General features: G+C 40.5%; 6 protein-coding genes across 19 annotated transcripts; 2 read left to right on the forward strand and 4 right to left on the reverse strand.

The window, feature by feature from the left end:
- Positions 1–471: 471 nt before the first annotated feature.
- On the reverse strand, positions 472–120,205 carry KIF4A (kinesin family member 4A). Its single transcript, XM_019428615.2, has 30 exons — positions 120,086–120,205; positions 119,856–119,970; positions 115,782–115,972; positions 114,342–114,434; positions 111,141–111,307; positions 110,807–110,901; positions 76,589–76,705; positions 75,571–75,746; positions 69,305–69,366; positions 62,235–62,367; positions 60,478–60,536; positions 60,266–60,371; positions 55,731–55,778; positions 54,436–54,621; positions 46,045–46,148; positions 44,720–44,864; positions 43,861–43,971; positions 41,265–41,348; positions 40,585–40,698; positions 20,932–21,087; positions 20,711–20,811; positions 16,272–16,401; positions 14,696–14,866; positions 14,207–14,314; positions 13,110–13,187; positions 12,655–12,753; positions 11,934–12,116; positions 3,166–3,282; positions 1,539–1,661; positions 472–1,266 (listed from the first exon to the last, which is right to left on the reverse strand). Exons 1-30 carry the CDS (start codon positions 120,203–120,205, stop codon positions 1,066–1,068), a joined length of 3,693 nt encoding a protein of 1,230 aa, XP_019284160.1. The 3' UTR covers positions 472–1,065.
- A 496-nt stretch (positions 120,206–120,701) lies between these two features.
- PDZD11 (PDZ domain containing 11) lies at positions 120,702–147,914 on the forward strand. 9 transcript variants are annotated; one of them, XM_019428632.2, is made up of 8 exons: positions 120,702–120,824; positions 121,574–121,673; positions 122,123–122,206; positions 122,479–122,535; positions 122,832–122,930; positions 123,416–123,476; positions 146,656–146,760; positions 147,712–147,914. In XM_019428632.2, exons 2-8 carry the CDS (start codon positions 121,587–121,589, stop codon positions 147,789–147,791), a joined length of 573 nt encoding a protein of 190 aa, XP_019284177.1. In that variant the 5' UTR covers positions 120,702–120,824; positions 121,574–121,586; the 3' UTR covers positions 147,792–147,914. The 9 variants fall into 9 exon arrangements, with proteins under 9 accessions (XP_019284177.1, XP_053747492.1, XP_019284181.1 ...); XM_019428634.2 differs by having other exon boundaries at positions 120,756–120,836; XM_019428633.2 differs by having other exon boundaries at positions 120,784–120,856.
- On the reverse strand, positions 129,104–148,695 carry ARR3 (arrestin 3). Of its 5 annotated transcripts, none has more exons than XM_019428625.2 (17): positions 148,424–148,684; positions 147,693–147,754; positions 147,423–147,460; positions 147,108–147,138; positions 146,712–146,772; positions 146,468–146,512; positions 134,557–134,756; positions 134,371–134,430; positions 134,128–134,195; positions 133,351–133,486; positions 133,074–133,158; positions 132,740–132,812; positions 132,205–132,342; positions 130,599–130,662; positions 130,291–130,314; positions 130,066–130,118; positions 129,104–129,272 (listed from the first exon to the last, which is right to left on the reverse strand). In XM_019428625.2, exons 2-17 carry the CDS (start codon positions 147,693–147,695, stop codon positions 129,176–129,178), a joined length of 1,176 nt encoding a protein of 391 aa, XP_019284170.1. In that variant the 5' UTR covers positions 147,696–147,754; positions 148,424–148,684; the 3' UTR covers positions 129,104–129,175. The 5 variants fall into 5 exon arrangements, with proteins under 5 accessions (XP_019284170.1, XP_053747489.1, XP_053747491.1 ...); XM_053891514.1 differs by having other exon boundaries at positions 130,567–130,662; positions 148,424–148,671; XM_053891516.1 differs by having other exon boundaries at positions 130,567–130,650; positions 148,424–148,548.
- A 7,948-nt stretch (positions 148,696–156,643) lies between these two features.
- P2RY4 (pyrimidinergic receptor P2Y4) lies at positions 156,644–163,270 on the forward strand. Its single transcript, XM_019428614.2, has one exon. It carries the CDS (start codon positions 160,007–160,009, stop codon positions 161,099–161,101), a length of 1,095 nt encoding a protein of 364 aa, XP_019284159.2. The 5' UTR covers positions 156,644–160,006; the 3' UTR covers positions 161,102–163,270.
- A 16,371-nt stretch (positions 163,271–179,641) lies between these two features.
- On the reverse strand, positions 179,642–187,622 carry AWAT1 (acyl-CoA wax alcohol acyltransferase 1). Its single transcript, XM_019428613.2, has 7 exons — positions 187,423–187,622; positions 186,367–186,474; positions 186,027–186,097; positions 184,949–185,153; positions 184,093–184,264; positions 182,341–182,540; positions 179,642–182,121 (listed from the first exon to the last, which is right to left on the reverse strand). The coding sequence occupies exons 1-7, from the start codon at positions 187,496–187,498 to the stop codon at positions 181,967–181,969; spliced, it is 987 nt and encodes a 328-aa protein (XP_019284158.1). The 5' UTR covers positions 187,499–187,622; the 3' UTR covers positions 179,642–181,966.
- Positions 187,623–210,476: 22,854 nt separating this feature from the next.
- Positions 210,477–237,304, reverse strand: DGAT2L6 (diacylglycerol O-acyltransferase 2 like 6). Of its 2 annotated transcripts, XM_019428612.2 has the most exons (7): positions 237,059–237,304; positions 218,420–218,530; positions 217,831–217,901; positions 217,265–217,469; positions 215,704–215,878; positions 211,624–211,835; positions 210,477–211,204 (listed from the first exon to the last, which is right to left on the reverse strand). In XM_019428612.2, exons 1-7 carry the CDS (start codon positions 237,141–237,143, stop codon positions 211,050–211,052), a joined length of 1,014 nt encoding a protein of 337 aa, XP_019284157.2. In that variant the 5' UTR covers positions 237,144–237,304; the 3' UTR covers positions 210,477–211,049. The 2 variants fall into 2 exon arrangements, with proteins under 2 accessions (XP_019284157.2, XP_053747493.1); XM_053891518.1 differs by lacking the exon at positions 218,420–218,530.
- Positions 237,305–248,891: the final 11,587 nt, after the last annotated feature.

Here is a 248,891-nt window from a genome sequence, read left to right on the forward strand (position 1 = left end):
GGGAGGGGCCTGGGATTCCTAAAGCATGGATAGTTAGCCCAGGGCTTGCAAGCTCCTCAAAAAGCTACAAGGCCAGTCAGCAGCCTGTTTGGCATTCCACGGCTGGCCTCGTTTTCGTTTTCGCTAGAAGCAGAGACGGAGAACCCTGATGCATAGTAAGGAGAAAGCAACACCCCCTTTTCCCTTTTCAAAGGAGACAACAAGCAGCCAGTACTGTGCTGTCCTGGGAATGGGCAGCAGTGTGGTCCCACACCAGTGCTATGCCAAGAAATCAGGCTCTAGGGCATTAGGAACAGCTACTACGGTCACCCTAGATTCCCACAAGAAGCTTTGGTGTAAGCTAAATGTGGGTTCAGGTTAGCTGTCACAAGGCAGTGAGGCTTGGGTACTTGTACCGATTCTCCTTGATAGCATTTCCAGGGGCTGAGGAGCACAGGTATTTCTCCTTGTAGCACAGAGGATCTTTCCAAATAGTGGCTAGACTAAGATTTATTTATGTACTTAATATTAACATTTTAAAAGATTTCATTTACTTCAGCAACATGGAAGACAACTGAGTGTACTGTTAAAACACCTAAAATCCAGAGATGGTCAGGGCAGGAAATATCCCAAATAGCGCCTCCATGCCTGATGTGGGATGAAGGATCAGTGCCAAACCTCCAACCTTGGCCAGGCTCTGCCATTAAGCTGAGACAACCCAGAGGTAAGACGGCTTTGGCCTCATCCCCATCAGTGGGGAGGCCTTACCTGCTCACAAATAAGAAAGGGCTAGATTGGTACTGAGGATCTGATTCCCAGTGAGTCATCAAGAATGTTAGTTGGTTCTCTCTTCAGCAGGTGGCTTAGCACCTTTCTGGAGAAGAGAGAGCAGTAGTCTGGGGCCAGGAGGCTGGAGAGTGAGGGCCAACATCCAACAAAGACTTCCTCCCTTTTGGTAACAGGCTGTCCCTTTTTTTTCAACAGCAAGAGGCCTGAAATCCAGAGGAGTCATTAAAAAAACTCCTTCTGGCTGCAACCTGAAAGTATCTCCCAAGCCAGACTGGGGAAGAGATGGCAAGTCCAGCTTCAGTGGGCTTCTTCTTCAATAGGGGAGCAGCCAGAGAAGAAGCTGGTATTGCTGGCCAGAGCTCGTTTCTTTTTCTTCCCTGGAGCTTTATTTTCTTGGGATTCTGCTACATGTTTCGATTCTGGGAGGCCAAGGGAAGAGGCAGCTGGAGTCGTCTTCTTTAACAGCACCTGCTCCACATCACACATCTCTTTGAGGAGCTAGAAAGGACAGAGACAGGTATGACTAGATCCTGGGTAGGGGCAGAGGCTCAGCTCAGCCTCGCCACTACAAATGCTCAGTACAGTGTAGTATGAGGTGTCCCCCAAGATCTGGCTGTCGAAAAGAAAAAGAAAGACTGGCCTATGCACAAGTCCCACTTCCCAGCAAGCTGATCGTACCTCTGCCCCCTTTTCTCCCACTGCACTCTGTCTTAGCTAATGCAGAGAGGAATGCTAATAGAGTTGAAAATGCCTGCCTTTAGCCCACCTACCTTGCTGTTGGGAGTGGCACAGACAGGGTTAAAGAAGCTCAATCCTGGGGTAACCTCTGTGGGGTCCTCCAGTTTGAAAGAGCCTTCGGAATCCTGGGTGGGCTCAACAGTGCCCAAACTATCCTGAGAATCAGACAGGCCTATTAGAAATGTGGCTACCAGGGTTACAAAATCAGTCTGCTCCCCTTTAACCAGTGAGGTACCAGCTCTGAGTGCCTCATCTGCCAGTCCAAGCAAGTCTCAGGGAGACCCCTGCTTGGGGTTTCTTGCTGGCAGCCTCTGAAGGCAAAGGAGTGGGTAGGATATCACAAAACAAGGTTGAAAACAAGGCCAAGCCTTAGTCATTTCTTTGATTAATCTTCCACCCTCTATAATATGCAGTACCCTTGTTAGCATGTCTATAGGGTGTTGCCTGTATTGGGTCTTCCTTTCAGAGAAGCAACTAAGGCCAAGAGTGAAAAGTTACTTAGGTAACAAGGAGACTCTGTGGTAGAGCTCAGATTAGAATTATAGCCTGTTGTCATGGAAACAGAATTGGATTGAGAAGTCAGGAAGCCTGAGGTCTAATTTTAGCTGTCATGACCAGCTGTGCAATATCAGGTGAGTCACTTAAGCTTATCTCTCTCTGGGTCTTAGTTTCCCTCTCTGTATAATGGGAGCATTGGACTAGATCAGTGGTTTTACAACCAAAATTCTTAAGGGGAAGCCCAATACATAAATAAGTAAAGAGCAAGTTGCTTTGATTGACATGAAGTCAAACCGAGCCAGGCCATGGTCCTCGGTTCAAGAAGTACTTCCATGGAGCCACTAGGGTAGACTCCAGAACCCAAATTGAAAAAGCCATGGGAACAGAGATCCCTGCTACTTCTATAATTCTTAGCCTGAACCCCAGCTTGCCACGTTAGTCCTCTAATGACTATCTTCCTTCGAAGTCATTTTAATAGAAGAGCCGGCAGAACCGTTCACATGCAGATGTTCAAGAAATGCATGATGAACGAACGATCATTATACCAAGCTTGCTAGAGTTGTTGTACATCACATAGAGAGCTGTAGGAACAGGCTTTTGCCATGAGCACAGGTAGGTGTAAGGCAATCTTTGTTTCCCTGAGTTTGCTATTCCTGGGAATATAAGGAGGACAGGTACAATTAACTTGGCCCACAACAGTGACTATTTGAAAGACCAAGTTCCTGTGGGTCTTTCCTAGAGCCATGGAATAACTGGTTCCCATGGAGAGGGTCTAAGCAACTAATTTCTCAAGATGTCAGAAGGATTAATTTCCTTCCTGGAAGCTGCCACGTGGCCCTTATAGTTTCAGCTAAGCCTCTGGGCTAGTTTGGTCCTGCATGTCTATGTGCCTGTAGTTGCCTGCTTTCCTATTCTCTGTTTCTGCCTCAGAAACGGCACCACAACTTTACAGCCAAGGCTTGGGGTGGGGAGCTGCATATCTGGAAATCTCCTGGGACAGGCTGTGGTTTCTGAAAGGGGTATGTGAACAGGCTGGCAGCGAGGAAGAAGGACCAAGAAGTGAAATGTCTCTGGTTGCAGAGGGCCAGAGAAGGGGCAGGAGACTCCAGGTTTCACAATGGTGGGAACTGGCAGGATGTCTGAAGGGACGGCCGATCCTACCTTGTCTTGTTGACGGTTCCTACACTTTGTGGGGTCACAGCTGCAGTCTGTGCCGCAGTCCGACTTTTGTCTCCTGCACCCACACTGCTTGTTCCCACACCAGCCCTTGCAGGAACACTGCAAAAATGGGTGTGTAGAAAGAAAGACACATTACCAAAAGAGTTAGAAGACCAATTTAACATGCCTTCCCTTCCTTTGCAAGCCTTTTCGGAAAAAAAATGGAAAGTACCATTGACTTTACCATGCTTCTATCTCCTCAGTCCCCTCTTCTTTAGTGAAACAATGATCATCAGAACTACGAGAAGTTGTCTAAGAACAAGTCATGGTAGACAGATCCATTTTCTTGTTTTGATACCAGAGGGATACCATGATAACACAGGCTAACTGGCAAAGACTCTCATGACAATTTTATGGTCAAAGCGAAGAACTGCAAGTTGGATGGTAGGAGTGTTAGGTATATTTGAGGACTGAGTATAGTTGCTCAATATCTTTCGATCTACCCAGCTGTACTTGCATCCAAGTCACAGTTCTACAGCTTGTTCAGTGTCAGCCTGGGCTACGTCTGCAGCCGTTGAATCGGTCAACGTTTTAATAAATCACCGATGATATGAAATAAAGTCATTTACATTTTATATGGCACTTTACAGTTTTCAGAGTACTTTCATATATATAAATACAGAATCTCATTTGAATCTCATAGCCAGTTGACAAGGTAGGCATGTTTATTGACTGTAATGACGACACAAAACTGGAAGGGTGATTAATAAGTAAGATATCAGAATCACAATTCAAAAATATTTTGACAGGCTGGAATTATGGGCTGCCAAGTAAAAAGAAAAGTTATAACAAGGATAAACATAAGTCTGGCATCTAGGTTCTCTCCACATCAGCCATATAAATATAGATCTGGCTTAAAAGCAGTTGGTGCAAAAAGGGCCTAAGGATGTGAGGTGTCAGGAAGCTCCATGAGTCAACAGTGTGAAATGGCTGTCAAAAAGCAAATGAGTCAGGGGTGCCTGGGTGGTTCAGTTGGTTGACTCTTGATTTTGGCTCAGGCTGTGATCCCAGGGTCCTGGTATTGAGCGCCTGCATTGGGCTCTGTGCTGACTGTGGAGACTGCTTGATATTCTTTCTCTCTCTCTCTCTCTCAAATAAAAAAAAAGCAAATCAGTCAGGTAGAAATTTGGAGTTTGGAAATCATGGGGAACAATTGCTTCACTAGACTCAGTATCAGTCAGATCCCATTTGAAATGATGCATCATCTTATATTGGGCATGATAATTTTTTTCAGGTATATCAAAGCACAGACAATAAAAAAATTCACTCATGTTCTTATTCTTCCCTTAATAACTAAAATACAGATATAACTGAAGCCTCCTACCTACCCTTTCTTGATCCCATTCACCTCCCACTCTCCCAGGGGCAAAGTCTCTTGAATTAGGTGTTTATCACTCCCCCACAGGTCTTTGTACCACGTATGAGTTTCCATAAAAAAACAAGGAATTATCTTACATCTTTTAAACTTCATATAAGTGGAATCTTACTATATGTTGACATGCATTGCTCCGGTTCCACTCATTTTATTTCTTTTTTTTTATGTTTATTTATTTTTGAGAGACAAAGCATGAGTAAGGGAGAGGCAGAGAGAGAGGGAGACACAGAATCTGAAGTAGGGTTCAGGCTCTGAGCTGTCAGCACAGAGCCCTACGTGGGGCTTGAATTCACAAGCCGTGAGATCACGACCTAAGCCGAAGTTGGACGCTCAACTGACTGAGCTACCAGGAGCCCCCAGTTCCATTCATTTTCATTCTACGAACACACCATGATGTAGTCACACTCTTCATCGTGCCATGAGCACACTTACCAACCAGGCTGCAATAGTAATAGCTGGCATTAATGTATGCCAAGCACTGTTATAAGTGCTTTCTGTGTATTAAACCCATTTAATCAGGAAGTATGTTTCCTTGTGCACATATTCAGGAGTTCAGTGTGGGTATGTGTTTAATAAAGAGGACATTAAGCAAAAAAAGAGGCAGGTGACTAGCATTATAGGAAGCTATGTTATAAGAGAAATGGTGGAAGGAAGGAAGGATAGTTTGGCTTGGAAGAGACATAGGTGGCAGAGCTCACAGAATGACAGACTGGAGTCAGAAGAGACCTCAGCAACCATCTAGAGCCTGATTTGAAGCCCTTCTCTCATGTCCCTGGTCTAATTATCTGAAGCTCTATTTATCCTGAGATGAGGATAGTTTCTATGTAACTTCTGACCAGAGGATCCAATTCTGCCATGTGGAATGATAAGGGATCAGTTTAACTCCACTTTCACAGCATTCTTGTTCTTATCCTGAACATAATTTCCACTCCCCAGTCCCCCTCTGTTCAGATCCTCTCAAAGCTAAATGGACCTAGTTTCCTCAATGATTCACCACATGACATTGTTTCCAAGAATCCTCACCACCCTGGCTATATGCCAATTTGTCCAAGTTCATCCTTAATTGTGACATCCAGACATGAGCATAACTTTCTTTTTTTTTAATTTTCTAATGTTTATTTTATTTTTGAGAGACAGAGCATGAGTGGGGGAGGGGCAGAAAGAGAGGGAGACACAGAATCTGAAGCAGGCTCCAGGCTGTCAGCACAGAGCCCGACGCAGGACTCGAATTCATGAACTGTGAGATCATGACCTGAGCTGAAGTCTGACGCCTAACCGACTGAGCCACCCCAGTGCCCTGAGCATAACTTTCTAAATGTGGTGTGGCCGTTGTGAGGTAGATTGACACAAACAAGTCCCTTAATACAGATCCAACAGTCTTGTTAATGAGGTCTAAAAAAAAAATCACAGTAGCTTTCTTTCTTCTGTCAGATCTTTGTGAATCCATACTGAGTTTACAGTTAAATTCAAGTCCTTATGTCTCTTTCATATGACAACCATCACCACTGTTCTGTAGTTGTGAAGGTAAAAGAAACCATTATAATATCTCTTTTCCTGATGATCTTACTATATATCTCTTTATAAAATGTGAAAATCAAAACTGTGATTTTTGATATTTAATAGCTGTATATAGTATTTTATCATGTGAAAATGTCGACTTATTTAACCAGCCCCCTAATGGTAGACATTAAGATTGTTTTCAAAGAAAGTATTTCCTATTACAAAATCATGTTACCACATATATCCTGCTACATAAACACAATCTAAATCTTCCCACCATTGACAAGGCCCTCCATGATATGGCCCCTAACTACTCTGGCCTGACCTTGTATTACGCTCTCCCACTTCTCAATACTCTCCAGCTACCCTGGCCTTTTCAGCTGTTCCTTGGTAAACCAAACTCATTCCTGTCTGAGGCTTTTTCCTGCATTTGCTGTTCCCTTTTTTTGAAATGTTTTCCCTCTGATTCTTTTCCCTGACTTACTCCTTCACTTTGTTCAGATCTCTGCTTAACCATCTTCCTCCTTGGAGAGGTCTCTCCCAAGCACTCTTTCCCTACCCCAGAATTCTCTATGGCTTCACTATATTTCTGTTTCTCTATTATCATCATCTAAAATTATTTTATTTATTTGTCATGGTGTGTCTCTCTTCACACGAATGTCTTTAGTTTTGTAAGGCCAAGGATCTTACCTGTCTTGTTTGTTGTATCCTTAGCACCTAGAAACAGTGTTTGATATATATCTAGGTGCTCACAAAAGATTTGTTGAATGAATAAATCTTTTTATGTACCAGTGACTATTTCCTTAGTATAAATTCCTATGTGTATAATTACTGGGCCAGAGGACAGGAACATTGTTAAGATTAAAAAAAATTTTTTTAAATGTTTATTTATTTTTGACAGAGAGAGCGAGAGAAAGAGCACGAGTGGGGGAGGGGCAGAGAGAGAGGGAGACACAGAAGCCGAAGCAGGCTCCAGGCTCTGAGCTGTCAGCAGAGCCCGACGTGGGGCTTGAACTCACAGACTGCAAGATTATGACCTGAGCCGAATTTGGACGCTCAACCAACTGAGCCACCCAGGCACCCCTCATTGTTAAGATTTTTGATAAGTATTTTTTTAAAAGATTTTTATTTAAAAAAAAAAAAATTTTTTTTAACGTTTATTTATTTTTGAGACAGGGAGAGACAGCATGAACGGGGGAGGGTCAGAGAGAGAGGGAGACACAGAATCCGAAACAGGCTCCAGGCTCTGAGCTGTCAGCACAGAGCCTGATGCTGGGCTTGAACTCCCAGACCGCGAGATCATGACCTGAGCCGGAGTCGGATGCCTAACCGACTGAGCCACCCAGGCGCCCCAAAAGATTTTTATTTTTAAGTAATCTCTACACCCAACGTGGGGCTTGAACTTAACAACCCTCAGATCAAGAGTCACATGCTCTACTGACTGAGCCGGCCAGGTGTATTTTTATATTTTTGATACATATTATTGATACATATGTATTTTTGATACATATTTTCAAATTGCCTCTCAGACGCACACCAATTTACCTACCCAGTAGCAATAGAGAGGAATGCCCACATTAGTCGCCCTTGCCAATACCGGATGTTATGACGAAAAAAATCTTGTTTCTTTCAGTAAGACAGGACAAAAGACAGAGTTCTATGACATGTCCTAGAGACAACTCACTAGATGACAGTGATCCACTGATTACTATAGCCTGGGCATCTAAATGCCTCACACTCTATTATCCTGTCAATGTGTCTCTATTTTATCCAAAGGGATAATACAATGAGAGTGGTATCTGAAGGGCTGTTGTGAGGAAGAACAACTAGACTTTTACACAGCCATCTCCTATTGGGATGATTTACAGGTCAGTATATTTTATCTCAACAAGGAACAACTTCCTAACGGTTAGTGGACTATGATGGGCTGCCCTATGAGGCTGTGAGCTTCCCAGTACTAGAAGTTTTCAAGCAGGCAGAGGCTAAACACCTGATAGTGGTATTATGGGAACAGTCATGATACACACATGACAGATGCATTCGCATGAATGCCATTTCACAAGCTATAACTTCACCTTATTCTCTTTCCCACCAGGACCCAGATCATAACGTACGAGAGGGAACATGACCTTGCCACAGCCATGACTTCAAATATATATGTTTGTGGTACATGGCATGTGTGTGTGTGTGTATACATGTGTGTGTATTGCAACAGCCAGCAAGCCACCAGCATGTCCCAACACCCCAGGTGAGAACCACTATAATAGAGGGATTCTTTATGTAGAGTGGGAAGTAGAGCTGAAAGACCTCTGGGGTTCCTTTAAGCCAGTGATTTGCAACCCTGGCTACACACAAATCTCTGGGGAGCTTTTCAAAAAGACCAGGTCCCACCTCAGACCAATTAAATCAGAATATTTGGGGGTGGGTCCCAGGCTCCTTATGCTGGAAAGCTCCCTTGGGGATTCTAATGTGCAGCCAGGGTTGAGAACTATTGCTTTAGAGTCTCTAATTCTTTTAGCACTGATTTCAGTATTATACTGTATCTCAAAATAAGATCTGGTAAAAACTTTAACATAAAGAATACCAGGCTATGACAGGAGACTCAGGCTCTACTCCTATATTTAATACTTGGTATGACCTTGGACAAGTCACTTCATTCAAGTTTATCTCCATTTTTTCATCACTAAGGTAGAGATTAAGAATACCTGCCCCTTCTTTTCTGCCAAAGGGGACAAATGACTATTTGTAAAAATGCTTATGGTGCTTTTTTTAATGTTTAAGTATTTTTGAGAGAGAGAGAGGGAGAGAGACAGACCACGAGTGGGGAGGGGCAGAGAGAGAGGAAGACATGGAATCTGAAGGAGGCTCCAGGCTCTGAGCTGTCAGCACAGAGCCCGATGCTGGGCTCAAACCCACGAACTGTGAGATCATGACCTGAGCTGAAGTTGGATGCTTAACCAACTGAGCCACCCAGGTGCCCCGCTTATGGTGCTTTACTAATAATACCTGTATGATATTTGATTCTTTACAAGGTGTTTTTGCATATATTCCTTCTTTTAACTTCTCAGATACCATAAAACACCATATAAAGGTAGTATTACTAAAACTCATTAATTAATTAATTAAAAAAACCATATTTATACAACTTTGTTACTTTGACTCAGGATATTAGTGCTGGAAGGGACCTTATACATCATCTACTGTAGTCTAATCCCTTCATTGCATAGATAAGGAATCTGAAGCCTAGGGAGATTAAGTGACCTGTTTTAGGTCATCCAATTAGCCAGTGGCAAACTAAAGACTAGAACCCATGTCTACCTGGCTTTGAACCTATTATTTTTACTATAGCACATGGCCTATCCCTCAGCATCTCCTTAGTACATATAGGAAACATGGCTGAGTGAGGAAGCCTACTTTTTCAGCATTAGCTCTAGACGAGTCCTTAGTTTGGTACCTGCTGCAGTCTCCTTTGAAGCAATCTAGTGCTATAACACCAGGCCATTTCAGCTGGGTAGGAACAATAAATACGGCCTTCATGCAAAGCGTCAAGGTCTGTAACTAATGTGTCTACACGTCTGATCAGAGAGCAGTCATAGCATCCACATACTTTGAGGTTGCCAAAAGGGAGAAACTAGATTGTATGCCAACTCCTTCCCCTTAATGCCCAGTTATATTTTCTCAAGTTACAAAATCAGGAGAAAAGCCTAGAAAAGAATAGTCTCTCACTGTTTTAGACATAGAATTTATCACTGATAGCAAACACTGACTTGCAATTTTTACCAGACTTCTATATTTCCCTTTTATGCTTGGAGCCACAGTGCCATAATACATACAGTAAACTTGTCTCCAGCACAAATATACACACATTTGCTTCACATCTGGAAATGCCTTCCGAGGAGTTTTAGGTCCTCTACCATTTGTTTCTGTGTATACTTCTCAACTCTGCTTCCTATTACTTAGCTGACCCTTGTGTCTACATTCAGCTCATGCTCTCCACTTCAGTCATAGTAGAGTCCAAAAACGTTTGTTGAATGAGTGAAAAGTCAGACATATTCTGCCCCATTTTCTGTAAGTGTCCCAACCCCCTGTCCCTCTATAACTGAGTCTTTGCAATATGCTATTCATTGTGTCAGAAATGGGCTCTCAATTTGCTTCCAAGACTGTGTTTCCCTTTCTGTCTTTTTTTTAAATTTTTAATGTTTTTATTTATTTTTGAGACAGACAGAGACAGAGCATGAGTAGGGGAGAGGCAGAAAAAGAGAGGGAGACACAGAATCTGAAGCAGGCTCCAGGCTCTGAGCTGTCAGCACAGAGCCTGATGCGGGGCTCGAACTCATGGAGTGTGAGATCATGACCTGAGCCAAAGTCGGACGCTCAACCGACTGAGCCACCCAGGCGCCCCTCCCTTTCTGTCTTATAATGCAACAATAGTCATCTCTTTCATGGTACCTTCCTAAGCGGTATATACTTGATTTGGCTTTATAGTCACTCTTAGGGGGTGCCTGGGTGACTTAGTCGGTTAAGCATAGGACTCTTGATATTGGCTCAGCTCATGGTCTCATGGTTCGTGTCAGCTGTCCTGCGAAAAGCATGGAGCCTGCTTGGGATTGGGTTTCCCTCTCTCTCCCTTTCTCTCTTCCCCTCCCCTGCTCACACATGTGCTCTCTCTCAAAATAAATACATAAGCTTTATTTTAAAAAATCTCTCAGTCCATCTCCCTGAGATGAATATGCTCAGGTTCTATGGTATGCTTCTATTTCTTTGCCTTTTTTTCCCATTAGATTATGAGCTCTCTGAGGCTAAGGATGAGCTCTTAGTCCCACTAAGAGCACATGACATGTTGCATTTTTGATGACTCTTCCCAAATGACTTAATAGATAGTCTATTCCTCATGACTTGCTTCTCTCTGGTGTTGTGGCTTTCTAAGGCTCAGTTCCCTTTGTGGGACTCAATCAGCTGATGAAATCAAGTAACCTTCCAGGAAGCTGGCTAGGGTTAATTTGTGAACTGTTCTCTTTAAGTGGAATGTGGCTACAGGGCACATCTGGGGTAGTGGTGAACTACAGTGCCTGGGAAGTTAATATTTCACAACATGAAACATCTAGGTTTGATAATTATATAGGACTATCATCGTGGAAGTAAATAAGCATGCCTCAAAGTCAAATTGTTTCTGACTGACCTTAACTTGGTGTGTTTGAGCTTAATTATTAGCCCTTTCTGTAATTCCTATTGGCCCTCAGCCTAGGGAACACAATCACTCTAGTAGGCAAGGAAGATGAAGTTCCTACTTAGCTTCTGGTCTGCAACTGTTATTGGTATGACCATGATATGATAGAAACTGACTGGATTTGGAGTTGGATATTTGGTTTCAAATCCTGTCATTTGGTTTTATGACCTTAGGCAAGGTCATTTCACTCCTGTGGGTTCCAAATCTATCTGTAAGATGCAAATAATAAATACCTCACTGGATTTTATTTGTGATGATGAAAAGGGAGAACATATATGAGAATGGCTTCTAAACTGTAAAGTATTATAAAAATATGAAGGATTATTATGATCCCTCAATCAGCCTCAATGAAATGGTATGGAACACAACTACCCATTCAGACTTAGTGAGAACCTGAAAATACGAAAACAGCCATCTTGTGCACTCAGGCAACCTTCTCTGCCAGCCCCAGGTTCCATATAGAGCTGGCCCGACAAGGACTCCTCACGGAGCCAAATGCCTTCGAACGGGATTTAGGGGCTCAGGGGCAGGGTATGGGGCCAGCACCTTCCCACTGACAGTAGAGACTAATGACTAGGACCCCTGACAGAGATGAGAGCTGCCTCCTACCCCTTGGATGTTCTTCTTGGACACCTTAACTAGTTTTGTTGGCTTCCATTCCTCATCATCTCCATCATCATCGTCACCAGCACTGTCCTCAGGCTCATTCACGGAATGCTCTGAATAATATTTTAGATCCTCGATATCCATGCTTTGCTCCAGGAATTTTTCTTTAAAACGAGAAGGTTTGGGCTAAGAAAAAAGGTTTGGAATAATTATTTAATAAAATTTAAAAAATACATGTAGATCATATCTTCCCAGTAGCTACTGCCAGCTATATTCTCAGAGCTGAGCTTTCAGACTCCCTCAAATATACGCCCTTGGCTTTACCAATCAGAAGAAATTCTGCTTTAGCCTTTGGCCTTGCAGAGTCTTTGAAGGAATAGAAACTGAAGGGATAGAGGCTGAGCAGTCTGAGGGAAGAAAGAGGGACTCATGATATGATGAGATAAGTATCTCTGGATGGACAGCTGAACACTGCTCTTTTCTCCTGTTTCTTCTCAGTTGTGTTACATAATGCCTGTAAATGGCCCAAAGTCAGCCTTCTGGGGAGGGAGAATGCCTATTTTCCTCAAGATTGTACTGTAGTTTTGTTTGGGACTCCAAGGAAAATTGAGATGCTGGAATTTGGGCTTTTTAACTCTCAACCTCTTCTAAAAGATGAACTTAATTAGCACACTCACCCCCAACTGTGGCCATGTGCAGGTATTACCAGCACTGAGCAGTTTACCTTAGGTGGGATATACTCAAAAGAAGAGTCTGGAGATAGAAGGGTATCTTTAGGAAGATGAGGTTTCTGCCTGCTGGCTACTTGGAGGAGGGTCAGTTTCTGTTCGGAAAGAAAACACATAGTGTATGCTGCAGGGCAGCCACTGGGAATGTTAATGGCTAAAACATAAAGACTCCTAAGATAGCTTAATTTAAACCATAGTAAAGTGAGGCAAGTTAATAGTAAAGTAGGTTGAAGGACTCACTTTAGAAGATCGGCATTAGATTCAGAAAAGAGCAGATTAAAAAATGTGTGTTTATACCATTTTGAAATGCACATGACTGTATTACATGGAAACTTGACACAGACCTCAAAAATAGAGCCAACTCATCATACTCGGGGCTGCTCCCAAGAGCTGACCTCAATTACAACAGGGTCTCCCAGGGCTTATTAAAGTGGGTGGGAAGCTGTGTTACCTGCTTGATGATTTCATTCTCTCGGAGAAGCTGCTGATTTTGCTCACACACTTCTCGCATCTTCTCAAGTTCTTCATCCTATTTCCAGATAGTGCAGTGATAGGTGGGGTTATTTTGGGCACTACATGTGGGTTACCAAACAACTCACATAGATGAAAACATACTGCTGCCAAGTTGCTGGCAGCAGATGGTTTTTGCACAGCAGGCATTGGCACCCAGAAAAATGCCTGATTCCCACCAGTTCCTAGGTGTCCTGAATGCCACTTCTATTCCAACACTCCCAAGCCGTCCTGACCACACTCACAGGAACCATGTGCTCTACCCTAAATGCTTTCCTTATTCTTTTCTGTTTTCTAGCCTTGCATCCCTTATTCATTCACATCAGGATGCTGATTAAGACACCAAAATGGACAGTTAGCTTTGTTTCTTTCAAGTTGACAGATGCTTTTGTTCACCGTTCTAAACACAGGCTAGCCATTTTATTTGCTACTCTCATAAGCCTGCTTAAACTTCCTGGCACTTAAGACAACTAGATTCATGATTCGTGCATACGACCTTAACTAGTTTGGTTATGTCTTCGATGGGAGGTGCCAAGGAAACTCTCGAGACTGGTGGTTCAGGGAAAAAAAAAAAAAGATTCTAAGTTGGATAAAATAGTGCTCCAACATGCTACTAAAGGGTGTGGTGTTCCCAGCCTCTGGAAGAGATTCAGACCTTAGGCACTTTACAAACATGTCAGGTCTCAGCTCAAAACAAGCTCAGGAAGAGACAGCTGAATGCCCCTAGGATTCTGTGGGATGATTGAACTTTCTCAACTCTTTTAGGGCTCAGGGCTGAGGCAAAGAACCAGGAGGCCTCAAAGTCTGGTATGGAGTATGTATCGTCATTTCTGTACCGCGAAGGAGGTTATTCGATGTGTGGTTACATTCTAAATACCCCTAAATTGAATAAATAGGGCCAAAAGACTGCAGAGGTTACTAGTATAAATCTCTTTTCAGTGGTTACTCTCTGCTGAAAGTACAATGGTGTAAATCAGACAGGATTCTCAGCCAGGCTTGTGGATCCCACCTCTGGAGACCTTTGCCTCGTTATCATACCTGACACTTCAGTGTGCTCAGCAGCTGTTGTTCCTTTTCACTGACCGACTCCTCTAGCTGCTTCTCTGCCATTTGGCTTTGCTTCAGTTGGCTGAGCAGGTATAGCACCTAGGGACAAAGGAGTAAGAAGAGGAAAAAGGAATTCCGGCTTAGTTCAAGCAGGGACCCAGATGACTCCTCTGATTTAGAAGTACGGGTTGCATTTTGTTCTCATGGCCTGAAGTAGTAAGCACGGCCACAATGTTACTCTCAGTCTTAACGCTGGAGGCTAAGAGCCACTGTATGTGTACACTTCGACAAGTAATTTCTCTTAAGTTCCTCGCCTGCAAAACTTGGAAAAGACTATGGGGTCTTTTGAAGGGAACTTCATATCCCCCCTACTATCTTTTTATTAAAAAATTTTTTCTCCCCACTATCTTTTTAAAACTAATAACAAAAAGCAACGACCCTTTGTTTCTCAGTATAGCTTCTTGGCTTGCCAGAGTTTACCTTCTCTTGGTGCTGTTGCTCCACTCTGACCAGCTCTGCCTGTAACTCTGTCTCTATTTCAGCAAAATGATTTCGTTCCTCAAACAGCATCTTCTGCATGTCAGCACAGCTGGCCTTGTTCTGTTTCAGGCTGCTTTCAAGCTTGCTGACCTGTATTTTGGAGGAGACCAGCTGGAAGGGATAAAAGAAGATCAGTTTATTTGGAGAATGGCCACCTTTCCCCATTCATTAGGCAGGAAAATGTCAGCTTTCCTGAAATGGACTGAGAAAAGTTCCTCCATGTCCAAGTCCATTCTTCTCTTTCTATGTCATATGGAATCTCCCACCGAATAGTAACAACGCTACCAAGAGCCCATATTTCTGTTGAGATAGATCTCTTAGAGCTAGAAGCCACTGCTGAGGTCATTTAATCTCTTGCTCTGTCTCCAGGCGAGAATAAACTGAACACAAACAGTATCTGACAACTCCAAGTTCTGATATTTAAGATTTTCTTCCTTCGTCTTAAAGAGAAACCCATAGGACACACCCTTATGGCCAATTATGGCCCATCTCAGAATGTCTGTGTTCACATGTTGGAACTAGTAGACACATTAGCTGGGACTATTGATCTGGCTCTTCAGGCTAGAGTGATATCCTTTGCTGGCCTAGTTTTATAGTCTCTGCTGGCCCACACTGTGAACATCATAAATATCACTGTTCATAAGACTAAACAGGATTGCCTTGGTAGGGCAAATATGGTCACCCAATAAAAAAATGTATAAAGGATATAACATTGCTCAAACTTCCAGGGTTGGAGTTTGTATGCTTGTCTCAAAGTGCAAATGCCTCAGTCACCAGAGTTGATCAACTTCAGTCCCTCTTGTGGCAATGTAAGATGATACATTATTTTAGGGTCAGTGAGGATGGATTTTCCTTAAGATGGATTCACCTTGGGGCGCCTGGGTGGCTCAGTCGGTTAACTGTCCGACTTCGGCTCAGGTCATGATCTCACGGTCCATGAGTTCGAGCCCCGCGTCAGGCTCTGTGCTGACCACTCAGAGCCTGGAGCCTGTTTCAGATTCTGTGTCTCCCTCTCTCTGACCCTCCCCCATTCATGCTCTGTCTCTCTCTGTCTCAAAAATAAATAAACGTTAAAAAAAAATTTTAAAAAAGATGGATTCATCTTTACATGTGAAAAGATGATTAGGTTTCCTCTTTTCTAGATTGTATCTTAAACTTTTTGAATATACATGTCATAGGTGTTTCAAAAAGCAGTAAGTATAAGAGCTTATGTTTAATGAGTGGCCTACTATGGCATCCTGATATTTTCCCAATAATAATAGCAGATGTTTAATGAGTACTTTCTACGCGTCAGGCATGACAGGTATCAGTTTGCAAGTCCTATATTTTTCTAAGTGAATGGCTTGTACTTGTCCACACCAGCCTTTACCCATAAAATGATTTCTCTAATGCTAGTGTCATTGCAGTTTTCAGCATGAAAAGTGGCAATAGCACTATGACAGTATTCCAAGATAACATCTTATTTCAACCTACCAAGACAGGCCCCTAATTCTTGGTAGGGAAGAGTGATGCTTACCTCTCCAATTAAATATTTCAGGGCACACTTGGCTTCCAGAATGGTAGTGATACTCTCCCAGCGGTGTTTTGGCCTGTCTTCACTTTCTGCATCCAGCAACTTCTGCTGTAGGTCAGCAATCTGAGCACTCCTTCAGGGAAAGAAACAGTGAGACTCATTGCTAGCATCCCTAACACCAAGGAGAGGGGAAGAGCTCTATGGAGAAACTTCAAATAGTTTTATGGATGGAGGTACCAATTAAATATCTTTTTTTTCTAATTTTTTAAAATGTTTGTTTATTTTTGAGAGAGAGAGAGAGAGAGAGAGAGAGAGCGAGCACAAGTGGGGCAGAGGCAAAGAGAGACAGGGACATAGAATCTGAAGCAGGCTCCAGGCTCTGAGCTGTCAGCACAGAGCCCAATGCGAGGCACGAACCTGAGCTAAAGTCGAGATCATGACCTGAGCTAAAGTCGGACGTTTAACTGACTGAGCCACCGAGGCTCAGTTTAAATATCCCCTCAGTTAAATATCTTTTAAATAATGATTGAGTCATCAGGTTAGGTATCTCCATTCTTGGTGCAAAGGGAATCCAAGAGACTATCTTGGTTTTATTTCATTAAATACAGGTCGAAATAAATGGGTCATATAGTGGGATTTGGAAATATTTGTATCAGTAGGGCTTTTGTTGTAGAGCACTGACTGTAATGTGACTTTGTCTTGAGGCCATTTAAGTTCAGACTGTGATATAATGGCTCAACCATGCAAGAGTAAGAGTCATGTTGGAGACCTGAAGGAAAAACAAAATCTCAAAAGAACAAGCAGGTAAATGTTCTTTGCTGGGACCGAATACCAAATTGATACATATGGCTAATGTTGCGAGAGGTTACCTTGAAGTCCCTGGCACAGGACTGAGAAGTTTCTAAGAAGACTGGATACCATTGACCCTGATTATAACTTACAGATACTTTCAGATCAGGTATGGCCTGAGACCAAGGTTTACACAATAATGCAGTTTCGTTAATAGCTTCCTTCTCAAATTTGCTATGTGTCTGGTGAGAGGTAGTATACCAGCATATGTGTGACGTGCTGCTCTGTAAGGTACTATAAAAGATGGGTACCAAAATAATCTAAGGTGGCAGTTCTCAAATCTTGGAGTTTCAGGACCCCTCTACACTCTTTTTTTTTAAGTATTTATTTTTGAGAGAGAGAGAGCACGAGCAGGAGAGGGGCACAGAGAGATGGGGACAGAGTCCAAAGCGGGCTCCAGGCTCTGAGCTGTCAGTACACAGCCCGACGTGGAGCTCGAATCCATGAGCTATGAGATCATGACCTGAGTTGAAGTCAAATGCCCAACTGACTGAACCACCCAGGTGCCCCAGGACCCCTCTACACTCTTAAGAATGACTGAGGACCTCTGAGAAACTCTGTTTATATATATTATACCTATAGGTATTTACAGTATTGAAAGTAAAACTGAGAAAAAATTAAGTATTTATTAATTCACTTAAGATAACAAAAAGCCATTGTAATATATTTTATGAAAAATACATTTTCTAAAACAAAAAATAATTTGGTGAGAAGAGTGGGATTGTTTTACATTTATACAAATCTCTGTAATATCTGGCTTCATAGAAGACAGCTGGATTCTCACATCTCCCTCTGCAACCAGTCTTTTGTGATGTGTTCTGGCTGAAATTAACATCTTTATTAATTGTCTTTAATCTGGCCTCTCATAGATATGTAGTTGGACAAAGGAGGAGCATTTTAATAGCCTATTCAGGTAATTGTGGATAGATACTCTTCTTTGTGATTATACTAAAACCCTGCAAGTGGTAGTTCCCTAAAGTTGAAATGTGGAATTGGAAACCATTACTAGTAAACTTTTCTTACTCCCTTATGTTAAAATCCATTGGTCTATCTTGCAATCTCAATGGTTCTTTTACCCTTACAGGCTTCTGTAATATCATCTGGAGAATGCGGAGTGATGCAAAGTCTCCAAATGTGAACACATTTCATGATGTAATATAAAAAAAATAAAAAATTGTTAATATCACTACTGGTCTCATCAGAAAAGTTATGAAAAACTGTCAAGCTCAATAGTGGCAGACAAAAATTTTCCGAAGTTCTAAGTTTTGCTTGAAAGCTCAAATTCTAACTTTGGTGACAAACACTGCCAGTTGTTTTCCTTGAAGCGACGGGCTCACTCTGTTCACTTTTCAGAAAAGTGTCTGCCAAGTACTGAAGTCTGAATAACCATAGTTTGTCAGTCATTCTTTCAAAGACAACTAATGTTCCATGGAAAAACAATCGTACAAGTGCTTTTCCTCCAGACAACTCTCAGACTTTAGCACAGAGCACAAGTAGTCTGTGTTCTTCCCGTTCTGTCATGCAGAATACTAAATAGATTTGAACTCAAGGGTTGAGATTTAATGAAATTAACAATTTTTACTGCTTTAACAAAGCCATTCTTTTTTTCTTTTACTACTTAAAAAAAATGTGGGGCTTGAACTCATGACCCCGAGATCAGGAGTATCATATTCTACCGATTGAGCCAGCCAGGTGCCCCTATCAAAGCCAGTCTTAAGTAAAACTGACTTAAAAATAAAAGCTGAGAGTGTGTGGTGGTGACTGCTAGTACCGATTGGTGCCACTGCTCTAATTCAAGCTAAGGTCTGAGCAGTTTTGTCCACTGTTGCTTTGCACGGTCATGGCAAATGTCAATATGGTAAAAATGGCAAATGTCATAATATTATTGTGAAAATAGTTCTGATTGCTCAGAGACCCCTAGGGGTTTGTGGGCCACGCTTTGAGAACTCTGGTGTAATATATAGTCCTTTCCTTCAACAAGCTTACGATCAATTTATATCAACAAGACTAATAAATGTAAAAAATTAACAAATATAAAGATGACACATCTGTTGTACCATATGATTGGGTACTGTAAGTTCTGAAGGAGTTTAGAGAAGAGGAGGATTAATGGGGGATGAAGAGTCAGGGAAGACTTCTCGGAAGAGGTGAGCTAGAACACTTCAGAACTGTCAGTTGGTCATATGGCCTTTCCTGTCTCCTCTGATAATTCATGTCCCTTAGGTCTTTTAAAATTTAGTTTATGTCTCATCAACTTTAGGAAAATCCCCTTGGTTAAACTCACCTCTGTTTCATTACTCTCTACTTGGTACCTGTTTAACATTTAATCATTTAATTATGCACAGTGGTGTGCAGGTAAATGTTTAACAACCAGCACTTAAAAAACCAGACCTGATTTGTAGCTTTTGCTAGTTTCTGTAGCATAAATGTGTAGCAAGCTATCAATGGTTTACAACAGTCCTGAAATTTTAACAAATGATTCCAACACACCACTATATCATTATACTATTTCTACTTCAGAGCAAGGAATGCCACCTACTTTCTATATATCCCAACTGCATACATCCAGTGCAGCACAAAGCAGACACTCAAATGTTGAATGATTTATAGATGTATCCAAAGATAAACAGCTAGTGTGTGTTGCTAAAAACAAATTAAATGATCTTTAAGGTCTTCTGGGCAATACAATTCTATTATCGTAAGACATTCTAAAATCTCTGTCAAAGTTTGATTCCTTCTAGATATCATAGATACTTAAAAGATAGTAATAGTAACTAGAGCAGCATAAGTTATGGTATTAGAGCCAGAAAAGGAGAGAGAACGTTCACTGAGCACTTCTAATATGCCAAGTACTGTGTTATGTACTTTATTTACTAATGTAATTTAATGCTCATGATAACTTTCCTTATATATCTACTTTGCTGATGATCTCTAAACTTCTCTTCCTTCTGTACTGTAGCTCTTTTGGTATCAGTTCTTGACTTCCTCTAAAATTTTGTTTTTAGCCAGTTCTGCATTTCAGAGATACTAAGATGTGGTGCATCATAAAGAGCATGTGTTTTGGAATTAGACCAGGTTTCGAATCCCAACTCTGTATAACCTTTAGCACATTTCTTAAGATTTCTGAACTTCTGTTTAGATCTTTATTTAAATTTTATTTGAGAGACAGAGAGAGCGCAAGAGAGCACACAGGTGGGGGCCATGGGAAAGAGAGAGAATCCCAGGCTCCATGCTCAGCAAGGAGCCCAATGCAGGGCTTGATCCCACAACCCTGGGATCATGACCTGAGCCAAAATCCAGAGTTGGACGTTAACTGACTGAGCCACCCAGATGCCCCTGTTTAAATCTTTAAAGTCAAATGAATGATACTTACCACATAAAATGTAATAATACCTCATAGGGAGGGAATGAGAAAATGTACCCAACATATCTAGTGAAGTGTGTAGTTCAAAAGAATTGCTATGTTCTCTCATTTCTCTACCATCAGAAAGCCTTTGAAAAACAAGCTTTTGAATCACTGGATTGATAGGTTCTCTTTTGATTCCAGGCATAAATTTTTATAAATTACAATGCCTTAGAGACAGTCCCATTACCTGAGTTCCATTTCAGTCTCTAGGCTTTCAATTTTCTTTGTAATGGAATCCTCGGACTCAGAAACTTGACCACGCAGTTCAGCAAGCGAGAATGTACGCCTCTGTAAAGAACAGTGGGAATGAGGGTGAAGTGCTAAAAGGAAAGTAACCCTCCAAAGCTGTGAGGGTTTCTGGGGAGTGCCGTCTGATTATTGATCATGTATGTCCATAAGGGCACTTACCCGGAGTTTTGGAGGCGGATTCTCCCCAGATTCCTTTTTTTCTTTGAGTTGAGCCACATCCTGAGCCAGGATCTTCCTATCTTCAAGAAGGTCATTTAGATGGCGTTTGGCTTCCTCAGTACTGACCATAACCTCAACTTCATTTCCAAGCCAATTCTAGAAGAGAAATTAGTGATGTTGGGTTAGGAATGAGGAATCACTGGCCCATGGCTAGATTCAGCTCCAGACTTAAATTTCACTCAGAACAGAGCCCACATAAGGAGAAGTGAGATTTCCATTCATGCCCACACTCACCAAAAGTTGTAATAGCTCTCCAAGAGCCTTAAACAGAAATATCCCAGAAGGTCATAAGAAAGAGGCTTTCTGCAGAAAATCTTTCTCTAGATATCCTAGTATTTTTATACATCGTCTTTGACTTCTCCATTTTCTCCTTAACTTTTGTCCTTAACTAGTCCTGATAAGGAATTGAAGTATATTTTGATCATCTGATAAAGAATTGAAGTATATTTTGATCATCTGTTGATTTTAATAAAGATATCCATTCTTGTTTTAAAATTTTTTTAGTTGACACATAATTTTACATTCGTTTCCTATGTACAACATAGTGATTCAGTATCTTTATATGTTATGCAATGCTCACAAGTGTAGCTACCATCTGTCACCATACAACACTATTACAATATCACTGACTATATTGATGCTGTTCCTTTTATTCCCATGACTTCATCCCATAACTGGAAGCCTGTACCTCCCACTCTCCTTCACCCATTCTGCCCATCCCTCCATCCCTCTTCCCTCTGGCAACCTTCAGTTTGTTTTCTGTTTTTATAGATCTGCTTTTTGTTTATTTATTTTGTTTTTTTAGATTCCATATGAGTGAAATCATATGGTAATTGTCATTCTTGATCTGCCTTATTTCACTTAGCATAATACCCTAGAGGTATTAGGTCCATCCATGTTGTTGCAAATGGCAAGATCTCACCCTTTTTATGGCTGTGTAATATTCTAGTGTGTGCGTGTGTGTGTGTGTGTGTGTGTGTGAGAGACATCTTCCTTACCCACTCATCTATCAATGGACACTTGGGTTGCTTCCACATCTTGGCTATTGTAAATAACACTGCCACAAACATGGGGTGCAAATATCTTCAAATCAGTGTTTTCATTTTCTTTGGGTAAATACCCAGTAGCAGAATTACTGGATCATATGGTATTTCTATTTTTAATTTCAGGAACCTCCATACTGTTTTCCACAGTGGCTGTACCAATCTACATTCCCACCAACAATGCATGAGGGTTTCTTTTTCTCCACATCCTTGCAAACACGTGTTATTTTTTGTCTTTCTGGTTTTAGCCATTCTGACAGGTGTAAGGTGATATCTCGTTGTGGCTTTCATATGCATTTCTCTGATGATTAGTGTGATGTTGAGCATCTTTTAGTGTACCTGTTGGCCATCTCTATGTCTTCTTTGGAAAAATGTCTATTCTGGTCTTCTGCGCAATATTTGATCAGATTGTTTGGATTTTTGGTGTTGTAGAAGTTCTTTATATATTTTTGATATTAACCCCTTATCAGATATATCATTTGCAAATATCTTCTCCCATTCAGTAGGTTGCTCTTTTGTTTTGTTGTGAATTCGGTTATCAGTTCTAGCAGTTTTTTGGTGGAGTCTTTAGGGTTCCTATATATAGTATCATGTCATGTGCAAATTGTGACAGTTTTACTTCTTCCTGATTTGGATTCCTTTTATTTCTTTTTGTTGTCTGACTGCTGTGGCTAGGACCTCCAGTACTATTTTGAATAGAAGTGTTGACAGTGAACATCCTTGTCTGGTTCCTGACCTTGGGGAACAGCTCTCGGTTTTTCCCCATTTAGGATGACATTAGCTGTGGGTTTTTCATATATGGCTTTTATCATGTTGAGATATGTACCCTCTAAACCTACTTTGTTAAGGGTTTTTATAATGAATGGATGTTGTACTTGGACAAATGTTTTTCCTACATCTGTTGAAATCATCATATGGTTCTTACTCTTTCTCTTATTGATGTGATATATCATGTTGATTGATTTGTTAATATTGAACTACCCTTGCATCCGAGGAATAAATCTCACTTGATCTTGGTAAATGATTCTTAATATATTGTTGGATTCTAGTTGCTAGTATTTTGTTGAGGATCTCTGCATCTATGTTCATCAGAGATACTGGTCTTTAGTTACTCTTTTCTTTGTGATGTCTTTGTCTGGTTTTGTTATCAGGGTAATGTTGGCCTTATAGGATGAATTTGGAAGTTTACTTTTTTCTATTTTTGCAATAGTTTGAGAAGAATAGGTATTAACTCTTCTTTAAATGTTTGGTAGAATTTGCCTCTGAAGCCATCTGGCCCTAGAATTTTGTTTGTTGGGAGTTTTGTTTTTTGTTTTAATATAATTTATTGTCAAGTTGGCTAACATACAGTGTATACAGTGTGCTCTTGGTTTTGGGGGTAGAGTCCTGTGATTTACTGTTTACATACAACACCCAGAGCTCATCTCAACAAGCGCCTGCCTCAATGCCCATCACCCATTTCCCCCTCTCCTCTGCCACCCCCCCGCCCCCGGGAGTTTTTGATTGCCAATCCAATTTTTAAAAATTTCTTTAAATGTTTCTATTTTATTTTTGAGAGAGAGAGACACACAGTGAGAGCAGGGGAGGGGCAGAGAGAGATACAGACAGAATCTGAAGCAGGCTCCAGGCTCTGAGATGTCAGCGCAGGGTCCGACATGGGGCTTGCACTCACAGACTGCAAGATCATGACCTAAACCAAAATCAGATGCCCAACTGACTAAGCCACCCAGGCACCCCCCGATCCAATTTCTTTGCTGGTAAGTGGTCTGTTCACATTTCTATTTCTTCCTGGTACAGTTTTGGCAGTTCATATACTTCTAGGAATTTATCCATTTTTTTTTCTAGGTTGTTCAATTTGTTGCCATGCAGTTTTTCATAATATGCTCTTAGAATGGTTTGTATTTCTGTGTTGTTGGTTATTTCTCCTCACTCATTTGTGATTTCTATTTTAGTCCTTTCTCTCTTTTTCTTGATAAATCAGTTGAGAGGTTTATCAATTTCATTGATTTTTTTTTTTTGCAAAGAACCAGCTTCTGGTTTCATTGATCTATTCTATTGTTGTTGTTGTTTTACTTTCTATATATCATTCATTTTTGCTCCAATCTTTATTATGCCTTCCTTCTGGTGGTTTTAGGTTTTGTTTGTTGTTCTTTTAGCTCCTTTAGGTATAAGGTTAGGTTGTTTACCTTGGATTTTTCTTGCTTGTTGAGGTAGGCTTATATTGCTATAAGCTTCCCTTTTGGAATCACTTTTGCTGTATTCCAAAGGTTTTGGACATTGTGTTTTCATTTCTATTTGTTTCAATGTACTTTTTAATTTCTTCTTTGATTTCCTGGTTGATGTATTTATTGTTTAGTAGCATGTTATTTAACCTCCATGTAGTTGTGGTCTTTCCAGATATTTCCATGTGGTTGACTTTCAGTTTCACAGCATTGTTGGTCAGAAAAGGTTCATGGTATGACTTCCATCTTCCTGAATTTGCGGAGTTGAGGCTTGTTTTGTGGGCTCATATGTAATCTATTCTGGAAAACATTTCTCTGTGCACTTGAAAAGACTGTATTCTGCTGTTTTAGGATGGAATATTCTGAATATATCTGTTAAATTCACATGTTCCAGTGTGTCATTCAGAGCCATTTTTCCTGTTTATTTTCTACTTAGATATCTGTCCATTGGTGTTAAGTGGGGTATTAAAGTACTATACTATTTTTGTGTTATTATTGATTTGTTCCTTCACGTTTACTAACTGTTTTATGCATTTGGGTGCTCCTGTTCTGGGTGCATATTTACACTTGTTATATAGTCTTGTTGGATTGTGCCCTTTATTATTGTATAGTGTCCTTCTTTGTCTCTTGTAACATTCTTTGTTTTTTTAATTTTTTTTAAATGTTTATTTACCTTTTGAGAGAGAGAGAGAGAGAGCGCGAGCGAGCACAAGAAGGGGAGGGGGAGAGAGGGAGGGAGACACAGAATCCGTAGCAGGCTCCAGGCTCTGAGCTGTCAGCACAGAACCTGACGCGGGGCTCGAACCCATGAACCATGAGATCATGACCTGAGCCGAAGTTGGACGCTTAACCAACTGAGCCACCCAGGTGCCCCCAACATTCTTTGTTTTAAAGTCTATTTTGTTTTATATTAAGTATTGTTCTTTTGGCTTTTTGCCAGATAGATGTTTCTCCATCCCCTCACTTTCAATCTGTAGGTGTCTTTAGGTCTAAAATAGGTCTCTTTTAAGCAGCATATAGATGGGTCTTTTTAAAAATTATCCATTCAGCCACCCTGTGTCTTTTGATTGGAGCATTTAGTCCATTTACATTGAAAGTTATTATTGATAGATGTGAATGCATTACCATTTTATTACTTGTTTTATAGTTGTTATTGAACATTTTCTCTGATCTTTTTTTTGTTCTTCTTGCATGGTTTGCTGGTTTTGTTTTTGTGATACATTTGGATTTCTTTCTCTTTATTCCTTGCATATTTATTAGTGGTTTTTGATTTGTGGTTACCATGAGGTTTGTATATAACATCTGCTTATAGAATTTTATATTAAGTTGATGGTCCTTTAAGTTTGAACTAATTTTTTACTCCTATCCCTCCTACATTTTGGGTATATGATGTCATATTCTACATCTTTTTGTGAGTTTCTTGACTGATTTTTTACAGAAATATTCACTTTTACTGTGTTTGTGTTTCCTACCTTGATACTGTCATTTTTGATCTTTCCATTTCACGCAAAGGGTCCCCTTTAATATTTCTTTCTGGTCTGGTTTAATGATTATGAACACCTTTAGTTTTTGTTCTTCTGTAAAACTCTTTATCTTTCCTATTCTGAATGATAACTTTGCTAGATACAGCATTCTTGGCTGCAAATTTCCCCCATTCATCATTTTGAATATATCATGCACTCTTTCAGGCCTGGAAAACTTTTGCTGAAAAATGGGCTGCTAGCCTTATGGGGTTTTCCTTGCATGTTACTGTCTTCTTTGGTCTTGCTGGTTTAAACATTTTTTCTTTATCACTGTATTTGGCAATTTCATTACAATATGTCTTTGTATGGATATCTTTTTGTTGATTTTGTTGGAGGTTTTCTATACCTCCTGGATCTGGATATCTGTTTCCTTCCCCAGATTAGGGAAGTTTTCAGCTATTTCTTTAAAAAAATTTTTTTAATGTTTATTCCTTTTTTTGAAAGAGAGACAGCATGAATGGGGGAAGGGCAGAGAGAGATGGAGAAACAGAATCTGAAGCAGGTTCCAGGCTCTGAGTTGTCAGCACAGAGCCTGATGCGGGGCTTGAACTCATCAACAGTGAGATCATGACCTGAGCCGATGTTGGACACTTACCTACTGAGCCACCCAGGCAACCCTCAGCTATTTTTTAAATAAATTTTCTGTCCCCTCTTCTTTGTCTTCTTCTGGGACTCCTATAATATGAAGATTATTGTTTGATGGAGTCACTGAGTTCCCTACTTCTATTCTTGTTTTACATAATTCTTTTTTCCCTTTTTTGTTCAGCTTGATTACTTTTCATTTCTCTGTCTTCTAGGTCATTAATTAATTTTTCTGCTTCTTCCAGCCTGCTGTTCATTGCATCAGGTGTGTTTCTAATCTTGTTTGTTGCACACTTCATCTCTGATTGGTTCATTTTCATCTCTGTGTTAAGGGTCTCTCTGATGTCTCCCACTCTTTTCCAAAGTCCAGTGAGTATCTCCATGATCATTGCTTTAAATACTCCATCAAGCAAGTTACTTATGTCTGTTTTGCTTAGATCTCCAGCCATGGCCTTGTCCTATTCTGTCATTTGGGAGAAATTTATCTGTCTTCTCGTTTTGTCTAAGTCTCTGTGCCTATTTCTCTGTGTTAGAAAAGTCAGCTATATCTCCTGTTCTTGAAGGTAATGGTGTTACGAAGATGTTTTGTTGTCTGTTCCTTGTAGTGTCCCCTTTCTACAGGGCCTGGTGCTTTTGGGAGTGTCTCCAATGTGTACTCTGTGTGCACTGCATCTGTGTCCTGGCTGCTTTATCCTTCAGGCCAGTTGTCTGCAGAGGCTTTCTTTGTTGGGGGAAGTGTTTGGTCCCTGGCCTGAATCTGGCAATTGTTTACTAGGTATGCTCTGGTCTGCTTGTAAAATGGGACCTATTGCCACTGACACCAGAACTGAGGCTCTGCAAAACTCCCAGGTTGGCAGACATAGTGTGAGCTGGGGTTTGGGACAGGCTTCTGGGGGAGGGGGCTTGCCACACTTGGACTGAGGTGAGCGAGACTGAGAAGGGGGGTTTCACCACAGCATGGGTAAGCAGAGCTTCGTGTAAGCAAGTTAGGTAGTAAGTGTCAGTGCTGTGTTCCTGTAGGTGGCTTTGTGTTTATGCTGAGAGATAGCAGAGGGAAATAGTGTCTACCAGTTTCTTTATTCCCAGAGAGGTCTTTCCATGAACGCTGCCTTTCTGGGACATACTCCGAAATGAGCAAATACCCGCTCCACTGTGTGCTCAGGTGCTCTTCAGATCACCATTTCAATGCTGAATGTCCAGGCATTGTTAGCCTTCCTTCTCTCCAAGAGCAGTACAATGCCTTTCAGGGTCTATCTGAGCTAAGCCCATTGACCTTTAAGACCCCAGGCTTTAAGCTCCACTGGTTGCAAGAACTCACAAAATTTGGCCCCTCTCACTTTACAAACCAATTGCTATGGGGATTCATTTCCCCCATGTTGAGCTGCTCTGTGTGCTAGTCTGTCTCTCACCCTTCTCTACACTGCAGCTACCTCCCCACTGCAGTGGCCATGATCTTTTTTTCTCCCAAGTCCCATCTTTGCACTTCCTACCTTCTTTGATGTGGCCTCTTCTCTACCTTTAGTTGTGGAGTTTGTTCTGCCAGTCTTAAGGTAGATTTCTGGTCTATTTAGGATGATTTGATAGTTATCTAGTTGTGTTCATGGGATGAGGAGTGTCTAGGATGCTCCTACACTGCCACCATCTTCCCCTTCTCTCCCCTAACTCCATAGCTTTTAACACATTGATCGTGTGATAGGATCAAGCACAGTCTTCCCTCCTTTTTGTCAGTGTCAACCATGATTTGAGATGTTTTATCATAAACTGGTGAGTGAACCACTGAGTTGCCAGAGGGAAGGGGGTTGGGAGGATAGGCAAAATGGGTGAAGAGCAGTGGGAGATACAGGCTTCCAGTTATGGAATGAATAAGTCATGAGAATAAAAGGCACTAGTGCTGGAATTGGTATTAAGGAAATGCTTGCTGACTGAAGGAATCATAACTATACAGATCCCTATGTCTTATCTAAGAAAATTTTCAACATTCCTATATTCACGCATCTTTAATGAACTTAAACATAATCAAAGGCCTAGTGACTGAAGAGTGTATCAGAGAGAGACTGTAGAATGTATGTAATAAGGTTATATAATGATTATGAGAATATAATTCTAGATCCAGATTACATTGTAGCTCCTTCTATTATTTTTTTTCTAAATACAATTTATTGTCAAGTTAGCTAACACACAGTGTATACAGTGTGCTCTTGGTTTCAGGAGTAGATTCCCCCAAGTAGCTCCTTCAATTCTTAGTGATTGGACCTGGAAGCAAGTCCTTTAGTCTCTCTGTGACTCACTTTTCTCATCTGTAAAATGAGGATCATAATCATCCCTATACCTCATAGGGTTGTTTTGAGAATTACATGATTAATATATAAAAAATATTTGACACTTCTTACTACATAATAAGTACTCCATAAATGTTAGCTTTTCTTACCTAAATCATATAGAGTAATCCAGCATATCTATGGACAAGGCAGTTTGGGAGAAGTCTAGTGATCTCTTTAACTTCAAAATTACTGAAAACAGCTATTTCCTGAGTGCCTGCTATGAGCTAGGTACTGTGACAGAGTTGGATAAAATTTAGTATCTGCTGCCTTCAGGAATCTTTCCTTCTTGTTTTGAAAGATTTTCCTGGTGAAAGTCCTTGATATTCTAAGATTTTGGTCACACATGCTAATATGTTAGCATCTGTCATTAAGAGTTTCTTGTAAAAGTTTCAGTAGTTCAGCATGTGATTACTCAACAAAGAGTTTTTTCTTCTGCACACAGCTATAGCTACTGGTATATTCCTCAAAGATGTCTGCAGGCTTTCCTAAGGTCTCAATTTCAAGTTCGTTTACCTCAGGCAACCACTGATTTGTTTCTATTCCTAAAATTGTGTCATTTCGAGAATATTCATTAAATGGAATCCTATATTATGTGAACTTTTGAGATGGGCTTTTTTCACTCAGCATGATGCCCTTATGATCCACCCAAGTGTATCAATAGTTTATTCCTTTTTTTTTTTTTTTTTTGCTGAGTAGTGTTCCACTGTATGGATGTACTAATTTGTTTATACATTCTCCAGTTGAGAGACATTTGGATTGTTTGTAGTTTTTGGTGAATACAAATATAGCTGCTTTAAACACTGTCATATAGGTTTTCATGTGAATGCAAGCTTTCATTTCTAGAGGGTAAATGCCCAGGGATGGGATTGTTGGCTCATATATATACATGTCTAATTTTATAAGAAAGTGACTAGCCATTTTCCGGAGTGGCTATACCATTTTATATTCCCACTAACAATGTATGATAATTCTATTTTCTCAGTATCCTTGCCAGCACTTGGTATTGTCACTATATTTTATTGTAGCCATGCTAATAGGTGTGTAGTATATCTTATCTGGGCCTTAATTTCCTTTTCCTTAATGGCTAATGATGTTGAATATATATATTTTATTATTTTAGAAAGAAAGAGGGAGAGAAAGAGAGAGCGTGAGCAGGGGAGAGGGTCAGAGGGAGACAGAGAGAAAGAGACAGAGAGAGAGAGAGAGCATCTTAAGCAGGCTCCATCCTCAGCATGGAGTCTGACACGGGGCTCAATCCCAGGACCCTGGGATCATGACTTGAGCTGAAATCAAGAGTTGGATGCTCAACCAACTGAGCCACCTAGGTGCCCCTGTTGAATATCTTTTCATGTGCTTATTTGCCATCTGCATATTTTCTTTCATCAAGTATCTGCTCAGGTGTTTTGCCCATTATCTAATTGAGTTATTTGTTTTCTTATTTTTGGGTTTAATAAATCCTTTATGAATTCTGGATATGATTCCTTTGTCAGATATGTAATTTGCAAATATTTCTTTCTAGTCTAAGGCTTATTTATTTATTTATTTATTTAAAGTTTATTTATTTATTATGAGAGAGAGAGAGTGCACATGAGTGGCAGAGGGACAGAGGGAAACAGACAGAGAGAGAGAGAGAGAGAATCCCAAGTAGGTTCCACACTGCCAATGTGGAGCTCAACGTGGGTCACAAACCATGAGATTATGACCTGAGCCAAAGTCAAGAGTTGGAAGCTTAACTGACTGAGCTACTCAGGCATGTCGTTTATTTTTTTGAATATTGTCTCCCTAGGGTCTTTACCAGAGCAGAAGTTCTTAGTTTTGGTGAAGCCTAATGTATTCACTTTTTCTTTATGTATTATGCTTATGATGTCACTGAAATTTTTATCTTATGTTTTCTTGTAGAAGTGTCACAGTTTTAGGTTTTACATTTATGTATGTATGTATGTATGTATGTATGTATGTATGTAGGCTTCATGCCCAGCACAGAGCCCAATGCAGGGCTTGAACTCACGACCCTGAAATCAACACCTGAGCTGAGATCAAGAGTTGGGACACTTAACCAACTAAGCCACTCAGGCACCCTTAGGTTTTACATTTAGATCTATGGTCTACTTTGAGTTCATTTTTGTATAAGGTGCAAGGTTTAGGTTAAAGTGGTTTGTTTGTTTTTGTCTATGGTATCTAATTGCTCCACAACATTTGTTGAAAAATCTCTGTTACTTATTAATTGTGACACCTTGGGAAATCATCTAACCTCTCATGGCCTCACTTTTCTTTCCTCAAAAATGGAGATGATAATAGGACCTAACCTCTAAGGATGAAGTGAAGATTCCAGACTCTATGTGTAAACACGTAGCACACAGTAGATAGTAGTAGCCATTATTATTACTTACAGAGTTTCAAATTTTGGTATTTTACGTTATGACTTACAAAATTTGATAACATATAATACACTGTCTCTTTTTAATCCCTTCCATGAATGTTGGAGAACATGGATCAGTGCTAAGGTAGATTCTGGCAGATGGGTTCTACTGAGATGATGGCTGAAAGTACTTGTAGTGAGGAAATCACAGCAATTCCCAGTTGGGAGGGGTGCTGAGGCCAAGGCCAGTTCAGTACAAGTCAAAAGTGTGTAGCCAAAAACAGGAAATAAGAAATGAAGTCAGATATTATGGAAATCAGAAAGAATTCAAGAATTTTCTTCTGAATAGGTAAGGGCAAATGGGGTTCTGGACTTTGAGTGTGTATAAAGCAGAATACTGAGATACACTGTTACTGAGTTGTGGCCTCACAGCCTTGTTTAAAGGTCTTGGCCTTGGCTTTTCACTTCAGGATGCTCTTTACTAGCTGTGTGGGGAGTCTTTTGCCTTCTCTTCTCTAAGCGAATTTAGTCCAAGACCGTGTTTTTCTGTGAACTCTCTTACTTTGGTGCCAACAGTGGGGTGATGTGCCAGGTACCCTCTGGGAAGTCTTTCTAAAACATTCTGCTTAGCAGATCTGAAAAGGCTGAAGAACCTTCTCAGGAAGCTGATTGTGCCTGTGGTAGGTCTTGGTCTGGAAGCTGTTTCGAAAGCTGGATACCACTGCCACTTTGTTGATTCCCACTATGCTCTCTGGCATTGCATACCTTGTTGGCTCCCCAGGAACTCTCCTTAGTGTCCCTGAGAAAGAGCTGGAAGCTTCAATGTTTTTTTTTCTTTTGTTTGTTTGCTTTTTACTTCCTCTTTGATCTGTGTTCTGAGATCCTACATGAATTAATCTTTTGTGATAGGCATGTGTAAGATACCTTGAAAGAAGTATACTGTTATTGGAAAAGTTATAATCACAATCAGTCAGACCAGAGATTCCTACCAGTCTGGTCAAGTGTGAAGGTTTATGGGCTAGGGGTGGTGTCATTGGAAACTGATAGTGTAATTGAAATTGCTTCTGAGTTGCAAGATATAGCAAAACAAATATGTTTTATAGCACAGTACTGAGTATCAACTTATTGTGGTGATTTATGTGTAAGCCTCCAAGATAATAATGGCACCTGACTTCAGTCAGTCCTTTGCAGTTTAGAAATCCTTGTGTTGTTCCCTATTTAAATTGATTCTTACAACAAGGATGAGAGAGGCAGTGCAGGGATTATTATTCATATTTTACAGATATGGAAGCTGTCAGGGACTTAGAGCTGGAGGGGGCTGGGATATCATTCATAGTGATCAAAAGCAGAGGCTCTGAGGCAGATTGCCTACTTCTTTTTTGAATTTCTGTATTCTGGTAAAATATATATAACATCAAATTTGTTATTCTGAACACTTGTAAGTGTACAATACAGTGGCATTACATTAAAAATGTTGTATAACCATCACTACTGTTTCTAAATTATTTTCATCACCCCAAACAAAAACTCTGTAGCTATTAAACAACTCCCCATTAGACCTCCCCTCATCCCCTGGTAACCTCTAATCTACTGTCTGTATGAATTTGCCTATTCTAGATACTTCATATAAGTAGAACAATATAATATTTGTCCTTTTTTGGCTGCCTTATTTCACTTAGCATAATGTTTTCAAGGTTCATTCATTTTGTAGCACGTATCAATCACTAGGTCATTTCTTCCTATTGCCAAATACAGAATGTTCGTGGTGTATGTGTGTCTATGTGATATATATATATATACCACATATTGTTTATTCATTCATATGTTGAGAGGCATTTAGGTTGCTTCTACACATTGACTACTATGAATAGTGCTACTATGAACATTTGTGAACAAGTTTTTGTTTGAATACTTGTTTTCACTCTTTTGGTATATACCCAGAGGTAGATTTGCTGGGTCATGTGGTAATTCCATGTTTAGCTTTTTTTAATGTTTATTTTATTTTTTGAGAGAGAGAGAGAGAGAGAGAGAACGAAAGAAAGAGAGAATGAACACAAGTGAGGGAGGGGCAGAGAGAGAGAGGGAGACACAGATTCCGAAGCAGGCTCCAGGCTGTCACATAGAACCTCAACTGTGAGAACTCACAAACTGTGAGATCATGACCTAAGGTGACGTCAGACACTTAACTGAATGAGCCACCCAGGCTCCCCTTATATTTAGCTTTCTGAGGAACTTGCAAACTTTTCTACATCAATGGTACCACTTTACATTCCCACAAGCAATATACAAGGGTTCCAACTTCTCCATATCTTCACCAACACTTGCTACTTTTTTTTTTGTTAAAAACCACATCCTAGGGGCGCCTGGGTGGTGCAGTCGGTTAAGCGTCCGACTTCAGCCAGGTCACGATCTTGCGGTCCGTGAGTTCGAGCCCCGCGTCGGGCTCTGGGCTGATGGCTCGGAGCCTGGAGCCTGTTTCCGATTCTGTGTCTCCCTCTCTCTCTGCCCCTCCCCCGTTCATGCTCTGTCTCTCTCTCTGTCCCAAAAATAAAATAAAAAAAGTTGAAAAAAAAAATTAAAAAAAAAAAAACACATCCTAGTAGGTGTGAAGGGGATATATTATTATAGATTTTATTTTCATTTCTCTAATCACTAAGAATGAGCATCTTTTCATATGTTTATTGGCCATTTCTATATCTTCTTTGGAGAGACGTCTATTCAAGTCTTTTACCCATTTTTAAGTTGAGTTGTTTATCTTTTGTAAATATGTTTATTTTTGAAAGAGAAAAAGCATGTGTGTGGAAGCAGCGGAAAGGGCAGAGAGAGAGGGAGAGAGAGAAAACCAAGCAGGCTCCATGCCATCAGTCCAGAGCCTGATGTGGGGCTCGAACCCACCAACCATGAGATCATGACCTGAGCCAAAATCAAGAGTCAGACATTTAACCAACTGAGCCACCCAGTTGCCTCGTTGTTTATCTTTCTGTTGCTGAGCTGTAGGAGTTCTCTATGTTCTGGTTATTAACACTTATCAGATATATGACTTCCAAATATTTTCTCCCATTCTTTTTTTTAAAGTTTATTTATTTATTTTTAGGAAGACAGCGTGAGTAGGGGAGGGGCAGAGAGGGGGAGACAGAGAATCCCAAGCAGGTGCCGTGCTGTCAGCATGGAGCCTGATGCAGGGCTTGAAATCATGAAACTGAGGTAAGACCTGAGACAAAACCAAGAATCAGACACTTAACTGATCGAGCTACCCAGGGGCCCCCAAATATTTTCTCCCATTCTCTAGGCTATCTTTCACTTTCTTGATAATGTCCTTTGATGCACAAAAGTTTTTTTCAAAAAAAATTTTTTTAAGTTTATTTATTTTGAGAGACAGAGAGAGCAAAGGAGAGGCAGAGACAGAGAGGGAAAGAGAGAATCCCAGGCAGGCTCCATGCTGTCAGTACGGAGCTTGATGCAGGGCTTGAACTCCCGAACTGTGAGATCATGACCTGAGCCCAAACCAAGAGACAGACGGTTAACTGACTGAGCCAAAAGTTTTAAATTTTGATGAAATCAAATTTATCTATTTTTCTTTGTTGCTCATGATTTTGCTATATTTAAGAATTCAATGTCAAGTCCAAGGTCATGTTGCTCATGATTTTGTTATATCTAAGAATTCAATGTCAAGTCTAAGGTCATAAAGATTTACTCCCATGTTTTCCTCTAAGAGTTTTATGCTTTTATCTCTTATTTTAGGTTTTATTCACATAGAGTAAATTTTGGATGAGATGTGATGTAAAGGTCCAAATGTATTATTTTGCCTGTGGAAATACACTTGTCCCAGCCCCATTTGTTGAACAGGTTGTTCTTTCGCCATTGAATGGATTTGGCATCTTTGTTAGTTTCTGACTTAAAGTCTATTTTGTGTGTGTGCGTGCGTGTGTGTGTGTGTATGTTTATTCTGTGTGTTAATAGTATATCTACTTCATCTCTCTTTTGGTTACTGTTTGCAAGTAGTCTCTTTTTATGGCTGAATAATATTTCACTGTATTTATACATATACATATACATATACATATACACATACACATACACATACACATACATATACATATACATAGCAATTTACACATTCAATGCGATCCCTATCAAAATAACACCAACACTGGGGCGCCTGGGTGGCTCAGTTGGTTAAGAGTTCAACTCTTGGATTTGGCTCAGGTCATGATCTCATGGTTTGTGGGTTTGAGCCTGGTGTTGGTCTCTGCACTGACGGTGTGGAGCCTGCTTGGGATTCTTTCTCCCTTTCTCTTTGCCTCTCCCCTACCGTGCTCTCTCTCTCTTTCAAAATAAATAAACTTAAAAAAATTAAAAAAGAATAACACCAGCATTTTTCACAGAGCTAGAACAAACAATCCTAAAATTTGTATGAAACCAGAAAAGACCCCAAATAGCTAAAGTAGTGCTAAAAAAGAAAACCAAAGCTAGAGGCATCACAATTCCAGACTTTAAGTTGTATTACAAAGCTGTAATCATCAAGACAGTATGGTACTGGCACAAAAAACAGACACATAGATCAATGGAACATAATAGAGAACCCAGAAATGGACCCACAAATGTATGGTCAACTAATCCTTGACAAAGCAGGAAAGAACATCCAGTGGAAAAAAGAGTCTCCTCAGCAAATGGTGCTGGGAAAACTGGACAGTGATATGTGGAAGAATGATACTGGATCACTTTCTTACACCATGCACAAAAGAAATTCAAAATGGATGAAAGACCTAAATGTGAGACAGGCAACCATCAAAATCCTACAGGAGAACACAGACAGCCACCTCTTTGATCTTGGTCATAGCAACTTCTTATTAGACATGTCTCTGGAGGCAAGGGAAATAAAAGCAAAAATGAACTATTGGGACCTCATTAAGATAAAAAGCTTCTGCACAGTGAAGAAAACAATCAATAAAACTAAAAGAAAACTGACGGAATGGGAGAAGATATTTGCAAATGACATATCGGATAAAGGATTAGTATCAAAAATCTATAAGGAACTTATCAAACTCAACACCCAAAATACAAAGAATCCAGTGAAGAAATGGGCAGAAGACATGAATAGACACTATTCTAAAGAAGACATCCAGATGGCTAACAGACACATGAAAAGCTGCTCATCATTACTCATCATCAGGGAAATACAAATCAAATCCACAATGAGATACCACCTCACAGTAGTCAGAATGGCTAAAATTCACAACTCAGGAAACAACAGATGTTGGTGAGGATGCTGAGAAAGGAGAATGCTTTTTCACTGTTGGTTGGAATGCAAATGGGTGCAGCCACTCTGGAAAATAGTATGGAGGTTCCTCAAAAAATTAAAAATAGAACTACCCTATGACCCAATAATTACACTACTAGGTATTTATACAAAGGATAAAAAAATGCTGATTCAAAGGGGCACATGCACCCCAATGTTTATAGCAGCACTATCAATAATAGCCAAATTATTGAAAGAGCCTGAATATCCATTAACTGATGAATGAATAAAGGAGATATGGTATATATATACAATGGAATACTACTTGGCGATCAAAAAGAATGAAATCTTGCCATCTGCAACAACGTGGATGGAACTAGAGGGTATTATGCTAAGCAAAATAAGTCAGGCAAAAGAAGACAAATATATGATTTTGCTCATATGTGGAATAAAAGAAACACAACAGATGAACATAGGGCAAGGGAAGGAAAAATAAGATAAAAACAGAGAGGGAGGAAAACTATAAGAGACTCTTAAATACAGAGAACAAACTGAGGGTTACTGGAGGGGAGGTGGGTGGTAGGATGGGCTAAATGGTGATGGGCATTAAGGAGGGCACTTGTTGAGATGAGCACTGGGTGTTATATGTAAGTGATGAATCACTGGGTTCTACTCCTGAAACCAATACTATACTGCATGTTAACTAACTTGAATTAAAATAAATTAAAAAAAAAGAACTTGACAAAATTTATATGCTCTGATAATAAAAACTTACAACAAACTAAGAATACATAAGAACTTCCTCAATCTGATAAAGCGTATCTATGAAAAACTTAAGGTAATGTCATGCTTAATGGTGAAAGACTGAATCCTTTCCCCAAGATCAAGAAAAATAGAATGGTTTCTACTATCAACACTCCTATTCAACATCATCCTGAAGGTCCAAGCTGATGTAATAGGGGAAGTAAGAGAAATAAAAGACATACAGATTAGAAAGGAAGAAATAAAACTGTATTTACAGATGGCATGACTGCCCATGTAGAAAATCCCAAAGAACCTACAAAATACCTACTAAACTAATAAAGTCAGAAGACAGAAGTTAATATACAAAAATTAATTGTATACCAGCAATGAACAACTGGATAAACAACTTGGAAGTTTCTTATAAAGTTAAACACACACTTAACATATTACCTATAGCAATCCTAGGTATTTACCCAAGTGAAATGTTTATCTATGTTTACACAGAAACCTGTATGTAAATGTTTTTATAGCAGCTTTATTCATAATCACCAAAAACTGGAAAAAAATCCACAAGATATCTTTTAATAGGTGAACAGATAAACTGTGGGACACCCATACAATGGAATACAACTTGGCCAAAAAAAGAAAAAAAGAAGGCAGAAACTACTGATATAAGCAATAACATAAATGAGTCTGAAACACGTTATGCTAAGTGAAAGAAGCCATACTGTATGTTTCTATTTATATGACACTGATGCAAAGGGAAAACAATAATAACAGAATACACATCAGTGTTTGCCAAGTGCTAGGGATGTGGGAGGAGCTGACTACAAAGGGGGTGAGGAATTTGGGAGGATAATAGAATTATTCTACACCTTGACTGTGATGGTGGTTATACAACTGTATGTGTCATCAAAACTCTTGGAACTGTACACTAAAAAAGGTAAATCTTACTGTATGTCAGATATGCCTTAATAAAGCTGAAAAAAAATCAATGTCACTTGCCATACTAACAGAATAAAAACAAACAATAAGATCATCTCAATAGGATTTGGAAAAAATTTTCGAATGTATGTTCATGATAAAAACTTTCAGGAAACTTGGGATAGACAGGAACTTCTTCAACCTGATAAAGGGCATATACAAAAACCTACAGCTAATATCACACTTACTGGTGAATCTTTCCCTAAGATTGTGAACAAAGCAAGGATATCCCTTTTCACCTACTCTATTCAATATTTTACTGGGGGTTCTAATAAGTACAATATGACAAGGTCAAGCTAAAAAAAAGAGGCGTATAGAGCAGATAAGTAAATAAAACTGTCCCCATTTGCAGATGACATGATTGTCTATGTAGACTCTATAAGCTATAAAGAGTCTAAAAAGCTATAAGAACCAACAAATATATGCAAATAATTGTAAATTGAAATTAAAAAACACTTCCAATATCATAAAAATATGAAATACTAAGGAATATATTTGACAAAAGATGTGCAACACTTGTATACTGAAAATTAAAACACAACGGAGAGAAATTAAAGTTTTAAATAAATGGAGAGATGCACTGAGTTCATAAAACACTTAATATTGGTAAGATGTAAATTCTCCTCAAATTTACGTATAGATTCTGTGCAGTCCTAATCAAACTCCCAGCAGACTTTTTTGTAGAAAATGATAAGCTTATTCTAAAATTTATATGAAAATGCACAGAACCTACTTTTCCCAAAACGATTTTGAAAAAGAGTAACAACTTTGGAGGGCTTATACTACCTGATGTCAGAACTTATTATAAAGCTAGTATAATCAAAACATGTTGGTACTGGCATAAAGATAGACATGTACATCAATGGAGTAGAATCTAGACAATGACTTATGGACAACTGATTTTCACAAAGGTGCCAAGTCAGAATGAATCAATCATAGACTTAAATGTAAAGCTTAAAACTAAATTCTAGAAGATAACTTAGAGGGAAATCTTAGTGACCTTGGGTTTGGCAAAGATTTCTCTCTTTTTTAATTGTTTTTAATATTTATTTATTTTTGAGAGAGAGAGCACAAGCAGAGGAGAGGGAGAGAAAGAGAGAGGGAGACACAGAATCTGAGGCAGGTTCCAGGCTCTGAGCTGTCAGCACAGAGCCCAATGTGGGGCTTGAATTCTTGAACCATGAGATTATGACCTGAGCCAAAGTCAGACGCTTAACCGACTGAGCCACCCAGGTGCCCCTGTTTTGGCAAAGATTTCTTAAACAGGACATGAATCCCATTAAACATAAAAGAAAAAAATGTCAATAAATTGGATGGCATCAAAATTATAAAGGCTTGCTCTTCAAAAGACATTGTTAAAAAAGGGAAAGGCAAAAAAAGGGAAAGGCAAGTCACAGACCAGGAGGAAATTTTTAAAAAACATAAAAGTCCTTTGTTGGATGTATCTAGTATATATAAAGAATTTTAACTGAAAAGTGAGAAAAAAGACAACCCAGTGAAAAAATGGGGATGATCTGAATGTATATTTCAGAAAACATACATATGGCAAATAAGCACATAAAAAGATGCTCAACATCATTAGTCATAAGGGAAATGAAAACTAAACCCACAGTGAGGTACCACTACCCCTTCACTAGACCACCTCAGGTTTAAAAGACTGACCATACTCAATATTGGTGAGAATGTACAGCAACAAGAACACTCATAAATTGCTAGTAGGAAGTTATACCACTTTGGAAAACAATTTGGCAGTTGCTTAAAAGTTAAAATGTACACCTACCATAGGAGACAACCAGCCAGTCCACTCCTAGGTTATCTCCCCAAAAGAAATAAAACATATATCCACACAAAGACTTGTACACAAATGTTCAGTACACTATTTGTAATAATGAAAAACTGGAAACAACACAAAATGTCCATCAACAGGTGAATGGATAAACATATTGTGGTATAGCCATACAACAGGAGGCCATTCAGCAATAAAAAGTTAAGAGGTATTGATACACACAGCCACATGGATGAACCCTGAAATACTTACACTGAGTGAAACCCAGAAAAAGAAAATATACTGTATGATTCAATTTTTGTAAAATTCTAGAAAATAAAAAACGAGTCTATAGTGACAGCAGATTAATGGTTGCTTGGAGATAGGGAGGTAGAGGGGTGAACTAGGGAGAGGAGAAAGGGTTTACAAAGTGGAACAAAATTAAGTTTTTGTCATGATGGACATTGACATTATCTTGATTGTGGTGAGGATTTCATGGGTGTATATCTATGTCAAAGCTTACTAAATTGTACATTTTAAATATATACAATTTATTGTGGGCCAATCATACCTCAATGAAAATGTAAAAAAATTAACTGACCCTCAATAGAGGCAGTGATGGAAAGGGTTCTCTACTCTTGATCTTTCACATTTGTTCAAAGATATTCAAAGGTATCATTAGGAAATCAGACTTTCAGGTAGAAGAACTTCATATTTTGAAGTGTTTAATTCTAAACAAAAAGGAAGCTATTTTCCATTTTTTCCTATCCCCAACGTAGACAAGAGAAATGACAGTTCAAGCTGTCCATACCTTCACTCGAGCTGCAGTGCCTTCCATTCCACGGCTCTGAGTCTCTTTCCGCTTATCTGCAACCTCCCGTTGTTTTTGGAGAGCATCCTTGAGACGCTTGTTGGCAGCAGCTGCCTAAATAAAAACAGCTCATAGTAATGTTGAATTGAGGGTTTAAAAAAAACCATTTTAATTTCCAGCATATTAGTAAAGAAAAATGAACAAAACCTTTTAAAAATATTTATTTATTTTGAGAGAGAGTGAGCAAGCACAATCGGTGGCGGGGGAGGCAGAGAGAGAAGGAGAGAGAATCCCAAGCAGACAGCACAGAGCCCAATGCAGGGCCTGAACTAACAAACTGTGAGATCATGACCTGAGTCGTAATGTGTGACCCAAGGTACACATTTCAAAGTACCACAGACTGAAAGTGTCTGGAAATGTCACAAATTACTCTGTATTTTGTTTGGAAAGAAGCAAGCCCAATTGGGGGAAAAATCCTTATCCGCATGGTACCATTTTCTTCAGATTTTTATCTGCGCACAGTTTGTGACATATAAACAGGGATTAAGACTTAGGAATTGCTGGTCAAGATTGATATCCCTGGTTTCTCAGGACACTGGCTCATTTAAGGGATATTACTATGTCAGCATTTAAGCCTGAAGGTGACAGTACACCTGACCTAGTAGATTGGGTTTTCTTACCTCCTCAGTTTTACGTCTGAGCACATTAGACTGTTTCTGGAAGTTTCTTTCAAGTTTGAGCAGTTCATATTGTCTCTTACGGTCCTGAGAAGAAAAAAGTCAGACTTTTAATTGCTATTCAGCTAGCTGACATAAAACCTTATAATATAACTAAAGAGTCTTTCAGTATAACAGTCAGTATGGAAAACAGGATTTAATTTTCCTCAAAAAATTAAAAATAGAACTACCATACGATCCAGCACAATCTCACTACTGGGTATATATTCAAAGGAAATGAAATCAGTATCTTGGAGATATATTTGTATGCTCATATTCATTGCAGCATTATTCATAGTAACCAAGATATGGAAATAAACTAAGTGTTGACAGATGAATGGATAAAGAAAATGTGGTATATGTATACAATGGAATATTATTCAGTCACAAACAAAAAGGAAACCTCACTATTTGCAACAACATGGATGAACCTAAAGGTCATTATGTAATTGAAATAAACCAGACATGAGAAAGATGAATACTGTATGATCTCACTTATATGTGGAATCTAAAAAAAGTCAGACTCATAGAACTAGAGAGTAATGGTGGTTACCAGGAACTGGGGGTAGGGAAAACATGGAAAGGTTAGTCAAAGAGTACAAACTCTTGGTTATAAAATGAGTAAGTTCTGGGGATCTATATATAATAGTGACTATAGTTAATAATACTGTATTGTATAATTGAAATCTGCTAAGGAGTAGATCTTAAGTGTTCTCTTTACACTGAAAAAAACAGGTAACTATGTGAGGTGATGGATGTGTTGCCAATGGGAAATGTGACATCTCCAAATTTATTCTTCTGAGATTGTTACGACTATGCTGGGTCACCTCCATTTCAATATGAATTTTAGGATCAGCATGTGAATATTTGCAAATAAGCCAGTTGGAATTTTGATTGAGATTATACTGAATCTGAGATCAATCTGGGGAGTATTCCATCTTAAATATATTAAATCTTCCCATTCATGAACATGGGTTATATTTCCATTTATTTTGATATTTAATTAATTCAAAGATGTTTTATAGTTTTTAGTGTATAAGTTTTACACTTGTTAAGTTTATTCCTAAGCATTTTATTCTTATTGATGTTACTATAAATGGAATTATTTTCTTCATTTTCAAATTGGTTTCTAGTGTAAAGAAATACAACCGGCTTTTGTACATTGACAAAATGTACAAATGCCTCGAACCTTGCTGAACTCATGTATTAGTTTTACCAGTTTTTGTAGTAGATCTTCTAGCATTTTATACATACAATATAAGATCATGTCATCTGCTAACAGGGAGAGTTTTGCTTCTTCCTTTCCAATCTGGATGCCTTTTATATATTTTTCTTGCTTAAGTGCCCTGGCCAGAACCTCCAGGACAATATGGAATAAAAGCAATGAGAGTGGATATTCTTGTCTTGTTCCTGATCTTAGGGGGAAAGTATCCTGTCTTTCCCCATTAAGTATGATGTTAACTGTGGGATTTTTGTAAATGCCCTTTATCAGGTTGAGAAGTTTCCTTTTACTCCTAGTTTTTTGAGTGTTTTTATTATGAAAGGGTGATGGATTTTGTCAAATATGTTTTCTATGTCTATTGAGATAATCATGTGGTTCTTATTCTTTATTGTACTGATATGGTGTAATACATTAATTGATTTTCAGATCTTAAGGAAGGCTTGCATTTTTTCAGATGAACCTTACTTGGTCATGGTGTATCATTCTTTTTATATGTTGTTGGAATCAGTTTGTTGATTTTGGAGATTTTCACATCTATATTCTACAGTTTTCTTGGGATGTCTTGTTTTGGTGTCAAGGAAATACTCATAGAATGAGCTGGGAAATGTTTCCTTTGCTTCTGTTTTTCGGAATAGTTTCCAAAAATTTGGTATTATTTCTTCTTTAATTTTTTTAATTACAAATTTTTTAATGTTTATTTCTTTTTGAGAGAGAGAGCGAGCGAGCAGGGGAGGGACATAGAGAGAGGGAGACACAGAATCTGAAGCAGGCTCCAGGCTCTGAGCTGTCAGTACAGAGCCTAATGCTGAACATTTCTGTTCATCTGCTAGCTTTGGGTTTAGTTTGCTTTTTTTTCCCCCAGTGTCTTAAAGTGGAAGTCTAGGTTATTGATTTGAGATATTTCTTCATTTTTAAAAAATGTTTACTTATTTTGAGAGTGATAGTGCAAGCAGGGGAGGGGCAGAGGGAGAAGGGGAGAGAGAATCCCAAGCAGGCTCTGCACTGTCAGCACAGGGGCTTGATCTCACAAACCATGAGATCATGACCTGAGCCGAAATTAAGAGACAGACGCTTAATGGACTGAGCCTCCCAGATGCCCCTCACCTTCCCCTTTAGTTAAGACATTCTTCTAGGCGAGAGCTCATATAATACTCATCTATTTTCCATGGTATCTAGCAGATAGTACCTTGCATGTAGTAGATGTTTAAGAAATAGCTGCTAAATTCATGAATGTGTCACATTTTTGGAAATAACTAGTTGTTTGAAGAGAGGCTTTAATGCTAGTCAGCCCCAAGAAGGCTTTGTTAGGTAGGCCTTTGAGAAGCTGTAGTTACTTACTCGTTCTTTTAACTGGATTACTTCTTTGTCTTTTTGTTGTTTCCATTGTCTAAACTTCTCAGCATCCTCTTTCATCTGACGCATCAACTGTACCCGCTGGTTTTTCATCACCTGTAAAAACAAAAACGAATACAATTATTAGTCATCTGCACTTATTCTAGGCTGATGTGCAGATGGATAGACTAACTATTAAGAAGAGAGAAAACCCATAGCTAAGCTGAGAAGGCTGCCAACAGATTTTCTGATTAGGCTTGCAATACCCCTTGCTATGCTTGCACAGGGTTTCCAAGTATAGACTACACAGATGAACATGTTGAAGAAATTTTAAAAAATGTACCGACAGCTAAATTCAGCCCTAAATTCATTGTACATAAATGAAATTTCAGGGAAATATCAACTAAGCCCCAAGGACAAATCCACCTAGCAATCACTGTATTCTAAAGGTTTCAGTATAAGTGGCCTGTTCACTCCACTTTGCAGATGTCAGAAGTTGAACATTCAATATCTGAAAATATTCTCCAGGTGTCTGTCAGTTTGCAACTAGTTTATGAAATCCTTCTACATAATCATGGAAGGTGGTTAGGATATCACCACAAAATACTAAGGTATCTTTCTCCTTTGGTTTCAGGGAATCTAACATTAAACTCTGAATGTTAAAGCAGGGTTTCATTGTTCAGACTCTAGATGACTACGAGCACAATGTCCTGTAAAAGGGGCATTTGTGGAGATTCACACACTTGCAGATGATGGCCCTGCCTGCTACTTTCTCACCTGACAATGCCTCCATAGTATAATTCTAAATGGAACACCTATGTTTGTAAGTTTTAATGAAACAAACCCAAGGATGAGCATTTATTACCCGTATCTCCTGGTTCAGTTTGGAAACGGTATGCTCTGTGGATTCTTTCAGCTTCAGAAGTTTGGACTGTTCATTGAGTTTCTTCTTCAGATCAGCTATTTGACCCTCTAGCTCCTGGAGACGTTTACGGCGGCGCTCACTCAACCTAAAAACAGACACTATAGGAATGAAGACTAGCAGCAGCAAAGCCTGACTTCAAAAGACATAGACTCCCAGGTTCACAATCCTGATATATACAAAATAGGTGACCAGTTGCATAGTCATCTTCAAATAATGAATACCACCCAAACAACCAAAACTGTCTCATTAATGGGAACTCAATACCAAGAGTAAAACAATAAATTTTTTGAGGATATAACAATGAAATTGCCTCAATACTTCATTCCCTACTACTAGGTTAAAAGGATGGTTCTTTGAAGATATTTCACTTTAGTTTAGCTGTAAAGGAATAATTTTGGTGATTATTACACTAGTCTGAGATAGAAAGTAAACATTCAGCATAATATTTAAGAAGATGAACTTTAGGGGAGCCTGGGTGGCTGGCTCAGTCTGCTAAATGTCCGACTGGCTCAGGTCATGCTCTCATGGCTTGTGAGTTTGAGCCCCACATAGGGCTCTCTGCTGACAGAGTGGAGCCTGCTTTGGATTCTGTGTCTCTGTCTCTCTCTGCCCCTCCCCTGCTAGCGCTCTGTCTCTCCCAATCTCTCTCAAAAATAATCATTACAATTTTTTTTAAAGAACATGAACTTTAAACTCAAAGGAGATATAATAGAGTCACAGACTAAAAAATAAGGTAGAATAGCCAATAAGGCAGAGGTCTGAGGAAAAGCAGAATATTCTGGTTATCTGCCTTAGTTTTATTCTTAACTGAGGGATGGCTAGATAGGTTTTTCATTTACTAGCCTGGACATTAATTCTATTCACAAGCTAATTTACAATCTGTACAGGGACAAAGAAACTGTAGCTGTCTGGTAGGTCTGATAATCTTTCAAAATCCAGCTCAAATGCTAACTTCTTATAAGGCCTTCCTTGATCATGCCAGTCTAAACTGATATCCCCTACCTCTGAACTCTTAAAGCAATTACTGCCTAAGAAATTCATTTAGCTACTAATCTACTAATCATATGCTGTTACGGCATTCTTTCACTATCATCATGAGGTATTGTTGAAAATCTCAATTACTTTTCTTTTGTTTAGATCTTCTTTCCACAATTAGGTATAAATCCTGTGGGGGCAGGAAATGGCTCTTTTACTTCTCTATTTCATTTATAACTTCCTCACACACAGTAGGGACTTGAAATAATATTTATTGGATTTATTCTTACTTGGCTTGGTTGACATCCTTCTTTGTTGTCTGAAGTTCAAGAACCAATTCTTCTTTTTCCTTCTGCAGATTGATGACTTCCAACTCTAGATTTTTTATGTTATCCTAGAAATGTTATGGGTCAGAGAGAAAAAAAGCATTAAAAGGCACGAAAGAAAATTTACTTTGAAAAAAAAAAAAAAAAGAAGGGCCACCTGGGTGGTTCAGTTGGTTAAGTGTCCAACTTCGGCTCAGGTCATGATCTCGTGGTTTGTGAGTTTGAGCCCCACGTGGGGCTCTCTGCTGTCAGTGCAGAGCCAGCTTTGGACCCTCTGTCTCCCTCTCTCTCTGCCCCTCCCCCACTTTCTCTCTCAAAAATAAACAATTAAAAAAATAATAAATGAAAAAAGAAAATCAACATTCCACATCTTAAGGAACTATGTGTTCAATTTTACCACTTCAATTACAAACTAAAAACATCAGTCTGTACTTGATTTAAGGAGATGAAAGTTACACCCAGTGGAAAAAGTATAAACTTGGAATCCAAAAGTTTGAACATTGAGTCCAGCACTTAATATCTAAATGTCTTAACAAAAGTCATTTCCTCTCTTTTTAGCCTTAGTTTCTACACATAAGAGAGTTCATATAGCAGGCCTGAGATTGCTGTTCTTAAAAAGTATTGCTTGCAAGATTGGCCCTTGGCTCAGGTGTGTGAACTTGGTAGGGTTCTCACCCTTTTGATAAGAATGGCTCATTATGCCAAGAACCAGACTCTTTTTTTATTTTATTTTATTTTATTTTATTTTATTTTATTTTATTTTATTTTATTTTATTTTTTTTTTTTTTAAAGTTTATTTATTTTTGAGACAGAGAGAGACAGAGCATGAATGGGGGAGGGTCACAGAGAGAGGGAGACACAGAATCGGAAACAGGCTCCAGGCTCCGAGCTGTCAGCACAGAGCCCGACGCGGGGCTTGAACCCACGGACCGTGAGATCATGACCTGAGCCGAAGTCGGACGCTTAACCGACCGAGCCACCCAGGCGCCCCCAGACTCTTTTTTTAAAGTTTATTTAATTATTTTGAGAGAGGGAGAGAGGATATCCCAAGCAGGCTCCGTACTGTCAGTGTGGAGCCCAACACAGGGCTTGAACCAACAAACTGTGAGATCATGACCTGAGCTGAAATCAAGAGTCCAACACTTAACCGACTGAGCCACCCAGGTACCCCAACAGACTCTTAACTATAGAGCACAAACTGATGGTTACCAGAGGGGAGGTGGCTGGGGTGAAATGGGTGATGGGGATTAAGGAGTGCCCTTGTGATGAGCACTGGGTGATGTACGGAATTGTTGAATCACTATATTGTACACCTGAAACTAATATAACACTGTATGTTAACTAACTGGAATTAAAATAAAAACTTAAAAAAAAACACCTGGACTCCTAGACTCCAGGGAGGTTCTCTGATAGACAACATTTCACACATGTCACAAACCATTGCTGGAGGAATTAAATAATAACTTACTCCACTAGGAGAAGACTCTTGGAAGCTTGCATCTGGTTCCTTTCAGACTTTGCCCCATGTGCTTTTTCCTTTTGATGATTTTGTTTTGTATCCTTCTACTGTAATAACTCTTAGCTGTATGACTATATGCCACGTCCTCTGAATCATCCTGGTGAATCGTCAAACCTTGGGGTGGTCTTGGGGACCCTCGAGAGTTTCCCTATCTATGTGAACAATTAACAATACCACTTACCTCACAGGGTTGTTGGGAAGATGAAATAAGATAAAGAAGGGAAGACATTCTATAAATAGTAAAGAGCTGCACAAACATTCTTATATTCAGAACTTTCAAACATATATATTCAATACCATTTGCAGTTCTGCATACATTTAGGAAATGAATTCTAGAAACTGAAGTTTAGTAGTTTCCAAGATTGGGAAAACCCAATAGATTCCTTCCTGTTCTCATAACCAAAAAATTAAAGGACACTGGCTGAATGAACAGTTGGTAGCCAAGAAGATTATGTGGTGGTCTTAGACCAGTATTGAAATGACACAGAGGCAGGTTAGGTGGGGCTGTATCAGAGAAGCTTTCTAAACAGGCAAGAGCTGTTTTCCACAAAATATAATGAACCATGCTAATACCCAACGAAAATCAGTCTCATTGCTTTATAGCTACCATGCATATTTAAACTGGCAATAATGTGTGTATGTGTGTGTATACTTAGAGAAGTAACACATGAAAACATTCTGGTTAAAATATAATCCAGATAGTACATATAAAGGGTGAGTCCCCTCTACTGCCCTACTCTTCCAAAATGCCAGTCCCCTATCCAGAAGTAACCACTGTTAACAGACTGGTCCAGATTTCCAGACATTCTTCCTAGATATTTGCATATTATATATGTGGACATTTACATTTATAGACATTTAAACATATATGTAAATGCCTTAAAATGCATAACTGATAAATATATAAATATATTGTGGCAAATGTCTAGAGTATTTATTTAAATAGATACAAAAATAATATGTGCGTATTTGTATGTGTGTCTATTGGAATGTGTTAAAGGTAAGCAGAATTATACTAAAAGTGTGTATTATTCTGTAACTTTTTTTTTTTTAGTCTTTGAGATTTGTTTATATCATTGCATAGAGATCTACCTCATTGTTTTGCCATAATGGAATATTCTTGTGCATGCCTTCTGTACACACGTGCAAGGTTTTTCTAGGGTAGGAACAAGTGGAATTACAGAGTCATGGGGGTACACACTTTTAATTTTTTAAAATTTATTTATTTATTTAGAGAGAGAGAACCAGCAGGGGAGGGGGAGAAAGAGAGGGGAAAAGAGGATCTGAAGCGGGTTCCACACTGACAGCACAGAGCCTGATGTGGGGGCTTGAACTCACGAACTGCAAGATCATGACCACAGGCGAAGTCGGATGCTTAACTGACTGAGCCATCTAGGCGCCCCCACACTTGTAATTTTAATAGATACTGCTAAGTTGTCCTCTAAAGTGGCAATTCCAATTTCTACTCTTGCTAGCTAGGTAGGAGAGTACTTGTTTCCCTGCACCCTTTTCAACATTTGATATTACTACACTTCAAAATTTTTACCAATTGGATGGGTGAGAAATAGTATCTTTTCATTATATATGCCACATTTAGTCAAAACTGTCTCACTGACTCCACAAAGGGAGTTATTGAGTTTTGGGTTACTATAACTCATGGCAATCTTCATTAATCAGATGTATACCTCCTCAAATTTTTCTACAGCAATTCTTCAGTGATAGAAAAACTATTTAGAACAAAAAACTACCTTTATTTCTTAGAAAGAGACAGTGATTTACAGGTGATGGAAAGGTACTGCTTACAATAAGAATTTGTTTCCTCTTAACTTTAAGGTTTGGGAGCTCAAGCATATTGGGTTCCAAGGGAAAAAGGGACAAGATATGTTACTACAGCTCTAGCTCATTCCTAGCACCTTCTCATAGAGTTAGAAGTACACTGGGGGATCATATATCCCCATGTTTCCAGGAGTAAAAGAATAAAAGAGAGGAATAATTTCTCAACCTGACCATTAATCCTTTGTTTACCCTGGAAAAGTCAAAATACATTCAACCTTAAAAAGGTGGGGCACCTGGGTAGCTCAGTGGATTAAGTGTCTGACGCTTGGTTTCAGCTCGGGTCTTGATCCCACGGTTCGTGAGATTGAGCCTGGCATCGGGCTCCGGGCTGAACAGCATGGAGCCTGCTTGGAATTCTCTCTCCCTCTCTCTCTGCTCCTTCCCTACTCTCTTTCTCTCAAAATAAATAAATAAACTTAAAAAAAAGTAGGAAAGCAATCTAAAAAAGGCTGCATTTTATGTCCTGCTAACCTGGAAGCTTGAGCTGCATATTTAATTTGCTACCCCTTGAAATCCCACTAAAATGACCCCCCAAAAGGGTATAAGTTAACAAGGATGAAGGAGCAGTCAAGAAATATAAACAAATATTTAGAAGAGGAAAATAGTTGACTAGTGGTAACTGACTTAGCAGAGTGGAAAAAGCTAAAATATGACTCCTATAGGACAAATGCCAAGAAGAAACAAGCCAATTTGTATCATAGAACCACAGAGAGGAGCACAGGTTTCCTCTCTGGAGAGGCCAAATCTGAGAGGCTGGATTCACAGACAGCACATACAGCAGAAGGCAGGGATAAGGTATCATACTGCTGAGGGAATTAAATAAAAGTCTGTACATGACTGGACGGACTCCTTCAACTCCCTTATTTTCTCTAGGTTGCCAGAAATAAGGCATACCACCACTCTGTCTACACCGCTGCAGAGAGAATGACAGATTTCTTTATTGGAAACTGACCACCCAAGATAAACCCATGCATACACAACTTCCTACCAGCTTTTAGTGTCCCACTGTTAAATATGAATGGGTAGCCCAAGATCACTGGAAATTTGAGGAAAGCTTCTTATATGAAAGAAAAGACCAAACACACTAAAGACAGGAATTTGGAGGACCCAGAGGCAAGGCAGGAAGAAAAAGAAAACCTCAAAAAAATGTAATTTCTATTAGAGATGAGCATTGCATCCATGAAAAAAAATAGAAGGATATAAAAAATTAGAGGATTAAAAACATCTTAGAAATTAATAGGCAAATAGGTGCGGAGGGAAATCACCCATAGAGTGGAATAAAGAGATAAAAAATAGAAAATAGGAGGGAAGAGATAAGAAAAGCAGAGACTATATCTAGGAGATCTAATATCTGACAATGAGGAGTGCAAGAAAAGAGAAATGGGAAAAACAGAAAGGGGGCATTATTAAAGAAATAATATAAGAAACCTTCCCATTAAAGGAGAATACAAATTTCTAGTTTGAAAGGACCCACCAAGTACAATAAACAAGAAAAGTCCCATACAAAGACACATCATTGTGAAATTCATTCACACTTGGCAACAAAGAAAAGGTTCTTAAAGTTTCTAGAGCAGGAGTGGTGGTGGCAGTGGAATACAGATCAAATAAAAAGAATCAGGCATTATAATGAACTTCTCAACAGCAATACTGAAAACAGAAGACAGTGAAGAAAAGCCTGCACATTTCTGAAGAAAAATGATTTCCATTGTAGAATCTAAACCCAACCAACCTAACTAACAACAGCAGCAGCAACAACAACAAAAATCTATTTTCAGGTATGCAGTGGTTTAAAACATTTCTCTTTCATGAACACTGTCTCAGAAAGTTATTGGGGTTGTATTTAACCAACACAAAGGGGTATCCCAAGAATGAGGAAGATACGGAATCTGTTTCAACACAGAGATGAGAAGTGAAGCAGACTCCCAGGATGACAGTCCCAGGTTGCCAGCTGGGCAGCAGGCCTACAGAAAGAAAATCAGGACAGAAGATTCCAGGAGGGTTGTCTTCAAGGAAGAAATGGATTGATAAATTATCTGGTATGTTTGACCATATTAGAAGGAGTTTTATAAGTCTGTAAAGAAGTTTGGAGATAAATTATTGACAGGTACATAGAAGACTAAGTAAATGAAAAAATGAGATTATTAACTCTGGGAAATAGAAAAAGCCAAACAAGAAAGGAAGTGGAATCATATGCTATGTGGCTCAGCTGTAAAACATATTTACATAATCATAAAATTTTAAACACTAAATATTCCTTTAATCAAAACTTGTGAGATTACCATTATGAGAGATAAGAGGTGAGGCGGTGTACATGGGTGGTTGTATAAGAGAGCTTTTTCCTATCTTCCATAGTGGGAAATCAATTGATAACATCTAAAACTTTTTTCACAACTGTACTGAACTTACTATTTTTTTATACATAAAGATTAACATTTTAATCATATTAAGTGGACAGCTCAGTGACATTGTGCAACCATCACCACTCTCCATCTCTAGAACTGCCTCATCCTTTTGAGAGATACTGCCTACCCATTTAATCAGAATTTCTTGAGACCATTTAATCAGAATTTCTGGAAGCACAGGAAGCTATCCACAAAAGATGTTACATTACAAAATTACTGTGGTTTTAATCAAACCCTGAGTTATTCTAAAATGTAATAGTAACCAGCTATTATTTTCTTTTGTACTCTTGATCCCCTTCACCTATTTCACCCATCTGCCCACCCACTTCCCCTCTGGTAACCACGAGTTTGTTCATTATATTTGAGAGTCTTTGTTTTTGTCTCTTTTTTGCTTTGATTCCTAAATTGTACATATGAGTGAAATCATATGGTATTTGTCTTTCTCTGACTGACTTATTTCACTTAGCATTACACTTTCTAGATCCATCCATGTTGTTGCAAATGGCAAGATTTCATTCTTTTTTATGGCTGAATAATATTCCATTTGTATATATACCACATCTTCTTTATCCATTCATCTATCAATGGACACTTGGGCTGCTTCCATAATTTGGCTATTGTAAATAATGCCGCAATAAACATAGGGGTGCATATATCTTTTTGAATTAGTGTTTTGTCTTCTTTGGGTAAGTACCCAGTAGTGGAATTACTGGATTATATGGTAATTCTATTTTTAATCTTTTGAGGAATCTTCACACTGTTTTCCACAGTGGTTGTACCAGTTTGCATTCCCACCAACAGTGCACGTGCGTTCCTTTTTCTCCATGCTCTTGCCAACACTTGTTTCTTGTGTTTTTAATTTTAGCCATTCTGACAGGTGTTGAGGTGATATTTCATTATGGTTTTGATCTGCAATGTCTAAAATTTTTAAATTAACGTGTTACACTGCCAACTCTTACCTACAAAAAAATGAATGTAAGTGTCAGATGAAACAGCTTGAAGAATGTAAAGTATAAGCCTAGGGATCTGGGTAGAAGGTAGTAGGGCAGGAATTGATTCATTTTTCTTATTATTGTACTGTTTGGCTTTTTAAAATGATACACATGCATTTGCCATAAATATTTATTTTTTTGCATTTGACATAAATAAAAATTAAGTTTAAAAAAAGTTAAATATGACTGTAATAACAAAAAAAGGAAATAAAACCTCTAATGGCAACTCAGTTATTATTTTGGAATACCCTGGGGGAATTCTCTATCCTAAGGAAAAAAAGTGATGAAAATTACTTAGGAGAAACACTTTTCTTGTTTTTACTCTGAAAACTGAGGGGAGCTGGGGATAGAAGCTGCATGATTTCTATAGGGATTTCTTGATATGAAAATAATGACCCGAGGGTGGTTGGATGTAGCTCGATGGGGAAACAATCCACCCTTCCCGCTACCAGCCCTGCTAACATCACTTTGTGGATGGGAAACACTGGGCTACAATGGAAAATAAGGTCTGGTTAACCTTGTGGAATAATCTGAAAGCCAAAGACTTGTCTTTCAGTAAAGATCTGATTATTAATTAGCAAGGGCCAGTTAGAACTACCACTAAGTGCCTGGGTGGCTCAGTCGGTTGAGTGTCCAACTTCAGCTCAGGTCATGATCTCGAGGTTTGTGAGTTCAAGTCCCACATCAGTCCCTCTGCTGTCAGTGTGGAGCCTGCTTTGGAACCTCTGTCTCCCTCTCTCTGCCCCTCCTCCTCTGTACATGTGCATCTGTGCTCTCTCCCTCTCTAAATAAACATTAAGAAAAAATTTAAAAACATAGAACTACCACTAAGAAAAACAGTTTAGTCATTTGCCAAGTCAAGTGATATCCATTATTCCCTCTCTTTAAAAAAATTTTTTTATAGAGAGAAAGAAAGCACACAAGCAGGGGAGGGGCAGAGAGAGAGAGAGAGAGAGAGAGAGAGAGAGAGAGAGAGAATTCCAAGTAGGGTCTGTGCTGTCAGCGCAGAGCCCAATGTGGGGCTCGAACTCACAAACTGTGAGATCATGACCTGAGCTGAAATCAAGAGTCAGACACTTAACCGACTGAGCCACCCAGGTACCCCATAAGCCTCTTCCTAATTCACACTATAGCCAAGACCATCTACTAAGAGATGTACCTTTCTCAGAATCTCAGTATTGGTATTAGAACAAAATTTCTCCACAAGTAGAGACCACATTTATTATAACATCATTAAACTATTTATTAAATACCTATTGCATAAGGTAAGGTGTTAGATTAAATGAAACAAAATTGCAGGTTCCCTATCCTGAATGTATCCTTTTTTTGAAACCAACAATACAATTCCAGTTGTACTATGCACATTATGTTGTCTCAACGTCATCAAAAACAGTGTCCCTGGGGCACCTGGGTGGCTTAGTCATTTAAGGTCATGATCTGGTGGTCCATGAATTTGAGCCCCACGTCAGGCTCTGTACTGACAGCTCAGAGCCTGGAGCCTCCTTCGGATTCTGTCTCCCTCTCTCTCTGCCCTCCACCTGCCCCTGCTCCACTCACACACACAAGTGGCAGACACAAACAAATGCTGCTCTGGTAAATATTTTACCTGGTACTGGAACTGAATGGGCTGCAGTTGGTTGTCATTCTGAGTCATCTTTCTGGCTAGGGCCTCTTTCAGTGCAAGAGCTTTATTCAACTCAACCAGCTCCTTAGACATCTGAGCTTGACGTAGAGCATGCTGAGTAGTGAAAGCATCAGAAGACCTGCTGGTTTCTGGACTGGTTTCCACTTGCTGGAAAAGATCAAAATGATGACTTGTAAGAGAAACAAGCAATTAGAGATCCTTAGGCCCTACTTCATCAGGTCGGTCTCATAGCCACTTCTCCATTACTGGTACCCCTGTTCTTTTAAAAATATGGCTTCTCATACATCTGCTTTAAACATCTGAAATGAGTCGAGCCTAGCCTCTTTCCCTGTTCTCACAGCACCTTGTTTCTTACATCTTTTAACTCTTAGAGTAAACTGAGTTTCTTGCTCTTTCCTTTATTGATCTAGCTAACATTTCTTACTTTCATCTCATTCTAAGGGGTCTTTACAAGATAAAGAGTTCTGGAAATGGCACTTTAGGAATGGTGGAAATGGAGAAGAGGCTTCATTATCCCTTTATAATCCCGAAAGATTTGGGAACATAATGGTTGCCTTCATAACTGAAAAGGGGCTGTTCACCCATCACTTAAAATAAAAGTAGTTTTAATCCAGAATGAAGGGCACATGCCAGAGGTCACCTGATTTATCTGCCATCTTTCTTTCAGAATACGAAAAATACCGATACATGTTTGTTTTAAGGGCAAAAAGATGTCTCAAGGAAGCCACTGTCTAGCCTTTCATTTTGACTTGGTTCTCTAACCTTTAGCCAACATCTAATACATTTTATCTATTCTTGCAACTTGAACACTCAAAATATTTCCCTTGGTTCTTTTAGCCCCTAACCATCCCATCCACAAGCAAAGTATGATGAGGAAAAAAAGTCTCTTCCATTGCTTCTCTACTACTTTTTTGACTCTGCCATATTTCCTAATTTGTTTTTTTTCCCTCCCTTAACTTGCTAGACAGCTGTTGCAGAATACTAGCATCTAACAAGAAGTCAGCAAACCAGACTGCAAATAAGGAAAATGACATCCTTGAGAAGCCCTGCCATCCATTAGTAGTCATACTATTAGAGATGGAGTCTATCCAACTTCGGGATTTTACAAAACTGGCATTTATACTCAAGATGTCTGGATTTCCAAGGTATTCTATGTAGGATGGTAGCAATCAGGGATTCTCTTCCTCAGCTGAGTGATAAATTACAGGAAATGGCACAGTTAAAGCTCCTAGTTCTACACAAAGCCAATTACTTACAGCTTCTGGTTCTACTGCAGTATCAATGGTTGCAGCAACAGTTTCATCCTGCAATGACAAATGATATTTCAGTTTAGGAAAAGACCCTGAAGTGAAGCTTACTAGTGGATTTTATATTGGTTACTTAATTTTTTTTCAAGTATACATAGAGACCATTTAAGGTGCTGGACCCATTTTGTGGCACATAGCTACACCCAAAACCACACATTTCCATTTTCCACCTCTTAAGAGTCTATCCTCGTTATAAGGTTGATGGTGTAGTCTATCTAAAAAGAAAAATAGGGTCATGTGGCAATTGACATATTTATTGCTCCTCTCCTGCTCTGCCAGAGATTATTGAGCCAATGAAACATTAGTCATTCTAACAGGCCAAAGTTTAACCCATTTTATAGACTCTATCCTTTAAGTTTTTACCACTAAGTCTACTTCTATAATGTACAGGTCTAGCCAGTTCACATGGACATGCCACCTTAAAAACAGACATATGAAATAAAGGCAACACAGTAGAAAAGTGAATAGAAGGAAGGGTTATTTTGTATTTTTTTTTTTTTACAGTCCATCAAGGTAGCAAGAGCCTACTCTAGAAGGAAATAAATTCCATACAGGCTGATAACCCAGAAAAATGTGCTCATGAAGTCAGACAAATCTCCCTCATATATCTAAGAATGAATCAATCTTATGCAGCTACTGCAGGTAGTGGTTACATGAAGGGAAACGGCAAGCGCTGATTCCCTTCCAGAGAAGGGCAATTCCTTTTTTGGGCACTGGAATGACAACCATCTAAAAGGGAAACCTAAAACCACTTATTAGGACTAATTTGTTTATAGGCTATCATATGAGCAAGCTCTCTTCTCCCCACTGGAATTTAGGCTTTATTTGGTATTGCAACATATGGATTACCACTTCTGTTTAAGTGATTCCGTGAGCCTGGGAAGAAAGGATTTCCAGGAAGTCACATGATTAAAGAGGTCAAAGGTGAAAGAGCTACTGGCTCAACAGCAAGAAAATAATTTAGGGTTAGCACATGGAGTCTCTGCATCAGCCCAGTGAAACCTTACATAGTTGTTGAAACTTGAATCTCATACCTTCAAGGCGAGGAGTGAAGAGGCCCTTAGTAAGTGCTATTTGTAAAGCACTTCCCCTGCCCAGAAATTCCCAATCAGTGAGACTCAAAGAAAATTCAAAGGAAGCTCCAGTGTTCTCAATCCTTTTTCATCATGACTTAGAATACTGGTGATTCTCCAAGGACCAGGCATATGAAATCCTTCTTGAAAAACAGAGCACTTCGATATATTATAGGTTGATGGTTACCCTTTCTTCCCTCCCATGTTTTAAGTTTCAGTAAATGGACTACTTACAGACCTATCCTAGATGAGTAAAGCCTGTAATGCTGGCTTTTGGAGACATTTTCTACTACCTTCCAGGGGGTCAGGATTGAAGTAGATGGGTTAATCTTTGAAGAAGACATATTACTGTGGTTTACCTTTTGGCTTTTGGCCCAATACAATTTTATAATGCCAAAGATTAAGCTTTGGTGACATGTTCTACATGAACTTGGTAGGATTCTGCCTTCATAATCCTGAATATAAATATATAATGATGGGATTTATTTCAACCTAAAAGCCTCTTTAGTTCTCATTCTCAGGCTACGATGGAGAACCTCTTGTAAGGTAAAAATACGTGATTTGCTGAAGGTGGCGGTCAGGGGGACAAGGCTAGGGTACGTTGAGCTACATTAACCAGCAATGCCCTTCAATAGGAAGTTTGGGTTTGTAGGCTGTAGGCAATCCCATTACCAGGCATGCAAAATGGTTTTTATGGAACTGGTCTTAGAGGAGGGGATAAAAACAACAAAATTTGATTTTGTGGGAACTGAAAGGACTGCATGAATTTCCTCACAGGTGACTGCAGCAAGGAGGTTTGTTTGAATTGTATTTTTAAGGAAGAAATGGTATACTTTAGTGCTTAAAGCCCCAGGAGGAATATTCAGGAACAATGGCTGCCTTCATAACTGAAAAAGGGGTGTTCACCCGTCACTTAAAATAAAAATAGTTTTAATCCAGAATGAAGGGCACAAGCACTTACATCTGAAACATTTTGCTTTCACTGTAGTGAGTCTTAATAAAAGCCACAGGATACATTGCTGTGTATTTCCAAAAAATACATAGCTGGGAGGGTCTCGAAACAATAGACATGGAAACCTCTGATTCAAGAGTCCAGCAGGAGCTTTGGGCAAAAGGGTTTACTCTGCCTAACTGTGACAGTGGAGGGAAGCCAGAGACTTTATCAGCTCATGGCAATCTTTAGTACCTTCTGGCTGCATGTGCCAAGTGACTTTCAGTGGCAGACACAGAGATTCTACAGAGTTCCTCTGAGTCAGCCACCACTAGCAATTTCCTCTACAGGCACAGCAGGCACCAGTCATATCACCAGATCCTCACCGCGGATATGCCTTCTCTAACGTTATTAACTTGTTTCCATGGGTTTCCTTCATCTTTCCCATGTGACCCAAAGCCCCAGAAATGAGATGGTGTGAAATCCTCTAAGATTGTTGTGGTGGCCATGAACAACGGTGTCCTGGATCACTCTTTTGTAATCATATAAGCTTCGGTTCCAGTATGGTTCTGCAGCCTAGATTATCTTAATTCTGAGGCAGCTCACACAAGGTTTTCATACATCAGATGTTTCAGCTACATTTAAGTGGAATTATAGATGGTGAAATTTAACCTTGTGATAGCCATTCTCTGGCATGCACTCTATAATTCAGCCATAGCAAGGTCCTTATCACACTCTGAACTTTCAACCATTTTTGCTTTGACATGTACCTTTTTCTCTGTATAGACTGTATTTTCCCCATTGTCTGTGTGGCAAACTTGTATTCCTTTTTTAGGGCCCATTGTCTTCTGTACTGACTTCCTGAATTTTCTGGGCAGTTAATCACCCCTTCTTTTGTGTTGTCAGTGCCTTTTGCTCATATTGGTAATGTAAGAGGATTAAAACAGAAAGAGAGGGTTCCTAATTTTCCTTGCCTCCTTCCCCCTTCTTTGCCATCTCTCCCACTTATGAACCTTAACCAGCGAACAAACTACAAGGGTTGCAAGAACGACTCTTGAAAACAACTGGACAGCTAGTAGGATGGATTGCACCAATGTTCTTAATTTAAGCCACAGGCATGAAAACTGGAATAGCCTCAAACCAAAAGTTTCACAGCAATTAACAACAAAACTCCTACATGAGCCAAACCACAAGGACACATACCCCTCCCTTCTCACCTTATAAAACTCCAATTCTGCTTCCACTCAAGGAGTTACCTGGAGTTCAGGTGCTCCCTGAGTGTATCGGCTTTTAACGTCCTTTTTGAGTCACTTAAATTATTTTCTTTTGATATTAATACAGTACTTAGCAAGGTTATACAGCTACTGAGTGGCAGAATTGGCTTCAAACTAGGGTGTGTCTGGCTCTGGGGCCCAGGTTCTCAACTGCTGTGGCCTGTTTGTTGGATAAACGAACTGTTCTGTTGGACTGCTCGTGGTAGTTTTGTATAGCACTACTTGTTCTAAAACACTGCTCTCAAGTCTTTTGGGAATTTACTCACTTAACTTATTGGAACTCATTCTAACCCTTCCTCCCACAATACTGTAGGATATTTTTAAATGGACTCTTTAAGAGTAAAACATAGGTGTAGATGATTTTGTGATACCCTTTTGAAAACTCCAGAAAACACTGGGCAAGACCTGAGATTTTACCACTGTTCTGGTGAAGTTAAAGCCTCTGCCCAAGAGCTAGAAATTACCACCAGTCATTTACAGACATGTCACGGCTTCAGAATGATGAATAGAGGGTATAGATGGAACAAAACCTACTATAACCCCTTAATCAACCACAGCCCCTTAACATGACTTCAGTTAAAAAAAGAAACGTATATATGCCTAAGGGCTAAGATAGAGAAGGAACACCAAAAATAAAAGAGGTTTTTAGGGTGGTGGGATTGTAAGAATTTTTCTTCCGGGAAAAACAACAAATACCTGCAGCCCAAGCCCACCCACAACTACTGTAACAGTTCTAAAAATAAATAAAAATGGGGACTTACAGAACGATCATTCAAATGAATGTATTACTGGTTATAAAAAAGAACTATGGTATTCCCTGGTTGCTCTAAGCTATCTGTTAGAACCCAGCTTACTTAAGATCAAGGTAAGAGGTACAAGGCCTCTTATTAAGTTAGCCTGCACTGAAAGGACAGCAAATCAATGCCTGCTGCCTGTGTTACCAGGCAATTTTGCACTGCTGTGCTGCTGCTTCCAGTATTGGATTACAGTACTGAAATACTGATGTGCCATTGCATATGTAACCTAGGAGTGTTTTGACTTAACAAATTCAATATTCAGATCATACGCAATGATCCATGACCTCTGTCCTCAAACAGCTCACAATCTAGTTGTTTTGGCCAAAGGCACAAGTTAGATATGTTTATATGCATCAAGAGAAACAAATGAAAGCAATATGTTTATCTACACTGCCCCTACTTGGCTTACCGATAGCTGGGTAATCACTTGCTGCAGGTTACGAATTGTCTCTACATTTTCTTTTAATTCCCGGTCTTCCAAAGTTTCCACTAGCTTTTGAAGATCCACTTTGCAGCTGAAAGTTCAAACAAAGGAACCCGAAGGTTAATCATACTGCAAAGACCAGATAGTGGGTGATTATATGCTAAGGTGGTATAGGAAACATTTAGTATGAAACTTACGCTGCATGCTGCCTCAGTTCCTCTAGCTTGGCATTCATTTTTTCATTCGCTTGTTCTGTCTGCAACAGAGACCCAGGAGATCATCAGTGGCAACGCCTAACAGCCTCACCTAATTATGCCCTCTCTCCTACTCCAATGGATCAAAACCTAGGTAGAAAGGTTGGGTCCTTTGCTATAATAAGAGGATTTAGTGGGCTTTGGTAATTTAGTGAGAAATGTATTTTTTTAACAGAGTCATGGAAATTAGCCCTTCAGTCAACATGAGCTACTAAAAACAGCATCTAAGCAGCTGGGTCTTATGCTTGCCATGAAGCTCAGACTATGGTGTGGAGTGTGAAGCCTTAATTCCATACAGAACTTTGCAATTGGGGGAAAAAGCAATACTTCCTGGCATGCTATTCCCTGTTTGCAAAAAACCCACTTACTTTAAAATGCCTCCTACACTATACTGTTTCCTAGCCCCAGCATAAGGGCATTTAAAACATAAAAGGGTCTCACACTGAATATGAGCTGAGCCTTGTTTCCCAAGTTACACTATCTGATATGGTAGGCTAGTTTCAGTAGGAGAAAGCAAGAAAAAGCGTGAGGCACAAGAACGGTGGCAGAGAAGAAATGGCTGAGGGAGCTACAATTTGGGAAGGATGATTGATATTTTCCATTTTATTTTAATCACAGTATCTGTAACGTGCTAGATGCTGTGACAGATTTGGGAAGGGCAGGTTATACAGGACAAAAATGTGTTTGTTATGACATTCCAACAGCACATCAAATAAGCTTTCTTGAAGCCATTATGACAGCCTTCAAAGTTCAAATGGGTATGTGGCTAGAGTAACAGGTACTGTCTGTTATGTCAGCCACATTCACATATGTGTGAGACACAGCCTCTAGAGTTACTTTCAAGGCACAGAATACAGCACTGGTGGCAGAAAACTGTATATAAAAATCCTCTAGCTCCCATTTTCACCCTTCCCCTAGTAATAGACAATGGATATAGGGTTTGGCCCCCTTTAAAGAATCTTTAAGCAGCTTACACTTCCTTGACTAGAGAGCACACTGATGCGTGAAGGTGCATAAATTACAGATGTTCAAGTACATTTTGGTGGAAACTCATTTTCACTTTTGACAATCATTGTGCTATTAAAGATTGAATTGTACTTAGACTAGCAGAAAAACATTAGCTACAGAGGCAGCATGCACTGATCCAGGTTACTATCAGACAGGTAGTAGGATACAGAATTGGTGTAATCAGTTACATAGTGATCCACTATTTAGAAATGAACCATATGTAAAAGAATTGACATTAATTTCCCAGCTGTTCTATCTCACCACGGTAGCTGTTAGGACAGAGTATGAAATGTGATGACATTAGAGGAAGGGAGATAGAGAAGAACTAAAATCTTACTGAGGGGACAGTTACTTGGTATTATGGATAAAGATTAAGTAGGACTTAAGGTGACAGGAGGTCCTGGTTCTTTCCTCTCTGGCATTTTAGAACAAATGTACTTTAAAATAAGATTCATGTGGATTCTTTGTGATGGATATACAGGTGCTCACCATACAATTCTTTTAACTTTTCTGTATGTTTGATCATAAGCCCATGTATGTAGAGGGCTTAAGAGGGGCTCCATGGGGGGACATAGTAAAATTAATTCATTTATTTCCAGATAACTTGTCTCTCATGAGAAGCATGTTAAATATTTCAGAAACTAAAGCTAGTAAATGTCCAGATTGCTAGTAGCTTAGTCTTGGGTCCTCACCAAAATGATCCTCTCCAACATCTGGGCTGTCTGACCAGCTGCCTCGCTTAGACCACGACTTAATTTTTCATTCTCCTCTGCCAGGGACTGATTCTTCTCCATCAGGGACTGTAGATTTTCTGATGGTTCCACACTAAAACAAAGAAAGTAACATAATAGAAAAATACCTCTTGATAACACCTATATCAAAGGTAGATAAAAATATACCCCACAGGCCTTTTAGGTGTGGCGGACTGGTTTAAAATTAACCCCCAAAAATCTGGGAAAAAAGTGTGTCCATTCCAATCTACCCTTCCAGTCAGGCAGTATATTGAATGAATAAGAAACATATGCCTGAAATATGTTGAATTAATGATTTGTGGGACGGTAATAATTCAGAACCAGACATGGTTGCAACAGAAATGACTAACTAACCTTTACCCTTGGCTCTTGGTTTAAGATCTATTTGTGCCATGTAGTTAAGAAGTAAAGGCTAACTGCAGCTAAGATAGATGTTCTCTTTCTTCTTCCCACCCTCATTCCCTCATTAAAGGTTAGGGAAGCAGGGAAGGAAGAGGTATGGGGGAGGTAGAAGTGACACAGCTCAGGGTGAAATTTAACCCCAACAAAAGTCAACTGCTTATTTACTGAAGTTTAGGGAAATAGCATTTAGGAAGTCAGAAAGTTGATATAATGACCAGCAGCCACTGAGCACATTTCACAACCCTCCATAAATAAGTGTTCCCTTCTAAATGCCTGCCTTACTCAAAACCTCTTGTTCATTTGTCTATCAATTTTAAATTGCTTAGAGTGGGTGGTGACAATTGTGTCCATATCAAATAGGAGTGGGTGGGAGGGAACAAAATAGTTTGAAGGAATACATATAGATGAGAACCTTTGGGACTTATGCAGATTACTTGATATCATTTCCAGACTAATGGAAAAGACCAACGAGAGGTACAGTTTTTGTTTTTGTTTTTGTGTTTTTGGTAATCTACTGGGATTAATTGTTTAAAAGACTGGAAAATAGGACTGGTGAAAAAAGATCAGAAGAAATATGAAGATTTGAATCTAAAGGAGACTGAGGGGAAAAATGAATAGTTGTCAAGGCTAGAATAAAGAGGCAAAAAAAAAAAAAAGGACAGGGAACATCTGTTCTCAATCTCAATAAAGGATCGAAAAGGATTTCGGAAATAGATGCCCTCTCACCCAGCTTAAGACCTCAAGGAATTCTCACAGAAAATTTTAGCATGCTTTTCATCAAAAAGTTAATAGCAAGGCCAAACCATAAGGTCTTGTGTTATACTACTGAGAATTTACTAAGACTCTTATGAAAGAATGTTCAATTAAAATGTTGATTATAAAAATAAACTATTGGGGCGCCTGGGTGGCTCAGTTAAACATCTGACTCTTTTCTTTTTTTTTTTTTTTTAAATGTCTGACTCTTGATCTCAGCTCAGGTCTTAATCTCAGGGTTGTGAGTTCAAGCCCCATACTGGGCTCCACGCTGAGCATGAAACCTACTTAAAAAAATAAAAAATGAAAAAATAAATGGGGGTGCCTGGGTGGCTCAGTTGGTTGAGTGTCTGACTCTTGATTTTGGCTCAGGTCATGATCCCAGGGTCGTGGGATTGAGCCCTACATCGGGTTCTGTGCTGAGCATGGAGCCTACTTGGGATTCTATCTCTCTGTCCCTCTCCCCCACTCATGTGCTCTCTCTAAAATATAAATAAACAAACAAATAAATAAAAACTGTTGGTAAATTTAGTGTTATTTTAGATTGCTCTGATATTTCCTTATAGTTATTAAGCTGAAAACTTCCATGTTTCATTCATGTAAATTGACAAACTCCAAAGTAATGATACTTTTAACTCCATAGTTTTGCCCTCCTAAAAATTTCCAAGATTTCTTTAAATGGGTGAAAATACAATGGAACACCAATGTTTCCTCTTTTGCAGGCTATTTAATTGCCTATGCTAGGAATTCAAGTTAGCCGAGCATGTGCAAATTGACAAACACAGAAAATCAACGCAAAAGCTTCCATGATACACATTCAATAAGAAAAGAATATAATCCTAGGACAAAAAGCAAAAAACATTTCATGTATATGAACTGTACATTTTGTGAGATCTTTTATGAAATGTTTCTTAAAATATACACATACATTTTTGAGAAAAGAAGTAGCATCTTTATTTTTCTGTAGAACACTGAACAGGTGAGTTCACTGTTTGATTCATCAACTGTTTCTTAGAATCTATTCTATTACTTGTGTAGCTGAGACTATATCCTGTAATATATTCTAGGTGGTTGGAAGTGTGGAATAGTTTTTATTAGCCTTGTGTTCATTAAACTTGTCTTACATAAAACAGGTCTATGCTAAACCGAAAGGAAAGGAAGATGGGTCAATTGCTTCTAAACTGGTTGAACTAGAATAGGTCTTTAAGAGACCCTTTAAGGGAACCCCGCTTTCCTCTGTTTCTTTACTCAACATTCTTAAAATATTATCAGGAAACCAAGATTATATTACCGAAAGATGGAAAATTATAAAGGGTGGTAATCTCTGGGTGATAAAATTATGGCAGTTTTAAGATTTATTCTTTATACTTTTCATTTTAAATGTCCTACGAGAAGCAACATATCACTTTTATAATAAGAAAAAAATGATTAAGAGTTATGGAAAATAAGGATATTAAAAGAAAATAAGCTCACACATACATAAGAATAAACTCCAAATGAAAATACAAAATGCAAAAAATAAAATCAACATAGGTACTAGAAGGACACAAATTCCTCTTTAACCCTGCTATAGGGAAAGGCATTCTAATTATGAATCAAAATCCAGAAGCATGAGAATATAAACATCATACCCACTTTGGAAAAGTTTGGCAGTTTCTTAAAAAGTTAAACATATGACCCAGCAATCCTACTTCTAGCTATCTACCCAATAATGTCTGTACAAAAACTTGCAGGTAAATGTTCATAACAGCATAATTCATAATAGCCAAAAAGTTGAGGGGCGCCTGGGTGCCTCAGTTGGATAAGCATCTGACTTAGGCTCAGGTCATGATCTTGCAGTTTGCGGGTTTGAGCCCCGCATCAGGCTATCTGTTGTCAGCAAAGAGCTTGCTTCGGATCATCTGTACCCCCCTCCTCTGCCCCTCCCCAACTTGTACCCTCTGTCTCTCTCAAAATAAATAAACTTTAGAAAAAGTTTTTTTTTTTTTACAGTGGAAAATAGCAAGTGTTTGGCAAGGATGTGAAGAAACTGGAACACTCGTGCACTGCTGGTAGGAATGCAAAATGGTATAGCCACTATGTAAAATAGTATGGCAGTCTAATTTAAAAAATCAAAGAAAAGAGTTACTATATGATCCAGCTATTTAGCTTCTGGGTCTACACCCAAAAAGAATTGAAATCAGGGTCTTAAAGCATTCATGACAGCATATTCACAACAGCCAAAAGGTGGAAGCAACCTGTGTACAACGAAGGATAAACGGATACACAGCATGTGGTATACATACACAATGGGACATTTTTCAGCCTTTAAAAGAAAAAGGAAATTCTGACACATGCTACAACATGGATGAAACTTGAAGATATTATGCTAAGTGAAAAAATACAATCAAAAAAGGACAAATATTGTATGATTTCACTCATTTTAGGTGCTTCAGATAATTAAATCAAAGTAGAAGGGTGACTGCCAGGACTGAGGGGAGAGGGGAAATTGGGGTGTTATTGTTTAACAGGTACAGAGTTTCAGTTGTGCGAGATGGCGGTGATGGTTGTATAAGATTGTGAATGCACTTAATTCCACTGAACTGTATACTTAAAAATGGTTAAAGTCGTGAATTTTATTTTATGTATCTTTTACCACATTTTTTCAAAAAGGGCCAAAGGATCAAAAAATCTGATAGAAAATGAGACATATGAATAGACAATTCACTAGAAAAAGAGATAAAAGTGGGCCTGAAACATATGAAAAAAAGCTGAGATCCACTGATAAAGAAATAAAAATTAAAATGAGATACTGAGATAGTATTTCTCACCTATTGGATTGGCAAAAAATTGAGAAGTATGACAACACATTCTGCTGGTGAGGATATGGGGAAACAAGCCTTGTCACACCCTGCCACTGGGAATGCATATTGGCGTAACTCTTTTGGAGGGGAATATGGCAATATCTAACAAAATCACACATGCACTTACCTTTTGTCTTGGCAATCCCACTTCTAGAAATCTACCCTGAAGATAAGTCACTAATAATATGAGAACTGAATAACACAAGGTTATTTGCTGCAGTATGTTTGTAATCACAAGATACTGGAAACAAACCTAAGTGCCCATACATAGGAAAGAGGATGAATTAGTATGTACAATAAGAGAACTATGCAGCTGTATAAAAGAATGAGGAAGGCTTTTATGAACTGATAAGAAATGATTTACAGGCAATACTGAAAAGAGCAAAGCCACAAAGACCATCTATGGCATATTACCATTCATATAAGAGGATATGAAAAAAATAAATAGGTATATGCTCATTTGTAGAGGAGAAATATAGGAAAGCTAGACCAGAAACTAAAGAGATTGGTTCAATATGGAGCAGGGAGAATAGTGGTAGAAATAAGGGTGCAATGGGAATAGGGTAGCAGGGATGAAGAGGGAATGACATTTCACAAAATATATTGTGGTAAAAAACATGTTAACAAAATTTACCATCATAACCATTTTTTAAGTGTACAGTTCAGTAAAGTATAATCACATTATTGTGCAATGGCTCTCCAGAACTTTCTCATCTTGCAAAACTGAAACTCTATAGTCATTAAACAACTCCCTGTTCCCACCACCCCCTCAGTCTATTCTTTTACAGTTTTTTGCCATTGCTTTTATTTCTACACTGTTTTTCACCTTTATCTATAAAGCACATAGACCTTTGCCTATGTTTTCTTCTAGTTCTGTTGTGGATTTTTCTTTTTCTTTAATTGCGGTAAAAACTTACTGTCTTAACCACTGTTAAGTGTACAGTTGAATGGTTTAAAGTATATTTACATTGTTGTGAAACAGATCTCCAGAACCTTTTTATCTTGTAAAACTGAAATCCTTTGCCCATTAAACAACTCCCCTTTTGCCCCTCCCCACCCCCAGGCCCGAGTCACTACCATTCTACTTTCTGTTTCTATGAATTTGACTAAGTATCTCATATAAGTGGAAGCATATAATATCTGTCTTTTTGTGACTGGCTTATTTCACTTAGTATAATGTCCTCAAGTTTCATTCATGCTGTAACATGTAATAGGATTTCCATCCTTTTTAAGGCTGAATAATATTCCATTATATGTATATGCCACATTTGTTTATCCATTCATCCACTGATGGGACATTTGTGTTTCTTCCACTTCCTGGCTATTGGGAATACTGCTGCTATGAACATGGGTGTGCAAATCTCTCTTTAAGACCCTGCTTTCAATTCTTTTGGATATATTACCCAGAAGTGGGATTGCTGGATCATGTGCCATTCTTATTTTTAACTTTTTGAGGAGCCTCCATACTGTTTTCCATGGCAGTTATACCATTTTACAATCCTTCCAACAGTGCACAAAGATTCTAATTTTTTCCACATGCTTGCCAACATTTGTTATTCAGTATTTTTACTACTAGCCATCCTAATGGGTGTATGGTGATATTTCACTGTGGTTTTGATTTGCATTGCTCTGCTCTATTTCTTCTTTGTATAACTCTGACTCTTAGAGCATGATAATATTTCATATGCCCTTTGCATACCTGAAATATAAACTAACAATTAAAACCAACCAAGACGTAGGGGAAACCCAAAATGGAATACAAACAGTAACTGTGGGAAACAGTATCTTGCCTGGATACTCTAAGCCTAAAGACAAAAAGAACTGTATGTAAATGCTGTAATCCAGTTCATAAAAGTGTTTCTCACAGGGGTATGGACTAGCAATTTTGAAACTACTGTCTGTATATCCTGGAATTGAACAAATAAGTAAATAGATTGTAGATAATAAGAGTTGGTGTCTTACTGTTGGAAAAAGGAGTTATAAATAGGAGGAGGAAGAAGGCTAAAATGAACACTGTAGTGTTGGACTGGAATCAGAGGTATTTGGTATAAAATCTGGCTATTAATATATAGAAAGACAGATATAAAAATGTAGATATGAGTATATGTGTGCATTACCAGACATACAGATATTTCCTCTCTACCGGCTGAGAGGGCCTAGAAGCAGTGACACCCCAGTAACAACAAGCACACCCAGCACCCAGATTGGGTTTCTAAACACTATTTTCCAATAAAAAATCAGGGCTCTTTTGAGATATGGTTGATTCTAGAACTGGGGAGAGGAAAATACAAGATGGGTGTGGAATATTCTGTAGAAATGTTTAAAAACTGGAGGGTGAAAAAAAAAAAAAACAAACTAGAGGGTGTATTGAAGAACATAAAATCACCCTGAAGGAGAGCCTATTGGACAAAACAGGAACAATCTGAGCAATAAAACAAATGATAGCATTGGATGTTAGCCCATAGAATAAAATAAATACCTATGATTCTATATGGATATAAGTAAGTAATCAAATACATAAATGGGGGAGAATAAACAGCCACAGTAAAATTCCAATTAATAAGTTTCTGAGGCTAGAACTCATCACATCAGGCTGCCTCAAAGCTAACTAGAACGTTTGGCAAGATCCCTACCTTGATGCCAAATGCTACCAGAAACTTTAGTCTATCAGGGTAAAACAACCATCAGAAGAAATGGCCTCTGTTAGAATATACATTTAAAATTTATCTACGACTCTTTTAAAAAAATTTTAAAAAAAGCGGGGTGGGGGGGGGACACCTGGGTGTCTCAGTTGGTTAAGCATCTGACTTTGGTTCATGATTTCATGGTCTGTGAGTTCAAGCCCCACGCCAGGCTCTGTGCTGACAGCTCAGAGTCTGGGGCCTGCTTCAGATTCTATGCCTCCCTCTCTCTCTGTCCCTCCCCCACTCATGCTCTGTCTCTCTCTGCTCTCAAAAATAAATAAACATTAAAAAAATTAAAAAAAAAATAAAATTAATCTATGGCTCTTACTTTATAGATCTGGGCAGGGTACCTCCATGGGCTTGTAGCAACAAGACCTGTAGCTGTTGTACCTGGGAAAAGCAAAGAAAAATAGTAAGCTAATCACCAATCAAAAGCTACTTATCCCTTGTCAGCTAAATTACTACAATTAGCCATAGAGTAATTCTACTCAGTGCCTATGAAATCTAAGGCATATTTAGGCCTTACAGAAATCATCAAGGTTGACGATTCAGTGACAAAAGTCCAAACAGCACTATATGAATAGCTAGTACTTAGAACTTGAGTTGTTCCTTTTACCTAAGCATCTTAATGACTTTTACTGAATGTCTATTTTTAAAACATTTTTCTAAGTTGGGGCACCTGGGTGACTCAGTTGGTTAAGCATCCGACTTCAGCTAAGGTCATGATCTCACAGTTCATGGGTTCGAGTTCCGTGTGGGGATCTGTGCTGACAGCACAGCCTACTTTGGATTCTGTGTCTCCCTCTCTCTCTCTGCCCCTTTCCCCACTCATACTCTGTCTCTCTCAAAAATAATCATTAAAAAAATTTTTTTTAAGTTTATTTATTTTTGAAACACAGAGACAGAGAAAAAGTGAGGGAGGGATATAGAGACAGACAGACAGACACAGAATCCAAAGCAGGCTCCAGGCTCTGAACTGTCAGCACAGAGCCCGATGTGGGGCTTGAACCCACGAACTGCGAGATCATGACCTGAGCCCAAGTCGGACACTTAACCGACTAAGCCACTGAAGTGCCCCTTGAGCATCTATTTTTTTTAAAGTCAAACTCAGCGCTAGACCAGGTAATATGAGGAGGATACGAGAATAAACTCCTGTGTTTTATTCTCAAGTTTATAATCTAGTTGACAAAGACAAGCCTATGGCCTGAAATAGTAAGAGACAAAGAAGATAGAAGATGTGAATTCATAAAATACAGTTAAGTACTTTAGGGCTCTGAGAAGAAGCAAATTAATAAAATTCCAGAACAGTCAAAAGGAGGCTTCTTGGGGCTGGTTCTTAAACCAGAGTGCATGCACATTCATCTTCTCTCATTCCCTCCTACGATGAAAGAGGAGCTGTGCCACCTGTTATGACCAGTCTCCTTGCTTGCGCTTTGGATCCCAAACTCTTCTTGCCTCCTGATGAATCATACTGTTATCCCCTCTCTCTTCTGTATCTTCCACGTCTCCCTTTGTACAGGATCCTTTCTATCAAAATTAAAACATGTTCAAGTCTCTCCAATCTTAAAACAAAACAAAAGCACCCTTCTCAATCCCACTTCCTATCTTTTGTCCTATTCTCTCCTTCACAAAGTTTGAGAGCATCGTCTATACCTGTTGCCTCCATTTCCTTTTGTTCACCTCTCTCACCTGCTCAACCTATTCAAATGCGATTTCTGCCTACAGCATTCCACTGACAAAACTCTTGCTAAGGTCACCAATGATCTGCAGGTCACTATATCCTATGGGCATTTTTCAGTCTTCATTTTACTTGACTGTTTGGTAGCAGCTGGCTTACCAGATACCATACTTTCCTGCTTTTCCTTCTATTCTTCTAACTGATCTTCTAAGGCTCTTTCTTGGCTAATCTTCACACCAAGTGTCCTTTAGATGATAAATCCTCAAAACTCAGTATCAGTCTTCTTGCTTTATACTCTTTCCTTAAAGTCTCATCTCTGACTATGGTTTCAATTACCATCTATGAACAGGGGACTCCCAAATTTATCTCAAACACAAGTCTTTTTTAATTTAGAGCTTTATATTCAACTATGTACTTAATTAATATTTCCACTTAGTTGTCTGCTATCCCCAAACCTGTTCCTTTTCTAGCGCACTCAAGGTCAGTGAACATGCAGCTTCACATGCCAGAAATTTGGCTGTCGAACCCTCATGCCCCTATCTAAGCCACTGGTCATTTCTTTCCATCACTGTCACCATCACCCTAAGTCTAAGCCACTATTTAGCTCTCTCTTGGACCACTGTAGTAACTTCTTTTTAAAAAAATTTTTAGAGTTTGTTTATTTTGAGAGAGAGACCACGTGTGCAGGGGAGGGGCAGAGAGAGGAGAGGGAGAGAGAATCTCAAGCAGGCTTTGTGCTGCCAGCACAGAGCCAGACAAAGGGCTCGAACTCATGAAACTGTGAGATCATGATCTGAGATGAAACCAAGCGCTGGACGCTTAAAAAACTGAGCCACCCAGGCAACCCACACTGTAGTAACTTCTTAAAGTGGTCTCCATGAATCCACTCTTGCTCCACTATAATCCATTTCCACACAGCAGCCAGCTCATCTTTTAAAAACATAAATTATGAATAGTACCACACGACTTAAGATCATTTTTAACACAGTCCGTGAGGTCTTGATGAGGTCTCTGCTTCTTCTTTAGTCTCATACTGGAATACTCTTTCCTGGCTCCCTCCACTTTAGCCACACTGGCAGTCTGTCAGTTCTTCAAGGGCACTATATGCCTTCCTAAATCAGGACCCTTTCAGACTTGGTATATGCCTGGCACTGTTCTAAGTGCTTTCCATGTATTAATTCATCTAACCCTCACAAAAACCCTATGAAGCAGGTATAATTATTCCCATTTTATAGATAGGAAAACTGAGGCACAGAGAACTTGCCCAAGGTACATACCCAGTGAGTTATAAAGCTAGAATTTGAATGTGGGCAGTCTGACTCCAGTGTCAATGCTCTTAACCACTATACTTTGTTACATATGGTTTTTCTTCTCCCTGGATGCCTCTTCCTTGTTTTCTTTCCTTCTTTTCCTACTCAATCCCTGAGACCTCAGCTCACACATTGCTACCTCAGGGAAGCCTTCTCAGCTTAGATGTATAACAGAAGACCCTGTTCCATACTGTCATACTACCCTACATAGCACACTATCTCATTTTATAATGATATGTTGGTATGAATACGTGTTTGGTGTTTGTCTCTCCCACCAGGCAGTAAGTTTCATGAAGGCAGAGACTGTCTCCTTTGCTCGACAATGTATCCCAACACAATACCTGGCACATAATAGTGTACAATACATATTTATTGTTGGAATGAATGAACAAATGAATGACTAGGAAGAAGAGCATTTTTGGCAATAGAAATACACATGAAAGAAAATGGAGGGACAGAACTGAGTATGGTATTTTATAATTGAGATGATACTGTTAACAGGTAAATTACTTGTATTTTGTACAGTGACCCCTGGGAGGAAAGGAGATAGGGGAAGAGAAGGGAAGGAAAGCTTCAGACTAACTGAATAGTAGCTATTATCACCAAGGAGGAAGGCCAGAGATGGAGTGAACACTACACAGTTGGGAAATACTAGATTCCCAGTATAAAGAGTACCCTGGAAGGTAAGAAAACTTGACCCCTGCAAGCCTGGGCTGATCCAACTACTCACCTTCTCATCTCCTCTACCAGAGCTACTGAGCTGTTATACAACCAGTTATATTGATACCACCACAAATGCATGCTCCTAGTCAGCTACCTCTTCCATTTCCATGATTTCAAGCCTCTGTGGTCTCTTCAGTCCCTCTACCCTATTATCTGGTTGCTTGCTCTTTGAAGATGACCTTGCTTCCAACTACACTGAGAAGTTAAAGGTCATCAGGCTGAAAATCCCTCAATTTTCCTTCTTTTCCCTCTAAATTATTATCACTGTATTCTTCCTATTCTGACTTTGTTTCTTCTAGTCTTGGTGGCAGGTATCCCCTCCATGGTCAAAAGCAAATCCCTCTTTATTTGTGCTCAGGATCTCAACTACTTAGAGATGGCCTTTTAGCAACTAGTCCCTATTCTCAGTTTCAGTCTCTCCCAACTGGTTCTTTCACTTGCTCAAGTCTCTTCCATTTTTAAAAAAATGTTTATTTTATTTATTTTGAGAAAGAGAGAGAGAAAGAGAGAGAAAGAGAGAGAAAGAGAGAGAGAGAGAGAGAGAGAGAGAGAGAGAGAGAATATATCCCAAGCAGGCTCCAAGTTCAGCACAAAGCCTAATGCAGGGCCCGATCCCACAAACCGTGAGATCATGACCTGAGCGGAGAACAAGAGTCAGATGCTCAACTGACTGAGCCACCCAGGTGCGTCCTGAGCCTCTCTCATGTTTAAAAAAAATTTTTTTAATGTTTATTTTTGAGAGAGAGAGAGAATGAATGAATAGGGGAGGGGAAGAGAGAGAGGGAGACACAGAATCCAAAGCAGGCTCCAGGCTCTGAGCTGTCAGCACAGAGCCTGACATGGGGCTCAAACCCATGAACTGCAAGATCATGACCTGAGCCAAAGTCAGATGCTTAACCGCCTGAGCCACCCAGGTGCCCTGCTTCTTCCATATTTTTAAAAACAAACAGACCTATATCCTTTGACCCTTGACTACCTAGCTATTGCCTTCTTTCATTTTGCCTTCTTGAAAGAAGAGCCTACCAACTTCCTCCACTTCCTTATCTAGCATTCACTGTTGATCCCACAACAATCTGAACCTCTTCTCACTGAAGTCACCAATAATCTCCTTGTTGATTAAAAAAAACCAATGGACACTTTTCAGTATTTATTTTACTCTACACTTCTTTATAAATTTGTACTTTTTAAAAAATAACTTTGTACTTTTGATGGTCCTTGAAACTTTCTTCCCTTGTCTTCCATGATACGACTGTTTTTCTTCCTACTTGTTGGCTCCGTCTTAGTCTCTCTTTTTTGCTTAGTCTCTCTTTTTTGTCTTCCCTCTTTTCCCCATTCCTTAAAAACTGCTGTTCCCCCAGTGTTCTGTCTTTGGCTTTCTTCTCTTTGTGGCCATTTACTCATTCAGCAAATATTTAGTGAGTACCTTGAATGTGCCATTTGGTCTCATCCATTCTATAATAATTTCAGATTCCATCTAAATGCTAATGGCTCTTAAATCTGTATCTTCAGTTCAGACCTCTCTACATTAAACCCAAAGGCCAGCTACGTTTGAAAAACTCTACTTACATGTCCCCCAAGTTATTCGAATTCAAAATGCCCCAAACTGAATTCCATCATTTCCACTGTGTGTCTGGGTTCTTTCACACAACATTATTTTTATGAGATTCACCCATGTTTTTCACTGTGGTTACAAATAATTAATTTTATTAATTTTTTAAAAACTTTTCTCACTTTACCCTGTGTTTCCTCCTGTATTCCCTGACTCAATGATTGGTACTACCATTTTAATCAGTTGTCCAAGCAAGAAACTTGAGAACAACCTTGATTCTCCCTACTTACTGACCCTTCCACATCAAATTTGTTACCAAGCAAGCTCTAGACATTCTACCTCCTTGGGTTATTTTCTTTCTAATTTGTACCCTTCTCTTTATTTCTATGGCTACTATCTTTAGTTTAGGCCATAGTTCTCACCTGGGTTATTATAATAGCCTACAGTAGATCTGTGGGGGATATGTTCCAAGACCCCTGATGGATGTCTGAACCTGTAGATAGTACTGAACTCTATATATACTATGCCTTTTCCTATACATATATACCTATGATAAAGTTTCATTTATAAATCATGCAAGTAAGAGATTGACAGTAACTAAAATTAAAATAGACCAATTATAATCATATACTATAATAAAAGCTACATGACTGTGATTCCCCCCCCAAAAACATCTTATTGTACTGTCCTTACCCTTTTCCTTGTGATGATATGAGATGATAAAATGTCTACGTGATGAGTGTCTAAGTGAGGTGAATGACATAGGCACTGTGATGTAGTGTTAAGCTACTATTAACCTTCTGACAATACGTGAGAAGGAGAATCACCTGCTTCCAGTCCATGGGTGACCATGAGTAAACTGAAACTGTGGGAAGTGAAATCATGGATAAGGGGGGGTACTATTGTAATTTGTTTTCCTACTTCAAGTTATACCTACTTCTAATCTATTTCTGTATACTTGCTAGAGTGATCTCCCTAAAGCACACATATCACCATGTAGCCCACTTACTTTCAATAGCTTTCCACAGCTTTCTGGTTGAATTTCAAATTCTCTAAGTGGTCATGTAAGAACTTTTGGGATCTGACACTTGCCTGCCTCTCTTGCCTTGTCTCCCACTGCTCACTTTTTTATCAGTGAAATCTCCAATGCCACCCCCAAATCTTAAAAATGACAATAAACATGTTAACAGGAATTACTTTAGAATTTTCCCAAACCAACAGAATGCTTAGCCAACATCTCTAAACTTCTGGTAGAGGAGAAGCTGAGAGACAGAAGCTCTATCATTCCACTCATACACTTAAATTTTTCCCATCAAATTTTAAGTCCCTTTTACCTGTTGCTTCAGATGATTAAGTTCAGCTGTCTGGGGATCGATATTAACAACAGGTTTATTCTTGATTTTTCTTGCTCTGTCAGCATAGCGAAGGGTATTTAATGTTTCTTCTAGATTGGAGTCAGCAGGACTCACACAGGCTATCATAAGTGTATGGCTATTACCTCCTAGAGAATCTGAAAAATAACAATAGGAGGAAATAAAATCAAACAATCAGGATGCAAGGAAAGCTGTCCATTTAGGTCGGTGCCTTCAAACTCAGAGCTCTAAGAAAAAAATTTTTAATAATCTGCAAATTTCCTGTTAGTAAAAATACTAAGATTTTTTGTTGCATAAATGATATAGTTTAGAATCCTATTCCATGTGTCCCCATTCGTAAGACTGTGATTTTGGCAGTTAGTTGGGTTAAAACAACTCAGGCCTAGTGCAAGTAAGTTAGGAGCCACAAGTGGAATTAAACATTCTTAGGATGCCCTCTCTAGGTAGGTTTTAATTATTCAGGGAATTCTGCTTATCAAGTACTAATAAACAGTAATCAAGTTCATTTTCAGTTACAAAGTATAAAGTTCAGTTGGCATTCTGTAGATTTCTTGGCTTTCAAACCCATCTATGAAGACACCTTTCCATTATCTTACAAGCCTGCCTACTAATGGGTCTCTTTCCGATTTATCAGTTAGATAGCTCTGTATAGGATAGTCCAAAAATCTGTTCACCGATCCCGTCTTTACCTTCTCAGCACTATTACTCTGAGTCACTCTCTTATTTTTTTTAAAAATTTTTTTTAACGTTTATTTATTTTTGAGACAGAGAGAGACAGAGCATGAATGGGGGAGGGTCAGAGAGAGGGAAACACAGAATCCAAAACAGGCTCCAGGCTCTGAGCTGTCAGCACAGAGCCCGACGCGGGGCTCGAACTCATGGATGGCGAGATCATGACCTGAGCCGAAGTCGGCCACTTAACCGACTGAGCCACCCAGGCGCCCCTACTCTCTTATTTTTAGAGGCACTCTGGGCTTACCTTGAAGCAGTCGAGTCAACTTGGAATCTCTGTATGGCACAAAGCCACCTTTTTTGTCATCTCCAAGAGCACTGATCACATTTCCCAAGCACAGGAGGCCTCGGTTAATATTAATGCCTAGTAGCAGGAAACACAATTTAAATTGCTTAGTAAAGCATCGAACATACACCTACATAAAATAAAAACCCCACAGAAATATTAAATCATCAGTCTTAAGGAGACTTCTTGATCTTCTTCACTTTTCTGAAAACAAAGGTCTAAATGTTGGATATGCACAACTGAATTTGTTGAGACTTCTTGCCCTTTCCCATGGAAACAAAGTAGACAGACAGATAACTATCACCATGACAACAACAATTTGTATATTTACTTTTTATATCCATTACCACTTTTAATTCTCAAATTAGTGCTGAGAAATTAGATGAACAGCTATTTTTTATCATGTCACTAAATTATATTTACTATCATTCTCACTTTACAGATAAGGAAACTAGATCAGAGTTTCTATGACTTGTCTAAGGTCAAACAGCTGGTGAGTGGTAGGCCTGACATTCCATCTTAGGATTTCAGTTAAGTCCTATGCTTTTTCTTTCACACCACAGAGGAATATATTTTCTCTTGTTGCTTTAAAAAGGGTAAAGATTCTTTTCCACTTCTTGAATTCCAAAGTTTGCTTTTTAAACCCTGTAATAATTTCTGAGGTCCTTCTAAAGCCTCTGACCTTCCCATGATTATGTTTACTGTGAAAAGGCTACATAGTATAGTGGTTAAGTGCACAGGCTTTGGTGTCAGATAGACTTAGGTTCTAATCCTGGCTCTATCACTGACTACCTATATGATTTTGGGTTCTGCTCTAAAATGAGGCACATCTATCTACCTCATTGGGTTGTGGTGGAGAATTAAATGATATACAAAGTGGGGTGCCTGGGTGGCTCAGTCAGGTGAGTGTCCGACTTTGACTCAGGTCATGATCTCATGGTTCGGGGGTTCAAGCCCTGCCTTGGGCTCTCTGCTGTCAGCACAGAGCCTACTTCAGATGCTGTCCCCATCTCTCTGCCTTTATCCCACTCATGCTCTCTCTCTCTCTCAAAAATAAAAAAAGATAATTATACAAAGTTAAATGACAAATAAATGGTATCATTTTTGTTTAATGCTACTCTACCTTTTTATTTACTCAGCCATACTGTGGACTCCCATACAACCAGAAATAACTATATATCTACAAGATCCTGAGCTCCAAAACTCCTCTCTGACTGCATTCTACTAGCTTTTCATTTCTTTCATGGGTCCTGCTCTTCACCCTTATAATAGCCACCAATTTACTGATACTTTATAATACTCCCAGTAGATCATCCTCCCCTGGGCCTTAAACTACATATTCTGGACACTATGATCGATCATTTCAGTTAGGCTTTCTCAAGCACTCACTAGACCCATGACCTTCTGCCTTCCCATCATGTCAATTCCCAGTCACACGTTAGACTAACTGTGGTGGGGGTGTGTGTGTGTGTGTGTGTGTGTGTGTGTGTGTGTGTGTGTGTGTGTAAGTTACTGTAGGCTGCAATGCTGGAGAAAGTCACATAACTAAATGGACTAGATCCATTCATTATAAAACACTGCTCTCTGACTTTTGCTGAACACTTCATCAAGCGGCAATCTTTTCTTCCTCATTCCTACTTCACCAGAGCAGCTATTCTAAACACTCATCATTTTCAAGACTGTAAATCTACCTTCACTCTATTAGTGGATGATTTCAACAAATACATTGTGGAGATCAAAGTTATCTGCAAGGGAAGGTTTTCCCTCTCCTCACCTCATAGTCTTTTCTTTGCTGTTACTGATTCCTTCATCCTTCTTGTTTCAGAGGAGTAAATAACCACCTTTATTTCCCCTTTAGTGTGCTGGTGTCTCTAGTCCCCCCCATTTTCTCTGGGACGTTGAAACCTTTGATCTTCTCCCTCTCTCTTAGATCTTCAATTTATTTTCCCTTTACTAATTTCTTCTTTTCAGTCTCTATACATGCTCAAATCTCCCAAATCTAAAACAAAACCAATCCCTTCAAGCAACCATTCCTGTCTTTTCCTTTTATTGCCAGCTGAAAGGGATACCATTTTTCAGGGCCATTTATCCTACCCAGGATGTGAAGGAGAGTCTGCTGAGATTTATCAAAGCTGCTCACCAATACCTGTACTAATCCTTGTATTAGTTCATTCCTTTCTTTTCTTTCCCCTTTGAGCCAAACAGAACACAGTTCCATCTCATTCGCTCATATCCCATCTGGGATGTTAAGGAAGAGACTGCTGAGGTTTTTCAAACCTGCTGAGCAAAACTTCCATCTATAGTGTCGTACAAGAACAACAATAAAAAAATCTAGATGAACCCTGAGAAGAATCTATGGCAACTTTGATCTAAGCAAGAATCATTTACTTGGGTATAAAGAGGCTGTTTTTTTTTTTTCTTTTTCAAATGAGAATTGGGGCTTTGGAATAGAAAGAAGCAAGGGAAATGAATGTCTCTCTAGAAAGAACCCATCACGAAACAGGATCTGATTTTCTGTTAAGAGATTTAAAATGATGAGTTCATGACATGGATGGAGTGTACATCATAAAGACTGGGAAGAACATGTTTGCAGAGGTTTAAATTTCTGATCAATGACGGCTATGGAGAAAAAATGCCCAGATAAAATTATAAAATCAGAAGTTATTCTAAGATTGAGAATAGATCAAGCAAGGAGAGGATCAAGAATACTACTTGACATTTTTGGGTGTTTATTTACTATGGCAACAAACACATTTTGCTTTTTAGGGGACATCTGGCAATACCTGGAGACATTTTGGTTGTCACAATTTGTGCGGTGGCAGGCAGTGCTACTGGTATTTGGTGGGTAGAGGGCAAGGATGCCTCTATCCTACCAAGAGACTGGACAGCCCCCCCAAATGATCTGATCCGAAATGTTAATAGTGCCACAGCTGAGAAACCCTGCTCTACAGGTGAAGAAAATATCTGCAAGCCCAAGGTAAAATAACCAAGTAAAATGGGGTGAAAAATGGAGGTAATATAGTATTGATATGGTTTGCCTAGTCAGAGAGAAAGGGAATGATCTGTTACTGCAACAGATCACAAAACTTATAGGAGTAAGTACTGAGAAGGGACAGAGTAGAAGGGAATTTGATTAGGAGACAGAATCTTCATTCAGACTCTGCCTCTTCCACTTACCAATATGTGTGAGCTTGGATAAGCCACTGAAACTCTCCTTTATTCATAAAATAGGTGTAATACATACCTTACCTCAGGGGACTATGATAAAAATCAAATGTGATCTACAAAGTACTACCTACATGTTTTTATTAATAGGGTAGACAAACTTGGATTATTTGGATCTCTACTAAATTACATGAGGCTGAAAGCAGACAGCACCTGACAAATTCCTAATCTATTCTGATAACAGTTTCTTCACTCAGAAGACACTTTGAGTGGATAAGGAAATGGCTGCTTTGGCCTTCAAGCTGATACACACGGAAGAACTGATTATAGAAGTAAAATGATGGGAATCTGTTTGCTGGGGACTGAGGGGCACAGTCATACACCAGTATGCTAGATGTTAAGAAAACAGATCCACAAAATTCAGGAAAAAAGACAGCTAACTTTCTGGGAACAGGACGTCTAAAAGAGAAAAAGGATAGAAGGCTTTCACAGCATAAAACTGTAATTATCTAGTCACAAATTATTCCAATAAAAAATCGATGTGGCTTCACAGAGATCAACGTAACAAATAAATTCATATACAAAAAGAACACAGAGCATTATAGGAAGTTTGACCACCAGCATTTCTCTCCTCTCCCTCCTTAAAACACCACTAAAAGGAATTTTAAAAGTACTCACCCACAAGATCACAGAACATAGGAGAGAAATATCAGTAGAGAGGAGGTTTCAACATATTTTTAGAGTACACGTAGACAAGCAATAACGGATTTAGCAAGATGGAAGAAGCCTCAATCTAAAGAGCCTTCGGAGGGACAATAATGACGACAGTGACAATAACAGCTAAGTTTATATAGTGTATACCTATTCTAGGTACTTTATACATATTAACTCATTTAATCCTCACAATAGTCCTATGAAGTATGATCATAGTTGTATTGACAGATAAGAGAGTTGAGGCACAAAGAGGTTAGGGAAGTTGCCTAAGGTCATGCAGCTAATAAGTGGCAGAGTCAGAACTCAAATAAAGGCAGTCTGGCTCCAAAGTCCATGGTCTTAATCTCTATGCTCTATGAAAATGAGCTGATTTACTCAGAGGCATCAGGTACATTGGAAAGGGGACAGACTTGAGGCTGATAAGAGGGGATAGGTAGAAAAAGCATATAAAGAACTCTGGAACTGTCAAGTCTCTGCCCCAGAACCATGCAACTAATGTGTTCCCCATTCTCCATCATTCCCAGGCTACTTAATGGGATGGTTTTTCTAATACCTACCCATTAAATGTTGATATTCTCTTGAAACTGCCTTAAGCTCTTTGCTTACTATATATATTCTCCCTGGGTTTATACAGCCTAGAGTTCCAATAAATACCGATAAGAATGACTCCCTAATCTGCATCTCCAAACCAGACCTCTTTCCTGTTGTCCAGAGCTGTATTTTAGCTGCTTACTGAATAACCTCCAGTGGGCTGTGCCCATGAGGCATTGCATAAAAATACTGGACAAAACAGAATTCATCTTTCGGTGTAAATCTATTTCACTTCTACCACTGTTCCCATTTTCTCGCCATCTAACCAGTCATCCAACAAACAGCAAACCTGAGACATCCTGGACTTGTCTCTTTTCTCACCCCACACATCTGAGTCCTTTTCATCGAACACTTAGTGAACAGGCACAATGTTCCAGGCACTGTGCTAGGTATTAGAGATACAAAGATGAATAAGTCACAATCTCCACTCTCAAGGAGTTCATAATCTACAGGGAGAGATGGATGCACAAACAAAAATAATTGCAAATATAACATTAAAGTATACATATAGTCGAAATGGGTTCTCATAAGAGGGAGTGGTAAACTTTACCTGGGAAGGTAACAGACGGCTTCAGAAAAGAATGAAAAATTTGAGCTGAACTGTGAAGGATGACTAGAACAGTGCCAGTGGAGGAGGGAAGAGTAGGAAAGAACAGTGCAAGGGCATTCCAGGCAGAGGAAGTAGCATATGCCAAGGCACATATTTGTGAAGAACTACGGGTAATTCAGTATGAATACAATGCAAGTTATAAGATGGAGAGTGACAAATAATCAGGTTAGAGGGCAGCTCAGGAGAGATCATAAATGCACGACAGATAGGTCAGTCTCAGGTATTTGTATTTCTCATGTAGGGCAGTGGTTTTCAAACTGTGTCCCTCAGAACCTTAGGGATACTTTAGGGAACCACAGAGATTCTTCAGAGTTTCTGCAATGGTCATTTGGGCTTTGTTTTTTTAAATTTTTTACTGTGGTAAGATAGGGGTGCCTGGGTAGCTCAGTCAGTTAAGCGTCCAACTTTAGCTCAGGTCATGATCTCACAGTTTGCGAGTTTGAGCCCCACATTGGGCTCTGTGCTGACAGCTCAGAGCCTGGAACTTACTATGGCAACATATATGTAACATAAAATTTACCATTTTAACCATTTTTAAGTGTACAGTTCAGTAGCACTAAGTACATTCACACTGTTGTGTAATCATCACCACTACTTACAGTCATTTTAACTATTTTAAAAACTGCCTTTACACAGCTCACTCCAGTGTGCTGTATTTCAAATCTTAACATGCTGAAGTCAACCAGCACATTGTTTTGTGCAGCAAGGTTAGTTAATTTTTTTACGGTCTTTGAAAATACCTCTAATATGTGTGCATGTCTTAATGTTTCGCAAATGTGTATTTTAAGGCTGTGGCTTTGCATAGACTTTTCCCTGGTCACATGCTCGCTCATGGAAAATCGTGCAAGTTATTATACCATTATAGTACAAGTTTGTACTGAAACACCAGGCAGAGGCAATTCTTCAAATTCATGCACTTATCACTGCATCATCGTCAGTTGTGTAGTACCAAATGGATGTTCACAATCTACATGCCCACTGATAGATGAATGGATACACAGAATTCAGTGTACACACACACGCATATACATACAAAGGAATATTATTCAGCCACAAAAAAGACAGAAATCCTGCCTTTTGCAACATGGATGAACCTTGAGAACATTATGCTAAGTGAAATAAGTCTGATGGAGAAAGGCAAATACTGTATGTTCTCAATTATACGTGGAATCTAAACAAGCTGAACTCACAGAAAGAGAGTGGAATGGTGGCTGCCAGAGGCTGAGGAGTGAGAGAAATGGGGAGGTGTTGGTCAAAGAATACAAACTTCCAGCTATTAGATGAATAAGTTCTGGGATCTCATGTAAAGCATGGTGACTATAATTAACATTACTGTATTGTATACTTGATAGTTATTAAGAGAGTAAATCCTAAATGCTATCACCAGACACACACACACACACACACACGGTAGTTATGTAAGGGGATAGAAGTGTTAACTAACCTTATTATGGTAATCATTTCACAATATATACATGTATCCAATAATCACACTGTATACCTAAACTTACATATATGTCAATAATATCTCAACAAAAGTTAGAAAAAATGATTAAATGAGAAAGTGCATATGAAACACTTAGCCAATGGCACTAAAAAAAAGATAGTTTCAGTGCTTCTTGTAAACTTTGCAAGTATCCTGTTAAAAGCATTTATAGTTATTACATAACATAAACTAGAAAAGATATTGCTAGTGATACAACTTTGGATTTAAATGTCCTATCATGTGAAACTCCCAGATCAGGTAAATAATTGAGGAGAATCCTGAGGTTGTAATTTGGACTGTTACAAAGTGTTTAGGGGCGTTGGGGTGGCTCAGTTGGTTGAGTGTCCCACTCCTGATTTTGGCTCAGGTCATGATCCCAGGGTTGTGGGACTGAGCCCCATGTGGAGCTCTGCACTGAGTGTGGAGCCACCTTAAGATGATCTCTCTCCTTCTCCCTCTGCCCCTCTCCTCTGCTCACGCGTACTCTCTCTCTTTTCAAATTAAAAAAAAAAGTGTTTATAATTCACAGCTACATATGATGAATCAGGATATTCTTGGTAATGTGTCACCAGAATAAATTATAGGAAAAGTTAGATGCAAAACCTTAAATAAGGTTCTGTCATCTAGAATCCCCATCATGTCATATACTAAGAATGAAGAATGTTCACTAGAGCTTACTTTGTAATGGTGAAAGTCTAGAACCAATCTAAATGTTCATCAGTAACGGAATGGTATAATAAATACAATGGTCTATCTATACAATATATAGACATAAAAAAGAATGTGGTAGAGATGTTTAAGTTAACATGGAACAACCTCCAACATATATCATTCAGTGAAAAAAATAAAGGGTAGACTAGAACAGAGTACATTATACGCCTCTATTTGTATAGAAAGAGAAAATATCTAGAAATGTGGACTAGGGATTTGGGGAAAGAGAAAAAAATGCTTTTTATTATAGTGCATTTAAAAAAGTTTTTCTTTCAAAATAATTATTTAGATTCACAGGAAGTTGCAAAGAAACGTACAGGAAGGTCTTATACATCATTCACCCAGCCTCCCCAATGGTAACATATTGCACAGCTATAGCACAGTATCAAAACCTGAAAATTAACATTGGCACAATCCCCAGAGCTTATTCAGATTTCAGCAGTTTTTACATGTACTCTATGTGTGTGTGTGTGTGTGTGTGTGTGTGTGTGTGTAGTTCTATGCAATTTTATCACGTGTATAACTTCAAGTAACCAACACCAAAATCAAGATACAGAACTGTCCTATCACCACACAGCTTTCTCGTGCTACCCTTTATATGCACACCTACTCCTTTACTCCCCAATCCCTAGCCCTTGTCAACCATGAATCTGTTCTCCCATATAATTTTGCTATTTCAAGAATGTTTAAATGGCATCACACACTATGCAACTTTTTGAGACTGGCCTTTTTTTTCCCCACTCAGCATAACAATAATCCATCCAAGGTGTTGTCTGCATCGATAGTCATTCCTTTTTTTTCTTTTAATACTTTTTTAAAATGTTTATTCATTTTTGAGAGAGAGAGACAGAGACAGAGCACAATCAGGGGAGGGGCAGAGAGAGAGGGGGAGACCCAGAATCTGAAGCAGGTTCTAGGCTCTGAGCTGTCAGCACAGAGCCCAACGCGGGGCTGGAACTCACGAACCACAAGATCGTGACCTGAGCTGAAGTCGGATGCTTAACCGACTGAGCCACCCAGGTACCCCAGTAATCATTTCTTTTTACTACTGAGTAGTATTACACAGCATGGATGCACTACATTTTTGTTTAACCATTCGCCTGCTGATGGACATTTTGAATCATTTCCAGTGTTTGGTTATTACAAATAGAGCAGCTATGAACATTCACGTGTGAATTTTTGTGTGAACATACACTTTCTTTGGGATAAATGTCCAATAGTGCAATTGCTATATTGTTTGATAAGAACATATTTAGTATTTCCCTGAGTGTACCTTTCTACATTCCCATCAGCAATGTATGAGAGATTCAATTCTTCCACATTCTTGGCAGCATTTGGTATTGTCACTATTTTTTCTTTTAGCTATTATGAGAGGTGTGCAGTAATACCTCATTGTGGTTTTCATTTGTATTTCCTTAATGACTAAGGATGCTGAACACCTTTTCATGCAGTTATTGCCATCTGTATGTCCCCTTTGGCGAAACATCTGTTTGTGTTTTTTGCTTACTTTGTACTTGGATTGTTTTTTTTTACTTTTGAGTTTCCAGAGTTCTTCTGAAGTCTGATATATTCTAGATACAAGTCCTTATATATATTCTAGATATAAGTCCTTCATTGCACTTCATTTTTTATTACAGAAATATTCTATATTTCTAGATATTCTAGATACAAGTCCTTTGTTGTACTTCATTTTTTATTACAGAAAACTCTATGATATGCCCATTAACATAAAGAAAGAAATTGTGATCATAATAACTATAATGTTCTTCTCGTTTGAAGATTGACTTATACAGTGTTATACATTTGAACTTATAAAATAAATTTACATGAATTTAAAATCTGTTCTTTAATTTATTTCAACTGTTAGAATTTGTTGTAAGATTTCACTTAAAGAAGCGTTCCTCTGCTTTAAAAGGAAGGCAGATAAAAACATCTGCTGTAGATGATGGAAAACAAATGAAAAGTTTTAAAGAGGGGGTATATGTGATCGAATTTGGATTTGGTAAATATTACTTTGGTCGTCAGTTGGGAGGTCAATTTGGGAGTAAAAAACTGGTGTCTTAAGGAACCATTTAGAGGGTGCCTCGGTGGCTCAGTTGGTTGAGCATCTGACTTTGGCTCAGGTCACGACCTCGCAGTCTGTGGGTTTGAGCCCTGTGTCAGGCTCCATGCTGACATCTCAGAGCCTGGAGCCTGCTTCGGATTCTGTGTCTCCCTCTCTCTCTGCTCCTCCCCACCTCATGCTCTGTCTCTCACTCTCTCTCTCAAAAGTAAATAAACATTAAAAAAAAGGAAACCTTTTAGGAAGTTATTTTAATAGTTCAGGTGAGAGATCTCTAATGACTGGAACACCAGAAAAGGAGCCTGGGTGGCTCAGTTGGTTAAGCGTGCGACTTCAGCTCAGGTCATGATCTTGCGGTTCATGAGTTTGAGCCCTGTGTCAGGCTCTGTGCTGACAGCTGAGAGTCTGGAGCCTGAATCAGATTCTGTGTCTCCCTCTCTCTCTGCCCCTCCCCTACTCATGCTCTCTCCATCTCAAAAATGAATAAACATTAAAAAAAATTTTTTAAAGAAAGGTATCTGAGACATAAAAATGACATGACCAAGTAACCTTTTAAATGTGGGAAATGAGAAAGAAAGAGAATGAATACAACATGTGCTCATATTCCGGGGATAAGGCAGATATGCATTCATCCGGCCAACTAACAGTTACTGAACGCCAAATGTGTGCCAGGCACAGTGCTTGGCACAGTTAGTGGGAAAATAAGAACTGGTCTTTACCTCCAAGGAACTCAAAGTCTAGTGGGGAAAACTGACAAATAATTACAATGAAAAGGGAGAATGCAGTGAGATGTGGCAGGGTGACAACTGACTGAGAAGGGAAGTAATCTATATCACGATAAGGTGTTAGGTTATATAGGCTTTTAGGTAAATGCATTTGTCAAAACTCAGTTAGTATACACTTAAAATTTATGCTTTCCATTCTTTCAAATTTTACATTAAAAAATATAAACAAATATTAAACTCCAGTTAATAACACGTAAGCTTAAGTATTTAGGAGGAAGTGTACTAATGTGTGTGATTTACTTTAAAATGCATTTGAAAAAGAATACTACTTGGCAATGAGAAAGAATGAAATCTGGCCATTTGCAGCAATGTGGATGAAACTGGAGAGTGTCATGCTAAGTGAATTAAGTCAGTCAGAGAAAGACAGATACCATATGTTTTCACTCATGTGGATCTTGAGAAACTTAACAGAAGAACATGGAGGAGGGGAAGGGGGGAAAAGTTACAGAGAGGGAGGGAGGCAAACCATAAAAGACTTAAATACTGAGAGCAAACAGGGTTGATGAGGGGCGGGGGAGAGGGCAAAGTGGGTGATGGACATTGAGGAGGGCACTTGTTGGGATGAGCACTGGGTGTTGTATGGAAGCCAACTTGACAATAAATTATTAAAAAATAAAAATAAATTAAAAAAATGAAAAAGAATATGGCTTAATGAGTGGCTAGATATGTCATAAAGCAAATAGACTAAAATGTTAATGGTAGAATCCAGATGCTAGGTTTAGGGCCTTTCTTGTAAAATCTTTTAACTTTGCTGTATCTTAGAAAAATCTCATAATAAAGTGTTAGGAAAAAACACTATGGAGCACCAGCTGATGCTATGCTTCATATTAGAGATTTCACATTTGGGTGACATCTAAATTGTGAATTGAAATATTAATAAGAATTGCCAGTCAGATCAAAAGGGAGCAAGAAACTCAGGCACTCAGTCAGGACCAACTACGTGTCAGGCACTATGCCAGGCCCTAAGGATTCAAAGATGAATAAGACACCTTTGCCTGGCTTGCTGTCTACTGGGGGAGTCAGTCATTTTAGGAGATGACCGTATGACAGAGTTGGGTTAGTGTTACTGTAGGAAAGAGGTGAGCACGAGATGGCGGGGGGGACTGAAGGTGGTCAAAGAAAGTTTCTTCAAGGGGATGAAATCAGAGTTGAGCATTGAAGGGCAAAAAAAATTAGCCATGTGAAGACAGAAGGAAGGCATTTCCGGCAGAGGGAGCATGATGTACAAAGAAGCACAGACAAGAGAGAACTTGGCACACTTAGAACGGCTAAGCAGATTTCAAGGAAGGGCTGAGGACAGGGGAAGCCAGCCAGGTAGGCAGGGCTAGAGCACAAAGGTTATGCCAAGCAGTGTAATACAAAGTAAGGAGCCATGAGGAGAGCTCTAAGCAGGGATATCCAGTTTACGAAAACATCCTGGCTGCTGATTGGTAGAAGGCTTGCAAGGGTGCCTGAAAAAGATAGGGAAACTAGTTGGAAAGCTTGCTATAAGCTAAGAAATGATGAAGGCTTGAACTAAGGTAGTGGTTGTAGGGTTAGAGAAAAGAAAGTGATTTGAGACATGAGAAAGTAAGACTGGAAGAACTTGGTGAATGATGGGATTGGGAGAAGGAACCAGAGTGAAGGAAGAGCATGGCTTGATGCCCTGGTTTCTGGCATGGGTGACTGAGGGCATATTGGTATTATATACTGAAGGTGATGGAAGGGCAGCTTTCACAGAAGCAGGGAGGGATGAGGAGTTCAGTTTTAGATATGTGGAATGGGAGGTGTCTGTGGGACATCCGTGAGCTGCCCCACAGGCAACTACATTTAGAGGTTGAAATGTGGATGTAAGGTATGGGCTGGAGGTAGAGGTCTGGGATGGGCAGCGTGTAGGTAAGAGTTATAAGCACCTAAGTGTGTGAGACCACCTACAGTTGTGTGAAGGTGGCAAGGTGATGGGCTTGAACAGTGGGAAGAAAAAGAAAAAAAATCCAGGACAGAACCTGAGCTGGTTCAGGTATGGGTGGGTGGAAGAGGAGCCCGAGAGAGTCCTCAGAAAAGAGGAAGCCCAGGAGAGGGCAGTGTCACACATCCAAGCGAGGAAGGAGACTGTCTAGATAAAGGGGCATTGAGGAGGGCACCTGTTGGGATGAGCACTGGGTGTTGTATGGAAACCAATTTGACAATAAATTTCATATTAAAAAAAAGGGGGGGCAGGGTGTCAGGCACTGTGGAGTCACCAAGTAGGAGGAGGACTGAAAAGAGCCTAATGGATCCAGTTTTTCAGGTCACTGGGTGACCTCAGCAGGGACAGTTTCAATGGGATGAGGATGGGGAGGCTGGCAAGCAGAGTAAAAGGTAAAGGGACGAGAACTGTAGTAGGAGGATGAAGGATTTTGTTTTGTTTTAAAATGGGTAAAACACATCAGTATGCTTCTATGTTGGGGGGAAGCCAGTAGAAAGGGAGAGGTTAAAAACATAGGAGGAAATGGGCGCTTGATGGAGCCAGATTTGCGAGGCAGTGAAGAGGGGAAAAAAAAAAATCTAGCAGAGAACATACAAGTACAACAGCACAGAGATCTGTAACGAAATTACTGTTTGGAAATGATGAGTAGACTGCTGTGGTTGGAACCTTGTCGTTTGTAGGCAGGTGGTGGGAGATAAAGCTGGAAAGACATAGGGGCCAGAAACTGACAATGTAGTCCCCTGGTACTAGAGAATCTCAAGGAGACAAAAAATACATTAGAAGATGGAATGGTTACAAGGGCAGCATCGAAAAATCTAAGACTTAAATTGGACCTTGAAAACATGGCTATGTTGTAGATAGTTTGATGGGGGAGGAGAGCATGACAGCATTCTGGGAGAGGAGGAGATGGCTGTGATGAAAGTGCACAGAAGCCAGAATTAGCCGGGTATGTTGTGAAGGCTGTGTAGCTGGGGTGGCGAGTGTGGGCAGGGGAAGCTGTGAAAGACAGCTGAGCAGGTAGGCTGGGACCAGGGTACATGGGATCTGGAAGGCCTGGCTATGGTGTTTAGAGTTCATCCTGGAAGCAGTGATGTGCCACTTAGTTTCTAATCAGGGAAAGTACCATGTACAAAGTAGTATTTTTTTTTTTTTACAAAGTGGTATTTTAAGGAGGTTAATGTAGGTATGGTATTTAGAACGGAATGCCTCTTTGGAGCCTCCTAGGAGGCTCGTCTCCAGGTGTGTAGGGTGAAGGCAGGGACTTTGCAGAGGCAGAAGGAAGTGGGTGCATCTCTACAATATTACTAAGGAAGAGCTAACAGCAGGCAGTGGGTACTCATTCCTAATCGAGGAGATCATGCTGGGTGCAATAATTAGCATGACAGAATGGGAAAAAGCAAAAGCAAAAGAGAATGAAAAAGAATAGTTCGAGTTAGAAAAAGAACCAGGAGAATGAAGATTTACAAACCAAGAGAAGTTTCAAGAAGGGTGTGTTCAAATGTCAAAGCCACTAAGAGGTCAGGTAAGATGAACACTGGAAAGAACCAATTTGTTTTGGTAATTAAGATATCACTGATGATCTTTTACATAGTGGTTTTAGCAAGGTGGGTAAAGATAGATGACCAAGAGAGGGAATCAGGTTCCTAGATAGACAAAATCAATATTAAAAATAAGTTTTATTTCCATACCAAAAATAAGGTTAGAATATAAAATTTTTAAATATTCTACCTACACTAGTTACATGAGTTTGTTCAATTTGTGAAAATTCAGCAAGCTATTTGCTTACATGTAATTTCCTGGTTTTATATTTCAATAAAAAAGATTTTATAATATCACTTCTAAACCCACAACTACATGGCCAATCTTCAACAAACAAGAAAGAATATCCAACGGGAAAAGAACAGTCTCTTCAACAAATGGTGTTGGGAAAACTAGACAGCTACATGCAAAAGAATGAAACTGGACCACTTTCTTACTCCATACACAAAAATAAATTCAGAATGTATTAAATGTGAGGGGCACCTGGATGGCTCAGTTGGTTAAGCGTCCAACTCTTTTTTTTTAATTTTAATGTTTATTTATTTTTGAGAGAGAGACAGAGAGAGAGACACAGAGAGAGAGAGACAGCAGGAGAAGGGCAGAGAGAAAGAGGGAGACACAGAATCCGAAGCAGGCTCCAAGCTCTGAGCTCTGAGCTATCAGAACAGAGTCAGACGCGGGGCTCAAACTCACAAACTGTGAGATCATGACCTGAGCCGAAGTTGGACACTCAACCTACTGAGCCACCCAGGTGCCCCTAGCGTCCAACTCTTAATTTCAGCTCAGGTCATGATCTCATGGTTGGTGAGTAATATTAAGCCCTGCATCGAGCTGTGCACTGACAGCATGGAGCCTGCTTGGGATTCTCTCCTCTATTTTTTTTTTTCTCTCTCTCTCTCTCTCCCCTCCCCCCTTCTCATTCTTCTCTCTCTCTCAAAATAAATAAATAAACATTAAAAAAAGACTTAAATGTGAGACTTGAAACCATAAAAATCCTAGAAGAGAGCATAGGCAGTAACCTCTTTGACACTGGCCATAGCAACTTCTTTCTAGATATGTCTCTGGAGGCAAGGGAAACAAAAGTAAAAATAGACTATTGGGACTTCATCAAAATAAAACGCTTTTACACAGTGAAGGAAACAAGCAATACAACTAAAAGGCAACCTATGGAATGGGGGAAGATATTTGCAAATGTCATATCTGATAAAGGGCTAGTATCCAAATGTATATATATATATATATATATATATATATATATATATATATATGTTTAAAGCTTATTTATTTATTTAGAGAGAAAGAAATCGCGCAATTGGGGGAGGGGACAGAGAGAGAGAGAGAATCCCAAGCAGGGTCCATGTTGTTAGTGTGGAGCCCACCACAGGGCCCGATCCTACAACCTTGGGATCACGACCTGAGCCAAAATCAAGAGTTGGAGGCTCAACTGACTGAGCCATCCAGGCACCTTAATATCCAAAATATAGTAAGAACTTATAAAACTCAACATCCATAAAACAATCCAATTAAAAAATGGGCAGAAGACATAAACAGACATTTCTCCAAAGAAGACATATCGATGGCCAACAGACATATGAAATTATGTTCAGCATCACTTACCATCAGGGAAATGCAAACCAAAACTACAATGAGATATCACCACACACTTGTCAGAATGGCTAAAATCAACAACATAAGAATACAGGTGTTGGTGAGGATGTGGAGAAAAAGGATCCCTCCTGCACTGTTGGTGGGAATGCAAACTGGTGCAGCCACTCTGGAAAACAGTATGGAGGTCCCTCAAAAAGTTAAAAATAGAACTACCCTAAGATCCAGCAATTGTACTACTGGGTACTTACCCAAAGAATACAAAAACACTAATTCCACCCCTATGTTTATAGGAGCATTATCTAAAATAACCAAATTATGGAAGCAGCCCAAGTTTCCACTGATTGATGAATGAATAAAGAAGTGGTGTATATATATAATGGAATATTATTCAGCGGTAAAAAAGAATGAAATCTTGCCATTTGCAATGACATGGTTGGAGCTAGAATCTTATGCTAAGCAAATAACACAGAGAAAGACAAACACCATATGATTTCACTCATATGTGGAATTTAAGAAACAAATGAGCAAAGGGAAAAGAAGATAAAGACACAGCAGGAAACAGATAATTATAGAGAACACAATAACAGTTACCAGAAGGGAGGGTGGTCGGGGGTCGGGTTAAATAGGTGATGGGGATTAAGGAGTGCACTCTTGATAAGCAGTGGGTGATGTATGGAATTGTTGAATTGCTATATTGTACAACTTGAACTAATGTTAACTAAATTGAATTAAAATAAAAAACTTAAAAAAATATCTTCTAATACTGTCAAAATATAAATTACCTATAAATAGAACAACAGATATATGGGGCACCTAGGTGGCTCAGTTGGTTAGGCGACCACCTTCAACTCAGGTCATGATCTTGTGGTCTGTGAGTTTGAGCCACATGTCAGGCTCTGTGCTGACAGCTCGGAGCCTGGAGCCTGCTTAGGATTCTGTGTCTCCCTCTCTGTCCTTCCCCCAATCATGCTCTGTCTCTCTTTCAAAAATAAACATAAAAAAATTAAATGTTAAAAAAATAACAACAGATGTATAAGACATCTACAGGGAAAACTATTGCCCAATATTAAAGAAGTCCTAAGTAAATGGGGAGATATGCTATGGACATAGATTTGGAAGATTTAATTAGACTTAATGAAATAGACTGCCCAGAAACAGACCAAGACATATTTGGGCCTTAGTATATGACAGAAGTCACACTGCTCAGCAGTGGGGAAAAGACAGACTTTTTAATAAATGGTGTTAGGACAAATGGGTATTTATGTGGAAAAACAAAATTGGATCCTCACACCATACCATGTACAGGAAACAGTTCTAGGTATATTAAAGACTTAAATGTGAAAGGCAAAACTGTGAAGCTTTTATTAAAGAATGTAAAAGAATATTTTCAAGACTGTGCAGTACTGAAGGATTTCTTAAACAAGACACAAAATAAAAGGATCATAAGAGAGTGAAAAGACAAGCTAGAGAAGAGGGAGAAGACATTTGCAAAACATGTGAGAGTGGGGAGGTTTGCAATAAATATAACTAAACAGTGGCTAGAATCTACAGCATATAAAAAACTACTTTTTAAAATCAGTAATAAGACAGACACAATAGAAAAACGAGCAAGACTACAACAGGTATTTTATAGAAAAGAAAATATATGTGGCCAAAAAATATAGAAAAAGGTTATCTGGGGCAGGTGGGTGGCCCAGTCAGTTAATCGTCTGAATCTTGATTTTGGCTCAGGTCATGATCTCTCAGTTGGTGAGTTCGAGCCCTGCATCAGGCTCCATGCTAATGGCATGGAGCCTGCTCGGGATTCTCTCTTTTCCTATGCCCTTCCCTCTCTCTGTCTCCCTCGCAAAAATAAATAAATAAACATTTAAAGAAAAAGGTGGTTAATCCTTTTAATCATTGAGGTAATGAACATTAAAACCACATGCAGAGTGCCTGGGTGGCTCAGTCGGTTGAGTGTCCGACTTCGGCTCAGGTCATGATCTTGCAGTCTGTGGGTTTGAGCCCCATGTAGGGCTCTGTGCTGACAGCTCAGAGCTTGGGGCCTGCTTCTGATTGTGCCTCCCTATCTCTCTGCTCCTCCCCTGTTCACTCTCTGTCTCTCCCTCTCTCTCAAAAATAAATAAACATTAAAAACATAAAAAATAAATAAACCACATGAGATTTCTCACTCCACACTCACTAGATGGCCAAAAATTTTAAACTCTGACCAAACAGTGTTGGGGAATGTGGAAATACAGGGATGTTCATACACTGAAACACTTTGGAAGACAGTTGAGTATGTACCCTATGATCCAATAATTCTCTTTCTCAGTATATACCCCAGAAAATTCTTATACATCTGCATCAAGGTATATAAACAAGAATGTTCATAAGGGTGTTGTTAATAATACCCCCAAACTGGGAACAAATTTACTATCCATCAACAGTAGAAAGAATAAATAGTGGTACAGTCAATGGGATTCTCTACCAAAATGGAAATAAAGGAACCACAGCTATATGCAACATAGATGAATCTCTCACTCACAATGTTGAATGGAAGATGTAAGACACAAAAGATTACATACAGTATGATTCCAGTTATATAAAGTTAAAAAATAGACAAATCTAAACTATGCTACTTAAGAGATTTATACACAGGTGGCACTACCATCAAGGAAAGCAAGGGAATCACCATCATAAAAGTCAGGAGTGGTGACCTCTACATTTTTTTTAATGTTTATTTATTTTTTAGAGAGAGAGAGAGAAGGAGAGAGAGACAGACAGAGCATGAGCAGGGGACGGGCAGAGACAGAGAGGGAGACACAGAATTCGAAACAGGCTCCAGGCTCTGAGCTGTCAGCACAGAGCCCAACATGGGGCTCGAGCTCAGGAACAGTGAGATCATGACCTGAGCCGAAGTCGGATGCCAAACTGACTAAGCCACCCAGGCACCCCTGGAGTGGTGACCTCTAGAGGGAAGGGAGGAGGTCATGACCTGAGAGGGGTATACACAGGCATTGGAAATGTTTGGTTTTTCATCCTATGTGATAGTTACATGATTGTTCAGTTAATAATTATTAAACTATATACATTATCTATGCAATTTTCTTTATGTGTTATAGCTCATCAAAAAATGTAACTAAGAGTGAATCACATGTGTTGCTAAGCAGTGTTAACTTTTTTGAGGACTTGGCTCTAAAGGGAAGGAGATAGGGTAGCAGTTACAGGAGGATTCAGGATTGAAGGAGTTTGGGTACATATGTTCACCAAAATATATATACAAGAATATTCATAGCAGCACTATTCATAACAGCCCCAAACTGGAGATTACCCAAATGCTCATCCAGCAGTAGAAAGGATAAATAAACTGTGGCATATTCACCAATGGAATATGTATAGCGATGAAAATGAATGAACTACAACTACATGCAATAATATGGATTAATCTCAAAAGCACAATGTTGAGTCAGGATTACTAGATTTAGCAAAAGAAAAAAAATACAGAACAACCAGTTAAATTTGAATTCCAGATAAACGATGAATCATTTGTAATATAAGTATGTTCCATGAAAAATGATTCATCGTTTATCTGAAATTCAAATTTAACTAGCTATCCTATATTTTCTCTGGCAACCTTACATTGAATGAAATAAGTCAGACAAAGGTTACCCTGTAGAGAAGATAGAGACTGGAAGTGGGCATAAGTGGTATGCTTGTAATATTGTTTTTTGATCACCACTTATGCATCAAGCTGTATAATTAAGATGTGGGCACTTTTCTGTATGTATATTATACTTCAATTGAATGATCTATGCTATCCATCTGTAATTTATTTATAATCTATCTGGCAGGGATCTGAATATGTTTATAGAGAAAAACTTCACAAGAAATGTACAGCACCCACACTGATTAAAGGGAGAGAAACACTTTGAATGGGTGATTTAAACCAGAATATAAATGGCCTATACATATAAAAGTATGCTTGACTTCACTAATAACTATAGAAATGAAAATGAGATACCATTTTCACTTATCAAATTGGTAATAATACTTAAAGAAGTTAAAAAACTTTAGAAAACTGAATGATCTCATTTCTTCATGGGAATTTGGTAGTATATTTAAAAATTTAGATGGATTTTGGGCAGATGGTAGGTTAAAGATATCCCAGGATCCCCTCTATTCCCAAGTCTGATCCATCCACTCTGTTCTTTTTTTTTTAAATTTTTTTTTTTTCAACGTTTTTTTAATTTATTTTTGGGACAGAGAGAGACAGAGCATGAACGGGGGAGGGGCAGAGAGAGAGGGAGACACAGAATCGGAAACAGGCTCCAGGCTCTGAGCCATCAGCCCAGAGCCTGACGCGGGGCTCGAACTCACGGACCGCGAGATCGTGACCTGGCTGAAGTCGGACGCTTAACCGACTGCGCCACCCAGGCGCCCCCATCCGCTCTGTTCTTGAGCCAAGTAGGTACTGCAGTCAGCCAAGAGAATGAGGTCACAGGATGGGCCTGAGACCTGATAGTAAGGGGTGATGCAGAGATTTTCATCTGTGGAAGAGATGAGAACTCTGAGCCAAGGGCTTAGGGTCTGATGTAGTAGAGCCAAAGTACAAGGATGGGAACAGGGCTTTTGGTGAAGGGTTGGCCTTCAGGACTCTATGAACTCCTAGGGGACGGTTGATATTGTCTATGGGAGTATACCAGGTTTCTCTGGATGTGAAAATGATGAAAAGAAACTGAAGAGTTAGGCTGGGTGCTTTCCACCTTGAGACAAGGACAGCACCAGGGAACAAGAGTACAGAGAGACTTCTTCCTGATACCTCGCAGTGGTGTGAGCAGCTTACTCACATGACAACATGCCCACTGCTACAGTGCTGGCTCATGGGCAGAAACCACTGTGCCCTTTCCAGTCACACAGATGCTGGGACCTAAGACACTTGAGTCCCAATGAGCAGACAAAGGAAAATAACAATCCACATAAGGGGACTCCAAAGCCAAAGAAAGGACAAGCAGAACAGGCCTTTACAAAACAGGGTTGCTGAAAGAAACAGACAACTTGAGCTTAAACAAGACCTCTCTAGGGGCACCTGGGTGGCTCAGTCAGCATCCGACTTCAGCTCAGGTCTGATCTCACAGTTCATGAGTTCGAGCCCCGCATTAGGCTCTGTGCTTACAGCTCAGAGCCTGGAGCCCATTTTGGATTCTGTGTCTCCCTCTCTCTCTATCCCTCCCCTGCTTGCACTCTGTCTCTCTCTCTCTCTCTCTCTCTCTCTCAAAAAAAAGAAATAAAAAAACATTAAAAAAAAGATCTCTTTAGGTGATTAAGTACAGCATAAAAAAGACTTTCTTGAACTAAAAGAATTAAATACTATTTACCAAAACCAGTAGCAATTATCATTCCAAATATTAAAATACCAAAACCATTCCAATTTAAATCAGAAACTAGATCCTCCTGAAGAAAGCAAGTTTACAAGCCCAGGGTGTATCCTTCTTCTTGCTAATAAACAAAAAATAAGGGAATCTTAAGAATAAATATTGGCAATCATTTTCTTTTAACTGATATGATTTTACAGTAATAAAACCCAAGACTCTAGTTTAAAAAACTTAGAACAGAGCTCTATGTATCAGGATGAATGAATCTCACAGACATAACAGTGAGTGAAAACAAAAAAACAAAACACCAGGGACAAAAGAACACGAATACATTATCACTCTGTATTGTTAAGGGATCTTAGAATAAGGAAATGAATGGATAAGATAAACACCACATTTAGAACGGTAGTTAAATGCACTCCCCATCCCCACCACACCCGTCAGATACAACCTGCCCTAATTCCATACCACTCAATGACACCACTCTGGCAAAGATCACCAAAAACCTCAATGCACAAATCCATCTGTCTCTTCTCAGTCCTCAACTTATGTAACCACTCTGAAACATCTGATACAGGTGACAATCTCTCTTTTCTAGAAACTCTTACCTTGGCTTTTAAGCTACTACTTCTCCTGCATCTCTTCAACTGCTTTAAGTGGCTCATTTACTCCTGACTCTTTTTTTTTTTACTTCTCTTAAACATTAGTGCTCCTCACTAATATTTAGTGTTCCTCACTAATATTTAGTGTTTGCTCTCTTGTTATCTAGTCTTTCTCTACACAACTCTCCCTAGACAACTTTACCCATGGATTTCAACTATTTATCTCCAGCTCAGATCTTGCTTCTTTTTTTTATTTTTTTTAACGTTTATTTATTTTTGAGACAGAGACAGACAGAGCATGAACGGGGGAGGGACAGAGAGAGAGGGAGACACAGAATCCAAAGCAGGCTCCAGGCTCTGAGCCATCAGCCCTGAGCCCAACGCCGGGCTCGAACTCACGGACCGCGAGATCATGACCTGAGTTGAAGTCGGACGCTTTGCTTCTTTTTTTAAAATGTTTTATTTACTTAAGCAATGTCTACACCCAGTGTGGGGAACGAACTTATGACCTGGGGATCGAATTTACCACCCCGAGATCAAAAGTCGCATCCTCTTCTGATTGAGCCAGCTAGGCCCCACCCCCACCCCCAGATGTTGCTTCTTAGTTCTAGTTCTGAATTTCCCATTTCCTCCTGGATTCTTCTAATATGCATTTCAAATCTGACATGTCCAAAATCAAATTTATTATCTTTCTCTTTGTAGTCTGCTCTCTACCTATGTCTTCTTTTCTTGCTAATTTCCCTTCAGCTAATGGCATCTCCCACTTGACCTGAGGCCATGATTTTATCATAAACTTCTTTGCCTCATAAATCAAATCTACTTGAGTACATTGCCTTCCTCCACCTCCAATAATGCAATATGCAACAAAATTCTGATGGGCCGTATCCACCCTCAGAAAATATCCAAGAGTGGCTAGCAACTTTCTTTGCTCTCAATAGGTAGAAAATTATTCCCTCTAATAGTGGGGAGCTTGGCTTTGGGAATGATATTTTATTAACTAAAGAAAACTTAATTCTGCTAGGACAAGTCACACCCTAAAGCTTCTTCCACCCTCAAAATCTACCTCAAATGTTGACAAGCACCCTAGCAAGCTTCTAGGGTCCTTAGTTCAGCTGGGCTTGTCTGTAAATATCAGTAGGGCCCCTATACTCATTAACCACCATCCAGAGCAAGTAAAACACAGGAGATGGAATTGATGATTATTAAGAAGCTACTATATACCAGGAATCACACTGCATGTTTTATATATATGAGTTCACTTAATCCTCACATCCCTGTGGGGGTATGTATATATTTGAGTCCTATTTTACAAATGAGGAAAGTGAAGCTTTGAAGCTAAAATGGGTAACCCAGAATGTGTATGCAAAACTCTAATGCAGTTGAGTGAAATTCCTTTGAGAACCCCTAAAAGTCTTTGAAGATGCTGCCAAGTGAGAAGCCACTAACCACCTGTGAGTCTATCACTGGTGGGCTCAAGACTGCAAAATTCTTGAGAGATTGAAAGCAGATGTATAAGACTAACAGAAGAAAAAAATACATACAGGAGAGAACTGCTGTGAAAGGTGGCACCAACTCTAGGGGTAGTGCAGACTTGAAGGTAGGGGATTCAGCAAAAAAGCTTTGGGACAATAGTCCATGGTAATTGGTTGTGGTACCAGAGTAGGAGCAGACCTCTGGGCTAGCAACCAATGACACAGCAGGAATAACCAAAGACAAACATAAGATATATGTAGGATAAAACCCTCTGTTAAAAGAAAACATCGGGGTGGGGGGTGGGCACCTGGGTGGCTCAGTCGGTTAAGTGTCTGACTTTGGCTCAGGTCATGATCTTGCGGTTATTGAGTTCAAACCCTGCATCGGGCTCCGTGCTGGAGCCTGCTTCAGATTCTGTGTCTCCCGCTCTCTCTGCCTCTTCCCCACTCGTACTCTGTCTCTCAAAAATAAACATTAAAAAAATATATATGTATATAATTGTAATAACATTGTATAGTGACAGATGGTGACTATACTTATGGGCACCGAGTAATGTATAGGATCATTGAATCACTAAGTTGTACACCTGAAACTAATATAACATTGTATGTCAACTACACTTCAATTAAAAAAATAGCTGCAAAAAATGTGTGTGTATACATATATATAATGCATACAATGCATATATATACATATATCTAATGTATAAAGAAATACAAGGAGAAACTGACAAATCCTTGGTCATATTGTGACAAAATAACTTATTAAGCAAATAACAAGAAAGAACATGAAGGATCTGAATAATATAATTAGAGAGTTTATCTAATAGGCACATATAGAACTATATGCCCAACAGAAAACACACTTTTTTCAAATACACATGGAATATCAACAAAGACCAAACAAGAATCAGGCCAAATTTCAAAAACTAGAAGTCACACACATTATCGGTCATAATGCAATGTATCAGAAATAAGCAATAATAGGGTACATAGAAACACCTTCTACATAATTCTTAGGTTAAAGGAAAAATTAAAAAGGCAGTATGATCATCTAACTTAGAAATTAATAGAGGACTATTTCTCAAAATTATAAGACCATATCCAAGTGGTACTTAGAGGAAAATGTATAGTTTTAAATGTATCTTTTTAGAGAACAATTGAAAACAAGTGAACTATGCTACCAAAAGAGAGATAATCAAATGGTATACATAAAAGGAAAAAAAGAAAAAAATCTATCCTGAATGTCACTTAGGCTCTAGATCTAGCTACCAATTCATAGGAAATATAAAGGAAAGAGAAACATATTAAAACTACATGGGATGCAATCAGCAGAATTCAGACTATGAGAAATTCTATAAGACAACCTGATTTCTTCAATAAATATTCCAGGAAATTGAGGGGTAAGGAGAGATGGAGGCGATATTCACAGATTAAAAGAGACTTTAAAAAACCTATCAAGTAAGATCAATGTGTGGACTTTGCTTAGATCTTGATCCAAATAAACAGAATTTTTTAAATGTTTTATTTTATTTTCGAGAGAGACAGAGACAGAGCGCGAGCAGGGGAGGGCAGAGAGAGAGGAAGACATAGAAGGCTCCAGACATTGAGCATGTCTGCACAGAGCCCCACACAGGGCTTGAACCCACGAACTGTGAGATCACGACCTGAGCCAGAGTTGGATGCTTAACCAACTGAGCCACCCAGGTGGCCCCAAATAAACAGAATTAATGAGACTATTGGAAATTTGAACACTGACAAGATATTTAATGATATTAAGGAATTATTATTAATTTTTAGGTGACTATATTCTTAAAAGTTCTTATTTTTTCAGATACAAACTGAAATTAATAAAAAAATATATCTGGGATTTGCTTCAAAATAATATCAGTGGGAGAAAGTAGTCAGGATACAGGTAAAACAAGACTGGTCATAAATTAGCAATTGTTGGAACTGTAGGACAGGTACATGGGGTATTCATTATACCATGCTGACTTCTCTAAAAGCTTAAAAAAAAGAAAAAAAAAGAACTAAGCTTTCAACTCAGGAAGCAATACAAAAAATATAACAAACAAAATAAAACAACTGAGGAAGAAGTCATTAATAGAGAGCAAAAAAAAAAAAACAGAAAAAAGGACAGTTAATTAACAAATTTGTCAAATGTGATAGAAAAAAAGAGAAAATACATAAACAAATGAACTAAAAGGAGAGACATAATTACAGATATAGAGATTAAAACTATAAAGTAAATCCATATGCAAAATTATGCCAATAAATTTGACAATCTAGACGAAGTGAATAGTTTTCTAAGAAAATATAAATGATCAACATTGGCTCCAGATATAGAAAATCTAATTATTCAAGAAAACTTCAAAGATAATTCCCATGTTATTTAAACTGTACCAGACCACAGAAAAAAAATCAAAAGTTTCCCAACTAATTTTATACAGTTGGCAAAACCTTCAAACCAAAACTGGACAAAAGGAGCACACATATAAAAAAAAGTTACAGGCTACTCTCTCATAGGAACATATGTGTAAATGCCCTAAATTGAAAATTAGTACATGAAACCCAGTAATGTACAGGAAGAATAACTTATCATGTTCAATTGGGGACGATTCACTGATAGAAAAGTTATTTTTACAATTCATTCTAACAATAGGTTAAAAGAAGAAAAACTACATGATCATTAATTCCCAATGATAAACTCAATACTCATTTCTTATTTTAAAAATATGTAATTCTTAGCAAACTAGGAATGAAAAGTCACTTCCTTAACTTGACAAAGGATAGCTGCCAGAGCTGTACTGATAATTAAAGGCGAAACACTGGCAATATCCCGGCTAGAGTAAAAAAAATAAAAAAATTAGAATGGCCACTATCACTAGTACTATTCAATCTTGTACTGAAATAAGAAATAAAGTACGTTAGGAAGAGGCCAAAGTGTCTACTTGAAAATAATATGAATACCTACCCAGGAACCCAAGAAACGCAACTGCCAAATAATGAGAAACTAAGAAAGCAATTCAGCAATGTGGTAAGATACAGAATCAAAATTTGAAAATTAATACTTTTCCTAGACGGGATTAAAAAATAAAATAGAAGAAGGGATATTCAAAATAGCAACACAAACTATAATACTCCAGAATATGCCTACCAAGGTAGGTGGTGTAAGAATTATATTAAGAAAACTATAAAAGCTCACTGAAAGACATAAAAGAAGACTTGAATAAAAATGCAGAGATCATGCTGCTGGAGGAGTAGGCACAATTCTCCTCAAGTTAATCTATAAATTGAATTCAGAATTTATGAAATTTGTGAATTTTTCATAGAACTTGGCAGCCTGATTCTAAAACTCATCTGGAATAGAAAATAATCAAACTGGTTCTGATAAAACAACAGTAAGGAGAAACTTGCCCTCCCAGAGATTAAAATACACTATAAACTATATCTATTAAAGGGCTTAAGAATAAACAGATATACTAATAGGGCAGAATGGAGTCCAGAAATACACCTACACACATATCTTCAACCCAACATATCAAGATACCAAGTCAAATCAGTGGGTAAAGGGACTTCTTTTTAATAAATGATGCTAGAACAACCAGATATCCATGTGGGGTCAGGGGAATGATCAACCCCTATCTCACTTTATAACCAAAAACTAATTAAAGATAGATTACAAAACTAATGTAAAAGTTAAAACTATAAAGCTTCAAGTAGAAAACATGGGAGATTATCTTCATGACTCTGGGCAGGCAAAGATTTCGTGGACAGGACACAAGCTTTTATGCTAAAAGCTTTTAGAGCTTTTCTAAGCATTAATGAAAAGAAATGAGAAACCGTACTTCACAAAAATCAAAATTTCTGCTCAAAGATATCATTAAAAACACAGACAAGCCACAGATTATAAAAGAATATTTGTAATATGCACTATCTGACATTTGAATCCAAAATATATAAAGAACTCTCACAAATCATCAATAAAACGATGAATAACTCAATTTGTTAAAATGGGTAAAAGACTTGAAGGACACTTCAAAAGATAAGATACATAAATAGACAGTAAGTACATGAAAAGAGGCTCAACATTGTCATCTTTGAAATGCAAATTAGAACCATGATGAGATGCCAGTTAACACTCACACTAATGTTTCTAAGACTGTGATGAACTGGAACTCTCATATGTTGCTGAAATGATACAAACTGTTAGAAATGGTACAAACTGAGAACCATTAGGCATTTTCTTATACCGTTAAGCATACATCTACCTCTTCCACTCCTAGGTATTTACCCAAGAGAAATGAAAACATATATTAACAAAAAGACCTGCACATGAATGCTCAAGGCAGCCTTATTCATAATAGCTAACAACTGGGAATGACCCAAATTTCCATCTAAAGGAGAATGGAAAGACAAATAGTGGTATAATTATATAATGGAATACTACTCAGCAACACAGAGGAACACATCATTAATCAAAGCAAGAACATGGACGAATCTCCAAAAACACCCACAACTAACCACATTATGGTAAATAAAAGCAGCCAGGCAAATAAAAATGATATGATTCCATTAATATGAAGTCTAAGAACATGCAAAATTAATCTATGGTGACAGAAGTCAGAAAGAAAGTGGTTGCTTAAGGTGGAAAATGGGTAGGGTGGGTTGACTGGGAAAGGGTACAAGGGAATGATAGTTACACAAGTGCATACACAACTATCAAAACTCAACAAACTGAACATTTAAAATATGTGCATTTTATTGTATATAAATTTTACCTCAAGAAAAAATTAGGAAAACAAAATTGGGAAAACATGAATGAAAAGATTACAAAGTTAAAAAATGAGACTGAGAAAAATATATGTAATATATATGCAACAAGTTATTAATATCTGGAATATATAAACAACTTCTAAAGTCAACAAGAGAAATATAACCTGAAAGAAGAAAAGTAATCAAAGGGTATGAACAGGCAATTCACAGAAATGGAAAGAGAAATGGCCAATAACATGAAAAAAATGTTCAATTTCACAAGTCATTGGGGGAAATACAAATTTTTAAAAAAAACATGCAATGTTCAAGATGGACAAAAATAAAAAGATCAATGATATGAATACTGTCAACAGTACAGGGAAACATCCTCATATAGTATAGATAGCATGCATACTGGGACAGATATTTTGGAGAACAATATTTAGCAGTATTGAAAATCTCGGGGTGCCTGGGTGGCTCAGTCAGTTGAGCGTCTGACTTTGGCTCAGGTCATGATCTCACAGCTCGTGAGTTCGAGCCCCGCGTCGGGCTCTGTGCTGACAGCTCAGAGCCTGGAGCCTGTTTCAGATTCTGTGTCTCCCTCTCTCTCTGACCTTCCCCCATTCATGCTCTCTCTCTGTCTCAAAAATGAATAAACGTTAAAAAAAATAAAAAAAAAAGAAAATCTCAAATGTGTATGTCCTTCATCCTAGCAATTCCTCTTCCCAGTATATAATCTAGAGAATACTCTCAAGTATATATCATATACATTGCTATCGACTGAGGTATCATTTTGCAATAGCTAGAAACTGGACAGCCTAAATGTCATTCAAAACAGGAATAGTTAAATAAACATGGTAGACTTTGAACAGTGTAGAATTCTATATAGCAGTTCTAAAAATGAGGCAGATTTATATAGTGATACAAAAAGATTTCAAAGATATTGAGACAAAAGGAAGTTGAAAAATAATATATGCAGTATGATAGTATTTGTCTTTAAAAACAACAGGGAAACACCAATTAAAAAACCAGGCAGGTGAAAGTGGTTATTCCTAGATTAGGATTGGGAGGTAGATCAAGGGGGGCTTTTCTCTTCATCTGCGTTGCTTGTGTTTTTATACTAGGAATTTATCCATACATTACTTGTGTAATTCAAACAAAATTAACTTAGCAATACTAAAAACTGTAAAGGCATATAACAAATATATTACTACATGTATATCCACACTTATGTACAGAAAAATATCTGGTGACAATACACACCAAACTTAATAGCCACAGTTTTAAATAAGAGCCTGCTTGAAAACTTAAAAGGAAGATCTGGGGAATGAAGTGTCCACAGGGGGCTTTAAAAAGCTAGGATATATTTCTGGAGATCTAGAAAGCTATGTGCATGCTCAGGAAAGACCTAAAAATGGCAGGAAATACCTAAAAAGCCCTTATCTTGTACCCCTGGCTGACTTTGAGGCCCAGTTCAAGAAGTGACTGAGATAGAGTTGTAACAAGTCTGAGTGTTAGGGACAAGCCCCAACACCTAATACAGAGCCCTAGGCAAATGCTGGAAAAGTTATAGTTCAAGGCATTTAAGGAAATCTGAGACCAATCATTGACCAACTACTAACCTTCTGTGACTGTATACTACTGGGAATTACAGAATTAGTCCAAGAAAGTCACTAAATATACTAAAGCAACAAGTTAGGTTTATTCTAGGAAAACAAGATTGGTTTAACATCCAAAAATCATTTAATGCAATAAACCATATCAACAGAATAATGAACAAAATAATATGATCATGCCAATAGATGATGAGAAATCATTTGACAAACTCATGATAAAAACACTCAACAAACTAGATATAGACAGAAATTCCTCATCCAGATAGGGGCATCTATGAAAAACCCACGGCTGGGGTGCCTGGGTGGCTCAGTCAGTTAAGCATCCGACTTCAGCTCAGGTTATGATCTTGTGGCTCATGGGTTCAAACCCTACTCCAGGCTCTGTGCTGACAGCTCAGAGCATGGAGCCTGTTTCCGATTCTGTGTCTCCCTCTCTCTCTGCCTCTCCCCTGCTCACGCATGTGCTCTCTCTCTCTCTCTCTCTCTCTCTCTCAAAAATAAATAAACATTAAAAAAATTATAAAGAGAAAAGAAAAACCCACAGCTAACGTCATACTTAATAGTAAAAAACTGAGTGCTTTTCCCCTAAAATCAGGAACAAGACAACAATATCCATTCTCACCACTTCTATCCAACATTGTCCTAGAGGTTCTAGCCAGGACAATGAGGCAAGAAAAGGAAATAAAGGCATCCAGACTAGCAAGGAAGAAGTAAAATTATCTCTGTTCACAGATGACATGAACTTGTATATAGAAATCCTAAAGAATCCATTAAAGACCTATTAGAACTAACAAATTCAGCAAGGTTGCAGATACAAGATCACTATACAAAGCTCAATAAACAATTTGATAATGAAATTCCATTTACAACAGCATTGAAAAGAACAAAATATTTAGGAATAAGTTTAACAAGTGTAAAACTTATACTCTGAAAGTTAAAAAAAGTATTGAAGGATATTTAAGATCTAAATGAATGGAAAGCCATTTGAGGTTTGTGAATTGAAAGACTTAATATTAAGATGGCAATACTTCCTAAATTGATCTACAGATTCAACGCAATCCCTATGAAAATCCCAGCTGCCTTCTTTGCAGAAAGTGACAAGCTGATCCTAACATTCATATGGAAATGCAAGGGACCCAGAATAGCCAAAACAATCTTGAAAAAGAACAAAGTTGAAGCACTCACACTTCCTGATTTCAAAACTTACTACAAAGCTACAGTAATCAAGATAGTATAGTACTGGCATAAGGATAGACATACAGATCAATGGAATAGAATTGAGATGCCAGTTGTTCTTGACAATGATGCCAAGACAGTTCCATGGGAAAGAATAGTCTTTTCAACAAATGATGCAGGGATAATTGAATATCTACATGCAAAAAGACTGAAGTTTGGACTGCCACTTCACACCATATACAAAAATTAACTCAAAATGGATCAAAGACTTAAATACAGCATCTAAAACCATAAAACTCCTAGAAGAAAACAAGCATAAATCTTTGTGACCTTGGATTAGGCATTTTTTAAAGATATGACACCAAACACACAACAAGAGAAAAAGTAGATGAATGGATGTCATCAAGTTTTTTTAAATTGTGTGCTTCAAAGGATAGCATCAGTAAGTGAAAACATAACCCAGAGAATGGGAGAAAACATTTGCAAAGCATGTATTTGATAAGGGGTTAGTATCCAGAACATTCATAAACTGATAAGGGCTTAGTATAAAGAACACACATAACTCAACCATAAAGATATAAATAACCCAATTAAAAAATGGGCTAAGAATCTGAATGAACATTGTTCTAAAAAGATATATAAATTGCTGATAAGCACATGAAACAATGCTCAACATCATTAGCCACTGAGGAAATGCAAACCAAAACCACAATGAGTTATCACTTCACACGCACTAGGATGGCTACAATTAAAGAAATAATAAGGGCTCCTGGGTGGCTTAGTCGTTTAAGCATCCAACTTCAGCTGAGGTCATGATCTCACAGTTGGTGAGCTTGAGCCCTGCGTCAGGTGAGCTGGAGCCCCATGTCTGGTGAGCCCCGCTTCTCTCTCTCTCCCTCTCTCTTCCCCTCCTGGGATTCTGTCTCTCTCCCTCTCTGTTCCTTGATCACTTGCATCCTCTCTCTCTCAAAAATAAAAAATTAAAAAGAAAAGAATAGGGGGAGAAGTATAAATAAAATAAAAAAACAAAAAATAATAAAAGTAAGAATATGAAAGAATTAGAATCCTATTTTTAGCACTAGAATTAGATTTCTAAAAATAACAATCCTAAGAAAGTTAAAGTGGTATAGTTCCTGTGAAAAACAGTCTGGCAGTTCTTCAAAAAGTTAAACACAGAGTTATCATTTGATTCAGCAATTCCACTCTTAGGTATAGACCCAAGAGAAATGAAAACATACACCCACTTGAGAACTTGTACATCAATGCTCATCGCAGCATTATTCATAAAAAACAAAAGTGGAAACAACCCAAATGTCTATCAATGGATAAATATATATATGAATATGTATTAATAATTAATAATAGTATTAATATACTTATGTAATAGAATATTGTTCGGCAATAAAAAGCAATGAAGTAGTGATACATGTTACACAACATGGATGAGCCTTGAAAACACTGTTAAGTGAAAGAAGCCAGTCACAAAGACCATATATTGTATGATCATATGTGTATGAAATGTCCTGAATAGGCAAATCTGTAGAGACAGAAAGAGGATTAATCATAGACAGGCAGGGTGGGAGTGGGGGGAGGTTGGGAAAAAATAGGAAATGACTGCTAATGCGTGTGGGTTTTCTTTTTGGGGTGATGAAAATGTTCTAAAACTTACTGTGGTGATGGTTACACAACTTTGTGAATATATAAAAATTACTGAATTGTACAGTTTAAAGGGGTGAATTTTATGGTATATTAATTACATTTTAATTAAAAAAAATAAATTTAAAAAGTTACCATACGACCCAGCTATTACACACTTTGGTATATACCTAAACGGAAATTAAAACATTTGTCTACACTGGGGCGCCTGGGTAGTTTGATCAGTTGGATGTCTGACTCTTGATTTTGGCTTGGGTCATCAAGTCCCATGTTGGGCTCCATGCTGGCATGGAACCTGCTTGGGATTCTCCCTTTCTCTCCCCTTCTCCCGCTCCCCCCACTCGTGCTCTCTCACTCTCTATCTACAAAATTTTAAAAAACAAAAACAAAAAAACCCCAAAAAACCCATTTGTCTACACAAAAACTTATATACAGATGCTCAGAGAGCAATATTCAAAATAGCCAAATTGTATGCAACTGATACAAACAAAATGTTGTATATCCATACACCAGAATATGATTCTGCAATCAAAGTGAATGAAGTATGGATGATCCTTAAAAATCTTATGTTAAGTGAAGCAAGCCACTCCCAAAAGACCACATATTCTATGACTATATTTATATGAAATACAGGTTATGGTTGCCTAGGGCTAGAGAAGGGGGTGGGAATGGGGAGTGACTGCTAATTGGTATGGAGTCTCTTTTTGAGGTTGATAATAATGTTCCAAAATTAGATTGTGGTGATGGTTGCACAACTCTGTGAATATACTAAAATCTACCGAAATGTACAGTTTACATGAGTGATTTTTATGGTATGTGAATTAGATCTCAATAAAGCTGTTAAAAAAACTCAGAACTGTAAACCTTAAAAAAGACAGAGGCAGAAGAACCTTTAAAAATAGTATTAAGAAGGCTAAATCTCACAGTGCAAACACAGAACAAAAAGGGCACTTTCAAATACATTCAGAACAAAAAGCTGAATGAGGAAGAAATAGGTCTCTGCCCTGTGCCAGCAGTATAATAATGATATATGACAGAGGTAAAATTCCTCAATTACTATTTTTGCTTCTGCATCCTCAGTTCCCCGGAGGGAACTGAAGCCCAATATGAGTAAAGGGGTAGTAAGTGAGAACTGAACTACTTTAACAGGAGTTCAAATATCTTGGGCCAGAGGAATTATTACCAAGAAAAATGAGAGTAATTTCAAATAAGAATGCTGAAGCTATGTCAATGATCTTTGAGGAAGCACAGAGAAAGACATCCCAGAAGACTGGACAGATGCAATTTCAATTTTCGAAAAAAAAAAAAGAGGTATAAGTTAATTCTATAAATTATAGACCAGTAAGTTTGATGTAAGTCTTCTAGATTATTATGGGACAGAATATTACAGGGATGGCTTGCAAGAACCTAGGAACGGAAGAATAAATGCTAGAAGCCAGCTTGAATTCACAAAGTCAATTTAGTCTAATCCTTATTTCTTTTTTTTTTTTTTTGAAAATTTTTTAGAGAGCACGTGTGAGTGTGGGGAGAGAGACAGAGGAAAAGAGAGAGAATCCCAAGCTAAGTGTAGAGTCCAACACAGGGCTCAATCTCACAACCCTGAGATCATGACCTGAGCTGAAACCAAGAGTCAGATGCTCAACTGACTGAGCCATCCGGGCGCCCCTATTTCTTTTTTGTACTGTTACTGAACTGGTAGCTATGAGAAATATGGCAGACATAGTATACCTGAACTGTGGCAAGGCATTTGGCAAAATCTTTTATGAGATCCTTAGGTACAACACTGAGAAATAGGAGCTGGTTGTTAATTTTTGTTACCTAGATTAATAATCATTTGAAAGATCATTCCCAAAGCATGCAGATTACCAGGCCACTATCATGCTAGACAAATTTGTCTAATAGCATACACCACGGGGTTCTTTCAGCCTTAGGAGCTTCATTGTGTATATCCAACAACTTAAATGAACATCTGGAAACCATGCTGATGAGGTTTATAAGTGACAGTGTCTGAGAAGGACAGTGAATGCTTCAGATGACAGAATCAGGATACTGATTTTAATCATAAGTAGTTGGGGTTTAAAGCAGAACAAAAACTAAAACTTGCCTGGACCAGATGAAATCAAACCCAGGGCCAGATCCAAATCTCATCCCTACATTAGAAAATGAGTGTAAGGGAAAGAAACAATGTTTCACTATTTCTGAAATCAGCCTCAAACCTGAATTGCAGCTACCTTTAGAATACGACCTGAAATACTTCAGTCAAGGCAGCAACAACACAGTAAGAGTACTGCAAATTTTCATCTACAACTGTGGCCTTAATTTCTCTCACCCTCTTTTAGACGGTCTCCTTCAGCCTTGGTTTTCTTCTGTCTTTCTGATCCGGCAAGGTCTACAAGATGCAATTTGGAACGAAAACTGCTATTCCTGTGATGACAAGAAGACACCAATGAGAATGGTACGTGAGCTTGAAGGCAGCTGAGTGTCAAAGCTGACCTGCTGGCTCTCATGTTCTTCCAAGTCAGCTCAAATGGCTCCACTGGCTACCAGTACTCAGAGTACTGATCTCCAAGGAATTGTCAATCAGCCAAAGAAGCAACTTAATACTCAACTTCAGTTGAACTAAGTTAAAAATGTTGACTCTTGAAGCTGTAACTGTAACTTACTTGTCGCTTTTCTTTCTTTGTTCGACGGAGATTGTAAAGATGGCATGAGATCGGGATGACTGGGAGTTCATAGCTGTGGAGGCCACAGTCCTACAGTTGTTACCCTGTTCCAAACAGGAAACGGTATCCAGAGCAACTAAAACAGTCTTCTCGGTGAGTCCCACAATCTAATTCAGAGAAAGAAAAAAATTTCCTTAAGATTCAACTTTATTTACTTATTTTAGATTCTACTTTAAATACTTTATCAGAGATACAGGGATTGGTAGTTTAAAAAAATAATGCTTTCGTGTTCCAATAGAACCTCAATAAATAGAACCGTTGTGGTAATGAGGACTGTTTGACTAGCAACTCTGTGATCACTGCAAACCAAGGTCTCTAATCTCCCCTAGGGACTTCCAAAACAAGGGTACCAGACAATACTGGAGCTAGAAGAGATCTCTAGATTTTAGGATAAAGCAATGAATAGGTGCCTTCTGGAGAACCCCCAAGTGAAGGTAAGCTTTGGCCCCAAGAAGGGCAACACAAATAGTTATGGTATTTCTCTTTACTACTTTCTCCATGTGACCCTATGATCCTTCGTATACCTCTGACCTGTTTTATACTTCATTTTCACTAGGGGAAATAGCAGGAAAACAGAGTCCTAGGCTTGGTACATATCCACCTGAGAGAATTTGTACAAGTTAAAATCTCTTGGAGTCTCTGAAGATTGCCCTAGATGATTATAATGTCCCTTCTAGCCCAAATATGCTATTATTTTATTACTCCATGGCTCCCAAATCTACATCTGTGGCCCTAATTTCTAGTCTTTCATTTCAAATTACCTGCCTTTTACACTTTGAAAACAGTGAATTGTAAACCAAACTCATCTTCCTTCCACCTACACTGATTCTCTCCACTACTTCTCCACTTCTATCAGTATCTCTGTTCTCAAAACCTCAGATTCACCTTCAATTCTTTGCCTCCCATTTCTCCCTGTCTCATCTATCACCAGCTCCTAGTCATTTTTCTTTTGCCTCCATCACTTCCTTTTCCTTTCCACATCTACTTGCCTAGTCCAGGTGAATCTTACTACATGCGTGAAGAATAAGGCAAAGTTTCTCCAACAGGCCTTCCTCATCTGTCTTCCTAGTGTGTCTCCTTTTCAGTCTACTTCTGTTCAGTCTCCCTAAAATCCTGCTTCCTAAAATGTCACCAAATTACTAAGTTCTGCGCTAAATAATGAGGATCCAAGGAGATTTTTCTTTGAAGTGTATGTATTTATTTTGAGAGAGAGAGAGAAAGAGAGAGCACGTGCGCATACATGAGTGGTATAGGGGCAGAGAGAGAGGGAGAGAGAGAATCCCAAGCAGGCTCCGCACTGACAGCAAACCACAAGATCATGACCTGAGCCGAAATCAAGAGTCTGCTGCCCAACCGAGCCACCCAGGTGCTCCCAAGGAGATTTTTAAGACACTCTTAAACTTCAGGAGCTAACATAGCTGGAGAGATATACACATAAGACAAAATCTTGGTAAAACTGGCCATAGCAATCTCATTTATAAACTGTTCACAGGGATGGAACACATGATGCTTTAGCCTGGCTTCATAATCTGGTCCTAACACATCTATTAATTCTCAACTCAAATCCTCTAATCCAGACAGACCGGTGTAGTCTTATTATCCCCAAGAGTATATTTCCTGTTTTCCTGCTTAAGCTACTCCTTGCTACAAGAATACCCTTACTTCTTTTCTCTACTTATATTCCATCCATCCCATTTGAAGAGTGTTTACAAACTTGTTCTTACCCACTCTAATTTAAGTCAGATACTCACACTTCTTTGTACTGAAAATTTTACCTCAAATAATGCTTGGGATTTAATTCCTGCCTTGGCATGCATATAGAAGATCTTGGAAATGGGCCAAAACCTGGCTCAGTACCAATATTCTTTCTGGCAATAGCACACATTTTGCCCAGGTTTTGTATCCCCACTATCCAAACTGTCTCCCTGTATTCCAAATTTTTCAGGCTTTCAAATAAGTCTGACCTTTCAAGCCTTGCTTTAATACCTGGCTAATGACCAGAAGAAAAAAAATCATAAGCACAGCTGCTCCCATGTACCTGTACCCTAAACCTTCAACTTTCCATGCAGGGAAGAGAGGAAGGAAAAGGAGATGGGTAAGATACTATTTTACCAATTTTTCCCAAGTTATATAGACTCATCCGCTTCCAGCCTTGGATTCTCCACCCCTGAATACTCAAGCTGGAGCTAGATCTAAGCTGTGCATGTTTTTGATTCTAGCTTCTGGATTTGGTCCACTCCCGTGTACTAAACTCCCAACCTTGCCTTGAATTTTCTGTTCAGCTCCTCATCCCGCATCTAAACCATATGACAGAAGCCTCTCATGTAAGTGATCTCTTCTTCCTTTGGTACTTATGGATTTTAAATTTTTTTATATTATTCACCCTTTTTCCTTTTTAAATATCATCCCAATGCCTAGCACAATGTCTGTTACAGTGCTGTCCCAACAAATTTTCTGTGACCATGGTTATGTTCTATATCTGTGCTGTCCTACAGTAGCCACCAGCCACATATAGCTAGTGGGCACTTGATATGTGGCTGGTGTGACGAAGGGACTCAATTTTAAATTTCATTATATTTTAGTTCATTTAAGTTTAAATAGCCATTTGTGGCTAGTGGTTACTGTACTAAATAAATAGCCTGGTCTTAGGACTCTGTAAATAATAAATATTTAATTGATTGATATTAACATTCCTTCAAGAGGTAACAGGAAGATAACCCTCAGTTTGTTCTCTGTATTTAAGAGTATCTTAAGGTTTGCCTCCCTCCCTGTTTTTATCTTATTTTATTAGGGGAGTGGAATGGGGGGATTGGGCTAAATGAGTGATAGGTATTAAGGAGGGCACTGGGTGTTATATGTAAATGATGAATCACCAAATTCTATTCCTGAAACCAGTACTGCACAATATATTAAAGAATTTAAATAAAAATGAGAAATAGGTAACAAGAAGACGATAAAACTTCCTTCCCCACAAGAGCTCCCATTTAGGAATTCTAGATTAACAAAGGGAATTAAGATCCCACAAAACCCGAAAGACTGAGATGTCAGTAGTCATTTAAAACCACAGTGGCAAATAAAAGAGATGTAAATGTTAGTGGTGGCCAACATTTTTCAGTAACATTAAATGAGAGACAAACACACCTTTATGCCTTCCTTAGGATCTTCCCGTATATTTATTTGAGAGGCTTTCTCACGAGACGGGCATAGAAGATCCAAGATTTCTTCGTTGTAAATCTGGTATTGTTAAAAATAAAGTGGCAAACACAAGATGTTAATAGTGGTAATCTTGGGTGACTTTTAAAATTCTTTGTGACTTCCTGTATTAAAAATATTTCACAACACTTTATTCTTATAATAAAGAAAAGGACTTTAATTCTACATGTAACCATTTGATACTTACAAGAATGAATTCACATATTAGTTGTAACAAAATTGAGACTGCTCTTAAGACAGTTTCTTGGGAATACTGGACACAATGAAAAGTTACATGGGTGCCCAAATTCAGTTCTTTGATGGTGGCATGACAGTATCACCTTCCTGATTGTTAAAATGTAAGTAAAGGGTCCTTATTGGAGGGGGGAAATGAAAAACAAACAGGAGAAGTGGCAACCAATATTTCAACAACCAGAACTCTAAGAACTTAGAACAGTGTTTAGCAGATAGTAAGCACCATATTTGTTTGCTATTATGGCTGTCGCTACTATTTAACATAGGAAGTTCTTAAGTAATTTTTACATTTGATTACCTTGACCACAACTGGGTTAATCAAGATATTCAAGAAGGCTAATCTTAATGATGTTTAACTCCCCATCTTCCAACTCCACACCTCCTATACATATTAAGATTCAACTCCAGGATGAAGTATTCACATACAATATATAATTGCATGCTTAAATTATGTAAGTTTAATTATTGCTTATTAAAGATATCACTACTAGGGAACTAACCAACTAGTTTCCCAGAAGCCACAAATTTCTTAAACATAGGTTTGATGTCATAGGTTAGATATAACTGGCCCATCTACTTGTATAGTGATATTCACTAGAATGAAAACCCCACAAGGGTAGGGATCTTTATGTTTTGTTCATTGATATATCCTAAGTACCTAGAACAGGTCCTGTAACACAGTAGGTATTTAATAACTATCTGTTGAATAAACACATTCTATTATCACACACACAGCTCAATACTTCACCCACTTTTTATGACATTCTTCCTGAAACTAGAAGCATTATCACTTAGGCTTCAAAATAATAAAGGGAAATCAGATATTTTTCTGCATACTCTACAGGGAATCAGCAGTGGAAGCCAAACTGGAATTAAAGAATTCCTATTATCTTTTTATACGGCAATGCCAACTCCTCTAACAATCAGATTAAACAGACTCTTCTGACAAGAAAAGAACTGGGTGGGAGCCAGATCCAACTGAGCCAGTAAATTTTCTCTATCAATTTATTAAAATGTAATTTACTAAAAATGCAATTTACTAATTTGAGTCATGCCAGGAAAAACATGATTTGGATTTATTTTTTCCACCCAAGTTACATTTGAATTCTGTATAATTAAAGATAAATCATTTACCTCCAAGTATGATACTTTCAGAGTAAATTCGATGTCACTCTTTTTATCAATTTCTTTGAAGAGCAATTGTATTACCCTAGGAATAACCCCAACTGTTGGTTCATTCTCTTGCTCTGCAGTGTATGCACCTCCCATTGAATAGGTTTTTCCAGAGCCAGTTTGCCCATAGGCCAGGACGGTTGCATTGTATCCTGGCAAAACAGAAGTCACATACATAGTGGTGTTTAAATATTTTCAACCAATCAATATACTCAACTTCTTTCAGCAATTATTTGCAACAAAATTGAGACTGCTCTCTTAAGACAAGGGTCTCTTAGGACTAGCAGACATACAGAAAACTTAGATGGGTGCCATGATTTTGCGTTAGTCCAAATAAGCAAAGAAAAAAAATACCAACTCCAGAATATGTGCCCCTCTTTGTGGCCCTTAAAAGCTAGGAAGTAAAACATTTATTTAGTTAGTTATTTAAATGTTATTTTTGAGAGAGCAAGAGCAAGCGAGCAGGGGAGGGGCAGAGAAAGAGGGGGACAGAATCTGAAGCAGGCTCCAGGCTCTTAGCTGTCAGCACAGAGCCTGATGTGGGGCCCTGAGGTGGGGCTTGAACTCATGAACCATGAGATCATGACCTGAACTGAAGTTGGACGCTTAACCGACTGAGCCACCCAAGTACCCCAAAGAAGTAAAACATTTAAAGATATGAATGAGGTAATAAAGGTGGCCCAGTCACTGTCAAAAAGCCATTCAGAGCTTTATAATTCTACTTCTAGCAATTCTAAATTATGGGAATTAAATGAAAGTCTTAGAAGTTGCATAAATAGAAGGAATTCCAACATATATGTTTTTGATTACCAGTCTTCATCTGAAAAGGCAACAAAGTGGATTTTTTACAACCAACGAAAGCATCCACTCCCTATTTAAACTCTCAGTGCATCTGGACCATATTATCAGGCTCCTTATAGACATGTCATCATTTAAGTATGATTTAATGTGATATAGGTTCTTGGCCTTTTTTTTTTCTTTTTAAAAGAACTTGTACGTCTAAATGAAGACCTTGATATTCTGAAAGATCATAAGATGTTAAATCAAGATTTCCACTGTAATAAATAGCTAGCGTCAACTGGCACAACTACAGGGCAAAAACATAACATTCTGTAATCATCTACAATACCACAGATATGTGTATATAGTAGTAACTGGGGAAACCAAGTTTCAGTACTTTTTCCAAAATATTCAGGGCTCTCTGGTATTGGGAATTCAGAGTAGAAGAGGATGTCACTGAGCTGAGTGAAAAAATATTGGCTTTGCCTTTGCAACTGAGAGCAATGTTAATCAAACATATACATATTAGAATCGCTACCTACTTTATATTGCCTCTAAAGACTATAATTTGATTCTTATAGTTTCCCAAGTTAAGATAAAAGTAGAACTATAGTGCTCTTACTAAACCGTGAAGGTACATTCTGAGGAAGATGACCAGATGATGAAGGGCCTGGGAACCATACTGTTTCTGGAATAACTAAAGGAAAGGAGGGATGGTTAATTAGAAGACTTAGATAGAATCATATAATTGTCTTCCAAATGTGTAAATAGGAAAAAGTTTAACTTTATAGTGGAGAAGCCTCGCAGACAACACTGTAATCAAATGATCAAAATGAACATCAGCAGTAACGAAATAAGTCATCATGTGCTGCTTGATAAGATTCAAAGGAAAGAATACAGCACCACTTCTGTGATATTCCTACTGAAGATATGCAACCTGAATCTAATCATAACATCAGACACACCAAAACTGATAAACAGTTTACAAAATTACTGGCCTGTGATCTTCAAAAAAAGACTGGAAAAACTTTAAAATGAAACAGACTATACGGAAGCAGTACAACTATATACAATAAGTGCTTTTAAATGAGATCCTTTTACTCTAGAGGACATTATTGGGACAATTGGTGAAACTTGAAAGAAGTGTGAGGACTAGATGGTAGTAATACAGCAATGCTTATTTCATGATTTTGATCTTTATATTGTAGTTATGTAGGAGGAAGCCCTTGATTGTAGCCAATATACATACACATTCAGGGTGCATCAGGTCAACAATTCATCTCAAATGATAGAGGAAAAAAAGTTCTTTATGCTGTTTTTGCAACATTTCTATAAGTTTGAGATTATTGCTTTAATATTTTTAAAAAATTTTTTAAGTTTATTAACTTATTTTGAGAGAGACAGAGAGAGAGAGAGAGAGAGAGAGCGTGCAGGGGAGGGGCAGAGAGGGAGGGATACAGAGAATCCCAAGCAGGCTCTGCACTGACAGTGCAGAGCCCAACTCAGGTCTTGAACTCACAAGCCACAAGGTCATGACCTGAGCTGAAATCAAAAGTCCAATGCTTAGCCAACTAAGCCACTCAGGTGCCCCTGATTTAATATTGAAAAAATGTAAAACAGTGTTCAGTGTGTCCTGAGCCATAACATCATTTAAAAAAGTGGGGAAAAAAACACGTGAATAGCTGTTGCCTGTAAGAAGGCTTCTACTTACCTAGAGGGATGAACTAACATCACTGGAAATTATAGGGAAGCAAATTTCATCTCAATATAATCTAACCCAATTAGAGTTGTCCAAAATCCAACCAATAGGACCCCCTATTGCAAGTTAGTGAGTTCCCTATCCCTATTTAAAAGAATTTTAAATAGATGGTGTAAGTTCACTTACAGATATTGCTGGAAAGTATTTTTCTTTGGATACAAAGTAAGACTAGGTGATGTACAAACATGCCTTTCATCTTTAAGGGACTGGTGTGCCATGCTTCTACTTCTATGTAGATCTCTGCTTTGAATCCTGAATAACCTCTGTACTAAAATAACAATAATTAGGGGTGCCTGGGTGGCTCGGTCGGTTGAGTGTCCTTTTGGCTCAGGTCATGATCTCACCGTTCTTGAGTTTGAGCCCCATAATGGGATTGCTGCTGTCAGCACAGAGCCCACTTCGGATCCTCCATCCCTCTCTCTCTGCCTCTCCCCTACTCACTCTCTCTCTCTCAAAAATAAACATTAAAAAAAGAATAACAATAATTAGACACCTCTCAGACATTGCTCCCTTCTTTAGAACCCTGCTATGGTCTTCAACAACACTAAAGCCTTAGCTTCTTTAATAAAGATTATTAACTGGTCAGAATATTCGGGGGCTTTAGAAAATATCCTTCTTCACCTAAGGATTCTACTCATCATTCAAGACCTATCTCAAAGATTCCCTGTGTTGTGAAATTCACCCTTAATCCCCTGGCAATATTAGTGCCATCCTTTAGGTTATCATACCACTTTGAAAACAGTGCTACTTCTATAGGAGGATTGAGTCTATTATGCATTTTTAACTTTTAAAATGTCTTTTCTTAGGAGTGCCTGGGTGGCTCACTGGGTTAAGCGTCCGACTTCCACTCAGGTCATGATCTCACAGTTGGTGAGTTCAAGCCCCACATCAGGCTCTGTGCTGACAGCTCAGAGCCTGGAGCCTGCTTTGGATTCTGTGTGTGTGTGCCTCTCTCTGCCCCTCCCCGACTTGTGCTCTCTCTCAAAATTCAAATGTAAATAAACATTAAAATAAAATAAAGTGTCTTTTCTTAAAGGTAAGTGCAAAAAGGTTAAAATTTTTTATGTATTTAAAATTATGTATGTAGTCATCCACTTCCACCCCTACTCCTGGACTTTGAACTCCTCCAGGGCCTGGAAGCTATATGATCTTTCTCTGAATCCCTCAACAGGCTTTGCAGTACCTGGGCCTTAAGTAGGTTGGTATACCGATCATCTTCAGCACCCATAAAAGAACTTAGAATCTAATGGAGTTCCAGGACAAACAAACAAAAAATGTATATACAAGGCAAAGATGACCAGAACCACCTACAACAAATACAGTATCAAACTACTTTCAAGCGTACAGACTTTCACAAATGACACTGGGTTAGTTCCTAGGCTGTGGGCTTTTTGAAGGCAGGGCTCATGTTTCATTTGTTCCTACATTTGCAGCACCAAGGCACAGTGCCTGACATAATACACGCTCGAGAAGGAGTAGAAATTACATAGCCTCACCTTTAAATACGCCTTTTATGAGTGGTGCTACTGCTGTATTGAAGACTTCTTCCTGTTCAGTAGAGGGGTCAAACACAAAATCGTAGGTAAAGGATTTGTCAGTACCAACCACCACCTAGAGAAGGCAAAGAACAAGGAGTAAGAAAAAAAAAAAAGAAAGGCAAGACCACGCTCCTCACTGCCATTTGGCCCCAGCTGTTCAGAGGCCAGCCCAGGACTCGCCTACGCACCTGTGGCTCCCCGGGTACGAAGGAAAGGCACATCTGGCAGCCCTCACTAATCTCTTTGGGGACCAGAGGGCGACATCGCAATGCCACTCTTACTGGAATTCCCTTCACCTCTTCCTTCATGATCCTACCGCAGCACCGTCTCTGAGGGGAGAAAAGAAGACACTTGCTGATGAATTTTGGTAGGTCAGGAGGGGTGGGAGTTCCGGTCCTCCTCGGAGGGTGGGATGGATTGGTTACGGAACTCAGCAGTAGCGGCGGCAGCCTCTCCATCCCAGGGGGGATCGCTGCCTCAGGAAAGTCACTGTCCCTCAGACAGGGCAGCCCGTCAGCCCGACACTCTGAAGAGAGCGAAGTAGAGCCTGAAATGAAAAGGAAAGCCCCCGGCGGAGATGACGACAAAGAACCAAAGCCCCACGGTACCAGGAAAGGCAGATCCTGAGCTAAGGTGTGCCCCTTCACTCACCGAACTGAACGTCCCTTCCCCTATCTCCCGCCGCCCTATCTCAGCCGGAGCTTTAACCGCCAAGTTTCAAATCGGTCCCTGAGACGCCAGCCAATCGAAGCACAGACAGCTTGCGGGCACAGCACACACGTCGGCGCGCGCAGGAAGACGCTTTGGGAAGGGGCGGGCCTGCGCGCCGCACCCTGAACCCGCCCTTTCCGACCCATCTGAGCATCCGCTTCCGGCTTCCAGAGTGAATTGGCGGCGAGCGGAGGCTGAAGTGCCGGAGGCTTGCGGGTGGGTGAAGTGGTACGGCATTTGCGCGTCGTGTACGTGGGACTCAGGCAGGATGCGGGGCGGAGACCTGGAAGGTGGCTGGTGGTGAAGGAAGGCTCGATCTGGGGACCCCCACCATTACTGATCACATGTAGGGAATGTGGGAGCGGTGCCTTGCCCCGAGCCCCTGTGGACAGTTGGAGTCAGCCCTCCCTTGGACTCCCAGAATAGACAGATCTTTTTAGATGCTCCCGATTTCCTGTTCTCTAGAATGAAGATGGTAACATTTATTTGCAGTATTGTTGTGAGAAAGGAGATCATCTCTATGGATTACCTAACCGGTTGCTTGGCATCCAGATCTTAAGCAAAGTTAAAAGTTTTCTTCCATCTTTTTTCTTCCTTCTCTCTCTCAATCTTTATCACCTAGAAGTGGGCTGAGTGCATAGACCAACAGCCTTGGGACGGATTGGGGTTGTTTTCTGGAGCTTGCTGGACTGCTTTTTGAACCTTTTTTTTTTAATGTTTATTCGTTTCTGAGAACGAGAGAGAGCACAAGCGGGGGAGGAGCAGAGACAGAGAGAGGGAGACACAGAATCCGAAGCAGGCTCCAGGCTCTGAGCTGTCAGCACAGAGCCCAACGCGGGGCTCGAACTCAAACCATGAGGTCGTGATCTGAGCCAAAGTGGGAAGCTTAATCGACTGAGACACCCAAGCGCCCCTGCTTTTTGAACCGTTTTTATCAGCTTTGAGTCACCCTTCCTTCCATTCAGGGCTTTGCTGGAGATGGACAGCCGGATTCCTTATGATGACTACCCGGTGGTTTTCCTGCCTGCTTATGAGAATCCCCCGGCATGGATTCCTCCTCATGAGGTGGGAATGCTTGAGTAGGGGGTTTATCCCTTTGGGCATGAGATGATATATGAAAGGTAGGATGGTGGGGTTAGAAAAAAGCTCAGTGGAGAGTGAATTCTAGCCTTTGTTGTAGCCAGGGGACCCAGAAGTTGGATTCTGAGCAACTGGGCCCATTGGGGACTTCTTATGTTATTGTCCTGTCACAGTTCATTCACACCAGAGAATTCTGGAAATTCAGAGCCTTAGTTTCTATCTTGTCAAGGTAAAGATATGGGGAGCTACTGGGCTGTTGACATTTCCCCGTGCTATCCATCTGCCCATTTGGACAGTGTTATCTGTTCTACTTAAAACTGAGTCCATGACCACACCTTTTCCTGACTTCAGGGTGATACATTTATATTCAAGATGAAGGTGAGTGTAAAATCTAAGGCTGGTAGTAAGATTTCTGTGGTTGCTATGTCTTGCAGAGGGTATACCACCCAGACTACAACAATGAGTTGACCCAGTTTCTTCCCCGAATCGTCACACTGAAGAAGCCCCCTGGAGCTCAGGTGAGCTTAAGGAACAGTTGAGTCTTATTCCAGGCTAGCTCTGTCTGTACCAGGCCCAGAAGTTGACAGTGGTTGAGGAGATGGATGGTAAATCTGGTAGGGAGGTAAGGAAGCTTTTTAATGGGCAGAAAATCTGAGATACCACTTCCACAACTTCGACTTCTTTCTGAGGAAGGAACACGTAAGCCAAGCTATCATGTATAGTTACGCTATTAGATGTTTTTGTGTTTGTGGTCTATATTGAGTCACCTCCCCTTTTTGTGCCCTTGCAGTTGGGATTTAATATCCGAGGAGGAAAGGCCTCCCAGCTAGGCATCTTTATCTCCAAGGTATGTGTGCCTGGTAAGCGACCATATTGCTACTTCCCTTTGTTAAAGTTATCAGAATGCAGAATCCTGATGTCCTAAAGCCTGGGAGAAGGATGATTCAGTAGACTTACAGAAGGGGCATAATGGGGACACCCTTTCCCATTTAAAACTTCTCACCCAGCAAACCCTCTGTTTCCCTACACTGTCACACACACAAAAACAATAGCACCTTACATTTGAAGAGCACTTAATTTTAATTACAGCCTTTGAAATGATGTCACCTCAATCTTACATATTCTCTCTTTACCAACAAACAGGTAATTCCTGACTCTGATGCACATCGAGCAGGACTTCAGGAAGGGGACCAAGTCCTAGCTGTGAATGATGTGGATTTCCAAGATATTGAGCACAGCAAGGTGAGCACAGCATTTGTGCTGTGGTGAGGCAAGAAGCCATCCCCAGTAGGAAGGTTAGACAGGATTAGACTGATCTGTAACTTGATCAGAAGGAAGCTCTGCTGGGGTGCCTGGGTGGCTCAGTCGGTTAAGCATCCAACTTCGGCATGGGTCGTGATATCGCGGTTCGTGAGTTTGAGCCCTGTGTTGGGCTCTGTGCGGGCAGTGTGGAGCCTGCTTGGGATTCTTCTCTCTCTCTCTCTCTCTCTCTCTCTCTCTCTCTCTCTCTCTCCCCTTCCCTCTCTCTCCCTCTCCCCCATCTCCTACTCACGCTTTCTTTTAAAATAAATAAACTTTTAAAAAAGGAAGGAATCTCTGCTGATGAAGTATACTAGGAAGAAGCAGCTATTAGTGACCCAGAAGGTTGGAGTGGCCAACTTTCTCCTGTTATGATACTGTCCTGGGTCATATCTCTTCATTTGTACAAGCTGCTGTGTTCCTTCCAGGCTGTTGAGATCCTGAAGACAGCCCGCGAAATCAGCATGCGTGTCCGCTTCTTTCCTTACAGTAAGTGCCACTCTCTTTTTTACTTACCTGGCAGGGCCCTGGGTAGGAACTCTTTAAATACTGATTACTAAAGGCTCCACAAGTTGGGGAAGGGGACTTGGGAGCTCAGGCCTATAAATAACCTACTCGTTCCTTCCTTTCCTTTCTTCTTTTCCTCAGATTATCATCGCCAAAAAGAGAGGACTGTGCACTAGAGAGTTGCAGCCCATAGCCCTCCACATTGAATCTTCTAGGATAAGCTGACTAGGCCTCAGGGAAGCCTCTTGGGAAACTCTAGTCTTGGCCCCACCCTAGCAGAGCAGAGTGGAGAAGATGGGGACACAATGACGCCCTGCCCCAAACCAGCTAGCCATCTGCATTACCCAAACTGTACTGCAGTTTTTGTTCCCTAGTGTTCTAGATAAGCTTCATTCCCTGAAAGAAGGATGATGATACCTAGGTATAGCATGTGGAGAATCCCGCTAGAAAAGGCAACTGACATTTATTGAATACCATGTGCGAGACAATTATGCATAAGTCATATTGTTTTCATTAGCATATAGAAACCAAAAGAAAAACGAATCTCGGGGGCCTTCCACCCCATCTACCTGGCCATCTCATCCCATCCTTGCACTACCAGTCTCATACACTCTGGAGACTCCCTGGGACTGTTCCCCCTGCCCCATCCTCTGCCAAAAAAAGTAAAAGGCAATGCTGAGGAAATGCTGGTTTGACTTTTGGATGATACTGACTGGGTTTGCAATGCTGTTGAGTCCAAAACAAAAGTTCTTCCAAAGAGAGGAAAGCCAGTGCAAGTAACAGCAACACTATACCTACTTCACAACCATCTCTATCTGGCCAGTCCATTAGGGAGGCCCGGAAACCTTACCTTCAGTGTAACTGAGGAATGGTATAGGGTTAGGGGTACTGGAGGAAGCAGCACCCCTTTCCTCATGAGCTTTGGACGTTTCTCTGCTGGGATGGTATTAATGTCATTATCTTCTCCTTCCCCAGATTCTTGGGTCTGGTACACAAATGAAGGGGGAGGTTTGGATGCATTGCTTTCAGGGACAGCACTAAGAAATTGGTTCCCAATTTCTACCTTGTAGGTTGAATGGTACTGTTGACCTCCTTGTCTTCTTTACTCCAGCCCCCAAATAACCTGCCATGTTCTTTGTTGCCAGTCCGTTGTTAGATATTCCAGGCCACACCTTATACCATTTCCGTTGGCATGTTTAAAATACCCATTCAGAAGAAAGTTTTCTAATGAGATATGGGGTGAAGTACCCCATAATGAAAGTCCCAAATTTCCCTTGAAAGAAGCTTGGGAAGCTTAATTATGTATTTCCAGGCCCCTCCCTTGGGAGTGATTTTTTTGATCTGAGGTGGAACTTGGAAATCTGAATTTTTAAATCTTCAAATATGGGAAACAGTCCTAAATAGTATATCTCTATGAGGAGTTTCTGGCTTGTTCTATAAATCCCATCAGCTTTACTATGCGCTATTGTCAAGTAGCAACATTCTAATGAGTAGAACTGAAGGTAGAATTATTAGCTGTCTGCTTCCTCCAAAATCCCACTCCTATTCTATGCTCCTATTTGCTGTGCTGCCCCCCAGTGGCCATCTGAAAAACTGGAGGCTCAGATACTTGCCCAAAGGCATATTGGCAGAGTGAGTCTTCTGAATGTTGAGGTCCAAGACTCTCCCTGACTCTCCCTCTGGTGAACGGTTTTTTTTTTTTTTACCGTTTATTTATTTTTGAGAGAAAGAGACAGAGAATGAGTGGGAGAGGGGCAGAGAGAGAAGGAGACACAGAACTGGAAGCAGGCTCCAGGCTCTGAGCTGTCAGTGCAGAGCCCGACATGGGGCTCAAACTCACCAGCGGTGAGAAAATGACCTGAGCTGAAGTCGGACGCTTAACCAACTGAGCCACCCAGGTGCCTCTGTGGTGAACAGGTTTTAAGACAACTCATCTAAGTGTGGTAAACGTGCTAAAAAGTCCCAGCAAGGTGCCATGAGCCTAAGAGGCAAAAAGCCTCTGCCCTGAATTGGTTCTCACTTTGAGATACTTGGAATGGTTCTTTGTTGGTACACCAGCATGATATAGTTGCATTGTAAAGGTACAGGTATAGTGTGGAGAAGACATGAGCAATAACAGGCTGAGGCAAAAGGACCAGTCATTTATTGAGGGTGTAGATAAGAAAACAGTGGGGAATGAACTGTATTGGCCTTTGAGGTATCCCAGCTGTTGTAGATCTGCATCCCCTATAGATATCTTTGAGCAGTAAGAGAAAGTAAGGTGGGGTTCCTGGGCCCTGCAAGAACTTTCCACCCCATAGCTGCAAGAGGCAGTCAAGAAAGAATGATCGCATTTTCAGGGGTTTTGTTTTGTTTTGTTTTTAATTTTATTTTAGAGAAAGAGATAGCATGAGCGGGGGAAATGGGAGAGAGGAAGAGAGAGAATGCCAAGCAGGCTTCATGCTCAGCGTGGAGCCTGATGTGGGGCTTGATCCCATAACACTGGGATCATGACCATAGCTAAAATCAAGAGTAGGACGCTCAACCGACTGAGCCACCAAGGCACCATTCATGGTTTGTTGTGCTCCTAAGTTCAGGAATTGTGTGAAAGCTTAGTAAGTATCCAGGTATTTAAACTGTAAGTTTGAGGGGCGGGGATGGATTACTGGGAAGCCCAAATGCAATAAATTAATCAAATTAGGCAGAGACTAAGTTATGAAAAGGAGCAATAGATTTTGATGCCTGACTCCATGGAGGGCTCCAGTTGGATTTCAACCACTGAGGTGTGTGTTAAGGTAAGAGTAATGTGACTGGGGTCAAATCTCAACTATTCCCAGGGAAGCTGCTAGGAGACCCAGAAGAGGAATTCTGATCTTATGTCTGTTGCTTGAAGGCAAACCAGGGAGCTACTTTTGGTTAGTCCCATTTTCCCTTAAATAATCAGGCTTGGCCATCAACTCAGCAAAGGGTTTGCCTTCTCTGCTTTATACTTCCTGTCCCAGCAAAGCTTGGAGAAAGGATACTCCTCTTCCTTCAGTGGAAATGAATTCTAGAAAGAAGGGCAGAAGCCATGTGCTAGAATAGCTATGTGTGTGTGTGTGTGTGAAAGTCCAGGTTCAGAGACAATCCCAGGCCTTTGTACTGCATGATGGGAAAATGACCCTTATACCAACCCCAGTGGGGGGGTAGGGAGGGGGGGTTAGCTAGAGCTAAGAGTGCAACAGAAGTATTATAAAGGGAAATGGGTATTACATATTTTACGTTGTGACCAGTTTTGGCACTGGTGTCAAACATCCCATTGAGGTCTCTGGATTTTTCCTTCCCATTGTCTGCAGAGATTTGTCTGGACAAATGAGAACTGATGTAAGGGACCAGATAGCAGTAAGTAGTAACTCAAAGTGGATACGGATAGATCCTGCTGAGGTATAATGATGCCTCCCCAGGACAGGAACCATAGAAGCCTTTAACCCATCATCTTTTTGGTCCCTGAAACTGGTAACTCCTTCCATGTCAATACAGCACAGTAGACCCTCCCCATAGAGATGGAACCCTAGGTGTGCCAGAAGTTGTAGTTATACCTTACCTTTTGTTGTTCAGATCAATGTTACCCACTAACACGATGATGATGTCATCATCTCTTTCTGTGCATACATCTTGTACCCACTTATGTGTCTCCTTTAAAGCATTGATGTCTACAAGACTGTTGCGGAGAGTTGAAACATTTAGTAAAGGTTTAGAGAAAATAATGTTCTTGCACTTCCACTCTGCTAGTCTTACCAACCTTCCTATTGTTTCCCTCAATCCCTTTTTCAAATAAAACATGCCATAACAGTCGTGATGTCCTAGACAGCCACAGCCATAGTCGAACCATGTATGTAGCTAGGAATTTAGGCTTCAAGAGCACTCCTGGCCAGCTGTGTCCCATAGCAGCAGCTGAACCTGCATAAGAAAATGTCTAGAAAGGAAAGACACTTGCTTTTTAAAGGCTAGAACTTAATAAAGGAAAAATAAAAAGAACCAAAGGAACAAGGTCCCTTAAAGGTGGCTGCTATGGCCACAAACCAAGTGGCCTACCATCCTTGCACAGGTCTAATCTCAATATACTGTTTTAATTAAGGAAGACCCTATAGAGTAGCAGATTTAAGGATTCAAAGCCTCTTGGATTTTGTTATAGGTGGAGATTAGATGAAGGCAGAGAAAACAAAGCAGGGTTTGGTAATTTGGGGAAGCTTCATATCTTTCTTCCCCTTAATTTTTTTAAGTTTATTTAAGAGCGATACAGAGCGCATGAATGGGAGAGGGGCAGAGAAAGAATCCCAAGCAGGCTTTGAGCTGTCAGTGTAGAGCTGGACGTGGGCCTCCAACCCATGAAATGAGATCATGACCTGAGCCAAAGTCAAGAGCAGGATGCTTAACTAAGCCACATAGGTGCCCCTTGTCTTCCCCTTCTTTATCCACAGATAATCTAGGCTGGTGCTACCCTACTGTTATGAATAGGCCTAAGAGGTTGAGGTTAGTGATATGAGAGTAAACATTCACTATTGATTTCTTAGACAGGAAATCAATTCTAATGATTGCCTGCAAATGAGAATCAGATACTCCACCCCTCTACTTCCAATACCAGGTAGTCTCAGAACCAGAAGTGGAGAATGGCCCTTGAGAAGGTTGTCCTGGCTCAGCTTCTCAGTGCTTACAATAGATAACTGAGAAGAATCCCTAGGTGAACTGGCTGAGGAGTGGGCAAAAATGTATTGTGTGAGGGGCACCTGGGTGGCTCAGTCGGTTAGGCTTCCGACTTCAGCTCAGGTCAGGATCTCACAGTTGGCGCCCCACATCCAGCTCTGTACTGACAGCTCAGACCCTGGAGCCTGCTTGAGATTTTCTGTCTCCCTCTCTCCGTCCCAACCCCGCTTGCGCTCTCTGTCTCTAGAAATAAATAAACATTTAAAAATGTATTGAGTGATTCCTTGGTGGTGAGCTCACCTGGCAGGCGCAGTTGAAGCTGTATGTAGTACGTGCCCCAGTGGGGAGGATGAGCGGTATCCTCCCCACTGTGTGGTAGGTAAGTAGGCCAACCATCACCCTGAGCGAGGAGGAAGTTGGTTTCTCTGACTCTCCCCCACGCTCCATACCTTACCGTACCATCACACCTCACGATCTCCAAAGCCCAACCAGATACCCCCCTCCCTTCTCTGCTTCCCCAGATTTGTGCAGAGACCGTCTCAGTGGTTTCCAGGAGAAGCCTCTGGCTTCCCTGTGGGCCTCGCCTGCGAGGGTGGTGAGAGAGATCACCCAGAGCTCTCAGTCCAACCGCTGCTCTTCGCCTTAGGCGCTGCCTCGGGCCTGGGAGCATGGCCACGCCCACAGCTCTTGCGGGGAGGAGAGGTCGGTGATCACCAGAGTGAGGTAGTAGGGTGCTGCGGTGGTAGCGCTGGGGTAGGGATGGCCAGGGCCCTGAGGGAGAGTTGAAGGACCCACGGAGGGTGGGTAGCCTTGGCAGAGGAAAGTCGGGGGTCCTTTAGGGGAAAAGCACACGCTACAGAGTAACCTACTCACTGACAGGGGCAGAAAGTGCTGTTCTCTAGTGCCGTTACCCTCCCGGAGAAGGAACTATCAAAGATATCGCCAGGTATGTCTTGGACAAGCTGATTTATTAGAGCGTTACAGTAGGGCTCCCACACAGAGGCACCAGAGCTTGGTGCTCAGCTTCCCTCATCCCCCTCCGCTGCCAAAGCCTCCTGGCTCTCCTCCCCACGGTGCTCCTGACGAGCGAACTCCTCGATGACTATGTCCTCAGAGCTTGCAAAGCAGAAGAATGGAATGGAGGGTTAGGAACAACTTGCTGGGCATTGTCCACGTTCACTCCCTTTTTGTGATCCCTTCCCTGCTTCCCAGCTCAGATCCTCAGCCCCCTCTCCGTAGCTAACCACTCTGGCTTGTTTCCCTAAGTTCCCTCCCCAACCTTCCAAACACAAAAGTCCCTCCCCACCCACCCTCTAGAGCGCTGGAGGGGAAATAAAAATGGAGGGTCAGAAGGAAGGAAGGGATCGAAGAAGTAAGGGCGAGGGGGTGGGGGAGGAAAAAGAAAAAAGGAAAGGATGAGGGGGAAGCACGATTCTGAGAAGAGCAAGGGGTGGAGGGCATATGAAAAGCACTGAACTATGACACGAAGCTAAACCATATGTTTCCACTGCACAGTATTGAAAGCAACACTCCAGGGAAGCTTTTTAACATTTCCAACGTCATAAAATGGAGGGTGGCAATGGGGAAAGGGAGATGGGGCATCCAGGCCTCACATTACCTTACCTAGCACCCTCTGTAGCAAGCATGGAGTGGGGAGAGGAAAATGGAGTTGAAGCTGATGTGGGGCTCCTCAGTAGAGTGAAGAAGTGTTTCTCTTCCCCCTCCTTTTTTAACCCTCTCCTCTCTACCCCCCAACACACACACACACACCCTGAAAACCTAGGAACCCAACCTGCCTATTGCTATGTAGTCTCTACCCAAACTGCCAGTCCTTGATTCAAGAGATCAGAACTGCTTGGTCCCCAACACTCAGGACCACCGCTCCTATGAGTCCCACCTGGTCACTCACCATGTGATGGCTTTGGATGCATCAGGATCAGGGGCAGCTCCACACCAACATCGCTGGGAGGATTCCAAGGGAGAGTTATGGATCTCCCCCAAGGCAACTCCCTGAACCTCCCTCCCTCAGTTTTCTGGTCCCGGGATGTCCTCAGACACTCCCTTGGCACTCTTTTAGTCTCCCATTCTTGCCCCCAGGCCCCTCTCCCCATGGCTTCCCCATAGCATCTCTTACCTGGTGATCAGGTCGCCTAGGATGCTGAGGGTAGAATGACACCCTAAAATTAGCAGCTGGAAATGAAAGTGGCAACCTAGTTTTACCGGGGGATAAGGGATCAGAAGGCCAACCCAGCCGCAGAATGGGCTTCCAGAAGGGAAGGTGGCTTGCTCACTGAGCTCACAGGTTTGGGAAACTGGTCTGGGGAACAGCTTGATTGGGTCAGTCCACCTGGAAGGAAAACAAAAGTGGCTCCCCAGCCCCTGCCTAGACAGACCCTGACCCTTTACTCACCCTCCACCAGACACCATCAAGTTGACTCTCACTTTGTAGGACACCAGGATCCCCAGCAGCTCCTTGTTCATTCCAGGTTGAAGACTGGAATGAAGACTGGTGGTAGTATTCGTTTTTGTGTGTTTCTTAAGCAGGGGGGTGGTGGTGGTGGTGGTAATTTATTCAGTCCCTCAGTCCCTTCCTGTGCACCTTTTCTAACAGGCCTCCCATGCTCTAATCTCTCCTACTCATGGAAATCACATTTCTGCTCCTTACATCCAGTTTTACCATGTCACCCTCTGCTCAAGAACCAACATCTCTGAATATAACTACTTTCTGCTTGGCTTTCACGACCCTTAACAAACTGGCCCCACTCAGCCTCTTTAACCTTTTCTGCCCTAACTCCCTAACACCTGGGATACAACCTGAGCAGACCCAACCTCTCTCCATACTCAGAACATGCCATGCAGATTCCCACCTTTCTGGCCTTTGCCCATGCTGTGTTCCCAATCTGGAATGCTCTTTCCTTCCTCTGTTGCTATCTAGATCCTGCGCATGCCTTAATATCTAGCTCATTTAGTCTTCTCCGGGAAGCCCGCTCCAGCTATGGTGTCTTCTTTTAAATTCTGTTGAATTTCTAATCTGAACCATGTGTGCTATCATTTAACCTTTCGATTGCTTTTGCATTCCTCTTTGTTCCCCATCTAGGCCATAAATTGACTGAAGGCAGAGCATATCTAAAACTTCTTTATATCCTCCCATATTACCTAGCATAGGAATGAGCATGTAACAGGTACTCAGTGAAAACTCACTGATTGGAAAGTAAGACACAGAAAATTGTATGATATTGGGAAAGTCTCTTCATGGCTCTGGAATACTGATCCTTTATCTATAAAATAATGCTGTTTGGATAATTTCTAAGGGTCGGTCTAGCAATGACAATCTATAGTTATAAGATTGATAAGGCATGGAGAGGGGCAGGGGACAATGAGCACTTGTCAGATGGTGGCAGATGGCTTTTGGTGGAAGACACATCTAACACTAGGGCCTCTAAAGGTATAGGGCCAAATGAATAATTGGATAGAATTCTATCAATTCCTATTATATCATTCTCCTTCTTTGGCCCTTTTCCTCCTTCATTTCTCAGCTCCTAGCCTTTTCACTCCACTTCTGTCTTCACTAGAGAGTAGCCACTCTAGAGATCATGGTGCTACAGCCAGATGACACATAGTAGAATCCTGTCCACCTCTGCCACTTATTAGCTGTGCAAGTTTGGACAAGTCCTTTCGTCTCTCTAAGCCTCAGGGTCCTTAAGTATAAAATAGAATAAGAACACATATCCAGCCTACTTTAATGGGATTCTTACAAAGATATAGTATATATATAAGACTTTGTGAGCTGTGAAATATTAGACAACGCAAAGAATTTTCCTCTCTTTCCTTTCTTGCTGTCTGTGACCTAAGCCTGGCATTGGTCCTGTGGACATTATTTAGCTTATTCTTGGCCCTCAGGCCTGCAGGGATCTCTGAACACTGGCCTAGAACCACTTAAAAAGAAATAGGTAGACTTCATTGCAGGTGAAACCTCAGAACTATATACATGGCATGCAGAGTGGGTCACAGATAGAAAATGGAGGCTGGTAATTACATTTAAGCTTACATTGTGCTAGAGGCCAGATTAGTATCACCATGCTTGAGTTTGCCATCCAGTGCCAGGCCCTGTTTCTGGCAGTTGGCAGCCAGGAGTGGGGTTACTGCGAAGCTCTTAGAGAAGTTGGAGTTAGCAGCTATAGTCTCCCTTTAAAAGGAGAAGAAGAAAAGAACTTAGACTAGGCTTGCCAATTACATGTACACTCATTCCCAAGAGTATCTTGCACAATTCCACAAACCTACTGGAGTATCCAGGAGAGCTGGCATGCGTGACTGTGCAGAGGGGGAACAATTTGCTCTGGTGGGAAATCCTTATGCCCTTGACCTCTCTCAGCATTTTGATGGTCCTGTTATGGGTATCCTCCCTCTAGTTCTCCTGGGAATCCCTCCCTTTCTCTACATCAGCCCTCACGTTGACCTTCGTCAGTCCTGGGCTCTTACCCTCTTCCTTCTTTCCTGAACCCCCTTCTTTGTCTCCAGTCCCTGACCCTTTTCCCACCAACCCACCCCTTGGCTCTCTGACCCCAGCCCCAGTGCCAGCTCACGTGAACTCCTGAATGAACACGGTCTTGGTGTACTTGTCTAGGGAATACAGGACAACGTCTGTGATCTGGTCGACTGAACAGCCAGGAAAAGCACATGACTATAATCAGTTAGTCATCCTCAAGGTCCCAACTCACCACCCTCAGATGTGACCTTATTCATGGGTACACTATGCATGATGTACTAAGATATGCTTATGGACAAAGATATGTATTTTGATAAGCCTTCATTAAAGGGAAAGTCCAGATAAATGCAGCCTGGATAGGTGAGGCAGGATTTTGGAAAAAGATGTGTGGATTAGGGACCAGGTGCAGAGGGATAGGAAAAGAAAATCACCTGAAATCTTGATTTTTTTGATGACCTTGTTGGTGCAGTTGTTGATAGAAACATTGACAGAGATGGGTTTGCCATGGTAGTGAACCTGGAGCAGGAGGAGAGGCTCATCATGAGGTTGGAGGGAGAACACCCAGATCAAGACCTAGAATTCTGTTTCCTTAGCACTATTGCCACCCTGGCTTCCATCCCTGTCTACCCAAGTAGGAAATCAGTGAAGAATCAGGGTTTCAGAGGGCTTGCAGGGTAGGGGGTAGGAAGTGGGGGGGGGGTCACAAACCTCCCTGTCCATCCAGGCCTGGAGTTGTAGGGGCTGAGATGACAGAAGGAAGTGGCGGACAGTCTGGGCACAGGGACCAGGGCCTGGTTCCAGGGGTGCAAACTGTACTTTCCGAACCACCAGCCGTACAGAGTCTCTGAAGAGAGGCCAAGAGGTCAGCCAGAACATCTCTGGGACTCACAGAGCTCCATGCCAACCCCATGGCCCAGTCCTGGCTTGGGGTTGGGGTGGAGGTGAGGTAAAACCTCCCTCAGAGAATTCCAATAGACCCTCAGTGTAGACATCTAGACCGTGGGTCAGCAGACTATGGCTCACTGGCCAAATCTGGCCTGTTTTTGTATGGCCCAAGGCTGAGAACGGCGATTACATTTTTAAATGGTTGAAAAAAATCAAAAGAACGATAATATTTCATGGCATGTGGAAATCATATAAAATTCAAATTTTAGTGTCTATAAATAAAGTATCAGAAGACAGCCCGGCTCATTCATTTACATACTATCTATGGCTGCCTTTCACACTTCAATGGCAGAGTTGAGTAGTTGTAACAGAAACAGAAACCATAGGGCTCAAAAAGTCTAAGTGTTTATTTTTTGGCCCTTTACAGAAAAGTCAGTTTACTGCCCTGGAGCAAAGAAGAGAAGTCAGAGGGGGATCGGAGCTGGACATCTGAGTTGGTGGCGATGGTACTATGGAGGTTAGAAGCTGGGCTGTTTCTGTCCTGAGATCAAGATCTGTTTCCTGGCACAGGCAGGGACTCTGGAGAGGACCAAAGACTACCTCTTGGAGATTTTCTCCTCCAGGTTTTCAGCACAGAAGCTCTTCACTTCAAAGTCAATCCCACAGGCCTGCAAAGGTGAAGGGGCCAAGAGAACTCACTTCTAACACTGCCTATCCTTTCCTCTTGGGTTCTATAAGGAAATGCCTGACACCATCCCTTAGCTGTCCATTTTGCCAGTCTTTTTCATTTGTCCCTCTGTCCTTCATCCTGACTATCCCTCTTTCTCAGAACCCAGACCTCACCTTTCCCGCATCTTCGGGACCTGGCTGCAGTGTCACCGAACAGGGCAGGTTAACAACCATCTAGGGGATCAGAAGGAGGTCAGCAAACAGAAGAAATAGGGACCCCCTCCCCAACCGTGTTTTCCTTCTGTAGCTTCCTCTCTTAACATTCCCTGGAAACCTTGCCCAGGATTTGGGGGCCAGTACCTGCAGGGTAAAGGGGTAGGCATTGTCCCCCAACTTTTGCAGGAGTCGCTCCTGTAGGACTGTGAGGGGCCCCTGGGTGCTGGTGGGCTCAGGTGGGAACACTTGCTGCACCTGTACATACAGATCTTTGCGGAATGTCAGACCGATCACGTCCAAGTCATCATGGCCATAGCGAAAGGCACATGTCAACATGACAAACACTGCAGGCAAAGGAGGAAAAGAGAGTGAACTGTCATGCCCGAGGGAGAAAGGAAGTTCTTAAATGGCTCATAGGAAGACATGGAGAGACAATGTAATATGATTGAAACCATATGGCCATGAAGAAAAGGATAAATACATTTGACTACAGTAAATTTCAAACTTCTTTCCATTAAGGGTGTTTATAAACACTGAAACAAGCAAAAGCCTGGGAGAAAATATTTGCAACATATATAACAAACAAAAGTTTAGCATTCCTAACCTGAAACTAATGTAACACTGTGTGTCAACTATACTTCAATAAAAAAGCTTCACATTTGTGATAGATAAAGAACTCCCACAAATCAATAATTGAAAAATACCAATATAGGAGTGTGCAAAGAATATGAATAAGCTCTTTGCAGAAGCACAAAATAGAATGGCCGATAAGACAGGAAAACATGTCCAGTCTCATCAATAATCAGATAAATGCAAACTAAAACCACAATAAGATAACATTTCACACACATCAGACTGTGAAAAAATTTTAAAGTCTGCCAATACGAAGTGTTGGTGAACAAGTGGAGCAACAGGAGTTCATTGCACACTCCTGGTCTCAGTATATATTAGTACAACAACTTTGGAAAACTGGCACTATCCAGTAAAACTCAATCTGCTTGTATATTATGACCTAAGAAGAATTTAGAGGAACTCTTGCTCATATTTATGAGGAGATACATATGAGAATGTATTTGCATCAGTATTTGCCATAGCATAAAATTGGAAATAATTTCAATATCTATCAATCAGTCAATGAAAGAATGGGTAATACAGTTATGGTATGTTCCTATAATAGAATGCTAAGCTGAGCTTAAAATAAGTGAACTAGCACTCCATGTATTAACGTGGGTAAGTCTCAAAAACTATTGAGTATAAAAATAAAAGCTAGTTTCAGAATGATATGCATAATCTGATACTGTGTATATAAAGTTAAAAAGCATGTAGAGCAATCGAGCAATACCAGAGCTTCTCACAGATACATAACTATTAAGTAGAAGTATAGGAACATAAGAGGAATAATAAACACCAAATGCGAGATAGTGATTCCCGGGGAGGAGGAGAGGAGGACGGAAGAGAGGAGGAAGGGGAATGGGATTAAGGAAGGACACATGGGAGACCAGTTTGTTTCTGTAGTTCTTTTTTAAAGCTAGGTGGTGGGTACAGGGTATTTATTACATAATTCTAGGGTCAGACTATCTGGGCTTGAATATGACTTGTACAAATCCCTCGAGTTCTCTGAGCCTCAGTTATTTCACCTGTCAATAACAGGATTGCACTACAAGCTCTCCATATGTTCTTTAGCCTTCACAACAATCCTCTGAGGTATTACTATCTCTGCTTTACAGGTAGAGACAATGAGCTCAGAGCCATTAAGTGACAGCCCAGGATTTCAACCCAGGCCTTTTGACTCCAACGCCCACGCTTGTGCATGCCCAATCTAACTCATAGGAATTAATGTGAGGAGTTGACGTATGAGAAATCACTTTGGAAATTGTAATTATAGATTTGAATGACGATGATGACCATGGGAATATTGGCAGAAATTGAACAGTTATAAGTGAACTCATGCTTTGCAGCTGATGCCTAAAATTAGGGGCAAATAGAAAGCTGCTTCAATGAACTATGGGGTAGTGAGGGCTTCAATGAAGAGTGGGATGGGGTACAGAGGGCTACCTGTCCAAGGACAGAGTGACAGAGATTGAGGGAAGAAAAGATGTAAAACAGGGGTGAGGAATCTTACTTCTATCAGGAGCCCTGACCCAAAGGAAAGAAATCTACCAACAGCCACACACTAGTAGAAAGCAACTTATTTCAGTATTTTTAAGAGATCAAAATATCTACTGAACAGCCAGATTATCTGCTTCTAAAATTAAGCACAAGGAAAAGGAATCTATATTCAAAAGATACAATGAGGACTGAGAGTAATGATAATGGTAGCGTTTATAAGGACTGGGGCAATGGGCAGTCTCATGTACTGCAGGAGGGAGAGTCAGTTGATAAACAATTGATTTTGTTAGACAGTTTGGCAATAGAAATCTTTAAAAACGTCTGAATGCCCTTCGGCCATTGTTTTCTTCTCTAGGCATTTAGTCTAAAGAAATGATTGGACCAATACGAAGGACATATATATGTTTGTGTACACACACACACACACACACACGAAGTATATATTTTACAGGGTTATTTATAATAGCAAAAAATGTCCAATGATTGAAGGTTGGCTAAATATATTATGGTACCCCCCATGCAATACATTGACATAGGTGAAAAAGAAGATTAGAAAATATTTATAATATAGTCTATTAAATAAAAATATAGCTAATTTTGCACGGAAACTATGAATGAATAGGAGCTAAAATATTATTAGTGATTATCTTTGAGTGACAGGATTGCAGTCTCTTTTTACTTCATCTGTACTTTTTAATTTTTCTACAATGGAGACACACTTAACAATTTTCAAAAGATATGACAAATTCCCCCCTTGGTTGTCAATTACAACCAATTAAAGAGGGAGAGAAAGTGGGGCACCTGAGTGGCTCAGTTAGTTAAGCGTCTGACTTCAGGTCACGATCTTGCGATTTGTGGGTTCGAGCTCTGCATCAGGCTTTGTTGACAGCTCAGAGCCTGGAGCCTGCTTCGGATTCTGTGTCTCCCCTTCTCTCTGCTCCTCTCCACCTTGCACTCTGTCTCGCGCTCTCTCTCTCTCTCTCAAAAGTAAATAAACATTAAAAAAAAATTTTAAATGAGGGAGAGATGGGACAAACAGGAAGATGGCGGCGTAGGAGGACGCTGGGCTCACTGCGCGTCCTGCTGATCACTTAGATTCCACCTACACCTGCCTAACTAACCCAGAAAACCACCAGAAGACTAGCAGAACGGAGTCTCCGGAGCCAAGCACAGACGAGAGGCCCACAGAAGAGGGTAGGAAGGGCGGAGAGGCGGTGCGCGCTCCACGGACTGATGGGAGGGAGCCGGGGCGGAGGGGCAGCCCGCCGGCCAAGCAGAGCCCTGAGTCTGGCTGGCAAAAGCGGAGGGGCCGGACGGAGTGTGTTCCGACAGCAAGCGCGACTTAGCATCTGGGAGGTCATAAGTTAACAGCTCTGCTCGGAAAGCGGGAAGGCTGGAGGACAACGGGAGGGAGAGTTGCTGAGCCCCGGGACAACAGAGCTCAGTTTGGCGGGGAACAAAGGCGCTCACCAGCGCCATCTCCCTCGCCCATCCCCCAGCCAAAATCCCAAAGGGAACCAGTTCCTGCCAGGGAACTTGCTCGCTCCGCGCAAACACCCGAGGCTGTGCTTCTGCGGAGCCACCCCTCCGGCAGCGGGTCTGACTCCCTTCCCCTGCCACAGGGCCCCTCCTGAAGTGGATCACCGAAGGAGAAGCAATCTAAGCCTGCCCCTCCTGCCCCCGTGCACCTTGCCTACCCACCCCAGCTAATAAGCCAGATCCCCAGCACCACAAGCCTGGAAGTGTGCAAGTAGCCCAGATGGGCCACGCCACCCCAGAGTGAATCCTACCCCTAGGAGAGGGGAAGAGAAGGCACACACCAGTCTGACTGTGGCCCCAGCGGTGGGCTGGGGGCAGACATCAGGTCTGACTGCGGCTCCGCCCACCAGCTCCAGTTATACACCACAGCACAGGGGAAGTGCCCTGCAGGTCCTCACCACTCCAGGGACTATCCAAAATGACCAAACGGAAGAATTCCCCTCAGAAGAATCTCCAGGAAATAACAACAGCTAATGAACTGATCAAAAAGGATTTAAATAATATAACAGAAAGTGAATTTAGAATAATAGTCATAAAATTAATCGCTGGGCTTGAAAACAGTATAGAGGACAGCAGAGAATCTCTTGCTACAGAGATCAAGGGACTAAGGAACAGTCAGGAGGAGCTGAAAAACGCTTTAAACAAAATGCAAAACAAAATGGAAACGACGACCGCTTGGATTGAAGAGGCAGAGGAGAGAATAGGTGAATTAGAAGATAAAGTTATGGAAAAAGAGGAAGTTGAGAAAAAGAGAGATAAAAAAATCCAGGAGTATGAGGGGAAAATTAGAGAACTAAGTGATACACTAAAAAGAAATAATATACGCATAATTGGTATCCCAGAGGAGGAAGAGAGAGGGAAGGGTGCTGAAGGGGTACTTGAAGAAATCATAGCTGAGAACTTCCCTGAACTGGGGAAGGAAAAAGGCATTGAAATCCAAGAGGCACAGAGAACTCCCTTCAGACATAACTTGAATCGATCTTCTGCACAACATATCATAGTGAAACTGGCAAAATACAAGGATAAAGAGAAAATTCTGAAAGCAGCAAGGAGTAAGTGTGCCCTAACATATAAAGGGAGACCTATAAGACTTGTCACTGATCTCTCTTTTGAAACTTGGCAGGCCAGAAAGGATTGGCACGAGATCTTTAATGTGCTGAACAGAAAAAATATGCAGCCGAGAATCCTTTATCCAGCAAGTCTGTCATTTAGAATAGAAGGAGAGATAAAGGTCTTCCCAAACAAACAAAAACGGAAGGAATTTGTCACCACAAAACCAGCCCTACAAGAGATCCTAAGGGGGATCCTGTGAGACAAAGTACCAGAGACATCACTACAAGCATAAATCATACAGACATCATAATGACTCTAAACCTGTATCTTTCTATAATAACACTGAATGTAAATGGATTAAATGCGCCAACCAAAAGACATAGGGTATCAGAATAGATAAAAAAACAAGACCCATCTATTTGCTGTCTACAAGAGACTCATTTTAGATCTGAGGACACCTTTAGATTGAGAGTGAGGGGATGGAGAACTATTTATCATGCTCCTGGAAGCCAAAAGAAAGCTGGAGTAGCCATACTTATATCAGACAAACTAGACTTTAAATTAAAGGCTGTAACAAGAGATGAAGAAGGGCATTATATAATAATCACAGGGTCTATCCACCAGGAAGAGCTAACAATTATAAATGTCTATGCGCCGAATACCGGAGCCCCCAAATATATAAAACAATTACTCATAAACATAAGCAACCTTATTGATAAGAATGTGTTAATTGCAGGGGACTTTAACACTCCACTTACAGAAATGGATACATCATCTAGACACATGGTCAATAAAGAAACAAGGGCCCTGAATGACACATTGGATCAGATGGACTTGACAGATCTATTTAGAACTCTGCATCCCAAAGCAACAGAATATACTTTCTTCTCGAGTGCACATGGAACATTCTCCAAGATAGATCATATACTGGGTCACAAAACAGCCCTTCATAAGTATACAAGAATTGAAATTATACCATGCATACTTTCAGACCACAATGCTATGAAGCTTGAAATCAACCACAGGAAAAAGTCTGGAAAACCTCCAAAAGCATGGATGTTAAAGAACACCCTACTAACGAATGAGTGGGTCAACCAGGCAATTAAAGAAGAAATTAAAAAATATATGGAAACAAACGAAAATGAAAATACAACAATCCAAACGCTTTGGGACACAGCGAGGGCAGTCCTAAGAGGAAAATACATTGCAATCCAGGCCTATCTCAAGAAACAAGAAAAATCCCAAATACAAAATCTAACAGCACACCTAAAGGAAATAGAAGCAGAACAGCAAAGGCAGCCTAAACCCAGCAGAAGAAGAGAAACAATAAAGATCAGAGCAGAAATAAACAATATAGAATCTAAAAAAACTGTAGAGCAGATCAACGAAACCAAGAGTTGGTTTTTTGAAAAAATAAACAAAATTGACAAACCTCTAGCCAGGCTTCTCAAAAAGAAAAGGGAGATGACCCAAATAGATAAAATCATGAATGAAAATGGAATTATTACAACCAATCCCTCAGAGATACAAACAATTATCAGGGAATACTATGAAAAATTATATGCTGACAAATTGGACAACCTGGAAGAAATGGACAAATTCCTAAACACCCACACTCTTCCAAAACTCAATCAGGAGGAAATAGAAAGCTTGAACAGACCCATAACCAGCGAAGAAATTGAATCGGTTATCAAAAATCTCCCAACAAATAAGAGTCCAGGACCAGATGGCTTCCCAGGGGAGTTCTACCAGACGTTTAAAGCAGAGATAATACCTATCCTTCTCAAGCTATTCCAAGAAATAGAAAGGGAAGGAAAACTTCCAGACTCATTCTATGAAGCCAGTATGACTTTGATTCCTAAACCTGACAGAGACCCAGTAAAAAAAGAGAACTACAGGCCAATATCCCTGATGAATATGGATGCAAAAATTCTCAATAAGATACTAGCAAATCGAATTCAACAGCATATAAAAAGAATTATTCACCATGATCAAGTGGGATTCATTCCTGGGATGCAGGGCTGGTTCAACATTCACAAATCAATCAACGTGATACATCACATTAATAAAAGAAAAGATAAGAACCATATGATCCTGTCAATCGATGCAGAAAAGGCCTTTGACAAAATCCAGCACCCTTTCTTAATAAAAACCCTTGAGAAAGTCGGGATAGAAGGAACATACCTAAAGATCATAAAAGCCATTTATGAAAAGCCCACAGGTAACATCATCCTCAATGGGGAAAAACTGAGAGCTTTTTCCCTGAGATCAGGAACACGACAGGGATGCCCACTCTCACCGCTGTTGTTTAACATAGTGTTGGAAGTTCTAGCATCAGCAATCAGACAACAAAAGGAAATCAAAGGCATCAAAATTGGCAAAGATGAAGTCAAGCTTTCTCTTTTTGCAGATGACATGATATTATACATGGAAAATCTGATAGACTCCACCAAAAGTCTGCTAGAACTGATACATGAATTCAGCAAAGTTGCAGGATACAAAATCAATGTACAGAAATCAGTTGTATTCTTATACACCAACAATGAAGCAACAGAAAGACAAATGAAGAAACTGATCCCATTCACAATTGCACCAAGAAGCATAAAATACCTAGGAATAAATCGACCCAAAGATGTAAAAGTTCTGTATGCCGAAAACTATAGAAAGTTTATGAAGGTACTTGAAGAAGATATAAAGAAATGGAAAGACATTCCCTGCTCATGGATTGGAAGAATAAATATTGTCAAAATGTCAATACTACCCAAAGCTATCTACACATTCAATGCAATCCCAATCAAAATTGCACCAGCATTCTTCTCGAAACTACAACAAGCAATTCTAAAATTCATATGGAACCGCAAAAGGCCCCGAATAGCCGAAGTAATTTTGAAGAAGAAGACCAAAGCAGGAGGCAGCACAATCCCAGACTTTAGCCTCTACTACAAAGCTGTAATCATCAAGACAGCATGGTATTGGCACAAAAACAGACACATAGACCAATGGAATAGAATAGAAACCCCAGAACTAGACCCACAAACGTATGGCCAACTCATCTTTGACAAAGCAGGAATGAACATCCAATGGAAAAAAGACAGTCTCTTTAACAAATGGTGCTGGGAGAACTGGACAGCAACATGCAGAAGGTTGAAACTACACCACTTTCTCACACCATTCACAAAAATAAACTCAGAATGGATAAAGGACCTGAATGTGAGACAGGACACCATCAAAACCTTAGAGGAGAAAGCAGGAAAAGACCTCTCTGACCTTAGCTGTAGCAATCTCTTACTTGACACATCCCCAAAAGCAAGGGAATTAAAAGCAAAAATGAATTACTGGGACCTTATGAAGATAAAAAGCTTCTGCACAGCAAAGGAAACAACCAACAAAACTAAAAGGCAACCAACGGAATGGGAAAAGATATTTGCAAATGACATATCAGACAAAGGGCTAGTATCCAAAATCTCTAAAGAGCTCACCAAACTCCACACCCGAAAAACAAATAACCCAGTGAAGAAATGGGCAGAAAACATGAATAGACACTTCTCTAAAGAAGACATCCGGATGCCCAACAGGCACATGAAAAGATGCTCAACGTCGCTCCTTATCAGGGAAATACAAATCAAAACCACACTCAGATATCACCTCACGCCAGTCAGGGTGGCCAAAATGAACAAATCAGGAGACTATAGATGCTGGTGAGGATGTGGAGAAACGGGAACCCTCTTGCACTCTTGGTGGGAATTCAAATTGGTGCAGCCGCTCTGGAAAGCAGTGTGGAGGTTCCTCAGAAAATTAAAAATAGACCTACCCTATGACCCAGCAATAGCACTGCTAGGAATTTACCCAAGGGATACAGGAGTACTGATGCATAGGGGCACTTGTACCCCAATGTTTATAGCAGCACTCCCAACAATAGCCAAATTATGGAAAGAGCCTAAATGTCCATCAACTGATGAATGAATAAAGAAATTGTGGTTTATATACACAATGGAGTACTACATGGCAATGAGAAAGAACAAAATATGGCCCTTTGTAGCAACGTGGATGGAACTGGAGAGTGTGATGCTAAGTGAAATAAGCCATACAGAGAAAGACAGATACCATACGTTTTCACTCTTATGTGGATCCTGAGAAACTTAACAGAAACCCATGGAGGAGGGGAAGGAAAAAAAAAAGAGGTTAGAGTGGGAGAGAGCCAAAGCATAAGAGACTCTTAAAAACTGAGAACAAACTGAGGGTTGATGGGGGGTGGGAGGGAGGGGAGGGTGGGTGATGGGTATTGAGGAGGGCACCTTTTGGGATGAGCAGGGGGTGTTGTTTGGAAACCAATTTGACAATAAATTTCATATATTGAAAAAAACATCTATTTTATCCAAAAAAAAAATAATACTGTTAAACCAAAAAAAAAAAAAAAAAAAAAAAAAGAGGAAGAGAAAGAAAAGGAAAAGGAAAGAAGGAAAAAAGGAAAGGAAAAGACAGAGAAGATGAGAAGGAGAGGAAAAGAGGTGGCTGGAAGGAAGCATGGGGAGGGAGGAAATGAAGATGAGGAATAAGACAGAAAAAGATCAGGAGGGGTGAGGCAGAAGGTATGTATGTAATAGCCCCTGAGGTGAGGGCGGTAAGCAGATGAATTGTTATTGGCACATCCCCCTGTTTGCAAGTGGGGAGGGCATCACCCCCCTCATCCTTCCTGTTTCTTCAACAGTTTAGGATCATCCTTTTTTCGTGCTAGAAAAGAGCTTGTTTTCATTTTTAAAAATTCAACATCTATTCTAAAGTTTGGGTTTATTTTACAAATAAATGTTTGGGTTTATTTTACAAATAATACATATTAATTGTGTGAAAATCAGAAACTACAAACAAAAAAATCAAAGCTCTGCCATCATACATTATATTCCAGAGATAACTGCTGTTAATATCTCTTGCACTTGTGGGGTGCCTGGGTGGCTCAGTCAGTAGTGTCTGACTTCTGCTCAGGTCATGATCTCATGGTTTGTGGGTTCAAGCCCCATGTCAGGCTCTTTGCTGACAGCTCAGAGCCTGGAGGCTGTTTGGATTCTGTGTCTCCTCTATCTGCCCCTCCCCCACTCTTACTCTGCCTCTCTCTCTCAAAAATAAAAAAAATTAAAAAAATTCTTGTGCTTGGTTCCCAAATTTGTTTCTATAATTAAACATAAGGGTACCTTAGATATTTATGACTTCTTCCTCATAGCCTTTTTGAAATTGAAGTTTTTACCTGAGATCATTGTAGATTCACATGCAGTTGTAAGAAATAATACAGAGAGATCCCACATAGATTTTTGATAAACAACATATCTTTCACACAAGCACATATACTGCCCTACCACTGGCCTTTATCATTCAGTAGTACAGTGTAAGCATGTTTTACATCAACAAATGGAACTTGATAGAAAAAAATGTCAGAAAATGTGATGCAAATATGGGGCACCTGGGTGGCTCAGTCAGTTAAGCATCCGACTCTTGATTTCGGCTCAGGTGATAATCTCACAGTTTCGTGGGTTTGAGCCCCATGTCGGGCTCTGTGCTGATTCTGCAGAGCCTGCTTGGGATTCTCTCTCTCTATATCTATCTCTCTGGCCCTCCCCAGCTCGTGCTCTGTCTCTCTCAAAATGAATACATAAACTTAAATTATTAAAAAAAATATGATGCAGATAAAATTATCTTCAAAAAAGTAGAAAAAAACATAAAATAGCTAAGGAACAAACTTAAGAAATAAACACAACTTCGGGCGCCTGGGTGGCTCAGTCAGTTGGGTTGCGGACTTAGGCTCAGGTCATGATCTCACGGTTTGAGAGTTTGAGCCCTGGGTCAGGCTCTGTGCTGAAAGCTCGGAGCCTGGAGCCTGCTTCGGATTCTGTGTCTCCCTCTCTCTCTGCTCCTCTCCTGCTTGTGCTCTCTCTCTCTCAGAAATGAATAAACATTAAAAAAGAGAAATATACACAACTTAAATGAATAATAATATAAAACTCTACTAAGGGACATAAAAACGATGCAAATAAAAGGAAAAAACACATCTTATTTCTAGATCAGCATGTATTTTTTAAACTAAACATTTCTTCCTGTAGGTTATTCTGAAGATGTGCTAGGAATGTGAAAAATGATTTAGGTTTAAGAAATACAGAGTAATTGAGAGTCTTACACAAGTTGGTTAATTTACTGGTTATTCCCCAGAATTCCTCTGATATTTAAAACTGGCTGGACTGCTTATCTACACTGTTTGTTTGTTTGTTTATTATGTTTGTTTATTTTTCAGAGAGAGAAGGAGTGAGGGAGAGGCAGAGAGACAGAATCCCTAGTGGCTTTGTCCACACTGTCAGCATTGAGCCCAATGCAGGGGCCAGTGCACACAAACCATGAAATCATGACCTGAGCTGTGCTTACCTGACTGAGCCACCTAGGTGCCCCTATCTCATAATATCTTAAAGGTTATGTTTGAACTAGTATTCATCAATTTGTTCTGAGCCTTTTCAAGTCAAACCCAATTTCCAATCTAATTGAATCAAAGAGTAAAAATTATTTTAAAAAGAAATGAGAAAATATTTCAATGGAATCTTGATCTATAGTACTGTGGCCATAGTAATGTCTCTTGTTGTTACTTGCTAGAGTTATTGTTTTCTCTGTTTCTTGGGATTTTTTTTAACAGAAAAGATAGGGGGTTTCCCTCCACAGAAGAGGTGGAAAGATAATACCAGAGGTTGCAAAATGGCAATATGAGGGTCATATCCAGCCTAAGAAAAAATAACATTTTTTGATCTATCCAGGCCTTTAAAAATCTTTTAGTTAGTTGCCAACATTTGAAATTCAGGAAATTTGCATAAAAATATGGATTTCTGGAATACTGAATATTTCCATAGCCAGTGTATGCCCATGTTCATTTTAACAATGAAGCAATAGTACTGCTGACAATAATAAAGAAAATCAGAAATTTTAGAAAGAAACTATTTTAAGTCCAGCACACATGTCAATTCTGTGTAATTTTGAAAAATAAGATTTTATTTCTGGTTTAGAAATCTATTTCTATTTCTATCTTGAATATTACTTGGGGAAGAGGTACCATCATCTGTTTAGAATTTGGGCCTCTGAAGGTCTTATTCTGAGCTTTATTTCCAGTTCTTTTCCAACAATCAGAAGATTTGGCCACACTGGGCAAAAATCCCCAGTTGTTAGCCCCCACCAGATGAGGCATCCACAGTTCCAACCACTTTTTGATTTTCTTATACCCCTCTAGTCCACTTGCCCAGTCTACTCACTCAGGTTACTTGTTTGGTGTGTGTGACATTTCAGTTGGGGGTCCCTGGCACATACAAAGGCCAAAAGAATTTTTACTTACTCTTTCGACCTTTTAAGTAATCAGGATCAACCAGGACTACACCATCTGTGTAGAGAAGGAAAAACAGCACCCTGGTCAGGAAAAATCCTTAGACTATGAAACAGAATCAATCTCTGAAATACTTCCTCCCATTTTCCCCTTTAATTGGCCTCATCTTCTGCACGCCCCTCTTTTTTTCTTTCTTTTAGTCCCTGGCTCCCATTCCCCTTCTCCCCAGGATCTTTCCCTTTTTGGACTCACTGACCAATGGGATCCACCATGTCCACATGGTCCACGAAGTCCCGTTTCCCCAGGTAGATGGCAAGCTGTTGTGGAACAACTTTGCATGTTATTGTCTTAGTCATCTTTTTTGTTTGTTTGTTTGTTTTATTTTATTTTTGAGAGACAGGATGCAAGTTGGGGAGGGGCAGAGAGAGGGGGGGACAGAGGATCTGAAGTGAGCTCTGTGAGCCCGATGCAGAGCCCAAACTCACGAGCTGTGAGATCATGACCTGAGCCAAAGTCAGATGTTCAACCAACTGAGCCATCCAGGCGCCCCTCCATAATCATCTTTGAGTGGATTTCCCCCTGAGACCTTGAAGGATGTACCCAACTATCCCTTTTGCCCCCTCATTTGCCCAGCTAGGCCAGGTTCTCTCACCTTCCCATTGGAGCAGGTCTTCTTATACACCCTATAAAAAGAAAATCAGGAAGAAAATAGGGATGGTCATTGGGAGAGAAGGGAAGAGAAGAAGGGAGAGAAAAGAAAGGGAAGTGGGGGAGAAAAAGGGAAATATTCCTAGGATTAGAAGAGGCCCAAGGAACATGAAATGGGGCAAAGGTGGAGGTAATTGGAGTAGAATTCAAGCTATAAGTTGGGGGAAAGTTGGAGACTCCGCTACCCCAAAGGCAAATACTTGGATTTGGGTAGGGGACAAGTCACAGAATCAGAGAATTAGAAGGAGTTCTTACTTACCTTGACATGTTGGCCATGGAGTTGATGTTGAGCCTTTTCTGAGAAGAGGGACAGAGGAGGAAGGCTCATTCATTTGGTCCCTATTCTTGCCCCACTCTGGGATACCATCCAGACACACCTAGTGTGGTGTAACCTTTCCTCCTTAAATACATGCCTCACCACCATTAAGTGCCCTATATTCTCCCTCCTGCCAAGGTTATTTATTCAGTCATACTCTCACCCATCCCAGACACTGGGGGAAAAAACTATTTTTACAAATTGTTGACTAACCATATTGCCTATTCTCTAGAAGGAGCAAGGCTTCCTGGGATAGCTGGAGCACTCTTGAGCATCTTCATTGAGAAGAAACTTGTCTGGAAGGGGGCTTAAGAGAGGCCTCCATCCAGACAAGTATGAGGAAAATTGGACTGGATGAGGCTGAACATCACCTAACACACAGTAGGTGTCAAGATATGTTTGTTAGATACACGAATAAATGAATGAGTGAATGAATGAATGAATGAATGAAGAAAAATGGATTCTGTCTGCTTTTGCTCCTGCAGTGGATTCTGAGCCTGAGTTCACCTCATGGTGGCCTTAACTCTCGGCTAAGAGAGGAGAAAGGTGTGGGAGAGAAGGGGTTGGTGTCCTCATGCTCTTGGCAGAAACTTCCATGGAGGATGAAAGCCTTCCTTGAATCTGTTCATCACTCTCTTCACCTTTCCCTAATTTTCCCAGTCTTATCCCCATCCACGTCCCCAGGTGCTAGGCCTTGGAGTAGGGACCCTGAGAGAGAGGGAGATGTCTGTCTAGTGCTTCTCTTTGATGCATATTAGGTACGGCCTGAGGGGTGAGCTTAAGGGAGATTCCAGAGGTCTCTCACAGGGTTTTCAGCCCAAGTGCCTGCTAGCTGTGTCAAGAAAGGTGCTCCTCAAGTGCTCCTTGATATATTAATGGGGATGCTAAAGGCAAGGGATATGGGACCTAGTACAGGCTAGAAATAGAGGACTTTGGACTGTTACCTTGGGAGAGAGATGAAGCTCACATCCGTCTCCAGGTCTGGTTGCTAAGCTCGCCTCCTCAGCCTCTTATACTTAAGGTCCTTTGAGTTTAGATTGGTGGGGGTCAGCGAAGAAGAATAGAGTTATGGGAGGGGGGCATAAAATACTTCTTTATAAATAGCTCAGGTGCCAAGAATTTGGAAAGCAGATTAAAGACTAAAAGATTAGTGGCTAAAGATTAGCAAGTTCTTGCTGCTGGGACAAGGTGGGGGTAGGTGTTGCATCTGATGGTGTTAAAGTCAGGGGAACTTGCGAAGAAGAACTACAGAGCTTTGGCCTTATGAGGCATTGAACCTGAGGACTGGGATCAAAGGGGAGTCAGAGACATTAAAGGAAAAGCATGGTGAGGGATAGAAATAGGAGGACTCAAAGTATAGGCCTTTGTGATTCTGAAAGGAGAGTGTTGTGTCACACACTAGTGTTTCTGTATCTCTTGATCAGTTATTATAGGCCACACAAAAGCCAAAAGTTTGGGAAAGAGTGCCCCTTTCCCAGCCCCACACCACGTGGGACTTAGGACTCTTGAAGCATACTGTTCAGAAGCCTTGATTATCCCAGCTTATGTGCACAGCAGGAGTCAATCTCCTGTAAGTGGGGGTGGTGATTGGGGAGGGGAGGTTGAGTGTATTGAGCTGTGTGTGCACATGTTTGTGAGCCTTGAACTTTTCTTGTTGGAGAAGAAGGTATCAAAGGGTTCTTGGCCCAGGGGCAGGTTCTCCGGAAAGGATGTTGCATGTGGAGGGAATAGGCAATTGACATTTGTATCACCCCCACCTAATGTAAACCTTCCCCCTCAGTTTTTGAGTCTCCCCAATCCAACTAAGTCCGTGTTATAGGCTCTAAGCAGCTTCACTTGCCTCGTATGACCACTCGTGGAATTAGAGATATTTCTGTCCTACAGCTGCCAGGACCCCCATAGTGGCAGCAGCAATAGTAATCTTCCTTTCTTGGCTGTCCTTCTCATAGGGGCCAGGTCCAGGCTTTGTGGACATAGAGAATATAGAGACAGAACCTCCAAACTCTGGGGATACAGGACCCTACCCTGCCTCCACCTCCCCATAGAGTTGGCTGGTCTTCAGTATCTATCCATAGATGCCAGCCCTCAACCCTCATTCCTCAGGGAATGGCTATGGCTGTGGCTCAGAGGGCTGGGCCTTCCCTACCTCCTTCTCCTTACTGTAGCTGCTGACAGCTGACAGCTGTCCCATATTCCTTTTGTACAGCTAACTATGTTAGCCTTTGCCATTTCTTGCCAGTATATGACCCAGGGGCTTGTATTTTAGTTGCTGTTACTCTGCCCTTCTCAGGGATTTTCAGTTAGAGGCAGAAGCCCAGACTCTGCAGGGACCATAGTGGGACTGAAACTAATGCTGGACATACAGGAGAGTTATGTACTTGCCAAAGTTGGTGTCTGTGTGGAAGGCAAAACTTCAGAATGAATGTACTTTTGGACTAGCCTTCAGCTTACTTTTGTCTCCAGACCCACACTTGAAGCTTTTCCCCTCTTTCAGCTCAGATCCATGGTCCTCTCAGCAGGAAGAGAATAGATCTGGTAGGTCTTTAATTCATTACTATGATTGAACTTAAATCATTATCTCTTTTCTAGGAGTATGTGCATTGCTTGACTGAGGTATAATTTACAAACAGAAAATTACACAAATCTTAATGGCACAGCTTGATATATTTGTATTTACTGTGGTAGGCTAAATTATGGACCCTAAAGGTATACAGTCCTAATCCCTGGAACCTATGAATGTTACCTTATGTGGCAAAAGGGACTTTGCAGGCATGATTAAATTAAGGGTCTTGAGATGATTATTCTGCATCATCTAGGTGGGCCCTAAATTTAACCACTAGTCTTTTTAAAGAGGGAACCTCTGTTTATGTCTATAGCTTCTCTGTAGCTAGAAGGAGATTGGGCTACCTAAACAAGGCAATATGAGAACTGAAGCAAGATGCTATGTTACTGGCTTTGAAAATGGAGGAAGGAGCCACAGTCAAGGAATGCAGCTCTCGAGGGACAAGGGCATGGATTCAAACCCATAGTCTCTTATGGTCACAAGGTGGCTGTTGCTGTTCAGGTGTAGCCTGGCTGACAACTTGATTTTGGCCCAATGAAACTGATTTTGGATTTCTTACCTACAGAACTGTAAGAGAGTAAGTGCTTTTTTAAGCCACCAAGTCTATGGTAAATTGTTCTACAGCATCAATAGGAAACTAATATACCTGTGTGTACATGCATGTAACCATTACCTGGATCAAGATATATAAAACATTTCCATCTCCCCCCAAAATTCCCTTGTGTCTCTTTACAGTTTGTAGTCTCCAAAAGAATTATCACCAGCTTCATTTTGATCAAGACTATTTGCATTTTCTAGTAGGATTTATTCCTGGACTTCCAAGGTGGTTCAATATTTGCAAATCAACCAACATGATACACCACATTAAGAAAAGAAAGGATAAGAATCATATGATCCTTTCAATAGATTCAGAAAAAGCATTTGACAAAGTACAACATCCATTCACGTTAAAAAAAAAAAACCCTCAACAAACTAGGGTTAAAGGAAACATATCTCAATATAATAAAGGCTATATACGAAAAACCCACAGCTAATATCATCCTCAAAGGGGAAAAACTGAGAGCTTGTCCTCTATGGTTAGGAACAAGATAGGAATGTTCACTCTCACCACTGTTATTTAACATAGTACTGGAATTTCTAGCCACAATCGAAAACACAAAGAAATAAAAAGTATCCAAATTGGCAAGGAAGAAGTCAAACTTTCACTATTTGCGGATGACATGATACTCTATATAGAAAATCCAAAAATTTCACCAAAAAATTGCTAGAACTGATACACAAATTCAGTAAAGTCGCGGAATACACAATCAATGTACAGAAATCTCTTGCATTTCGTTACACCAATAATGAAGCAGCAGAAAGAGAAATCAAGAAATCAATCCCATTTACAATTGCACCAAAAACCATGAGATGCCTAGGAATAAATCTAACCAAAGAGATAGAAGATCTGTCCTCTGAAAACTATAAAACACTGATGAAAGAAATTGATGACACAAAGAAATAGAAAAACATCTCATGCTCATGAATTGGAAGAACAAATGTTGCTAAACTGTCTGTACTACCCAAAGCAATCTACACATTTAATGCAATCCCTATCAAAATACCACCAGCATATTTCACGGAGCTAGAACAAACATCCTAAAATTTGTATGGAATCACAGAAGACCCCAAGTAGCCAAAGCAGTCTTGGAAAAGAAAAGCAAAGGTGGAGGCATCATAATTTCAGACTTCAAGTTATATTTCAGAGCTGTAGTAATCAAAACACCATGGTACTGGCATAAAAATAGACACATAGATCAATGGAACAGAATAGAAAACACAGAAATGAACCCACAACTATATGGTCAATTAATCTTCGACAAAGCAGGAATGAATATCCAAAGAGAAAAAGATAGTCTCTTCAACAAATGGTGTTGGGAAAACTGGACAGCAACGTGCAAAAGAATGAAACTGGACCACTTCTTACACCATACACAAAAATAAATTCAAAATGGATGAAAGATTTAAATATGAGGCAGGAAACCATTAAAATCCTAGATGAGAACACAGGCAGTAACCTGTTTGACATTGGCGATAGCAGCATCTTACTAGATACATCTCCTGAGGCAAGAGAAACAAAAGCAAACGTGAACTATTGTGACTTCATTAAGATAAAAGCTTCCACACAATGAAGGAAACAATCAACAAAACTAAAAGGCAACCTGCTAAATGGGAGAAGATATTTGCAAATGACATATCTGTTAAGAGCTAGTACCCAAAATCTATAAAGAACTTCTAAAACTCAACACCCGAAAACCAAACAATCCAGTTAAAAAATGGCCAGAAGACATGAATAGACATTTTTCCAAAGAAGACATTTAGATGGCCAACAAACACATAAAAGATCCTCAACATTACTCACCATCAGGGGAATACAAATCAAAATTACAATGATACCTCACACCCGTCAGAATGGCTAAAATTAACAACACAGGAAACAACAGGTGTTGGCAAGCATGCAGAGAAAGGGGAACCCTCTTACACTGTTGGTAGGAATGCAAACTGGTGCAGCCACTCCGGAAGACAGTATGGAGATTTCTTAAAAAGTTACAGATAGAACTGCCCTAAGATCCAGCAATTGCACAACTTGGCATTTACCCAAAGGATACAAAAACACTAATTTGAAGGGATGTGTGCACACTGATGTTTATAGCAGTATTACCTATAATAGCCAAATTATGGAAAGAGCTGAAATGTCCATCAATTGATAAATGGATAAAGAAATGATGGTATGTATATATGTGTGTATATGTGTGTGTGTGTATGAATATTACTCAGCCATATAAAAGAATGAAATCTTGCCATTTGCAAAGATATGGATGGAGCTAGAGAGTATAATGCTAAGCAAAATAAGTCAGAGAAAGACAAATACCATATGATTTCACTCATATGTGGAATTTAAGAATCAAAACAAATGAACATGGGAGAAAAAAAGAAAACCAAGAAACTGACTCTTAACTATAGAGAAAACCTGATGGTTACCATAGGGAAGGTGAGTGGGAGGATGGCTGAAATAAGTGATGGGGATTAAGGAAGGACACTTGTGCACTTGTGATGAGCACTGGGTGTTGTATGTAAGTCTTGAATCATCATATTGTACACCTGAAACTAATATTACACTGTATGATAACTAACTGGAATTTAAATAAAAATTTGGAAAAAAAAGAGTATTTACATTTTCTGAGGAGGCCAGAGTAAGAAGGCAAAGGAATGCATCTTTGATTATGGAATTTCTGGCCCCTATGATAGATTGAGGGGAGAGTTTTTTCAGGTCCTAACCCACCTCACTTCCACACCCCAATGATTTTCCCAACCAGGCCTTCCAATTAGGAATTGATGATAAGATCTCTGAATGAGAAAGGGATGGTTATTCAGTAAGGGGTTGTAGCAGACAGAATTGTTTGTTGACTCAATAGCCACCTCCCCCTTCTTTCTTGTGGGCAGAATCTCCATTTTCTATGCCAATCATGGTCATTTCATCCCTCCTGCTAGTGACTGGTTTAGTTATAGGCATGATGTAATTCAGGCCACTGAGATGTGAAAGGAAGTGTGCTAGGGAGGTTCTGAGAAAGGTTTCCTGAGTAATAGCAGTAAACACACAGGAAGAGAGGCCTTCCTCTCCTACCATTGAACCATTGTACCATGTTTGGATACAATGCCTGAAGTGTAACAGCCATCTGGTGACCATGAGAGTTGCTAAACAAACATGCTGAGGGGTTGCAGATCAGAAAGATGGAAAGAATCAGTATTTTTGTTAATGCTTATTTAGTTTTTGAGAGAGAGAGAGAGACAGAACATGAGGGGGGAGGGGCAGAGACAGACACACACAGAATCCGAAACAGGCTCCAGGTTCTGAGCTGTCAACACAGAGCCCAATGCGGGGCTTGAACTCACAAACTGTGAGATCATGACCTGAGCTGAAGTCAGATGCTTAATCCACTGAGCCACCTAGTCGCCCCTAGAGTCAGGATTTTTTTTATGACATTGTTGAGTTGTTGAATTAGGCAACTCCAAAGCTGCCCACTCCTGGATTTAGATGCAAGATAATAAATTTCCTCCTTTTAAAATCAGCTGAATTGGAATTTTCTGTTCTTTCAATTGAAAGTATATACCAACAGACTCAAATGGGATCTGCACAATGGCAGTGACATTGGGAGAGGATAGAAAGGAAACAGATGAATCAAATGGTAGGAACAGAGACTTCCTGTGCTGTCTTAGGTGCTGGACACAGCAGTACTAGCCTCTACTCTAAAGATTTGTTTAAAAAAATGTTTATTCAGAGTGCCTGGGTGGCTTAGTCAGTTAAGCGTCCAACTTCGGCTCAGGTCATGATCTCACGGCTCATGAGTTCAAACCCTGCATTGGGCTCTGTGCCAACAGCTTAGAGCCTGGAGCCTGCTTTGGATTCTGTGTCCCTCTCTCGCTCTGCCCCTCCCCTGCTCATGCGCTGTCTGTCTCTCCCTCTCTCTCAAGAGTAAATAAACATTAAAAATTTTTTTTAAAAGTTTATTCATTTATTTTGGGAGAGAGAGCATGCAAGCAGGAGAGAGGCAGAGAGAAAGGGAGAAAGAGAATCCCAAGCAAGCTCTGTGCTGTCAGCACAGAGTCTGATGTGGGCTCAATCTCACAAACCTGTGAGACCATGACCTGAGCTAAAACCAAGAGTCTGACACTTAACTAACTGAACCACCCAGGCACCCCTCTTCTCTAAAGCTTTTAATAGCCTTGCTGGAGGTAAAGAACAGACATTTAGAAAGACTAAAAGGGCATACTACATAAAAGACACCTGGACAAGGCTAACTTGGGCACAATTATATGGAGCCAGTCACTTTCCCATGATTTTATTAATAAGTTTGGATTATTCAGGGTTTCAGATTACAGTTCCTTTCCACCAAGGTTGAGTGACTGTCTTGTCCCACTCCACACTGCACCTTATTCTCATTAGGTGACCTCATTATTTCACTTCATAAAGAAAACCCAGGCAACTGGGGTGAACTTTCCAATCTCCAACACCCTTCAAATTCACCTATGTTTTAATTCCTAATGATAAAGAGGATGATAATTGCCAGACGCTGTCTCATTTTTTTCACACAACCAGATAGGTGCTCATAACTTCATTCTACATATGAGGAAATGGAGGTTCAGGAAAACTTACCTACAGTCATATAGCTAGTGGGTGATGGAGCCAGAGTTAAACTCTAGGTCTGACTCCAAAACCTTCATTTTCTCCTGTATTTCACTTATTTTTTCTCCTTCATTTCTTTCCTTCTGTCCTTATTTCCTTCCTCTCTTCCTTCTCCCTCCATCTCCTTCCTTCTTCCTCCCCCACCCTACCCCTACTCAAATGAAAAGATTAGAAACCATACTTTTCCCTCGTTTCCCTCTTTAGGCCCTAAGGCAACAGGAAGAATTGCAGAGAAACTGTCATCAAGGCATGAATATTAGATGTGAGGGGCCAAGAGGAGGAGGACTGGAAAAGACTGGAGGAATAGGGGAACAGAAGGATATCAGTGGGAAAGAATAAACTTTGCCTGACATACTAAATTCTAGATTATCAATTAGGTACCCAAGTGGGTATGTCCTAGAGCAAATAATATATACAGGGCTTAGATTATAGCTGTGGGAACCATTCAGTTCAACAAAGTATAACTGAATCATTCATTCACTCAATAAACATTTATTGCACACCTACTGTGTGGAAGGTATCTGTTTCCTTAACTCTGAACTGGAAGGCAGTTTTATAGACAAGATGTATAATTTGGAAAAAAAAATGCCTGGAACATATGGGTTTTGTTTTAAGTTTATTTATTTATTTTGAGATTTTGAGAAGTGGGGGGAGGCAGAGAGAGAATCCCAAGCAGGCTCTGTGCTGTCAGCGTGGAGTACGACTTGGGGCTCAAGCCCATGAACCGTGAGATCAAGAGTTGGATGCTTAACTGACTGAGCCACCCAGGCACCCCTGGAACATACGTTATTATAACTTTACTGGGAAGGCTGCGGGAAAGACAGAGGTAAAACCAGGAGCTTTTCTTCAAGGAGCTCTGGGTCTGATGTGAGGGTGGGAGAATGAGGAGATGGACAAAAATACAAATGAGTATAATTCTATGCAGTTTGTGGTATGTGCCATAATCTCAGTAGAAATCAAATGTGGTATGAGTGTGAGAGAGACATAAATTTTGATTAGAGAGAGATCTGCATGCTGTAGTCTTATTGGTCACTATTAATTATTATGCTTTTTTTGAGAGAGGGAGGGCACAAGTGAGTGAGGGGCAGAGAGAGTGAGAGAGAGAGAGAGAAATGGGGCTCATCCAAAGCGGGGCTTCAGCTCACCCGATATGGGACTTGAGCTCACGAACTGTGAGATCATGACCTGAGCAGAAGTCATATGCTTAACCGACTGAGCCACCCAGGTGCCCCAATTATTCATAAGTTCTAAGTTAAATCATGAGAGTGGATGTTAAGAGAAAGAGGGAGAGAGGGAGAGAGAAATGGTAGAGTGAGGAGAGAAAGGAGAAGAGAAAGAGGGGAGGAGAAGAGAGAAAAAGCTGTAGGAAGAGAGAAAAAGCTGTAGGGGAAGGGTCACATATGGAGGAAGGAGGGAAAAAAAGAGCCAGGGAAGAAGTCAGAAGGGACATCCAGAGGACTTAGGAGAATCAGAGTAATGCAAAGTCACAGAAACAAAAGTGAGAGGGAGTGTCATAGAAGACTGCAAGTGTGGCCTGCAGCATTTCATAAGGCACAAATTCCTTTTGGCCCAGGTGATGTTGGGGGAGGTCTTTTCCTGAAGTAGCCACTGGGCGGCAGCTGTGTCTAGGGACTAGCAGAAACCTAGCTGAGCTAAACCAGCTTGAAGCAGGAAAAGCAGCAAGCTGGCTCAGGTTGGGGCTTCTCTAGTGTAGAGGACGCTGGAGTGACCCCCTGGGTGTATGCCAAGCCTCAAATCACACTTATTCTCCTCTTAAGAGATCAGCTTCATTCCTAGGAGCAAAGTAATAATACAAAATACTGTCTGATGAGAAGCATTTCATGCTTTATGAAGTGTTTTCACACCTATTGACCCATTCGATATTCAGGAAACCGTAATAAGTTGGTGGCATTATCCCCATTTCACTGGTGAGAAAACTAAGTTACAAAGAGGTGTCCACCATCACACAACTAATACGTGTAGAAACAAGGATTTGAATTCATGTCAGTCTGGCTCCAAACACCTGGGCCTTTTTCACAACATCACAGCAGTCAGCTGTCCAGGACTCAAGCTATGACTGCTTGTTCCTCCATGCCTCGCTTTTATCTACCCCCACCCTGCCACAGGGCAAAGATCTCCAAGTTTCCCCTATCCAGATTTCTGGGCCTCCAGGAGATCTAGATCCTAGATTCTAGAGCCTCCCTTGCAGGCCTGCCTCCTCCTCTCACTCCCAGAATCCAGCTGGGCAACATTCTCAGGACCTGAAGACCAGGTTCAAAGTCTACATTGCTTGCAGTTCCCTTCAGAGTGGATTCTGCTCCAGACTGCACCCCCCTCCCCAAGAGCACTCACTACTCACCTCATCTTCTGAGTCCACCAGCCCTGAAGCTTGCCCCTGTGCCTAAGAACCCCATAATCCTGGAGCCTTAGTTAGCCCCAGGGGTCCCAGATCCAGAGCTCCTGACAAGTTGGCATTCTCAGGCACTTAACCTTCAGACACCTAGGCTTGGATTCTGTACTTTCTCTGTTGTATTCAGACCACGGTCTCCTGGAGTGATAGAGAGAGATGAGAGGTGATGTGTAGGAAGAGGTAGAGCCTGTGAGGGAGGCCTGTCGGCTAGCATCCTTGGAGAGGAGTGAACTGCCTCCTCTCCACCTCCTCTTATGTGTGCAATAGGTGTCTTGAAATTGACAGGCTGAAAAATGAACCCCCAGTCTTTCCCCAAACCTGCTTCTCTCATAGCTTTTCCCATCTCTGTCTACAGTAACTCCATTCCTCCAGTTGCTCAGGTCAGAAATCTTGGAGTCATTCTTGACTCCTCTCTTTCTTTCACACCCCACATCAGTAAATCTTGTCTCTACTTTCAAAATCTAGTCAGAGGGTGCCTGGGTGGCTCAGTCGGTTCGCCTGATTTTGGCTCAAGTCATGGTCTCACGGTTTGTGAGTTTGAGCCCCGCATAGGGCTCTATGCTTACAGAGGAGCCTGTTTGGGATTCTTTCTCTCCTTCTCTCTCTGCCCCTCCCCTGCTTGCATGTGCACACATGCTCTCTGTCTCTCAAAATAAATAAATAAACTTAAAAAAATTCTATATAAATCAGACCCCAACACTTATCTCTTCTAAACCTTCAAATGGCTTCCCATTCACTGAAAGTAAAAGCCCAGTAGCCCTCACAATGGTTTGCAAGAACCTTCATGATCTGGTCCCTGCCACACTCTCTGACCTCATCTCTACATGTCCCCTTCCTCACAACCACCTGGTCTTTATCCAAAGTAGCCCTAATATTTAAAGCAGCAACCTTCTCTATTCCCCATGTCTTTTCTTCTCTATTCCCCTTCCTGCCTTTATTTTTCTCTATAGCAATGATTCCAATCTATATATTTTACTTGCTAATTTTATTTTCTTTTCCCTCCCACTAGTATGGGAGTTCCATTACAGTCAGAGTCTTTCTCTGTTTTATTCACTACTAGTGAACTGCCAGTACCTAGATCTGGACCAAGCACACAGTAGGGTCTCGGTAAACATTTGTTTATCTCTTTGCTGGATTATGGGCACTGGCTTTAGAGAGGCAACTAAACATAGCAATTAAGTACCAGGATGCTAGATCCTGGTTCAAATCATGACTCTCTCCCTAAATAGCAGAATACATTCTCCTTGCCTTAGTCTCCTCATCAGCACAATAATAGTACCTCTTTTATAGAGAACTTGTTGGGCCATCAATAAGTGTAAAGCACTTAGAATAGTGTCTTGCACATGGTAAGTGGTATAGAAGCAGTGTTTATAATTGTATGCACCTGGAGTTGAGATTTATATCAGTAGTATAGATTTTCCCAAATCTTTTCGTGTGTTACCTTGCATTTGCCCATGTTAACATTCATTCATTTCCCATGTTTCTCCTCACTTACACAGATTGATATGATTTCCTTGTAGTTGTAGTCATCTCCTGTGGCCTGGCTCTTCATCTATAAACTTGGATGTTTCCTTGTGTACACCCTCTTATAGTCATTTAGAAACTGTTAAATAGTAATCTTGCTGGGCCCCAGTTTCCTAATCTGTACAGTGAGTGGGTTGGACTAGATAATCTCAATGGGCCTTTCTAGCTCTGACAATCTCCCGGGACAGGACGAAGGACAGGCTTCACCCCCAAACCTGCCCTCTTGGATATGACCTCTGGCTGCCAAGGGGAAAGGTGACAGAATCAGCTGGGCTCAGCTTCAAGGGGACCAGGTAGGAGACATGCCAAGTTTCTTGGGTGAAGGTGGCGATGGGGTACCTGGGCTGGACCAGGCTGGGGGAAGGTGTCAGAAGTAACTGTTGTGTGGAGACACTGGGAGCAGGGTGAGGGGAAAGGTCATGGCACCATGGGGAGAAATGTTGTAATCGGCTAGGACACAACTTGGGTCTGGGCATCTTCCCATATTGGACAGTCCTGCTAGCCCTCCACCCCTTCAGCTAGCCAAGATCTGGAGGACAGAGTCAGCTGCAGAATGAGAACAACCCAAGCTCACTGCCTGCCCTACGAGGCCCAGCACTGACTGCTGCCCACCACTCCAGGCTGGACCAAGGGGGCTTGGGCAGAGGCCAGGCTAGCTTGGGTGCACCCAGATGTACTCCTCTTGCTACCCCTAATGCTTCAATCATGGCCCTTCTCGTTCTCTGCTCTTTGGCCTCAGGGCAGAGCTGGGAGGCCAGGGAAATCCAGCCACCCTCACTTCTTCCCTTTCTACCTCTAGGGGGACCATGGCCAGTGCAGAGTCCCCTCTGCTCACAACCCTAGTCCCCAGCCCGGATCCTGGTGACAGTGAGGTGGAGCTGAACTGCCAGTTTGATGAGGAGTTCAAGTTTGTTCTGCTGCCTGTGAGCTATACAGTTGTCTTTGTGTTGGGCCTAGGTCTCAATGCCCTGGCCCTCTGGCTCTTCCTCTTTCGCCTCCGACCATGGGATGCAACGGTCACCTACATGTTCCACTTGGCCTTATCAGACACTTTGTATGTGCTGTCACTACCCACCCTCGTCTACTATTATGCAGCCCACAACCACTGGCCCTTTGGTACTGGGCTCTGCAAGTTCATCCGCTTTCTCTTCTATTGGAATCTCTACTGCAGTGTCCTTTTCCTCACCTGCATCAGTGTGCACCGCTACCTGGGCATCTGCCACCCACTGCGGGCACTCCGCTGGGGCCAGCCTCACTTCGCAGGCCTTCTCTGCCTGGCAGTTTGGTTGGTTGTAGCCGGCTGCCTTGTGCCCAACCTGCTGTTTGTCACAACCAGCCCCAAGGGGGACACCATCCTGTGTCATGACACCACTCGGCCTGAGGAGTTTGACCACTATGTGCACTTCAGTTCAGCAATCATGGGGCTTCTCTTTGTGCCCTGCCTGGTCACTCTTGTCTGCTATGGGCTCATGGCCAGGCGCCTGTATTGGCCCTTGCCAGGGACTGCCCAGTCATCTTCTCGTCTGCGCTCTCTCTGCACCATCGCTGTGGTGCTGACCGTCTTTGCTGTCTGCTTTGTACCTTTCTACATCACCCGCACTATTTATTACATGTCAAGGCTGTTGGAAGCTGACTGCCACGTGCTGAACATTGTCAGTGTGGTCTACAAAGTGACTCGGCCTCTGGCCAGTGCTAACAGCTGCCTGGATCCTGTGCTCTACCTGCTCACTGGGGACAAGTATCGCCATCAACTCCAGCACTTCTGCAGTAGTGGTGGGCCCCAGCCCCACATGCCTGCCTCCTCCCTGGTGCTGGTGTCCCTACCTGAGGATAACAGCTGCAGGTGGACATCCACCCACTGGGACAGTGGCTTCCCTGCCTCTGGGGCAAATAGACTGTAACACTGGGAGCCAGAAAGTAAGAGGAAAAAGGATGAGTGCAGGGCAGAGGTGAGGGAACTCAATAGTTACACCCAATATGGCTGCTTCTTCCTCTTTTCCAGGTTCTGGAGAGGCCAACACCCTGAGGATTGAGAGGAACCAGGGAAATCATGTGTGACTCCATCTCTCATAAACCCTTTAGTCGCCCTCTCCTTTTTAGCCAAAGGCAATAACAGCCACTCTTCTTTCTCTTTGTTTCTGTCTCCTTCCTGCGTCCATTGGTCCCGTCTCTTGATCATACAAGGCTTCCTAAAAATCTCACCCAGTCCTCTTGCCCCCTCCCTTTTCCCACACATATTTGTATAGCATGTGTTCCTTCAACCAGACCAGAGCATTAGACTGAAGAGGTGGAGAAGTGGGATAATCTCAGGATTGGTCTGATTTATCTGATGGTGATAGCCAGAATCAGGAGGTGGGGGCGCCAGCATATCACAGATGCCAAGGATGTGACATACGTAGTGCCCACACCCACTTCCTGGTTTCCTCTCAAAGACAGCATAGTCTTGCCTACTGAAGTGCTGAGATAGGGCTCAATCTCAGGCAACCTGCATGTCGGGGTCCCCACATGCAGCTGGAGGCATGGCACTGTTGAACTGGTATATAGCCACGAGGCAGAGAGGGAGCCCTGAGTTTTACCATGGGGTGGGTATCTTGCCTCAAGGGGCAGGGCCCAAGTCGATAACAGCCTTTGGAACAGGACCTCCTTTATAATGTTTGCTGAGAGCATATTTGACTGTTATCCTGTACTTAATGAAAAGAACAGAGGATGGCTTAGAAAGAGATGGGGAAGCTCTCATATTTGTGACTGTAACTTCCAGCATGAAGAGGTAGAGCAGGTTTATGCAGAGTTTGGGGTGGTGGCAGGATTGACGCCCAGAGCTGGCTCTTCACTGGTTTCTCCCCTTTCTCTAGCTCCTGTCCTAGGTGAATAATAAATCTGTCACCAACTCTTTCATATCAGGCTTTAAGGCTTCACTGCCAGGGCAGAGCATGGGGACTAGGACAGCTCCCTTCAGAGTCTCCCATCCAGTTATTCCCCCCCTAGCACCATCTTGGTGCTTATGGGCTTACAGGAGTCGGGGGGTGGGTACAGAACTTGGGCAGCTAACCCCCAAACCTCAGGAAGTAAGAGTGTCTAGGCAGACATTCATAAGAAAGGAGGGCTCACACTTCTAGGCACCCTCACTCTGAAATTGGCTTCTAGCCCACTGGTCCTCTGAGTCTCCAGCCTGCCTTTTCTTTTGCCCCACTATTGCTGACCTGTATCGGATCTCTTACTTGTCTAAGGGGTCTCTATGGAGAGTAGGGCTGAGGCTAGTCTTCAGAAAAAAATGACTTCAATGCCCCTGAGTCTCCCTTTGCATCCTTCCATGTGCTCCCTCTTTCTGCCTGCTACCCATGACTCTTTCCATTAGGAGTAAATGGACTGGCCTTTTCTTTACTAGTTTTGCTGTCTCATGGCCGCTGCCTAGACGGTTACATATCTCGTTTTTCATCTGTACTCTTTCTTTTATTCCTATGACCATACCCTCCTTGCCCATCACCTCTCCTATCCACTGACCCCACCAAGTAAAGCTGCTTTCTCTATCACAACTACCCAGTCTCCTCCATTTCTCCAGTCCATTTAATTCCCATATGTTTTATCAAGACTAACTGCCCAGACTTGGTGGTCTGCTACTTTCAGGATGTCTTCCCTTATACTCTAGTTAAACACATTTTCACCTTGGGTCACTTTTCTCCTCTCTCCTATACTGGAGGAGATTGCAGATGAAGCCAGTGGCTGTTTTGACCCACTGAAACTTTATGTCTTGGAACTTCATCTAAACCCCCATTTTTGTTAGCCTGCTGAATTCCTAGTGAACACTCCAGAGCAAGTGTTTCCTGTATTTTCCACCTTCTCAAGGCTCCAACTTCATCCTACCCTATGACCTTCTAAGAGTTACCTTGCTTCTAATGAAACTGAGAAGATCTAATACCTTAACTTCTTTCTGCTTCATTCATGATAACTCTACTTTTATATCCATCTTGTCTTTCTTCCTTTCTTCCCTGTAGACCCCACATAAGAGGTGGCTCTCTTACTTTTTCTTTTGTTTATCTCTTTTTATCACTTTTTGTCTTTCCATAACTGATTTCATCCCATCTTTTAAAAAACACACACACAACAGGGGCACCTGGGTAGCTCAGTCGGTTGAGCGTCCAACTCTTGGTTTCAGCTCAAGTCATGATCTTGCAATTCATGAGATCGAGGCCCACATCAGGCTTTGTGCTGACAGTGTGGAGCCTGCTTGGGATTCTCTCTCTCTCTCTAATTAAATACACATTTTTTAAAGACCACACATGACAAAACCCAACCAAACAACAATAAAGCATTATCGCCCATACCTTGACCATGCTGTTTCTTGTAACTAACATTCTACTCATCTTATTCATTTCACTGTCAGATTTCTAGAAAGAGTACCATACGTATCATTATAAAGTCATCCCTTAACTCTCTGAACCTGGTTTCCTTCTGTACCTGGAAGAACACAAATTACTTCATAAGCGAGATCTTTAATGATCTCTCCTTTATATTCCTTTTTGACTATCTCTACCTCACTTTATCCTCTTGCATATCCTGTTTAACAGCTTAATGAAAACAATTAAAAAATTCCACTATGACAACATTAAAGAAAATTTTGAAAGAAAATATTCATCTATACTTCCAAACCCTAAACAATTATTTTCATTTATCTATGTTCCATGCTTTTTCAGTTTGCATAATATATACTTATATTTTATATAAATGTAAGCATAGTGTGCATGTATTTTAAAATTTTGCTTTAAAATTTTTTATTTTAAATACTGTCCTTGTACTACAGTCTTTCATGTTTATTATTTCAATAGCCACATAAAATTACATCCATTAGTAGATTGTATTTTATTTGACTATTCCCCTATTATCAGACATTTAGGCGACTCCCAATTTTTCTGTGCTTTGAACATCTTAATGGATATAGCTTTTTTTCTTCTTTGCAAGAAGAAAACTTGTAGTGTTTCTAGGACAAGTTCTCAGGAGTGGGCTTACCAGATCAAAGAGCATGAATATTTTTATGGATCTTGATTTTCATTCCAATTTTAGTATATGTGCTGCCAAGGTGAGCACTGGATCTTGATTTTCAAAAAGACTGCACAAATTTTCAATCTCACAATGGCATGTGAGTGTTCCATCTCCCTTGCAGCTGTAGCATTGGACTTTATAAGAAATCTTTTTGGATGGCTTAAACATTAAATTATTAACTTCACCTTTTTTTATTACTCATGGGATAGAACACTTTACATATGTTTACTATTTGCATTTCCTCTTGTGTGAACTCTCTGTTCATATCCTTCACCAATTGGCATTAATGGTCTTATACACACTGATGATCTTATATATCTAAATGCATTCTTTAACATACATGTTAGGGGTGCCTGGGTGGCTCAGTCAGTTAAGTTTCAGACTTCGGTTCAGGTCATGATCTTGCTGTTCTGAGTTCGAGCCCCCACTCAGGCTCTCTGCTGACAGCTCAGAGCTTGGAACATGTTTCAGATTCTCATTCTCTCTCTCTCTCTCCCCTTCTCCCACTCATGCTCTCTCTCTCTCTCTCTCAAAAATAAACATTAAAAAAACTTGAAAAAACATACATGTTAACCTTTTGTCACATTTGATATAAACATTTCTTCCATTTATTATAATTTTTACTTTTAATTTTAGTTCCTTATTTTATCATGTTGCTTTAAATTTCTCTCCTCCCACTTTTACTCATCTTACTACTTCCTCTTCCTTTGCTGGCTTCTCCTCTTTTACTCCCTAAGTAAACAGAGTTTCAAGATCTGTCATGTCATAGCATTTGGGGATTATTTAATCCATTCCCCCTCCTACCATCTTGACCCTTGATTTTCTGTTGGAGAGAATATATGCACACACGAATACAAGTCAGTTGACTTAGAGTCCTTGAGAATACTTTGGAAATATTCTAGGGCCTAGGTAACCTGTCACCTTACAAAGCAGGGAACAGGCCCAAAGATATGACTTGCCCATTACTTAGTAAATTAGTGGCATAGCAGGAACTAGGCCTAGCCCCCAAGACCCATGACTCCCAGATCTCCTTCCATTACACCATGCCAACTCAGGTCTAAGCTGTCCTTCCTCCCAAGTTCCACCTCTATATATTTAATTGCCTCCTGGACAGTTTCACTCGGATCTTCCATTGTTACTTACAACCCAAGATGTCAAAAACTAAACTCTCTTGGGTGCCTGGGTGGCTCAGTCAGTTGAGTGTCTGACTTCGGTTCAGGTCATAATCTCAGTTTGTGAGTTCGAGACCCACGTTGGGCTCTGTGCTGACAGCTAGGAGCCTGGAGCCTGCTTCAGATTCTATGTCTCCCTCTCTCCTCTGCTCCAACCCACTCTCATTCTGTCTTTGTCTCTTTCAAAAATAAACATTAAAAAACAAACAAAAACTAAGCTCTCTAAACCAGTTTCCTTATCTGTCTTCACTTCTTTTCATAGCATCATTTTTCCTCAAGTCACCTAGGCTCAAAAATGCTCAGGTAACTTCAATTCTTCTCTTTTTATTTCATGAGATTCTGGCATTTCTTTAGTTATCATGTCAATTGGCCTTCCTTTATGATCCCAGTACTACCATTCTAATACTGACTCTTGTCACCTTATCCCTGACTGACTGATACAGCCTCCAAACTGGTCTTTCTTACCTCCAGTGTCTTCTCACACAAATGCATCCTATATAATGCATACTGCCAGATTAATCAGCCCTAACACTGCTTTCACAGTTTCACTCTCTTACTTAAAACTCTCTCATTGTTGCCTATTGTCTACAGGACAAATTTAAATCCTTTAGTCAGAAATGAAAAAGAGCTTTTTCAGTCTTATTTTCCATTCCTCCCCAATACAAATCTTTCTTCTCCAGCTAATTTGAGCTCCCTATTCTTTCTCCAAATGAGACTTGCACTTTCTCAGCTCTGCACCTTTAGTCTTCTTTTCCCCTGCCCCAGAATGCCCTCCCTTTCTTCTCTCACTGTCCTTTTCTTACCTAGTTTCCAAAGCCAGGATCAAGCTCCACTTCCTCTTTTAGGCTTTCTCTGGTGACTCTTGCCCACAGTGACCTTCCTGGTCACTCCTACAATAATTACTGTTTATATCAGTCACTTGGCACTTTTATTGTCTTTTGAAATTATACTATTATTGCTACTTGACTCTTTATGTTTGTTTTGCATTCCCTCCTATAAATTCCTTGAGTTGCTGTGATAGAAAGGAAAGAGCATAGGACCGAAAATCAGAAGAGCCAAGTCTGAGCCCTAGTTATGAAAGTAGGGCTTAGGTGTGTCACTTGGGTGAGTCATTCAGACTCTTTGAGCCATAATTTCATCACTTGTAAAATGAGGATCATAATCTCAGCTTTAAGTACTTCAGATTGTGGTAAGGCTCTGCAAATCTAGAGAGCTAAACAAATATGAATGGTTTTTATTATATCATCTCATTTGTTTAATAAATGGTGCTTCATAAATATTTGCTGAATAGTTACATGTCAGTAATTCAGTTTAATGTTTCTGTTCCTGGGCATATTTCCGTGTTAAGAGGCCACAGGAAACACAAGAAACCTAAAGACCCGAGGGCACTTTTTAAGAACAGTGAAGACAGGGAGGGCATTGGAAAGATATTATAAAGGAAAGTGGGTCTGTCCAGCATCTTCCACATTCTACTAAACTGGCTACTCATTATCTGGACTACCTATAAGGCGGATCTGAATGTGGAGATGGGGAGAAGATGACACATCAGAGCTTTGACTTTCCTCACATTTTCTACTACTTCATCCCATAATGCCCAACCAGTTAGCCTAATGTTTTTCCTAGGATGCACCTAGGACTCTTTTCTCCTTCACTGATGTGATGAAAGCCAACATTTTGGTGAAGAAGGTAATGAGAAGTAGTAGAGAGAACAAGCAATTTACTCAACCAGAGGTGGCTTTAAATCTTCAATATGCTACTCACTAGTTGCATGATGTCAGACAAGTTGCTTAATCTCTCTGAGCTTCTGTTTCCTCATTGGTAAATTGGGGATAGGAATTACTCTTTTAGTAGGGCTGTTGTGAAGCGCCAATGGAGTAATGGATGAAAAAACATCATTTACAGTTCCTGTGGGTAGGAATTCCTTTTCAACAGTTCACAACTTTAGTGTGGCTGGATGAGGAGCCAAACTTCTAAATATGGATTTGGAGCTGCTTAGAAGTGATAGTTAAGATCATGACAAAGACTGAACCCATGAATGTGAGAAGCAGGAGGCTGAAAACTGATCAGTGAGAGATGACCGTAGCGATGAACTGGGAGGAAACAGATTGAAACGTTGGCATTGCATCAAGAGAGAAGAGAGTTTCAAAAAGAAGGACTTATAAAAGTTATTTTTAAAAAAACTTTTGAATGAAAAAAAAAAGAAAAATTAAGGAAGTAAGCAACAGTGAATGCATAAGAGAATTCAGAGAAGATGAGACACTCAGAAAGATAATAAAGAAATACTTCATTCCTTGCCAACTTGTATACAAGAGATATTAGCCAATGACATTATCTAAAGAGGCCAATCTCAAATAGCTTTTGTAATCAAGAACTGTTTACATGTATTTATACTCCTCCTTCCCTTTTAGTTCCTATATGCCTCTGCCTCTTTCCAAAGATTTCAGAATAACCCACTGAATAAGTTACTTGCGATAACCTACAGAACTTATATTTCTAGTATGAGCTGGGATGGGATTTGTCACCAAAAGGGAATACAGAAATACTTGAGCACAACAAAAGAATGAGTCTGTCTATGAGGGCACCTTGGTGTATGTTTGATTGGCAGAGCTTATGGATTTAGGTCATAAAGTGGGAGGAAGACAAATTATCTCTCCTTGAGTCAAAGGGTAAATTATTAAAATGTGAGAACTCTTCAAGACAAGATGAAATCCTTTTTGGGGCTTCCTGGTTATTACAATAAATTTTGTACCACAGTTTGAGGCCTTAGTCATGCTGCTGGATCTACTGATGGGAAGAAGAAACCAGACGTACTTGGAAAACTCAAGAGAAAAATCAACTAATGCTTTCATTGTGATGCTGGCACCTGCTCAATTGGTTTACTTCTCACTGATATTTAACTTAATGCTCATTGTAAACCCCATCCTTTTTACTATACCAACAGCTATTTATCTCCAATGTGAATAAAACATTTATTTTTACATGCTCTGATCTTGCTGGATTTCTTTCAGAGGGTACTCATTGCTCTGGGTCTTTGAAGACTTAAGCTAGCTTGATTTTATATGTTTCAGTCTTTATTCATTTCCCTAATGCAGTTTCCCAAAGCACATATTCTGGGGCAGTAACACATGTTACTAAGATTTAAGGGGTGGGGTTAGAAGGTAAGGTCCAACATAGTGAAATGGGCAGACCTTGAACTCACCTCCTGCCATGGACACAGCAAATCTACACCTACATATAGAGTAATTCCTCCTGAAGAAAAACTGAGAGCTGATTGAATTGCTTTGGCACAACAAAGGATAGAGGGACTACAAAGAGAACAGCAGGAGAGATTGGGACACAGTAACAATGTGACCCTCTCTCCCAATGCTGCAAACTGCAGTGAGGAAGGATAACACTGAGGAATCTGTGCACAGGTTTGCCCACCCTCAGGCACAGAAAAAAAAAAAAAGCCATGGCTTAAAGGGAAACTAAACTGTAAGTGAACACTAGAGCATCCCCTAAATGGCAGGGGAACTGCTGGAACACTATCTAGGGTTGGAAGTGCTGGTGAGCACCATTTTTTACATCCCACCCTCTACCGTGATACTGCAGATGGGAAGGGGGTCTGGACACTCTAGCCAGCCTGCCACCTCAGTGAGCACAGAGCCCCTAGTCCACACCAGCTCCAGTCATTCCCCCAACGTGGCCTCCCCTACTCATGACCACCTGAGCTCCAGTTGTCCCACCCACGTGGCCTCAGTGCAGTATACACCAAGACACCCCTGTACTACAGCCATCTCACCTAGGTGGCATGGGTATAAAACTCTCCAGGACACGCCAGGTCTGTGCTCACTTCAGCTGCAGCCAACTTGCCAGAGCAGGCCCTTCCTGAAGCACCTTGGGAAAACCTCTCCCACCTGTGCCCACTTCACCTCTGCCTGTCCCACCAGGGTTCCTCCAGTGCAGAGTGCCCCACAGTTCCCAGTCTGTGCCTATTAACCTGGGGAAAGAAACAGATATCCAGGTCCAGGAAGCAAAGAGAGCCCCAAACAAGATGAACTCAAGCAGGTAAACACCAAGACATATAATAATTAAAATGTCAAAGATTAGGGGCGCCTGGGTGGCTCAGTTGGTTAAGCGTCCGACTTCGGCTCAGGTCATGATCTCACAGTCTGTCAGTTCAAGCCCCGCGTCGGACTCTGTGCTGACAGCTCAGAGCCTGGAGCCTGCTTCCGATTCTGTGTCTCCCTCTCTCTCTGAACCTCCCCTGTTCATGCTCTGTCTCTCTCTGTCTCAAAAATAAATAAACATTAAAAAAATTTAATAAAAAAAATAAAAAATAAAAAGAAGTCAAAGATTAAAGATAAAGAGAGAATCTTAAAAACAGCAAGAGGAAAGCAACAAGTTACATACAAGGGAAACCACATGAGGCTATCAGATTATTTTTTCATCAGAAATCTTGCAGACCAGAAAAGAGTGGCATGATATATTCAAAGTGCTGAAAAAAAAAAAAAAAAAAACACCTACAACCTTTACCTGGCAAGGTTATCATCCAGAATTACTTTACCTGGCAAGGTTATCTTTACCTGGCAGGTATACTTTACCTGGCAAGGTTATCATCCAGAATTAGAGGAGAGATAAAGAGTTTCCCAGACAAAATTTAAAGGAGTTCATCACCACTAAACCAGCCTTAAGAGAAGTGTTGAGACTTCTGTAAGTGGGAAAAAAGGTCATAACTAAAAATAAGACATTTATAAAAGGAAATAATTTCACTAGTAAAAGCAATCATATAATAAAGGCAGTAAATCAATCACTTATAAAGCTAGTATGAAGGTTAAAAGACAAAAGTAGTAAAATCAATTATATCTAAAAAGTAAAGAGACTCATAAAATAAAAGATATAAATTATGGCAGAATATACATAAAAGGTGAAAGAGGAGAATACAAATGTAGGGCTATTAGTTTGTGTTCAAACCTACGTGACCACTTACTTAATATCAAAAGTTATATACTTAATATGATATATATGAACCTCATCATAACTACAAACTAAAACCTATAATAGATACACAAAAAATAAAGAGAAAAGAATCCAAACATAACAGTGAAGAAAGACATCAATCATAAGGGAAGAGAGCAAGAGAAGAAATGAATAGAGATCCACAAAAACAATGAGAAAACAATGAAAAAAATGGCAATAAATACATATCTATCATTAATTACTTTATTTTTTAATAAATGTTTATTTTTGAGAGAGAGCACGAGTGGGAGAGGGGTAGAGAGAGAGGGGGACAGAGGATCCAATGCATGCTCCACACTGACAGAAGCAAGCCCACTGTGGGGCTTGAATTCATGTACCTCGAGATCATTACCTGAGCTGAAATCAGATCTTTGAGCCACCCAGGTGCCCCTGGACAAAATGACTTTAAAACAAAGACTGCAGTGAGGACAAAGAAGGGCATGGCACAGCGGTAAAGGAATCAGTCCAACAAGAGGATATAACAACTATAAATATCTATGCATCTAACATAGGAGCACCTAAAAATATAAAGCAAATATTAACAGACATAAGGAGAGAAATAGCCAGTAAAACAATAATAGGGGACTATAACACCCCACTTACATCAATGGATAGATCATCCAGAAAGAAAACCAATGAAGAAACAATGTCTCTGAATGACACATTAGACTAGATGGACTTAACTGATACATAGAGAACATTCTGTTGATAAATAGCAGAACATACATTCTTTTCAAGTGTACATGGAACATTCTCCAGGATAGATCACATATTAGGCTACAACACAAGTCTTAATAAATTTAAGAGATTGAAATCATATCAAGCATCTTTTCCAAACACAATGGTATGAAACAAGAAATCAACCACAAGAAAAAAACTTGAGGAAACACAAACACATGGAGGCTAAACAACATGGAACCAAACAACCAATGGATCAATGAATAAATCAAAGAGGAAATTAAAAAGTTCTTGGAGACAAATGAAATTGGAAACACAATGGTTTAAAATTTAGGGGATGTAGGGGCGCCCAGATGGCTCAGTCAGTTAAGTATCTGACTTTGGCTCAGGTCACGATCTCGTGTTTCTTGAGTTCAAGCCCCAAGTCAGGCTCTGTGCTAACAGCTCAGAGCCTGGAGCCTGCTTCTAATTCAGTGCCTCCCTCTTTCTCTCTCTTTCTCCCTCTCTCTCTCTCTGCCCCTCCCCCACTCATGCTCTGTCTGTCTCTCTCAAAAATAAACACTAAAAAAAATTTAAAAAAATAAAATTGGGGGGATGCGGCAAAAGCAGTTCTAACATGGGAATTTATTTATTTATTTTTCTAAGATAGAAGTTTATTGTGATACAGGCCTACCTCAAGAAACAAGAAAAATCTCAAAATAAACAACATAAACTTACACTTAAAGGAACTAGGAAAAAAAGAACAAACTCTAAAGTTAGCAGAAGGAAAGAAATTATAAATATTAGAGTAAAAGTAGATAAAATAGACTTAAAAATACAATAACAAAACTAGGAGGTGGTTCTTTGAAAAGATAAAGAAAATCAATATACATTTAGCCAGATTCATCAAGAAAAAAAAATGACTCAAATAAAATCAGAAATAAAAGAGAAGTACTATTTGTAACGCCATGGATGGAGCTAGAGTGTATAATGCTAAGTGAAATAACTCGGTCAGAGAAAGACAAATACTATAAGATTTCATTCATATGTGGAATTTAAGAAACAAAACAGATGAACAAAGGGGAGAGAAAGAGAGGGACAAACCAAGAAACAGACCCTTTTTTAAAATGCTTATTTATTTTTGAGAGAGAGAGAGAAAGAAAGAACACAAGCAGGGGAGGGGCAGAGAGAAAGAAACAGAATCTAAAGCAGACTTTAGGCTCTGAGCTGTCAGCGCAGAACCCAAGGCAGGGCTCGAACCCACAAACTGTGAGATCATGACCTGAGCTAAAGTCAGATGCTTAACTGACTGAGCCACCCAGGTGCCCTAAAACAAACTTTTAACTATAGAGAACAAACTGATGGATACCAGAGGGGAGATGAGTGTGAGGATGGGTTAAATAGGTGATGGGGGTTAAGGAGTGTACTTGCTATGATGTGCACGGGGTGATATGTGGAATTGTTGAATCACTATATTGTACATCTGAAACTAATATAATGTTGTAAGTGAACTAACTAGAATTAAAATTAAAAAATTAAAAAAAGAAATAAAAGAGAAGTAACACCTGACACCATAGAAATACAAGGATTATAAGAGACTACTATGAAAAATTATATGCCAACAAATTGGACAACCTAGAAGAAATGGAAAAATTTCTAGAAACATACAGTCTTCTAAGAGTGAATCAGGAAGAAATAGAAAATCTGAATAGACTGTTTACTAGTAATGAAATTGAATTGCAATAAAAAAAATTCCCAACTAATAAAATTCCAGGACCAGATGGCTTCACAGGTGAATTCTACCAAAAATTTATGAAAGAGTTAATACCTATCATTCTCAAACTATTCCAAAAAATAAAGAGGAAGGAAAACTTCAAAATTCATCCTATGAGGACAGCATTACCCTCATACCCAAACCAGACAATGACACTACACACAAACACACAGAAAAGCCACTAAAAGCCAATAATCCTCATGAACATAGATACAAAACTCCTCAACAAATATTAGCAAACTGAATTCAAAAACATATGAAAAAGATCATTCACTATGATCAAGTGATCTTTATTCCAGTGATGGTTGAATATCCACAAATCAGACAGCATGAAAAACCACATTAACAAAATGAACAATAAAAACCATATGATCATATCAGTAGATGCAAAAAATCATCTGACAAAATTCAATATTCATTCATAATAAAAACTCTCAAAAAAGTGGATTTAGAGGGAACATACTTCAAGATAATAAAGGCCATATATGAAAAACCCATAGCTAACATCATACTCAATGGTAAAATACTGAAAACGTTTCCTCAAACAAGATAAAGATGTCCACTTATTCCATTTTTATTCAATATAGTACTGCCAGTCCTAGCCACAGTAAACGGAGAAAGAAAAGAAATAAAAGGCATCCAAATCAGAAAGGAAGAAGTAAAACTGTCACCATTTGCAGATTACATGGTACCATATATAGAAAATCCAAGACTCCACCAAAAAACTATTAGTACTAAAAAATGAATTCAGCAAAGTTGCAGGATACAAAATGAATATACAAAAATCACTTGCATTTCTATATACTAATAATGAAGTAACATGAAGAGAAATTAAAACAACAACCCCATTTACAATTGCACCAAAGAGAATAAAATATCTAGGAACAAATTTAGCCAAGTGGGTGAAAGACCTGCACTCTGAAAACTATACGACATTGATGAAATAAATTGAAGATGACATAAATGGAAAGACGTGTCATGAACGTGGTTGGAAAAATTAATATTGTTCAAATGTCCATACTATCCAAAGCAATCTACAGGTTCAATGCAATCCCTATCAAAATACCAATAGCATTTTTCCCAGAACTAAAACAAATACTCCTAAAATTTGTATGGAACCACAAAAGATCCTGAATAGCCAAAGCAATTTTGAGAAAAAAGAACAAAGCTGGAGGTGTCACAATCCCAGATTTCAAAAAATATTACAAATCTGTAGTAATCGAAACAGTATGTTACTGGCAGAAAAATAAACACATAGATCAAAGGAACAGGATAGAGAGCCCAGAAATAAACCCAAACTTATATGATCAATTAATCTATGACATAGGTGAAAAGACAGTTTCTTCAATAAATGGGAAATTGACAGCTGCATGGAAAAGAATGAAACTGGACCACTTTCTTACACCATACACAAAATAAACACAAAATGGATTAAAGAACTAAATGTAAGACCTGAAAGCACAAAACTCCTAGAAGAAACATAGGCAGTGATCTGTTGGACAACGGCCTTAGCAACATTTTTCTGGGTCTTCGGAGGCAAGGGAAACAAAAGCAAAAAAAAAAAACAAAAAAAAACCAAATGGGACTACATCACACTAAAAAGCTTCTACACAGTGAAGGAAACTATCAACAAAATGAAAAGGCAACCAAGTGATTGGGAGGAGATATTTGCAAGTTATATAGCCAATAAGGGACTAATATCAAAATATATAAAGAACTTGTAAAACTCAACACCCAAAAAACAAGTAATCCAATTAAAAAATGGACAGAAGACATGAATAAACACTTTTCCAAAGAAGACATTCTGATGGCTAACAGACACATGAAACGATGCTCAACATCACTCATCATCAGGGAAATGCAAATCAAAACCACAATGAGATATCACCTCACACTTGTCAGAATGGCTAGTATCAAAAAGACAGGAAATGTTGTACACCTGAAACTAATGTAACATTGTATATCAATTATACTCAAAGCAGGGAGAAAAAGGACAAGAAATAACAAGTGTTGGCCAGGATGTGGGGAAAAGGGAACCCTTGTGCACAGTTGGTGGGAATATCAATTGATGCAGCCACTACGGAAAACAGTATGATGGTTCCTCAAAGAATTAAAAATAGAAATATTATTTGACCCAGTAATTCCACTAGTGGGTATTTACCCAAAGAAAACAAAAACATTAATTAGAAAAGATATATGCACCCTTATGTTTATCGCATTATTTACAATAGCCCAGATATGGGAGCAACCTAAGTGTCCATTGACAGATGAATGAAGATGTGGTCGATGTATACAATGGAATATTACTCAGCCATAAACAAGAGTGAAATCTTGCCATTTGTGACTATACTCTAGGATGGACCTAGAGTATATTATGCTAAGTGAAATAGCTCAGAATAAGACAAATACCGTACTATTTCGCTATATATAGAGTCTAAAAAAAAAAAGAAGAAGAAATTAGCAAATACAGAGCACAAACTGGTGATTACCAGGAAGGAGGGGGATGGGGAATAGGTGAAACAGATGAAGGGGATTAAGAGGTACAAATTTCCAGTTATAAAATAAACACATTACAGGGATGAGAAGCACAGCATAAGGAATATAGCCAATAATTTTGTATAGTGACAGATGGTAACTATACTGATTGTGGTGAGCATCGTGTAATGTGTGGAATTATTGAATCACTATGTTGTACACCTGAAACTAATATAATACTGTATATCAACTATACTTCAATTAAAAAAATAGCTTATTAAGGGGTTGAGTCAAACAATGTTAAGGCAATTTGTTTACTACAGGATTTATTCAGAGCTTTTAACATGATAATGCCTACTGTGAATTTCTAAGAGGAAGGGGTTCTACATTCAATATCTATCAAGCTTGTTGACCAAGAAGTTTTTTTTTTCTTTTCTTTTTTCTTGAGGTACATCTCAAGAACCTATTATGTCATGACACATTTTAGTAAACAAAATCTAAGATCTTGATCCCATTTCATCAGAGGGCAGGAGTTAGCTTGTGTTTCCTGCTTTCCTAGATATCTTGCTCTCCACCATGGGCAGATACAGAACAAGACAAGAAAAATACTTTTCTTTTTGCAGGAAATCCCATTGCTTTTCAAATCAAAAGACTTTTCCTCATTCTCCTAATAAAAGTTAAAATACTTTCCCTGCAAACCTTTTCCTTTTGAAGTAGAGTGTATCAGGACTGCATTTGACTGCATGCAACAGAAAGGCTTTTGTGGTGGTTAAGCAAAATAGGTGTTTTTTTTTTTTTAACAACAAAAAATCCAAAGTAGGCAGCCCAAGGGCGGGTCCAGTTGCTCAAGATAATGCTTAAGGCTTTGTGCTTCACAATCTTTGTATTGTGTGTTTTATGCCTTTATGGTTGTAAAACGGTTGCTCAGTTTCTAAGCACTTTGTGTTCTACACAGGAAGAAAGGGGTAAAAGCATAAGGCAAAGCCTAAAGGATCTAATAAACTAAATTATTTTTCTTTATTAGGAAAACAATGGCCCTTTTAGACTCCCCCTGCCCTCTGTAGATTTCTGCTTAAATCTCATTGTCTAGAGCTATGTCATATGGCCACTCTGAGCTGTGTATTTGGGAAGTTGGGTTTATTGCTGCCCCAAATAAAATTGGGGTTCTCTGAGTAAGGAAGATTGAGATAATGGGTATTGGGTAAGATACTGTCAGTCTGTTACATATTGTTTGGCTTATTTCTGATTTAAAAGCTTGTTTTCCCCTAGTAAAAATTTTTAAATATTTTTATTTATTTTGAAAGAGATAGAGCATGAACAGGGGAGAGGCAGAGAGAGAGGGAGAGAGAATCCCAAGCAGCCTCTGTGCTGCCAGCACAGAACTCAACTTGGGGTTTGATCTCAGGAACCATGAGATCATGACCTGATCTGAAATCAAGAGTCAGATGCTCAACCAACTGAGCCACCCAGGTGCCTCTCCCCTAGTAAACTTTTGTAAGAAATGAAACTCCTTTCTAAAAAAGCTCAGTTACAAAACTGATGGACAGTTGATTTCTTTCCATATTTTGGCTATTGCTGATAATGCTGCTATAAACATCTGGGTGCATGTATCCCTTCGAATCTGTATTTTTGTATCCTTTGGGTAAATACCTAGTAGTGCAATTATTGGATCATAGGATAGTTCTATTTTTAACTTTTTGAGGAACCTCCATCCTGTTTTCCAGAGTAGCTGCACCAGTTAGCATTCCCACTAACAGTGTAAGAGGGTTACCTTTTCTCCACATCCTTGCCAACATCTGTTGTTTCCTGTGTTGTTAATTTTAGCCATTCTGACTGGTATGAGTGATATCTCACTGTAGTTTTGATTTGTATTTCCCTGATGATGAGTGATGTTGAACATCTTTTCATATGTCTGTTAGCCATCTGTAAAAACTCATTTTGTATTAGTGCAAAAGCACCGCATTTGGATCAGAAGATATGGACAAACAAAGATATCCCCATGGGATACAAAAAGTTTTCTTAGGATTCAGAAAACAACAACCATACAAAAATTTGATAAATTTGACTTCATAATTTTTTTAATTGCTAGAGACAAATCTCTAGTACAGAATAATTCCAAATAATTTATTTAGGTTCTCCACCCTCAAGGAAAGGAAGCATAACTCCCCACTCCTTAAGTGTGGGCTGTGTGTGCATAGACTTCTTTCCAAAGAGTGTGGAATGGAAAGAGAGAACAAAGAGTAACTTTATAGTAGTACAGAATGGCAGCTTTGTTTATAATTGCCCCCAAATGGAAATAGTTCAGGCACCCATTGACAGAAGAATGGATAAACAGACTGAAGTCCACTTAAACTAGATAGTGATAACAATGAATGAACCACAGATACATACAACAGTATAGATGGATCTCAAAAATATTATGCTGTATGAAAAAGCCAGACACAAAGAATTTATACAGTATGACTCCATTTATATGAAAGTCTAGGACAGGAAAAACTAATATATAGGGTGAAAAGTTGCCTGGGCGGTGGCTTAGGGCAAGTATTGATAGGGATGAAGCATGAAGGAACTTTTTGCATAATGGTAATGTTCTATGTTTTGATAGAGGTTTAGATTATGTACATGTATGTGTTTGTCAAAACCCATAAAATGGCACACTTATAATTTGTGCATTAACTGTATGTAAACTTTACCTAAAAAAATAAGACTGTAAACAAATATTAACTCTACCTAATGATATGCAAGCTGAAGTATTTTTGGGCAAGGTATACTACTGTCTGCTACTTTGAAGTGCCTAAAAACAAGATGGATTGATGGATAGATGTGATAAAGAGACTATAGTTAAATATCATTGTATTCATCTTTTATCTTGTCTACACCCTTGATGGGGTTAGCCATTGAGTAAAGACTGACAAAATTGAGTTCTGTCGTAGAGCCAACAAAAGGCTATGGAAGAATGGAGAAAGGGGTTATTAATTGTGCCTGGTGAAGGCTTCACTGAGAAGATGATATTTGATGTGGGCTTAAAAGATGAATATGTATGTTCACCTCCTACAAAGTTACTGGCATCCAGAGTGAGGAGCAAAAGTTTAGATTATTAGAGTATCTCAAAAATATTCAGGGAGGGAGAAGGAGAGATAGGGAGAAAAAGAGATTGCATTGTGGGGTGGAGGCTGAAGGTGAGAAGAAAATATATGGGAGGACTGAAATTTTAGGAAGCAAGTGGCTGATGCTAATAAGAAAGCAAAGGCTTAAACTTGAATCTCTGTGTTTTGTTTGTTTACTTTTTTAAGGTATAGCCTCACTCTCATGTGTGCCCTTGAGACTCTTTTCTGGAAAAATTCTGCTGTAGTTTGCTCTTCCTGGACAACCCAAACAGATGAGAACCATTCAAATCCAATTCCTTTTATTCAGTTACCTATGGGTCACCCCTTATGAGGTTTTCACCCATTTGGTTAGCCCTAATGGCTCCTACCAAGGCTTCTCCCAATCTGATAGACTCCAAAATCAAATCAGCCACTTTATATTACTAGCAGCCTTCTCTGCCATGCCAAGGTGTCTGAACTTTATCTTGTAGACCAACATTTGCAAGATCGTATTTAGAGAAGCCCTAAATGTTCCATGAGATGGTAATAGGTATTATTTGAAACAAGTGTTCTATTGTTTGGGAATGTTAGATACTCCCTGTTGGATAGTCGCAATGCCCATTAGTGTAGTGAAGATTCTGAAAATAATTCAGTAAATACATCTAACTCTGTTTAATCTAGCATCCCACAGTTATTTAACCACCTAATAATTTTTTCTGTGCAATATTAATTAACTTTGATGGGACATTAATGGTACCCAGAACATAATTCAGGATATGCTGGGAGAAGCACTGTATGAACAAAAAAGGCTTTTAAGCAGAGGACTAACAAGTCAGTGTTACACATTAGTAAGAGCACTCTGGCACCAGTGTGATGAATGGATTGATTAGAGAGGACTTTAGTAGAAGGAATGGCATTGTCTAAGGATGTTGGTGAGGGCTTTGACTAGGTTGTGACAGTGGAGAAGAGAAGAGAGCATGTTGGATTAATATTAAGGTGGTAAAATTAATAGGACTTGGCAATAAAACGTGAGAATAGGAAGGGGAAGGTGTTTCACCTGCCATTGGGTATGTTGATGTTAAAATGTTTGTTAAAGACTGTTAAGTTGGATATATTGGTTTTGAGGGAAATAACTTATGAGCGAAACTGGGTTAGAAATATATATTTCAGACTGAAGAGAATTGCTTGGGACCCCACCAAAGCTGAATATTTAAGGATTAAGGAAAGAAAAAAAGCCTGATCTAAAATTTCCCCTTTTTTTCAGTTTATTGGTATATAACTGACATTGTGTAAGTTTAAGGTGTACAACATTTGATACACATATATATTGCAACATGATAACAATGAGGTTAGTTAACACATCCATCACCTCACATAATCATAATTTTTTTTTTGGTGAGAACATTTAAGATCTACTTTCTTAACAATTTTCCAGTATATAATACATTATTATTAATTATAATCACCATGCTGTACATTAGGTTCCCAGAACTTATTCATCTTATAACTGGAAGTTTGTATTCATTCACCACTATCTCCCCATTTTCCCCATTCTTCAGGCCCTGGAAATCACCATTCAATACACTGTTTTTATGAGTTTGGCTTTTTTTCCCCTACATATAAGTGAGATCATACTGCTTTTGTCTTTTTCTGTCTGACTTACTCCACTTAGTATAATGCTTTCAGGGTCCATGCATGTTGTTGCAAATGGCAGGATTTCCTTCTTTTTTTGATGAATAATATTCTATTATATTCCACATCTTATTTATCCGTTCATCTCTCAATGGACACTTAGGCTGTTTCCATGTCTTGGCTATTGTGAATAATGATGCACAGAATATGGGGGTGCAGATATCTCTTCAAGATAATTATTTCACTTCCTATGTATACCCAGATGTAGGATTCCTGAATCACAAGATAGCTCTACTTTTAATTTTTTGAGGACCCTCCATACAATTTTCCACAGTGGCTGCACCAATTTACATTCCCATCAATAGTGCAAGAAGATTCGTTTTTCTCCAAATCCTTGCCAACACTTATCTTTTTTCTTTTTGATAGTAGTCATTCTAACAGGTATGAAGTAATATCTCATTGTGGTTTTTATTTGCATTTCCTTGATGATTAGTGATGTTGAGCATCTTTTTATGTAGCTGTTGGCCATTTGGATGTCTCTTCTTTGGAAAAATGTCTATTTAAGTCCGTTGCCCACTTTAAAATCATATTATTTGATTTTTTGATATTAAGTTGTATGGGCTTCTAAATGGTCTTTTAACTTTTGTTCCTTTGATATTTTTTTTTAGTATAGTCAATACTATAATAGAATACTATAATACTATGTTAGTTTCAGATGTGTACCTTTGCTGTGTTTTTAAGTGTGTCTTTTGTTGGTTGCCTTGTGAAGGAAAAGACATCTGTATTTTTATTTACTCTTCCAAAATTCTCAGAATACAGCTTAAAAAAACATTTAAACAGAACTTAGTAAGACTTTAAAATATAAAGTGGATTCCCCAGAGTATACTCTTAGGATGGTAGCAAATACCTTGGGATTATCGTGTTAGAGGACCAACATGAGGACAAGGTGACCTATGTGAAATGCCTCTGCCAAATGAAAAGTAATCCTGAGTAAGTTGCTTTTGAGTTATCTGAAAGGCATGCTTGTTAGCTTATTGGTGTGGAGATAAGGTAAGCCTTTATATTTGGAGATAGCCGATTACCACACAAAAACCTGTACATGAATGTTTATAGCAGTGTTATCCATAGTAGGCAAAAAGTGGAAACAACCCAAAACTCCATCAACTGGTGAATGAATAAAAACTGCTGTGTATATGTGCGATGAAATATTATTCAGCTCTAAATAGAGTGAAGTACTGATACATGCTACAACATGGGAGAATCTTAGAAACATGCTAAAAGAAAGAAACCAGTCCTAAAAACCCACATAGTCTATTATTCTCTTTATATGAAACGTCCAGAAATGGCAAATTGGTAGAGATGGAAAGTAGATTAGTGGTCGCCAGGGGCTGGGGGAGATAGGGGAATGGGGAGTGACTGCTAATGTGTACCGGATTTCTTATTAGGGGTGCTGAAAAAATGTTCTAAAATTAGTGGTAGTGGTTGCACAACTCTGTGAATATACTAAATACCACTGAATTTTACACTTTAAACAGGTTAAATTTATGGTATGCAAAAATTCCCAATGAGAAAATGCATTATGACAAAATAACAACAACAACAAGAGAGGTGGCTACTCAGGTTGTTTGGCTTTCATTTCAGTCCTTCAGGACCTTGGGGGTTGGGCTCAGGGAGGAAAGCCAGTACGGGGAGAAGTAGGAAGATTGCCTGTGCCTGTGGCTGGACCTGAGGGGCCTCAGGATGCCTCCTTTTGCAGAAATACTGAGTGAAGCACCTCAGGACAGCAACTATAAGGGCTTTGGGGCAAGGAAGGAATACCTAATGCCGTCCCCTACCACACATTGCCTTCCCTTATCTCCTTTTCTCCCCCTTTTGGTTAGCAGCAAATGAGTCTCTTCTCCAAGGCACATGCTCTTGACCATGCAGTCCATTCAGTCACAGGAAAAGCAGCTTTTGGTTCTCTGAACAGCCATACTGGGTCTTATGCTGGTCAAACAGTTTGCACAGGGCATCCATATAGAGTGTGTGGTATTTTCCCACCATTTCCTGGCTTGGTTTTTCTATTTTAGGCAGTGGTAGAGGCTCCCCAACTGCCAAGATAGATGGGAAAAGAGAAGGGGAAAGTGTTAGAATCTTCTCTTTCTTTAACCTCCTTCTCCTTCCCTGGGCAGGATCCTCTCACATGCCAACTTAGCTCCCAGATTCTCCCTCTTTGCTGCCCTTTTCTTTGGTGGGGGGTGGGGTGGGGAGGGCTGAAGCTGAAGTCAATAAAGAGCTGAGGTGGCCTTGGGGCTGAGAGCAGCACTCACCCACAGTGACGATAGGCAGCGAGTATGGCAGGAGCCCGGTGGAGCCTTGGCGGAAGCCTCGTCCATAGAAGACACAAAAATAGAAACCAAAGATACTGCGGAAGCAGCTCTGGAACTTGTGCATCCAGCTGTCCTTATGGAATAGCACCTGATCATATACCTCAGTTTCTCCAAAAGTGAATGTGGGGACCAGATGAGCCCTGAAGGAAAACCTCAATTTATTTCTCAAACACAGGCTAGGGTGAGAACTGCCCAGGAAGAACATTTGCTCCTGGCCAGACTCCCATCTATATAAAATCCCTGTGACATAAAGCATTTCTTCTTGCACTAAACAAGACTCCCGTAGTTACTTATCTCTTGTCTTGAAATTTTCAAGGCCAGTGAGAATGCTATCTCTGGGCCAGGATCACAAGGGCAAGATATGCGGGTGTAGGGAAGGATGAGGGGTTTGGGCAGAGATCCCCAGAAACCCACATCATGTAAAGAAAAGCTTCCAGGAGGTGTCCTGTAGGGAAATATCTGACTCTGTTTCTACTGGTAGGAAGCATAGAGAAGATGATGATGATATTGAACAAATGCATATATATGATATGCCCCTCACCCACAGGGACTATTCATAAGGTATTCTGCCCTTGAGATTAGAGCAGAGAAAAGTTGTTTTCCTCTCAAGCCATCCAAATCCACCCTGACAGTGCTCTAGATACAGAATCAGGCTCCTTACCTCTTCCTGTGAGAGAAGAGTAAAGAGAGCACAGTCTGTCTTATACAAATCTTTGTGAGTTATTAGTAACAATCTCTCAGCACTCTGATGTATGTTACCTTACTGGTTCCTCACAGCAGAGAATGTGCAGGGCACAGTAGGGGGCTTATTTTCTTTACCTTACAGATCCAGAAACCCAGGTTCTGAAGGGGAAAGGGCACTCAGGCAGTGAGTGAGGGTCAGGACCTGGACTAGAACCCGGGATTCTTTCCTTCCAGCTTAGAACTCTCTCCCCTACATTATGCCCCAAACTGATAAACAGGCCACTCAGGCAAGGTCCCTAGAAGAACTACTTCCCTTTTCCCTGAGTCTGCAATAGGGCAATTGTCCTTGTGTCCAGTGGGCTGGCCCCTTGACCTGATGGTACACCCCACAGCTCCAGCTTTGGGCACCTGTTCTTTATCTCCTCTCTTTATCCCTATGTCAGAGTGGCTAATAATTATCCACCACTTACTGTGTGCCAGACACATGTAGGTGTTTTAGGTGGATGACTCCCCACAATAACCCTATGGAGTAGGTACAATTATTAGTAGCCACATTATGAAAACGAAAACACCAAGATTCAGAATGGTTAAGTAACCTGTCTCAGACTGCACAGTAAGTTTTGGAGCCAGGATTTCAAATCAGGCCCCCTGACTTCAGATATTATGCACGTACTCACCATAGTGCTCTGCCCCCTGCACTTACCAATAACAAACAGATGTAGGTGTCAATATTGATAGAGATGATGTGGGCATCAGCTGTATACTAGGGGAGCCCTAGCCAAGCCCCCTGATAATGAATCTGGGTTTCTGATTTGGTTTCCTGAGAATTGGTCCAGCTAGGTCAGAAGGAGGGGATGATGTAAACCTTTTTAAAATTCTATGCCTGTCTCCCCTATGCACTAGTAAGTTCCATGAGGGCAAGACTCAGATCTGATTCATCTTGGCATCACCGAACAGGTCATACTGCTCAGAGAAAGCCACCCCCACTGCCCTGGGAGAAACACCTACCCATGCTGGAGGGCTGTGCGCACAAATCCCTTGCGCTTCCGGAGGATGAGGGTGGTGGTGTTGGGCACACTTTGTAGGGCCTCTCCCACCCCTCCTACTACGATGCCCACGAGGTTGCCAGTGCCATGGCTTAGCAGGTAGTCAATGGCTGGCTGACTCACAGAGCATACACCTAAAGAGAATCAAGGAGCAGAGAGAGGAGCAAAATAAGGAGAGGGGAAAATGCTTGAGACGGAACATCCTCTGCTTTACTCCTCATTGTGATTGCCCACTGTTCCTATGAGTCCTATGAGGAGAGTCAATGAGATGGGACAAAGGGTGTGGAGAAATGAAGGCTGTGGGAAAACCCAACATGTTTCACTTTGAGGCAATATTTCCACTTCGTAGGAGGCACTGGGTCAAAACTATAGTAGGAAGGTTTCCAGAGGGATAACCAGAAGGACTTTCTGAATCCCAAATGTAATCTTACTCTTTTCTTGTCCTCTATTGCCACTAAATAGCAAAAGTTATTCTTTACTGACCATATACTCTTGTGGCAGGCACTATATTGAAAGCTTTACTTGTATTATCTCATATAGCATCACACCACATCTGAGGTTGGATTATTATCATCAATATCACCTTACAGATGAGGAAACAGAGACCAATAGGGGTACAGTAGCTTACCCAAGACCACACAGTTAGTGGCAAAGCCAAGATTCAAACCCAGACTGTTTAGCTCCAGGACACGCTTTTAACTACTATGCTATGATGGGAGTGGGTGAGATGTGGTTGAGAGGTGGGGGTGGGGCTTAAAAAGGTACATCTCTCAGCAGAGAAATGGGCCAGAAGCTCCAGTAAGTATGGTCAGAAGTACCTTTGGCCATGAGGTACTCCCTAACAAATGGGATCTTGAAGAACCAAGACAGTGTGGCTAAGTGGGGAGTGATGCCTGGGAAGATCTTCGAGAAGCCTGTGGCCTCAGTGCAGAAATTGCAGAAGGCTCCAAAGGTCAAAAGGCCATGAGGGTGAACTCCCATGAGGTAGTTGTGCTCAGGTGACAGATCTTTTGTCTTCTGGATCTGCAGCCATGGAAAGAAATGAAATGAGATCACATGAAGAAGCACAAGTGAAGACACTTCAGGGATCAGGGCACTCTCTAAATCAGAGCTTTTCAACAGATAGGCCATGAGTGGGTTTCAGGGGCCAAGATATTGGTCTCCTCAGCCCCTGGAAACCAAGCACGATCTATGGCAGCTAGAACTGCTGAGCCTCTTGCCTACAGCTGCAAGTACCTTCGGCCATTTATCTCAGTGCACTTCATGCATGGTATCATTTTGTCTGAGTGCTGCTATGTGAAAAAGTCAGAAAGCTCTGCTCTAAAAATTGAGGCAGTGTTTGTTGTCTACTCCAAAGAATGCTCAGAGGATCAGCATAGCAGTACATTTCTAGAACCTCTTCCTGATATTTTCTCTTCCCAGCCCCCTTCCAGTTTCTGCCCAAGTAACTTCTATTGAACTTTGAAAACCCTGCTTGAATATCACCATGTCTGTGAAGCTTTTTCTTACCCCTCATCTGAACTACTTGTGTACCTTGTACCAAACCATAAATACATGTCTGTCCTCATTAGATGTGAGCACCTTGATGGCAGATTGTATCCTACTCACTTCTCTGTACTCTAGACATGTGGTACAGAGTAGGCTTTCAATCAATATTTGTAAAACTGAACTGTTTTTTGCATTTCTGCCTGTGCTATCTGGTAGGTCATGCCAAGGGTGTCCAAAGTATGCTAGGGGAGTAGCGAGTACCCAGTAGCAATGTTGAGTCCTGAAGAATGTCTAGCCTGCATGGAAATTTCTCTGGTATGCTTATTTTCCTTATGGACAACCCTAGTTATTTGGCATAAATGCCCAGTATTTTGGGAACTGTGGGGATGCTTCAGAAAAGACACTTACCGTAATGGGGAAATAGTCCTTGATATGGGTCCAAGCATACCAGTTCCTTACCCAAGCTGAACGCCTTCCACCTGAGAGAGAAATATCAGTAAGGGATGGTGTCTGTCTTGCTAACCCCATCCCTCCTGGTCATCCAGGGCTTTCCTAACAGCATGGAGAGACCATGGCTCTGCTAGACAGGTGGAAAAGGAAGAGACCCCAAGATGGTCCTGGCTGGCCCAGCTCCTGTGGCTCTGAGAACTTGGATAAGAGGCCTGTGGCATGTTGAGTGGGACTCCCTGGTAACAGGTTAGGGTGGAACATTCATAGGCCCTGTGCTTTCTAGGTCCATGAGTCTTACCTTGCTCTGGGGTCTTCCAGTCCAGGAAAAACCAGACAAAGTAAAGCACTGGTAGTGGCCACAAGGATGTAAATAGCAGGTAAATGAAAAATGGCTGCAAGATCCAAACTGATGAGGAAGCAGGTCAGACCAAATTTGTGCTGCTGGCAGAACTTGACCACATGCATCCCCATTAAGAACCCTCCAAACTACCCAAACCCCTGGTCCTGGCCTTCTGCACAGTCCAACTCCTGGCCATCTGGTATCCATGTCTACTTGTTCTTCAGACATTTCCTTTATCATGTGCCAAACACCAGCCCTATTTGTCTACTTCCCTATCATCCCTGTCCACTTGCTTCCTTGCCCACTTACCATTCCTCTACTCTTGCTCCCTGCCTGCCACCCGCTTCCCCTACCTCCTGCACCCATTTAATCCACCATCTTTTCCTTCTTGTCTCCTGTATCCTTTGCTATCCATTATCCCTGAACCCTTGTTAAACCGTCATCCTTCCTTGCCCATATACTATCCATATCTCCCCACACCCTGCCCACTCAGCATCTGCATCCCTCTACTGTTTCCCATTCATCATTCCTGTCCTCTTGCCCATTCACCATTCCTTCCATTATCAGCATCTCCCCACACACTACCACCCCCACTCCCAAGAATGGAAAACTCTATGGTTTAAACACAGGCTATATTCCTCCAAGTCTGTAATTCTAATGCTTTCTCTGTCCCACTACCCATGCTTCCTTATGATCATGGACACATCATATGCCTATTCGTGGGCTTTATTTCCCTTCTCCAGATAGGGTTAAGAAGTGGCTAAAATTAGCTGCGTCTACTCGTATCCATCATGATCCTGTTCTACCCCTCTGCCTGTTCTGTCTCCTGTGGCTCTATGTCTTCCTTCTCCAGGGCACTCGTGGAACTCAAGACTCCTTGGCTTTACTCTGTGGTACCATCTGAGATGATCACAGGTTAGAGGTGAGACTTCCCATGAACATGAAATTCACCCCAGACCTGGCCCTGGCCTCTCACTCTGGCTTCTTGCCGTGAAGTCTTGGATCAGTACTCACACATGGCAAGGTAGCTCAAGGGCCATTGCAGAAGCATCAGACTCTGGAGGTGCTTAGGCTGTTTGAAATAAGGCATGATGGTCAGGAGCCTGAGGAAGACAAAGATCCCAGAACACTCTTCCAGCCAATGGTGCCACCAGCCTCTGGAAGCTCGCTTGATAAGGAATGCATATGACCAGAAGGATTTCTACCTACCTTCTCCCTTCCTTGTCCTGCCCCACACCTACGACCCACTGCAGGGGGTAGGCTTTGGAGTATCAAGGCCTGCCCTATCAGGTTTGAGCCCTGGGCCCTGGCCATTTGCCCTTTGACTCATTCCTGAGATTATTAAGACATCAGGATGAAGAAAGATAAGAAGGACTGTCATCTAGTCCTAGTGACTCAGAGATCCAGAGAGGGGAAATACCTTTCACAGGCCACTTGAAGATTATAGAGGTTGTGGTCTCAGAGAGATGGCTGGTGGGAATGGAGCTCTGGGGGGTTGTGGGGTGAGGAGCACCTGGGATTAGGTTTTTGTTGAGATAGACTATTGCCCTGAGGCAGCCTGGTTGGGGATGTCCCCTTTTTTAACTTTCTATTACAAAAATTTCCAAATATACACAAAACCGGAGAATGCAACAAATTGTTATCTTTGTGTTCATGTTTTTTGCTCATCTTCAAGAACTATGAACATTTTGCCATACTTGTTTCATCTATTGCCCCATTCTTTTTTTGCCTTGGGATATCTTAAAGCAATTCTAAGATATCATGTCATTTCACCCCTAAATACTTCACTATGCATACAAAAATATGAATGTTTTCTTCCAGAGAGATGCCACTATCACCTTTAACAAATTTCATAAATCTTGAATAATACCTAATATCCGGTCCACATTCAAATATCTTTTTACAGTTGTTTAATTTGAATCAGAATCCAAACAATATTTACTGATTATATTTGAATGTTATGTCTCTTAAGTCTCTCTCTCTCTTTAATTTTTCATTTTAAAATAAAATTTAGATACAGAAAACTACCTAAAAAATATATGGCTTAATAAATTATTATAAGACAAATACCTTGCAGCCACCACTACATCAAAAAACTAAACCCCAGAAGCCTCTTATGTGCTCCATTTCAATCACAAACCTCTTCCTCCTCCCAAAATAACCATTATTCTGGCATTTAGCGTGATCTTCTCTTTGCATTTCTATGGTTTTATTACCCAAACATACTTCCTTAAAGATTATGGCTTCATCTTGCCTATTAAAAAATTGATATGTTCCTTAAATTTTTCTTTTTTAAAACTTTTTATTTTGGAAAGTTTTAGATTTATGGGAGAGTTGCAAAGATAGTGTGGAGAGCCCCCTATACCCTCCACCCAGCTTCTTTTTATGTTAACATCTTATGTAACCATGGTATCGATATCACAGCTAAGAAATCAATACTGGTACATTACTATTAACTCCAGAATTTATTAGAATTGTGCTAATTTTTTCTACTCATGTCCATTTTCTGTTCCAGGATTCCATTAGGTCTCACATTGCATTTAGTGATCATGTTTCCTTAGACTCCTCCAATCCGTGGTAGTTTCTTTGTCTTTCTTTTTATGACCTTAGCATTTTTGAAGAGTTTAAGTCTGTTTTCATATACAGTTTCCCCCTCCATCCCTTTCTTTTCCTGACGTTATTTACCTCTTCAAGAACCCACATATGACCTAGAGAATTTCCCGCAGCGTGGACTTTGTTTCCTGCACACTCATGGTGTTCCTCTGTATTTCCTGCAGATTGACATCTGGATTCAAGGACTGGATCAGACATCCAGTTTGAGCCCTTTGGCAAGATCTAAATTTGCTTTTAATACAGAACAATCCTCCTTCCTACCCTCTTTTTTCCCCATGCCATCGGACTGTTGAAGACTGTTCTTCCTTAGAGTTAGCTAGTCTTCCAAGCCTCAGCACCAGCTCCCCTAAGCAGGGGTGATGGTGTGGAGCCTCGTCCCTAGGTGAGTCCCAAATACAGGCTAAAATGGGAAGGGGGAAGTGAAGCCTTCATTCCTCTCTCTGACTTCTGTCTCTTACCTTTTTGTAACTTCATGCCCAATGAAGCAAATTGAGTTGTAGATTTGTTTTTATTTTTTGTGTTTTTCACACCTGAAGTCTCTATGCTTCTAAAGGGGTAGGGACTATATCTAATTTGTCATTGCCTCTGCCCCTAAGGCCCTTAGTATTGAATGAATGATCAGTATCTTATTTGTGATCAGGATCATTTTTTATGGATAATGAAATCACAGAAGTCCTGTGGAGTAGTATAACCTAGAGACTTGAGTGGAGGCCAAGAAGCTGTGCAGAAACAGAAGACAAGGGACACATTACAAAAAGGGAGAGGAAGAATGAGAGAAAGGAAAGACAGTTGCTGACCTTTGCGTCAGTTTGGCAAAAGACGTGGAGGGCCTGCCCCACTCCAAGTCTTCCTGCTAATTGGATAGCAGCCTGGCCCTTGAGCAAATGATAGCATTCAGGTATTACAGCATCTCACCCTACACAGGTGTTGACATCCTTATGATAGAGGGTGAGGACTAGCCTCTGGCAATATAGGGGAGATTAGCATTCTGTCTTTCCATAATAGAATTTCTGAGCCTACAACAACTCCCTCTCCATATTCTCTCATCTTTCTGAATTGTCTTCTCCTGGATTAACTTTTAATAATTTGTGCATTTCCCCTCCATTTCCTCTCATCGCTTCTGAGAAAAAGGAGGTAAGCTGTCGAGAAGACACTCAGGCTACAGAGCTGATCCATACATATATTTTTCCTTTTTTAAAATAATTTTTTAACATTTATTATTGAGAAACAGAGCATGAACATGGGAGGGGAAGACAGAGACACATAGAATCTGAAGCAGGCTCTGAGCTGTCAGCACAGAGCCCGATGATGCAGGGCTCAAACTCACAAACTGCGAGATCATGACCTGAGCTGAAGTCAGATGCACCCAGGTGCCCTCATATATTTTTCCTTTTAGCAGCAAATCCCATCCCTTGCTTTAGTGTTTAAAATTTATGGACTTCCACATGATAATAGTTGTATTTTTTATATTCATTGATTGAGAAATATGTAATAAACTCAAGCACTATGGGTATACAACATGATAGTATACAATATGACATTTGAAAAAAATATATGCAAACATATTTATTCACTTTATTTTTATAAATGTTTATTTTAATTTATTTTTGAGAGAGAGAGAGAGGCAGAGAGAGGGAGACAGATAATCCCTAGCAGGCTCATCAATGCAGAGCCTGATGTGGGGCTTGAACTCATGAACTGCGAGATCAAAAACTGAGCTGAAAACCAGAGTCAGACACTTAACTTACTGAACCATCCAGGTACCCCTTATTTATTCATTCTAGACAATGGTTGGATCATGTGGGAATTTCCAGAACCCTTGTGATAGTTTACTCCCTCCACTCCCCAGAAGTTTGCCACTTACAGGTTGGAAACAGTTGGTATTCGCTTTTTTCAAACTGGAAATTTATTGTTTTTCTTGATTATAAACATAATCCACGTAAATCACAAATGTTTCAGACTACTCAGGAGAGCATAGAGGGAACAAAAGTCACTCACAATCTCATCACCCAGAAATAACCAGTTAATGTTAACATCTTGGTACTTCTGTTTCTTGACTTTTTTTTTTCTGTAGAAATATAGACATAGTATCACTGTAAAATTTGGGCTTTTTTTTAATTAAAAAAATTTTTTTGAGAGAGAGAGACAGAGAGCATGAGCAGGGAAGGGGCAGAGAGAGAGGGAGATACAGAATCCGAAGCAGGCTCCAGGCTCTGAGCTGTCAGCCCAGAGCCTGACGTGGGGCTCGAACTCATGAGCCATGAGATCATGACCTGAGCTGAAGTTGGATGCTAAACTGACTGAGCCACCCAGGCGCCCCAAATTTGGGCTCTTTTTTTTCCAATATACGAAATTTATTGTCAAATTGGTTTCCATACAACACCCAGTGCTCATCCCAAAAGGTGCCCTCCTCAATACCCATCATCCATCCTCCCCTCCCTCCCACCCCCCCATCAACCCTCAGTTTGTTCTCAGTTTTTAAGAGTCTCTTATGCTTTGGCTCTCTCCCACTCTAACCTCTTTTTTTTTTCCTTCCCCTCCCCCATGGGTTTCTGTTCAGTTTCTCAGGATCCACATAAGAGTGAAAACATATGGTATCTGTCTTTCTCTGTATGACTTATTTCACTTAGCATAACACTCTCCAGTTCCATCCATGTTGCGACAAAAGGCCATATTTCATTCTTTCTCATTGCCACGTAGTATTCCATTGTGTATATAAACCACAATTTCTTTATCCATTCATCAGTTGATGGACATTTAGGCTCTTTCCATAATTTGGCTATTGTTGAGAGTGCTGCTATAAACATTGGGGTACAAGTGCCCCTATGCATCAATACTCCTGTATCCCTTGGGTAAATTCCTAGCAGTGCTATTGCTGGGTCATAGGGTAGGTCTATTTTTCATTTTCTGAGGGACCTCCACACTGTTTTCCAGAGTGGCTGCACCAGTTTGCATTCCCATCAACAGTGCAAGAGGGTTCCCGTTTCTCCACATCCTCTCCAGCATCTATAGTCTCCTGATTTGTTCATTTTGGCCACTCTGACTGGCGTGAGGTGATATCTGAGTGTGGTTTTGATTTGTATTTCCCTGATGAGAAACGACGTTGAGCATCTTTTCATGTGTCTGTTGGCCATCTGGATGTCTTCTTTAGAGAAGTGTCTATTCATGTTTTCTGCAAATTTGGGCTCTTGAGTCCAACATATCTATGTCTGTATTTCAGCTCTGTCATTCAAGTGAACTATGGCAAATTACTTACCTTTTTCCTTCCTAGTTTCCTTATCTGTAAAAACATAATACCTGCTACCTACATCATAGGGTGGTTATGAGGATAAAATAATTAATGTAAAGCACTTTGCTCAGTGCCTTGTTCATATATATGGTTATATTTAAAGTTCAGTAAGTGTTAGTTATTATATATAATTTATTAACCAAACTGGAATCATATTCTATATAGTGTGTTGTAACCTGCTTGTTCACCCAGCCATATATTGCGGACATTTTTCATGTTAATTTTCTTCTCTAACATCATACACAGCATTTCATTGTATGGATATGGCATGGTTCATTCAAGTAATCTCCTATTATAGAGGAAGCACAAGTCTTCAGGCATGCCTTTTCCATTATCTGGTCAGACTTCTAGGTCCTCTAATAATGAAAGGTCACTGATCAGACACCCTCATGTATCTGCAGCTTTTTCAGTGGCACTGCTCAATTTCCTTTCTTCCAATAGTTTTTAGGATTTACTAGTACAGAAAGCGGGGTGCTTTCTAGAGCCTCTGTCAACCTGGGAGGTGTCCAGGTAGCCTGGTCAGCAGAATCAGCCTCTCTCTCCAAGGAGATGACTGGGTGTGAAGAGAGGGCTTGACCCTTTTCTTCAAACAACTCAGGAAACAGGGTTTCATGAAGGCCCCTCCCAAATCCTACCAGACCCAGTGGAGCTGCCGCTCAGATTTACCTCAGCTCAAGGTCAGGGTATATTTAAATGTAAGCCAAGTCCAGGGCTGTGATGATGTGTGGGGAAATGGAACTTGTAAGCTGGGGATCACTGAAATCAGCCTGCACCCAAGAAAATTGGGGGTAAGAAATCTGTATTATCAATACCTTGGTTTCTATGCTTTCATACTGTTTTATTTTTAAGAAAAGAATTAATCTAGTCTCACCTGAACTAAGGATGAGAGTGATCACAGTTTCCTAGGCCAACGACTTTCTTGGTATGTGGGTAGTCCTGGCCACCCTGAATTATATTGAAGAAAATGGAGTGATGGCCAAAAGAAATTAGGAAACCTGGGAATGTGAGAACTGGTTGTTAGTAAGCATACTGATCCTCCCTTTTCTTTCTCTTTTTTGTTAATACGACCTCACAGAATTACTCATGATCCTTGGCTAATGACACACTCTTATAATTGTTTTATGATGTCCCTCTTCTCTATCTGTCTATATTTATTGATTCATGTTTTTCTAGTAGGGATTTCCCTCTTGGGCACTGCACATGAGAAGTATTGTCTTGTCTCTGGGTCACAACTCAGCAGCTAATTTGTCTGGTCTTGGCCTTCACTTCCTTTTCAGAGGCCTGAAGATACCTTTTTGATGCCAGAGCTTTGGTAATAGAGTTCTTTTCCTTTTCTTCAGTCCCTGGCCTGGTAAGGATTTATCAGAGCGGTATCAAATCCTTGAGTTCGGCAACCATAGGATGTTGACAGCAAATAGCCAAAGTAGGTCATGGAGAAGGATGGGCAGGCATCAATATTCCCACAAACTAATTCCTGTTCATGTGGGGATCTAGGTATCAGAAACAAGTTGAAGTTCTAAAATCTGGGACATCAACTACACGTGGAGGTCAAGGCAAGAATAAACCAAAAGGCAAGGCCATTCCAAAAAGTAACATGGCCAGTAGAAACCATTCAATTCTAGTCCTAGGTCAAAGGTGAGTGGGGATCAGAAGTACAAGTGATCTTGACCTCCCTGTCCAGGTGATGAGAACAATCAGACAGGGATCTTGCCATTTCCCTTACTTCTTTGGCTGGCTGATCCAGCTTGTTATGCAGTATCACTAGCCAACCTCAGCTTATTCCCCAAGTGACATTGGCTGCCTCTGGATATCTGCCTATTCCTTCTAATCCTGTTTTGCATTCTAAACAATTGGATGAATTCATGCTATATGGTGTGTGCAGAAATAGCTGAGCTGGGGGTGGCAGGGATCAAGGATTTGTTTAGTACAGTGTGATAGCTGCAGGAATGAAAACCAGAGTTTGCAAAGAAAGAAACTGTCATATTACAGAACATGGCAAGACAAATGCTAACTGGGAAGCTGCTTCAGTTTTTCTAATGTAATTGGTGTCTGAGCAACTAAATCCATCAGTCTGAAGAGAAATGGTTTATTGACCACAAACTTTCTGGTGTCTATGCACCCTCAAGGGATTCTTTCTAACTCACAAGTCCAGGCACAGGTAACAGCCATTTATCTCAGACATTATATACCCGATACAGTAGTTTACTCCCAATGGCCCCTTGATGTTGCTCAAAGATCTTACTTTCCCACCCTTTTCACCTTTGGTGTCAGAGAGACTACAGGAGGCATAAAGAATCATAAAATTCTTCATCTTATCTTCTGGGAGAAGCTAGCTGGTGTGGCTTGCCTGTTTCAAGGCCCCACCTGTATCTTACAATGTATAGTACAGTTGCCAAATTTACTGTAGCTGCTGGATATGGGTACTGTGGTTACTGTAGCTGATGGAGGGTCTCCTTCTCCACTGCAGGGTAGTGGTGAATTACAGCAGTTTGTATTGTCCTGAACCTGTTATAAAAAACAAAACTTCAGGTATGGTTTATTCAGCTTAAGGAAATGAGAGAAACACCTTTCATGTCCCAACACCATGACCTGCTTACATTTAGGAAGCAGGGCGATCTAGGAGGGGCCAAGATCTACAAGCTGAACCACAAATTACAAACTCCAATGTCTCTAGGGAACAGAGGTACTAGAAATGAGGGAACAGGGGCGCCTGGGTGGCTCAGAGTTAAACATCCGACTTTGGCTCAGATCATGATCTCACAGTCCGTGGGCTCGAGCCCCGCGTCAGGCTCTGTGCTGACAGCTCAGAGCCTGGAGCCTGCTTTGGATTCTGTGTCTCCCTCTCTCTCTGTCCCTCCCCCACTCACTCACTCTCTCTCTGTCTCAAAAATAAATAAACATTTAAAAAATAAAGAACTTCAGAATTGGTTTGTCCAACTTTTTTTGGTAAAAAAGTTCAAACAAACGAAAGTTGAAAGAATAGAATAATACACAGCTGTATATCATCTACCTCTTCAATTCAACAATTGTCAATACTTTGCATATGTATTTTACCTTTCTATGTTTGAATGTATGTGCATATGTGTGTGTATGTGTGTGTTTTCTTTTTCTGACCCATTTTAAAATTCAAAAACAACAATCACTATACTGTCTAAACAAAACACTACTTCAAACAGATTTGGCACAAAGGCTGATAATTTGTCACCACTGGGGAAGAACTGGTATGAAGGGCACACATCAAGTGTGGGGTGCCAGGAGGCAGTCCCAGCAGTTCAGTCGACATCAAGAAATCTGACATGAAACAAAGGGTGGACCAGCAGAAAGAAGCGTGAGCTTCCAGCTTAATGCTTTTCAGATTTTTTTCTTTGTATGATTGTGAAATATATCACATGTATAAAAGAGTTGAAAGAATAATCACGAGAATGCATGTGTATATACCACCCAGCTAAAGAAATAGTATGCTGTCAGTAGCGTCGAAGGCCCTCACATGCTTCTGCTAATATTCCCCTCATCTCCTCCCCCCACCATGAAAAACCATTATACTGATGAGTTTGTCTATTATTCTCTTGCTTTTATTGGTAGTTGTGTCATATATGTATGTATGTGTCCCTAAACAATAAAACATTGTTTAGTTTTGCATGTATATGTATATATTTGCATATATACATATGTGTGTATGTGTGCGTGTGTATAAAATATGATATTCTGCTGTGGCTTGATTGTTTTCACTGAACACTAAGGTTTTGAGATTAATCTTTGTTGATATATGTAGTTCTGTTTTTTATATTCTATTGTATGAATATGGATGGATATACCATGATTTGTTCATTCATGCTCTTATTGATGGACATTTGGGTTGTTTCCAGCTTGTTTTTGTTATTATAAACCATGCTTCCAGAACATTCTTTTAAAAATTTTTTAATGTTTATTTATTTTTTAAAGAGAGAGACAGAGAGCAAGAGGGGGAGGGGCAGAGAGAAAAGGAGACACAGAATCTGAAGCAGGCTCCAGGCTCTGAGCTGTCAGCACAGAGCCTGATGCGGGGCTCAAACGCACGAACTGTGAGATCATGACCTGAGCCAAAGTTGGACATTTAACCGACTGAGCCACTCAGGCGCCCCAACTTCCAGAATATTCTTATACATGCCTTCTGGTGCTCATGTGTAAAAGTTTCTCTAGGATATATGCCTAGGAGTGGAACTGCTGAATCATAGGTTCTGTGCATATTCAGTTTTACTTGAACTCACTTTTTAATTTTTGCCAATCAGTTTAGTGTTGAATGCTACCTGGTTGTGGTTTTAACTTGTATTTCCCCAATTACTAAAGAGGTTGAACATCAGTTAATATATTTATGGGCCATTTTTCTTCTGGAAAATACCTGCTATGTCTCTTACTCATTTTTCTGATGCTTGTTTTTCTTTTACTGCTTTGTAGGAGCTCTTTGACACAGTCCATATACTAATCCTTTGTCAGGTGCAGTGAATGCTAATATACCAATTTGTGCTAAGGTATAGAGAACATAGCCTCTAGAGCCAGACTGCCTGGGTTCAAATCCCAGCTCCACCCTTCATTAACTGTGATCTCAGGCAATTAACTTCTCTGTGCCTGTGTCCTTAACCTCTTTTAGCTTCATTTTTCTCATCTGTGGAATACCTAACTCATAGACTTGTGCCAATTACAAGAGTTAATATACGTAAAATATTTACAATGTACTTAGTCTGTAGTAATTAACATGTAGATATAGATATAGATATAGATATAGATATAGATATAGATATAGATATATAGAATGCTCCTCAAGGGTAGGGATTTTTTGTTTGATTTGTCCATTGATTTATCCTAAGGACCATTAACAGTACCTGGCACATAGTAAGTGCTTAATAATATTTGTTGAATGAATGATTTTTCTCTTAGTTTGTAGATTGTCTTTTCCCTTTCTTTAGAATTTTTCAAAGTTATTAATTTTAATGTGGTTGAATTTATCAATCCTTTCCTTTAAGGTTTGTACTTTTTGTGTGTTGCTTAATAAATTCTTCCCCACTTTGTGGTTATGAAGATATTTTTCTATATATTTTTCTAAAAATTTAAAAGTCTATTGTTCTTAAAATTTTCATAACTTTGGGGGAAAAGACAGGGATGCAAAACTAGCAGGTTTAGGGGGCGCCTGGGTGGCGCAGTCGGTTAAGCGTCCGACTTCAGCCAGGTCACGATCTCGCGGTCCGTGAGTTCGAGCCCCGCGTCAGGCTCTGGGCTGATGGCTTGGAGCCTGTTTCCGATTCTGTGTCTCCCTCTCTCTCTGCCCCTCCCCCGTTCATGCTCTGTCTCTCTCTGTCCCAAAAATAAATAAAAAACGTTGAAAAAAAAATTAAAAAAAAAAAACTAGCAGGTTTAGTTAGTTACAGAAAACTTACTCTACTTGGGGCACCTGGGTGGCTCAGTCAGTTAAGCATCTGACTTCAGATCAGGTCATGATCTCACGGCTCAGTTTGTGAGTTCAAGCCCTGCATCAGGCTCTGTGCTGACAGGTCAGAGCCTGGAGCCTGCTTTGGATTCTGTGTCTCCTTTTCTCTCTGGCCCTCCCCCGCTCACATTCTGTCTGTCTCTCTCTCTCAAAAATAAACATTAAAAATTAAAAAAAAAAAACAAGAAGAAAAGTTACTCCACAGTTTATCTGAATGCATTTCAGTCTGTAAATGGGACTGGGCTAAGCCTCTTAGCTCCTCTTCAATCTCCTTCCCTTATGTTTTTAGTCTCTGAGTCTTCCATCTTAGCCCTCCCCTCCTTACTTTGGTTGTCTCTTGGTTTCTCCATTCCTTGAAGTAAAATATTAGAAATACTTAAGAGAAGTCTATTTTATATATCATTCATTCATTCAAAAAATATTTATTATGTGCCATCTATATTTTAATGCAATGTTCTAAGTACTGGGGTTATAGCAGCAGTGAGCTAGACAAAATCCCTGTCCTCATGATGCTTATACTCTAGGGAGGGGAGACGACAACAGCAGCAGCAACAAAATATATAGCCAAGTGGTGATACATTCTGTGAAGTACCATAAATCAGAGTAAGGGGGATGGGAAATGGGCTCCCATTTTAGGTAGATTGGTCAGGGAAGGCATGTGGCCCTCTAGGGGAAGAGTCATTCCAGACAGAGCATACAACTACAAAATCCCTGAGGCATGAGCATACTTGTTCAAGAAATTTATCCAAGAAACAGCAAGCACATCAGTGTGGCTGGAGTGGAGTTAGCAACAAGTTAAAAAAAAATATATATATATATATAGTAGGAAGTAGAGTCAGAGAGGTGGTGGCAATATTCACCATGGTAAGTTTTTGAGGAAATAAATAATTTTGGCTCATCAATGACTGCCTGTTGGGTAGAATCAAGGCCTGGAGTGGATTCTTATTATGGTCTCCTAGTCTCTAGTTTATCTTCCCTTCTATAGTACTATCCATTTAATCTTCTGAAAATTCCTTTTGTACTTCTCACTTTCAGGTGCATTCTGTTGCTTGTAAGATAAAGGCCAAATTACACAGTCTCTACAACCTCACCCATGCTGTTACCTCCACCTTGAACACCCTCCTACCTCTTCTTTGTTCAAGGTGACATGACCAATACAGTCAAGACAAGAAGCCAGTTGTTGTGACTCCCAGTGGTAATAATCAGAGCTTGTTAGAACCAGAATGATTTGTATTAGTTAGAATGTGGTTCAGTGCATGTGACAGAGATCCAAACTAAAATGTAGGCTAAATAAGGTAAATATGTATTTCTCTCTATTTTGGACACCATGAAATGTCTGAACTGCTCTGCAGGTCTACTCAGGGAAGCTGTCAAGGGCCCAGGCCCCTCCCTCCCTCATCTGAGTTGTCTTCATTTACATCATTAAAAATGGCTCATCTCCCTGGACTATTATAGCAGCCTTTTCATGATCTCTATGCTTTGGTATTTGCCATTTTCAATTCTATTTTTTCACAAGGCAGCAAGAGGAAGTCTTCTAAACTGCAAACCAGATTTTGCCATTCCCCTGTTCAAAACCAATGATGAAGATCTTCCAGTGATGGAGATCTGGAGACACAGATATGGAGTGATTTCCAGGATATATTTAAATGAAAAAAGAAAGATACAGAATAGGGGTGCCTGAGTGGCTCAGTTGGTTGAGCAACCAACTTCGGCTCAGGTCATGATCTTGCAGTCCATGAGTTCAAGCCCTGTGTCAGGCTCGGTGCTGACAGCTCAGAGCCTGGAGCCTGCTTCGGGCTCTGTGTCTCCCTCTCTCTCTGCCCCTCTTCTGCTTGTGCTGTCTCTCTGTCTCAAAAATAAATAAACATTAAAAAATAAAAAAGAAATATACAGAATAGCATATACAGTAATGTAACCTTTTGTCAAGAAGGAAGGGATACAAATATATCCATATATACAAATATATACATACAAATGTTTCTAATTGTAAGAAGACCACTAGAAAAAAACCCTCAAAATATCAAAAATACTTGCTTGTAGGGAGAGAGAAGGAGCAGGTCAGAGGAATGGAGTTGGAAGTGAGATTTATCAATATACTTCATTATGTGAGCTAATAAATGTGGATGGAATGATAGAAATAGAAAAACATTATTGTACAACCTCTGATGAAATAATCGTGTCCTGAAATGACCATCATTGACTGCTAAAATCATGGTGTGAAAGGTTGATGTGGAATGTTATGATGAAAAGATTAGGTCATCAGCACACATATTTTGGGTCAATCTTAGAAGCACTATAAGGAAGATAACTGCAATGTGCAACCTTACACCTACCTTTAGAGTATTCTCCCTTCCAAAGGTGAACCTGAATCTAAAGAAGCCTCTGGCTAGCTTCTAGTTTACAGGAAATAGGAGAAATAAAGGAACAAGTTAAAAGACACCATGAGGAGGCTAACAGACTAATCCTGAATATGGGACCTTATATAGGAAAGTTATCTAAGTTTCTTTTTTTAATTTTTTAATGTTTATTTATCTTTGAGAGAGAGAGAATGAGTGGTAGAGGGGCAGAGAAAGAAAGGGAGACACAGAATCCAAAGCAGGCTCCAGGCTCTGAGCTGTCAGCACAAAGCCCAACATGGGGCTTGAACTCACAGACTGTGAGATCATGACCTGAGCCAAAGTTGGATGCTTAACTGAGCCATCCAGGTGTCCCAGTGATCTAGTTTCTTTAAAAAATCAATGGTATAAAAAAAGGGGGGGAGTGGAGAGGCAGTGCTGCTCTAGATTAAAATAATTTATTTAAAATAATTTTAAGTCGAGCCCAAATGTCAACTAATGAATGGATAAAGAAGATATGAGATGTACACACACATACACACACACACACACACACACACATCCATATACACACCATGGAATATTACTCAGCCATCAACAAGAATGAAATCTTGCCATTTGCAATGATGATGGGGGAAGGAGCTAGAGTGCATTATGCTAAGTGAAGTAAGTCAGTCAGAGAAAGACAAATACCATATGATTTCATTCATATGTGGAATTTAAAAAACAAAACAGATGAACATATGGGAAGGGGAAAAAAAGAAGAGAAAGGAAATAAACCACAAGACACTCTTAACAATAGGGAACAAACTGAGGGTTGCTGGAGGAGTTGGGTGAGGGATGGGCTAGATGGGGGATGGGTATTAAGGAGGGCAGTTGTTATGATGACCACCAGCTGTTGTATGTAAGTGATGAACCATTGAGTTCTGTTCCTGAAACCAATATTGTACTGTATGTTAACTTACTAAAATTTAAATTAAAAAAGGACTATAGAAAAAACACAATAAATAGTAATTATAAATAAACAAATAAAGAAAATAACTGAGAATATATTTACATCATAAACCAACAGTTAAAAACATTTTGAGGGGTGTCTGGGTGGTTTAGTCAGATCATGATCTCACAATTTCAAACCCATGTGTGAGGCTCCATGCTGACAGTGCAGAGCCTGCTTGGGATTCTCTCTCTCTCCCTCTTACTCTGCCCCTCCTCCACTTGTGCCTTCTCTCTCTCTCAAATAAATAAATTTAAAAATTAAAAAAAAAACATTTTGAAAACAATGAGTGAAATTTGACTACGGAGCAAGTATTAGATGGTACTAGGGAATTATAGTTAATTCTTTAGGTGTGATAATAACTTTATTGTTACCTAAGAAAATGGTCATTATTTTAGATGTGACCCACATAAAGGTGAAATTAACTTTACAACACTTCAGCTAAAAAGAACCCTTTGGAATAGATGAAGCAAGCAGCAGTATCTTTTAAATTGATTAACTTATTTGAAATAATCTCTCCACCCCACGTGGGGCTCAAATTTACCACCCCAAGAACCAGAGTTGCAAGCTCCACCAACTGAGCCAGCCAAGAAGTGGCAGTGTCATGACAACTGTTGAATCTAGGTGATAGTTTATAAAGGTTCACTATTCTTCCCTTCTTTCCCTGTTCATTCCACTCCATCCAGTTACCAGGAAATCTTGCTGTTCCCTGAACCTGCCAACTAGATTTCCTCTCAGGCTTTTGTCCTTACTGGTCCCTCTGCTGGGACTGGTTTTCCTCCAACGTTAACAAGACTGGCTGCCTCTGCTTAGATCTTTATCCAAATAATACCTTTCCAAGGAAGACCTCCTTTACCAGCCTAGGTGAAGTAGGACCCCCTGTCACACACTGATCCCTTATTGGCCTTACTTTTCTTCATGGCACATATCACTATCTGATGGTGTTGCTTGCTTGCTTGTTTTTCTGTCTCCTACAATTAAGATGTAGTCTCTGAGAGGGCGGGGTCTGTTTTATTCAATGCTACAATGCTAGCATCTAGAACAGTGCCTGTCACATAGTAAGAAATCCATAACCAGTTGTTAAAATATTGACAGAATATTGTTATGATAGCTTGAAAGCACTAGTGATGTGGGACAAATAACAATTTAGGCTGACACATTTGCTGAATTGCTAATACTCTAGGAACAACTTGTGCCATAATGACCTGTATATGTCATATGGTGTGAGAGATCCTGGGGATAAAAAGGGAGGCATCTCCCAGACTCTGCTTGTCTTCTGGGAGGACTTGTTTGCACAGATGCTTTTGGGCTGTGTCACCTGGCTTACCTCCAGGCGGTTGGGTTTGTCAAGGGGGTGGAGTCCCTCTCCAGCTATTCCTATAAGCTCTCTGTTTTCTGACTCACCCATTCCTTGTCCTAGGCCATCTCTGAGTTTTCTTCCAGTTAATGGGGAAGAGAGAAAAGCTGGTTATTAAGATAAAACTCCACCAGGTCCTGAGATCCAGAGATTAGGCTCTAAAAATATCTTAGTTTTTCCTCAGACATTATGTCTTGAGGCTGTGGTGATTTCTGTTGTGGAGGTCCAAAAATGATGGGTTTCCTACTGTAGTCTTGGACCTGGGGGCAGCAGTGAGTCTGAAGGTCTTTTTCCTCCCCCCAGCAAGGAACATTCTCCATCTATTTTCCCTCCAACCCCTCTCGATTGTCCCTCCTGATACTTTCATTATGCAGCCACCAGACATTAGTGAGCCTGGGTCTGTGACATGGGAGGGAAGCCTGTTCCGGGATGCCTGTGCAGAGACCCCAATCAACTCTAAAGCTCAACAAATTTTGACAGACCTTGACTTTGCTGCACACTCAGACAATGGAGTTGTGCCATTGGATTGGGGTCTTTCTTTGTCCTAGAAAGCACTAGGGCCAAGCAAAAATCTTTTAGCCCTCTTATTTGAGTAGCTTCCTGTTGCATCCTAGCTAATACCAGTACTATTCTATTTTAATATTTGAATATTTATAATGTTTTTTAACATCAAGTTGTGCTAATTTCTCCACATTACACTTAGTTTTCAAAAATTGCCTTGTTACTTTTTGACTGTTTATTCTTTTGGATGAATTTTAGAATAGCTTTCTTTTTTTAATGTTTATTTTTGAGAGAGAGAGAGAGGGAGAGAGAGCGAGTGGGAGAGGGGCAGAGAGGGAGGGACACAGAGAGTCTGAAGCAGGCTCCGGACCCGGGGCTCCATCTCACTGTGAAATCTTGACCTGAGCTGAAGTGGATGCTCAAGTGACTGAGCCACCCATGTGCCCCTAGAATAGCTTTCTTTGTTTTTAAGTTTATTTATTTATTTTAGAGAGAGAGAGCATAAGTGGGGGAGAGGCAGAGACAGAAGGGTAGAGAGAATCCCAAGCAGACTCCATGCTGTCAGCAAGGAGCCTGATGTGGGCCTGAACCCACGACTGGTGAGATCATGACCTGAGGCAAAACTGAGTTGGATGCTTAACTGACTGAGCCACCCAGGTGCCCCTAGAATAGCTTTCTTAAGTGCTAAACAAAACTATTAGGATTTTAATTGGAAGTGCATTAAACATTCAATCTAATTTGGAAATTTTTTTTGAAATAATTAATAATTAATATCTTCACAATATTGAGTTTTCTCATCCAGGAACATGGTTTGTCTCTCCATTTATTTACACATTCCTTCATATATCTCAATAAGTTTTTGTACATCTTTTTCCTATTATATTTACTAATTGGTTATTATTAGTATACAAGAAAAATTGATTTTGCATTTATTATTTTGTATTTAGCTACTTGACTGAACTCTCTTACCAATTTTAACAATTTATCAGTTTATTCTCTTGAGTTTTAAAAGTAAACAATCATATTGTTTGCAAATAACTTGTAACCAGTTGGTTCCTGGACCAAGTTCAGGCATTAAGCTATCATAAAGTAAACTCATATCTTACTGGTGCAATATAATATGTTGTAATTTGTTTCTGAAAATTCATCTCGTTCTGTAAAAATACCAAAATTGGTAATGAAAATAAATAAAAAGAAAATCCAAATATATATTTTTAAAAAAATCTCATTAATTATGTAAAACAAAACACTATTAACTATATAAAACAAAACACTAAATAGAAATGCTGCATTATAAATGTTTCTTTTGGGGTGTAATTATTCCTCATGGGCTGGCCCAAGCTGTCCATTGTGACTATATGAAAACCACTGAATTGTACACTTAAAAGGGTAAATTATATGGTATGTGAATTATATTCCATTTTTTTCAAAAATAAAAATATAAGTCCTTGAAGTTCAGAATGAAGATGTCATATTTTTCTGCTGAATATTCCTTAAGTAAACATCAGCATTCTTTATTTCTCTCAGGACCCTCCAAGTACATTTTAAAATAGGGTCATCTTTCTGGAATGTTTTTGTTGTCAGTGAGATGTGTATTGATGCATGACAAATATTTGGAGCAGGATAATTTCTGGAGCATCTCTAACAGTGACCCTTTGCTCTATTTCAATGAAATCTTTATGGCTGAGTTCCTTTGAGAATCTAACAGTTCAATTTCCTCCGATTTATAGCTAAGCCTTGATTTGTATTTCTTGGCATTGTAGATTTGTGACCGCATAAGATTACAAAAAACCCTGTTTTGTTGATATTAAACACCTGTTTGGAAATATTAGCCTTCCTCTTCAATGATTTCAGTTAACTTTGCCAGGAATTTCATTAATGCTTCTACAGATAACCCCGCCCCCAATTCTGATCTTACAACAAACAGTTCTCTTCCTGTAGCTATTAAACCAGAGGTATACTCTGTTCAGGATAAAATGTTTTCCTTTAATATCTCACTCTGCCGATTTTTATGTGTTATTGAGAGACAATATTTTTGTCAAAATTGTTGCTCAGCTTATTTTGTGTAATGGAGTCAAAAGTCAAAATATCATATTTTAGTTTTAAGTTATAGCTTTTCTTGATTTTTTGAATTGATTTGGCATTTCTTTTCTCATATATTACAGAAAGTGAAAAAATAGTTGTTTTAAGCCACTATAATGTAATTTGTTACAGTTGTAATACTAAACTGATACAATTCATAAAAGAAAAATTTGGTAAATTCAACCTCACTAAAAGTAAAAATATTTTCTTTGTAAAAAACCCTGTTAGGATAGAAAGACAAGCTACAGTCTGGGAAAAAGCATCTGCAAACCATATATCCAACAAAGAACTAGCATCTAGAATATATAAAGAACTCTCAACAGTAAAATTCTGAAATGGACAAAAGACATGCAGAGACATTTCACTGAAGAGGATATATAGACAGCAAATAAGTACATGAAAATATGTTTAACATGATTAGCCATTAGGACAATTGTAGTGTAAGTGCCTGACAATTAGCTTTTAATTAGCAAGACCTCCGTATCAAAGACCTTCATCTCTGGGAGCCTGGGTGGCTCAGTGGGTTAAGCGCCTGACTTCAGCTCAGGTCATTATCTCACAGCTCTTGAGTTAGTGCCCCGCATCAGGCTCTGTGCTGGCAGCTCAGAGCCCGGAGCCTGGAGCCTGCTTCAGAATCTGTCTCCCTCTCTCTCTGCCCCTCCCCAAGTAGTGCTCTGTCGGTCTCTCTTTCTGTCTCAAAAATAAATAAACATTAAAAAAAAAACCACAAAGACCTTCATCTCAAATAAACACATTACCAGCTACACAATGAGATAAAGAGCCAGGCTGCCCCAACCATGAGGCTCCCCTTTTTGAAAGCCCTGAGTGACATAAATGACTGAGCGACCCTGCTTTTCCCTTCCCAAGTTTTAATTCCCACTCATGTCTTAAATTCAATTAAGAATGAACTTGCAATGCCCTAGGCACCCCACCTTTGACCCAAGTAAAGGCAGAACTCCAGGTCTGCATGTTGTCTTTACCTATGACCTTACTGTGTGGCAACTCGTGTGTTGTGGACTCTCCAGAACCTGAGCAATAAACCTTGTTTTTTTCAAAGTTCCCTGATGGTTGCTGCTGAGGTATGTCTTGCAATCATAATAAAAACCACAAAAGCTGGGACGGCCACAACATTGGATCCAGGGGGAAATGTCTTTGTGGGATCGCTGCAAGTAGTCTGGGCCCAGGTGAGTGTCCCCAGGCATTTCTAGCTAGCAGAGACCCATCCAAAGCAAAAATGCAAATTAAAACTACCATGAGGGGGGCGCCTGGGTCAGTCAGTTAAGCTTCCGACTTCGGCTCAGGTCATGATCTCATGGTCCGTGGGGTCGAGTCCCATGTCAGGCTCTGTGCTGACCCATGGGCTTGAGCCCTGTGTCAGGCTCCATGCTGACAGCAAGGAGACTGCTTGGGATTCTTTCTCTTGCTATCTCTCTCTGTCCCTCCCATACTCATACACTCTCTGTCTCAAAATAAATAAATACACTTAAAAAAAAAAACAGTGACAATACTAAATACTGGCTAAGATGCCTCATATATTGCTCATGGCAACTCAAAGTGGTACAGCCACCCTAGAAAATAGTGTGAGAGTTTCCTATAAAACTAAACGTGCAATTACCATATATCCCAGCAATTGCACTCCTAGGCATTTATCCCAGAGAAATCAAACATCCTATTTATACAAAAATTTGTACATGGATGTTAATAGCGGCTTTACTTGTAATTGCCAAAAACTGGTAACAATCCAGATGTCCTTCAGTAGGTGAATGCTTAAAGAAACTCTGGTGCATCCAGACCATGGAATCTTACTCTGCAATAAAAAGGAATGAACTATTGATACATGACAATTTGGATGGATCTTAATTAAGAGCATTATGCTTAGTGAAAAAAAAACAATCTCAAAACATTACATACTGTATGATTCCATTTATATAATATTCTTGAAATGATAAAGCTAAAGAGATGGAGAATAGATCAGTGATTGCCAGGGCACAGGGATGAAGGCAGAGGTGTGTGATTATATAGGCGAGATATGCGGTAGTTACTCTATGGTGATGAAACAGTTCTATGTCATGATGGTCATGGGGGTCATACAAATCTATATTTTTTAATGTTTATTTTGAGTGAGAAGGAGAGAGAGAGACAGAGTGCATGTGTGAGCAGGGGAGGGGCAGAGAGAGAGAGGGAGAGACAGAAACCCAAGCAGGCTATATGCTGACACCCAATAGAGGGGCTTGATCCCATGAACTGTGAAAGCATGACCTGAGCTGAAATCAAGAGTTGGATGGTCAACCAACTGAGCCACCTAGGCACCCCAGTCATACAAATCTATATATGAGATCAAATTGCATGTATACACGCACACATACACACGCACAAATAAGTGTGCATAAAAATGGTGAAATTGAGTAAGGCCTATAGTCTAATCAGCAGTATTGTACTGGTGTCAATTCATGGTTTTGATTTTGTACTCAATTATAGAAGAGGTCACCATCGTGGGAAGCTGGGTAAAGGGTCCAATGGACTACTTTTGCAACTTCCTGTGAACTGGCAATCATTTCAAAATAAAAAGTATTAAAAGAATTATTGTGTTTTTTAAACTCTGATACAACTATTGTTTTTTTTAGAGAAAGAAAGAATGGGGCAGAGGGGCAGAGGGGCAGAGGGGCAGAGGGAGAGAGAGAGAATCCCAGGCAAGCTTCAAGCTCAGTGCAGAGCCCAACGTGGGGCTCAATCCTATGACCCTGGGATCATGACCTGAACCGAAATCAAGAGTTGGTCGCTCAACTGAGTGAGCCACCCAGGCACCCTGAAACATTAATACAACTTTTCATACAACCCACACGTTTTTCCTTAAATTAAAAGGCTGATTTTTCATAAACATTACTTTTTCAAGATACAGTTGACCTACTATAAAATTTGCCAGTTTAAGGTGTACAATATGGTGGGTTTTAATAATTCACAAGGTTGCACAGTCATTGTCACTATCTAATTACACAACATTTTCATGATCCCTGAAACTCCATACCCATTAGTAGTCACTCCCATTTCCCCTTTCCCCCAGTCCCTGATAACCATTAATCTACTTTATGTCTCTGTCTCTTTATCTCCATTGTTGCATATTTTGGACATTTCATAGAAATGGAATTATGTAATATACAACCTGGGTTTCTGGCTTTTTAAAATTAGCATGATGTTTGCAAGTTCATCAATGTTGTGGTATATATCAGTACTTCATTCCTTTCATGGTTGAATAATATTCCATGGTATAACTATACCACATTTTGTTTATACATCAATTGATGGGCTTTGTGTTGTTTTCATTTTTTGCTATTATAAGTAATTGTGCTATGATCATCCATGTACAAATTTTTGTAGAATCATGTATTTTCAAAATTGGGAGTATATATGTAGGAGTGGGACTTGTGGGTCATATGATGACTCTCTGTGTAACTTTTTGAGGAACTGCCAACCTGTATTCCAAAGGGGCTGCACCACTTTATATTCCTATCAGCAATGCCTGAGGGTTCTAATTTATCCATATCGTCACTAATATTTGGTATTGTCTGTCTTTTTTGTTATAGTCATCTTAGTGAGTGTGAAATGGTATCTCATTGTGGTTTTTATTTGCATTTCCCTAATGATTAATAATATTGAGAATCTTTTCATTTGTATGTCTTATTTGGAGGAATGTCTTTCAAATCCTTTGCTCATTTTGAATTGGGTTGTCTTTTTGTCATTGAGTTGTAAGAGTTCTTTATATATTATGGATACTAGACTCTTATAGACACATGATTTGCAAATTTCTCCTGTGGGTTGTCTTTTCACTTTCTTGATAGTGTTCTTTGAAGCATAAAAGTGTTTAATTTTAATGAAGTCCAACTTAGTTATTTTTTCATTTGTTGTTTGTGCTTTTGGTGTCATATCTAAGAATCTATTGCCAAATCCAAGGCCAGCAAACTTTACTCTTATGTTTTTTTCCAATAGTTTTATACTTTTAGCTCTCACTTTAGGTCTTTGATCCACTTTGAGTTAATTTTTGTATATGGTTTGAGGCAGAGTTCCAACTTCATTCTTTTCCATATGAATATCCAGTTGTCCCTGCATCATATATTGAAAAAACTATTCTTTTTTTTAATATATGAAATTTATTGTCAAATTAGTTTCCATACAACACCCAGTGCTCATCCCAAAAGATGCCCTCTTCAATGCCCATCACCAACCCTCCCTTCCCTCCCACCCCCCATCAACCCTCAGTTTGTTCTCAGTTTTTATGAGTCTCTTATGCTTTGGCTCTCTCCCACTCTAACCTCTTTTTTTTTTCCCTCCCCTCCCCCATGGGTTTCTGTTAAGTTTCTCAGGATCCACATAAGAGTGAAAACGTATGATATCTGTGAAAAGACTATTCTTTACCCCTGTTGAATTGTCTTGGCACCGTTGGCAAAAATCAACACCATACATGTATGGGTTTATTTCTGGATTCTCACTTCCAATCTGTTGATACAAAAAGTTTTTTTTAATTAATAAACTACTTTCCCTGAGGCCTAACCTGGATCCACTCTGAGTAGAATCCATGTCATTTTTGCCCACACTTATGAACTACTTCAAGAGGGGTGCCATGAACTACTTTAAATTTTCCTTCTTTAGGAAAATGAAGCTGATTAATAGGTTTCCAGGAAGTGAGGAATAGGATGTGTGATGGTATTAGAAAGAACTTTGGATTAGAATTAGCAAAGCCTAGGTTTGAATGCTAGTTCTATCCAAAGCTATGTGGCTTTGGGCAATTTACTTAACTTCTATGAGTTTTAGCTGCTGTGAAATGGAGGTGATGGAATCTCACAGGGTTGGCGTTAGCATTAAGAGACAAAGAGTGTGAAAATAATGGCATAATCCATGTTACACAGTAGGAAGTTGACATAAAGTAAACTCACAGTCTTGAGTAAACTCATGGTCTTGTGGCTCCCTTCCTTCTGACTCTGGATGGTTATGTGGGGGTCAGGAGAGATGGGCTATTCAGTGGATACCTGTGCCAGTTCTCATGATTTTGCCTCTGTATCCTACACTGTGTAGCAGTTCTGGTTCCTCTCCATCACCTCTTCTGTCAGAGGAAGTATAAAGGGTGGATGAAGAGGAGGAAAATGGCTTTCCACAGACTAGCTTTCTGGCCAGGTTTGAGGGAAGGCCAGTAGTGAACCACAGTAATTAGAAAATAGTCATAGCCTGTTTTATACATCTAGACCTTTATTTTTAACTTTTTAAAAGTTTATTTATTCATTTTGAGAGAAACAGAGAGAGCATGAGCAGGGGAGGGGCAGAGAGAGAGGGAGAGAAATAGAGAATCCAAAGCAGGTTCCACAGGATCAGCACAGAGCCCAACGTGGGGCTTGAACTCACAAACTGTGAAATCATGACCTGAGCCGAAATCAACACTCAGACACTTAAGCAACTGAGCCACCCAGGTGCCCATAGACCTTTATTTTTATAGAAGAAACAGCATAACTGCATGTGGCAAGCTTTTGCAGTGTAGAATTGTGTCACAACTGAGGGAATCCTTTCTGTTTGGATCAGCAGCTATAGTTCAGGTCCCTGGTTTACCTGGTTGTGGGTCCCAAATTGTAAGGAGGAGAAGGAAACAAACTATTCCTGTTCTCAACAAGGCTTCTAAGCCTAAATCTAAAGAGTGATGGTGTCACTAAGGTTTGGTAAGGGGGAGCGGTGGTGGTTTTTGGCTTCTCATTCCTTTGGTCAGAGGGTTGGCTGGAATCAGGGGGCAAAAAAAAAAAAAAGAGCTTTGGATTCACAAGACTCTGCTTTCTACAGTGGGTTGTTGCCTACTCTTCTGCTCCTTTGGTTTCTTCTGCAAAACCCCATTCATTAAGTACTTTCTGGCTTGGTTGGCCTCCTCCCTCATGCCTGAGATTCTCCTCTCTCTCTAAATTCTTCCTTCTGGGTTACCCTATTTGGATCTATCAATGCTTTAGGACTTTAGTGATGGGGGAATCTAGTTCCTGTTATATGATTATCAGCTCCTGGGCCTCAGGAAAGCCATACTGAACTTTGTGCTGGTCAAACAGCTTGCGCAGGGCACTGATGTAGAGTGCATGGTACTTGTCCACTATCTTCTTGTTTGGCTTCTTAATCCTAGGGATTGGCAGGGGCTCCCCAACTATGGAGAAGGAGAAGAGACAAGCATCTGAGCCTCCCTTCCTCAACTCAAATTACCCATCCCTCAGAGGGATCTACATACTGAAACTCAGTATCTGTGTCTCCTCCCTTTCCTCTGTTCTTTCCCTCTGCTCTAACCCCATCCCATCCCATATTCTCCAAATATCTAATCTCATGCATGCTGAGAGTAAGCTCAGAAGAGTGTTGAAGGAATGCATGTGAATAATGATGCTCTCTTGGCAGCTACTGAATGGCAACAACTCTTATCTGTTTAGTTGTCCTGCCCACCCTGTCCTCAACCATACCTACTGGAATTCCCAGTGCCCATCCCAGCTGTGTGCTGGGTCTCCTGGACTTGATGGATGACCTGGGTGGTGGGAATAAATGACCAGAGTGGTCCAGAGGTATTGGAAAGCTTACCAACAGTGGTAATGGGCAGATTGAAAGGAAGGAAGCCCCAGGATTCTCGAGTGAGGCCCCGGCCATGGAAGGTACAGAAATTTAGTCCCAGGATTTTTTTGAATGTGTCCTGGAAGGTTTTTTGGAAGAACCTTATCCATGTGCCCTCAGGGAAGGTCTCTTGATTGTGAACCTCATTCTCTCCAAAGGAATAGGAAGGGACAAGGTACGCTCTGCAAAGAAAGGAGCATAAGTATTAACTCTCCCAGGTAGCTTCCCCCCAGCAAAACCCTCTCCAAGGTGGGAAGACTTTCCAAACATCCCATTATAGGACAAGAACCCAAGCACCCAAACATCTTCATGTCTCATTCTTGCCATGCTCCACCCTTCTAAATGAACCCTTTGTGGGGAGTTGCTGCATCTTGTCCCCTGATAGGAAGAAGCAAATTTTAGACAATCTAACTGCCTTCACTGCACCCAGGATCCAGAGTGATCTTCCTAAACTGCATATCTGGACATGTCATTTCTCTCTTTAAAACTCTTCCAGAGATCCTCACTTTGTATCATGCTGCTTACCATGGGTTTTGTGCTCCAGCCCTGCCTACCTGGCAAGCTTCCTCTCTCCCCACCACTTCCTTGCAATCTGCTTAGCCATTCTTTTTTTTTTTTTTTAATTTTTTTTCCAACGTTTTTTATTTATTTTTGGGACAGAGAGAGACAGAGCATGAACGGGGGAGGGGGAGAGAGAGAGGGAGACACAGAATCGGAAACAGGCTCCAGGCTCCGAACCATCAGCCCAGAGCCTGACGCGGGGCTCGAACTCATGGACCGGGAGATCGTGACCTGGCTGAAGTCGGATGCTTAACCGACTGCGCCACCCAGGCGCCCCTGCTTAGCCATTCTAAATGTGCCAAGTTGCTGCTTGTCTATGCTGCTTTGTACATTCTGCTCCCTCTGCCAGAAATGCTTCCTATGTCTTCACATAGTTAATTCTACTGTGCCCTTCAATGCTCAGCTCCAATTTCAATCTCTTAAAGAAACCTTTTTGACTACCTCCAGTTCCCTCCTCCACAGTGTAGATTAGGTACCCTTCATCTACTGCTTCTCTTTCTCCACACTAACACTATTCTAACTCAGTTATTCCAGTCATCTCCTTACCTGTCTTCCTCCCTAGTTGTCTTTTAAGCTGATCAAAGGTGGGAACTGTGTCGTTCATCTTTGAATATCTAGGACCTCACATAGTGCCTGATACATTGTAGGTCAACTGAGTTCTTTCTCCCATTTTGTCTGATTGGCAACTCCTACTATTTTAGCTCACAATTCAGATGTCACCCACTTATGAAACTTCTACATTGGGAGTGAAAATTTTTTCATTTATTATTGCTACCATAGCACTTTGTATATATCTCCATTATAGCACATCTACTGAGTTTTTTCTATGTGTCAGCACTGTTTTGAGCCATAGGGACACATCAGTGAACAAAATGGATTAAAACAATTTTTGTCAGCAAAAATGAACTACTGGGACCTTATGAAGATAAAAAGCTTCTGCACAGAAAAGGAAAAACCAACAAAACTAAAAGGCAACCAACGGAATGGGAAAAGATATTTGCAAATGACATATCGGACAAAGGGCTAGTATCCAAAATCTATAAAGAGCTCACTAAACTCCACACCCGGAAAACAAATAACCCAGTGAAGAAATGGGCAGAAAACATGAATAGACACTTCTCTAAAGAAGACATCCGGATGGCCAACAGGCACATGAAAAGATGCTCAACGTCGCTCCTTATCAGGGAAATACAAATCAAAACCACACTCAGATATCACCTCACGCCAGTCAGAGTGGCCAAAACGAACAAATCAGGAGACTATAGATGCTGGTGAGGATGTGGAGAAACGGGAACCCTCTTGCCCTGTTGGTGGGAATGCAAATTGGTGCAGCCACTCTGGAAAACAGTGTGGAGGTCCCTCAGAAAATGAAAAATAGACCTACCCTATGACCCAGCAGTAGCACTGCTAGGAATTTACCCAAGGGATACAGGAGTATTGATGCATAGGGGCACTTGTACCCCAATGTTTATAGCAGCACTCTCAACAATAGCCAAATTATGGAAAGAGCCTAAATGTCCATCAACTGATGAATGGATAAAGAAATTGTGGTTTATATATACAATGGAGTACTACGTGGCAATGAGAAAGAATGAAATATGGCCCTTTGTAGCAACGTGGATGGAACTGGAGAGTGTGATGCTAAGTGAAGTAAGTCATACAGAGAAAGACAGATACCATATGTTTTCACTCTTATGGGGATCCTGAGAAACTGAACAGAAGACCATGGGGGAGGAGAAGGAAAAAAAAAAAAGAGATTAGAGTGGGAGAGAGCCAAAGCATAAGAGACTGTTAAAAACTGAGAACAATCTGAGGGTTGATGGGGGGTGGGAGGGAGGGAAGGGTGGGTGATGGGTATTGAGGAGGGCACCTTTTGGGATGAGCACTGGGTGTTGTATGGAAACCAATTTGACAATAAATTTCATATATTGAAGAAAAAAAAATAAAAAAAATAAAATCAGAAAAAAAAAAGAATTCCCCTGGGGGGGGGAAATAAAATAAAATAAAAACAATTTTGTCCTCATGGAGCTTATATTTTTTTCTTGAGGGAAGACAGACAGTAAACAATAACAAATAAACAAAAAACAGATATATAAATAAATAAAATCAGTGATATATAAGAGGATGATAAACACAACCAGAAAAAGTAGAGCAAGATGGCCAAGATAGACCTTACTGAGAAGCAACATTTGAGCAAATACCTGGAGGAGGTAAAGCAATCAAACAATTATTTGGAGGAATAATGTTCCAGGCAGAGGGGACAGCTAGAGCAAAGGTCCTAAGGCAGGAGCATGTAGCTTGTTTGAAGTATAGCAAGGAGCCCAGTGTAGCTCTGACAGAGTAAGCAAGGGTGAGACCAGGGGGTGATGAGGACTGGCTAAGGACCAGATTAGAATTCTGCAGGCCCTTGTAAAGATTTTGGCTTTTGCTCAGAGTGAAATGGGAGCCATTGGAACATTTGGAGTAGTGACATAATCTCACATTTAATGTAATCATTTTAGCTACAGTTGAGAATATTCTCTTGGATGTAGGGGAGAGAGGAAAAGAAGCAGGTAGAGCAGTTAGGAGACTATGTAATAATCTAGGGCAGAGATGATGCTAGTTTAAATCAGGGAGGGGGTTGTAGTTGATAAGTGGTTGGCTCCTGTATAGTTATATGTGTGCATGTCTGTTGTTCCCACTGGACTGTCAGTTTCTTTTTTTTTTTTTTTTTTTTTTTTTTTTAACATTTTTTATTTATTTTTGGGACAGAGAGAGACAGAGCATGAACGGGGGAGGGGCAGAGAGAGAGGGAGACACAGACTCGGAAACAGGCTCCAGGCTCCGAGCCATCAGCCCAGAGCCCGACGCGGGGCTCGAACTCACGGACCGCGAGATCGTGACCTGGCTGAAGTCGGACGCTTAACCGACTGCGCCACCCAGGCACCCCCTTTTTTTTTTTTTTTTTTTTTTTGGACTGTCAGTTTCTTAAAGGCAAGAACAAGGTCTTATTTATTTTTATACCCTCAATGCCTAGTACTATGCCTGACACACAGTAAGCATTAGATGACTGCTGAAGGAATGCATCCTATTCCTGAAACCAAATTATATGCTGTTTGGGGGCAACAACCATATCTTCTGTATTTTTGCAACCCCCACAACACCAAGCCTAGTGCCTTCCATGCCCTGGGTAGGTTCTCTGGGCCTCTCAGTTAATGGGTTGATATAGAGTGAAGCTCCACTTCCCCAGACCTACAGCCAACTAGGCTAATGGGAAGGAGGTAAAGGTCTTTTCCTACTGTTCTTTCTCCAACTTCAAGTAAAAGAAATGCTTACAAATGTATCTGGAGGCCCAAACACCATTAAGACACAGTGTGAAGGTGCAGAGGGAAGCAATCAGACTAAAGAGGGAGCCCCCTTTAACAATTCCAAGGGAGGGAACCATTCTGGAGAGGTGCTACAGAGTACCTATGGCACCCTGACAATAGGGTACAGAACCTGGGGACCCACCCTGTCTTCAGTGCCAACTTCACAAAACCTTTACGTTCTTTAAGGTAGATGGTAGAGGCTCCTGGTCGGCACAAGAGGGCTTCAGCAGCTCCACCAACCACAATAACCACAGCATTTCCTGAGCCTTTTTGGGTCAGCAAATACTTCAAGGCCAACTCACTCACTGGGCACACACCTGTGAAACCAAAGAATCAAGTAGCATAACAAACTTGGTGCCTGAGATTGGGGTGAGGGGTTCCTCTGGGCTCTTCCTGCTGGAGACAGTTCTGTTTCCTGAATATTGTTTCCACTTTTCTGTCTTTGACCTCCACATCCTGGGTTAGCCGTAGCCTGAGGTTAGTCCTTAGGGTCAGCTTCTGGCATTGGAGGTTCTGTACTACTACAGTTGGGGATAACTTGAGTTCCTCTGCCTGCTTCCTCTTAGCTCAATAGTATTTAAGCCCATCCCTTCCCTTTCTACCCATAAACCATAGCCATCTTTGACTCTCCCCAATCTTACAGGTCTGGAGACTCTCCAGAGTTTTCTCCCTCAGGGGTGATCAGGACTAGCCACCACAAACCTGCTTTCTCCCTAGAGCAACCTGCCAACTGGGAGCCATTGGCTTGGGTTTCTGTAGAGTATGCAGATCCAGGAGCCTGTAGAAACCAAACTGAAATGTAGACGAACTATGGAATGAGGGTAACACCCTGCTGTTCGACAACAGTCATGGAGTCTTTCCTCACTTCTGCTTTTCATCTTTACTCTGGGATTACTTTTTATTCTCTCTTGAGATGGCAGAAGTTGCCCCCAAGCCTTAATCATTTGGTTCATGCCAAACTCAGAGGGGAGCAGAACCATCCTCTGGGACTCAGTGGTCCCACCTAACCTCTCCAGATAAATGTATCTTTTTAATGTTTGGCTTCAGCTGTTTTCTGGTGTCCAGAAGTGGAATATTCATCCAGAGAGAAGGACATTTGTCACAGTACCCTGGCTTAAAGCCTGGCATGGGGAAGTTGTCTTGGATTCTGATGTATGCCTATCCTTTATTCTTTGACATCTTATGCAAGTTTGAAGGGGTTCCCAGGAAATGAAGATCATGGGCAAGGAGGGTACAAGCTAGTATGAGAGACTTTAAAATGTCTTTAAGAGATTTTGAGAGCTGCTATACAAATGGCCAAAATAAGCTAAGTGACATCCCAGAAAGAATCTAGCAAAGTTCATCTGAGCTGCCCCATTCATGTCTGATTTTTCCTACATTTGGGTTTCATATTTGGCTTTTGCCTTTTGCTTTCCACTTTTGCTTTAATCCTGAGATCCAGTCTTCTGCTTCCTCCTCTGAAAGGATTCCTGGCAACTCTTATAAATGCCTGTAACTTATCCTACTGCCTAACCAAACCCTGCCTCCCAGATCTTGGACAGAACCTGATGCTTAGCCACATATTCTTTTTATTGGCTTAGTGTGTTCTAGACTCACTTTCTACTAAGTTCTCTTCTAGCAGGATGTGAGATGTGGACTGTTAGGGCTTACTGGGGCCAGAGCCCTGAGGTAAGTCAGAGAATGGAATGATTTCTTATACTCACCCATTGACATCACATATTCTCGCACAATTGGGATCCAGAAGATCCCTTCCAAGGTCCCTACTGAAGGGGTGATGCCTGGGAAAATCCGAGAAAAGCCAGTGGCCTCAGTAGCAAAGTTGATGAACACACCATAAGAGACAATGCCATGGGGGTGATTGGCAATGATATAGTTTTGTTCCGGAGAGATGTCATGAGTCTTCACCAGCTGTTAGAGGGAAATTAACTCAGAGAAGTGGATAAGAAGAAGGAAGAGAGGACATGTGGACCCATATACTAGCACATAGCCCATTTTCCTTGGGGAGCCTCAAATCCCTGTTCATTGGGATGTAATCATTGTCATAGGATTGCCAGGGGTTATGATGCTCAGAGGATTTGCCACTGTGAAGAAAGGCTGCTATCTATCCATCTTCCCACCTGCCCATCCATCTTGGGGGCCTACTCTGCATTATGCCCTCTGGGCCTTGACCTTCACTGCTGGCCACTAAAGCGTTTGAAAACATGGAGCTAAGTGGGAAAGGTGAGTCCAGGCAACAGAAACCAAGGGCACTCAGAGGAAGGGTGGTTACCTTTATTGGGAAATAATTTTGAAAATACTTCCAGAGGGTCCAATTTCGTACCCAAGCTGAACGCCTACCACCTGTGGATACAGAAGGGAAGGAAAGAGCAGGTGAGATATTGCCAATCCCTCTACCTATCCCAGAGGTGGAGGGTTCTTTCTACAGTCCTCAGGTCACAGAGGAGTTCCCATTTTCATACTTCCATATTTCTAGAACACAGAGCTGTAGGTACTGTCCCTGAATCCAACCCCCAAGAAGATATAGGAGGTTTGTGCTCTCCAGGAGCCAGCCAAGAAGGTGATGGGAAGATATCCCAAGGCTGGGGGCACCTTCCCTGAAACCTCTTAATTCTTCTTAGGAAGCCTGGGAGAGATCTCTGTTCCTTGCTGAGATTTGCTCCCCTCTCTCCCTCTCCTTCCCTCTACCCGTATTTACTTCTTTTAATTTTTCCTGCTGTCCACCTTCCTATCTCATTTCCTTTCCCTTTCCCCATCTTTCTTCTTTGCACCCCTTCTCCCTATGCCTCTTCCACTCTCTCCATCCATTTCCTTCTCCCTGTGGTTCCATCCTTGGCACAGACACGTACCACCATTCTTACCTTGACTGTGAGTATTCCAATCATAGGCGAGCCAGGTTAAGGCGAGCACTGACAAGATCCAGAATTTAGTGAACATCAGAAAGTAGGGTATAAGAATAATAGGAATTGCTCCTGAGGGGACACAAAGGGTTTATGCCCTTCAGGTTCCTTCAAGTTTAATATAATTCTAACTACCATCTCTGCTCTCTACTGAAGGAGCAGGTCAAGGCTGGTGTGAGACCCTTCTTTCCCACTTCCCTCACAAACCCTCCCCACTCTGCTGTAGTCCAGGCTGACCTCTGAGTCCTTGGATCTGGGTCCTTTTGATGGCTGAGATCTTAACTGAGAAAAATGCATAACCATGACATTCTCAGAGCAGGCCCTCAGCTGGGGTCAAAGGACAGCAGCCCTTCTTGGCAAGTGGTTTCCCAAGAGCAGCACTTGCACCAGTGGCTGAAATCCCCATTCTGGGACTTCAGGAATTCCTTTCTAAAAGTTTAACCCTCCTTTCTTTGTGGGACAGCTAAACCAGCACATACCAGAGGAGAAGGGGCTGTCTGCAGTACACAGGCTGTTTGATGCTGAGAAGAAAACATGTATTAGAGACTGCTTTACTAGGTTCAATTTTGTCTTATTCAAAATGTTTCAGAAGTTCAGAAAGGGAAATATTATCTCTGTTAGCAAAGGGCCACAACAGGCTATGAAATGTAAACATGATGCATCTCACAGCAGTGGGAATTCCCATTTTAAAATCTGCAGTCATGAGAAAGAGGGGCTAAGTACACATATTGTTAATGAAAAAAGACCCAGCTAAGGGAATGACTTCTTTGACCAGGTAACCACATCACAAGAGATAAAATTTCCAGAGAATGGAAAGAAACTCAAAAATTACTTAGAAGTGGGTTTGTCTCTTGAATTTTGGACATAGATGAAAATAATAGGAAAAAAGATAGAACAGGCCTTTCTTTAAAGATCATGTTATGGAGTAGAAGAAACCTTAGTGATAGGCTGAATCCTCTTTGCAAGAGCTGGCTGAGATAGTTTTTATAAGCATGCCAATTAAATAGGAAGTAGTGGTGGGAGAAATTTTATAGGAAGCTTGCCATCTACAAATGTCCTACTACCCCTGATCCTCATAAAAGATGAGAGTAAATTTGCTAGGTAAGCTCCAGAGGAAAACTCAGCAAGAATCATTAATTAAAGGTAGTCTGAGTGTATAATTTCTCTTATATCTTGCTTCAAATAGATTTAGTTTGCATCACCAGTATTTAGAACAGTGCCCTGCACACAGTAGGTGTTTAACAAATATCTATAGACTGGCTAGAAGATAAAATAAGTGTTTTCTCTTTTCAATAATACGTAAACTTAAATGTTAGTGTTTTGTCAGATTTGTGCTATTTTTTTTTAATTTTTTTTAACGTTTATTTATTTTTGAGACAGAGAGAGACAAAGCATGAACGGGGGAGGGTCAGAGAGAGGGAGACACAGAATCTGAAACAGGCTTCAGGCTCTGAGCTGTCAGCACAGAGCCCGATGCGGCCCGAACTCACGGACCGCGAGATCATGACCTGGGTCGAAGTCGGCCGCTCAACCGACTGAGCCACCCAGGCGCCCCAGATTTGTGCTATTTAAATGTGATGTTATTTAAAAAGCATGGATGGATTGTGTACCTTATATCTGATCTCTTTCAGTTATTCACAAGTCCTAACGGTAGTCTAAACAAGAGCCATACCTTGATAAACACCATCCTCCTTGTGGAATCTATTTGAACTGCAGGTGTGGCACCTCAGGAGACCATAAACGTCCTTTGAGGAGAAGCCTGCCAGACCTGGCCTGTACGAATGTCATTGGCATCACTCACAGAAGTGGGATTTAAAGACATAAGAGAAACAGAGGCCAAACATGGAAGAGCTAAAACTCATGGACCAAGGAGTTCTGTGACAGAAAGCAAAGGTATTTGAGGCAAGAATGATGGAGAACAACCATTGGTGTGTATGTATACGTGACCCTCCCTTAGATATTATGGCCTTGACACCAGGAGATGCTTCCAATATCTTGTCTGTGTTGAAGGGAGAAGTCGTAGTGTGGATTATCAAGGAAGAGGTTCACATAAGGTAGGCTCCTAATTTAGTTTATATTGAAGATGGCCAAGCCATTCTAATAGATGTGTAGTATGGTATCTCATCATAATTCTAATTTGCATTTCCCAAATACTTAATGATGCTTCCATCTGCCTTCTGTATATCCTCTTCGGTGAGGTGTCTGTTCATTTCACTTTAGTCCATTTTTTCAATTGAGTTTTTTTGTTTTGTTTTGCTTTGTTTTTAGTGGTGAGTTTTAAGAAGAGTCCTTTATATATTCTGGATACAAGTTCTTTGTTGGATATGTGATTTGCAAACATTTTCTCCCGGTCTGCTTTATCTTTTCATTGTCTAAACAGGCTCTTTCTTAGGGCAAAAGCTTTTAATTTTGATGAAGACAAATGTATCATTTCCCGCCTTTCCAGATTGTGCTTTTGATGTAAAATCTAAGAACTTTTTACCTCACCTCATGTCATGAAGGTTTTCTTTTTCTTATTTTTAATGAAGGCTTCTTTGTAAGTTTTTTACTAAACGTTTTACAGTTTTGTGTTTTACATTTATGTCTCTGATCCACTTTGAGTTATTTTTTTAGTAAGATGTGAGGTTTAAATTTATTTTATTTTATTTTTTTTCAATATATGAAATTTATTGTCAAATTGGTTTCCATACAACACCCAGTGTTCATCCCAACAGGTGCCCTCCTCAATACCCATCACCCACCCTTCCCTCCCTCCCACCCCCCATCAACCCTCAGATTGTTCTCAGTTTTTAACAGTCTCTTATGCTTTGGCTCTCTCCCACTCTAACCTCTTTTTTTTTCCTTCCCCTCCCCCATGGGTTTCTGTTAAGTTTCTCAGGATCCCCATAAGAGTGAAAACATATGGTATCTGTCTTTCTCTGTATGGCTTATCTCACTTAGCATCACACTCTCCAGTTCCATCCACGTTGCTACAAAAGGCCATATTTCGTTCTTTCTCATTGCCCTGTAGTACTCCATTGTGTATACAAACCACAATTTCTTTATCCATTCATCAGTTGATGGACATTTAGGCTCTTTCCATAATTTGGCTATTGTTGAGAGTGCTGCTATAAACATTGGGGTACAAGTGCCCCTATGCATCAATACTCCTGTATCCCTTGGGTAAATTCCTAGCAGTGCTATTGCTGGGTCATAGGGTAGGTCTATTTTTCATTTTCTGAGGGACCTCCACACTGTTTTCCAGAGTGGCTGCACCAATTTGCATTCCCACCAACAGTGCAAGAGGGTTCCCGTTTCTCCACATCCTCTCCAGCATCTATAGTCTCCTGATTTGTTCATTTTGGCCACTCTGACTGGCGTGAGGTGATATCTGAGTGTGGTTTTGATTTGTATTTCCCTGATAAGGAGCGACGTTGAGCATCTTTTCATGTGCCTGTTGGCCATCCGGATGTCTTCTTTAGAGAAGTGTCTATTCATGTTTTCTGCCCATTTCTTCACTGGATTATTTGTTTTTCAGGTGTGGAGTTTAGTGAGCTCTTTAGAGATTTTGGATACTAGCCCTTTGTCTGATATGTCTTTTGCAAATATCTTTTCCCATTATGTTGGTTGCCTTTTAGTTTTGTTGGTTGTTTCCATTGCTGTGCAGAAGCTTTTTATCTTCATAAGGTCCCAGTAGTTCACTTTTGCTTTTAATTCCCTTGCCTTTGGGGATGTGCCGAGTAAGAGATTGCTACGGCTGAGGTCAGAGAGGTCTTTTCCTGCTTTCTCCTCTAGGGTTTTGATGGTTTCCTGTCTCACATTCAGGTCCTTTATCCATTTTGAGTTTATTTTTGTGAATGGTGTGAGAAAGTGGTCTAGTTTCAACCTTCTGCATGTTGCTGTCCAGTTCTCCCAGCACCATTTGTTAAAGAGACTGTCTTTTTTTCCATTGGATGTTCTTTCCTGCTTTGTCAAAGATTAGTTGGCCATGCGTTTGTGGGTCTAGTTCTGGGGTTTCTATTCTATTCCATTGGTCTATGTGTCTGTTTTTGTGCCATAAATTTTTTTTTAATATTTATTCATTTCTGAGAGACAGAGAGAGAGAGAGAGAGTGCGAGCGGGGTAGGGGCAGAGAGAGAGGGAGACACAGAATCTGAAGCAAGCTCCACGCTCTGAGTTGTCAGCGGAGAGCCCGAGAGAGGCTTGAACCCACGAATCGCAAGATCATGACCTGAGCTGAAGTCGGACACTTAACTGACTGAGCCACTGAAGTGCCCCTAAGATGCGAGATTTTGATCAAGGTTCATTTACTACATATGGATATCCAATTGTTCCAGCATCATTTGTTTAAAACACTACCCTTCTTCCACTGAATTGCTTTTGCGTCTTTGTTAAAGATCAACTGGCCACAGGAGGGTTCAATAGAGAGATCTTGAACTCACCTTCCCCCATGAACACAGTATCTCTACAGCTACAGAAAGAACAATTCCCTCCGAAAAGGGCCTGAAGCCTAGCTGAACAGAGACTCCATGACAAAGAATAAAAGGGACACATTGAGATAGGTAGGAGAGGTGGAGACACAGTCTAGCAAGAAACCCCCACCTCAGGAACAGTGACCCACAATTGGAAGGGGTGTCAAAATCTAGAGCTCATCCCTAAGGACTGAGGGGTTTGTGCCCCATTTCAGGCCTCCCAACCCTGGGGAACTGCACCAGAGAGATGAGACTGCACAGCATCTGGTGTTAAAAATCAATGGGGTTTACTTTCAGGAGAACCATAGGGCCATAGGAAATGGAGGATTCATTCACTCTTGAAAGGGCTTATGTACAGACCCTCTTGCCCTGGGATCCAGCACAAAAGCAACAGTTTGAACAGAGCCTGGACCATATTTTGAGGACACTCATTTGTTTTTGTTTTTGTTTTATGATTTAACTTTATTTTTTTATTTTTTAAGATTTACATCCAAATTAGTATATAGTGAAGCAATGATTTCAGGAGTAAATTCTTTAATGCCCCTTACCCATTTAGCCCATCCCCCCTCCCACAACCCCTCCAGTAACCCTCAGTTTGTTCTCCATATTTATGAGTCTCTTCTGTTTTGTCCCCTTCCCTGTTTTTATATTATTTTTGTTTCCCTTCCCTTACGTTCATCTGTTTTGTCTCTTAAAGTCCTCATATGAGTGAAGTCATATGATTTTTGTCTTTCTCTGATTGACTAATTTCACTTAGCATAATACCCTCCAGTTCCATCCATGTAGTTGCAAATGGCAAGATTTCATTCTTTCTGATTGCCAAGTAATACTCCATTATATATGTATACCACATCTTCTTTATCCATTCATCCATCGATGGACATTTGGGCTCTTTCCATACTTTGGCTATTGTTGATAGTGCTGCTATAAACATGGGGGTGCATGTGTCCCTTCGAAATAGCACACCTGTATCCCTTGGATAAATGCCTAGTAGTGCAATTGCTGGGTCGTAGGGTAGTTCTATTTTTAGCTTTTTGAGAAACCTCTATACTGTTTTCCAGAGTGGCTGCACCAGCTTGAATTCCCACCAACAATGCAAAAGAGATGCTCCTTCTCTGCATCCTTGCCAACATCTGTTGTTGCCTGAGTTGTTAATGTTAGCCATTCTGACAGGTGCGAGGTGGTATCTCATTGTGGTTTTGATTTGTATTTCCCTGATGAGTGATGTGGAGCATTTTTTAATGTGTTGGTTGGCCATCTGGATGTCTTCTTTGGAGATGTGTCTATTCATGTCTTTTGCCCATTTCTTCACTGGATTATTTGTTTTTTGGGTGTTGAGTTTGATAAATTCTTTGTAGATTTTGGATACTAACCCTTTATCTGATAAGGACACTCATTTGTTGATCTTAAATCATCTGCTGAAGAAGCAGAAACTTGTTGGGATGCTTTCCAAGGATGGAGGCACTGGTGGGTGTCATTTTTGAGTTCTTCTGCTTTGTTGGTTGGCACTAGCAGGTGACTTTTACAAACCCTACCTCTAGCCTGCTAGCTCCACTGGGAGTGCCACCCCCCCCCCTTGAACTGCAGGTGTAGCCTACCCCACTGCAGCTGGGCTGGCCAAGTGCCCCACTCTCATGTTCACAGTTGTGGCCCACTGAGTCAGCAAGCACATGCAGCCCACACAAAGGACACCCCCTGAGCACCTGGTGTGGGTGGCCAGGGGGAATTGCATTTCTGGGCCCCATGAGCCCAAAATAATTGGAGAGATAGTCTTTGGCAGGCTACCACCCACAGGGCACTGCACAAACAACAGACTGAAACAAATCCCCCAGTATTCATGTGAAAAAGTTTTATTTTCTTGTTCTCAAGTTTCAGCCTGAGGGGCAGGTTCAGGTTTGCCTCACATCCAGAGGCAGCCCCAGGGAACATGGGCAGGGAGACACCACTGTTGGGGGTAGAGTTTACTTTAAAAAAAAGAACATGGGGGGAGTAAAAATACAGTTTTTAGGATTGCTCAAAACAAAATGAAAAAAGAAAACTGCAAAGCAGAAACATACCCATAAATATAGAGAACAAACTGATGGCTATGAAGGGGGTTGGGCAAAATGTGAAGGGGAATGGGAAGCACAAGCTTTAAATCATGGAATGAGTAAGTCATGGGAATGAAAGGTACAGCATAGGGAGTATAGTAAATGGTATTGTAATAGTGTGTATGGTGACAGATGGTAGCTACACTTGTGAATATAGCATAACTATAAAGTTGCTGAATAACTATGTTGCACACCTGAAACTAATGTAACATTGTATGTCAATTGTACTTTAATAAACATAAAATAAAATGTCAAAAAAGAACCCTCAAAACAAAGACTGCAAACAAAGACAAAGAAGGACATTACTTAATGATAAAGGGGTCAATCTAACAAGAGGATATAATATTTGTAAATATTTACACACCCAACGTAGAAGCACATAAATATGTAAAACAAATATTAACAGACCTAAAGGCAGAAATTGACAGCAAGCAATAAAGTAATAGTAGGGGAGTTTAATACCTCACTAACATCATGGATAGACTATCCAGACAGAAAAGCAATAAGGAAACATCAGCCTTAATGACACATGAGACCACATGGACTTAATAGATATATACAGAATATTTCTTCCCCAAGTAGCATAATACACTTTCTTTTCAAGTGCACATGAAACATTCTCCAGGATAAATCATATTAGGCCACAAAACAAGTCTCAGTAAATTTAAAAAGATTGAGATATCAAGCATTTTCCTCCAATCACAATACTATGAAACTAGAAATCAACTACAAGAAGAAAACTGGAAGCATCCCAGTATGTAGAAGCTAAACAACATGCTACTGAACAACCAATGGGTCAATGAAGAAATCAAAGGAGAAAATTAAAAATACCTGGAGACAAATGAAAATAGAAATACAGTAGTCCAAAAATTGTGGGAAGAAGCAAAAGCAGTTTTAAGAGGGAACTTTATAGCAATACACGGTTACCTCAAGTAACAAGAAAAATGTCAAACAACCTAACGCTACATCTACTGGATCTAGAAAAAGAACAAATAAAGCTCAAAGTGAATAGAAGGAAGGAAACAGTAAATATCAGAGCAGAAATAAACGAAACAAAGAGTAAAAAGACAACAGAAAAGATCAATAAAACTAAGAGCTTGTTCTTTTTTTAAAAATGTTTATTTATTTTTGACAGAGAGAGAGAGAGAGCACGAGCAAGGGAGGGGCAGAGAGAGAGGAAGACACAGAATCTGAACCAGGCTCTGAGTTGTTAGCAGGCTCCAGGCTGTCAGCACAGAGCCCAATGTGGGGCTTGAACTCATGAGCTGTGAGGTCATAACCTAAGCCAAAGTCAGCCACTTAACCAACTGAGCCACCCAGGCACCCCAGACTAGGACTTTGTTCTTTGAAGAGATAAGCAAAATTGACAAATCTTTAGCCAGACTCATCAAGAAAAAAGAGAGGGCTCAAATAAAAATAGAAATGCAAGAGGAGCACTTTAACTGATATCATAGAGATACAAAAGATCACAAGAGACTATTAACAATTATTATGCCACAGGGGCACCTGGGTGGCTCAGTTGGTTGAGCGTCTGACTTCGGCTCAGGTCATGATCTCACAGTTCGTGGGTTCAAGCCCTGCATCAGGCTCTGTGCTGACAGCTTGGAGCCTGGAGCCTGCTTCACATTCTGTGTGTCCCTCTTTCTCTGCCCCTCCCCTACTTATGTTCTGTCTCTTTCTCTCTCAAAAATATATAAACATTAAAAAAATTAAAAAAAAAACAATTATGCCAACAAATTGGAAACCTAGAAGAAGTGGATAAATTCCTAGAAGCATACAATCTTCTAAGATTGAATCATGAAGAACTAGACTGACTGGTAATTAAAAATCTCTCAACAAACAAAAGTCCAGGATCAGATGGCTTCACTGGTAAATTCTACCAAACATTCACAAAAGATTTAATACCTACTCTTCTCAAACTCTTCCAAAAAACTGAAAAGGAGGGAACACTTCCAAACTCATTTCATGAGGCCAGAAGTAACCTGATACCCAAACCAGACAAGAACAACAACACACACACACACACACACACACACGAAAAAAGAAAAAAAGAAAAAGGAAAAAAATTATAGGCCAATATCCCTAGTGAACAAAACACAAAAATCCTCAATAAAATATTAGTAAATTGAATTCAGTAACACATTTAAAAGGATCATATACTATGATCAAGTGGGATTTATTTCAGAGATGCAAGGATGGTTCAGCATCCACTAATCAAACAACATGATACACCACATTAATAAAAATGAAGGATAGAAATAACATTATTATCTCAATAGATGCAGAAAAAGCACCTGACAAAATTCAATATCCATTTATGATAAAAACTCATGAGGGAATGTACCTCAATATAATAAAGACCATATATGACAAACCCACAGCTAACATCATACTCATCAGTGAAAAGCTGAAGGTTTTTCTGCTAAGATTAGGAACAAGACAAAGATGCCCATTCTCACCACTTTTATTCAACATGATATTGGAAGTCCTAATCACAGCAATTAGACCAAAAAAAAAAAAAAGAAAGAAAGAAATAAAAGGGATACAAATCAGAAAGGAAGTAAAATACTCACTATTTGTAGATCACATGATGCTATATAGAGAAAATCCTAAAGACCACAAAAAAACTGTTAGAACTAATAAATGAATTCAGTAAAGTTGCAGGACACAAAATCAATATACAGAAATCTGCTGCATTTTTATACACTAACAACAAACCATCACAAAGAGAGTGTAAGAAAACAATCCTATTTACAACTGCATAAAAAAATACCTGGGAATAAATTTACCCAAGGAGGTGAAAGACCTGTACACTGAAAACTACAAGACATTGATAAAGGAAATTGAAGAAGACACAAATATATGGAAAGATGGTCTGTGCTCATGGATTTGAAGAATTAACATTGTTAAAATGTCCATACCACCTTAAGCAATCTACAAATTCAATGCAATCTCTATCAAAATCCCAATGACATTTTTCACAGAATTAGAATAATTCTAAAATTTGTGTGGAACTTCCAAAAATCTTGACTAGCCAAAACAATCTTGAGAAAGTAGAATAAAGCTGGAGGTATTATACTCCTGATTTCAGACTATACTACAAAGCTATAGTAATCAAGACAGTATTGTATTGGCATAAAACATATAGATCAGGGGCACCTGGGTGGCTCAGTAGGTTGAGTGTCCAACTTCAGCTCATATCACGATCTTGTTGTTGGGGGGTTTGAGCCCCATGTCAGGCTCTGTGCTGACAGCTCAGATCCTGGAGCCTGCTTCAGATTCTGTGTCTCCTTCTCTCTCTACCCCTCCCCTGCTCACACTCTGTCTCTCTCTCTCTCAAAAACAAATAAACATTAAAAAAAAACATAGATCAATGGAATAGGATAGAGAGCCCAGAAATAAACCCACACATATATGATCAATTAACTTATGGCAAAAGAGTCAATAATATACAATGGGAAAAAGACAGTTTCTTCACCAAATGGTGTAAATATAAGAACATTGGGGAGCAAATGGTAATTTAATAATTCAACATCTAACATGGCTTCCTATGACTCTTAGGGTGAAGTCCAGTCTTGTAATCTGGGCTTCAAAGGCACTCTGTGGTGGAGTCCCGGGCCACCCCCTTGTCCTCTGCACTCCACCATACTGTTCCGTCAGTTCCTTCAATTCATTCTGCTCTCTAGCCTCTGGGCCTCTGTGCATTTTGTCCCTTTTACCTGGAAGAACCTTTCCTCAGCTCTTTCCTGGATAGTTCCTATTTATCTTTTAGGCCTCAAGATAAATGTCACAGTTTCAATTTTTTGGCACTATCTTCGACTTCTTTCTCTTTCCCATTCATTCTCCTGCCTGTATCTCCATTGCTACTGCTTTGGTTGAAGGCTTGATCTCCTCGGGTTTGGACTGCAATCTTGAGTCTGTTCTTTTTGCCTGCGTGTCCCTTCCCCTCTGGTCCATTTTCCATGTTATTGCCAGATTGCTTTTTAAAGCACAGTCATAATGTTGTTTGCCTCTGAAACCTTCAATATTTTCCCACTGCAACAGAAAAAAAGTGTAAACATGTAGTCCCTCTGTGGACTAGCCCCAAACACCTTCCTCACCTCATCTCTCACTACCTGCACTCATACTGCTTATGCTCTAGCCCAGTATTTCTCAAAGCATTGTCCTTATATCACTGTAGGTACACTAGATGATCTGAGGTGGTGTATGGATGGTAAATCATTTTAATATATAGTGAATAAAAAGTGAATTTATGGTAGTGATCTAAAATATCTGTTATAATACACTAATTTAGGTAACAGCAATGAGTCAATTTGGAAAAAAATGTTAAGTCATAATAGCATAGGTGGTACTCAACTGTAGAAAAAACGAGAAGGTGGGATGTGAATGGCTGAAATATGGGAAACAGGGGCCCAACCACCTTAGTGTACTCCCCATTCCCAACTCTATACCTTTGGTGGTGCTGTTCCTTTATTCTGACTACCCTCTCTTCAACTTTCTGCCTATCAAAGTTCTTTCAGCCTTCAAGGATTTGCTCAAATGATACCCCCTTGATGATACTTTTGGTGATTCTCTGCTCAGAATGAAGGTTTCCCTCCTCCACACACCCACAGCACATTACTTATGCTTCTATTTGACCCTGTTTCACTCTGGTGCTTATGTAGTTAGTACCTCACAAGTCTAGCCCTCTCCCTATTAGACACTAAGCTTCTTTTGTTTTATAAACTTTTAAGTTTATTTATTTATTTATTTAGAGAGAGAGAGATAGAGGGAGAGAGAGAGAGAGCAGGGGAGGGATAGAGAGAGAGGAAGAGAGACAATCCCAAGGAGGCTCCATGCTGTCAGCACAGAGCCCAATGTGGGGTTCAAACTCATGAACTGTGAGATCATGATCTGAGCTGAAATAGTCAGATGCTTAACTGAGACACTGAGGCACCCTCAGCACTTATTATTAATAAGCACTCGTTCAGGACTTAATGTACATTATCTCATTTAATTCTCTCATAACCCTGACAAGTAGATAATTTTATTATCCCCATTTTATATATGAACAAATGTGATGCTCGGAGTGGTCAAACTTTGGGGGAATAAAAAGTTCCAAGCTTTAGGAAAAAAGTAGGTAGCATTTGTAGAGTCTTTACTATGTGCCAAGAGCTATTTTAGACACTTTGTGTGTGTTAGCTCATATTGATACCTGTAGGAAAGAAAGTTCATGCCTTCCAGGAACTGACAGTCTAGTGGAGAAAATTGATACCATAAATAGTGGATAGATTCCAGAGGGTAAGACTATATAGTCAAATGTTATTTTATGTGAACCCAAGCAGAAGACCATTCCCTACTGCTGGGGAACCTGGAAAGGCTTCTTGTGGAGGGTAAGATTTAAATTGAATTTTGGAGAAAGAGTAGGATTCTGACAGAGAGATTAGTGGAGGAAGGGCCTTCCATGCATGAGGAAGAACTTGAACAAAGATCTGTAGATGGAGGAGCCCAAGGCCCATAACACCATAACCTGAAAAAGTACAGGGAGACCGGGAAGACATGGAATAGGAGATGGAACTGAGAAGGAAGCTGGGGAGATTAGGCTTCATGCTAGAGGAAATATGAAGCCAGTGAAGGTTATCAAGCAGAGGAACAGCATGATCATGATCATATCTGTGTATCAGGAAGATAATTTGAGACAACTGTAGTAGCAAGAGAAACTGTAGGCACCAATTAAGAGATGCAGTAATATATTTTTAAAGTGTTTATTTATTTATATTTGAGAGAGAGAGAGAGAGAGAGAGAGAGAGAGAGCAGGAAAGGGGCAGAGAGAGGGAGAGAGAGAATCCAAAGCAGGCTCTGTGCTGTCAGCACAGAGCCCAGTGTGGGACTCAATCCCATGAACTGAGATCATGACCTGAGCTGAAATCAAGAGTCAGACACTCGACTGACTGAGCCATTCAGGTGCCCCAAGATGCAGTAGTTTAGATGAGAGACAATGGGAACACGAAGTAGGTTACTATCTCTCAAACCAATTTGAAAGATACTATGGAGGTAGAATTTTCAGAGTTTGGCAGTTGATCAGATGTAGGGGGTGAATGAATAATGCCTTGAAGGATCTGGGAATGCTAGGAACGTATTAAAGTCTCTATTTACCTAATTTTCTAGGATCTAGTTACTCATTATTCTTCCTGAAGGTGCAATGAAATCAGAACATAGGGTGCTTGTCTCAGAAGTGGTTGGCTTTCCTCTGTTGATTAAATGGCAAGGTTGGCAGTGTCTTATGAGTTGGAGTGGTTGGACTTGAAGTAATGTCAATTTCTATAACAGAAAGAAAGAAAATGAACATCTATTGAGGATTTTTTTGGCTCTTTGATCTTCAGAATGGTCTTTAGAGGCAGATACTATACTCTGTTTCTACAATGGTGGAGGGTGAATGGATTACTTGTGAAGATCACATAAAAAATAATATTGATGGAGGCACCTGGGTGGCTCAGTCAATTAAGTGTCCAACTCTTGATTTTGGCTCAGGTCATCATCTCACAGCTTGTGAAGTCAAACCCTGCATCAGGTTCTGCACTGAGAGTGCAGAGCCTGCTTAGCATTCTCTCTCTCCCTCTCTCTCTGCCCCCCGCCTCAAAATTAGATAGATAAACTTTAAGAAGAAATAACATTGACTTACTTGCACAAGGTCCAGTAGCAACAGGTGGCAGACCTGGCCTATCTGATTACTAAGACTATGTTCTATTTTATGTAGTATCAGAAACCAGAGAAAGAAGGCAGACCTAAAAAACGTCGGGGGTGATCAGAGGTGATCAGGTGAAAGAGAGGAAAAAGAAAAAGAGATGGACTTAATGGTCTCTACTGAGGGAGAATTTAGAATTTAGTGTCAGTTTAGTGTCAGGCCTGGTCTTGTGAGAAATATAACTATGACAAGATATGGCTCCTATTCTCATGGGGCTTATTGAGTAGAGGGAGCAAAGGATACAAGGGCTGCTACCTAACCTATTTTTACAAAGTACTTTGGACTTTCAGAGGTGATATGGTCTTGGGTTGGCTAGAAAATGTTGCAGAGAAGATGTGAATTGAGCAATATTTCAAAGGACAGGTTGTCCATGATTATTAGTCCAGGGAGAGGGATCAGATCTTTCCAGTGGAGGGAATAGTCAGAGCATAGGTGAAGGAGTGGGAGAGTACCCTTTATGTTTGTTCTATGAATAGACTGCTTGGAACACAAGCTTCTTATAAGGGAAGAGTGGGGGGATGAGCTGGTTAAAGGTTAGAGCCAGAGAGTGGAGGAGGGCCTTGAATGCCCAGGCTAACACATTTGTACGTCACTGAGTAGGCAGTGGGAAATCACTGACTATTTTTGAGCAGGAGAGGACTGTAATTAAAGATGTTTTCAAAAGACTCTACTGGGAGCAAGCAGTGGAATAGATTGGAGAGGGTGAAGACTAGAGGGTAGAGAGCCAGGAAAGCGGATATTGCAACAGTTTAGATAGATGGTGACACATGCCCAGAAAAGAAGAGACAGAGAGCCATCCTCCAATGGAAGCTGGCCCTCAGAGGGCCTCTCAGGGCCATTGCCTAATTCTAAGGGTCACGAATATTTGTATTTTACACCTCCCCCAAACTGTCTTTTCATTCCTCTCTTCTCCCTTCTTCCCTCCTTCTTGTTCCTCTCCTTTTTCTCCTCTTTCCCCCTATTTCCTCTCCCATTACTTTCAGGGATGCTCAGTAATCAGCCATGATTCTAAACATCATTCAGGAAAGTGGAGAGGTGCTGAGGGAGGCTCTGAGCAAGAGAGAGGAATGAAAGAAAGCCAGTGCATGAAAAAATTAAGAAGGAAATTAAGGAAGGAAGGAATTTAGGAAGGAAGAAAGGAAGAAAGGAAGGGAGGATGGAAGCTATTCTATATGGAGCATTTACTGTATACCAAGCTAAGAGGATGGGGATACTGAGGCTTAGAGGGGTCCGAATACTTGTTGGAAGTCACACAGCTAATTGTTATCCAAGTTTGACAAACTCGAGAACCCATGTCCTGTTCATCATGTTTCACTGTTTCTATTTCCTGCTTTTCCTGATCCCCTCAACTTGGTGTGATAATTTTTCCCTGAAACCCTAATATCACTTTGTTGTGACTATTTCTTTCACTTACTACAGTCTGTCTTACATCGTAGTGACTTCTGTGTGTGTCTAGCACTGATGCATAAACTGTGTACAATGGTGGAACTAATGATTGCTTTATCTTTGTTGCTAGATAGTAAGGAGTTTATATTTGATCTATGGTAGTTTCGACAAGGACCGTCACCACCTTGTAATGGGTATTTGCTCTATAACTATTGAACAGATTTGAATGTCTTAGGCACCTCTGGGGACATCTTACACTGTTACAGATGCTCCAAGACCCAGGATTCATGTTGTATTTCTAGCACAATCACTAAAATGATAGAAACAGGATGTATAACATCTAACCTAGTAGAGGAAGGCAAATGGAATGATAAAAATAATCAATGTAAAACAAGACAAGATAGAGGCACCTGGTTGGCTCTGTCGGCTAAGCATCTGACTCTTGGTTTCCACTCAGGTCATGATCTCACACTTTGTAGGACCGGGCCTGGTGTCGGGCTCCATGCTGGCGGCGCTGAGCCTGCTTGAGATTCTCTCTATACCCCTCCCTGCTCGTGCTTGCTCTCTTTCTCTCTCAAAATGAATAAACATTTTTTAGAAAGAAAAAAAATAGAAGAAGTCAAGACAAATGGCCAACAAGCATATGAAAAGATGCTTAACATCACTAATTGTTAGGGAAATGCAATCAAAATCCCACAATGAGATATCACCTCACATTCTTTAGGATGGCTCCTATTAAAAATCCCCAGAAAATAAAGAACTGTTGGAGAGAACGTGGAGAAATTGGAACCTTGTGCACTGTTGGTGCAGTTTAGATATGGGTAATATGGGTGCAGGTGCTGTGGAAAACAGTGTAGCTGTTCCTCAAAAAAATTTAAAGTGGAATTTACATGTGATCCAGCAATTCCACTTCTGGGAATATATCCAAAAGAATTGCAAACAGGATCACAGAGATATATTTGAACACTCATGTTCACAGAAGCATTATTTACAATATTCACACAATAGAATATTATTCAGCCTTAACAAGGAAGGAAATGTTGTCATGTGATACAGTGTGGGTGAAACATGAAGATATTATGTTAAGTGAAATAAGCCAGTCGCAACAGGACAAATAGTGTATGATTCCACTTATATGAAGTACCCAGAGGAGTCAAATTCACAGAGACAGAAAGTAGAAGAGTAGTTGCCAGGGGCTGTGTGGAGGGGACAATGGTGAGTTCTTGTTCAATGGGTACAGACTTCAGGAAGAGAGCTCTGGAGGTGGATGGTGGTGACAGTTGCACAACACTGAATGTACTTAATGCTGCTGAAATGTACACTGAAAAATAGTTAAAATGGTTGGTTTGATGTTATATGTATTTTACCACAATTAAAAAAAACTTTTAAAAATGCAGGTGAAAGAAAACATTCACACTTATTATTAGTGTTTTCACTTAAGACACGTAGGTGCCATCATTTGTCCATAACATCCCCACCCCACACCTCCAGCTCTTCCAGAAGAAGTGGAAGCTGGTAAGATGGGGGGGGGAGTGGGCATTACTAGGAGGCTAACCCTCACTTCTGGGCCCTTACATATTCAGTGTTGGATATGCCTTGTACCCTATCCCTGTCCACAGTGTCCTTTGAAAGGGGGAAAGGAAGAGAGAAGAAAATACTTAAAAACAAATCATTTTCTGGGAGAAAAATGAAAACATTTTATTGAGGAGTGCTCCCTAGAAGAGTCAGAATAATCTGGGCACTTGTGTTCGAAGACCACACAAAGGGTTTCTGGGGCAGTACAGACCCCACACCTAAAGGGAAGAACTTACACACCTCTTCCTGTCTCTTTTATTAAAAAAAATTTTAATGTTTATCTTTGGGGGGGGAGGGGCAGAGAAAGGGAGACGCAGAATCCAAAGCAGCTCCAGGCTCTGAGCTGTCAGCACAGAGCCAGACTTGGGGCTCAAACTCACAGAGTTGTGAGATCATGACCTGAGCCAAAGTTGGACGCTTAACTGACTGAGCCACCTAGGCGCCCCTCTTCCTCTCTTGACCTCTTTTCCCTGCTCTCTAGTCCCCAGACTTGCCCACTCTTTCTAGGATCCAGACTTGAAATGGTGGCTGCCACCGCAATACCAAGACTTTTAGGATATTCCTGTGCCCCCCTCACTTTCCTAACTGAGGGCTGCAACTTGTCAAAAAGGTCTGTTTGAGGACGTTAAGATAAACGCAAAGGAAAACAGAAAATATGAAAGACTAGAAGCAAGTTTACAGAAAAATCGCTTTTTTCCCCCTTAATACAGCTAGAGTCAGGCCACTGATGAACTAAGTGCTCAGCATGATTTGATTTCAATAAGGCTCAATAAGTCATCATCTATGGCAGTCACAGATTCCTTTGGCAGTCTGGTGAAGCCTATGGACCCCTTCTCTGAATAACATTATAAATGCACAAAATAAAATATATAGACTTACAAAGGAAATGCAACATATTAAAACACAGTTCTCAAAGCATCACCAAAAATGTGCCATAGTAACATGGGCTTCTTGGTTTATGCATCAAATAACCAGACCTAACAGAAGTTCCAATAACCACTGGCATTTTGAAGTAGTCGTGAGCATAAATGACATTTTGAGATGCCTGCAACAACTGGCAAATGAAACGCAAATCTGTGATGTCTATTACTGACAAATTCACTGGTGCTGCTAATGTTTCTGTGGCTTGTTGCCTACATTCATTATTTCAATTCGAAGCTAGTGAAAATAAAGGTAAATTTTGCTATATGAATTCAAAGTTGTCCACCCCTACCCCAAATTCTAGGTCCATAAGCCTTTGGTTAAGACCCTTTGCTCTAAGGGAACATATAGTCTCCCATAGATTGGAATTGGCTGCCTTCAGGCTGACATTTCTCCCCATCCAGTTTCCAAGCTTTGGCCCTGGAATTGGTTGCCCATGAAGTCCTAGATTCTGGTTGGGAAAAGCTTAGCACTCTCAACCCATTTGCCCAGCACTGATAATTGCCATGCTCTGAGTCCACTGCACAACTGGCCTTTTATTAAAGTTCTGTCTGGGGTGCCTGGGTGGCTCGGTTGGTTAAGCATCCAACTTTGGCTCAGGTCATGATCTCACGGCTTGTGGGTTCGAGCCCCACGTTGGACTCTGCTGACAGCCTGGAGCCTGGAGCCTGCTTCAGATTCTGTGTCTCCTTCTCTCCCTGCCCCATCCCCACTTGCACTGTCTCTCTCTCTGTCTCTCTCTCAAAAATAAATAATATGTTTTAAAATAAATAAATAAATAAATGTTTTAAAAACTTTTAAAAAATGTTTGTTTAATGAGTCACTAGGGCAGCTCCCAGATTTTCCAGAATTTTCTCCCCATAGTTTTAGACTAGAAAATCACGTTATGCCTACCTAGCAATACCAACTCTGCAAGCCACCATCACCTTTGCCCCCAACCCTGAATAGGACTCTTTTTGGCAAGTTCAGAGGGGGTGAACAGGGGGATGCATAAAATGGGTGATGGGCATTAAGGAGAGCACTTGTTGGGGTGAGCACTGAGTGCTGTAAGTGATGAATCACTACATTCTACTCCTGAAAGTGATATTACACTATATGTTAACTAACTGGAATTTAAATAAAATCTTGAAATTAACAAAAAAAAGAGGGGGCAGTCCTGGGAAGGCTGTGGTGATCTTTAAACCAGAACAACCAAAGGCTCACTCATGGCCTTCATGTCCTCAGTTGGAAAGAGGGAAATCTGATGATTTCATTAGAAATCTAATGATTTCATTCTTGCTCAACAGCATCCATCTTTCTGGGTGAGAAGCAATAGTCCTTTCAGAGAGGGCGGGAGGGGTGGGGGTGGGGGAAACCAGCCAAATGATCTCTTTGGAGCCTTCCTCATCTGGGGATTCTTGCCCTCATTCTTGGCCTGTTCTCATGTGCTCTCCAACCCCTGGTGTTCACTTACCTAAAAATACGTAGACGGGGAGCCACTGCAAAACAGACAGGGTTTGGAGGCATTCGTGAAGATCCAGTCGGGAAAGGAAGGCCATGGCTATTGTGGCAAGAAGCCCAAACAGAAGGCCAGCACTTCTAAAGCTGTGCTGCTTACAGGTGCTTTGCTTTCATCTCTTATCACTGAGTCCCTTTAGCTGCTGAAGGTTTTAGGCTTGACCTAACCTTTCCTCCAGTCTTCCTTGTTCTCTGTCCCGCCCTGGCTTCCTACACACACATGAGGTTTCAGATCATGCTATCTAATCTCCCTAATATATATCCCTTCTCCTTGTGTGCTTCATTGCAATAAGGCAGATATCGCTTAGGGGTGGTTCTTGCTGTGTGTGGGGAGGTCCCTGATAGATGAGTGCAGGAAAAGAGAATGGCTTAGACCCCAAATAAGACCTCTGAAAAGCAACCTACTTCCCTGCTTAAGAAAGGAGACCTGGTGACTCCACTTGTTTCTGCCCTAGTGGCTGCTCTTTGGCTCCTCCTGTCCTCTGCTGAGAGCCACCTCGTCAACTTGGGCCTTTTTCTGCACAGATATCTTAACTTCTCAGATCCCTCCTTGTGCCTCTATTTCACAGGGGCTCGGTATCAGCGGCCAGATACCACATGGTAGAGTGGGAGAGGCACTGTACAGAGAACAGATCTTGGGTTCCAGTCCGAAGTCCACCATGTTATTCCCGTGACACCTTTGCCAATTGCTCCATCTCTCTAGATCTCAGCTTGAGCATTCGTTGTTGGAAGGCAGTGTAGTGGTTAGGAGCACAGATTTTAGAGCCAGATAGCTGGGGTTCAAATATCAGCTCTGCCACTTACAAGTTGGTGAACTCCTGTGCCTCGGTTTCCCCATCTGTAAAACAGGGATGATAGTAGTACCTACTTCATAGGGCTTTTATGAGGATGGGATGAGTGAATGAGTGTAAAGTGCTTAGCATAGTACCTGGCACACAGTAAGCATTATGTGTTCCCTGTTATTATTTTTTGCGTTCAGTTCATGTCTATTGAATATCTACTATGTTTCAGGCTAAGAGGCTTACTTCTACACACTGGCCTTTACAAAATTAAAGATTGTTCCCAGGTCCCAGAACTCTGGATTTATAATTTTTTTCTGCAACTATCTATGGAGTGACTACTGTTTGCCAGGCATTGCTGTAGATACTGAAAATTCAGTGGGGAAGAACATGGACATGATTTCTGCCTTCATTGACCTTACAGTCCAGTGGGGGAGACAGACATTAAGCAAAAGAAAACCATAAAAGTGTCTATGCACTTGAATTTGTGGTAAGTGTCTTAAACAAAAAGGCCAGTATTGTCAGCATAAGGCCTTGGATATAGAAGGTGCTCAAAAAATATTTTGAATGTAATCAAAAAGGCTGCTAGGAAAATCAAATACAAAAATGGTATCAAGTACCCAACAAGTGCAAGGAAATAGATTCCTTAGGCTTTTCCATGCAGATTAGCAGAATTCTGTCTTCCTCCCTAAACTCCACTCTGGTTTTCACCTGCCTGATTAGACTGACTAAGATTTTGCAGAGTTAAGCTTAGGGAACATTTTTGGTATGTTGTGGGGGTGGTGTGATTTCATTCCCCAATGTACTCTAGATGGCCACCAAGCATGTCACCCCATTTTGTCTAATTCCTCTTTCTTTTCTTCCCCTGGCTTCCTGGGGTTCTCAATCTGCTTATTGGAGCTACTTGGCCACATACAGGGTGAGATGTATTGGAGCATGTCCGCTCAGAATTTTCATAAGAGGAGGGAGAGAGTTGTTAGGTGGGCCTCGGTCTTCTAGGGGAAAGCGCAGATGTAGAAGGCTGGAGTATCCAGAATGGACAAGATACACAATGTTGAGAGCTCCATGTACCCTTATAGATCAGGTCTCTACCCTCCTTCACCTTCAGATGGGTAAATGGAAGAGGCCTAGAAAGGACTCAAGGTCACACAGGGTGTCCAAGGCAGGGCAAGGACAGATCAATTTCCATTTCTCTCTCCCTAATGTCCAGCTCAGGGCCTGGTACAGAGTAGATACTCAAGTAAATATTTGTGGAACAAATGAAGGAGATCTGGTCTCCTGGTTCATCAAGCAAGGTGGACAGGCAGGGATGGGTCAAGCCCCTGATTGGTCACCCTTTTCTCCCCAAAGCAGAAATCATGCTTTGGAGCTGGAGCTTTCTATAGCCAAGTGGACAAGTGTAACATAAATACCAGGTAATGCAGAAAAGGCAGGACAAAGTGAAGTAAGCCAGCAGACAAACCCTGAACAGTCAGCACTCATGATTTCCCAATTACAGTTCATTCAACCAACAAACAAAAGCTTAGCTGTCTCAGAGTAAGCAGTACCAAAATAAAGGTGGCCAAGAAGCACAAAGGTCTGCCAATTTCATTCACAAACATTTAAGGCTGACATGATTCTACCCCTCAAGAAAGTCACAGTCCAGGATGTGAGGTAGACATAATCACCAACACCTCTGGGGTACTATGAGGTGCGCAGAAGAGAGAAACACCTACTAGCCTGAGAAGATAAGGGAGGACTTTATGGAAGAGGAGGTGCTGCAGTGAAGGGAAATGGACTAGGCACAAAAGCCATGAAGGACAGTCCAGGAAAGACTGCAATTAGTTTCTCAAACCAACAGGAATGGGGTTCTGGGATAAGCTGGCAAGCTAAGGAGTGTCTAGGGAGCAACAGAAAAACAAAGACAGGAGAAAAATGGAAGGAAGAGAAGGTCAAGGGGACTGGGGGGTTCAAAAGGAATGGTGGAAGTGAGGGAAGCTCTGAGAAAGAAGCAGTCCCAGGATTCTTCTTCCTGGATTCAAAGGTCCACCCTCAGCCTTCAGAATGACTCATTTCCAGAAAGCTTTGGATAGCTGAGGTTTTACCATAGTGCTCTATCCTCTGATCTTTCCCCTTCTGCCATACTTTTTTCCTAAGTTTATTTTTTGAGAGAAAGAGAGAAAGAGAGAGGGGGGAGGGGCAGAAACAGAGGGAGAAAGAGAATCCCAAGCGGCCTCCATGCTGTCAGCACAGAGCCTGACAGGGGGCTCAAACTCATGGACCATAAGATCATGACCTGAGCTGAAATCAAGAGTCGGATGCTCAACCAACTGAGCCACCCAGGTGCCCCCTTCCCCCGCCTTCTGCCATATTCTTATTGGGTTAGGTGTTGCAATTTCAGTTCAATTAAAAGTACATATGGAGAACCTATTTAATAGCAAGCACCAGACTAGGTACTATAGAAGGTACACACATAGTCCTTCATTCACCAAATTTTTATTGAGGTCTGGTTATAAGCCTGGTATTGTTCTAGGCTGACAACTGTGCATGTGTGGTGTGTCAGGGAAGACAGGCAGAGAGTAAAAGAAGTGCATAGGTCATCAATACAAGGATTAGGGCCATCGGAAAATTACAAAGACAGAGGGAAAGGCTAGTGACCTTGGACAAGATACTTCTCCAAGTCTCAGTTTTCTAATCTGGTAAAAAAAAAAAGGACTAATCATATTTATTCACTGTGACGATTAGTGATAATGATTGAAAAGCTCCTTGGGCAGTGTCTGGCACCCAGGAACTGCTTGATAGGACTGGTATTCAGCTGTAGGGAGGTGGTGTTTGCAGTGGGCTCCAACAGGCAGAGAAGTAGGGAATATGATCCTTCCTGTGGTGCCCAGTAGAGACAAAAGTCTGGAGGGTTTTGCTTTGGCACAGAGACTGGTTTAGTTTGACTGGAATCTCAGGTTCATGGAAGGGAAGAGGACAGAAGGCTGGAAATCATACGTGGGATGTTTTTCTTACAAATCTCTTCACATCTGGAGGTCAGGGGGTCTAGAATCTAGTGAAAGTAGATCCTGGAGAGGTGGTTCCAAGGAAGGGCCTGCAAAGGTGGAAGGTAGGGCAGAATAGGGTGGGTATTTCAAAATCTCATGAATGTCAGTGGATCACTTCTCAGAGTAGGCAGGCCTTGGAGTACAGTGGCATCTGGTACCTTGTTCAGGCTAAGGTGACCAGCCATGTCTGTTTGCCAGGCACTGAGGATGTGGGATTTTCAATGCTAAACCCAGGATGGTCTTGGGCAAACCAGGTGGTTGGTCCCCTAGTTCAAGTGATTGTCACTGTCTCCTGGACTTTAGCTTCCGCAGGTCTCCCATCCTTTTCAGTCTCCATGCTGCTGCTAGAGGATGTCTGTCAAATACAGTTCTTTGCATCTGTCCTGTTTCAAACCCTCCAAGGTTTCCCATGGTCTTTGGGATCAAGTTGGAATCCTAGAGCCTGGCATCCAGAGCCCTTTCTACACTGGTCTCTGCCTTCCTTGAGAGTCTCATTTCCCATCGCTTTCACAACCCATTAAATACAGCCTCCTTCCCCAAACAGGAAGTGCCCTCTCCTCTTCTGGGCCTTACCAGCTCGACTAACTCCTACCCTTGCTATCTCTACCCTGCTCTCCCCTCTGGATTCCCAGGGTACATTATACCTATTTTGAGGAGAGTACATATCAGGGAGTTAGTCTGGGATTGTGGACCCTACCTCTACACCCACCTTCTAGTACAATGCTTGGTAGGCTTTTGGTGTATATATTTTGAATAGTTACTATATTCATGTGATTCAAAATTCAAAAGGGACTATAAGGAATTCAGTGAAAAATCTCCTTCCCACTCCTGGCCTCTAAGCACCCAACGCTGTTTTCCCCTCCAGGGATATTTCATGAGCACAAGGCAAATAAGGTAATTTACTTTGTTAAATGAATACAGGAGCAAACCAGTAAAACACGGAAATAATTCAAATGCTCACAATCTGGAGCTGGCTAAGTAAGCTATTATATAGCAACATTACAGACAAACCTGCAGTCATTAAAAGTCACTAAAATTATTGTAAGACAGACTCTGTAGTATGCGATATGTTATGCTGTAAAAGCAGAATATAAAGCAGGCCTCTTTGTTGAATGCACTTTGTACAAATGTGGTCTCTTCGGTGATAGGATGAAAGGATATCTGAGAGAGAAAAATGAACCCTGCTGTAAGGTGAAGAGATTCTGGGTTGTCTTTTATGTCAAGTTGTTTGAATATGAAAAGAGAGAGGCTGGATTATTATGAATCTGACTGATGAAGAAGTGTGATTCATGATGGGACTCATTCACTCAGTAATTCATTCCACAAACACTGAAGGCTTGCTTTGTCAGGAGGAAAGAGTGTGAAACAATGTGGAGCTTCTTGGGATGAGCACTAAGTAGTCTGTGGGCACCTAAGAAGCTCTGATGGAGTGAGAGGGGTGGGAATGTGATGATTTCATTTCAAGACAGATTCATTTGAATCTGAGTTGTGTTTGTTTGTCAAGAGAAGCTGTGTAGTAGATGGTAGGATCTAGCTCTGGGAGCTCAGCAGAGAGGTAGTGGCTAGCACTAGCCATCAGGGTACCTGTGGTCAGGGAAGCTAGAGGTGGGTGGAGCTCACCCAGGGAGAAGGTAGACAGGTAAGGAGAAGACAGGTTACATAAAGCTGGTGATAGGTCATTCTGCAAACCTCTCAATGTGTCTGAGCCAGGGCCAAGGGCACCAGGATAGAAGAGGTGGTATCTGTTGCTGAGTGTTCAAAGGCCCAGAGTCCAGGAAAGAAATCCTTCCTGCCAGCACCTGGCCTCTAAGCCTCTTGCACTTATGGCCTGGGTCTGGTTTCAATTGTTTAGAAAGGCCTTGGACCAAGGGGGGCTTTGACAGGCTTAAAAATATGTAGAAGTCCCTAAGCCAGAGGCTAGGGTAAAGGGTTTAAATTTTTTTAATGCTTATTTATTTTTGAGAGAGAGAATGAGACAGAGAGAGAGACAGAGACAGAGCATGACTGGGGGAGGGGCAGAGAGGGAGACACAGAATCCAAAGCAGGATCCAGGCTCTGAGGTCTCAGCACAGGGCCCAATGTGAGGCTCAAACACATGAAACATGAGATGGCGACCTGAGCTGAAGTCAGATGCTTAACTGACTGAGCCACCCAGGTGCCCCTGGGGTAGAGGGTTTAAAAGATTAAAGATCAGCTAGGACTGGAAGGGGAGAGCAGGTGGGCCTGGCATTGGGAGTAGGAATGTTCCCTCCTCCAACAGACTGTGGGATGTGGGGGCCCCAGGAAGGGGAGGTTTCTAGGAGGGGGGTGTTTCCCCCACTGAGCAGGTCTCAGATGTGCCCTGGAGTGCCTGTCAGGCAAAACTGATAGAATTGTTGCTCAAAACTTAGAGAAAGGGAAAGGGTTACTCCCAGAGCAGTGTGCCACCAGGGTGTTATTGCCCACCTGCATAGGTCCCCTGTGCTTTGTGCTTTCTAGGGAGGCACTGAGGCTGACTAGAAGGGTGTGGCCTTTGGAGTCAGGCCAACCTGGAATCCAGGCCTACCTGTACCACTTAGGGCTGAGTGATCTTTGGGAAATCACTTCTCTGAGCCTCAACCTCCTCATTTCTTTTTTTTTTTTAATGTTTATTTATTTACTTTGAGAGAGAGAGTGAGCAAGCAGGAGAGGTGCAGAGAGAAGGAGAAAAGAGAATCCCAAGCAGACTCCAAGCTGTCAGCACAGAGCCCAATGGCAGTGCTCGAACCCATGAACTGTGAGATCATGACCTGAGCTAAAACCAAGAGTTTCTTAACTGCCTGAGTCACCCAGGTGCCCTTCAGTCTCCTCACTTCTAAATTGAGGTTATAATATCTTATTTGGGCTGTTGTTTGTGAGGATTAGAAATAACGTAAATCTCCTGGTATATAGTATAGTATAGCATAGCATAGCATAGCATAGCATAGCATAGCAACTATTATTTTTATTGGTGTTACCACACGGGAGTAGGCTAGCCTAAGTTATTGCTGAGTCATCCTGTCTTTGAGGGATTTATTGCCAGTTGTGAAAAGGAACTGAAATCTAAGACTTTGTTCACCATCCTACACATACATCTGTCAAAGGTAGCCTGGCGAACAGATGTGTAAAAACTGGTTCTCAGGTTCCACTGCACATAACCGTGCTCTCTTGGGCTGGTCATTTCAGCCCACAAAGCAGAGCATTTCACAAACCCTTTTGCTGGTGTTGATATATAGACAACAGATTGAGAAAGCATTAGAAGGGCAGGTGTTACAATAAAGTTGTGAAAGACTGAGTAAAAAAAAATGCATCCCCTCCTCTGTCCCCCTAGCTTACCAGCAGCCTACCACTCTTATTCCTCACTCTTGTGCCATGCTTTGTCACTGTTTGAAGTGTGCTCACATATTTGATTTCACTTGCCCCTCACTTCTGCCTGTGAGGTAAGTAGGGCAGATGTTGTCTGCATCTGGATGGGGCTAAGGCCATGACACAGATGGGATTAGAACCCACGTCTCCTTGTTGTGGAACATGAGTTAAGCTGTACCTTCAATGAATGGGTTAAAAACAAACTGTGAGGAAATGATGTGCAGGTGTTGTAGGGGTGTTTGGGCAAGGAGATAATAGTAACAATACTATCTTGCTGTAGGGCATCCAACAGAAATGGGTGGCAAGATGTCTGTGGTGCTGATAAGCAAACTGCAAGGCCCAGAGTAAGCAGAGGAGGACTGTGGTGTTTAGGTGATACAGAGAGGTGGATTTAGTTCCAAAAGTTCCCCCACCCTTTGCAAGTTGTTTTAAATGACAGAAGTGACCTGAGTGACCAGGGTGGCCTGGGGTGATTCTGCTAGGGAGTGGCAGATTGAGACCCTAGCTTAGTACTCAACACCAACCTCTTGGTCTTGAAATCAGCTCATTCAGTCCTCTGCCCCATCTTTCTCACAGGCACGTCTGGAGGAACAAGAGTGGAAGGGACAGATCACTGCAGAATGGCACGAAAAGACAGTGCTCAGCACTCATCTTTTATTTTTTTAAGCTTATTTATTGAGAGAGAGAGAGAGAGAGAGAGTGAGAGGGCACCAGCATGTGAGTAGGGGAAGAGCAGAGAGAAAGGAAGAGGGAGGATCCCAAGCAGGCTGTCAGAGAAGAGGGAAGAGGGTGAGGCTGGACTCCATCTCATGAACCGTGAGATCAAGAGTCTCACGCTTAACTGAGTGAACCACACAGGTGCCCCTCAGCATTCACCTTTTAAAAATCCCATTGGCCTCCGGGCACGTGGGTGGCTCAGTCAGTTAAGGATTGGACTCTTGATTTTGGTTCAGGTCATGATCTCTCAGTTCATGAGTTGGAGCTCCCCACTGGGCTGTGACAGTGTGGAGCCTGCTTGGGATTCTCTCTCTCTGCCCCTCCCCTACTCACTCCCTCTCAAAATAAATAAATAAACTTAAAAAATAATCTGGCCTCCATGTGAGAGCTACTGAGGGCAAACATTTTGGCTACACTGATAGGTTTGCACTTTCTACGTATTAGCTGTGTGACTGAGCCGTTTTTCCTGAACCTGTTTCCTTCTTTGTAAAACAAAGATATCACCTCCTTCCTGACAGGTTGTTAGAATGAAATAAGCAGTCTGTGTGAAAGCATTTGGTAAACCATGATGCAGTATTACTATCTGGTGAACTCACCTCCGGGAGTACATCAAACCCAGCTCTCTCTAGGACCCTGAAAGGGCCAGCTGTGGTGGGAGTAGAGAAGGTGGTTCTTTTTTGGGGCTGACTGTGGCGAGGAGGAAAATGGAGGAAGCTGGGCTTGCTCACCGCCTCTGTCTTCATATCCCCCAGCTGGGGGGGAAATGGCAGGGGAGCTGACATAACCTTTTCCTTGGTGAGTCAGCTAAGAAGGAATTTCTAGAGCTCCAATAATGTATAAGTGGTGGTTTGGGGTTGGGTTTTTAAAGCTGCTCCCTCTTTTTAAGCAGCTTTAAGACACAAAAAAGCACAAGCAACTGGGAAGCTTATGGAAAATGACAGAAGCACAGCTTAATAGTGTGAACTTGGGGAAATCAGTATTCTGGAGCCAGTGCTACCTATTTTGCAGGGCCATTGTATTAATAGTATGTGAAAGCGCTGGGTTCAGTGCCCAATACTTGTCTGTCTCCTTTCCCTTCCTAGTGAACAGACTATAATCATGGAGCTCAGACGAACAGAAAGCATTTACTCTTCAGCTGCTCGAGTGTATTATAATGGCTGCCACTATTGAACATCCCCATGATACAGCTCATGTCTAGACACCGAGGAAACAGGAGCAGTTCAGAGAAATTTTATCACCCGAGATCACATAGCTTGCGATTTGTAAAGCCAGGATTCAAACTCACCTCGTCTAATTTACCTCTTCAGAATGTGTGAAGGGGTTAATCAAGCTGGATCTTCTAGGAGGCCCATCTTTAGATAGAACACCCTGGTCCATTTTGAGAATGAACTCTGGGTGGAGTTTCAAGAGCAGGAAATGGGCCATTACTACAGGAAACCGGGTAGTAATTGGAAGAGAGCTAAAAACAAATGTTTGCAGGGCACCTGGGTGGCTCAGTTGGTTGAGTGCCTGACTTCAGCTCAGGTCATGATCTCACTGTTGGTTTGTGAGTTTGAGCCCCATATCAGACTCTGCTGTCTAGACGAAGCCTGCTTCCCATCCTCTGTCTCCCTCTCTCTCTGCCCCTCCCCCGCACCTGCTCTCTCTCAAAAAATAAACATTAAAAAAAAAAACCAACAAATGTTTGCTTCCCAAATTCTTGGGGAACTTAATCTGTGCTCTCCCAGTTTCAGGAGCTTATGTTTGAGGGTGAGGTCAGTCCTTTATTAAACAGTATACAAATGGGGCACCTGGGTGGGTGGTTCAGGTCGTCAGTCGGTTAAGCGTTTGACTCTTGATTTCAGCTCAGGTCTTGATCTCATGGTTTGTGAGTTCGAGTGCCACATCAGGCTCTATGCTGGCAGTTCCAGCCTGCTTGGGATTCTCTCTCTCTGCCCCTCCCCTGCTTTAACTCTCAAAATAAATAAACTTTAAAAAATATATTTAAAAAACAGTATACAAATATATTATTGGTAGTCTTCTGTCTGCTCCCACTAAACACAAACCTATTTCTTGTCTGACAGCCCTCCACTTACCACTCCAGAAATAAGAGGGACATGAGTCTCCTGTTCAAACCCCTCTCCTAAGTTAGATGGCAGAAGCTAGAATAGGAAGGCCGAGTCATCTCCCTCTTAAAAGAAAACCTAAGTGTACCTAAGCCACATAGAACAAAAGTATGTTTTCTATACAGATCATGCCTCGACACATGGCTGTTTTTTTTTCCCTGTATTAACCCAAGAGCTGAGGACTTCCACAACAGAAAGTAGGTACCCTTCCATGTCATCTGAGCCATTGTCCTTCCACCACACCCACTTATTGACATGGCTGCAGGCACCTCACCAACAGCACAGTGACTGCCATGGCACATTTACCATGGCAGACTGTGCCAGCACAGCATCGCACAGCACAGACAAGGAGGGCCCAAATGGTCTTTTTTTTCAAGTCTTTATTTAAATTCCAGTTAGTTAACACACAGTGTAATATTAGTTTCAGGAGAATTTAGTGATTCATCAATTACATATAACACCCAGTGCTCATCTCAACAAGTGCCCTCCTTAATACTCATCACCCATCTAGCCCAAACCCCACCTGCATCCCTCCATCAACCCTTGGTGTGTTCTCTTACAGTTAAGCATCTGTTTTATGGTTTGCCTTCCCCCCCGCCCCGCCCATGCTCGTTTCACTTCTTAAATTCCACATGAGTGAAATCATGTGGCATTTGTCTTTCTTTAACTGACTTATTTCACTTAGCATAATAGTCTCTAACTCTATCCATGTCATTGCAAATGGCAAGCTTTTTTTCTTGTGGCTAAGTAATGTTCCATTATACTACATCTTCTTTATCCATTCATCATTCGACGGAAATTTGGGCTCTTTCTATAATTTTGCTATTATTGGTAATGCTTCTATAAATGCTGGGGTACATGTATCCCTTTTTTAAAATTTTATTTAGTTTTTAATTTACATCCAAGTTAGTTAGCATATAGTGCAATGGTTCAAAGAGTATATTCCAGTGTTTCATCCCCTATGTATAACACCCAGTCTCATCCCAACAAGTGTCTTCCTTAATGCCCCTTACCCACCAACTGGTCTCCTTGATGAGGTTTTGGAGTGGTGGGGGTTCAGAGCTGATGGCCAAGAAAGAATTCTCCAGAAGTCTTTCGTGGAAAAATGTGATTTTATTAAAGCACTGGTACAGGACCCGTGAGCAGAAAGAGCTGCACTGGGGTTGTGAAGAGTGACTGGTTGTATACAATGGAGTTGGGGAGGTAAAGGCATAAGGAGGCCTCCAGAAGGACTTTGATCTGCTAAAGAAGACTCCTTAGAGGCCCTGCTGTTGTCAAGCTAAGGTTGTTTTTCCTCTGGTAAGGCATTAATGTTAGGACAGTAGGGGGTTCTTGGAGACATGTTATACTCTGTATTTGCCTCAAGTATTTGTCAATGGGCAGCAGGTGATAAAGAAATTTAATTTTACCTGCCATTTCCTTGCCTTGTTTCCCCACATCACTATGGAGGGGAAGGCAATATTACGGGATCCAGGAAATTGAGTGTAGAAGTTTCTGGAGATTAGGCTATTGATAAGATTGCCTTTTTCTTATAATTTACTAAGGTATTTGTAAACTGATGGAGATTCATGTCCTGCATGACTGTGATCTCTATCAGTTAACCATTTGTTTCCCTTCCTCTCCTTTGTTCTTGGGCAGCCAGGAGTGACTGAGGAATATCACACATATCCCACCTGGGGGGGTTGCGGTATGCTAGCTTGTACTTTGCCCTCAGTTTGCCTTATGCTCCCTCATCATTAAGACAGCCCACTTAAGAGCTGGGCTACAGCCTGAGCTGCTTTTTACCCTAAGGGTTCCGG

This window comes from Panthera pardus, unplaced genomic scaffold (assembly GCF_024362965.1).
Source record: "Panthera pardus isolate Hobbes unplaced genomic scaffold, ASM2436296v1 HiC_scaffold_27, whole genome shotgun sequence".
NCBI classification, from domain to species: domain Eukaryota; kingdom Metazoa; phylum Chordata; class Mammalia; order Carnivora; family Felidae; genus Panthera; species Panthera pardus.

What these genes read in the sequence shown, in the direction of transcription:
- KIF4A (XM_019428615.2), bottom strand. Translation starts at nt 120,205, where the DNA reads ATGAAGGAAGAGGTGAAGGGAATTCCAGTAAGAGTGGCATTGCGATGT. An exon ending in TGAGCACACTGAAGTGTCAG is followed by an intron (nt 13,188 to 14,206) that starts GTATGATAACGA and finishes ATCTGGAAATAG; the next exon opens with GATGAAGAACTTGAGAAGAT. An exon ending in TTGAGTATATCCCACCTAAG is followed by an intron (nt 12,117 to 12,654) that starts GTAAACTGCTCA and finishes CTTTTTTCTTAG; the next exon opens with CCCAAACCTTCTCGTTTTAA.
- PDZD11 (XM_019428632.2), top strand. Translation starts at nt 121,587, where the DNA reads ATGGACAGCCGGATTCCTTATGATGACTACCCGGTGGTTTTCCTGCCT. An exon ending in AGAAGCCCCCTGGAGCTCAG is followed by an intron (nt 122,207 to 122,478) that starts GTGAGCTTAAGG and finishes GTGCCCTTGCAG; the next exon opens with TTGGGATTTAATATCCGAGG. An exon ending in TGTCCGCTTCTTTCCTTACA is followed by an intron (nt 123,477 to 146,655) that starts GTAAGTGCCACT and finishes TCTTTCTTTTAG; the next exon opens with TCCCTGGCTCCCATTCCCCT.
- ARR3 (XM_019428620.2), bottom strand. An exon ending in GTCCCGAAGATGCGGGAAAG is followed by an intron (nt 134,196 to 134,370) that starts GTGAGGTCTGGG and finishes TCACCTTTGCAG; the next exon opens with GCCTGTGGGATTGACTTTGA. An exon ending in CTAGGCGACCTGATCACCAG is followed by an intron (nt 130,119 to 130,290) that starts GTAAGAGATGCT and finishes GAATCCTCCCAG; the next exon opens with CGATGTTGGTGTGGAGCTGC.
- P2RY4 (XM_019428614.2), top strand. Translation starts at nt 160,007, where the DNA reads ATGGCCAGTGCAGAGTCCCCTCTGCTCACAACCCTAGTCCCCAGCCCG.
- AWAT1 (XM_019428613.2), bottom strand. Translation starts at nt 187,498, where the DNA reads ATGCCTTATTTCAAACAGCCTAAGCACCTCCAGAGTCTGATGCTTCTG. An exon ending in CTGGAAGACCCCAGAGCAAG is followed by an intron (nt 186,098 to 186,366) that starts GTAAGACTCATG and finishes TTTCTCTCTCAG; the next exon opens with GTGGAAGGCGTTCAGCTTGG. An exon ending in CGCACAGCCCTCCAGCATGG is followed by an intron (nt 182,541 to 184,092) that starts GTAGGTGTTTCT and finishes GTTTTCCTTCAG; the next exon opens with GGCTCATCTGGTCCCCACAT.
- DGAT2L6 (XM_019428612.2), bottom strand. Translation starts at nt 237,143, where the DNA reads ATGGCCTTCCTTTCCCGACTGGATCTTCACGAATGCCTCCAAACCCTG. An exon ending in AAGTTGGCACTGAAGACAGG is followed by an intron (nt 211,836 to 215,703) that starts GTGGGTCCCCAG and finishes CTTTCTTTGCAG; the next exon opens with AGCGTACCTTGTCCCTTCCT. An exon ending in TCTGCCCATTACCACTGTTG is followed by an intron (nt 211,205 to 211,623) that starts GTAAGCTTTCCA and finishes CCTTCTCCATAG; the next exon opens with TTGGGGAGCCCCTGCCAATC.